The sequence below is a fragment of the Camelus dromedarius genome, chromosome 7 (assembly GCF_036321535.1).
Source record: "Camelus dromedarius isolate mCamDro1 chromosome 7, mCamDro1.pat, whole genome shotgun sequence".
Lineage (NCBI taxonomy): Eukaryota > Metazoa > Chordata > Mammalia > Artiodactyla > Camelidae > Camelus > Camelus dromedarius.
Genome location: NC_087442.1, coordinates 1,302,655 through 1,591,012, shown reverse-complemented (window position 1 = coordinate 1,591,012; position 288,358 = coordinate 1,302,655). Strand labels below are relative to the sequence as shown.

General features: G+C 45.4%; 2 protein-coding genes and 1 long non-coding RNA gene across 17 annotated transcripts; 1 reads left to right on the top strand and 2 right to left on the bottom strand.

Annotated features, from left to right (window-relative positions):
• Positions 1-63,829: 63,829 nt before the first annotated feature.
• On the bottom strand, positions 63,830-108,100 carry LOC105098267 (uncharacterized). Its single transcript, XR_004138006.2, has 4 exons — positions 108,050-108,100; positions 107,082-107,312; positions 106,553-106,621; positions 63,830-64,042 (listed from the first exon to the last, which is right to left on the bottom strand). It is a non-coding gene; the product is annotated as an uncharacterized LOC105098267 (long non-coding RNA).
• A 1,874-nt stretch (positions 108,101-109,974) lies between these two features.
• Positions 109,975-134,394, top strand: RNF32 (ring finger protein 32). Of its 9 annotated transcripts, XM_064487155.1 has the most exons (10): positions 109,975-110,155; positions 112,377-112,462; positions 113,009-113,027; positions 113,106-113,273; positions 115,484-115,626; positions 118,163-118,195; positions 118,706-118,830; positions 118,994-119,102; positions 132,449-132,616; positions 133,246-134,394. In XM_064487155.1, the coding sequence occupies exons 2-10, from the start codon at positions 112,448-112,450 to the stop codon at positions 133,480-133,482; spliced, it is 1,017 nt and encodes a 338-aa protein (XP_064343225.1). In that variant the 5' UTR covers positions 109,975-110,155; positions 112,377-112,447; the 3' UTR covers positions 133,483-134,394. The 9 variants fall into 9 exon arrangements, with proteins under 9 accessions (XP_064343225.1, XP_064343223.1, XP_064343222.1 ...); XM_064487153.1 differs by having other exon boundaries at positions 109,975-110,121; positions 113,009-113,273; XM_064487152.1 differs by having other exon boundaries at positions 109,975-110,138; positions 113,009-113,273.
• On the bottom strand, positions 132,769-263,824 carry LMBR1 (limb development membrane protein 1). 7 transcript variants are annotated; one of them, XR_010381506.1, is made up of 19 exons: positions 263,614-263,824; positions 246,127-246,199; positions 244,087-244,126; positions 238,083-238,222; positions 220,268-220,371; positions 194,762-194,888; positions 194,232-194,300; positions 193,153-193,217; positions 189,272-189,344; positions 173,572-173,652; positions 171,441-171,517; positions 170,722-170,799; positions 167,951-168,024; positions 167,626-167,716; positions 166,330-166,396; positions 147,350-147,511; positions 143,380-144,607; positions 133,069-133,194; positions 132,769-132,891 (listed from the first exon to the last, which is right to left on the bottom strand). XR_010381506.1 is itself a non-coding variant. In XM_064487148.1 (17 exons), exons 1-17 carry the CDS (start codon positions 263,677-263,679, stop codon positions 144,522-144,524), a joined length of 1,473 nt encoding a protein of 490 aa, XP_064343218.1. In that variant the 5' UTR covers positions 263,680-263,824; the 3' UTR covers positions 140,692-144,521. The 7 variants fall into 7 exon arrangements, 3 of the variants coding, with proteins under 3 accessions (XP_064343218.1, XP_064343219.1, XP_064343220.1); XR_010381504.1 differs by lacking the exon at positions 133,069-133,194 and having other exon boundaries at positions 132,772-132,891; XR_010381505.1 differs by lacking the exon at positions 132,769-132,891 and having other exon boundaries at positions 132,913-133,194.
• Positions 263,825-288,358: the final 24,534 nt, after the last annotated feature.

Below are 288,358 nucleotides of genomic sequence, written 5' to 3'. Positions count from 1 at the left end.
TTACAGTAGAAAATTAACCATGTGACACATTACTTAGTACCATAATTTGAAATGAAATTTTTGATAGTCTCTGGATAATTGCTTCTCTAGTAAGTTGTTTCAATTACATTATCTAACACCCATTTCCAGACATTAATTTTCAGTAAACTAGTGTAAAAATACCTTGGGCAATTTTCTAGACAATATTTTTCAACCATTTTTAATAACTGTATGGAACAATGGAATGTCTATGTGTGGCAGGAAACGAAAGGTAATAAACTATTAGAGTGAAGAAATGCGTGGTCTTTCCTAACCAAGAAAACAGGACTTTCAAGAATAAATATTCAGGTTTTTTATGAAAATCTGACTTGGTTTTTGATGTCTGCATACTGACAACTTGCGGGGGTAAGCCCCCAAGACCACCTCAACCAGTAACTGCCCACCCCTTAGGGGACCATCAGGAGGTGTCCTCCACGCAGCGTCCCCAGCTGCCAAGAGCAGGCGCCGACCCGCAAACACAGCCCTGCGCAAGGGCCGCCTTCCCCTCAGCTTGGCCACCTGGGCCCCACGGTCGCCCAGAGCCCCTCACTAGGTGGGTCCCACTCCTGGCTCTACTGGGGCCGTCTTGACCTTCCAAGCCCTTCTGAACGAGGGCTCAGCACTTGTTCTGCACCGGACCCTGCAAACTACGGGCGCGTCCGGCACCGTGCTCCCCTCTCCCAAGGGTCCTCTCAAGTAAACCGCGTGCATCCAAATCCTTGCTTGTCTCACAGCTGCGCTTAGGGAAACTCAGACTCGGGCAGCAGAGACGCCCTCTGCTTTTCCCTGTGTCCCCACTGACACAGGGCACTTGAGCAGGGACCTGAATGCAGTGACTGAGCGAACCTTGGGGGCATCTGAGGGAAAGAACATTCTAGAAGGGACAGCAAGTGCAAAGACTTTTCTCTGCGTGCTGCCTCCTCCACGTTTCCCTCATTCTTGGAAACAGCACCACACGTCGTCAGAGAGTTCAGTTCCAGCCCTCACTCAGCTTCGGCCCTCCTGTGCCTGAGGGTCCAGCTTCAGCGAGCAGGGGTCTGTGCAGACAGGGCACGCTGCGCGGTGCCACGGATGGCCTCCTTGGCTTCCACTGGCCATTCCGGCTCAGGGCCTCTGCACTCACTGCCCTTCTGGAATGCTCTCCACCTTACAAGTGTGCAGTGCAGAGAGGCTCTCGCACGCGCCCAGACTGCATCCACATAACAAGGCTGGGGTCCCACACGAGCGTCCTCTGCTTTACCAATCATTTACCCCTGGTCTCCCTCAAATCCAAACTCCCCAAATACCTGTGAAGTACCTCTGGTTCATTCCAGGCATCATCCGCATTCCTTTTCAGGGCAGTCAACTCCAAATTCACTCCCCAAGTAAGAACCGTGTGTCACCGCGCCACCTTAGGAAGCTGCACCCGCCCGCTCGATTCCACTCGGCTGTGGGATCTCAGAGGACGGAACCTGTATCGTGGGAACACGCTACAGGGAGAAAAAGTTCTACCCAGCATCGGGCCACTTCCTGGGACGGCGTTCAGTTATTAACCTGAGCCTGATGGGACCACGTGACACCGTAACGGAACGGCAGCTGAAGAAGGAAGGCTGAGACGGCTGCACTTTCCCTTTCCCTTGGAAAATGTTCCATATCAACTAAATCTCCATTACACGACAGTATTAATACTAATATTTTAATCATCGAGTCCATTAAATTTAACATGCATCAGTCGAGGACTTGTTATGGGCTGAACATGATAAAAGTACGAGATACATTTAACAGACAGTCTCAGCCCTCAAATAGCCATAAACCTGGTTAGGAAAACGATTTATTTACACTCAAAAACTTCAATTAAGTTAAAATATATTTATACAGACAATGCAAGCTGCAGGCAAAAAAAAAAAACAGGTATTCCCTGAGCACATCAAGCACACACCTAATTCACGGTCTCTGCACTTGCTGTTCCTTCTAGAATGCTCTTTTCCATGGATGGAGCCAAGGTTCATCGCTCAGCCACCGCGCTCAGGTCTCTGCTCAAGTGCCCTGCGTCAGTGGGGACATCTCCGGCCCCACCAAAGCACCAAGCTCCCACCCACTGCTCCCAGCTCCCCACCCTACAGTCATTTCTTCAGGGCACCTGTCAATACTGAGCTTGAGCGCCTCCCTCTACGTGGTCCCTTCTGCCTTCCCCTCCGCAGGGGCACGAGAGCTGTGAGAGCAGCGCTTGGTCCGTGCCCCTCCCTGCTCCACCCCTAACGTCTGGGAGACAGCCAGGCCCCAACAGGCACTCGATGCGCATCTGCAACTTGTGTTTGAGGCACGAGTCAGAGAATTCAGCTTGTGTCTCAGTACGATGTGCGGATCCAGACGTTTTCCAGGAAAGGTTACAACTACCACACGAAATTATAAACTTCCTAAGGAACAAGCCCTTCCCCTCAACATCAGCATCACAAATCGTGCCCTCAAACTTTTCTTCAACTTACTGATCACGTATGTATTCCAAATAAATGCTGAATGTGCACATATACAAGCACAAACAGGTGCATTTATATACAACCAGCAGACAAAGTCAACCCCATTTAAACATATTCCAAACGCTGAACATTAATACCAAGGCTGGTGTTAACTTTAGATGTTCACACAATTTGAAACAAACTCCGTATGTATCCGAGCCATTTTTTCTAAATATAGATTCCTTTCCAGCAGAGATTATAAAAGAGACCAAAGCCACTGTCCAGTTATTTAATTTGTCTAAGTTTAGCGACCGCCATGTGATCATAAACTGTCTCCTGTGATATGAGGATTGTTTAATTTGTTGTCTGTCTGTTTGCTTGTTTGTCTGTTTTAGTCCAGTTTACTGTGTTCTCAGAGGGAAGTGAAATATCTCGCACGTGTAGTTCTCACCCAGTCCAAAAACTCCTCCAGTGTCACAGCCACACACCGTCCGGCTGAGGACCGTGCCCGGACGTGTGGACGCGTCAGAGAATTCCAAACAGAGTAGGAGGAGCGGGGCCTCTGGAACCAGACAGGGGCTGAGGACGGCTGCTGTCCCACCTCGCCGTCGGCAAACAGCGCCCTGGGGGCAGGTCTGCCCGTCTCAGAACGTCTCTGACTCCGTCAGCTGCACTGCACACTGTGCCATCAGGGACCACGGGTGCGGTGTATGACGGGAACACACACGAGCCTTCTCTGCACACCTAGAGTTTAAACCACCTGGGAGCAGAGCCTGGACAGGTATGGTTTCTCCTGCATTTCCTAGATTAATTAAGCGCAAGGCACTGTCTGGATGTAAGTGTGGGCTGCCAGGTATTTCCGCTTCGAAGCCTGGCAGGCCACGGTGATGACCACCTTCTGCAGACTTCGAATCAAAAGCGACTCAGACTCACAGACACAGAAAACAAACTTGTGGTTATGAAAAGGGAAAGGAGGGGATAAACTGGGAGTTCAGGATTTGCAAATACTAAGTGCTGTATATAAAACAGACAAACAAAGCCCTGCTGTACAGCACAGGGAACTATATTCACTATCTTGTAAAAATCTATAACCGAAGAGAATGTAAAAAGAAAACGGATACAGGTGTGCGTGCGTGTGTGCGTGCGTGTGTGTGCGTGTATAACTGGATCGCCTTGCTGTACACCTGACACACTATGAAGCACCTGTACGTCAGTAAAAGGAGTCCGCCCCGGTATCAGTAAAGCCCCCAGCAGCCTGTGTGTTCTCTCAGATCTCTCAGTGGGAGCTTCGCCCGCCGCAGCCAGTTTCTCCTACGGCGGGCTCATCAGCCAAACATCCACAGATGAAGACGCTTCTCACGCTGATAAAATATGAAAGTAACCCTGCTACAGCATGAAGACTTTCACACCAAAACAAAGAAAGAAAAATGGTTTAGGAAGCACCGTCTTCGTGAGGGTGGAGGAGAGACAGTAAACTACAGGGGCTGCAGCAAAACGAGCCAACTGCATCGTGGTGATGGAGACAGTCCTTCGGCATCTCCGCTGCTGTCTGTCTGCTTCCCTGCAGGCCCACCTGCTCTGGCAAAAGCTGTCCCATCAGTGAGCATCACACCCACCTACTGGAAAACAGGCAAACCTCGGGGCCCACCTCCCCCGGCGCCCCAACTAGGGGCCCTGAGATAAAGGGGAGCTGCCGGGTCGTAAGGGCCACGCCTCTCTCCATCTCTGACAGCAACCACACCGACGCTGCGCAGGCACGACCGGGCCTCCTTGTTCTGAGCTCGTTTTATTCGTGTGTGTGTGGATGCAGGGATATAAATACACATTTCTGCACAGACTTAAGCCAGGAAAGGAGAGTTCATCCTGAAATGCTTTACAGGACACAAAACCCCACCTCGTGTTCATCCCAGCCCCTCCATACAAAGCAAGTTTTATTAACACAAGGCAAGTGCTCAATTGAAAGAGGGCTGTGGGCATTAAAGCAGACTGTTTTATGTCTCTGACATGAATACTCTGGGTGGATGAACTATTGAAGCCTGGGTTTAAGTGTGATTAATGCCTAGTACTTGGAAAGCATCCAAACTTATTAAATCTGATGGAGTAAAACAGCATAACTTTCTCATACGACTTCCAAGAGATACGATTAGACTGAACTGCAGTCGTGAATGAAGCTAGAAGTAAGCCACGGGGCAGGGGAGAGGGAACATCAACTCACACACACATACCAGCACGCGCGCACACACGTTGTTCTGTACTCTGCCACGTCACAGCAGTGACACTTAACAGCATCCTTCAAATGACCCCTTTCCACACAGAACTCAGCAGCCGTTCAGCCTGACGCCCAGCATGGCTACACCGTATGCTCACAGCCCCAGACGAGCACGCCTGACACTGAGTGTCCGCAGGTCTAACAGCGCAGGGACTCTGCGTGTTCTGCCTTTCTGATCTGTGACGCTTCTCAAAGGCCAGCAGTCCTGATAACACAGACATCACTGAATTCTTCGAGCAAAATGAAATCCCAAAGAAGCCAACGAACAGAAGAACCCTCCAGGCTGGACCAAGGGAGCTCCCAATACGCAGCAGAGGATTCACCGGGCGAGTCGCTCACGTGCCCCGAGGGTGCCGGGAAGGTCGGCACAGGTGGGGACAGCCCCTCACTTCAGGGTCTGAGCCCTCTGCACAAAGATGCAGACAAGGACGTCAGTCCACCGGGCCCAGCGCAAACTGTGCTATGACTTTAAACACCGCATATCCAGACACCCGGATACCTGGATTTAGGGTTATTATTTGAGAAGCAGAAACATACAAAAATATTTGTAATATCAAAGCCCATCCGAGTCAATTACAAATCTCCAGGCAGATCTGAGACATGGGAGGGACCAGGACGCACTCCCCCAGTCTCTGAACTGATAAAAGAATAACAAATAAAAAAATCTGCCAAACAACAAAGCTTCAATTTATTATACATGCTCATCAATTTAACCCCCCAAAAAACCCCTTAAAAGCCTGAGGGCGATCCAGCCCCTTTAATGCTCGGGCCTGAGCGCACCACAGATCAAGCCCGAGCCCAGCCTGCTTTGTCTGCGGAAGATGAAAGCATGGCGAGGACAGGTGAGGGCTTTTTGACTCATCACCTGCAATTAAGCAAAGGAACACGAAGAGGAGAAGACGGAGGCCGAACTCGCTTTAGAAAGACGCCTGGGACGGAGCAGGCGGACGCTTGCCGTGCTGTCTGCCGACACGCTCTCCCTGGATTTCCTGCCTGGGAAGTGCGGGGGGGGCCGTGCGCACACACACACGTGTGCACACCCACGCACACCCCCTCACACATGGCGTCTGCACCTTACTCGTAGCGCTTTACCTGTATTTTTTAATTGCTTGCCGTGTTTTAGAAACACTGTCCCAAACAACGCAGGTTTGCCTGACTCTCCACTGCATCTAAACACCAGGTCCTTTGACACTACAGTTAACGATATGGGGTTGCACACTTGAAAGCTGCTAAGAAAGTAAATCTTTTTTTAATTTATTTTTTTAAATCTTTTTATAATTTTTGGGGGGGAAGTTGTGAGAGGTAATTAAGTTTATTTTAATTTTTTTATGAAAATACTAGGGTTCAAACCCAGGACCTCATGCATGGGAAGTACACACTTTAACACTGAGCTACACTCTGCCCCACCCCGAGAGTAAATCTTCAGAGTTCTCATCACAAGAAAAGACAAACAGGGCTGTGAGAGGATGACGGTCGCTAGACTTACTATGGTGATCATGTCCTTGTGTGTGTGTGTGTGTGTGTGTGTGTGTGTGTGTGTGTGTGTGTGTGTGTGTGTGTGTGTCTCACATCCCAAAAGTCTGCTAAATAAACACAAAGGCTCCCCTTTCCACCAACATTCCAATCACTACATACTAAGGTCTTTTCCAAAGAAGAGCGTGTTTACCCAAAATCCCCAGATCTAACCAGTCCCCATGAACAGTATTTCCACTATGACACTCTTCATCCTGAAGGAGCACAGTGATTTTAATCCAGACCCTTCAGTACAGTGGGAAAGACTGAAAAGAAAACCTATGTGCACGTGCGTCTAACTGAATCGCTTTGCTGTGCACTGAAACTAACACTGTAAATTAACTGCACGGCAACAAAAGATTGTTTAGTTGTTTAAAAACCACTTCCATCCTACCTTAGAGCACTGCATTATCATTTTCAGCTTCTTCTAGAAAAGCTGCCCCGCTGGAAAGTGTCTGGTGTCCACCTTCGTGGATGAAGCGTGTTCTGCTGTAAGTTGTGGCCACGGCGTGGCCCACCGACCTCGCCTTTGCCGGAACTCGGAAGAGTCGACTGCAAAAAGGAAACCGACACTCAGTATCGCAGGCGCCCCACTGTGTGCCGCCGGTACGGCGCCCCAGTTAAACCCTCAAGGTAACTTTGATGGCAAACAGAAACCCCGATGTATCAAAAAGAACAAAAAAGAATAAGGCCGACTCCTCTCTATGGCCTTAACCCCCAAAAGCATGGTTTTGTCTAAAGATGATCTGGGGAGAAGTTGGCAAGGATGTGTTCCCCCCCTGTGTCGGAAGAGCGGTTTGGAAGCTTCTAAAATTCCAGGTGCATTCTGATGGCTTACACATCTGGAGACGGATAATGAAAATGGATGTGAGCTTGCTTTCTGTCACTGGGAGGCCAGCCGAGAGAAGGGCTGTCTCTCTGCCTGTACAAAGTGCCTTCTCCAAGGTAGTAACTTATTTTTAATCTCACAATTAATGAAGCAAGCAGAGCATCATGGCTGTTGGCTGGATCTTGGCCTCACGCTGGTCCCTAAGGTCCATGTTGGAGTCAGAACTTTCTAAATGTCCTGTGAATCCCCCATGGAAACCACCAGCCACGCTTCCTATTTCTGTTACTTCTGGCCCCCGCTCTCTGCTCCCTGGTAGGCACTCAACTATAAAGTCCTTGAGGACCCGTGACCCTTCCCAAGTCAAATCAAACGTGTCCAGTTAAACAGACCTGGGTCTCCTGGCTGGAGGAGCATCTGCAGTCCACACCCTGTGAATCCCCATCTTTCCGAGCGAAGTGATCAAATATCCAAAGGAGTGGCCTTTCCAAGAACCCTGTCATTTTGTCCAGGAAATGAATATGCAAACCACACACTCTTCTTTAGGACAAGTAAAACCAGCGTATCCAAGATAGCACAGCCCTTCTAGTCCGTTCCAGACCTTCCACCACAGGACGTCTTATCAACCACATGTTTCCATCCCAGCAAAGAGCGTCACGTGACGCCCACGTTCTCAGCCAGTGTTAAAATATGAAAAATACATGACTGAAGAAAAATCCAACCAAGTGGGTCATCCAGGTAAAAGTCTCAAGGAGTATGTCACGAAGGCGCCAGCTTGGCTTCCTGCAGGGAGGAAATGAATGTTTATGCCCACAAACGGGGCTTGCAGAACCTGCCAGCTCACACTAAGTGAGAGTGAAGGAGGGACCTGCTGGCTGTTTCCTCCCCACATACACAGGTCACCCGACTTGCCAGGACTGAGGCAGCCGCTCACGCGTGGGATTCAGCAAAACCCCCACCAGAGCCTGGGAACAAATACGGCTGCTCTGGGACGTGAAGGACGTACTTCAGATTTCCCATCAACAGAGCTGCCCGAGCAGAGGCGGGCTCGCGTCCAGACAAGAAGCTGGACCGGGTGCCCCATCCTCAAGGGCCTCACCGACCCTGAGATTTTAGGAAACTTATGAATCTCACAGGCTCTCCATGTGGTTGTCGCTTGGTCAGGATCTGGGGACGTGGGAAGGTCAGGGCCCAATTTATTTCTTCACATTTGGCTCACACAGCAACTTCCAAGGCGCTCGTTTTTTTCGCTATCACCCAAGGCAGTATCAACCTTCCATGTTTTAACAGAAGCCGCGTCCTTTTTTCAAATGTCAACCACAGCTGCACGTGCCTCCTCTCTTCCTTGTTCGCCTGCCTTGTACATTCCTAGAGCCATCATTTTTTGCTACAGGTATGTTTACAAATGTACCTTCCAACCCCAGAGAAAGCTGGCCCCAGCTGCACTCACAAAGCATCAGTCCTTCAGCCGCTGGCCTGACCCTGGAAACGAGGAGACGGGAAGGGGTGGCCAAGAGCGTGAGCCTCGTAACCGACGTCTTCACTTGACCTTCTCAGCCTCCACGGCCCACCTGCAGAAAAGGTGACTTGGCACAATCTGATGTTTGCTTTCAGCATGAACACTTCGTGGATCACACGGAGTCCATACAACAGACGCTGACAGCAAGCTGCCACGTGTCCACGCCACGTGGGCTCCGGAGGGAGTGACAGTCCAGCTGCACTGGGACCACCACCAGGCCGAGGGAGTCGGGAAGCGGGAGGCCCGCCAAGTAAGGGGCTGCCCCTGAGAATGGAGAACGGAAACCCTCTCTGTCTGGGGCGGTTACGAGACAGCTTCCCTGAGGAAGTGACATTTGATCTGGAAGCTGGAGAGAGTTGGAAGTGCTCTGCAGGCAAGGGACACAGCCTGCCAGACCAGGTGGGCAGCGCGAGCATCGAGGGGCAACAGCCCCCCACCCAGCATGGCACACATGGCAGGAAACACAGTGGAGGGGGAGCGGAGCACCTCGACGCCAGATGAGGATCGCAGACTTCCTCGCCCATTGCCCTTGTACCTGCTAGCACTGACTGTACCCCAGTCACTGACCTCCTCCTGGGAACCCAAACCCCTGCCTCACATTCGAACAGGTAAGACAGACAGTGGTGAAATTAGTGAAATACACCAGGCTCAGATGTTATAGAAAAAAAAGATAAATGCTATACAAATATGAAAATTAAAAATAAGTATTAAAAAATAAATGCTGTAGAAAAAATACAAATGCTATAGAAAAATATAAAAATATAAATTTTACAGAAATATGAAAATAAAAATAAGTATTAAAAATAAATGCTATAGGAAAAATATAAATGCCATAGAAAACTGTACAGGTGGGAAGCCGCAGAAAGCGCGCCAAGGACGTGGAGATGCACACCTGCCTAATGACAGAGCTCTCCTTCAGGCTGAGAGCCCTGCACCCAGCCTCCCCTACGGCACCACGTGGCGGCTGCCACAACTAAGAACCCAGTGCCACTCCTACTCGTAGACCCCCAGACTTCGTGCAGGGGTCCCTGGTGGCCCCTTCTGCTCCAGGACCCCACCCGGTACCCACATCTCCTCAGGCCTCCTGGGTCTCTGTCACCCTGGCGGTCCACACCTCGGTGTGGGTTGTCTGATCTGGTTCTCAGAGTCGGGCAGGGGTTATGCATTTCAGAGAAGACTGCCCTGGAGGTGACGTGGCCCTCTCATCACAGTGTATCAGGGGTCAGGGTGCTCGGGACAAGACTCACCAAGACAAGAAGACAGACTCTGAGCAAAGGCCTTAAGGAGGTGGGGGGAGGACACGCAGCTAACAGAGGGAAGAGTGAAGAGCCTGGGAAGGAGCAGGTGCAAAGGTCCTGGGGCAGGAAAGGGCTAAGCACAACAGGAGCAGCAGAGAGGCGAGGGTGACTGGACAGAGAACAGTGCGTGAAAGGAAAAGCAGTGGGTGAGGTTAGAAGGTGGGCCAGATCATGGAGAATCTTGTAAGAAATGGGAATTTTTTTTTGAAATTTTTTGTGCAAATGAATGACATGATCAGAACAGGCTCAATGTGCATAAGAGCCTGCCTGCCCCACCCATCCCCCATCTCTGGGAATCCCCTCCTAGTCTGGGGGAGGGGGTGGGAGGGCAATTAGTCCCAGGACCCCACCCTCCCTGGCACAGCTACTGAAAGGATCACCTGGTGCCAGGACTTTTCCCAAACCATGTCGAGCTGAGTTGTTCAGAATATCCTCAGAAATTTGGGCCAAGAGACACAGAGAGAGTGAGGCAGTGAGTAAAGGGCACTGGGGCTGTAAGAGCCTCCAGACCGGGTGGGGCTGGTTGCGCTTAGGCAGGGCAGCCGTCCACCGAATGAGAGGAAAGCAACCGAGACGTGACAGCAGCCGCAGTGGTTGCTGTTGGCAACTCACTTCCAGCTGTGGTGAGACCCAGCTGTTCTTCATTCCCTGTCTTTGGCTTCTCCAGCTCCTTAAATAAACACCCTTCCCATTTTAACTATAGCTCGCTTGAATGGGTTTCTGGTTTTTGCAGCTTGAGGAGAAGAAGATTGAGCCGGCAGGTGTGCTGGGGGCAGAGTGGAGGCAGGGCCCAGGGACACAGGTAGACCAGTTGTAAGACCTTGACACTTCCTGTGACAAGCAATCACCCTCCCTCTGATCAAAGATGCCCCCCAGGATGAAGAGGTGTGAAAATGAAGGCGTTCCCGCTACTGTGCCAGGAGTGCTGCTCATCATCATTTCCAGGAAGTATTTGAGGTTTTACAAACGAATCCTGGCAATGTAACACCTTAACCCTACAGACACAGTTCTAAGGGTGGAGTTCCAGGTACCAGCGCACGTAGGAATGGGAGATAATTTTGAGCAGGTGACTCTGTGGCCTCCTACAGGTAAGCCTGGTTGTGCCAGCCCCACAGTATTATTATAACACCCTTCACGAGAGGCAGGAAGTCGCATAAGAAGAAGGCGTCTTGAACACTGCCAAAAGGGTTTACTTAAATCTCAAGCTTTGATCACGAATGTAACAGAAGTATCCGAGGCTGAGGCAGCCTTTTCTTTGCACATACATCAAAGAAGCTATTAGTACAAGAATCTAGAAGCTGGTTAAGATAAATATTCCCAACCAGACCGCCGGAACCGTGATAACGCAGGCACCTGGGCAGGTCGTTCCTGCTGAGCCCAGTCTCGGGGGGCGACGGAGAAACTGCTGCCCTCAGACCAGCACGGCTCACGAGGTCACGTAGCCGGTGGCAGAATCCCAGGGCTGGAAACCCCCAGTCACCTCCGCTCCCCACCGGCTCACACGCCCGCCCGCCCGCCCGCACATGAGTCCACGCATCACTGACGTCAGCCTCCTGACGGTTCACTGCTCCACCTGGTCAAGGTCATGCTGCTCCCTGGTGCAGATCAGCAGTTCCAACTGGGCCATTCACATCCCTGCTCTCCCGCTGTCCACACAGCTACTTCTGGGGGTTGGACAAAAACTAACACGAAGTCTCCCCTCTTCCTTCTCAGAAGGGAAAAGTGAGCCTTCTCGGGGACGGGGAGGCCGACACGCACATCCACACCCACCGAGACGCTCCAGCTCCCTCGGCCAGGCAGCCAGCCGTGCGCCCGGGCGGCCCTCGGAGCAGCTCTTGTGTTGCCACAGTCCACCCAGCAGACACTGCGCGGCCTCAGACGTAACACCGGAAAGCCCGGGCACGACCCAAGACTGTGCCCCACGCAGGTTTCCTCCCGCCTGGGCTCTGACCGCCCACGGAGCGCTGCCCCCGGCCCACAGCGCCGCCAGATGCCCCGCCCACAGCACCGCTGGAGCCCCGCCCACAGCACCGCCAGATGCCCCGCCCACAGCCCCGCTGGAGCCCCGCCCACAGCACCGCCAGATGCCCCGCCCACAGCCCCGCCGGAGCCCCGCCTCCACAGCGCACTCGCCGCCCCTCTTCCCTGCATGTTGGTGTTGCCTCGCCGCAGCCACCTTTCTAACGTCTAACAATTCAGCTGGGGTTTTGTCAGTCCTCCACTTGTCCCGGGAGCTAAACCCCACACACATCACTCCCAGCTGTCCTCTCCTGCTCCGTCCTCGCCTCTGGCCCCACTGCCCCTTTACGGCACCGGGGCACTGAAAACAACCCAGGGTGGGGACAACCTGAGGGCTGTCTACCTGGGGAAAATCTACCTGCCTTCCTGCTGGGGGGCATCCCTGCCCCTCCTCCCCCCAGGTCAGGTGGGGGGACCCGCAGTGTCACAGTCAGAAGCGGTGGACTTGGCTCAGGTCAGTGGCAAAGCAGCTAGAAGAGCAGGGGACAGGGAGGGACATCGTGGAAGCAGACAAGCCAGAGGGCTGCTAAGAGAAGGTCATACAAGCCGACAGCTAAACTACACATGCATGTGGGGGGCGCCAGGGAGGTCTGTAGAAGTCACAACCGTGGAACATTTGTGAACTGCTGCGCCTCTGAATATCTCCCTCGGTGCACACACAAAGCCCAAGTGGCAGGGAGTGGAACCCTCCCTGTAGAACATCGAGCGTAACCTCCACCCTGCTCGGTGGCTGACGGCTAAGCTGTCAGGCACACGGAGGCCTCCAGGGAGCCAGGCCAGAACACCCAAGAAAACCAAAACCCTGAGCAGAGCTATTCCTGGCCATACATTGCTAGAGAGACAGGCAGGTTACTTGCCTTCACCCTCAGTGGAACAAAGCAGAATCGCAGTCACTTCAAGGTATTATCTAAAATGTCAGTTTTCAAATGCAAATTATAAGATATGCAAAAAATAGAAACGTGTAACCCATACTCAGGAGAGAAAAAGAACAATTATAGAAAGTGACTCCAAGTGGACCAAAAGTTGAATTTAGCAAAGACCTTTTAAGAAGCTATAAATATGTTCAAAGAACCAAAGGAAAATAGGTTCAAAAAACTGAAGGAAAATGTGCTGAGCATTAAGTGAACAGCAAAGGAACGGTGGGAAAATGGAAACTACAAAATAGAACCGAAAAGAAATGTTAGAGCTAAAAGTTATAATAATAAAAATTAAAAATTCACTAGATGAACTTAACAGCAGATATGAGGTGGCAAAAGAAAATATTCAGTCACCTTGAAGGAAGATCAACAGAAATTATTCAGTCCAAAGAACAGATAGAAAAATGATTGAAGAAGAATGAATAGTTCCACAGAGCCTGTGGAACAACATTACATGAACCAACATATGTGCGGTTAGAGTCCCAGAAGCAGAGAGAGAAAAGGAAGAAAATTTATTTGAAATATTTTTTAAAAAAAACTCCCCAAATTTGGTGAAAACATTAATCTAGAGATCCAAGAAGTTCACCAAACTCAAGAAGGACAAACAATAAGAAAAGCACACCTGGACAGTCAGTAGTCAAACTGCTGGAGGCCAAAGACAAAAGGAAGCTCTGGAACAAAAGAAAAATGATGCATCACACACAGGAACAGAGACACATGTACAGCTGATTCCTCACCACAGACAATGGAGGCCAGAAGATACTGGAATGACATTCAAAGTGCAAGAAAGGATAAAACTCTCAACTGAGAATTCTATACTCAGTTAAATCACCTTTCAGAAATGGTAGTGAAATAAAGATATTTCTAGATGTACAAAACTGAAAGAATTTGTTATCAAAACTGCACTACACGTAATGATAAAGGAAGTCCTCCGGGATGAAAGAAAATGACACCAGATAGTAACTCAGACTCACAGGGAAGAATGAAGCACACCAGAAACGGTAAATAGTGTATAAACAGACCCAAAAAAACCTTTCTTCTCTTTCATCTATTAATTTTAAGAGTGTTTAAAGCAAAAAAAAAAAAAAGTTATGTGTTTAACTACTATACGTAAAATAGATAAACAACCAGGACCTACTGTATAGCACAAGGAACTATGTTCAACTTCTTGTAACAAGCTATAGTGGAAGAGAATCTGAAAATATGTGTGTGTGTGTGTATACACATACACACAAAATATTCTGGTAAATTCCCCCTATACATACAACATGAGTTGCTTTGCTGTACACCTGAAATTTACATTGTAAATCAACTACACTTCAATAAAAAATAAAATTTTTAAAAATTATGTTGATAGATTTTAACATACAGAAATATATATATAGTGTGTGTGTTTGTAGGTTTATATGTACATGTATATGTGTGTATATATACTTAATTCTACATGCTATGCCAGTGCAAAGTACCTATACTTTACTAGAAGAAATCCATGTTAATTTGAAGTAGACTGTAATAAATTTAAAATAACTATGTAACCTCTAAAGCAACCACAAATAATACAAAAGAAAAGCAGGCAAAGAAATATAGGTAAGAAATGAGTAAAAATATTAAAATGCTCTATTTAAATATTTAACACAAAAGAAGGAAGAACAGGAGAACAAAATGGCAGTCATGAATCCAACCATGTCAATAATTACATTAAATATAAATTTGCTGATAACTCCAATAAAAAGGCAGGGATGATCAGACTGGATCTAAAAGTGAAAATTATATGCTCACCACATGAGACACACTTTAAACTCAAAGATACAAAGATGGTGAAAGTGAAAAAATATGCAAACTTTACACATGGGCTGTGTTAATATCAAACAGTTTTAAAGCTAAAGACTATTACTCAAGACAAGAAGGTACATTTCATAATGATGAGATGCTACAGAGAGACATATAATGATTTAGGCTTATATGCACCAAACCACAGAGCTCCAAAACACACAAAGCAAAAGCTGACAGAACTGAGAGATAAGTTGCAGCTAGAGGTTTTACTGGTTTTCTCTCCATAATTCATAGATTAAGTAGACAGAAAACCAGTAAGGGTACAGATTTAAACAACACTATCAAACAATCAACATCTGTAAAGCATTCCCACCCAACAACAGCAAAACACGCCTTTGTTTCAAACACACATAGAACATTCACCAGGAAAGACCATATGCTGGTTCATAAAGCAAGACTCAATGATTAAAAGACTGAAATCATAAAGAGTGTGTTCTCGAACCACAATGTAATTAGATCTTAAATTGATAACAGAAAAAACACTCTGGTAAATACCCAAACATGTAAAAAGTATACAAGATACTTATAAATAATCAATAAGTCAAAAGATAAGTCATAAGGAAAAATATAGCTTAAACAAAATGAAAATGAAAATACACCATACCAAACTTTGGGAAGTGCAGCTAAAGCAGTGCTTAGAGGGAAATTCATCACTAAAAGTTTGTATTACAAAAGAATAAAGTCTATAATTAGTAACATAAAATTGCACTTTAAGAATCTAGAAAAATAAGAACAAATTAAACCCAGAGTAAGAAGTAAAGAGGTATTAGGATTGTGCAGAAATAAGTGTAATGAAAATAGTCAAGTGGTAGATAAAAATCAATGAAATGAAACCGGGTCTTTGAAAATAGCAATAAAATTTATAAACCTTTAGCAAAAGTGATGAAATAATACACACACATCACTGCTGGGTGTAGAAAATGGAAAAAAGTTTGGCAATTTCTTATTAAAATAAGAATAAACTTAACCAGACTCATTAACATTGCTTCTAGGAATCTACCCAAGAAAAATGAAGAAATAGGTGCACATGAAAACTTTCATGTGGATGCACATAATAGAAGTATTCATAATATCCAAAAATTGATGGACCCAAATGTCCATCAACTGGTGAATAGCTAGACAAAACGTAGTACTTCCAAGCAATGAAACATTATCCAGCAAGAAAAGGGAATAAATTACTAATGCATGCAGCAAATGGATGAATTTCAAAAACATTATGCTCCTGAAAGAAGCCAGATACCAAAGACCACACACTGTCTGATTCTGTTTACATGAAATTCTAGGTAAGGTGAAACTATACACAGATCAGTAGCTGCCAGACGCTGAAGTTGGGGAAGGAACTACAAAAGGGAATGAAGGAGATGGGGGGCAGGGGTCAAAGTACTTTAAAATTTTATTATGGAGGTAGTTGCATGACCTCACTTAATGAAATTCAGTGAACAGTATATTTAAATGTACAAGTTGTAGTTTATGTAAATTATACATCAATAAAACTATAGTGTGTGTGTGAGTGTGTGTGGGTGTATGTGTGTAAAACCCCACATTGCTTACTTATAAAGTACATTTATGCTGCTAGCCAGCACCCTCCACAATCTGACCCTTTTCAGCCTGCTTATTCATTCCTGTCTTTCACACATCTACTTTTTGGGTAATCATAATACATCTTTATTGTTTTCAACCCTCAGTTATTTGCCCCTTCTGATCCAGTTTTGTTAAATTCTATTTTGCAGCACTATTTACAATAGCCAAGACATGGAAGCAAACTAAATGTCCAACAGCAGATGACCGGATAAAGAAGTTGTGGTATGTATAGATATATGTATATGTATACACACACACACACACACACACACACACACACACACACACTCTCTCTCTCTCTCTCTCTCTCTCTCTCTCTCTCAATGGAATATTACTCAGCCATAAAAAAGAGTGAAATAGTGCCATTTGTAGCAACATGAAAGGACCTAGAGATTATCATACTAAGTGCAGTAAGTCAGACAAAGACAAATATCACACAATATCATTTACATGTGGAATCTAAAAAAATGACACAAATGAACTTATTTACAAAACAGAAACAGACTCACAGACATAGAAAACAAACTTATGGCAACTAAAGGGGAAAGGTGGAGGATGGAGGTGATAAATTAGGGGATTAACAGATACACTACTTTATATAAAACAGATAAACAACAAGGTCCTACTGTACAGCACAGGGACTTTTATTCAGTATCTTATAATAACCTATAATGAAAAAGAATCTGATAAAAAAATATACAGATGTATGTATAACTGAACCACTATACTGTGCACTAGAAACTAACACAACACTATAAATCAACTACACTTCAAAATCAATCAATCACTCAATCAATCAAATCCTATTTCGCCATCTCTAGATGTTCGAATCCTAGTAATCTACCAATCCCCGACCCGTTCTTCCCCAAACCTGGCACATTTCTCATCCTCTTCACCCTCCTTCCCACCTGGACCCTCTGAACTTCCCAAGCTGGAAGCAGTATTTCCCCCCTCTGAACACCAACAGCCTCTCCTTGCCCCATCATTCCTCCCCGCATGCCCTCTATTATGGTTATTTGTGCAAATCTCTGAGTTTCCTGCACAGAGGAGTTGCTACGTTAATCACTGTCACATTCCAAATACCAGAACAGTCTGCACTTGAGAAGCAGCTGTTGCACAAATTCTCATTTTGTCGTCTGCGTTCCCTCCTAGTGCTCCCGCAAGCTGGTCCTGACGGACCTCCTCCCTGCCAGAGTCCAAGGTTTCAGGACCCTTCTCCTTGACCAGCAGGGCCTGGAGGCCACGCTCACTCCTGAGACACCTCCAGCCACTGGCCCCTCCAAAGTTCCCCACCTGTTTCCGGCCCTCTCCCTCCTCCCCGCCCAGAGCCCTGGACCTTCCCAACGTTCTGCCTCGGCGTGGCTTCCTATAAATTTTTGATCAAAGAACTTATCACACAGTTTCACAACAGCTCCCTGAGGGTGGCTTGCAAATCTCTGTCTCAAGTCCTTAAACAGTCATCCAGCCTCCAGCCTCACACCTCCATCCACTTCTTGACTCGCCCAATAAAACCATGCTCAGAACAACTGGAACTCCACACAGCATCCTCCCTCCCAAGCCACCGTTAACTGGAGCATCTCTACTGCGTGGACCAGCGGGTCCCCCACATTCCAAAGCTTGTACTTGTTGCGTATTTATCTCATCCTGATTCTGTGGCTGCAAAGATACGGAGGTCAATCTGAGTCACTGTTTTCAGATCTCAACATGGTGAAGATAGTTCTTTACACATCGAAAGCAAACCACAAGCATTTCTGAATTAAAATGCCCCACCTTTGTCTCTGTAGCCAGCGACTCCATGACGTGTCCCTTTCAACTGTCTCTTCTGTTTGCTCCTTCCTGTCCTTCCCATCCCTGCCGCCGTCCCTCCAGTGTGTTTCACGCTTAAATTACAGCCGCTGGTTACTGTGCACATTCTGGTTTCCTTGTTAGAGACCTGCCTGTCATCCAAACCGTTAATGCTAGACTCATATTTATACCACTCTTCTCAGCCCGAAGAGCCCTTCTCTTATAATGCAGGATGTGTCCCCACTTGGGGCTTTTTTCCAGGGTCCTCCGCATCCCACCCTTGCTGTCCTCTTTCCTGTAACAGTCATCTGCCTGCTCACTTAGCCTCATTCCCATCCTACAAGGTCCAGATCAATACCTCCCTCCATTAGGGAGCTTTTCCATCCTCTCAAAGTCCAGGGCATTTACTGTCTCCACCAGTCTCATCCACTTCAATTTTTCAGATGCGAGAATTTTCTACTTCTAAGATTATACACTCCTTGAAGTGGAGAGCAGTGCTTAACTGGGTAGCCCTCATAACTCCCAGCACAGTGTTCAAGACAGGACAGTAGGACCTAGGGCACCAAATTAAAAGATGACTGTGGTCCCCGACGCCCAGCAGAGCGCACACGGGCTGGGCTGAGGAGGTGGGCATGCAGTTCCCAGATCTCCCCGGCGGGCTTCTTTCATGGAAATTTCATTAAGCTGGGACCCTAGATGTTTTCCCAGAATTACCAACAATTTTGTTTCCATTACATTTGTTTTTCCCAAGAAATAGATCCAGGGTATTATGTTTGTTTACATAATAATTTAGAGGTAAAAACATTAGTGCAAATGCTTGAGATATAAGGTTTAGAAAACTGAAAAGTATGTTTGAGTCTTCAAATCGCCCGTCATAAGGCGCCTCCTAGTCCTTAAAGGGCGCGCCCCACAAAAGCCACCGCCACCAAGAGAAGGCTCCCACGGGAGAGCGGTCACAAAGCGCGGCGGCAGGGCTCCAGCGGGGTCTGGCTGAGGTCCCAGACCCTGGGGGTCCATGAAGCCTGGCTCCTGCACCTCCGAACTGTGTAAGCTCAGGAAGCTCCTCTGTCTGTGCCTCAGTTTCCCTCTAAGAAGTGGGAGTGCTAATAATACTTCATGTTATAAGGCACAGAAAAGTCCTAGAGCAGTGCCCGGCACAGGTGAGCACCCCGCGCGCGCCCCACTGACCTCGCGGTTGTCACAACTCAGCCTCCTCCCACCACGCAGGCCCGGCCCCACCGGCCCCGCGCTGCCCTCCCGGCGTTCCTGCCCTGGCATTGTCGCGGGCAGGCACCTGAGCCAGACGGGGCACACACAACTCGTTCTGTAAAGATTCTGGCGCCCAGACCAGAACAGCTGGACGAGCAGGACCCCAGAGAGACGGCGGCCGTAACGAGCCTTTCTCCTTAGCATCGGTGACCACGCGTAACGCTCAGTCATTTCGGGTCAGAACTACCAAACTGGGAAACCTTATTTTCGTCTGTCTAACTTCTTTATCATCAGCACTCCTTGTTTATAACTCTGTCCGACGCTGCCGTAGGGCAGCCACCAACGCCGTCGCTGACGTGACTGGGCAGCCTAAGCACACAGCGTTTTGTTTTAATCCTGCTCACTGACTCGCCTTTTCTTACAGCTCTACAGAAAGGGCTTTAAAGCCAAGACACGTAACTGTCCTCTCCATCCAAACACAGTAAGAATCTTCGTGAGAGGAAGGTGGCCGTCTAAGTGAGAGGGGAGTGATCCGGGTCCACTCCATCAGTCAAGACAGTCCTCTCCTGAGAGCGTCAAGGTGTCAGGCACTCCGGTAGTCTGATCTTTCCTCAAGGACAACACGCTGTAAACATGTTTACAGTGACCCGTCACCATCTGTCTCCGTCTAGCACCCTGCCCCCACCCCCTTGCCTGCTCTGGAACCTGGAGGAGGGTTTAGACAGGAGGGCTGGACCCCCACCCCTCCCCACCCCAGTCCTGGTAGAGACTGAGCGCTCCCTGTGAGGGACCTGGCCACGAGGAAGACGGGGCCGTGTCTGGCCGGTCTTGCGTTTCCGCTGAGGGGGGCCCTGCATGGGACTGCTCTGTGACTGCTCTCCTCGGACCCCTGGGACCACTGCACCTCCGTCCCTTAAGTCAAACTTGGGAACCCCACCACCACATCTCTCCAATAATTCCTCCCTTTTTTCTGATTTTAAATGGTCATAACTTCTACTGCTGTCAACTAAGAACCTTGGCTAAACCAGTGGTTTAAGGCTGAGGATTTATTATCGTGAAGGAGCCGACATTTGCTCACTCTCACACTGAGGCCATGCTGGCCCCCCTACCGAGGGCCCCATGCACCCTCTCGACTGGGGAAGACAGCAAGGGCTGGGAGACTGTGGAGGGTGGGCTGGGACAGAGGGCCCACAAGATGGTGTCCCTTTTGTGCCCTAGAGACAAGGAGAAACAAGGCAGGCATTTTCTGGGGCTCTCCACAACCCCACAGCCCCTCCCCTCCCCAACTGCCACTGCCTTAGTGGAGGACACACACTCTGCGTGTCCCGGGCCCAGGGTGAGTCTGCGTCAGTCCATGCCCCACAGGTACCACCCTTGAGAGCAGATCACACACAGAGGAGAATCCAGAGTCAGGACAACAGGTCAATTACCACTGAGTTATCCACCCCAGGAGCCCCAAGGCGGGGAGCAGAAGAGCAGACAAAGTCCTGACAGGCCACGAGGACAGAGCCGCAGGACGGTGGCCACTGGAGGGCCAGCTGCAGCGGCCGAGTGGAGAACCACTGGGGACGAAGGCCCAGAAGAGGAGGTGGGCGGGGTGGCAGCAGCACACAAGCACTGAGCAGGGCGCACTCGCTCGTGCTCCTCAAGAGGTGGCCTGGTCATAAACAAGCGTCTTCCTGGGCACCTCCTTTCTCCCCGCTCCACAGACACGTGAGGGCCTTTAAAAGGGACCAACTCCCAGCCTCAGCTGGTAAACCACCCTCAAATCCCCTCCTCCAGCCCTTCTTTCTCAGAGTCTGTCCCCAGAACAGATACAATTGTCTCAAACCTTCCTTTGGAAATCTTTCAGAACACCATCACCTATTGCTGGAGGAAATGTGAAATGGTTCAACTGCTGTGGGAAGAAATTTAGCAATTTCCCAAAAAGCTAAATATAGAAACACCATATGACTCAGTGATTCTGCTCCTAGCTATATACCCAAAAGAACTGAAAACAGGGCCTCAGAACAAAATCTTTGCACATCAATGTTCACAGCAGCACTACTCACAATAGCCAAAAGGTGGAAATGACCCAAACGTCCACCAGCTGATGAATGTACAAACAAAATATGGTACGTCTGCCCAATGAAATATTACTCAGCCATTAAAAAAGAAGAAAATTCTGCCATTTTTAACAACATGGATGGACCTGGAGGGTATTATGTTTAGCAAAATAAGACAGAGAAAGACAAATATTGTATGTTATAGCTTATATGTGGAATTTTAAAAAATAAAACAAACGAATGAATATAACAAAAGAGAGACTCACGGATACAGAGAACCAGTGGTTACCAGTGGGGAGAGGGAAGGGGGAGGGGCAAGATGGGGGAGGGGGTCAAGAGGAACAAACTACTAAGTCTAAAACAAATAAGCTGCAAAGATCTACGGTACAGCACTGGCATACGCAGCCACTACTGTGTGCCTTTAAATGGAACAGAATCTATAAAAGCTCTGAGTCACTATGTTGTACACCTGCAACTAGTTTAATATTTTAAGTCAACTATACCTTAATTAATTAATTAAAGGCAAAGAAAGAAAGAAAGGACAAAAGAAAGAAAAAAAGGGAGGGAGGAAGGAAGGAAGAGAGAGAGAGAAAGAAAGAGGAAAGAAAGAAAGAAAGAAAGAAAGAAAGAAAGAAAGAAAGAAAGAAAGAAAGAAAGAAAGAAAGGAAGGAAGGAAGGAAGGAAGGAAGGAAGGAAGGAAGGAAGGAAAGAAAATATAACCCAAGGAAGTAGTATTTCCATTTTACAAAAGAGGAAAGAAAGACTGAGAACATGGCTACACTCAGGTCTAGACCCAGAGGCCCCTCAAACTTACTAGCTACAGCGTCTCAAGCCCAAGGACGGCTAGGGTGAGAGAAGGGAGGCTTTCCCACACAAAGTGTGCATGCGAGCGTGTGTGTGTGCGTGTGCGTGCGTGTGTGTGTGCGTTGGGGGGGGGTCAGTTCTATCTGGATGCAGGCAGCGTTACAGGTCAGACACCTGCAGGCTGAGGGCGCCTTGGGGCCCGGCCTCGCGGGACGGGGCTGTCAGGCACCCCACTGCTGATGATGCGGGAACACGTTTCAGTGTCTCCAACCTACATGAATAACGTCCACTGATAAATATCTCAGAAACAAAGAAAAGTCAGGGTATTTCTACAGGTTTATTACGCTTCTACCTTAAATGCAAGACTTGCCTCCTTTTCCCTCCTCCTCCTTCTCATTTGTGCTTTGAATTACTTGAAATTTGTTCCATTATGGTAACACTTTTTTTCGTCTTACGCTTTCACAGGCCTATTAGTTTTCCAGTATCGAACAGAAGTATTTTTAGCTTCCTAATGCTATTGATTTAGTTGCTTTTAATTTGATGATCTGCACTTGACATGTTTTTGACCTTATGTTCAAAATCAAAGTCCTCATTACGTTCACTTTTTTAAAAAATCATAGCAGAGTTTTCTTTGATTATTGGCCAAATGGTGCCATAAAAGAAGAGCCAGACGTCAGACAAGAGGTGCTAAGTATCAAACGGGTTATACTGGAAGAAAACACAAAGACTAGATAGCTAACGTATACAGTCCGATCTTCAGGCGAACTCATTTTCCATCCTAGTTAAAAACAAAAATGTCAGTCTAATAGCAGAAACACATCAGCACTGTTTATCATCTGCCAAGTGATAGGGTTGTAAATAAAAATAATTCTGTGCCCCTGTAAAGCATCTTGACACCAGTAAATCATTACGTTAGGAAGTAGAATTTCATGCCCTGCACTGCGGGCTGTCCCATCCGTTCAACACAGCTTATCAGGGGCTAGAGACAAACTCAAATAAATCCTCCCGGATCCTTCGGTAACTCCTCTTTGCCTTGGACCCAGAGGTGTTAAATTTGTGCCTCTTCCACCCAGCACTCAACAACATGCCTTAACCCTTGGACAGCACTGACTTTCAAAGAAATCAATAACCATAAACACTTCTTTTAGTACTTTCTTTAACCTCTAGAAATAAAGATGGAAAGAAGTCCGGTAACAAATCCATGACTTTCAGAAAAACTTTCAAGTAAAAGTTATTTCCGGGAGGAATAAATGCTACAAAGGGCAAGAAACTCTAAATTGAGAGAAATTAATAAATATGCAAAGTATGTATTATAATAAACACCACCACAGCAAACCACTCAAGAATTTATCAAACCCTGATAGGGTCTGAGTAACTATGATTACTTAGTACAATTATATTTGTAGAAAGTTAGAATTTCAGAAAAAAAATTACTCCTTGAGTATTTGGTTTTTCTTTTCTAAGTGAAATAGGTGGTCAACTGCGTTGATAAAACTGAGTGAATGCACAGCACACAGTGCTTGGAACAGCATGAGGCACAGAGGGAGAGCTCAGTGAGTGCTGGAGGTTTGTATAAAGTTTCAGGGGGCGGGTGCAGCTCAGTGGGAGAGCGCATGTTTACATGCACAGGGTCCTGGGTCAAGCCCCAGCACCTCCTTTAACAAATAAATAAATAAACCTAATTACCTTCCCCTCTCAAGTAAAAAATGATTTTTAAATAAAATTGCAAATGCCTCCAAACACATTATCTCATTTGACTTTTAGATGACACCCTGGAGGCTGGTAAAATGCCTTGATGCATCCTTTTAACAAACGTTTCTCACCAGCTCTCCAGTGGGAGGCGCTATACCAGCCTTCAAGGGGCTCACACCCCAGGGGAAAAGATGGGCGTGTAAACAAAAGATTACCAAATGACACAGAAAATGCAAAGAAGAGCTTTCCCCCGGTGACAGGGTGACTCATAAGGGTCTTCCGAGGACGAGGCCACTTCTAAGTACGGGACAAAGCAGCTGCAGACGCATCAAGCAGTCAGGCAAACACAGAGTTCACACTCCGCTCAGCCCTGCGCTGGGGTGAGCCGTGATGCTGACGCACCGGGCCCCCCTCGGGGATGCGCCGGACAGTGGAGAAGGCAAGCCGGGAGGGAGGCCCGCAGCCCCAGGGGCAGCCATGGACTGTTCGTACCCGTGTCGACGTGGCTCTGACAGAGAGTCAGGCAGACGTGGAGATCTGGAAATGATGCACCCTCCACAGTCCAGAGCAAACAGCCTCGCCAGACCCAGACAGACCTCGCCCGGATCCGTCCCCCCACCAGGATGGAGAATGTCAAGTCATAACCTGACTGTCCTCCCCTAAGTCCAAACTCCAGGGCCAAGGCGAGAGAAGCTGGATTGAAGCATGTGTGTTTATTTCTTCTACTGCCAGGAAGTCCTCCCCACCTTCTACATTTCCGGTTTCAGTGGACGTAACTGTGCAGTCAGGGTTTGACTGTACGTCTCATTTCTTTTCATTAGTCAGTTCATTTGTGTTTGTCCGGCTCCGGCTTCATCATAAACAGTAAGAAGAATCTTATAAATTCCTCAGACAGTGTGTAGCCCACACTCAGCATACACTCAGGACGTCGTGAACCTGAGCAAATTAGGAGAAGGAGCAGAGAAAGACGAGAAAGATGCAACACGAGGGAAGAGAAGACAGGACACGCGTGCTTCCTCCTCAGAAACGGAGAAACCAAGGGCCGGGAAGAAAACACGCCAGCCGAGGACACGCCAAGGAGCACGACGTCAGGCGCCGTGAGACGTCACTGTCGGGGCACCGCCCGAGTGAGTGACTGTGGGTCCTACCGTACGCTTCCGAGCAGCATCAGCGGCAAAATCCCCAGAAGGAGAAGGAGCCAGTGACCTATTTTCTGTAATGAAGAAAGGTGGGAAGTCAGGGAGACGCGGCGCGCAGCCGTGCATCCAGGAGCGAGAACGCGCAGCGAGACGGGACGGGTTACATGCCACTTCTGTGATGCACACGTTTTACCCGCTTGTCCACTGACGGACACTTAGGCCGTTTCCATGCCTTGGCTGTTGTAAGTAACACTACCGTGAACACGGCGGTGAACATATCTTTTTGAGTTAGTATTACTGTTTTCTTCAGATAAATGCCCAGAAGTGAAATCACTGGAAATACGGTAGCTCTATGTTTAGTTTTTTAAGGAACCTCCAAACTACACCTGCACCAGTTTACGTTCCTACCAACAGTGTACAAATGTCCTGTTCCTCCACATCCTCACCAACACTGATTTCTTATCTTTCTGATAACATCCACTCTGACAGGTGTGAGATGCTGTCTCATCGTGATGTTGATGGGCATCTCCCTGATGATCAGTGATGCTGAGCACCTTTTTCATGTACTTACTGGCCATTTGCATGTCTTCTTTGGGAAAATGCCTACTCAGGTCTTCTGCCCTTTTTTAAATCATACTCTTCGTTTGTTGCTATTGAGTTGTATGAGTTCTTTATATATTTTGGATATTAAACACTTATCAGATACATGATTTGCAAATATTTCCCACTCAGTAGGTTGCTTTTTCATTTTGTTGATTGTTCCCTTTACATACAGAAGTTTTTTAGTTTGATATAATCCCATTTATTTTTTTGATATTCACAATCTTTCGTGCTTTCATATACACTTTAGGGTTCGTTCTATTTCTGTGAAGAATGCTGTTGGAATTTTGATAGATTACACTGAATTGGCAGATTGCTTTGGTGGGTATGGACATCCTAACATCCGAGTTCAGAGTAAGCAGAACTAGCATTTACCGAGTTCCGTGAGCCGAACATGGAGCTGAGAGCTTTACCTGCCCGCCTGCGGAGACCGCCAGCAGCACAGTTAGCAAGGCCCTTTCATTCCCTCCATCCTCCATCCAGGCAGACGGAGGTGCAGTTCACTCATCCACTTGGTGGCCGAATGAGGACTCTGTCCCCGTGGCCAGACCTCTATGGCAACCTCACGCACAAAATGAAATTTGCTTTCAGAATCATGACCCAGACAAACTGCAAGATTCTTAGTCTCACAGGGAAGACTGAATCTCTCTCGCTGGCTATTGATCTCTTTAACAGAAGCAGCAGCAGAGCTCACACCTCCGACAAGGACTTTCACAGCTGAGGAGGAAAAGTAACAGGGCGCCTGGTCAGTGTGTGGGTTACCGGCAACGGGGAGTGCAGAGCTCCTGGGTTCTGGATAAACAAGGCTTTGTGGCAACTTTGGGCTCCAAGGTTAAACCTCCTTATGCCAACTTCCCTCTCTACATTTTGTGAAAATTTGAATTTTGATCTCAGATAGGCGCCGGTGGCCCATGAATTTTTAAAGATGACTAAATGAGGTTGCTCGTTAAACCTTAACATTAAAAACTGCATGTCCAACCACAGGAGGTTATTAATAACTAGGTTCACTGCTTTTCTCCCCTTGGAATTCTGACTCTTAAAAACCAAGTAAGTATTATTGTAATTATCACCCACTGCTGCTCTAAATGGTCATATTTTAGGCTTTACAAGTGGATTTGCAATTCACAGGCTAAGGTTACTGGTGCTAATTTGGTGTCCCAATTTCATCTCCTTCACAGAATATTAATTATTCCATTTATTTATCATAACAGCTCCACAATCCTAGTTTGCTGTATAAGGTTTGGTTTGGAGGGCCTGACAGCACACATACTTCGACAAAATCTGAACAACAGACTGGAGGATGGTATAGCACCACTTCCTAGAAACAGCCTAGTCCAAGGTCACAGAGGCGGCGCAGCACTAGAAGGATATGCAGGCACGAGAAAATCAGACAAGGCGCCTTCCCAGGTGCTCGGGAGTAGGCGTTCGCCTGGCGTTACACCTGAAAACAGAGGTTCCCAAGGGCCTTGGAGGATCACCTAGTACAGCATTTTCTAAGTATTTTTTCTGAAGCAGCGTCACAGAACGTTAAAGGACATCACACAAAAAAATGTTTAAGGGGGTGGGGGAGGGTGTAGCTCAGTGGCAGAGCGCAGGCGTAGCGTGCATGAGGTCCTGGGTTCAGTCCCCAGCATCTCCTCTGAAAATAAATAAATACGTAAAACTAATTACCTACACCCCCAACAAAAAAATTTTTAAAAGAAGGGGGGATAGACAGACAAATAATTACAGGAAATTAAAGTTTTCTTTAATTCAGAGCGTTTAAAGACACTGTGGTTCTCAAAGTAGGAGATAAAACGTTCACTGTTTCCCAAACGTATGCGACCACGAGACTCCTTTCCCACAGACCATCTGACAGGCCTGGTGCTTTCAGGGAATAGAGGTGGGGACCCTCATCCAGGTAAGACCCTATCCACCCAGACGGGACGAGGAACTGGGCACAGGGGGCCACCCCGGGGCCAGAGGGCAGGTCCCCTGCGTCCCCACCCGATCCTCCTTGCAGCCTCCACGTGTATTGTGTCACGGTTCCCGCACACAGAATTAACCACGTATAAGCGGTCTCCGGACAGAGCCTCCTTCCAGTTCAATCCGACACCACAGTCGCTGAAGCCCTGTATCAACGACGTCAGTCAGTCGCTCACCTGTTCATGACAGAAACTGCGGACACCTACCGAGCGCCTACCGCGTGGCAGGTGCAGTACAAAACACCTCCGTGACAGCGGTGCTAGTGTCAGCTCCACTTCCCAAATGAGGAGCTGTGCCTTCACTGCCCAGGTCAGTAAGAAAGCGGCAGACGGAGATTCAAGCCCAACGCAAGCACGTCAATCAAAACACAAACACACACACACAGGTGTGTGAGACCACCTCTCTGGTTTAGCACTCTATCTCTGTTAATGGTAACGGGTGACGAGTGACACGAGTGACTCCTTGCTCGGAGTCACCAAGGTCTGGAGGGGGCTCGCCTCCCGTTTCCAGGGCGCCGCGGGGCCGAGCGGAGCCCAGCGGAGCCCTGGGAGACCTCGGTTTTGTCCTGCATCTTGCGTTTCTATGCAGCCAGGCTCCCCTTCCCCTGAAATGATGCCGCTCTCCGCCGTCCTTCATGCCTCGTTTGGGATCTAAGGTCAAATTCTTCAAGGAAGTAAAGGATGCAAAGTACCTCCCAGAAAAACAGCGATAAGAGAAGCCAGGTGCCTTGTGCCGTAAATTCTGTCTTTAAGAGAGCCTCTGTTTTTCTTTAAGTGCAAAATTAATCAAGATGGTAAAACTGGCCTTCCTTCTCATCCTTCACTTGCTATTCAAAAATGAAGAAGAAGGTTTTCTCAGTTACCCAGCAATCATTACGGTCTGTGGCTACCATGTATTCGGAGCATTATGGTGGTTTTCAGAGCCGAAAAAATGTATATGACACTATCTGCAGCCTTTCGGGGGCCAAGCATTTACTTGCAGAGATCAGAAACCCAGAATTTGTCAAAAATACAGAATTCAAGTTGTGGCAGACGTCACAAGGCAACTTTTTACAGCAAATGTCATGATTTTTAAAGGCTATGCTCCATTCATAGTTATTGTACAACACTGGCGACACTCCTCACGTTCTACAGTAGTATGTAAACACAGCTTAGTTTATGCCTAATAGTTTGCACCTCTTAACCCCCGAGATGGACCTTATTTAGAAAGTGCTTTGGGATTCGAGGCTCAGAACATCGGAGATTTGAGAGCAGGACGAGATCTTGAAGCTCAGGTAAAATCTTTTGAAGCTGAGAACACTGCCTGCCGGGCAGAACGTCAGTGGTTTACTGACGGAGGCAAACACTCAGAGGGTGCGCCCAGGCAAGGCCATAAGACAGATGTCCACACCGAGGCCCCTTTCCACTCCCGAGGCGGCTGTGTCATCCATGGCCCCATCAGCACCTCTCAGCTCCGTGACCTCGGACACCCTGGCCCACCCTCCCCACACCGACCCCACCCTTCTCTGCACTGCTCTGTGCTTCCCTGGGCCCATGACTTCTGGCTTCCGGTGGAGTCCACTGGGAGATTCTGGAGACAGATCATGCCAAGTAGCTGTGTGGACGGGGCCTCTGGTCCCCTGGCTTCTGAAAGCACAGTCCCTTTCACTCCTGGCCCTGGCTTACGGGGCTCCCTGCTGTCCCTGGTGTGTCCCCTGCACTCGCCACCTGCTTAGTAACCCCTCACTAAGGCTCTGCTTCCGCCAGAGCTCTGACCAGCAAGATGTTCTCGTTACGTCATTACAAATGAGGCACTTGCAACACTAGGAAGTCTGACAAACGCACCGTAGGCCCTACTAACCTGAACTCAAGAACCTGAAGTGATCGCTACAGCAGTTCAGCATCTTCCAGTGGTGCGTCTCAGACGCCCACGGTCCCCACAGGGCCACCCCTTTCAACACGATGCCCTTTAAACCAGGACGCTCTGTCAGCCAAGGCTCAGACACCCACACAGCACGGCGGCTGCTCCAGGCCCACCTGCTCCTTGTCTACACCCGGAAAACAGGAGGGTCAGAGAGGGCAGACCCCCCAGGGGCCTGCTCCCTCCGCTCTGGCACCCCCACGTGACTCCTGCTGCTGGGAAGACACTGCATCCTCTCGGGGGTGGCAGATAAAAGTGAGGGCAGTGCAGCCTCAGGCTGGGGCCCCACGCCTTTGACTCTGTAAGGAGCTGCTAAGGGCCCAGCATTCTGCTCACAGGGGTTTGTAAACCAGGGCCCCTCCGAGAAGCTTCGGGTACGTAAGGCTAGAGACCACAAGATGTCAGCTGTGACTTGATTTAAAAAAAACGGGAAAATGCATTTTTTAAAATCAAACAACCCTAACAGTTATGTCAGGCTAACAGGGTGAAATATAAGGAAGCCACTATTTCTAGGAGCCAAAGACATCTCCTAGAGAAAAATAATTCTCAGTTTATTTAGTAGGAAAAGAAATTTTCGTTTGAAACCATGAGTCTCAAATTCCCGATCTTCCTGTGGACTCTCTGCGAATCATCTAGGACCCACCAAGACATGCACGCTCCGAACACCCCTAAGCCACCTCGGGGGTGACACGCCATTTCCCTTCCTCACTCGCGCTGCGGATCTTCCGAATTTCTCTGCCTTTGTGTTCCCCTCAGACAGACCCACCCAGCATCGAAGTTCTCAGCTCACGAGCCAGCTTCCTTAGGGCTGGCCGGCGCCTAAAGCGACCCGACAGCGAAACAGGACCTCGGCGGAGCCCAGGCACGCGCGCAGGCAGGGAGCCGCGCCGCGGGCCCGGGCGGGAGGCCCCGCGTCGCCCCGCGCGCAGCCGCGGCCCCGGCGCGCCTGGCGCTCCCCCTCCGCCTGCGCGCCGCCTTCTCCTTCTCCTTAAAGCCGTTTCCTTTTCAGGCAGCCGACGCGGAACGTGTGACAGTGCGGCGTCACGTCATGTCCTTGCGTCTTGACCTTCTCAGCAGTAAAATGGGCGGATGCGCGTCGCACACGCATTACAGAGGCCCGCAGCCACGCCGGCAGGGCTCCCGGCCTCTCCGAAGGCGACGGCGCGGCGTCGGTCAGGTCCCCGGCGCTCACGCTCTGGCGCGCAGCAGTCCCACAGCTGAGAAGCGGCTCACGGCCCGCCCTGAACTTCAGGGGGCGGGGGGCAAATGAGGTACATTTGGGCTCTTTACCCCCCCCCCCCAGTAGCTGACGTCCCCACCCCTCTGTCCGCTCGAGTGCCCCTTGAGTGTTAGCAAACGTCAGTGCTGCGTCTCTGAGACAGCTGTTGGGTTTTGGGGCTTTTTTCCATTCAGTACCAAATTCCGGAAAACTTCCAATGTATCTAATGCTGGAATTTCAAAGTCTCTCCCAGGAAGTTTGGCAGGTCTTTGGGAGTCTTCCAAGACATACTTCAGTTGACCCCAAATGTAGACACCTCTCTGTTCTGCCTCCCTAGAGTCAAACCCTTTCTAAAAAGAATGTTCTAGCCCTACCTACAAAGTTAAAACTCAAAAATTAAGACAAAGTCCAGCATACCAGGCTGCTGTAACAAAACACCATACACTGGGCAGCTTATGAAGAACAGAAATGCACTTCTCGTGTTCAGGAGGCTGGGCTGGGAGTCTGCTACAATGGTGTCGGCACATCTGGTGTCTGGTGAGGACCCACTTTCTGGTTTACAGATGGTGCCTGCCCAGTTTGCCCTCACACGGTGCAAGGGACGAGGGAGCTCTCTGGGGACTTTTTTACAAGGACAGTAATCCCATTCATGAAGCTCCACCCTTGTGACCTAATCACCTCCCAGAGGCTCCACCTCGGGAGTTAGATTCAATGTATAAATCTGAATCTGTGGGGACACAAACATTCAGATCACAGCAAGAGGCAACATTCTGATGGAAATGTTTTGCATTAGAGGATGCCCAGAATTTCTCCTGGCTATAAAATCAGTTCCATCTCTGGAAAAGATTTACAGCCATGCTTCATGATTTAAACCAGCCCCCATCAGTGCACTTCCAGCCAACCCAGGGTGGAGCCTGTGTCTGCACCACTTCTCTCTCTAAGACACTCATCAGCACAGGAACATCCTCCAGGATAGATCACATGTTTGGCCACAAAACAAGTCTCAATACATTTAAGAAAACTGAAACCATATCAAGTATCTTTTCTGACCACAACACTATGAACCAGAGATCAACTACAAGAAAAAAACTGCAAAAACACAAACATGTGGAGACTAAACAATATGTTTCTAAACAGTCAATACGTCACTAAAAAATCAAAGAAGAAATTTTTTTAAATACCTGGAGACAGGGGGAGGGTATAGCTCAGGTGGTAGAGCACATGCTTAGCATGCACAAGGTCCTGGGTTCAATCCCTAATACCTTCTCCAAAAAATAAATACATAAATAAGTAAACCTAATTACCTTCCCCCTCCAAAAAAAGTACCTGGAAACAAAAGAAAACACAACAATCCAAAACCTATGGGAAGCAGCAAAAGCAGTTCTAAGCGGAAGTTCATAGCAATACAAGCCCAAGTCAGGAGACAAGAAAAATCTCAAACAATCTAAACTTACACCTAAAGGAACTAGAAAAAGATGAACAAATAAAATCCAAAGTTAGTAAAAGGGAAGAAATCATAAAGATTAGAGCAGAAATAAATGAAACAGAGAATTTTAAAAAACCAATAGAAAAAGATCAATAAAACTAAGAGCTAGTTATTTAAAAAGATAAACAAAACTGATAAGCCTTTAGCCAGAATTATCAAGAAAAAATGAGAGGGCCCAATCAATAAAACCAGAAATGAAACAGAAGTTACAGCCATCACTACAGAAAGAGAAAGAATCATGAGAGATTACTACAAACAATTACACACCAAAAAATGAACAATCCAGGTGATATCAATATTCCTAGAAACATGCAATCTCCTAAGGCTGAATAGGGAAAAAACAGAAAATACAAACAGACCAATTACCAGTAATGAAATGCAATCAGTAATTTTTTTAAATCCCAACAAACAAAAGTTCAGGACCAGAAAGCTACACTGGTGAATTCTACAAGGCATTTGAAGAAGAGTTAACACCTATCCTTCTCGAACTATTCAAAAAAAATTGAAGGGGAAGGAATAGTTCCAAATTCATTCTATGAGGCCAGCCTCACCTTGATACCCAAACCAGACAAAAACACCACAAAAAAAGAAAATTACAGGCCAATATCACTGATAAAAATAGGTGCAGAAATTCTCAACAAAATATTAGTAAACTAAATTCAACAATATATTAAAAGGATCATACACCATGATCAAGCAAGATTTATCCCAAGGATGCAAAATGGTTCAGTATTTGCAAATAAATCAATGCGATACACCACATTAACAAGCTGCAGAATAAAAATCATGTGATCTTCCAAACAAACACAGAAAAACCTTCTGACAAAATTCAACATCCATCTACAATAAAAACTCTCAACAGTGAGTACAGAGGTAACACACCTCAACATAATAAAGGCCATATAAAACAATCCTACAGCGGACATCATACTCAGTGATGAAAAGCTGAAAGTCTTCCCTGTAAGGTCAGGAGCAAGACAAGGATAGCCACTCCCACCACTGTTACTCAACATAGTACTGGACGTTCTAGCCAGAGCGATCAGACAAGAAAAAGAAATAAGAGGAGTCCAAATTGGAGGGAAAAAAAGTAAAACTGTTACTGTTTATGGATGACATGATACACTTTACAGAAAATCCTAAAGACGCCACCAAAAACTATTAGAACTAACAAATGAATTCAGTAAATTGCAGGATACAAAATTAATATACAGAAATCTGTTTTGTTTCTATACTTTAACAACAATCTACCAGTAAGAGAAATTAATAAAACAATCTCATTCACAACTGCATCAAAAAGAATAAAATACCTAGGAATAAATCCAACCAAGGAGGTACAAGACCTGTCCTTGGGGAACTAGAAGACACTGATGGGAGATACTAAAGACAACATAAACAGCTGGAAAGAATACCGTGTCCATGAATTGGAATAATTAATGCTGTGACAATGACCATACTACCCAATTTACAGACTCAGTGCAATTCCTATCAAAATACCAATGACATTTTCATAGAATTAGAACAAATAATTCTGAAACTTAAATGGAAACACAAAAGACCCTGAACAGCCACAACAGTCTTGAGAAAGAACAAAGCTGGAGGCATCACGCTCCGATATCGAACTATACCACTAAGCTACAGTAATCAAATAGTATGGGACCAGCACAAGAACAGACACTGACCAACGGGACAAAACAGAGCCTTGAAATAAACCCAGGCTTATACAGTCAACCAACCTATGACAAGTGAGGCAAGAACAGACAATGGGGAAGGACAGCCTCTTCAATAAGCGGTGCTGGGAAACTGGGCAGCTACGTGCAAAAGAATCAAACTAGACTACTTTTCACACCACATACAAAAATAAACTCAGAATGGATTAAAGACTTACACGTAAGACCTGAAGCCATAAAGCACCTATAAGAAAACACAGGCAGTAAGCTCTTTGATATCTACCTTAGCAATATTTTTTGGATATGTCTCCTCAGGCAAGGGAAATGAAAGCAAAAATAAACAAATGGAACTACATCAAACTAAAAAGCTTTTGCACAGCAAATGGAACCAACAACAAAACGAAAAGGCAGCCCACTGAATGGGAGAAGATACTTCTAACTGATGTATCTGATAAGGAGCCAACATCCAAAATATATGAAGAACTCATACAACTTAACGTCAGAAAAAATAAACAACCTGGTTAAAAAACAAGAAGACCTGAATAGATATTTTTCCAAAGAAGACATACAGATGGTCAACAGGTACATGAAAAGATGTTCAACATCACTAATCATCAGGGAAATGAAAATCAAAACCACAATGAGACACCACCTCACACCTGTGAGAATGGTTATCACCAAAAAGAGAACAAAACAAGTGTTGGTGAAGATGTGGAAAAAATGGGAACCCTCCTGCACTGTTGGTGGGAATGCAAACTGGTGCAGCCACTATGGAGAACAGTATGGAGATTCCTCAAAAAATTAAAAATACAACTAACATATGATCCAGCCATTTCATTTCTGAGTATTCACCTGAAGAAAACAAAAACATCAATTCCAAAAGATACATGCACCCCTCTGCTCACTGCAGCATTACTCACAGTAGCCAAGATATAGATGCAACCTGTGTCCACCAGCAGATGAACGGATGAAGATGATGTAGTTATGTATGTGTATACACACATACACACACACACACACACACACACAATGGAACATTACTCAGCCACAAAGAATGAAATCTTGCCATTTGTGACAATATAGATGGATCTAGAGGGTATTAACCTAGTGAAATAAGTCAGAAAAAGACAAATAGCACATGACCTCACGTACATGTGAAATCTAAAATACAAAACAAACAAACTAAAACAGACTCACAGATACAAAGAGCAAGTGGGCAGTTGCCCAACGGGAAGGGGGAAGTGGGTCAGGAGGGCAGGCAAAACAGGGCAGGGGATTAAGGGCACAAACCTACAGTTACACGACAAGTAAGTCACAGGGGTACAATGGTCAATGATACTGGAATAACTTGTATGGGGACAGGGGGTCACTAGGCTTACTGTGGGGATCATTTCACAACGTTTGCAAATGTCAAATCAGCATGCAGCACCCCTGAAACTAAGACAACACCGCGTGTCAACTATATGTGAGTAAAAACTCAGAAAGTAACAACAAAACCAAAACAAAGTCCGTTTTTAGCCTATTTTCTGCTTCAGTTAGATTCCCTTTACTGTGGTTTTTACAGAATCTCTGTTCCTCTATCTTTTTAAATAAAATTTGCCTCCCTTTGTTTTAATTAGAGTACAGCTGATTCACAGTGTCCTGCTAGTTTCTGGTGCACAGCACAGTGATTCAATTACACATACACAGATTCTTTTTCAGATTCTTTTCCATGATATTACAAGATACTGAACGTAGTTCCCTGTGCTGTACAACATTTCCCTTTCCTAAGGGAGCATTCACAAATCTTCCTGAAACATGGCCTCTGGCTTGGTGTGCACCTGCATCTCAGTATTATTCAAAGCCATTCGTCCATCTCAGGACAGCTCAGAAATCCAAAATAGCGTCCCTGATTGCAGCCTGCCCAGGGCCACCCAGCTGGGCCAGCTCAGGTCCCTGACACACAGACGCCCGAGCAGCGTCAGAAGGGCAGATCTGCGGGGGAGCTGCTGCGGGAGACAGGGGAGGGGCGCAGCCTTCAGGCCGAGCCACAGACCTGACACCGGCAGGAGGAGAAGCGGAGGGAAGCCTGCCCAAGACGGGCCTTGTGACGGACAGAAGCGGCCTGGGAGCCCACGCCAGCCACAGGTCCCGGGCAGGAGCCACCAGAGGAGCGGACTCCGCTCAAGCGCACAGAGCTCGGAGGGGCCGCCTCCCCCGGAGGGAGGTCTGAGCGGCGCGGCCCCGTGCGGCTCCTGCCACCGCCGCCTGCATCTGAGAGCTCCCGGGCCCCGCTGCCGTGGGCCTTTCCTCCTGAGGGAGGCCTGTGGGGGGAGTCACGGCCCGCCGCTGCGGGCGGCCCTGGCTGTACCTGGGAGCCACCCCCAAGGCTAAGAACGCCACCACAGGGGATCCAACTCTGCGTGTCCGTCTTCTGCTCATCTCGGTCTCTGCCACTCAGCCTCCCAAGCTGCAGTTACTAACGAGGTGCCGACACCTGCAAAGTCTGTATTTCCACTCAAGACTGGTCTCCTAAAACTCAGACACACTATACGTCGCCTCTTCCATACATCACAGCGCTTCAAACCCAGCCTACAAAGGAACTCGTGAATTCCCCCATCCAGTCCGCTCCCCCTCCAATCTTTCCATCTTAGTAAATGGCACCGCTACCCCCGCTGTCCCATCAACCACAAACTCTTACATAGTTCTCACTTTGTTCACAATCTCCACCTTAACCCAAGGAATCCTTGTCTTTCTCGGACAGCAGCTTCCTATCTGGCCTTTCTGTCTTCAGCACAATCCACCTCTGCACCGCTTTCCATTCTGCAAATAGGGTGATGATTCAAAAGACATTTGTCTGTTTAAAGCAGATAAGAAATAACGTCTAAAATCATGAATCTAGGTGAAAAACGCCCTTTTATGTGACCAGAACTGAGGAGAGTCTGAAAATCAAAACTAATGAAAAATAGATGAAGGAACCTAAACAGAATGTATGGTTCAGGGAAAACGTGGGGGGAGGCTGTGACGGTCCCTGTCAATTTCCTGCAGCTCTGATTCTTCTTCCTTACATATTTACTTCCTCCAAATGTAATTCATTTGGGGGTATAAAGTGAGCACCTAAGTTGACTTTAATTTAAAACAATATTAAAACTAGTAGCCAACTGTCACTAATAGAATATATGGCACACTTATGCACAAAATACAACCATAAATTCAAAATGAATACATTTGAAACTCTTTGGTTTTCAACTCATTTATTTTCTTGAACTGCTATCACAACTGACCAAGTACCTTCATAGCAAATTTTAGTATCTTGTAGGGCTGGTATCCCCTTATCATTTTTTTTAAACTTTCATAATTACTCAGTTATTCTCTTCCAAATTCAAGGAAAATAGCTTAAAATAATCTGGCAAGTAGTAATCACTAAATAAATGTTAGTTGTTTTTATTAATATTATTGCTTATTAGGTTTATTCTGTCAGATGAGCTTTAAAAATAATTTTGTCAACTCAACGAAGTAAAGAGGAGGGATCTCAGTCTGATTTTTATTATTTTATTCCCCACAAATAATTTGGAGAAACTGACATCTGCACAGCGTTCAGTCTCCCTGTGCATCAGCAAGGACTGCTTCTCTGCTCACTCTGTCTCTGTTCTATTGTTCAGTAGAACAGATGAGGACTCCCCTCTGGAAGGCTTAGTGTTACCATTTCAGGCAGGAATCACTGGCTTCAATGAAAAGAAAATACTCAAACTAAGAAAAAAAGGAAGAGGCTGCTGTTAGGCTGCATCTCACAGAACTGACAGACAGACACCACAGGCCGACGTCGCAGGACTGAACAGAACAGCCGGGAACCCAGGCTCTTCCCTCCACCTCGCTCCCCGGAGCCCCGCGGGTTTTCCCCGCAGCCGTCCTCAGGGACCCGCTTCACGCTCGGGCTTCCCTCTTCGGGCCCACCTCTCTGCTCGTCATGGTTTTGGTCTCCCCATTACTCCAGTGGCCATGTGGCAGGGTTTCCCATGGCCCACTTCCACCCATAACTCTCCATGACTACCTCTGCTTCCCTCCACTGATAAAAGATACAGTCTCTGTGTCTCTTAGCTCAAATTCCTAAGACACAAAATCTGATGTGTTGCGGGCTAGTCAACGTCTGGTTTGGGTTAGCAGTCTCCCTCCTGGACCAATCAGTCATGTCTGGGATCCAGGGGTGGCTCCGTGGAAGAGCAGCACACATGCTGCGACAGGAAGGAGGGCTGTGTGCAGAGTGGTGGGCACGCAGGCCAGGTCTCCAGGAGGGCCGCCGGCAGATCTACCCGACGCTGCTCCTCTGTACGTAATATGTGAGTCTGTTACCATCAGCAGGACTTCTCTTCATCATCTTATCCACGAGGCATCCCTACACGTGTAATGGTCATGACGTTTGTGTATTTATTATGTATCCAGCAACTTTACATATCAAACCCAATGGTTTTTCACTCACTCCTGCCAGAGTTTTCAGTTCTAAAATTTACAACAGTGATTGATTTTTTGTCCTCTATTTTTAAACTTTATCCTTATTATCATGCCATTTTTGCAACTTATAGAATATTCAGAAAAGCATTAAATAATACTGAAATTACCAGGCACTCATGGCTTTTCATGTTTTTAGCAGATGTCCTCTAACATTTTACTGTTAAGCAACACGTAAGAAACTAGGACACAACCACTCAAAACCTATGGGACACAGCAAAGGCAGTGCTAAGAGGGAAGTTTATAGCGATACAGGCCTTCCTCAAAAAAGAAGAACAATCTCAAAGAAACAATTTAACCCACCACCTGAATGAATTAGAAAAAGAAGAACAAAAAGCCCCAAAAAGCAGCAGAAGGAAGGAAATAATAAAGATCAGAGAGGAATTAAATACAATAGAGATTAACAAGACCATAGAAAAAATCAACCAAACCAGAAGCTGGTTTTTTGAAAAAGTAAATAAAATCGACAAACCTCTGGCCAAACTCACAAAGAATAAAAAAGAGAGAGCACAAATTAGCCAAATAAGAAAGGAAATGGAGAAATTACAACAAACAAAATAGAAATACAGAATATCATACGAGAATATTATGAAAAACTATATGGAACCAAACTGGATAACCTAGAGGAGATGGACAAGTTTCTGGAAACATACTGTCCACCAAGACTGAATCAAGAAGAATCTGAACACTTGAACAATCCGATCACTAGAAAGGAAATAGGAATAGCAATTAAAAACCTCCCTACAAATAAAAGTCCAGGACCGGACGGCTTCACCAGGGAATTCTACCAAACATACAAAGAAGAACTCATACCAGTCCTTCTCAAACTCTTCCAGACGATTGAAAAGGAGGGAATACTCCCAAACTCATTCTATGAAGCCACCATCACCCTGATACCAAAACCAGGCAAAGACACTACAAAAAAAGAGAATTATAGGCCAATATCACTGATGAACATAGACGCCAAAATCCTCACCAAAATTTTAGCAAATAGAATCCAACAACACATAAAAAAGATTATACATCATGACCAAGTGGGGTTCATCCCAGGGACACAAGGCTGGTTCAACATACGCAAATCAATCAATGTAATACATCACATCAACAAGAGAAAGGACAAAAAACACATGATCATCTCAATCGATGCAGAAAAAGCATTTGATAAAATTCAACACCCATTTATGATAAAAACTCTCGTCAAAGTGGGTATAGAGGGAACATATCTCAACATAATAAAAGCTATATATGACAAACCTACAGCCAGCATAGTACTCAACGCTGAAAAACTCAAAAGCTTCCCACTAAAATCTGGGACAAGACAAGGATGCCCACTATCACCACTCCTATTCAACATAGTCCTGGAAGTCCTAGCCACAGCAGTCAGGCAAGAGAAAGAAATAAAAGGGATCCAAATTGGAAAAGAAGAGGTAAAAGTGTCATTATATGCTGATGACATGTTAGTATATATAGAAACCCTAAAAGGTCCACACAAAAGCTACTAGAGCTGATTGAAGAATTCAGCAAGGTAGCAGGTTACAAAATTAACATTCAAAAATCAGTTGCATTTCTTTACACTAACGATAAATCAACAGAAGAAGAAAGTAAAGAAACAATCCCCTTTAAAATAGCACCCAAAGTAATAAAATATCTGGGAATAAATCTAACCAAGGAGGTGAAAGAATTATACACAGAAAACTATAAACCATTGATAAAGGAAATTAAAGAAGACTTTAAAAAATGGAAAGATATTCCATGCTCTTGGTTTGGAAGAATCAATATTGTTAAAATGGTCACACTGCCCAAAGCAATCTACAGATTTAATGCAATCCCTATCAAATTACCCAGGACATATTTCATAGAACTAGAACAAATCATAATAAAATTTATATGGAACCACAAAAGACCTAGAATTGCCAAAGCATTACTGAAGAGAAAGAAAGAGGCTGGAGGAATAACCCTCCCAGACTTCAGACAATACTATAGAGCTACAGTCATCAAGACAGCATGGTATTGGTACAAAACAGACATATAGACCAATGGAACAGAATTGAGAGCCCAGAAATGAACCCACAAACTTTTGGTCAACTAATCTTCGACAAAGGAGGCAAGAATATACAATGGAATAAAGACAGTCTCTTCAGCAAATGGTGTTGGGAAAACTGGACAGCAGCATGTAAAACAATGAAGCTAGAACACTCCCTTACACCATACACAAAAATAAACTCAAAATGGATCAAAGACTTAAACGTAAGACAAGATACAATAAACCTCCTAGAGGAAAACATAGGCAAAACATTATCTGACATACATTTCAAAAATTTTCTCCTAGAAGAAATAAAAGCAAGAATAAACAAATGGGACCTAATGAAACTTACAGCCTTCTGCACAGCAAAGGAAACCAGAAGTAAAACAAGAAGACAACCTACGGAATGGAAGAAAATCTTTGCAAATGAAACGACAAAGGCTTGATCTCCAGAATATATAAGCAGCTCATATGACTCAGTAAGAAAAAAATAAACAACTCAATCCAAAAATGAGCAGAAGACCTAAACAAGCAATTCTCCAAGGAAGACATACAAATGATCAAAAGGCACATGAAAAAATGCTCAATATCACTAATTATCAGAGAAATGCAAATCAAAACTACAATGAGGTATCATCTCACACCAGTCAGAATGGCCGTCATTCAAAAATCCACAAATGAGAAATGCTGGAGAGGCTGTGGAGAAAGGGGAACCCTCCTACACTGCTGGTGGGAATGCAGTTTGGTGCAGCCACTGTGGAAAACAGTATGGAGATTTCTCAAAAGACTAGGAATAGACTTAACATGTGACCCAGGAATCCCACTCCTGGGCTTGTATCCAGAAGGAGCCCTACTTCAGGATGACACCTGCACCCCAATGTTCATAGCAGCACTATTCACAATAGCCAAAACACGGAAACAGCCTAAATGTCCATCAACAGGTGACTGGATAAAGAAGATGTGGTACATTTATACAATGGAATACTACTCAGCCGTAAAAAACGACAACATAACGCCATTTGCAGCAACATGGATGTCCCTGGAGAATGTCATTCTAAGTGAAGTAAGCCAGAAAGAGAAAGAAAAATACCATATGAGATCGCTCATATGTGGAATCTAAAAAACAAAAACAAAAACAAACAAACAAAAACAAAGCATAAATACAGGACAGAAATAGACTCATAGACAGAGAATATAGACTTGTGGTTGCCAGGGGGGTGGAGGGTGGGAAGGGATAGACTGGGATTTCAAAATTGTAGAATAGATAAACAAGATTACACTGTATAGCACAGGGAAATATACACAAAATGTTATGATAACTCACAGAGAAAAAAATGTGACAATGAGTGTGTATATGTCCATGAATGACTGAAAAATTGTGCTGAACACTGGAATTTGACACAACATTGTAAAATGATTATAAATCAATAAAAAATGTTAAAAAAAAAAAAAAAGAAAGAAAGAAACTAGGAGACGGTATGGCACACGCTTCCGAAATGTAGGAGAGTGATGCTGGTGCAGCACAGATGCTACAAGACACGGTGTCAGGGACCAGAGCGTAGCTCCCAGACACGAGGACACATTCTGAGAGCAAGACGAGGACACGAGCTGGGAGCAGACCACAAGACAAAGTGGGAAACACCCTCTGCTCACTGAGTATTTGAGAGTGGCCGTCCTGAAGCCCCAGGCTTCGCACAGCAGCCACATGAAGCAGAAATCCCGAAGCACAGACGGGGCGCACGCCCTAAGGCGGTGGTGGCCTGCTGAGAAGGGTGGGGGCGCAGCCTTCTGTGCCCCTGACAGTGGCGGCCGGCCAGAGAGATGAAAGCACAAGCCAGCCCCTGGTGTGACAGCGGCTTCACCAGCTCCAAGCATCTTTAAAAACTTGGTTGTAGGGGATGAGGGAGCAAAGGAGAGTTTGGAAAGGATAAAATTATACTTGAAAATAATTACCCTACCCCAGAAATCCTTACCTTATGTACTATTGTGAAACAGAGTATTTCAAAAAATTACAGCATGCTATTAGCCAAAGTCCTTTCTTTTTTATAGTCATTAATTTGGTCAAACATTTTTATTTTGTACATGGGGTTAAGTCAGTTTGGTTGATTACAGCTTGATGTAATTAGCATTATATTTATCTGCTGCCTCTCCAAGTAGATAAGATCCTGGAACAGGAACCATGGCTTACACTTCTTTTATATTCTACACAACAGTTATCACTTAGCTATAACTTTGACAGGCAATCAATAAATACTTACTGATTATAAATAAAATCATAAAAAGCTACTGATAGCCAGGGATCCCATTACTCACCTGGTCATTATCTCATAAACACTTGCTGTTGGTGTTAAGTCCCACAGAGTGCAAGTGAGTAGGGACAGGCTGGTACAAACCCATTATCCATCCCGATTTGCAAACGTCACCCTGTAATAGAGCTGAGAACCAGAGAGCGTGGTCGGAGCACGCGTGTGTGTCTGTGTGCCTGTGTGTGCATGTGCATGCAAGTACAGGCAAATGTCGATTCTGTTTCACACGGTTTTTGTTTGGAGGAGAAGTGGGGAAAGAATAGCCCCTACGAGACCAAAGCATAAAGTCTGTAAGGTAATTCTCCAGGCGTTCACTCAAAGTAAACTCCTTTTTTACTTTGCATATAATTTCAATAGTCTTAGTGTCTGTCAAATTTTTGCACTAAATATTTTACATAATATATATAAAAGTATCATTTTTAAAATAAAATCCAAAGCCTCTGTCATCTCATGCCAAGAACTGGAATGTGTTTGGGACCAGAGGTGGAATAAAAACACTGTTTTCTTGGGTTTATTTACAATGCACTTAAATCAGAAAAACATGCTTCCATTTTTTTAAGGTAGAAACCAAATGGGTGACTGGGAATCAGACACACAAACACAAACACCGGGAGTGCTAAATTTGGAGGCAGCAGGGAGGGTGCATGCAGGCAACCCCCCAGGGCACAGGGCAGCGGCGGTGCCGCCGACCAGTGGCCGCTCAGTGACGCCCCCCTGCCCCCCCCCGGGCCGGGCGCCGCCACGACGCGCTGGCCGCCATGTCAGCTCACCCAGCGCACAGGCTCGTGGGCCTGCTCGGAGATTTATGGCACCTATTACAGAGCCGTAGATCAAGCTGGATATTACATGTCAGTGTAAACACCTTTTCACACTCTTCACCGTATAACTTGTCATTTTTAATCTCCTACACTGATGTTAAGCATCCCCTTACCATCAAACTGTAAATACAGCAAGGACCGTATTTCCTAGGTGACAAAAAAGAATGATTGAAGAGCTGATTGAAAAAAAAATTCCTTGATTTATTTCACCTGAGGTTCCCCAGGAATATGCTGTGATTTATGCCCCAGCACAGGCTGTCTGATTAGTTCACTCTGGGCTAAAAAGGCAGACCATTAAAGGCATTAAAATTTCAACAAGAATGTTATCTGCACAGTAAGCACAATAGTGACATCTTGTGCCTATGAGCACACGCGATACCAGCAGCCCTGCCATCTCGCAGTGGAAACCTGAGGCCTGATGAATCAGCACTGAGCCAGTGTGATCCGACTCGAGCGCTGAAACGGCTTTAAAATGCTGCGAGGGCCTCTGTGCCTGAATGAACCGCGCAGGGGAGGAGGTGTCTGACTTTCCACTTAGCATACACGGCACACAAGTGTGGGGTCTCACAGCTTTCTTCATTATGTAAGGATGCCTGGATGTACAAAAAAGAGCACTGGACCAAGAGCTGGGAGCCCAGGGTCCCTGCCGCAGCCCCGCCAGTATCCACTCACCGTGCTGTCCCCTCGCCTGTAAAAAGGAGGCCTGACGTCTGAAGTCAACCCTAGGCGCACGTTCATCTGACAACCCTTGGATTATTGATTCGTTGTTAACACAGGATTTTGTGTCACGTTGAGTTAAGTTGAGACTCAGGCCTGGCTCAATCACTGACAGCTGTCACGAGTACCCATGATGCTCCGTAATGAATAACCACGAACTTCGGGAGCAAAGAGCAAGCGTGTGTTTGGCTCAGACACCTGAAGGTCAGCGAGGGGTCAGCTGATGAAGGCTGGGTCCAGCTGAGCAGCTCAGCTCTGCGCCCCGTGTCTCTGTCCAGAAAGAGCGGGCCGACCCACCAAGTTCCCGATGCTGCAGGGCAGGGCGCTGAGACCCACGGGTCTCCGGGCACAGGCTTGGAGCCGCAGCATCACACAATCACACGTCCAAGCCCAGAGTCAAGTGCGGGGAGCAACAGCGTCCCTTCAGTGGGGGCGGGGGCGGGGACGGGCACTGCAAGTCAGGTGATGAGCCACGTGCTAGAAAGAGAAGCAAAGACGCGGGCAAGAACGCTGTCCGTCAGGCCAACACACAAGAGGAAAGGCGGCAACTTCAGTCCACACTCCATTCTCCCATACAGAGTAAACACTCCGACCCAGCCCTGGAATCCACTGCCTTAATTTAATTTAGTAACTATTTGTTGTGACTCCCTCTGAACAAGACTTGGGGTGGGTTCAACAACCTCCCAGAACCCTTGAACTCAGGCCCACGCACATTCACTGCCCAGGTAACGTGGGCACATGTGTGATGAGGGGTCCACAGAGTTACTTCTCACTACACCCAACGATGGAAACATGACACGAGTGCAAATTTCCTGCAACGTCTCTTCTCAAACACACATTCAAAATGAAAATGAGCAGTCAAGCGTATCTGTAATCCGAACCGAAAAATTACAAATTATCTCTTTATAAAGAATGTTAAGAGTAAGAACCTACATGTGAGAAACTTGGAAATAACTCGGTTGACAATCTGGGTGTGAAAGTATCTTCAATTTGTTGGGACTGGAGTCTTGTTTCCTCTCCCAGCGCTGCGACACGTTTATCCCTGCGTGTTGTTGCGGACTTCATGCTCTGTTATCCAGTATCCATGCAACGTGGCGAGAGGACTTGAAGGGTCTACTAATGTCAGAGTCTGGGCCAGAGAAAACACCATATTGACGCAGTTTAACAATTTAAAATATTTAAGTGTTAGCTGAATAGGAACAAATAAAATACACACAGTGTCCCTGGGGAAGGAAATTGAGCGATATGGGTCTGGTGGGTTGTTAGCAGACGGTGGCAGGAAACAGCGCGAGTGTTGGCCTCACTGTTGCCTTGGGACGGTCCCCTCTGCTGTAACTGCCATCCTGTGAACCGTCAGAAATCAGTTACAGATGCTAAGGACAACCGGGGGGCGTGGCTACAAAATGACACCTGTCACCCATCGAAGGTCGGGTCATTTCAAAGCTCTAAAGACCCTCTTGGAGACACATGCTGATGAATTAAGGGGAGAAGTGACATAAAGCCTGAAATTAACTTTCAAGTGGCTCAGGAAGGCGTCTGAGTGCCCTTCTGTCTGTCTTGAAACCCCTCCTCTGTGTCTCAAATGCTTCCAAATAAAACGTTGAGAACAACAAATAAACATCCGCAGAGGTTTCCAGGCAAGGCACACAGCAGCCAGCTTCTGAGGAAGCTTCTCAGCCCCAACCTGAACATCGTGGACAAAATCAAACAAACAAGCAAACAAACAAACACAAACAAGGCACACTTAAGCTCAAAGCGGGCCAAACAGCTCTGTGCACCCAGGGAGACACACAAATGGAAGCTGCGAGCCGGATGCAGCCTCAGGCTTGCCAGGAGCCAGGTCTGGAACAGCCAGCCAACGGTGACTCAGCGTCCCTGAGGCAGCGGAGCAGAAAGGGCTCCCACGGGCGAGGATCGGAGTGTCTGATTCACGCAACACGGCCCACAGAACACGAACAACACAGCCAGAGACCAACCGACTCCCTTCCTCCTTTTGATCATAAATGCAAAAATTCCAAATAAAATATTAGGAAATGGGCAGCGTATAAAGATAAGTTATCATGGCAGAGTAAGATTTAGCTTAAGGACGTAAAATGGTGCAGCACCAGAATCTCTAATCAGGTAATCTCCCTATTAACCTAACAGATTAAAGAAGAAAAGCCATATAGTCGCCTCAGTGGGTTCTGAAAAATTATTGCATAAAATTAACAATCATTCCTGTGTTTAAACAGTAGAGAAAATGGAAAGGAATGTCCTTAACTCTATCCCCACACCCCCACCGGAAAAAGGGAACAACCCACAGCACGCTTCCCTCCCGGCTGTGGTGAAGGCAGGAGCTGGTGGCAAACCGACGTTTCTGCCAAGAACAGAAAATCTGGAAAAAATACCCCCCCAATTCCGTTTGAAAGCACTGGAGAACGCTGAGGCAACCAGGGCTTAGGGAACAAGACAGTGGGGAAGGGAGTCCCAGGGAGAGGGGGGTCGACACGTGCCGCCTTCCCCATCGAGGTGTTGGCCGGCTCTGCTACGAGCAAGACCGTGGGCCCGCACAAAGGGCCCCAGAAAGGGGCAGGGTCGCCCACCCCGGTTCCGGCAGCCTCACAAGGACAGAGAGCTAGAAACCAGAGGTGTGAGTGGCCAGGAACCCAGGGCGAAAAGAAGGGCTAAAAACTGGCCCTGGCAGCCTGCCAGTTTTTCCCTCCGGGTGTTTGCTGGCTTTTGAAGCCAGGAAGGCGGGAAGCCCTAAGCCAAAAAGAACATCCCAGGACACAACAGTGAATATTCAGCCAATAACTAAGAAGTCAGGGGCTGGAGATGAGGCCGGGCAGGGGAAGGACCCCGGTGATCACTGTGGCCTTTCAGCTGAGATACCTGGGAGACGAGACTTGCAGCCCAGCCTCCAGTCAGTCAGCCCACAGCCAGACAAAGGCCACCACACCCCCCTGACTTTCCAGCAAAGAAAGGGCACCCCTGTCCAGGACAAGACAGCATCAGAGGTTCCACAGTCGTTCACACAATGCGCAGCAGTCGTGAAAACAATTACTCACTTGTAAAAAGACAGAGCCGTCTGACCAAAAGTCAAGGAAAACAAGCCAATAGTAACAGACCCACACTGGATGGAAATACTGAGATTATCAGATAAAGAACTTGAAACAGTAAGGAACATGTTCAAGGAAATGATGGAGAGAATGAAGAAAAAGGACAGTCTCACCAGAGATCTGAAATCTACTGAAAGGAACCAAATGGAAATTTTAGAACTGAAATATACAGTAACTGAAATTAAGAACTCCAAGGATGAGCTTAACAGGAGAGGACACGTGACAGAAGAAAAGCCCCATGAACTAGAAGCCAGGTCAAATGGAAGGATCCAAACAGAGCACAGTCAGAAAGAGAGAGAATACAGGAAAGAGCCGGGGAGACTCATGGGACTTCCGGGGGAAGGTCTAACATACGTGTAACTGGAGTCCCAGAAAGAAAGGGCAGGTGTAATGCAGGAAAAACACCGTCTAAACAGACAACGACTCACAATTTCCTAAGACAGATGAAAGACATGACCAGGCCACGGAGCCAAGGACAGCTGGAGGGGTGGGGTTCCTCAGGAAGCACTGTGCTTCCTGGTGAAAGTCTGGAGCGCAGCAGAGGAGCGCTAAACAGGTCACAGCCTGAAAGAAGACTTCTGCAATCCGCAAAACCAGCAAAAGATTAAAAACCACATTACCTTTCTTAAAAGTCGGCAAATCAGTGTTTAAAAAACAAGCAAACCATCTGCTTTCAGGCCCCAAAGGCCCCTCGTTCCTTCTGCACCTACTTGTACGCCAGCCTGAGCTCTGCCTGCTCTCCCAGTGCTGGGCTGGGAGTAGGAAGGAAGGGCCAGCACCACCAGTTTAGTTCTTCCTAGGCTGCCTTCCCTGGAGTTGCAGGCTCCACGAGCCCACAGTCTGCCTCCCGGGTTCCAGGCCATCACAGGCAAAAGCGTGTCTTCCCGTGACCTACCCAAGGCACCACACTGCCTGCTGCCTCACCACTAAGCCAACGCACACATTTTTTGGGTTTTGTTATAGCAGAACCCCACTTGCAGGCTCAGATTTCTGACGAGGGCCAAGGAGACCCAAAAATACAGTGGGATAAATAAGACAGCAGCTTATTTTTCTCTCATGTCACGATTCAGACACAGTCACTGTGTGGAGGACTTCAGCATGATGTCCCTCAAGGGCCCAGGCTGGCCCATCAGCTCTGCTGCGCTCACACGTGACCACTTCTGTGTCCATGACCACAGTCGCTCCACTTCCCGGCCAGCAGGCGGCGAAGAGAGAGTCCAGGGAGAAGACGCTCTTACGTCTGTACCCCTCCATCGCCCAACCTGGCCGCACAGCCACGCCCACTGCCTGAGTGCCTTAGAAACGCAGCGCAGCTTTCCAGCATCTGCAAGACAGGAAGGACGGGGTGAGGCTGACAGAGCCCACTCGGGGCACCAGGAGACCAACTCTGTGATCCCACAAAGCACACCCCTTCCCAAGGAGGCAGGTCTGCTTAAGGAGCTGGGCTGGGCTGGGCGGCGAGATTCATCCCTTCGCAGACTCGCAACCACGTTCCTCACCGCTTCCTCCCAGGACCCTGCCAGGTTCGTCTGCCGTTCTCCCCTCTTCCTGCCACCAGGACAAACCAACTGCAGGGACCTGAGAGGCCCAGGATCAGCTTGGGTGCCCACCTCTTAAGCCTAGACAGGTCCCCCTTGCTCCAAATCCAGGAAAGAAAAGGTCGAGATGCTGGCTCCCCCCAGAGGATCCTGGACTCCTGCAAATAGCAAACCCCTTCCCAAACTCCACATTCCAATGGAAGGAGCTGAATTAATACGTCAAACTCAGGTCCTGACAGCCAATCTTGCCAAGGCAGGGGTGTAACTAAGAGATACCAATTTGTAGAAGGAGAAGAATTTCTTCTAATCTGCATCTATCCATAAAGAAAAGCAACTAGCAACATCTTTTGCCTACACATAGACACACCATACACACATACACATACACACACATGCACCGCACACGTGTACACACACGCACCGCAGACACGTGCATACATGCATGCACCACACGTGTGTACAGACACACATGCACCACACATGCACACACACATACATAAAAACACAAATACACACACGCATCACTCACATGTACATACACACACATACACACATCGCCCGCGCGCGGCCCTCGCCCAGGCCGGCCGCCGCCTGCCTAGCGGGCCGTGAGGAGGCAGGCCAAGGCGGGCAGCGGCACTGAGGCAGCGGCGAGGGAGGGAGGAGGAAAAGGAGGAGGAAGGAAAGGGTTCTAAAGAGCACAGGGGAAGCAAAGAAAACCACGGCATCATGAATTTCTCGTAGGAGCATTCCGGAATCCCACAGCACAGGGCACCACCACCGCTTCGGTCACCAGAGAGGTGCCGCCTCGGGTCCCCTACGCGTGGGAACCCAGCTAAGCAGCGCCCGCCAGGGTATGAGGGTGTTTCCCACAGAACGTGACTTTCTTCCTTGAAAAACAGAGCCAGAGGCGACAGCACTTGTGTTTAGCACCCAGCCAGAAACCTGGGGTAACACCAGACAGGCTTGCGCAGCTGGCTCGGAGGAGCGTGTTCAGGTATCGCTGTTACCATTCTTAATCTTAAGTGAAATAATTTTACTGCTTAAATGAAATAAAGTCGTCATCAAAATAATGAGATTCTCGCTTCTCTGACAGGAGCAGAAGAGCTGGTGGAAGCCACGCCCCACTTCCGGCGCAGAAGCCTCGAGCAGGCTGAGAGGGGCCACTATAGAGGGTGGAGCGGAGGGGCCGGGGGGCCGGGGGCTGTGTCCCGCAGGAAGCGGGGGCCTGGCCGGGCCTCGCCCCGCTCCACTGCGCATGTGCCTTGCTCTGGGTCCAACCTGACCGTCCGTCAAGAGCCACAACCGGCTGAAAATGAAGCAACAGGCTTAAGCTGGACCCACCTCACACCCGGACGTCCCGGGAAGGCGGTCCTCAGACCGAGAGGGATGAGGGCCACTCCATCCACTCCCGTCCACTCCCGTCCGGTCTGCGCCACTCAGATTAGAGCCTCCTTGAGCAACTGACGGTCCCTGGAGGAGAGGGAACGGCTCCCGGGCTAACCAGCTGCACGGAACCTCACAGGACGGACCCACGTGTCTCAAAAGAAGGACCTGGGAGTCTACATCTTGAGTGACAATGAAACCCAAACCAAAGGGGGGACGTTCACTTCGAGTCAGCCCCAGCCGGCACTGCCCAGGGCGGAGAGCGCTTTGAGAATCCCAGACCTCTTGACAAAGGCGCGGCTAGGTGAGCTGCGTGCTGGCTTACAGGACACGGACTTCTGGCTCTCACCCTGGTGATACGACCCCCCGAGGCGGTGCCCATGGCTTCCCCGGAGACAGGCCCCCTCCTGCCGTCGGGGCTCACCGCCCCTCCGCCCACGACTCTGTAGGTAAGTCCACAGGGAGAAAGTGCTCTGCGTGTGGACGTTTGTAGCGCTCAGACCCCTAAGTGATGTTTTCCATTTTAAATTAATTGACACTCCGGTCTTACGCATGTGTCTCGTGAGTTTATTTAGGGTAATCTGGTCACTGAGACTCAGAAATGTCTAAAGTTAGATTCTGAACCCCAAGGAATCACGATGCCGTCTCGGCTGGGAGAGCGCCAGCTGGCAGGATTCCTTGGCAATCCTGTTAACCCGGCCACGTGGCGACGCACACTGAATTTCTACAGCTCCCCAAAGTCTGTGCTCCTTTACAGGGCATGACAGGTCTCCAGCACCCGGCCCAGCCCAGCTCCCCTGCCGCAGGCCCCACCTGTCTTATCCTGTGCTTTGCGGCAATTCTCCACTGCTTGTTCTGGGGACACGCACACACCCCCTCATTCAAGTGTGCCTCCACGCCTTTGCCTTGCTGAAACCCCAGCCTTCACCTCAGAAGCTCACTCAGCTTTCGTTTTGGCAACGCTGCATCCTCTACGCCCCAGCCCGAGGCCCTGGGAGCCCCCCACTTCGGGCCGCTCCTGCTCTTGGCCCCGCCCCCCCCCCCCCCCCCCGCGGCAGGGATCTCATCGTGACGTGTGGTTTGTATCTTCCCCTGGATGGGAGGCTCCAGCGAGGGACTACAGCGCGTGCCTGTCGCATCCCTGGGACTCACGGCCCTCGAAGGGCGCGTCCGTCCGCGCTTATCAAGCATCGAACGAAGAACCAGAACAAGGCTTACCTACATCTCAGGGAAGCGCACTGCAGTGAGCCTCCTGGCTCCTTTCTCACAGCCCTGGGAATGGGGGTGGGGAGAGGTGGGCTGGGGGCTGAAGAAGCCGGAGGAGGGGGCGCAGCTGTCCGCCCAGCCCCTCTCCCAACCCTGCTGGGAGGTGGCTCTGGGAGGGGACACGTGGCAGCGAGAGCTGGGCGGGGACTCACGCCAGCAGCAGCGAGCCCCCAGTGACGGAGCACGAGGAAGGAAGAGCCCACACGTGTGCCCTGGGCTAGAAGGGAAGGGACATTCACTGCCCCGTGAAGGGACCTGCGTCTGAAACTGCCTGGAAAATCAGACATATCTTCTCCTGACAATTTTTCAAAATTGGGTAAAGAAAGATATTAAACCCAATTTATAATGTAATGAATTGTCCAACTTTGGAAACCTACTTGATATTCCACAGGGGAGACTCGGGCTGGAGGCACCCCGCCGCGCCCCACACCTGCTTCTGCAGACTGCTTTCTGACTGTGCTCATTTTATGGTCCCATTTTTCTAAGTGATATCCTGAACGAAGGAATAATTCGGGTAATAAATCCATTTCAATTACTGTCCATTAGAAGACAGGAAAACATCAAACCCAACCGAAGCTCACGGGAATCACAGGTTGCCCTTTCGGGTGAACGTTAACCGAAAGCGTCCACAGGTACCACCTCCCGGCAGGAGCCCTTTCTTCTGAAAAGAGCACCTTGCATTCAGATGACGCGGTTCTCCGCTCTCCCGGCACAAAGTCAGAGCCCACGGCAGAAGGCAGGACAGCAGGGCGCACACCTTCTCTGACGCCCTGTCCCCGCCCTCCCCTTCTCTGCCCTCCTCTTCTCAGCTGTCCTACAGCTCATGCGGTCTTCCTCCAGGTCCAGACCGAAGCAGACAACTAGATTTGGGGGGAGTGGCTTTAATTTCAAATCTCTTGGAGAACGTGACAACTGAGCCCTGGCCAGCGTCCACCTCAGTCCAATCCACTGGGGCCATGGTGGCCAGACCGTATCAAACAAACGTGTCTGTGTGCAAAGCACCTGGACAGGTAAGAGGCTCAGAGAAAGGAGGCTGGCTCAGAGGTCAAGTTACTGCCCCCAAAATGGGTCTATTTCAGGGATTCCCCCCACAAGTCCCCCAAAGCTTTTAGGAAGGAACAAATTTCAAACGAATGTTTCCTGCGAACGCCTATTACACAGTGGAGAGATGAGCTTCTCCCATTTCACCATGACCATGAGCGTATGTCTGCCATCACCGTCCTTTCTACACAGTGAAGACCACGTGGCAGGGAGTCCACCCAACTCTGTCCTCGGGGCAGCCCCCATCCCTCACGCTCCACAGGGGTGAGCAGGTGAACGGCAGGGAGGTTCTTCTGCACGTTCACAATAACCATGGGAGAGTCCTCATGAACTTAGTAATTCCAGGAGGCTTTTAAGATGATTGATCAGAACCAGGAAGAAGGAGCTGGCCAGGCTGATCACCTGCCTGTCCCAGGAAATGGAGACATGTGTCCTCCCCGAATCACGCTGCCTTCCCTCCTCCCCTCGCCCACTGTCTTCACCCCAAGGCCCGCCTGCAGCAGCACCTGCCCCCGACGAGTTCCACAGGCCCAACAGGCGGCCCACGGCCTGAACTCATTAGCTTGGACGGTGATGGAAGCAGGACTGTCAGTGGACTCAAGAACGGCTGGGAGGACCTGCCGACATGCAAGCCACAAACAGCTGCTCACAGAAGACAGGTGCACCTAACCTCAGAAGATACTGGTTTTAGAGCTAATCCTGAGCCCAGGCTCCCACGGGCAGGACTGAATCAGGAAGCATGTAGAAAGAGAGAAGGCTCTTCAGATGGCGAAAACAGAAGGAATGGAATGGCGGAGACCAGAAGGAGAGGCTAGGCTCAGAGGCAGGAAAGAACCCGTCACACAGACGAGAGAAAGATTCACCTCATGACTGAGGTTCCTGTCCTTAGATGTCAACCTGAAAGTCACCTCCTTAGGAGTTGCATACACACACATACACAACGGAATACTACTCAGCCATAAAAAAGAATAAACCAATGCCATTTGTAGCAACAAGGATGGACCTAGAGATTATCACACTAAGTGAAGTAAGCCAGCAAGAGAAAAAAAATACCATGTGATATGACTGATATGTGGATTCTAAAAAAAAAGTCACAACTGAACTTATTTACAAAACAGAAACAGACTCACATACAGAAAACAAACTTATGGTTACCAGGAGTTAAAGGGGTGGGAAGAGATAAATTGGGAGTTTGAGATTAACAGATATTAACGACTATATATAAAATAGATAAACAACAAGGATCTTCTGTATCGCACAGGAAACTATACTCGATATGTTGTAGTAACCTGTAATGAAAAAGAATCTGAAAAGGAAAGTATGTGTGTATCGGTATGACTGAGACATGATGCTGTGCACCAGAAACGGACACACTGTAACCAACTAGACTTCAATAAGAAAAAAGTCACCTCTTTAGGAAGGTTCACAGGCCTAACACTGGACTTGCAGGTTGTGCCCCAGAAAACAGGACATTCTGCTATGTGACCATCAGTCGCCACCAGCAGCAAGAGCGACCCAGGCACCCTCATCTACCCCTCACCCATTTGAACATGGGGGTTTGTGTTGTTCTCATCTGGAAACCTTATTTATCTTTCTGATTTTAAGACACTCTTTACATATCAAGGATATGAATCATTGTCATTTCTGTTCAAATTATTTCTTCTGCCTTTTTTTAAATTAAAATTTTTCTTTAAAAAAGAAAAGTCATCTCTTTAGAAAGATCTTCCCTGAATGGCCAACTTAAGGAGGTCCTGGTCACTTTCTATCATTACATGTTTTCATAACTGTACTTACTATAAACGAACAGGACCCTGGGGGGCCTTCCCGGGACAGAGCCCCCAACCATGTCCACCACCTGCCTCTTGTCCATAGAAAAACTTTAGCCTCCTAGGCTTCCCTGAGTTCCAAAGAGTACATTCAATCAGAGAAGTGAGAAAATGCAGAAAGAAGGGAAACAGTCAAGCAAGACGAAATGATAATAGTTCAGCCGTCACACGACGTCAAGGAACTTTAGCTCCTCCTCAGATCATATTACAGAGCACATTCTGAGCCGCGTCCTTTGAGCTGTTTTGCAGACACTGAAACCCCCACCGGGTGGGAGAAGTTAACTGCCTGCTGCCCCCCAGCACGTGGACCCCAGACAGGCTGGAACCAGAAGGCTGCTGATGTTGACTCCCGGTGACCTCCCCACCAGCCGATCAGAGGAACGTCCACGAGCTGATCACACACCCACAGCCCCCCTCCCCACCTGGTCTTTAAAAACCTTTCCCTGAAAGCCTTCGGGGAGGTCGGGTCTCTTAAGCACCAGCTGCCTGGACTCCCTGCTTGGCTCCTGCAATAAACGCTGCACTTTCCTTCACCGCCACCCGGGGTCAGTAGACTGGCTTTACTGCACGCGGGCGAGCGGAGCGAGCTTGGTTTGCTAACGTTATCACTAGAAATATATTTAAGTATCTATCTGGCCGTCTGCCACTGGAGGTGTGGAGAGCATCCCTTGGTACACATCAGGCATTCAGCCTGTGCTCACAGAAGGAAGGAAGTACTGGGGTTCAGGACATGTGACCTCTATTAGGAAGGCCTTCCACCCCGCTTCCCCGTATCTCAATGCCACACATATTTAAACCCCAATGTGGGGCAGGGCACAGCTCAAGTGGTAGAGCACATGCTCTGCATGCACGAGGTCCTGTGTTCAATCCCCAGCACCTCCTCTAAAAATAAAGAAATAAACAAACCTAATTAACCCCTCCCAAAAAACCTAAAAATGAAATAAATAAAACTAATTACCTCCTCCACAAAAAATTAAATTTTTTTAATTTTTAAAGAATTATTCTAAGTCTTTTTTAAATAAATAAAATTAACCCCAACAAACGCCCCAACCTTCACCCACATCATCACCATTACCAGAAAGAAATACAACATTTAACTGCAAACAGACATTTCAAAATCATGATCTTCTACTCTGCCATGCTGGAGCCAGGGCCCCGCTGCACAGGCCACACTTTTAGTCCTGAACACAGCAAAGCAGTCTGGCGGAGAGGGTAGAGCGCAAGGGTAGAATGGGTGCTTACCATACACAAGGTCCTGGGTTCAATCCCCAGTCCCTCCATTAAAAATAAATGAATAAATCAGCCTAATTATTCTCATAAATAAATAAATAAATACAAAGAAAATAGAAAGAAACTGCCACTTTAAAACATAAAAATTAACAGAAGCAAGCAACACACAGGAAATCAGTCTGGAAATCACCACGCCAGAAGAGATTTCCCTGTAGATTATGGGTTCCCAGAGTGTGGGAACTTTTCCATCTCTATTGCCCCAATTCCTGGCACACAGATACTAGCTAATTCAACATCAGTCATTACTGAAGGAGTCAATTACTTTTATTGCATCACACCAAAGCATTCACTAAAACTTTCAGGTCAGTGAATAACAGCTCCCACTTTCCGAGCAGCTCCTGTGTGTGAGAGCACACTGCACCCAGTCTAATCCCTGCAAGAAGACTCTGCGGCACAGATTAGAATGATAAATACACAAGATTAAGTAATTTGCCTGAGCTCAAAAAGCTGGTGAGTGATGGAACTGGTCTTCAAATCCAGGTCTTTCTGATCTCAGATAAAAGTTAAAAATGAATGATCTTTCCTGGTTAACAGTCAACTAATCAGCACACTCATTTAAACATGGCGCCCCAGTCGCAGAAAGTGGTACCTCGAGGAGACCAACGAAACCACGCTGAGCTGAAAGCGTCAGCACACGTCTTCCTCACTGACTCGGGAACATACCCGGTGACCTGCATTCCCACCCTGAGATCCTTCTGCTTAACCTCCTGGTTCCTTGGGACGGGGGAGCATATATTTTTGCCCTGATGCTTACTTACAATGACAACATGGAGACAGAGGGGTTTCAGTTCCATGACATTACCTGGCAGTCGGCAAACATAACCACCTAAAGATTCCCCTACAATGACCCTTCCTGAGCATCTGTGGTTTCATGGACATTGGAAACAAGAGTCAGGAGCAGAACCCGGCACTGACACTGAGTATCTGCTACGTGTGGGTCTGTTGTTCTCAGGTTGCATCACTTCTCACACCTTCAGTCCAAGACTGTAAGGGGCGCCAGGCGGTGGTGATCGAGTGCTCCCTCAAGTGCGGGGCACCGCCTCCTCCCCACCAGCGTCCCTCCTGCCCTCTTCGTCCTTGCTCTGAGGAGCGAAACCCTGGACCTGGGTTGGACAGCTAATACCTCGGGGTCCAAACCCTGCCCACCTCCCATGAGGTCAGCTGTTCATTCCCAAGACAGTGGGGAAACAAGTGTGGACACACCAGCCCACCCCCATCTTAGAGCAAGGGCTTTGCAGATGTGGCCTGAAGTCCATGTCCCCAAGCTGCCCCTCCCCAAACCAGGGGGTGCTCCACACCGCACACCCCCCGTCTCCCCTGCACCGGGGCACTGTGCCTCCAAGCTCCATCCAAGGCCACTTGTAACAGTATCAAACGTCCGCACCTCTGATCCGATTCCACAACATAGCACGTTTCTGGTCTAGATAGCACACAGACAGTCGGCATCGAAGCACCACAGATTGTTCGTTTAAAAGCTCCTGATTTCTCAGCTTAAAGCAGCCAGCTCACCCAAAACAGGTGTCTATGTATTTTTAATTTACATAACCAAGAAAAGTAAACTTCATTTACTTTAAAACATAAATTAAAATTCCTTTTTTCCCTCTAAGTATATAAAACACTTTTGGGCCACACTTTTCATTTTCTTGGCACAGCCTGAAAATAAATTCACTTTTAAAATGTTCTAGGTTGACAAATAGAGACCAAAAGAATTTGTGGGAGAAAAGTCATAATTAGAATAATTACTGGGGGCATCAAAAATCTTGTCATTGAAGGAGAAACTCTGAATGAGGTCTGCGGCAGTGGAATCCACGGTCTTTTCCCCAGAATCGAGACCACGGAGACCCATAAAAGATTAATCAGGACAAGCAATCAATAACTTCTCAAGCACTAATAAGCACTGCCTCGTTCTGTGATGTGGTGGGCAGTTTATCATGTTTAGCCACACGAAGATTTACAGGAAATCCACAGTTAAAACCAAAGGATGAGGTAATGCAGCACTTAGCAAATGAAGCCCAATTCAAATTTATGCTCGGTATCAGGCATTCCAAAGATCCGCAAAAATCGTTTTTGATTCCCATTCCCTTTTTCCAGAATAAAAAGAGTTAGGTATGTCACCTCCCCAGTGTTGCTGGGGACATAATTTTTTAAAGTGTGACGCTGTTCAAATGACTGTGCGCCTGTCACGCAGCGGAAGGCAATACATGCCTTAGAAATTAATGAACTTTTTGCCCACTCTCTTTTTCATCTGAGGATCAACTTTTCCTGGAAAATTTTGAAAGTTCTGTAAAATATCTTTTAGGATCATTCAGGTCTCTCCTCTCCGTCAGGCTGATGGATCAACAGGTCGAGTGAGCGGATGAGTTAATGGGGAACTAATGGTTCATAAATTGTAGGTCTTGGCCACTAGGTTACATCCCCGAACTCCGCTCTGTGCAGGCTATTGATTAAAAGTGTCAGTTGTATGTTCTGTAAATTAATCTCTGAAGCAATATTACAATCATGAGATTATATGGGTCACCATAAGTGTTTTCTTAAATTTGGAAACATAACCTAACTGTAAGTAATTACAGACAAGGAAATGGCAGAGTTTGGGAGAGAGTGCCAAGTCTCCTTCAGTGTCAACAATTACAAAGATCAGAAAACCTACACAAGATACCTATGAAATCACTAGTTGAACCAAGGTTTAGGATGAAGATAGGCAAAAAGTGTGGAAGAGGCCAAATTTTCTCAAAAAAAAAATAAAGTGTGCCACCACACCAAACTGGGAGACAACACCTTCTAAACAGATAATGTGATAGATTCTTGAAGACAAGGAAGGAATTTCCCAGGGAGAATTCTGATATTTATACCTCCTGGTCCAGTTACATTGCGAATTTTTTTAATCAGAAAATTTTGGTGCATAATGCAACAGAAAAGCCCCGTTAACAAGGGCTACTCCACCATTAAAAGGTCCACAAATGATAACTGCTGGAGAGGGTGTGGATAAAAGGGAACCCTGCTGCACTGCTGACGGGGATGCAGTTTGGTGCAGCCGTTGTGGAAAACAGCATGGACATTCCTCAAAAAACTGAAAATAGACTTACCCTATGATCCAGCAATCCCACTCCTGGGCATATATCCAGAGGGAACCTTAATTCAAAAAGACACCTGCACCCCAGTGTTCACAGCAGCACTATTTACAATAGCCAAGACATAGAAAGAGCCTAAATGTCCACCGACAGAGGACTGGATACAGAAGCTGTGGTGTATTTATACAATGGAATACTACTCAGCCATAAAAAAGAATGAAATAATACCATTCGCAGCAACATGGATGGGCCTAGAGATCGTCATTCTAAGTGAAGTAAGCCAGAAAGAGAAAGAAAAATACCATATGATATCACTCGTATGTGGAATAAAAAAAAAAAAGAGGACACTAATGAACTCATTTACAAAACAGAACAAGTTTATACTGTATAGCACAGGGAACTAATTTTGATATCTTATAGTAGCTTAAAGTGAAAAAGAATATGAAAATGAATATATATATTCATGTATGACTGAAGCATTGTGCTGCATACCAGAAATTGACACAGCACTGTAAATTGACTATACCTCAATTTTTTAAAAAGTTAAAAAAAAAAAAACCAGAAACAGACTCACAGGCATAGTAAACACTCACGGCTACTGGGGTAAAGGGGGGGAGGGATAAATTTGGGAGTCTGAGCTCTGCAAATGTTAGCCACTGTGTATAAAAATAGATTTTAAAAAATTTCTTCTGTACAGCACAGGGAACTATATTCAGTATCTTGTAATAACCTTTAATGAAAAAGAATATGAAAATGAATATATGTATATGCATGCCTGAGACATTATGCTGTGCACCAGAAATTGACACATTGTAACTGACTGTGTTTCAATTAAAAAAAAGAAAAGAAAAAAACAAACTGTCATTCTGAAAAAAAAAAAAAAGGCTACTGAGATAAGTAACCAGTTCCACAGATGCTGACACAGACGTCTAAACACCTGCCCTACCCTGGGCACTTGTTGGAACTTATTTGAAACGCCTCCTCTGCAGATCTGACAGTTCCAATAGCGTGGACTCCTTCCACTCACAGCTCAGTGTGACGTGGGACTGGCTGTAAGTCACTGAGCGGCAGGCGGAGGACACCAGTGGGCGCGTTTCTCCCCATCGGAAGGTGCCCGAGGACAGGGCTGTGTGCGGACTGGCGTCATCCACATCCCTGAATGTGCCTTCACCTCCAGGTAACAGAAAACGCAACCTGCCAGTCACCTGGGTTGAGGGCTAATCCAGTGGTTCAGTGACGACATCACGGCCCCGAACAACTTCCTCCCCGCAGCAGACCCCCTGGGCTGGACCTCAGGTGTGGTTACCAGATGGGTCCCCGCAGTGGTCTCGGCACCATGCTCCCCTCCACAAGATTCTACAGAAGGAGGAGAGGTTTTCCCGCGACTCCAAGGGAGGAAGAGCCTTCCCCGCGGCCCCCAGGAAACTTCTGCGGCTCATTGGCTGGGACTGGCCGCGTTCACAGTCCCACCGCGACTGGCGAGAAGACTCACAGACTCACTCCTGGGTCAGTCAGGCCCATGGTCAAGGTCAATGCTTGACGGGCAGCTGACCTTCAACGAGCTCCAGACCAGCGTGGGCGGAGGCCAAGGCCGTGGAGCACACAGCGAGCGGCCAGGAGTCGGGCTCAGAGGTCCAGGAGGGGTTCGAGCACGCCGCGTGAGGGGAGAACCGGTGTCACCACAACTCCTCCGCGCTGCAGTCCTCACGTGTGTGGACTTACAGGATCTGCCTCAGTGATTTAATTACACGAGAAACCATACTAATTATTAAGGTACAGTTCACGGTCACAGCCTCATAGTCACAGGATAATCACCTCTGCCGTGTAAATCGCATCGCTCTGATGAAATGTCAAAGCTGCAAGGCAAATAAACACCTAATTGCCGGGTGAGTTCAATGCGATTATTATTAAGCAATCCATCAGAACATAAAGTCACTGCTCAGTGTGGCTGTACCAATCAGCGCTGTTGCTGCTGGAAGACTCACATGGCCGTTCAGTGTTGTGTGACAGGAAGACAACGCCGCAGAGCACTACGCAGAGGAGCTGTTCGACAGCCTGTGCCTGGTTGCTGTCTGGGGAGTCTGTTACCAAACAGGGCCAGGGTTCAACTCATGGCAACTTAAAACACACACACAACACACACACAAAAACAACCCCACATTGTAGGAAAAAAAACAACAAAGGAACATGAAGAAAAACAGAAATAAGCAAAAAATCTCGGATTTAAAAAAAAAGAAAATTAAAACAGTCTGTGATCAGGAAGGCATCCAGCAAACCGCTGAAGAGCCGAGGGCTCCGATCACGAGCCGTCACTGAGTTTTTCAGAATTTCAGGTGCAAGAGAGACCACTCCACGTCTGCTCCGGGAGACGAGGAAGCAGGCGGCCACAAGCCTCTCTTCACCAAAACCACTTACACAGCAAGGCTCGGGGCCAGCGAGGAGCCAGACACGCACCACTCAGCACGGATGTGCTCTCCCACGAAGCCAAAGTAAAACAAGTCTCACAAAAAAATAACTTACGACCAATTGCTGGGACCCACGCCCATCTGGACAAGTAAGAAAAAAATCATGAGTTTGCGGGGGAGGGTATAGCTGCGTGGTAGGGCGGGTGCTCGGCACGCACGGGCCTGGCTCAGCCCCCAGCACCTCCCTAAAACAGCGATGCATTTGTTCAGACTGACGGCCTGCACGGGCCCCACTCTGTCATAATTATCTCCACTCTGCTCCTCAGCCCTTTTTCCCAATCACTTTATGTTCTCAGCTCCCTAGCCCTACAAACACCGCCCACACAAGCTTCCGCGGACGCCGGGCTCCAGAAGGTGCGCACACTTCAGTCACGACCGAGAGCGTCTCCCCCCCCCAGAGGCACTGGCGTCACATCAAAACTAGGCTGAAAGCTCAGGTCAAGCTCCACGAGCAGAAAGGAGGCAACCAGCGTTTGTCCGAAACAGGAGAGGGAGGGCAGTGGGGCAGGAGGACACAGAGTCTGCTCTCGCCCCTCTGGGACTCCACGTCCGCACGTTCGCGCCCCGGCGTGGGCTCTCCGGCCCGGCCAGCCTCCCATTTCCCCAGGCCCCCGGGACCTGCCTGCACCCTCAGAGGCACCCTGAGTCCCTGCTGTCCCTCCTTCACTCACGCCCAATCCATCTGAGCCTCCTGCTCTGCTTCTTCACGAACCTCCTCCATCCTTCCGTCCCGCTCTGTCACGCCCACTGGGCCCCGACCAGTCTTCCCACACGTGCACGAATGAGAGATCTAAAGGGACTACTTGATCATACGACTCCCCCACGCAAAGAAACATCCCCCAAAGTCCCCTCCATCTAAGGCCAAGGCTCCAGCACTTACAGCGACACACAGGTGCACCCACTTAATTTCGTCCACAGTCAAGGCTTCAAGGTCCTCTTTCATGAAACGTACTTTGACCGTGAGGACGTACGTTAAACACCTTCTTCTCTGAAATCTTGCTGAAATTACCGTCACCTTCAGAGGCTTGGTGTTTAACTAACGACAGACCTGTATTGTTACAACACTATTTTTTTATTTTTTTGTCTCCACCAATGGAACGGTGAACCTGAAATCTATTTTTCATTATTCTTACCACTGAACATACAGTAGGTATGTACTAAATATTAAACGCTATCTTACTCATTCAGCAAATATATTAGAGAGACCTCCTGAGGCACGGGAGCTGTGCAGGGCACGGAGGGACAGGGCGGGAAGAAGGGCACGAGTCTCCAGGAGGGGGTTCCGCCCGGTGAGTGCGCTGCGGGTGAGCGGTCACAGACACGCCGCTGCGGGAAGCACTGTGCCAGGGAAGCGTGCTCCTGGGGGCCTGGCGAGACCCCGGGCTTGGAGAGACTCTGCCACACAGACCCGCTCAACGTCCTAACCCATCTCTGCACCAAGAAGCCATCCGTCTTCTCGCTTCAACTGCCCCTCAACTTTCATGAATGCCCTTTTAGCAAGTCTGGTCACTGGTGTCAGAAACCAAAAGGTTGAAGTCCAAGTGTGCAGGGGTCACATTCATTTTCACACACTGATGCATAATTCTGAAAATCAGAAACGCCTCCAAGTACAAGTCATGGTTTTCCTCTTGATTGTGCAGACTCCCCAGATCCCTCCCACTTCAGTCTGGAGTCTCTGCAGCAGAACACAAGTCACAGCAGTGACAGGCGCAGACCACAGCGTGGTGACCTCGGTCGGTCACCCCAGGCTGGGCCGGGTCCCGCTGCGTGGAGGACGGTTTCTGAAGAGCAGGTGGACTCCGCCACACAGCCCCAAACACTTAACAGGAAGTCAGATCCCGGTCCATCAGGGACCCCGTGCATGGGCCACAACACCTGCTGGCAAGGAGGTGGAAGCTTTGTTTCTGAAACTGTCACCTGCACCGTGTTTGCCTCCTCGGGGCTCATCTCAGCCTCATTAAGGACGGTCCAGGCAGGTCTCCCAGCAAGGTCTCTCTCCTGCACTGAAACCCAAGCCCCACGGTGGGGACCATTTCTCTCTTGTTCATCACATCACTGACCAGTGCCCAGCCACTGGTCTTGTTGACTAAAAACACAAGTGTGCCAGGTTCCAAGGCGGAAGAGCAGGAGTTAAAGAAACACAACACAGCTTCCCCTCCCTCAGGGAGCTGACAGGCTCAGCTGGGTGGACAAAACGTCACCAAAGATGAGACAAAAGATCATTTTCAGAGCAGAGTCAGTGTAAGAGAAATGGGGGGTGATCAGCTCATAACTGCAGTAGGCATGCCACACACACTATTACAACACACACCTTTGTGCACAGAGCCCACTGTGTGAAGCTGCACTCTTAAGGGACTCTCCCAGGGCTGGAATGGTTTGGTAGTAGTCTACAGAAAAACAACACTAACCCCCTTTTTGCAAAAAAAAAATAATAATAATAAATTAAGTAAAAAATGGTAATATTTGGAATATCCTAAACAAACTTCTGGTTTTAAATGTTTATAAGATAGTTCAGCAGAACATTATTTCAATGTATGAAAAAACAGACAAGTAGACAAAGATAAAACCTTTAAAACAATTCCTCACCACTTTAATTGCTCCGATTCCAACGTGCAAAGAGCTTAGACGCTGTGCCTCTCGGCCTTACAACAAGAAAAAAGTTGAGCAACCTGAAAAGCAATTACCTGTCTTGGATCATCAGAAAACTGAGGTCAGAGGGCCAACCACTGGAGACGGAAACCTGGAGACGGCAGAGTACAGAGACCACAGCGAGATGCCCCTACCTGGAGCAGAAGCACTTCGGCCAGAACTGGAACAGCACAAGGGTGGTTTTGAGAAATCGCTGGGGCTACAGGCAGAGGAGCTGGAGAGGAGAGACCCCGGGACCGCAGTCCTGGGGGGGTCCCACGCTGTCACGGGTGGTGTGTGCAGGGACGCCTTCAGTTCTCGGGTGAAGCGCCACCAAAAGTCCTCCCGTGTTTCTGGTAAGGGGGGGGGGGAGAGAAAGCACGTTGAGAAGACACGCAGAGCTCTCGCCTTTACAAAGGCCGCCCTGCAGGGAAAGACGCGTCCCGCCTGGGGGGGCACTGACCACCGGCCCCGCCCGGACTTCCTTTCTCACCTGCAGACACGACAGGTCAGAGCCCCTGACAGGGCCTACTCACAGAGCATCACAGAAGTGAGAAACGAGGAAAAGGAAAACCACCTTTTTCGTAGTCTTAGCTGACGTCACAGGTAAGTGTGCGTTCAGAGCCGCACGGCAGCGCGGGCTTAGGTGACGGCAGTATCCGGATAGCGCGTGGACGACAGCGGTGTTATTGGGGGGGGGGGGGGACCAGGGCACCAGGCTGCACAGGTAAAAGGGACCTGCCCCACCTCCTGAGGCAGGATAGTGTTACGTGAAAATGAACTTGGATGAGCTGCAAATGCAAGTTGCAAACTGTCGGGAACCATTAAAAAAAATTGAGACATATACTCTGTGTGCTAAGAGAGGGTAGAAACTGGGGTCGTGTGACATTTTGATCACATAACATCAGTTAAAACCAGAGAATCACTATCTAATCACTGTCTGACAGAGAACTACACACCTGTGACTCAAGTCTCCAGAGTCATCCTGCCCCAGGGATCCCATCTTCCCTACGGAAGTTATGACACCCACAGCCTGGTGTGGTCTGTGGCGCCCAGTCTGAAGACAGGGCTGAATTTTGGGAACCAGACCATCCAAGCAGCCTGGCCTGGAACAGTCACCAGGAAAGACGGTGGCCTGGGTGCCGGGAATCCAGGCTCCAGGTCTGATCGCCTGCTAAACAGCCACTAATTAACCTGCGCCGGCGTCTTCACTTCTCCAGCCTCGTTCCAGCCATGTTTAAAGTGAGCCAACATACTCTAGATAACCTCTAACGCTCTCTACAAATTCACAGCTCTTGCTTCCTAAATTGATGAAAATAATACAAGAATTATTGAACGTGCACAACTGCACTGTGCGTTCTAAGCTGCACAAGCGTGCGTGCGGCAACAGCACAGAACACACCCGGGGCAGTCCCCATGCCCTTCACTCACGTCGTTTTACAGTTTGAAAGTTCTTTTCATCACATGTAAACACAATGTACATAAAGATAGCCCAGCCCACACCGTATCTGCTACCTCTCTTCACTCCTGAACTTAAGTCTTCATTAACACCACATTTCTTGACAACAAGCCAACTTTCAAACTTATCCACTCATTTATCCTGAATTCTTTTTTAATTCTTTTTTTTTGAAGTGTAGTTGATTTACGACGATGGTTTCATGTGTACAGCAAAGCAATTCAGTTATACATATGTATATAGTCAGATTATTTCCCATTACAGCTCATTACAAGAAACTGAATATACTTCCCTGTGCTCTACAGCAGGTCCTTGCTGTTTAACTATTTTATATATAGTAGTGTGTGTGTATCTGTTAAGCCCAAACTCCTAATCTATCCCTCCCCCTCCCCTCCGATAACCATAAGTTTGTTTCCTATGTCCCTGAGTCTATTTCTGGTTTGTAAATAAAATTTGTATTTTTTTAGATTCTGTGTATAAGTGATATCATAGGATATTTGTCTTTCTCCATCTGACTTACTTCACTTTGATTGATCATCTCCAGGTCCATCCATGTTGCTGCAAATGGCATTATTTCATTCTTTCTTGGCTGAGTAGTATTCCACTGAAATACACCACAGCTTATTTATCCAGTCATCTGCCGATGGACATTTAAGCTGTTTCCATGTCTTGGCTACTGTAAATAGTGCTGCAGTGAACACTGGGGCGCATGTGTCTTTTAATTTCCTCCAGATACATGCCCAGGAGATCCTGAACTCTTAACTCTTGGTTTGACTGGTTCAAAGCCAAGAGCCCTGTCACGTTTCACAATACAAGACTCACATGCACCACTGCTACACTCTGCACGACACCCAATGGCGTGTACCTTACTTCACTTACTCCTCATGACAGTCTGAGAAGCAGGTACTATCCATGCTTAATCCACAGAGAAGCTGAGTCCCAGGGAAGCTAGGTAACTTGGCCCATGTCGTAAGTCCAGAACATTTCAGAGCCAAAATTCAATCCAGATCTCCCTGAGCTCACTCAACACTCTCTTCACCCCATCATGACCACCTTCTGGGAAAAAAAGGCACGTGGAACCTCCACAGACAACACAAGCAACACTGACAGTGTACTGGACTTTCGTAACAGAAAGAAACACACCAATGTCTTGTGGTGACGACTTCTGTGCGATCCAGCGTTGCTGCGACGTGAGCGGCTTCTTCCGGCCCCGCCCACTGACCGCTGGGCCCCATTCTGGCCCTGCAGCACCCAACACAGCTGCAAAAGCAGCGGGTTTTCAACGTTTGCTTACGTCACAGTCGCAAGCTACTGTTCAAACTGATGCAGAAGTTTGAAAGAAGATGAGGGGGGAACTATAAAAACAAGAAAAGAAGCCACAAACTCACACTAGGTACTCCACCAACCTAAAACACGAGCTTGCCACCAAGAAGCAGGCCTGTCTGGGGTCACACCGCGGGCTGCCGGGCTCTCACCAGGTCGCGTCCAAACCCACACCCCAAAGCTCGTCGCGCATCTCCCCGAGCCAGCAGGCAGTACTCACTGGTGTATATGCTCAGGCGGCATAACTTTGTACAGAATTTGATATGAGTAGCAATCAGAAGCATGAATTTTTTTAAAAAAAGAAGAAAAAAGATAATTTAAGAGCTAAAACATTTAAATTAATGATAAAATTACGGCGTTATAAGAATGGCCCCAAGTGGCAGGGTAGTCTTTATTTTAAAGACTGCCCAAAAGAAATTAGTCTGGAAGCCTCAATCAGTGTCCTAGGGGTTTGGTATTTTCCAATGGATTAAAACATGGAATATTCTGCAATCTGAAGACATTATTCTTACCATTACTTAAAAAAGAGCTTAAATTCTCTGTGAAGACACGTGCTCACAGCCCCGCACTAACGCACGCCGCCCTGGTGCCGTGGGTTCGGCCGTGATCGGAGCGCACCCGCAGGACCGCCAGGTGCCGAGCGCTCTATGCGCCTGGGATGACGAACAAGCTCCTCCGACAGAACCAGCCACCCCGCTCCATCAGCTGCCTCTCCTCCTGGGCAGCTGTCCCGGCGCTGCTGCTCTGGGGCTTTTCAGGGCCCCCTTTGAGGTGGGGTGCTGAACTGGTATTCTGTAGGCTATCAGAGGCTTGCCGAGTGCCAAAAGTAGAACAGCAGAGAAACTGGTTCCAAATATTTTCTTAAATAATATATAGTTTAAGTGCTGAGTAATTTATTAACAAAACTACTAATGCCTAACATGTTTTTGTCAAGTTTTGCAAAAATGGCCTAAATGTTTAAGATGCCATCCACACAGGCTGACTGCCAGGGAAAAGCAGTCCCGTTGCACAGGACTTCAAGGAGTATCTACAAGATCCCGTTTAAAACAATTCCAGGCAGTAGGCCAAAATGCAAGGCAGTTGCTTCGTTTTTAGAATTTAAGTGCTTTATGAACTTCAACAAAACAAGCAGATTTGAACTATTTTAGGTGCCCCAGTAACACTCCTCTCGAGACTGTTGAGTGTACCTGCAGAAGTATTTTCTATAGTTATCCATTTCCTCCCAAAGAATCCCTGAGATGTCCTGTGAACTCACACTGCAAAAAACACTTGGGCCCTGATGGATTTTCAGTTTAGTCAACATACGACAGAAACCAGAGAGGCTGCATGATGAGGCCCCTAGACGTGGATGTGGAATTATCAGACTAGGAGACAAATCACACACGGAAAAAGTCACAGTGGACAGAGCCCCTGAACACGACAGCCCGGCACTGCCCTGCAGTGGGGACCATCGCCGCCAGCTTCACCTTTTAGGCTCATCCTCCTCAAAGACGACACTGCGCCGGGTGGGACACAGGGCATCCGGAGGTGGAGGGCACCCCGAGCGAGGAGGAAGGACACCAACGCTTCCCTGGGGAAAGTGCAGCCCGAACGAGTCCTATGAACCCGTCCCTTCTAAATCCAGACTCACTCCAGGCCAGCTGACGGGGTGTCAGTCACCTAATAAAACTAAATTTGTGCCTTGATGAGGCAGAATACTGTGGCCCACTTCCAGGCACTTGGGGGCCAAGAGTTATGGAAACAAGACATCTCCCACTAAATTACATGGAGAACTGGTTTAAAATAACACTTTTAAAAAATATATAGCTGAGCTCAACAAAAAGAATAGAAAACCCCACAGGTGACAAGTAAAGGAGAAGGCAGAGGACGACGTCGCCAGATAGCACTTCGGTGACCTGAGGCCCCAGGGGCCGGAGACTGGGCGGCCTGAGCCTGGAGTAGGGAGCTGGGGCCCAGCAGGGGTGACCCCAGTACCCCCAGAGGACACCAAGGAGCGAAGCAGGCAAAGATGCTAGCTGTCTCCACGGGGTCTGGAGAGAGGTCGTCCGGGAGACACAGGATGGCCACGCCTGCAGCACCAGAAGGCTGCAGGGTGAGACCGCCCACGCCTGCAGGGAGCCAAACCCCGAGCAGGGGCATCACCTTCAGGCTCGGACCCGCTCCACTGCGCCCGCGTCCAGCCTCCAAAGAAGCCAAGAGGAAAACACTCTGGATGGGGAGTTCCAAACCAGGGCAGGTGGAAATCACATACACTCAACACCACACACCCTCATACACACTACACATGCCCCCACACCCCTCAAACACACGCCAGTTGGGGAAACTGAGTCACCGAGGAATCAGGCGACTCCCCCACTGTCAAAGAGCCAGTAAGCAATGCAGCGGGTATCTGAACCCAGGCACTGCGGCTACAGAGCTTCTAAAACACAGCATTTAAATTCAGCGTTTAATCTGCACAAGTGTTGCACTCCCACGGCTGAACGAGATGGGAGGAAAATCTCTCTGGGCCGACAGGTGTCACTTTGAAATTACAAATTTAGAACCAAATGAAAATGGATATAATGCATTTCCAAATCTTGGGGAAACAGCTCACACGGTACCTGAAGAAAAATATTCAGCCCGATGTGCGTGTATGAGAAAAAAATAAAAAATTAATGAGCTAAGCCTCCTGCTTAAGCTTGTAAGTCTCAAGAAGAGGGACGGTGATGAGAATTGAACGTGCGTCCTCCCGAAATTCATGTGCTGAGACCCCGACCCCCAGTGTGGCTGGACTTGGAGATGGGGCCTCTAGGAAAATAATTAAGGTTAAACAGGGTCAGGAGGGCAGGACCCCCATCCAAGAGGGTTAGTGTCCTTACAGGAGGCGGCACCAGAGAGCTCCCCCTGCACGCAGTGAGGAAAGGCCTGGTGAGACGGGAGCGAGAAGGCGGCTGTCTGCAAGCCGCCCGTCAGTGGTGTCTGTCAGGCCGGCCTTGTTGACCGATGCGGGAGGATGCAGCAGAGTGCGACGTGGAAAATAAAGAGGCTACGTGGCGTTCCACAGCCCGTGGCCACCGTGAGCTGCGCGGGCGCCTCCCACCCCCAGTAGCTCTGGGTGTCTGCAAACCGCCGTTCTCCTCCCAGTTCTCTTCTTGAAAACCGCCTTTGCTATTCCTGGCCTTTTGCATTTTCATACGCATTTTTAAACCAGCCTATCAATTTCCATAAACTAGTGCAGGATTTTTATTGGAACTGCACTGAATCTGCAGATGTAGTCAGACATATCGACATTTTCACAAAAGCGTGTCCTTTGATCCGCGGATACAGCAAGTCTCTCCACACAGCAGGGTCTTCCTTCGATTTTTCAGCCATGCTTTCTGGCTCTCGGCACAGAGATCTTGCACAACTTTCACGAGATTGACTGCTAGGTGTTTCGTATTTGTGATGCTACAGGTAATTTATTACAACTTCATCTCAAGTTATCTACTGACCCTATATAGAAATGCAAGTCTTAATCTTGAAAACTTTACCTATTAATTCTAATACTTCACTGGGAAATTCTGATTCCACATACACTGCTCAGTACAGTATCTGAACACACGGAATCCAACATCTGAGCTATTCTCTGTCTCCTGAGTGATTCCCTCAGCAGCCGTGATGACTCTACTTTTAAAGGCGTATTTAGGAGTTATGCTTTCGGTTTCCTTAAATTAGATTACAGTACATTAGAAGAACTAGGATTCTTCCCTGCCTCCCCCACCTTCACCCTTCCCACAGGCGCGGACAGCGTGCCGTGCGGTATCTGTCCTTCTGGAAAGGTCTGCGTGTGAGATCATCTCCCCCTTCCTGTCTTCCCTTGTCCTGAACACAAGGCCCGTCTTCTTCATTTCTGTACCTCGATACCCACTGGAAGGTAACAAGCTCTCGATAAATATCTATGGAACCGGAGGGTCAACCTGGGTGATCTGAGTCCAACAATGGCCCAGGGTCTCACTCAATGATCTCATTCAGTCTTCACGGAAACCCACGAGGTGGGAAGGGCAGGTGTAATTAACCGGGTTACAGGACACCACAAGTCAAAACCATAATTGAGAGGGAACTGTCCCCGGTTACAAGGCCGGTCTGGGGCCAGCCCGGGCCCAGGGCATGTGCACGTCACACTTCCCCTTCAGGCAGGCTGTTCCACCCAACAGGGACAATGCTGCACACACCTAATAACAGGCACTCCTGGCACCGGTAGGTCCCCAGAACCCACGTCTTCAGGGATGACACAGGAGGTAGCAGGAGGGAGTCCCCACTCTTGTTTAAAACTGACCACAACTAGGCTACAAGCTCAAGTCTTCGGATCATTATAGTCAAAGTGGGGTGTTATCGATGGAAGTGCGTCCCCTAAAATTCATTAAGTGGAATCCTGAACCCCAGATGTGACTATATTTAGAGATGGGGCCTTTAAAGACACAATGAAGGTTAAATGAGGGTAGAGGGGTGGGGCCCTGATCCAGCGGGAGAAGAGGGAGAAATATCAGGAACTGGCCCAGAGAAGAGGCCATGTGGGGACCCAGAAAGAAGCCAAGGGGAGGCCTCAGGAGAAACTCAACCTGCCGGCACCCCGATCTTGGATTCCAGCCTCCAGACGTGTGAGAGGTGAGCTCTGTTGGTTTAACCACCCCGTCTGCGGTGCTGTTAGGACCGCATGAGCTGACGGACACGTGGCCCTCAGCAGAACTATGGGACAAAAGCCCTCTGGCGGGATGGCAGCTCCCTGCTCCAACCCTCCACTCCATCTGTGTCCTCCCCCTGCACTTCCGGGCACCAGGACACTGATGCACAGCACTTCCCGCACACACCTGTCCCTCTCGCGGCTGCTGCACTGGACCTCCTCCCACCCTGAATCCCAGAAGCCCCATCCTACATGTGCAGCCTTCTGCGTGGACGCACAGGGGCCAAGGGAGGGGGCGGACAACGCGGGCGCCACTGAGATGCGCAAGTGGGCCCCTGTGAGAGAGCTCGCCACGCCCACACCAAGACAAGGCAGCTACTGTGATGACCCCTGTCCCCCCGCCAGTCCTTCTGGACGATGCTGACAGGAGAGGACAACACCCAAGGGACGGGACGCCCAGCTGGTTCTGACTCCAAGCCAACGCCTGGTTCACCCAGTGCAGCGACAGCGGTGGGGCACGCCAGGCGGGTGGAGACACGACTGTGAGCCCCACCACCAAGGTGTTCTCGGCCCAGTCACCGGTGACACCACCAGCCTGCTGTCCCCACAATTCCACACACACGTGCTTGTACTTAGACTGTTGTGCAAAACTCTCCATTTTTATCAACATTTAAATTCATACAAAAATTTCGCATTCTTTTGCTTCTTCTCTTGACTTCACCAGGTTCCCACCTATGATCTCCTTCAGGACGATCTTGGTGTGACCATCACTGGGGTCAAATTAGGCTCAGGCTTCTGTCCTCACACCTACACGAGGACGCGTTCGCAGCTCTCAGCAGTCTGTGGTGATAACACCAAGGCTGGGCGGTTGTCTTCCAACTGTGTGCAGACCAAATCTCACTTCTATAATCCAAACTTTGCATGAGCCTCCCGTCTTGTTCTCACGACATCTGAACTAGTGAAATCTGGGAACGACAGCCGTTTAATTCACAGTGCTGTGCCAGTGTTAATCCCCTAGGTGTTTTCTCAGCTTTGATCACTACCCGATGGTTATATGTTAACATTAGAGGAAGTCAGGCGAAAGGCACGTGTATAGTATCTTGCAACTCTTCCTTAAGTCTCAAATCATCTCAAAATAAAAAGTTCATAAAAACAAAGACACGGGCTGGAGCTGGCCTGGGAAGGGGAGTGGAGGAAACATTAAGGTGTCGCCTGCTCTCCGGCTCAGGAGTTGAGGGGTGGTGGTCCCACTCTAGTTAATAAGGAACTCTCTGTTTACTAAGAAAACACTGGCATACAATAAAACTGCATTTCTTCCTCAAATGCCGGTCTAGGCGAGGCTCCTTGTCTTCAGTTCCTGGCTGCTGGGGTCTCTCAATGAGTCAGCATTAATGGCAGAGGAAGAGAGATCAGAGGCTGGCCCAGGAGTTTCACGGCCAGACCAGAAGCAGACACACCACTTCTGCTTAAATGCCACTGGGTACCGCCCAGTCATGTGGTCACTTTCCACTAAAAGAAAGCCAGGACGCACAGCCGTCCAGTGCGTCCAGGGCAAAGATGCACGAGTCCAGCCGGTGAGGGGGGACCTGCCCTGGTCACTGGGGCTCCTTTCACACCATCACAGCCCCACAGAGACACAAGTGGGACGTAACAAGGCCATGCTCTGACCTCTGAGACCTTCCTGGACCTCGGGAACCACAGGCTGTCGCGATGGGATCAAAGACACCTGTCACAGGGACCAGTTCAAAGTTCTTAGTCATGGTCCCAGGGTCAGGAGTAAGGACACCACCAAGTCACCATCAGCCACACTCAGCCGGCGGCTCTAATCCGGCAGCTGGGCAGGAGCAAGGGCGGGAAGGCACAGCTCTGGGACGCGCCTCTGAAGGAGGCCAGTTCCGGGTAAGGGAGGGCCTGGCACTCACGGAGCCCTGTGCCCCCACGGCCCGTCGCTGGGTGTGCGACACACGTCACCAAGTTAACACTCAAGACCACCCTGTGAATCCAGGACTGATGTGCTCATTTCAGGACCGAGGAGTCCACCGTGCCAAGTCCTGGGAATCCACGGAAGGGGGACAAGACACCATCCCTGTGGCCAGGGCTGCCCACTCCCTCTCGGGGCTTCCGGCCACCACGTGTGAAGTCCAGAGCTCGAGGCCACATCCACACCCGCCCACATCCCTGCAGGGTCCTGGTTGGAAAGGACTCATGTGATCCCCTGCCCGGAGCCCTTCACATCGTGATCACCTGCAGGGGCACATTTCTCAGATCCTACAAGAAACATAAACGTCACGTTTGAAACCTGGGCCCCAGGACATCCCCTTGGCATTACTTTAAACTTTTTTTGGTGAACCTCCAACTATTGGTAGTTAACAACCTCAACTCCCCAACTTTGCTGACTTACTGGAGGTAACTGTTCCTTTAAAAAAAAATGCTGAATGGAAAAGAAACTCAGTGTCCACATCTCATGTTTCAACCCTGGCCCTCCTGTGCCACCAACACGTGCCCATTTAGACCTGAACATGTGCACTTTGAGACTAAGACAGCTGGACAGACGCCTGGACCAGACATCGGGGCCAGGACACCTCACCCTCCCGTGGTCCCCACACCACTTCTCCTCCTTTAGAATTAATTCCTCAGCAGCGAGGTCCTACTGTGTAGCACAGGGAACTATATTCAATACCTTGTAATGGCCTATAATGAAAATGAATCAGAAAAGGAATATACATACGTATGTACAGATGAATCACTATGCTGCACACAAGAAATCGCAGCATCGTAACTGCAAACCAACTATGCTTCAATAAAAAGAAATTTTTTTTTAATTTTTGAAAAAGGAATTAATTCCTTTGGGCTTTTCAGCCCCTTCTCAGGACCAGAAGACTCCCCACAAAGTGCTCCGGGGACTTCAGTCCTTTCTTTCTTTATTTCCCTTTCTGTTTTCCTAAAGAGCGCGGCCCGGGTGACAACAGCAGGGCGTTCCAGGAAGTGAGTGGCTGACTGCAGGACGGCTCCTTTCAGGGGCCCGACCCCCAAAAGCCCCCCAGCAGCCCCAGACCATGAGCAGACAAGCTCCCTCTCTTCAATGGTGCTGATGGTGACGTGAGCTGGGGCCGTCCAGGAACTGGGGCCACAGGGATGTGTCACTGGCCACTGACTAACAGGACTCACCACAAATGCTAAGACCTTGGAAAGGACGCCCATTCCTGAGTAATATTTCCTCCTAGGCTAATTTTTTTTAATTGAAGTACAGTCAGTGTACAATGTTGTGTCAGTTTCTTGTGTACAACATAATGTCCCAGTCATACATGTGCAGACATACATTTACTTTCATATTCTTTTTCATTATAGGTGACTACAAGATACTTAATGTAGTTTCCTGTGCTGTACAGAAAAAATTTGTTTCTAATCTTTTTTTACACATAGTTAATATTTGATCTTGGAACAATCGGCTTTCCCTCCTGAGAAGCGCAATGGAGAGAAAAAAAAGAGCAAGCTTTTAGACAAAATAAATGAGAGGAAGAATCAAATTCAGTCTCGACTCATTTCACAGATTTTTTTGATTTAGGGATTTAAAGAGGGCCCGTGGCTTCACATGTTTGTCCCTGTGACTTAAGGCACATCCAGCTGACAACGACAAAGCACTTTCTTTGTCCCCACATCAGTCCAAAGGGGACACGTTTACTAGCAGCTTAATCTATTTACCACAGATACTCCTTCACATTCTTTTCCTCCATCAGAAACAAAACAAAAAAGCCTTCAAAAATCTCACAGACCATTCCCAAGTCATCAGCTGGCCTGGCGAGCCGGGAGTTGGCTGCGTGTATCTTAGTTGCACAAACTCGCCTCAGTCAGCTCCCTAATCTTCCTCCCTCTGCAAAAACTTAGGACCAGAAGCTGGCATTTCGGGTACTGGTCTCCATTTTTGCAACTTTGCATCGTGCCAACAATAAAATACCAATGAAGGCTCACGTTGATCCAAAGAAATCCCTTCCTCTCAGAATCAGCCGAAAGGAGAGCAACATTAAGTTCTGCAGAACGCTGACCGTGAGCTTAGTTAGGCTTGATGTGTTTAATAAGCAAACAGCGGCTTGCAATTTCATAGAATAAACCAAGTTTGCTTTTCTTTAGCTATGACAGAGTCGTATGAGGAAACATTTGATTCTACCAAAGTGACCAGCTGCATGGAACTGTTGATACCAGATTTGGAAAAGAAGTATAGTATAATTTCAATACTGTATTTGCTTATATTTTACTTTAAATACAGAGTAATCCTTTAAATTGAATTTAAATGTAAAACTCCTATAAAATAAAAATGCATGATCTCATAAAATCAAATCCATCTTTAATTGTAATAATAAAAATTACCTTTCAGTAATGGTGCCTCTGCGTTACTAGCACCATAAAATAGCACTGAAAAGCCAATCTCTGCCACCTTAGCAACTACTTCTTTAACATTTCTGGAATTAAAAGAAGAAGCTCTGATACAGACTCTGATTGTGCCCTGACCTGGCAGAACCCAGTCTGGAGTGAATCCCAACCTGGCCCACCGGGAAGTGGTGAAGTGACATCAGAGTGAAGCCCTGCTCCCGTGGTCTCAGAAGGGGTTTACTCATTCTAACTAGATTCCAGAGTAAAACGGCAACATTAAACCAGGAAACTTTTTTTAAAAATCTGTGTCAACTTTGGACTTACTCCTAAAGATGGAAGTACATGTTGTTTTTCACTGCGCAGTGAACAGCATTTCCCAGGATTACAGTTACTGCTAGCTTGTGGATTACGGGACTTTAAAGTATGCTCCTCGTCTCTGAACGCATCACCAAGCAAGCCGAGGAGGCAATTCTCCTTCAAGATGAACTTTATTTCCAAGAAAATCTATTTGTTTAAATCTTCAAGGCAACACACGTTACTTCTGTACCTCAAGGGAGACTCTCAGCAGAGTGAAAACGCAGCTCATGGAATGAGAAAAAAATATTTGCAAATCTTATGTTCCATAAGGGATTAATATCCCGAACTCCTAAAACTCAGCAATGACAAAAGTGAACAACCCAATTCAAAATTCGCCAAAAAAAAATTAGACTATTCAAAGTACATTCACCCTTTCCAAGGTTCCAACCTTTTTACCCATCCAATTATTGAGCAAAGCTACTTGCGAAAAGCAGGACTAGTGCCTCTGCTTTAAATCACTGGCAAAAAGCTGGTCTCTGAACTACCTGGTCCCTACAGCGAGAGGATGTTCTTCTTAATGAATGAAAATAAAGACAATAGGGAACCACGTGGTGATCCTGAGGCGGGGGACCCAGGGATGCCCAAGTCTCACCCCTCGCAACTACCGTCAGTCCCCACGAGCCCCTGCGGAGTCTGTGTGGGCGGCAGTGACCAGTCAAGTGGAACTTCACTGTGTCCCTGGCCACTGGCCCCGACCCCAGTGCACAACCTAGTAAATCCGGCTGGACCGCAGTGCCTTTTTCCCTCAACTACTCTGGAGCAGATGACTTGAAACCACGGCTGCTTATTCTTTCTCTGCCTTCACCCTCCGCACCCCCTGGCTCGGGACCACAGCCTCGACGGCATCACTGCGACACAAGACAGCCGGTGCAGTTCTGCCCGCTGGGCCAGGACCGCAGGTCACCTACCGAATGCTGGTCGCCGCCTCCGAAAACAGCCTGACTTTCGCACGTGACTTTACTCCCAGGAAGGAAAGACGACCTTTTCCATCGTCCCTGGAAACGAGGGCCTAAGTTCTGGCCGCAGGCGTGGGAGCCCACGTGCTCTGGGGAGCCTCCCTCGGGTGCCAGGCGTCACCTCCTTGTTCTTTCGTCCTTTCCTTCCTCGTTGGTGTTATCACGACGGCTGGAGCTTCAGACGCTGGTTCAGACCCTGAGTGACCTTGAGGATGTAAGCCGCCCAGCAAAGCGTAAGGGGAAGGATCCCGAGGTCAGACTGTCCGGCGGCGCTCCGGGGCGGCCTCCGTCTGCCCGATTTCTCGTGCGTTGAAGTGGCTCTGGTCGTCTGCAGGGAAACATACCCCAGCCGGTGCTCCGCGCCACCCGCCCCCACGCGGGACAAGCGGAGGCCGCCACCAGCCAGGCCCGGGGCGCGTGCGGCGGAGGCGCTGCTCCGGGGAGCCGCGGGGCGACAATGAGCCGGGGTCACGGTGCCCCGCGTCTCCCCCGAGGGGTCGTCTTCTCCTCCGGGCGGAATCAAGGCAGCAGAAGGCTGCGACGAGCACTTCAACATCTTCTGGAAGCGGTCACTTGCCTTCTGAAGCTCAAGTTAGCCTTCCGGAGAGCAAGAAATCCTGAAGGAATGGTCCTAGACGAGAATCCTGACAACGTCCGGAGGAAAAGGTCACTCCAGGCAGGACCAGGCGACGCTCGGCAGCGAGGTCACACAGTGCGGCTGGACAGAAGCGGCGGCAGCACCTCGGCGCGGGACACACGTGCAGTCATCGCGCGCGCCCGGGTCCAGGGCATCCGCGCCGCTGCCCGGGGTCCGGACCCAAGTACCTGCGCCCCCGCCCCCGCCGCCGTGCCGTCACGTCGCGTCACGTCACGTCACGTGCAAGCGGGCTCTGAGCGTGGGTGCGGGGGGGGCGTCACACGGGCAGCGCCTGAGCATGCGCGGGGAGGGAGGAGGGCCGAGTCAGGAGCCCCCCGCGGTGGGGGGAGGGGCGCGGGGCCGGGCGGGCGGCCCCGGAGGCAGAGACCGCGCGTGTCGCGTCGGGGCCACCTCGGCCAAGGGTGCTGGGGCGACGGAGCCGCGGAGTGAGCTTCCCGGAAGGGAGGACCCGCCGCCTGTTCACTGGTGTAGTCACTGATGGGCCGAGTACTTCATCCTTTTTATTGGAAATGTGCCGTATTTTGCGGCGATGTTAGCTAAATGAACTTTCTCACCTAACGTTGGAATCCAAACGTAACTTACAAATACTTGTATGACAAGTTCCCCCAAAACGCAAGCCCGACTCACACGGCGTCTTGGGAAAGGCCCCCACGGCTGGCAGCGCCTTGACAGGGAGAACCTGCTGGACCCCTGCGCCGGGAGGCCGCGCGCGGACAGCGTCACAGCTGGACCGCGGCCTGAAGCGCGGCCGCGAGCCGCCCAGCGCCGGTCCGGGAGCCTGCCTCCCAGGGAGCAGGAGGGCGCGGAGGGCGCGGACGCCCGGGAGCCCGCCCGCCCTCGGAGCCGCGGAAGCGCGCCCAGGCCGGCGTGTGCCTGCGCGGCACCCGAGCTTACGGAGGCGCAGACACCTGCGCACAGGCGCCGTTAACGGGGGGCCATCGGCACAGAAGAGAAGCTTCTGCCCTCCCACGTCGGTGAGTGAGGGCTTCTGCCTGTCCGTCCTCCGTCCCTCCCTCCCACAGACACGTTCCGTAGCTGCCCGGGACTGGAACGCGGTGTCGGGTGAGCGCAGCAGGACGCAGGCTGTAGCCGTAACTGCTGGACTGACGATCGCTCATCGTCCCGAGAAGTTCGTCGGCGCGACTTTGCCCCCGTTGGTAAAACTGCCGTTTCGGAAAGTTTCTTCTTGGAGCGATACTCCCACCAACAGCAGGCGGGCCCTGTTGCCCTTTGGCTAAGACGACTCTTCAGAACACTTCCGCGTCTGACTCCGAGAGCCCTCGCTCGGAGACTGCGGGGCCTCGGCGGCGGTTCTGCTTAGCTGACTCCCTTAACCAAAACATCCTGCTTTCGATGTGCGATATAAAAGCAAACAAGTTCCCAGCTTTAACAAGCAGGGTATTTGAAGTCAACCAAGAAGAGATAAACCAGCTGTACCCGAAAAATCTCCCCACGGGAGGGCACCTCTGACCAGACGGACGGGCGGTGTCGTGGCCGCGCCGGCGCGTCACGCGGACGTCTTCACTGGCTCTCACCCCTTTCCTGAAGCCGCGTCGCTGAGGTGTGGCTGCCGTGCAGGACGCTGCACGTGCCCAGTGTACACCCAGGGCCGGCACCGCCGTGCTCCAGAAGCAGCAAGCAGGCTGGCCGTCCTGGCAGAGGAGCAAAGGGAACAGGAGGAGCCGGTCTGAGACCTGGGGTGCGGAGGAGGCAGACGGTGCCAGCCCGGGAACCATGGTAAGTATTTGGCTTCTAGTCTGAGTGAGATGGGAAGTGGGTTTTTGCGAAGTAACACGTGTTCTGACTTTCCATTTGAAAGGCTCTCCCGGGCTGGTGTTTTGAGAAAAGAAAATATGGAGAGAGAGGCAGAGAGGTGAGAAGAGCAGGGAGCAGGCTGCTTTCAGTAAAAGAGAGACGATGGCGGCTTGGTCCGCAGTGGCGGTCTAAGAGGTGGCAAGACGAGGGCGGATTCTAGGTGCATTCTGAAATCGAGCCACCAAGGAGATGAGTCAACGGTGGCGCCGAGGTTTTCAGCATGAGCGACTCCAGGGAGGAAGTCGCTGTTTGATGCTGCAGAGAACTAGCTGGAGGCAGAGGCACTGGCGTGGGGAAGCGGGAGCTCCGGGCGGGACACGCCGCGTTGGAGAGTCTGTTAGACGGAAGTGCTGGACGCCTCGCAAGCTAAGCGTCGCCTGGGACTCGGTGATTCACAGGAGAGGCCAGGTTAAAGACGGCAACCTGGGAGTCACGGGCCGGCTCTTCCATGCTAAGAGACTGGGAGGATGAACCTAGGGGTAAAGGTGCACGGGGAAGGGACAGGCTCCAAGGCGGGAAGAGGCCGGGAAGACAGGGAGCCCCGGCAGGGCCGATGCGGAAGCAGCCATCCGGGAAGCAGGAGACGAGCCCAGAGAGTGGGGTCCCGGAATCCGAGGAGAGGCAGTGTCCAGGGAAGGAGACCACCGCCACCCGAGGCTCCTCGCAGGTGGGAGAGTGTAGGGCGAGAATCAGTGACCTCAGGGAGAGCCGTTCTGGCCCATTAGTGGAGATAAGATGCCTGATTGGGACACTTCCAGGAGAGAAGGAGAGGGGAAGAAACAAGGAAAGTAAGAAAGGTAACACTCCCAAGAATTTCTGCTATAAAGAGGAGCAGAAAATGGAACTGGCAGCTGCGAAGGGATGTGGGCCAAACGGAGGGTTTTCTTACAACAGGTCTGTGTGTTGCTGTGAGTTACAGAGTAGAGGGAACACTGATGATGCAGAAGACAAAGGGGACAGTTGCAGGATGTCCCCAGATACACACGAGGGGCTGGACCCCACGGCTGACCGGAGGAGCAAGCGTGAGGCGGCACGTGCAGCTCCAGGCGCGGCAGATGTGAGCTGGTGGACGTTCTCTCCTGACGGCGTCTGTCTTCCCAGTGAATCAGGAAGCCAGGTCATCGGCTGAGTGCGGACAAGCAAGCTGCTGTTGGAGGTCTGAAGAAAGAGGATGAGATAACCACCTGGGCAAGTGGAGGACACGGCGGACTGAGGACAGGTGCTGGATTACTGGCAGCACCGAGGGCCTGGTCCAGGGGAGTGAAGCTGGGTCTCGTGAGTCTAGTGGTGTGTTTTTATCCGACCATGATTCACCTGCTTGAGTGCAGACGTAGAACAGACTGAGAGTTGGATCTGACCCGTGCTGGGTGTTTCCCAGGGGAGTGCTGCAAAGGGAAGGAGGGACATGGACGTTCAGGGCATACTCAGGGGTCAGTCACTCTTAAATATGTATCTTGGATTAACGATAGCCCTTAAAATCTAAGCTGGCGGAGGAGGGAAGGGTGGACATGAAGGGGGGTGAAGGCACTAAAAACAGGGCAGGATGAACAGATGCTGGTTCCCGATGGAGAGAAAGGATCCCTGGGGCTGGAGGAACTAAGAGTGCCTGGAGTTAGGGGTAGTGGTTGGAGGGCGGGTGCTGGGGGTGGAGAGTGCACCTTGGGGACGTCGAGGGCTGGGATGTGACCACAGCAGTAGGGCTGGGATGGAGCAGAAGACCGAGTTTGGAGAGAGGAGATTGGGGAACTGGAAAGTCAGGTGGTCAGAAGAGTCATCCGTGTCAATGCCATAATGGTCACTAATTATGACAGCCATAAGGTGGGGGTGACAGTGAGCTAAAATCTTGCTGAAAGAGAATAAAAGGCATTCTAAAGAATAAACATACTTAACAGCGATCAAAGTGAAGATTTCAAAACTGAAAAATATAATCATTAATATAAAAAAGGCCAGTGTGTTAAGCACCACAGGAAAAAAGGACACTATTGCACTGGAATATGGAGCTGTGGAGATTACCTGTAATATAGCATAAAAAGATGGGAAGTAGGAAGAGTGATTTAGAGAAGGTTAAGATGAAACGTGTGCCCAACAGAAGAGCTCCCCACGGAGGGACTGGAGAGAAAGGGGGAAAAGGAATTTTTGAAAAGATAGGGGAGTCAGATCTCCAAGAATCACTCAAAGCATAACTTCTCAATTCAAGAAGCACACTGAGTCCTGAGTCAAGTTAACAGAAGTAAATCCAAACCTAGGTAGACTGCAGTGAGTGTGCAGAACACCCAGAACAAAGGCAAGCTTTTCAAGCAACCGGAGAGAAGAGACAAGTAATCTACAGGGAACGAACCCGAGACTGACAGACGCAGCTGCCCAGGAGAGACAGTAGGTGCGGTGGGACGACAGACCAGGAATGACACTCCCGGAACCTCTCATACATGCCCCTCCCTTCCCCAGCCTGCCCGCATCTGCGCATCTGTGTCCGGCGAGTCTCCTGGCCTCTCCTTTACTCACCTTGACTCCTCCACCATCACACCCAGCCCAAACCTGACAGTCTGAGCGGCACACACCATCTTCCCATGACCCCCTCCGCTCAGATGCCTGCCCACTCAGGAATGAACTGTTGGAGTAGTTCGTCTGTGCCAGGCACTGGACAAGCAAAGAGGTGACAGACGTGACCTCCATCTTCAAGAAGCCCCAAACCTACTGCAGAGAGAACTGTAACAGACAGACAGCTAATAAGAAAACCTGATGTAGCATAAAGGAACGGTATGCAAATTGTGGCAGACGTACAGAGACAGACTTGGCGGAAAACCAAATGCTTCATCGGCTCCCACATCACCTTTACTTAGGCAATTAGGGCACCACGTCCAAGCCCTCACCAGACTCCCCACCACAGCCCACTGCTCTGACTCTCTTCGCGTAGGCAGGCGAACCGCACCACCTTTCTCTTCCCCGTGATCGCGACACTCCTGCCTCTCTTCTCTGCCTCGCCGGTTCCCCCACACAGGTGCACCTGGGTGAAACTCTCAGACTCCCCTGCCTTACACCCATTCCTCTCCCTGACTTCCTGCTGAATTTATAGACACTTGATTATTTCTGATTGTCTTGTGTGTGTTAACTAAGTCTTCTTGTTTAAAACATTAGCCCCTGGAGGGTGTGGAGGTACAATATGCAACCAGAAGATGCGACTCCTTAGTTCTGACCATAACTAATTTTTTTACCCCTGTACAGTTTACTTAATTTCTTCTCGGTTTACTCTTCTATAAAATAAGGATGGTGGGCCAGATAACCTCTTAGACCTGCCTCCGCTTTCAGCTACAGTTCAGGGAGCATTTTTGTCCTCAAATCACTGGTATGAGAAGACAGTAAGCTTTCAACAAATACTTGTTCGTTGATCTTTGTCCTGGAAGGTAGGGAAACACTGGTGCATGCTGGGGGAGCTCTTGCATGGCCCCAGTTCACCGAATGATACACGTACAATTCCAGAGGTAAGAGGCACCTGACCAGACCTCGGGCCACCCACCCGCACGAGAAGGCAAACCGGGAAGTGTTTCTAATGCCCGGTCAGTCGGGGTCTGTGACAGGGTGCTCTGGCACAGGGTGCTCAGGTCAACTCCACATCACTGTCTCGTGCTCAGACTCTGAGAACATAGCATGGGTTAGAAAACTTCACTGGTTAAAGAAAACAAATAGGCTGTATCTCGCAAATTCTGCTTTTAGGTAAGTCCTATAAACAGAGCATTAAGGAGCCATTTTGCAGTATGCTGTATATACGCATTTACATGCGATGTAACGTGTATGTGCAGTTCAAACTGTAATAATTCTACCTAATAAAACTGAAAAACGGAAAAAAGCCATTTTTCTTGGCATGAGTGTTTTGTTTAAAATTCAAGGATTTCTTCCCACGGGATATAAAACGAAGCATCTTAGCGCCTCTAACTCTGAGTTTGTTCAACATAGAATAAATACAACACAGCAGAATGAAAATCAACTGAGACAAATTGTTCAGAATTACCTAAAATTGTACCTGTGAATAGTAGGTACTCAGTAAATATGTGTTCCTTTCTAGTATCCCTTCCCGTACTTCAAGGATTCCCACTGTGAAACAGCATCTGTTTCACTGAAGCACGAGCTTCAGTGACATGGGTGAGCCGCCCAGAGCAGGACGGCGCACGTCCTCCACCAGGTTCAGTGTTCAGTCTTCCGACGCTTAGGACACGAACACCCAAATTATAGCCTGATGCCCATCTGAGGCACACGACTTACAGGAGGCAAATTAAAGAGAAAGTAGACATTTTGTTTCATCCCCTGTCCTAAAAGCCCCTAGCTAGGTATGCAGACTGCTCCCTGCATCTGTGCTGGTTCAGAAGTTGCAGGGCGCACCGTGTCCCAACTGCATCGGAGCCTCCGGGGGCCCAGCGTGCACCCTCATCGGGGGGCTGCCAAGCCTGGCTTCCGTCCTCAGATTCAGGACATTGCACAGGCAGGGCTGAGGGGCAGCAGCAAGTGGGACCGGGGGGCAGTGAGCCCTGGAGCCGGAACTGGCTGCCCGTCCGAGCACCTCTGAAGAGCATCCGGGCTAATCCCTTCTCCACTGGCCAAGAGGACAGCGTCTAGCTGAATTCAGTTCAGCCACGTCTGTGGACGCTCCCACTGTCTCGGGCACTATTTCAGGCCCTAGAGTATAAAGCTGAATAGGAAAGAAGCCCTCTTCCTTGGAGAACCCATAGTCGGGCAGAGGTACAGGCACCTAAAATCACCGAGATGACCGACGGGTTGAGAGTTCGGACAGTCCTGGGACAGGGAGACAGGATGCCGAGCAGGCTTGTTAGAGGAGATGGCCCTGAGACTCAGCAGATGAGGACTCGTCGGGGAAGCGAGCCTCAGGGACAGCAGTTCTGACTGTAGCTGCGTCAGAAGCACCGGCAGAGCTTGTTAAAGGACAGGTGTCTGCATCTGTTCCCAGACTTCCGGTTCAGTGGGTCTGCAGAGGCCCAGGAATCCGCATTTCTAACAGATTCCCAGTGATGCCGGTGCTGCTGATCTGGGGACCAAGCCCAGGAACCGCAGCGGTGAGAGGAGAGCGCGAGCAAAGGCAGGGAGCCCCAGGTGGCCGGCCGGCAGCAGGGACCAAGGCTGAGTGCTCGGCGTGGGCCCAGACCCCAGGGAGGCCCGGCGCCCCTGGACAGCAGGCCCAGGGCACTCCCGCCGTGGGCGAGCTGCAGCCGTCTTCCCTCTGGAATGACAGGCGCTCTAGACAGAGACTTGCTTTCCCCACCCTCAGTGCTGTTGCCCAAATTGCCACCCATGGATTTATGCAGCACCTTTTCATCAGCAGACATTCCATGTAACATCGCTTCTGACCAGGGAGCTTGTCTTTCAGCAAGTAATGTGTGGCAGTTGGCTCCTGTCTGTGAAAGTCCCCGGTCTTACCATGTTTTCCGTTCCCCTGAAGCAGCTGGCCAAACAGAATGGTAGAATGGCCTTTTCACTGCTTGGTTACAGCACCAGGAATTTAGGAACACCCTGCAGGGCCAGGGGAACGTCCTCCCAAATGTGGTATACGCTCTGAATCCGTGAGCAAAATAAGGTTCAAAGTTCAGTTCAGGCACCATCCCAGGAAACCTTTCCTGAGTCAGACTCCCCAGATGCCCACGTATTCAGACTCAGTAGGGTTCTCATGTCACGTCCTGGCCTTTGTCATCATCATTGCTACACGTCACTAACACTATCCGCCTACGTAGTATCCGTCCCCCACCCTGAAATGTGAAGTGCCCGAGGGCACAGTGCCTGTCACACAGCAACAGCTGAGAAGTGTTTGTTAGATTGGTCGCATCTAGCTTGGTAATGTTTATGCTTTAACAAACTGACTTGCAGGTGATTCTGTAGCATCACAGAAAGATTATAAACACCAAGCAGATACATGGGGTTCAGTGCTTCACCTTGCTACTTCATTCAAGCAAAATCGGGACAGTTAACTAGCTTTCTTCCGAACCACAAAATTTCTCTGTACCAGTGCCGTCTACACCATCAAAGTACTCATGCACACAAACCACATGTTCTGCCTTTCTCCTCGGTATCCTAGGGCGATAATATGTAAGATACAGAATATTCATCTATAGAAGTTTCAGTAGCTTAGAGGTAGAGGTATAAAGAAAATATTACATATCAAGTTTGTAGACTTCAGCTAAGAGCAGTAACTAGTGGAAAATCTGTAGCCTTCAATGTATCTGTCAGAAAAGAAGAAAGCTGAAAATGAATGAGCTAACCTTCCCTCGCAAAAAGGAAGGAAACAATGTAAAGTAAAGCAGAGAAAACAGAGAAAAAAATACTAAAGGGCTGAAATTAATGAAATAAAAACATTCAGTAAAGAAGGTCAGAGGCCAAAATTTGCTCTTTGAAGTGATTAGTGTAGCTAATACGTTTCTGACATTGAACAAGAATTTAGAGAAAATGAGCCAATATCAGGAGTGAAAAAAGGACACCACTGAAGACACTTAAAGAATTACGGAGATAATGTTACAAACAACATTATACCTATAAATTTGAAAAGTCAGAACATTTTTAATTCCTTGAAAAATATAACAAACCGACCCAAGAAATAAAGTGAAGCCTAAATTGTTCTATAATAATTAATGAAATTAAATCAATAGTTTTTCCCACCAAAGAATGTCATAGTCAGATGGCCTTACAAGGGACTTTTATCAAACTCTCAAGGAAGAGAGCATTAATCTGTTAACAAAGTAGGAGTAGAAGGGAAAGACTAACCAGATACAGAATGTCTACCTAAATCTGCATCAAACGTCGTCTCAGTGGTGACACATTAAAAGTATTCCTTTCACTACCACAAATGAACAGTGATGCCCACTATCTTCTAGTCAACATTGGACAGCAGGTGTAGAAAGAAAAGAAAAAAAAATTAAAGGCAAGCGAATTGGAAAGAAAGGGATTTCATTATTTACAGATGCTGTAACTGTCCAGAAGATCCAGAATATTCAGACAAATTATTAAAAATTTAGAGCTGATCAAAATAGCTTGCCGTACAATCCACATACAATAATCAATATCATTTCTTGACCAGGGACAGAAAAGAAAATGAAAAAAATTAAATACCATTCAAATAGCAAAAAATCTTATAAATAACTAGGTATGAGCGTGACATTAGATGGGTAAAACCTGCATAGAGACAGTTTATAAAGTTTTACAAAAAGGCGTTTTAAAAGAACTACAAAACAAAGAGAGACATTATGTCTAGGCACAGAAAGACCTAATACCATGATGCGTTCGCCCCTAACCGGGTGTACCAGGTAACTTCAGATATATCTAGGCTGTATGAGATGGTGGCACAGCTATAGACAATAAAACAATGGAAAAGAATAGAAATCCCAGAATTAAACCCATACATAAATGGAACATTGATGTAAAACAGAGACCATTTTGTATACCAAAGAAGAAAGGATAGCTATTTATTAAATGGTCCTGGGAAAATTAAGTATCTCTACTGAAAAAAAAACTCAGACTGGATCTCTATATTCTATCATACACAAAACTCAAGTCCATGTAAATCAAAGGCAATATATGTGACTGCCTTCATGATCCTAGGATAAAGAAATAGTTCTTCAACAGAAGACAAAAAGCACTAACCATAAAGAGAAAGTTTTATAAATTGGGCCACATTAAAATGGAGAGATTCTCTTCATCAAAAAATAATATAAAGAAAGTGAAAAGTAAGCCACAGACTGGGATGTTAGCAACACCTCTAACTGAAAAGGACCTGTATTTAGAATATATAAAGTACCACATACGAATATACTAGGAAAAGGTAAAGGACATTAGAGAAACAGAAAAAGACATGATCAGGGATTCCACAGAAGAGGAAATAGAAAGCTACCGTATGAAAAACTGTTCTACCTGAGTCCTCAAGAAAATTTAAATTAAGACCGTGATGAGGTTACATGTCACACTCACTAGATGTAAGAAGCTTAACGATGTCAAATGTTGATGACACTGTGGATCAGTGAAAACTACGTACCCAGCTCCTGGGAATCTACATCGTCATAGCCCCTGTGAAGCCACTACAAAGAGCATCTTGACGTTGTTCCCTGAAGTGGGATGTTTGCACACCTTAGCTAGGAATTTTATTCTTAGGTATATACCCTAGAGAAATTCTTGCATCTCTATACAAGGAAGTATGTGTAGGAACATTCACAGCATCCCTAAGTCTAATAAATAAACTAGGAAAAACCTGAAGCTCATTGAATGGAGAATGGATAAATAATTAAGATATAATCACACAGTGGACAATTATGTAGCGGGAGAAAATAAATGACCTACAACTGTAGACAACAGCATGGAAGACTCTAAAAAATACAACATTGAAAGAAAAAAAGTCCTGGAAGATGATACTCAGCGTGATACCATTTGTAAGAAGCTGAAAAACAAGGTGGGGGGGGGGGTGGGGGACATGTACATATGTTGTTCAGGATATGAAACACATAGAATAAAGCTAGGTGACCAAAGCAAGGCAATTATAAACACCAGATTCAGAATGGTGGTTGCCTCTGTAGGAGAACCCCTGGGACAGGCTGAGAGAAGTACAGAGGTAGGTGTGGGGCACTGGTGGCCTTCTACACTAGGGTGTGGGTTCAAATATTATCTTGTTAAACTTTCATATACGTGTATACATTTATATTTACATATAAAATGTATATAAAAGAGGAAGAAGCTCTACCTTATCTGATACCTAGCCCAGGCAAACAGAGTACAACAAAAAGAAACCACATACCAATTTCCTTCATGAACACAGATGCAAAAATGCTCAACAAAATGCAAGCAGGTTGAGTCCAGCAATACATAAGAAAGAATAATACTCCATTATCAGGCGGGGCTTATCCCAGGAATGCAGGGTTGCGTCAACACTAAAAAAGTCAATGAATGCAATCCATCATGTAAACAGACAAAAGAAGACAAACCACACGACCGTATGAATTGGTACAGAAAAGCACCTAACAAAGTTTAACATCAACTCATGATAAAACACTCAGAAAACAGAATAAAAGGGAAATCCCTTAACCTGAGGGGCATCTATCAAAAAACAAAACAAAACAAAACTAGAATTAACCGTTATATCTAATGGTGAAAGACTTAATGCTTCTTTAAAACAAGAGGACACCCTCAGCACCTATTCAACATCACGTGGGAGGTCCTGGCCAGCTCAACATGGCAACAAAATAAAATAAAATAAAATAAAAGGCATGCCAAAAATTTGCCCTATTCTCAGACATCAGTATTATAGAAATCCCAAAGAATCCACAAAACAATTTTGTAAAACTAATAAGTGCACTTAGCAAGTTTGTAGGATACAAAGTCAACACACAAAAATCATATTTCTGTATACAAGCAATAAAGAATTAGAAAGAAAAATTTGTATAATAACATTTACGGTAGCTCCAAAAATGACATATTTAGGTATAAATATAAAACATATTCTGAAAACTATAAAACTTTGATGAAAGAACAGAAAGAAGATCTAATTAGATGGAGAGACATACAATGTTCATGGACTGGAAGACTCTCTTCTACCAACCGACAGATTTAATGTAATTCTAATCAAAATCCCAGCAGGACTTTTGTGTTTACATTCAAACTGATTCAAAAATTGATATGGAAAGACAAAGGATCTAAAATAGCCAAACAACTGTGAAAAAGAAGAGCAAACTTGGAAGACTCCCCCAATGAATTTTAAGAATTATTGTAAAGCTACCGCAATCAAGACAGTATGGTTTTGGCAAAGGAACAGAAGAAACACGTATCAGTGAAACAGAATAGAGTTCAAAAACAGACCCACACAAACATGGCCATTTAATCTTTGATAAAGAGGCAAAGCCAACTCGAGCAAAATGGAGAGTGTTTTCAACAAATGCTGCTGGCATAACTGAACACCCGTATGCAAAAAAGAAAATTAACCACCATCCTAACCCAATACCTTATATAAAAATTACCCCAGAAAGCATCACAGATCTAAATGTCAAACGTTAATCTATAAAGCTTTTAGAAGAAATCATAGGAGCCATCCTTGTGACCTGGAATTACTACAATCCATGGAAATAAAAATTGATAAATTGGACTTCATCAAAATTAGGAATGTTTGCCCTGCAAAGGCACTGCTAAGAAAACAAAAAGATATGGTAAATATTTGCAAATCACTTATCCAGCAAAAGACTTGTATCTAGAAAATACAAGAAATTCAAGCAACTCATTTTTTTTTTAAATGGGTAAAAGACTTGAATAGAGAATATACAGATGGAAACTAGTACCCAAAGAGATTCTCAAGATGATTCTCCAGTTGGGGAAGTTCAACCCACGATGAGAGAGCACCACATGCATTATCAGGCTGGCTCCGAGGAGGAGGAGGAAGAGGATAAACTGACAACGCCACGTGCTGCTGAGGATGCGAAGCAACTGGAACTCTTCCACAGTGCACTCCAGGGCATGGTCTGACAGCGCTGGATGAACACGCTCTCAGATATTTATCCAAGAAAAATGAAAACAGATGATCACACTAAAACCAGTATATGGACATCTGTAGTGGCTTTCTCCATAGTTGCCAAAAACTAAAAACAGCCCAAATGCCCACCAACTTGTGAGTGGTTAGCCAAGTAAAGCACATTCACCAAATGGAAAATATCTCAGCGATGAAAAGCAACTCTGGATGCATGTTACAACACGAATGGACCTCAAATGCAGTATGCCGGGGGAAAGCCAAACGCAAAAGGTCACGTGTGGTCTGAGTCTGTGTGCACGACATTCTGGAGCAGGCAAGACTAGAGGGGCAGACGGCAGACGAGGGGCAGACGGCAGACGAGGGGCTGCCAGGGTCCGGGATGAAGGGAAGGGACTGCTTAGAAATGGATGGAAGGAAACTCTGTGATGTGGGTATGTTACACATCTTAATTTGGGTGCTGGTTACATGATCATCTGTGTTTGTCAAAACGCATGGAACTGTGCAATCAAAAAGGTGCATGTGTTTTTTTCCTCAGTACATTTGACTTTAAAAATATTCTAGGTATAGAGATATACATTTGAAAGAAAGTTGTTGCTTCAAACAGGAAACAAAGGGAATGCCAATAAACAAAGGTATGCCTGGATGAATTCTGACATCCATCCCATTTACTATTTTGCAGCTATTAATAATATCCATAATACAGAAGCTTAAAGTGCCTACCAGTACTTAACCCTCCAAATACAGGCTGAGCAGCAGAGCTAAATTTCTTCTATGAGAATCATAACCTAGAAGAGGAAAAGTTAAATACACCCCAAAGTCCGACATCCCAAACCTCTTTCTTTTACCTTTTTTATTGATCTGAGCCATTGCTTGTTAAAACCAGAGAGGAAATGGAAGCACAGAGCATCCTGGAAAACAATTAATTTATCGCACAGTATAATCAACCAAGCTCAATAAAAAGAATCTGAAACCAAATGTTCAGATGAAGATTATATGCCTTTGTTTTCCATGCAGTTTTTATGGTGTTTAAACAAGGATCTTTTTTTTTAAAGCCTTGACTTTCAAAAGGTCACATGTGCAACATTTCCCTAAATCTTTGTCTGGTCTCACAAGGCGAGTTTCCTTAATGCTGCCGCCAATCAGGTAAAAGCCATGCCGAGGGGAAAGTTAAATAAAAAGCTATCTCAAATAGCATTTTTAAAAGGCAAACATCAACCTCGTAAGTATTAAAAGCACGTTCTAAAATCCGCTCTGATGACAGTTGAAGAAAGCCGCTTTTATGTTCAGGGAGCCCTGCTGGGCAAGGTCTTTTAAATGCGAGTGTTTACCTAAAATACGGCAGGGCCAGAACCTGGCCTTGAAGAGGCGCCTTCAGATGGCACACAGCGAGCGCAGCCTTTAGCTAATAAATTGTCCCACACCTTTGTCTCGCCCAAGAAAGGCCGAGGTCTGCTCTCTCACAAGAACGCACAAGCCTCTTTAAAGACTTGCGTTTTTCACTCTGCGTCTCTGTACTTGTTGATTTAGAGTTTCTCTGAGTGACAGTGCACATCCCTGGGGTTTTTTCTAACTCTGTCATCTGTGCTACTGAGTGTACTTTGACTCAGATCAAAGTTGAAAGCTTCTAGAAAGATACACAAACCACAGTGTGACAAATAGCATGCCGTGTTTGACCCAGCAAACAATAAATTACTTTCATCCATCCAGGTAAAGAATCCCATGTTTTCAATGCTAATTCTGAGGTCTGAAATGATAGAACCTTAATACATTCTCAAAGGACGGAGAGCTTTAAATAATAAGGAAAAGACATAAATAAAACTCACATACTGCAGGCACTGAAACTTCCATTGTTCAAAGAACCATGGTTTCAAGCCGTTGTTGCCTGAAACCCAATCGTAAAGTTTAAACTAAGTAGCATTCGTTCAAATAAAACATGACAGTTTGCCTCTGTTTTCTTAGTTGAAAAATAATTTGTAGTGTGCCTGTGCCCAGCCGGACAGTGTAAAGTCAGGCTTCCATGCCGTCAGCAACACTTCACTACCCCTCTCTCTGAGTGGACTTCCACCGCAAGGGATGCTCTGATGAAGGACCGGCAACCACGTAACCTCGGACCAGAGGCGCCAGCTTTGCCCTGTTGTGACCGCACCACCTGTAACCACTACCAAGGGCAAAAACGCCATTTTCCAGCGCTTGCCGTCCACTGGGCACCGGGTGAGAACTGTACATGTGGTCCCGAACTGAAACCCACAGAATTACCTAACTTAAATTAATTCACATGTATTAACACGACTTAATCCTACAAAAATCCTGTGAGGCAGGTGTTATTACTCCCATTTTCCGGATGAGGAAACCTAAGGCACAAAGACGTTGAAAATGTTGCCCAAGGTCACATACATCTAGTAAGTGACAGAGCCTGGATTTGAACCTGAGTCTTTTGATTTCTATAACCCAAGCTTTAGTGCACTGTGGTAAGGACCGTTTATCTTAATAAACACATGAGTTACTATAGTAGTTTAAGAATTGATATATTGATTGTTTAATTTCAAAATCCTTAATCAAAGAAACAAAATCCTCTTTTTTTATCCCTTATTGTGGGGTTAAATTACATGGGTATTCAAACATGGAAAATGATGAATTCAGCAAATACTCACTGGCTGCCTACTACGGATGGGGTACTGAGCTGTGTGCTGGAATGCCACAGTTAAGAAAAACAAGCAAGACCGTTTTCAATTCCGAGAGGATTCGGGTTTTGATTTTTTTTTTTAATTTATTTTTGGATTCAGATGTCCTGCCAGAAACTGTATCAGTAAATTCACAATTGAGCTAACATTTCAAACTCTGACTCAGCCTTCCATCCCCTACAGTGACCCAGAAAAATGAGGTAACACAATTTGTGTGCACTGGGCAGCCGTCAGCAATTGTGGAACAAGAACAGGGAGACTGCACCCCGCAGGCAGGAAGCAGGGCCGCCTCTGCCCAGTGGTTACAGTGAGTCTCAGAGGGGATGCAACAAGGGGGAAACACTGAGCCAGGACGGTGCCTGGAGCTACAGCAGAGGAACCGCCTCCACTCTTGACTCCTGAGCGAAGACTAGGTGCTCTCACTGGAATTGCTTAGTGATGCTTGCATCTCACGGCTGTAGACATCTTTTTTTTTAAGTTATAGAAATTCCTACAGAAAAAAAAACCTCTTGATAAGGAATCTAAAGCCTTCATCTTTTCCACATTGAAACTATTTTTAATGAGTTGTGATCATTGGAGGCTACGTAGGTGAGCGCTGGCTCCGTGCGCAGAACCTTCTCTCCTGCGGCCTCCCAGCACCTGGTCTCAAAGCCCCAGGGCACCCAGGCCGCCCTCCTTCGGGTCCTGGGGGTCCTGTGCTGAGCGGGGGCCCTCCCATCCACCCCTGCCCTGCTCCGTCCCTTTAGGAACGCTCTCCCAGCGCCAGGGGACCGACACCTGCCCCTGGGTCTCTGCACAGCACAGCCCTTGCTTAGCAACTCCAGGCCCTCCCACTTCTTCCCGCAGCCCTGACTTGGCCCTCAGGCTCTCTGCAAACCTGTCCCCTCTCCCTCCTCCAGGACCCCCTTCCGCAGCCAAAGGTGCTTCCCACAGGTCCCACACACCACCTACTCTCACCTTACTCTTCCTGCCAGGACACTTTCTCTGCGCATTTTGCCCAGATCTCTCTGTTTCTCCAAGTCCTCACCGATTTCACGTCCTCGCCCCAGAGCCAGAGGTGCCGCCGCCCCCCGCCACCGTCTGCATCCGCCTCCACGAAGCCCTCTCACTGGAATTTCAGTTCTCCACGCCTGCATTCTCCTTCTCCTTCTCAACTCCCATCTCCCTGACGGCAGGGTGTTTTGTTTTGTTTTGTTTTGTTTTGTTTTGTTTTGTTGGTTTTCTATACCTGTGTTTTATTTTAATAAGTTTTTAAAATAAACGAATTTGATATGGCTGCTAGATACAGGTCAACACACAAAACTTAATCACATTTCTGTGTACTAGCAAGATATAATTGGAAAATGAATTTTTAAACAATCATTTTTAATACCATTAAAGTTCATCAAATGAAGGGCAGGGATCTGAATTGATTGCACTTTGTTAGCTTTCATTACATTTTCATAGAATAGGCATTTAATAAACATTAGTTTAATGAATAAACAATCAAACATGTATTTAAAGATACGGCCGTGTAATTTAGTTATGCTGAGAATAACACAGAAGCAAACATCCATTAAAATATACATAAAAATACTCCCAAACCAAGCCACTGAGAGGCTTATAATAAAATAGAACAACTTCAGAAAAAGAGAATTAATTTTTCAGGTATTATTCTTTTATTTAGCATTTCTTTTTGTATTTCTACTTGCATAAAACTACCTCTTTTTCTATTAAAGAAGTTTAAGCTTCACAAAAGGTTTTAGTGTGACATTTGTTCTAATGTGGTCTTTCTTCCCCGTTTGACACCGTCAGAGCTGAGGCAGCTGGACCCTTTCAGAATTCGGCCTCACGCGCTGCTGTGTACACAGAACGTGACGGTAGCTGATAAAATTCACACACCTGCGGTACTTCAATATATTCCAGACGCACTCTCGTTATGATTCATTTTAAGGGTAATAAAGAGATAGTGACAGTTATTATAATAGGATTTCATATGAATGAAAAGTGTACCCTGCATGGAAGACTGCTGCTACCTAAAGGCTCAGAACTAAGAAACCGAGCGGAATCAAACAAGAAAAAAGATACTTCATGTGGAAACGCCTAGAAGGTTTCAGTAACGGTGAAAAAAACACTGCATGAACGGCATGTGTAACACTTGAAATTTTTCACAAGAACATTTCCATCCAAATTATCTTTGTGCTATGAAAAGCATACATATGCAACTGCACGAAAGTAGTTTAATGGCCTCATTGTAAGCCATTTCTCTATGAATTAAGAAGCTCTGGACTCATGCGTTATCTCACGTAAAAGTGGTAATGATAAGTTCCGCACATGCAGATTAACGAACAGCTGCAACAAAGTCGGCTTCTCACGCCCAACCAGTTCGCTTGCTGCCACAAAGCAAAAGACGCGGCCACGCCCAGGGGTGGGGCGAGCGCAGAGCCGCGGCGAGGAGCCGGCAGGGGCCGCCTGCGCGCGCCCTCGCCCCCCCCACCAGCCTCAGCCTCGCTGTGACCGGCAGCACAGTCGCGCGCGCGCGCGCGCGCACACGCCAACAAAGGCTGCCCGGGGCCCTCTGCACGCCCGGGCCAGCCGGCCCCGGGGGAGAAGGCTTGTGCGACACCAGCGTGACCCCAGCTGCCCCAGCCAGCCTACCCATTGCATTGGGGTTGCTCCTTCAGAAAATTGTTCCTGTAAGAAGTCATCCCAGCTGAGGCCAAGGTGGCCGGCCCCTGAGGCCAGCCGAAACTGCCAACCTGTAGGCTTACTCAGAAGTCAGGTGAATGTAACTGTTTGAACCCCGAGTCTGGGGTGGAGAGAGGGGTTGTGATACGGCATTACTGTGACAACGGACAGCCGACAGAAGCATGGAAACACTGAGAGGGTGAACATGCAGACGGACACTGGCCGATACCACATGTGACAGCAGAACGCTGACCCCCAGTCTGCAGCAACCACCCCGGGAATCCAGGCCCAGCCTCTGCAGCCATCAGGCCGCTGGTCAGGACGGGTCTGTGCGATTCCGTGTGTTTACCCCTGCTTTCAACTCAGGGCCAGCAGAAAAGCTGAGTATGCCCCACACCAGCCATATACGGTGCCCCGCTTCTCTGTGGCCTGTCCCCTGCTTCCCGGAGCCAGCAGCCTCCAGCAGGCTCACTGAGCCCCCCCCCCCCGATTTCACTTTGAAGCCCCCCGTTCCCTCCCCGCTCAGGGCCCTGCTGAGCACAGCACTGGTGGCCGGGTCCCCCGTGGTAGCAGCTGTGCGTTGTCACGTGGCCGGTCTGTCCGTATTTCCACAACTGCAGGCATCACTACAAGCTGTGGCAGATACATAACCAAATGGATGGGCCATAGGATACAATTATGGTTGACATGAATAAACAGTGCCAGGTCGAAAAACCACAACTGTAACATTCATTCACTTCAACTCTGCCTTTTAAAGCGGAGTCTTTTGTTGCAAACAATTCAAGAGTCCAGTGTGTTCCCAAGGGCATCTCTTAGCCCTTCAACCTGTAACCCTTTCTCTCCTGAAGCTCCTCCCGCCAACACCCTCGTGGTGTTCCCCTCTAACATCATCACCTGGTCTGCATCCACCAGCTCTCCAGTCAGTGATGGCTTCACCCGTGACTCCACCACGTCATTTTCATCAACTACATTAATCCTGATTCGTTCACCAGATTTGTAATCTTAGCTTTGCCATCTATTTGTCTCCTATTCTTAAACATTTAGTGTGTCCTCCATCCGTGAGACACTGACAAAGGTGCTGAGTCACAGCCGATGGCGGAATGTGGAAGGAATATTTCCACAGAGCTGATTTTATCAACGTTTCAGGAGAGGAATTTGATCATGAAACCAGGATATCCATTCTCCAATGCTTTCATAATTTTTCTTATATTGTAGGAAGATCCTTTAGAAATAAAAATTTTGTAGTAGAAAATTTTATCTAAAAATAAAACTCAATATATTTTAAAAATAGCATGTATACCGTGAGTCCCTTTGTCTCAAATTCACTTTACAATCTGTCTGCACTTTTGCATTGGAACCAGGGCTGAATGATGTTCTCCAGAGGTTCACGATAATTACCCCTTGGTGGCGGGATTTTGAGTGTGCCCACGTGTGTATACACATGTGGATATGTTTACGTTCTTCTTGGTCCGGTTATATATTGTTAGAAATTTTATAACAAGGCTCTATGATTTTACAAAAACAGTAAGGTTTTTCTTTTTAAAAATCCAAAACTTGAAAATACACAACTAAAGATCTAAATCTATTCATTCAATAACTTGCCAACAAGTCATGTAAGTAAAGAAACCAGGGAAGAGGTTAGAAGTGCATAAACACCAAATAAACAGTAGGTGCTGGAGAGCTAAGGGGACAAGTGGGAAGCTCTGGGATCACGCGAAATAAAAGGTCAAAAGCTAAAAGGAGGCAACAGCAAGAGGGCAGTGACAGGAAAAAACAAAACAAACAAAAACTTGCTGAGATTCACAAATTCTGGTTTTCACTTTGACTTGTAAACAGCATGCAACCATCATTCCCATCCTCACAAGAAAAAAGATGGAAAAATCAACAGTTGCTCTTAGAACGACCAGAAGATTGAGGTCAGAGGGCAAAACCTGAAACCCAGAGAGACCCCGGCCCACTGGGTGCGGAGCTGGCTCTCCTAGGGGGCGGCTGAGGCCTGCTGGGGGCTGGGCATGGACTAGCTGCAGAGTTAGAAACCACCAGGGGCCAGTCCTTGGCGAGTTCTACCTCCAGGAGCCTGCCCAGGTTCTTGTGATGAGCCCTGCGTGAGACCCCTAGTGTCTGTAGCAGCGGGAGGGATCGGATGAGGGACGAGGCATCTAAAATAAACTCAGAGCTCCCTCTTCTCTGCCCAGGGTCCCGCCCTCAGGGGAAACCTTCTTATGTGAGCCAGTGTGACCTGGAGAGAGGATAATCGGGTGGTTTGAGCCCCAGCTGGTCTTCCTGGCTCACATAAGGGAAGGGAGAGAAGAGTGAGGGGCTCTTCTAAAGGTCACAGCCCATGGACGCCAGGCCATTAAAAAATGAAGATATAATCACAAGATGATAGAACACTTCTCCCCCAACACCTCGTCACCACGTCAACAGGGCTGCAGGATAATCAGCGCGTTACGACTGACAGCCGAGACACAGCATCTGTCGGGGAGGGAGTTTCAAGGAAATCCAACGACAGGAGAGGAGAGCAAAACACAGACAGGAGAGGAAACGAAAGCTGGATACCTACGGCTACAGTGAAGACTTAGGGCAGCACAACTCCTCGTCAGATCAACATAAAGCCTTCCTAACGGCCTGCTTACCTCACTGCCTATTACCCAATGCATGTGGCGGTTTGCACCAAAAAGAACAAGACACGCCAAAGGCGTGAAACCACTACTGTCTGAAGAGACACAGCCTGAGAGTCAGACTCCAATGTGGCAAAGATTTTGAAATTATCAGCTTTTTTAAAATCTAGGATTAATTATGACAACGGTTCTAATAGAAAAAGTGAACAACATGCAAGAACAGGTGGGTAATGTAAGCAGAGAGATGGAAACTGTAAGAAAGATTCAAAAGGAAACGCCAGAGCACAGTAAGAAATGAAGCAGCCTGTGGTGGGCTCCTTGGGCGACGGCATGTGGCCCAGGAGAGACTCAATGAGCCTGAAGATACGGTGATAGCAACGTCCCAAACTGAAGTGCAAAGAGAAAAAAGAATGAAAAAGGAAGAGAATATCCAAGAACTGTGGAGCAGTCACCAAAGACTTGACATCCATGTAGCAAGAATACCGGAAGGAAGGGAAGGAGGAGAAGAAATATTTGAAATAATAATGAATAAGAATGTTCACAATTAATGACAGATATCAAACCACAGATCCAGGAACATCAAGCAAGATAAATACCAAAACATGTACACCTGGGTATATCATATACAAACTACAGATAACCAAAGAAAAAATCTTGAAGTCAGAAAAAAAAACCCACCTGCCCTATAGAGGAATAAGGGTAAGATCTGCATCAGACTTCGCCTCAAAAATAGTGCAAGCAAGGAGAGAGTGGAGCAAAATATTCAAAATGTTGAAATAAAAAAAAAAAACCCACTAACATACAATTCTGTATCTGAAATTACCCTTCCAGAGTGAAGGAGACACTAGCAATCAACAATCTGAAAAGGAAATTAAGAAAACAATTCCATTTACAACAGCATCAAAAAGAATAAGATATTTAGGAATAAATTTATCCAAGGAGGTTTAAGACTTTTACAATGAAAACTACAAAACGTTTTGAAAGAAATTAAAGAAGACCTTAGTAAATGGAAAGACATCTTGTGTTCTCAGGTTGGAAGACTTAATACTGTTAAAATAACAGTATTACCCAAAGTGGTACACAGATTCATTGCAATGAATCCCCTATCAAAATCCCAATGGCGTATTTGCAGAAATGGAAGAATACATTCCAAAATTCATATGGAACTTCAAGGGACCCGGAATAGCTAAAACAATCTTGAAAAAGAAGTGCAAAGTGTAGTCCCATACGTCCCAATTTCAAAACTTACTATGAAGTACAGTAATCAAAAACAATATGGCACCAGCATAAGGACAGGCACCCAGACCAACGGCACAGAACTGAAATCCCAGAAATAAGCTTTCCCATCTACGGTTCATTGATTTTTTTACAAAGATATCAAGACCATTCAATGGGGAAAGGACAGTGTCTTCCCCAAAACAGGAAAAAACAGACGTCCACATGCAAAAGAATGAAGGTATACCCTTGTCTTACACCATGTACAAGCAGTAACTCAAAATAAATCAAAGGCATAAATATAAGAGCTAAAACTATAAAAACTCTTAGCAGAAAACATAGGGGAGAATCTTCATGACATTGGATTTGGTGAGATTTCTTGGACATGACACCAAGAACACAAGAAACAAAAGAAAGCATAGATGAAGTGGACTCTTGATACAGTGTATCAAAGGAGACCATCAAGGGAGTGAAAAGACATCCCACAAAATGGGAGAAAATGTCTGCAAATCATATATATGATAAAAGTTCCATTTCCAGGATATATTAAGAATTCCTAAAACTCAACAATAAAAAGACAAACCAATTTTAAAAGGAGCAAGTGATTTGAATAGACATCTCTCCAAAAATAATGTACAAATGGCCACCGGCACATGAAAAGGTGCTCAGTGTCTTTAGTCATTAGGGAAGCGCAAATAAAAACCACAGGGAGACACCACTCCACAACTATTAGGATGGCTATAATTTTTTTAAGTCAAAAATAGCAAGTATTGGAGATAACATGGAGAAAGAGGACCCCTCATGCAGCGCTAATAGGAATGTAAAACCCTGCAACTGCTATGCAAACAGTCTGGTGGTCACATGGAATTACCATATGACTGAGCAATTTCACTCCTAGTGTATACACGAAAGAACTAAAAACTGTCAAATAAATGCATGTAGTGCAGGCTCACAGTAATGCTACTGACATCAGCCAAAACGCAGGAACAGCCAAATGTCTAACAACGGGTGAATGGATACACAAATTGTGGTATGCACACACAGTAGAATATTACTCAGCCATAAAAGGGAATGAAGGACTGATACATCCTACAGCATGGATGAACCTCAAAAACATTATGCCAAGTGAAAGAAATCAGACTCAAAAGGTCACACAGTGTATGATTCCATTTATATGAAATATCCAGACCAGGTAAATCTCTAGATTTAGAATGCAGATTGGTGGTTGCCAGGGTCTGGGGAAGGACGGATGGGGAGAAATTGCTATTAAGTATGGGAATTTACTTTCACTGTGGGGTGATCGAAATGTTTTGGAACTAGATGGAAGTGGTGGTTGCACAACATTGTGAAAGTACCAAACACCACTGAATTGTTGACTTTAATAAGGTTAATTTCATGCTATGTGAACTTCACCTAAATAAACTGTTTTCTAAATGATAAAGAAATAAGATTTTTTCAGACAAAAAAGAAAAAAAAACTGAAGGAATTTGCTCCTGGTAGACTTGTTTTGTAAGAAATGTTGAAAGAGTTTCTTCAGAAAGAAGGAACGTGATAGCGATCAGAAACTCAGATCTGCTTAAAGAAAAAGAAGATTGTTAGACAAGGAATAGATGAAGGCAAAAGAAAATCCTTCATGTTTCATATTCTTAATTGATCTAACAGATTTGTTGTTTGTCCAATACAATTACAAAGGAGTGGTGTACTGAGTGACTGATAGCACACAGACAGGTGACATGAACTACAGCAATGCTACAAGGGATGGGACGTGGGCACTGGGGCTACTCACATCCAGGAAGCAGGGCTGTTATCTGAAATTGGGTTTACATCTGTTGTAAATGTACATGGTAAACTTTAGGGCAACCACCGCAATAGTTTTTGAAAGGAGTATAATTGATATACTAAGAACAGAGAGAAAATCAAATCATATAAAATGCTCAATTAAAACCACAGAAGGAAGAAAAAAGAGAGAAAGATCAAAAAGAAGCAAAGAACAAGCGCAAAAAATAGAACGCACAAATGTGATAAATATGAGTCGCACTATATAAGGATGACTCTACAGGTGAATGGTCTAAATACGTTAATTAAAACACAGAGACTGACAAAGTGGATTAAAAAAAGAGTCAACCATATGTTGTTTAAAAGAAACCCACTTTTATAGGAAGACAATGCTAGATTAACAACAGTGAAGGGACGGAGAACACTAATCAAAAGAAAGCTGGAGAAGCCGTATTAATCTCAGACAAAGCCGACTAGAACAAGGATGGTTGGCAAAGACGAGGGGGGCAGTACATAACGGCAAACGGTCAAGTCTGCAAGGAGACATAACTACCTCTGCAGTGTGTGTACCTAACAGCAGTGTCAGATACGTGAGGCAAAAACTTCCAGATCTGCACAAAGAAATTGCTGCATCCACTGTTACGGAGGCTCAACGGCCTCCTGTCATTAACACAGATCCAGTTAAGGCCACAGCTGAGCTGACCAGCACCACCAATCCCCGAATCTAACTGACATTTAAAGAGTACTTCACTCAACAACAGCACAATATACATTCTTCTCAAGTTCACATGGAACACTCCCCAAGATGGACCACATTCTAGAATTAAACTAGAACTCAGTAGCAGAAGCGTAGCTGGAAAGTGCCGACATGTTTGGAGAAGAAACTACATTTCTACAGAGGACGTGAATCAAAGAAAAAGTCTCAAGAGATTTTTAAAAAAATATTTTAAACCAAGTGAATATGAAAATATAATTTAGAAGAAGAAAGGAAGTGATAAAAATTAGAGCAGAAATCAATGGAATTGAAAACAGGAAAACAATAGAGAAAGTCATCAAATCCAAAGCTGGTACTTTAAAAAGATCAATAAAATGTAAATCTCTAACCAAGGAAAGAAGCAAGAAGGTAGGAGTTAGTCATCAGAAATTCAAATAGGATCATTAATAGATCACCACTGACCCACTGGACATATAAAAATAGTAAAAGAATGCTATGAACATCTCTACACCCACAAATTTGACAGCTTACGTGAAACGAACCAATTCTTTGAAAGATACAATCTAACAAAAGGCATTAGAAGAGGAACAGGCGATCTGCGTAGGGCTGTATTTAAGGCACTGCTTCAGCAGTTAACAACCTGCCCAACAACGTAAGCGCCAGGCCCAGAGTTCCTCACTGCCAAACTTTCAAAGAATAAATCACACAAATTCTCCACAATCTCATCCTGAAAAACAGAAGCAGCACCTGACACCCAAACCAGATAAAAATATTATAAGAAAAGAAAGCTACAGACAATATCCCTCGTGAGCATAGACGCTAATTCCTCAACAAACTGTTAGCAAACAGGGTCCGACGATGGGCGAAAAGAATCACATGCCACAAACAGGTGAAGCCTAAAGGAGAAAACCACGTGAGCCCATCAGCAGGTGCAGGGAAAGCATGTGACAGAATCCAGCCCCCGTTCATGATAAGAGCCCTCAGTGAACGAGGAAGAGAAGGTAACATCCTCAGCGGACAAAGACCATCTGTGAAGACTTGCAGCGAACATCAGATGCAGCTGTGAGAAGCAAGACGCTTCGCCCTCCTGCTGGGGGCAGAAGCAAGAATGCTTCCTCATACCGCACTATTCAGCATCACACTGCAAGTCCTGGTAACAATATGAGAAAAGGAAATAGTAAAAGTATACAGATTGGGAAGGAAGAAATGAAACTGTCTTTGTCTTCAGATGACATAATTGGCTATGTAGAAAATCCCAAAGAACTAGCAAAAAAAAAAAAAAAAACACCTCCCAGAACTAACAGGCAATTATAGCAACGATGCAGAATACAATGTTAATATACAGAAGTCAGTCACTTTCCTGTATACCAGCAATAAACAAGTGGAATTTGAAATTAAAACCAGAATACTATGTATATTAGCTCCAATAAAAATGGACTAACTAGATACCAATCTAATAAAATATGTATAAGATCTATTACAGAAAACTACAAAACTCTGATGAAAAAAATCAAAGATCTAAATAAACAGAGATATTCCATGTCCATGGATAGGAAGACAATGTGTTTAAAACAGTGGTTCTTCCCAATTTGATCTATGGATTCAACACTATCCAAATCCCAGCAAGTTATTTTGTGACAATCAACCAACTGATTCCACAGTGTATTTGAAAAGGCACAAGACTCAGAATAGCCAACATGATACTGAAGAACGAACTTCAGGCACCACACCTCCCAACATAAAGACTTACTGCAAAGCTACAGTAATCAAGGTAATGTGGCATCGGTGAGAGAAAGGACAGATCCCTGGAACAGAACAGAGAGCCCAGAAAGAAGAAAGAGTCTAGACACAGACCTTACATCTTTCACAAAAATTACCTCCAAACGGATAATACACCTACATGCAAAATGCAAATCTATAAACTTCTAGAAGATCACCTTTGAGAAAAATCTAGGTGACCTTGGCTTTGGCAATGGCTGTCTAATAACAACACCAAAAGCAAAATCCATGAAAGAAAAAAGTGTTTTTAGATGGACTTTATTAAAATTTAAACCTCTGCTCTGATAAAGACACAGTTAAGAGAATGAAAAAGACAAGACACAGACCAGGAGGAAATCTTTGCAAAACACGTAACTAATAATCAATTTATAATCAAAATACACAAAGAACTCTTACCATTCAACAATACAAAGGCAATTTGTTTTTAAAAATGGACAAAAAAATCTGAACAGACACCTCACCAAAGTAAATACACAGACAGCAAATAGGAATATGAAAAGTACTCAACATCGTATGTCATAAGGGAACTGCAAATTGAAACAAAAATGAGATACCACTGCACACCTATTAAAGTGACTGAAATTCAAATAACTTCCAATATCAAGTGGTGCCGATGAGGACGTAGACCTGGTGAGGATTCAAAGGTACACTGTGCAAGACCGTTTCGTAGTTTCTTATCAAGCTAAACATAGTCTTCACATAATCCAGTGATCCAAATGAGTTGAAAGTGTATGTCTACACAAAACCTTGCACACAAAGGTTTACAACAACTGTGTTCATAATTGCCAAAACTTGGAGGCTACCAAAGTGTCCTTCAGTAGGTGAGTGGTGAACAGACGATGTACATCCAGACAATGCAATATTCCCCAGCAATAAAAGGATGTGAGCTCTCAAGCCGTAAAAAACCATGAAGGAACCTTAAATGCGTATTGCGAACAGAAAGAAGCCTGAGAAGGCTACATGTTGTATAATTCCAACTCTGTGACATTCTGGAAAAGTCAAAACCATAGACAGTAAAAAGCTCAGTGATTGCCAGAGGTTCTGGGGGAAGGGAGGGAAAGATTTTTAGGGCGGTGAAATTCTCTGATACTGTAACTGCAGACACGTGACATTATGCAGTTGTCAAAACCTTTACAACTATACAAAAGGAGAAGTGAATTCTACACTTCAGTTAATCAGAATGTAGCAACATTGGTTGGTCAATTGGGACAAATATAGCATATAAATGGAAGATGTTAATATTGGGGAAACTGTACAGAAATACTCTGTATTATATGCTTAATTTGCCATAAATTTTATTAAAGAAATAAAATCTATTAATTAAAAAAAAACTTTTCTGGATTCAATCAGGATGGAATCCTGCATGAACTTATCAGAGCATCAGCTGATTCAAATTTCAGAGAAACTGTGCTCCAGCCGTGATGAGAAACCAGCACACACTCACCTCCCAGGCTTCTGTGGAGCTTCTACTAGTGACCTGGCCCTTGGGATGCTTTCACGCACCTTCCAAAGCTGTTGATTAGGGAAGAGAGGTCACAGGTGTCTGAGGAGAGTCGCCACCACCCAAACCACAGTGAGTACGCATCATTGATCTTGGCAGGGTTTAAAGTGTCTGGTGCATGACGATCACAGCGCAGCTGGCGTGAGCATCTTTATCACATCAGCCATTAGATCATAACAGGATACTCTCCTTCCCCAGGGCGATAAAGCAACTCTAAATACCCCGAATTCAGCAACAAGGAATGAATTTGCTCCCTTTTCTATTCAGAAAGCAAGTTTTGAAAGGAGCCCTCTGCTACACCCATGACTTTATAATCACAGGCCAGGGACTCCCCATGTCCACGTGGCAGGCGCTTCCCTGCGCGTGACTCTGCGGCTGCCTCAGCCTCACCGGGGATGACGTGATCACTGTGCCTCTAGTCACAGAGGTGAAAACACAGCTTTGCACTCTGCCAGGAGAGATGGAATAACTCAATCTCTTTTTCATTCCTTTGTTACAAACAAAACAAAACTCTAGTATGACCTCTAGGAAAGGGAACATTTTGGAAAGTGCCCCCACTGGTGCACCTGAATCCCGCAGGACAGCCACTGTGGGGCTAACCCGGGAAGGCTGCAGATTCCCCAGCACCTGCTGGACCCCGCGTACTGCAAGACACAGGAAGGCTGTGAGTTATTTGGAAGAGGGACTCGGGTGGAAGCACGTTTAGGAATAGAAATTGATAATAAATCTAGAAATGTTTGCAGAAAGTTGAAGGCAATACTAAAGATTAAGACACACAACCTGAAGGGAAGGCGTTCCCAGTGAGGTCAGAATGGAGCGCTAGGTTAAAGGAGATGGACTTTGTGCCACTGACTGACTCCTTGGGGTTATTTTGGCATCAAGGGCTGTGTTCAGAGAGGCAGGGTAGGACATGCACTGAGTGGGACTAAGAACCTGCCGTAGGTAGCCAGAGAGAGACGCGAGAGTGCACCAGCGCAGACCGGCCGGCTCAGCCCACGCGGACAGGCTGCATTACGCGTCCACACTTTCCCACCACTAGAAGCCAAGGACCCGTCTCGGGCGTAACAGTGGGAAACCTCATCTCCAAGCAGCAGACAAGCGCCCACTGCCACTCCTTGTGTGTGGACACTTCCCCCGTGTGGCCGAGAAGAACGGACCTGCCGCCACAGTGGGCCTGCTCCTCTGGCTCTAACCCTGGTGCTCCGTTGCCGGGTTCGGCCGCACCGACTCTGCTCCTTTGTAAAAGAATGCTGCCTATGGCCTGAAATACAGCCCGTTCCAGGCTCTGCCTCCCAGGCTCGACCTTCCATTCATATAGAGATAAAAAGTTGCAGAAGAGAAAGTAACAGTTATCTTGCTGAAGATTTACAGGAACGCTGTGAGCAAAGGATGCCAGCACCAAGATGTCTGCAAAGCCCCCTCCCCTTCTAGGGAGCCTGAACTCCAACTCCGGCAAGACGGCTCTTTGGGACACTAGCCCCCATCTTCTCGGTCTGCTGGCTTTCCAAATAAAGATGCTCTTCCTTGTCCCAACGCCACGTCTCTCGACTTACTGGCCTGTCGTGCAGTGAGCGGTACAAGCCTGGACCCAGTGATACCTGCATGTCTGCTACGCAGACAAAGTGCAGGCAAGATTCCCTCTCGCGTGAATGCTTCCCGCTGGACAGCCAGCCCTTCCCGCCTCTGGCTGCCCTCCTCTGAGAGCCGTGAGCATCACCTCTAAACCGCAGCACCACCCAGGAGGCCGGCTTCTTCAGCACAGTGGGCAGCAGAAGCAGCCTGCTCCTTCTGGGAATGTGCAACCAGGCAGAGCACCCGCACCCAGCTCGCCCTCCACATACCTCTAGTCTCCTCTCCAGTCCCTTCTCTTCAGACCATTCCCAGAACATCCAATTCATGTTTCTGAAAGTCTAAAATAAATAAATCACATGAGTATGAGCAGTTAGGGTAGGGGGCCCTCAGAGAAAGAGAGCCAAGCTCGGCATCCTTGACACAGAGAAGCCATTTTTGACCTAAGCCATGTGTGACCTAAGCCCAGCCACCATGCCGACCTGTGAACAGGTCCCAGTAACTAATGATCTTAAGGGACGTGAGGGGTGCAGGAACAAAGAAAAAGCAGTCAAGAAACAATACTTCAGCGATAGAACGGAGCCCTAGTTCCTCCTCAAGGGATGTACGTGATCTGAAATTTATCTCTAAGTTGTTCTGCAGGAAGTAACCCCCTACCCCGCTGGTATAGGATGGAATGACAGTGTTGCCCCTCAAAGACTCTTATGACTTCAACCAAATGAGCCCTGAGCCCCGATGACCCTGCCCTGACCCAGGGCTGAGCTCTGCTTTGCTCAAGGCCCTCCAGGAATACGCACGTACCCTTAGCCTCATGCCTCCCGAGTCCTGCGGGCCAGGGAGACGCTGCTCCGGGATGCGCCCCAGTGTCCTCCATACTTGCTGCGGGGTGCATCCTTCCCCCTCTGCTCTTCAGCTTGATTGTGTCTTTCGGCTCGACATGGAGAACGCACTCCACAAAGGTTTCAGAGGATGCAGACACACTCCACGTACGGCAACTTCTTAGGCCCATCTTTAGACAAACAGACGAAAACGCTGAAAGCAAACATTAAACTAGACATCACTGAGAGCACGACTGGGGAGTGAGACGGGCGGGTTACCCACAGTGACGAGCCTTCCTAGTCCAGAATGTCACCTTCTGACGAGGGCCAGAAGACACTCCCTGGGGGAGCAGTGAGGGATGTGTCCCTGTAGCGTCTTCTTCAAATACCAGCCATGTCAGCCCTGCTTTGTCAGGAATTACAGAGTCAAAACTGCAAGATGAAACTTCCATGCAAATACCTGCAGAGAAATATTCTGTGCAGCTAACAAGAAAGACCAATTTCTTCCAGATCAGTAACATGCAGGTAGTAAAACTGTCCCCAAACTGTAAACACTTGGGCGGGGGAAGGAATTTTTTAAATGGGAATTTTTCTTAGATCTTGAAGAAGTTCAATAAAATACCTTAAAATGGATATAAAGGTTAGCAGGCACTGTACTGAGTGGTTCACACATACATGACATCTCAGTCTCACCAGAGCCCAAAGGTGGTAACAGTTTACCTACTGATCACTTGAATCCTTCCTGGTACAAGAAGCAGAAAACCAGACCCAAACTGGCTGGAGCATAAAGGGAATTTTCTCATTCATGTGAGTGAAAAGACTCAGAGCAGGGCTAGCTTCGGGGCTTAAACTACATCACGAGGGCTTGGACTCCGTCCAGATCCCTGCCACTTCCTGTGTAACCCTCCTTCTGAGGTTCACGGATGGCTCCCAGCAGCTTCGGGCTCTCACCTCGTGATGACAGATAGCCAGCACAGCTGCAGGTTCACATCTTTTCTTCCTCCTACAATCAGGAGGAAGAATTAAAGGAATTTTCCAGTATCTCCGACAAACACATGGAGTCCATCTGATTAGCCCCTGTAGGTCATATGCCCATTTCAGTTGCATGCATCATGCAGCCAAGGCTTCATCATGCACTGAGATTCTCTGATCAGCTGAGGCTAGTTGTATGTTCCATCCCAGGACTGAGGAATCCCCGACTCTTGGTGGAGAGGGGCGAATGGATGCTGAGGGGAGAAGTAAGAAATGTCCTCTTTATGTAGAAGGACCCCAGAGTAAGATCTCCCTGTCTAAATCCAAAGCTTCCCCACTCTCCTCCATGCTGTACCAACACTCGAGAGTCACAGAACAAGAAAGAAAAATACCATATGATATCACTCATGTGTGGAATCTAAAAAAGAAAAAACCAGGACACTAACAAACTCATCTACAAAATAGAAACAGACATGAAGACATAGTAAACAATCTTACGGGGGAAAGAGGGTGGGAAGGGACTTTGAGATTTGCAAATATTAACTACTATATATAAGATAGACAAAAAAACAAATATCTTCTGTACAGCACAGGGAACTATATTCAACATCTTGTAATAACCTTTAATGAAAGAATATGAAAATGAATGCATGTGTGTATACATATGCGTATATGTTTATAGGGACATGATGCCGTACACCAGAGACTGACACACTACAACTGACTGTACTTCAGTTAAAACACACACACACACACAGAGTCGCAGAGCACAACATCCTCAAGGCCAGAGGCCTTTTGTTGTCTTCTAGACCCATCACCAATTGGAACATAAACAAAGATGACAATATTTGTTGGAAAAGTCTGAACCATCATGTGAAAGATTAACTTAAAATTAACTTAACGGGGAGGGCATCGCTCCGTGATAGTGCTTAGCTTGCACGAGGTCCTGGGTTGAATCCCCAGTAACTCCGTTTAAAAAAAATTGACTTTATTATGAATTTAATTTGGCTCACCAAAAAAACTTAGCCTGTTTTTAGTCTGTTTCTACAAACTTCCAAAGGAGAGGCCATCTTACAAAATTTAATTTCTCTAGGAAAAATACTATCTTAAGTGAAGCTTCGGATTTTCTTGTTTCATCAATATAGTGTCATTTATTCCAAAACTACATCAAGCATTTTAACTTTTAGGTCTTTAACGATCAATGACCAATTTCCAATCAACGTAGTTGGTAACTTCTTTAGACCTCACTTTCAGAGAAGTAAAAAGCGGGGGGAGTTATATTTGCATTTTATATGGTTTTTGTCCTTTCAGCCTAACTTTAGTTCAATAAAAAGTAAGTTTAAATAGCACGACTGAGTCACTGCCTCAAACGTCTATCGACTTCTGCGTCTGGCCACGATGAAGGGCTGGGGATCAGATTTAAGCTCTTACCTCCAACAACTAAAAAAATCAGACAAATTATATAAAAGAGTGGTTTTCGGACACTGGACAACAGGCAGTGCAGGGCCGGGTCCACGAGAGAAGGGAGACCAAGTGGGCCTGAGTCTCCAGGCCCCGACCCAGGCAGGGCCAGAGGCCCAGCCGCACTGAGGAGCCACGGCGGCGCCCGGAGGTGCGTGCCCAGGTGAGAGGCGCGCCCAGGTGAGGGGCGAACCGACCACCCGAGCCCGCGCGGCTGGGCTCCGCCCCCGACACCTGCGCGAGCGCGCCCGGCCGGCGAGCATGCGCAGAGCGGCCTGCGCAAGGGCTGGCGAGCGTGCGCGGCGAGGCGCCGGGCGGCGCGCCGCAGCCGAGCATGCGCAGTGTGGAAGCGCCGCACGGGCGACTAGGCGTCAGTACTGTGCGCAGGGCAGAGCCGCGGAGCATGTGCGGTGCGGCTGAGCGCGGGGCGGGGCCGGCGAGCATGCGCAGTGCAGCGGAGTCCCAGCGAGTCCTGGGGGCGCCGTGCGCGAGGCAGGACGGCCGTTGAGCATGCGCACTGGCGCGTGACCGGCGGGGCGGCGGTTGCTGGGCAACCGCGGCCGCGCTGAGGCGGAGGCGCAGGTCGCGGTGTGAGTGCGGAGGGCGGGTCGGTACCCGGCGCAGGTGCGGCCCCAGGTGGGGTAGGGAGGGGCGGGGCGGCCGGGACTGGGGTCCGCGGGCCTCCAGGGCGGCCTACGTGCTGGGGCCACCCCCTGGGAGGGCCCAGGACGTCGGTCTGAACTCCGCCGCGCTGCCCGTTACAAAAGGGCGCCCACGGTTGGCACCTGGCCAACAGGGTTTGAGCTGCTGGGCCCCGCGATGTGCCGCCCCCGGCGTTTTCAGCCCGGATGCCCCGCAGCATGACCCGCCCCTGGGGGGAGTTGAATCCGGGGGCGCGGGGAGCCGAGGGCACGGCGGGCTGACTGCGGGCGGGCTCGCGCATCGCGGGGCCTGGCGGGCCCGCGGGCCCCGGAGCCAGCCCCCTGGACACCGGGGACGGGAGGCCTGCAGCTCTACGTCTGTTTGTGCTTGTGGCCATCTAGGTGGAGACTCCTCAAAAATTCAAAACAAGGACTTCCTAAGATACGAAAACTAACAGGACAGTGTGTCGGGTCATCTTTTAAACACTGTATGTTTCTCTTGTGTGCCTGTGTTTTTAACAGGCAAGTTTATTAATCAGTTTAAAGTCACTTGGACAAATCGGTAACTAATTACTTTGGCACCACAATGGTATTTTTTTTGTCACCAAGCCCTACTTCTTTTAACTAATTGTTAACAATGGAATTTACAAAGAAAGAATATTCCTATTAATTTTAGCTCTTAGTACTGGATGCGGATTGTTTCCAACCCTACCACTACCACAGACTGATCACACAGGTTTGGAGGAGGCGCTAATCTCTGGATATACTTTCTCACTTTAAAATTAAGTTGGACTAGACCTCAAAAAAATGAAGTTTTACCAAATACTTGAATATAGTTTCTAATGCTGAAATTTAATGACACTATCGGACTTAAAAGGGGCACAGTTTTTAAAAGCCCTTATCTTGACGTTAATCACAGTGGCTTACAGTGCAGACACTTGAGATAAAATTGTAGACTGCAGGTAGCTAGCTATGATTAGTAAACAATCTTTAAGATGACGTGAACTATATTCTGCCAGGTGGTTGGCATTTTGAAAGCGGAAGATTCTGGTAGTGATCTTTCAGCATTTTAAGTACCTTCTACCATCTCTCCAGCCTAGACTGTCATGATGAAATCCTGGATGGAATTGTCCTTCGTGCTCCTCTCGATGCCAGAATTGAAGGGGAACGGGGAGACGTTGCAGTAGAAACTGCCACCCAGCTTCTCAGGGATCTTGGCAGCTGCTCAGCCCAGGAGATCTCACAGCCCCTTCTCCACTGTCCTTACTCTGCTCATTCTTCTTTTCTCACTCTGCACGCACTCCTTAGTAAGCTCCTTTGCTGGACAGATTGAATGTTAGGTGCTGACCCTTAGATGCACATTTTGGATTAATTCCTTTCTCATCTTCCCCTCAGTACCACTCCTTGCGTGACTTCAACAATTTACTGTTTCTCTCCAGCCCAGCCCAGCATATTGGGGACTCTTGTCTTCCTAAGCTACACCCTTGTCTAAAAACGAAAGGGTCAGTTCCAAATTCTCCCACTAGCTTTGAGGGGAACGGGATCCAGAAGAACAGTTTCCAGAGTCTCTTCTGTGTGGAAGGACGCGTTTTAGATCCTTTACTAGGCCGTTGCCTTTCATACTTCACAGTGACCCTGTGAGGAGTGCGTCATTACAGCTGTCTTCTGGCGGGAAGCGCGTGCAGGGATGTTGAGCATCTTGCCCAGCAAACAGCAAGCCTGGAGCCCACGCTGGTGACTCATGTTCTGCACGTCTGTGTTCTGGGCAGAGTGGAGTCACCGCCACGGTTTTCTTCCTCCTCTAAACACTTGCCGATCCTGGCCCGCCCTTGCTTTTCCTGTACCTGTAGTGTGGCGAGTCCACTGCCTGTCTGTGGCCTTCAGATCCCAGCCTTAGTGTTACCTCTTTAAGGGGTATTTCACTCACTCTTCTCTGGTCTCTGCAGTCTGAAATGCTGTATTCACCTAGAACACTGTTACACTTAGCAACATATTGTTCTCCTTGCAATGAACATGTTCCGGTGACCGTCCGGAGAGCTGAGGACAGGGCCGAGTTGGGTCGTGGCCGGCTTGACCCCGCCAGCCAGAGCGCGGAGGCGCCCTCACTGCGGCGCTGTCCTGATTCTCAGTGCCTGTCTCCTCCTCTTCTTCACAAGAGGAGTTACGTACATGCTGACTTGGACCTTCTGTTGGCTTTTTTACAGTAGACGAATTAAAGGACTGTGATCCTCGACGATAAAATGTGATACAGCCAAGGGATTTCTCCTGAATCAGCATGTTAAAAAATAAGGTACACAATCCTTTTTTAAACATATACCCTTGTTTTACTCAGGACTGTATTTTAATTCAGCTACTTGACAATATAAGATAATAGTTTGCAAACCTTGCTTTGGTGAGGAGCTGCCAGCCGTGTACTTGGTGCAAGTATCTCTTAACTGTGTGGCAATTTTATTTTGTATAAGTTTTCACCAAAAAAGAGTATAAAAATACTTAAGTGCAAGATTCTCTTTAGTGTAACAGAAGCAAGCTTTGCCTGGAGTCTCATCTAATTATAGTGAAACAGAATGTGCTCAGGCATGCGCAGCTTTTACAGACCGTAGCACACTTATTCAGATTACAATTAAGGCCTCAGTAATTAAATGAAAAGCTGTTACCGTGTCAGTAACAAGGATGCTGGGCCTGGGCTTCACTCCCTGGCTCGGGTAACGAGGGGTGGATCACCCTCTCCTCCTAGATCGGTCCAGCGTGCTGTCAAGGCTGAGCATTACAGTGTGAGTTTCTTGTACATGACACATTAGATCATGTCCTGAAGGTAAGGCTTTTCCCTGCTTTTCAGGACCGTTCTTCTAAACAAGGTAACTCAGCTGTCATCGCGGTCGCTTTACAAGATCACATTTTACAGGATCTTCAACTTGGAACTCTTTCCGTGGCAGATCCTGCTAAGACAAAGGTACAAAAGAGAGAGAACAGGTCCAGTTCTCTGAAGAGAAATGCGAGAGCAGTGGTAGACACTGGACGTAGAAAGGCTCCCCAAGGCCCTAAAGTGGAAGATCCAGAAAAGGAGTATGTTCTTGATCCAAAACCACCACCACTGACGCTAGGTACGCCAGTCTCGCCTTTGTGGTTTTGCTTATTGGAGCTAAAGACTCTAGTTGAGATTTGTCATACATATTTCTCTGTTTCAGAAATTATTTTAATGTGTGATCTTACAGGAAGATATGTGTGCACTGAAGTTTAGAAGTGGTGATGGGCGGACACAGAAAACAAACTGGTGACCAGGGGAGAGGAAGGGAGGAGGGAAGGTTAGGAGTCTGGGATTAGCAGACACACACTACTGTATACAGAGCAGATGAACAGCAAGGTCCTCCTGCAGAGCACAGGGAACTGTGTTCAGTATCTTGTAATAACCTCTAATGGAAAAGAATCTGAAAAAATACATATATACCGATGTGTATGTATAACTGAATCGCTTTGCTGCACACCTGAAACTGACACTGTAAGTCAACCACACTTCAATGAAAAATGAGAATTTTTAAAATGAATTTATTGAAATAAAACTGCTAATTAAAATGATGAGGACAATCTGGGCAAGAAAATACAGTAATGATAAGTAGACAGTAAGTGAACAGACTAAAGTAAATGCCCATTGGTCTACACTGATAGAAATAATTGAATAAAAACATGAGCGATGGGAAAGGCTCTTCCTTACAGTGAGTGACAGCTCACAAAGGCGGTGGCAGGGGCTGGAAACAGAAGAGCCCCGGCTGGCCAGCACCGCAGTGGTGACGGCCGCCAGCGGGCGCCGCGCCCTGCAGAGCGGACAGCGGCGGCCCCTGGACGGCCTTCCCGCCGAAGACGCACCCCTGAGTTTAACAGGAGGCCCCCGACGCCCCCGGTGGGAGGGCGTCCTGCGTGTGGAGAGTCTGTGTGCGCCCTGGCCGCGCGGGCTTCGTTCTGGTCGCCGCGGAGGCTGTGGGCTGTCCTCGTCGTCGCTGCGCTCCGGGGGACTGGGGAAGCCTTGCCGTCCTGAGGGCACGGGGACGCCCGCGTCTCTACTCGTCTGACGGCTTGCCTCTCGCCCATTTCGGCCGCGTCACAGTTTAGTTTGCAGGCGGCTGGGGCGCGCCAGTTAGTGCAGAGCCGAGAGCCTCCCTCAGACGGCGCCCCCCGCTCGGCTGGCCGTGGCGTCGGCGGGCGCTCGCGCGGCCTGGGCCCGGCCTCGGGGTCGGCGTCTCACCCGCGTAATTCGCGTGGTTTGGGAGCGAGTCTTCACAGCTGGTCCCCAGAAATCTCTTCCAAGGTAAGTTCTCTCGGTACATTAACATACAGCGGTGATGTTTCGTTGTGTCTTCATGGGGGCGCTCCTTCTAGAACCTTCCAGCCGCCTGCTCCCGCCGGGACCGGGCTGTCGGCGTCACCGCTGCTGGAAGTGTCCGCCCTGCTTGGGAGGCTCGCCGCGCGCCCCCCTGCTCGCTCCGGAACGCCCGTCCTTCCGCTGTCGGAGCGCCGAGGCGCCCTGGGCTTTGCCGTCCGCCTCCCGCTGAGCCTGATGCTCTGCTTAGCCGCCTCTTCCCGTCCTTCCGTTGACGTCCACATTTCTACTAAAAGTCCTTCATTTTCACGCGCGCTTCCTTGTGTCCTGACCGCTCCCGTCGCAGCTTCCTGGTCCCGTTTCGCAGATGTGCCACCTCCCTTTCCGTCCCTGGAGACAGCCCTGTGGGTCGGCGCCGCGGCCCCTCCCTGGCCTGGCGGTGGAGGCCACAGACGCCGGTGCCCACGTCCCCTCCCCTGGGCCCGAGCTGTCACACTTCCGTCCGGGGGAGCAGAAGCTCCGCGTCCGATGCAGAGCAGACGCGCTGGGTACCAGACGCGCGCAGGTGAGGAACCCGTCCTGGCCGCCAGTATCCCGCACGAGAATTTTTCAGCAGGAGGAGAACTGGATTGATACTAGTTTTATAAAGGTCGCTGGTGGCAGAACTGCAAGAAGGCAATGCTGGAGGCTGAGAGGGAAATGTGGTGAGAAATGAGGAAGACTTTGGTCAGTAGTGTTGGACCGTAAACCTGGACGTCAGTCCTGCCCACCTCGTGGAGTCGCTGTGAAAATAAAAACACAAAACACAGCGTGAGGGGTTGTGATCCTTGACTTCTGCACACCCACAGAAAAGCAGGCTTCTCAACAGGGTGGGGCCGAGCATGTAACGTGTGTTTTGCTTTAATACAGATTTACAAGATAATGTCGTTGAAACTGCACCTGAGTACCGTATTCTGAAATCCATCTGACTGTCTCCTCTGCATGTTGTTCCCACTTCAGCACAGAAGTTGGGCCTCTTTGCGCCTCCACCCCCGCCACTGTCCTCGGAGGAATGGGAAACCGTGAAGCAAAGGTCCGTCCTGCAAGGGGACTCCACGCTGCCCTGCCCGATCTGCAAGGAAGAGTTTGAACTGCGCCCCCAGGTGTCTAGCATGAAGCGTAGCTAAGCTACCCGGTGGGGCCTTCTCTAGTGACGAGACTCGAGCTGCGGCCCAAGAGGCTGGGCTGCTTTTTCCCAGGTCCCCCACCACGTGACCCTCCAGCACTGACCCTCTTTTTCATTGTCAAAGCCCGTGTGTGAGAAAGAGCTGAGCACCCTCACTGAACGTGTCATTCACTGAGTGATGCTAACTCCTCAGCACAAAGTTGGTACCAAAAGAGTGTCCGTCCCGTGTCCGTCCCCTGGCCGTGAGCAGCTGAGGGGAGTGTGGCAACACCGCAGAGGAGCACTTGCGTCCCCCGGCGGAGGGATGGCTAAGGACATTTTAAGTTGTTTTGTGAATTGAAATCATAAAAGAAAAACCAAGCTTGCGTATCTCCAAAGACCCTGTGGAAGGCTCTTTAAGTGAGGTCTTTGCTTCATCTCGATTCACGAACGTTTCCCATGGTCAGACCAACGACCCTGGAGACGACACACAGTCCGTCCAGGTCAGAGGTTTTCTTTCCTAGATCTGCTTTGCCAGATTAAACTGTAACCTCTGGAGGTGAGGGACTCTGCTCTTCCTAGAATTTTTTTGAGTTAATGGCCACCCTATAATGATTTCTCACACACGCAGCATTACGGAGGTTTGCTTTAAAAAATAGCAAATACAGTTAAAAGCAGGCTTAAAATTTAGAGCCTGGGAACCCCAGGCTATACTTACTACCTTGGCACGTAAACCTTTAACTTAATTTATTTTAGTACGTTTCATCATTGATGAGCTAGCTCATCGTCATAAAACTTGTGTTCTTTACTAATTTGAACTCACACGTTATTTTAAACATACTCATTCTATTCAATTCTCTACCAAGACCTAATCTTACATATATGAAGGTTGGGTATTTTGAAAAGATTTTAGCCCTTAAAGCACAGAAGTGCCTCCGGGTTGATTTAGTGTTTTAGCAGCAAAAGAACTAGTAAAGCCACAAGGAGCCATTCTGGCCCCAGCAGCCTCGTTCTCAGTTACGCGATCAGTAGCCTGATTGTTGAGTGAGAACAAAACCTTACAGCTGAATGTCTTGAGGTTGGTGGGGGGGTGGTCCGGAGGTAGCACACCCACCATTTCTTCCACTCTGTTCTTTACAAATGTCTCACTAACTTCAGTGTCTTCATTCTGTTACAGATACAGACAGATGTTTTGCATTTCTAGGTTCTGTTCTCGTGTTTAGGTTTTCCCGGTATCGACAATAGCTGGCATTGCCCTGACACTCAGTGGTTTGCGAGGGCTTCGGCTCATCTCGGTGCCTCTGAGGTCAGCATTAGACCCGTTTAACGGATGAGGAAATAGGCAGGCCGTGTGGCCCACAGCAGGCCAGCCCTGGGGGTGGGACCTGACATAACTCCCAGGGCATTTTAGCGTGTTTACCGCCACTCATCGTGTATTTTTGTTAACTCAAAGAACATTTGCTAGTAACAAATATTTGGGGGCATTTAAAAGTATAACTTTTTAAATCTCCAGAAGTATAACATTACTCAGTACAGATCATCAGGCGTCTGTCGCTGAAACACCCTGAGAGAGGTCCACGAGGGCCGAGTGTGCGGGCACTAAAGGCGGCCGTTAGACTGAGTGGCCATCACTGAGGAGGACCCACCTTTCTTGCTTCCAGTTTAGGCTTATTGGTGACAGTAAACTTCAAGGAAAAGTTTTAGAACTTTCTGAATTCTGTTTGTTCTGATATTTCTTCCATTCTTCCCACTTAAGAAGAAAAGTGTACACTGAGTGAAGGCAGGGGAGAGGGTCCCTGTGAAGCCTGGGCAGCTGCCCCATCAGGCGCCTGGGTGTCTGGGACCTCCCTCTCCCTGGAGGTGCGTGAGGCCCCCGGCCGCCCCCCTCAGTCCCGCCCAGCCTCCGTGCAGAGAGGCCTCAGAGGAACCACTGCCTGTCCTTCCTCCACTCTAAGCTCCTGCCTTTGTCACAGCCCGGGCCACTGGTGGGGAGCTGGGGTCACAGAAAGGGGAGTTTTCCTGTGACCACCCTTGCCCTGCATTTAAAGTGGAAAAAGTGACTCATATGTCTCTGGGATTTTTTATTATTATTAAATTTAAGGTTGCAGTTGAGGTGAACAAAGTCCTAAGAAGAGGTATCTGCTTCCCCTTCTCTGCCCCTCCCCGCCGCCCGGCCTGATCCCACATCTCCTCCAGCTTGGCTCTTAGGATCCGCCCAGAAATACACCTCTGTCGGGACTGTTTCATTTTGAAACACACACTCTTTTTCTCGCAAACTTCGCATGTCCATTTGGTGCTTCAGATTGTCGTTAAGTCCGTTTTTCTTGCTGAGATGAGACTGCCTGCCTGCACCGTGCGAAAGTGAAACACTCCATACGGCAAATACCAAAGCTGTTAATCTGCTTTTTAAACGTTTCAAAGAAACAGCACGGCTCACCTTGTTAAGCAGTCAGAACCTCTCTTTATATGAATGCGTTTATGCTGCTTCTCCTTTAAACTAACCTAAACTTGCCATCCTTTTGTTCCCCCGACAGGTGCTGCTGTCCTGTTCCCACGTGTTCCACAGGGTGAGCACCCCTGTCCTCCCCGCCGCTCCGGGGCGCCTCGTCCACTCACCCAGGGTCTCCTCAAGGGAGCGCTCGCTTCCTCCACAGTCACCATTTACCCTTAGAAGGGTGGCTTCGGGCGACAGCGCAGCCCACCCCGCTGTGGCAGCGGTGAGCTCCGTGTGACGAGAGCGCCCCGGAGTCTGTACGGGAGTGTCGTTAGGGGACCGTCTGCGAGAGGGGTGCGCTCTCCCCCTGCCTTCCCCCGGGGCCAGCCCACGGGGCGCCTGCCCTCGCACGGGGCGCTGTCAGAAGTCTCTGACGTCCCTGCGTGTATGTGCTTGTGAAATGCCACTTCGGGAGCCGGTTTCCTGCAGGAGGTGCTCACATCTGATGACACTCCTTTGCTGCACAGCCTGAATTGGCCCAGGTCTCCTAACGGCGAGAGGAGGACACTGTAACTGCACTGGGGGTAAAACGTTGCTTATAAGTAATTAGTTGTACAATTTTAAGTGAGATGTTTTTTTTCAGGCGTGCCTTCAAGCTTTTGAAAAGTTCACAAGCAAAAAAACCTGTCCTCTCTGCAGAAGAAGCCAGTATCAGACCAGAGTGATTCACACCGGGGCCCAACTATTCAAAGCCAAGTGTGTGACCAGGTGAGGGGCCTGGGCCCGCGGGCACCGCGTCGGGGAGGGCGCTCGGGGCCCAGCCTCTGGGACTCATTTGAGAAGGGGGGCTTCATCTTTGTCCCCGGCGATGTCCCCGGGCTGGCCAGCTCAGGGCTGCGGGGGTTCTGAGGGAGGAACCTCTGTGTCCCAGGATCCAGGCCTGCTGGAGAGGACACGTGGTCAGGAAGTGGTACCGAGACCTGAGGAGGACGGTGCCACCCAAAGATGCCAAGCTGAGGAGGAAATTCTTTGAAGAAAAGGTAGGAGCCGACCCTTCACGCTCCCCTGGGTGATTCGCCGGGGCCCAGGCAGTGAGACTTGGAGACTTCCTTCCATTTTAGGCTCTTTCCAAATGGCCGAGCTGCTGCTGCCTTAAACTGGCTGCTCGCCCGGGTGGCAAACACTTGCAGGTTTCCTTTTCTAGTGAAATCATAAAGTTCGTAACATTGGAACAAGGTGAAATTCAACTTTTGTTCAGCCATATGTGACAAGTGTTTAAATAAACTCATCTCTTTGGAGACAAGAATGAACATAAGCCTCAGCTTTCACGTCCCCTGAGCAGTGGAAGGGAAATTAGAAGGACGGCCGCCGTGACCCCGTGTCATTGCGTACCTCCTGGCGGCCCCAAAACATGAGGCTTTTAGAAAGAAGTAACCTCCGTTCGCACCCCTTCTTCTGCCTGCTTTCTGTCTTTATCTCTGGCCTGTCTGACCATCTCCATCCCTGCGCCCCGTGGAAAAGGGCTGGCGCATCTGGGTACTGCCCTCCCCAGCCGTGGGGCTCCGGGCAGGGGACAGCGGCTGGCCACAGTGTCCCCACTGCCCGCGCGGGCTGGCCTCCCTCCCAGGGCTGCGCTGGGACTGGGAGTTGCGTCCAGAAAAGCCCCCTCACCGCAGGCACCGGGGGTTTGCACTGACGGTGAATGCCAGTGTTCGGGCCCCTCTCCGCTGTTCTGGTTCCGTGACGGTCCAGACTCCACAGTGTAACTCTCACTCCGTGAGCCGTGCTGTGCTGACTGGTCACCCTCAAGTCACTAAGACGAAGCTCCTCACAGTCACTTTCCTGGCGTCACTGTGACGGTGCCGTCACTCACGCTGGCCTGGACCTTTTGTGAGCCTTCTGTGTTTAGCCTGCGCCCCCGCCTGGACAGCGAGTGATGGGAAGTTCCTCTCCCTCACGTGAGGGGTCCCTTCTGTCCCGTGATTCTCACTCGAGTGTGTGAGCACCTCAGTCCACGCTCCGGGTGGAGAAGGGGCGCTGAGCCTCACCCCCAGGGTTCAGCGGCCCTGTCTGGCCTCCGCAGGCTGCGGGCTGCGCCCCGTGGGGCTTCCCTGCGGTGTCCCAGCACTGCACAGGAATCCTTAAAGTAGCAGATTTAGGCTTGACTGTAAAGCAGTGCAATGACGGGTTTTTTCTGATAGCCTTCCTGGTGATGTAGGCAACTGTTCCAGGCAGCGCTGCTGTCGGGGTGTGCGGCAGGAAGTCAGAGCCGTGGCCTGGGTGGTGTCACTGTGCCTCCGACTTAATCAAGAAAATAGGCTTGATTTGCCCTCAGGAGTTGGACACCATTAAAGGCAACATATGAGCACATGAAACACCGTGTATGTCGACGACACAGAGCTTTGACCAGATGGTGGGAGACTGCCCCTCTGCCAGGGCAGTCTGAGCCTGGGCGCAGCAGCTGTGGCCCCTGGGAGCAGCCGGACGCGGGAGCGGAGCGGAGCAGCTGTGGATGGAGAATCTGCAGTTGTTCAGTGTTTTCTCCGAGCTGCTCGCACCCCTACAGCAGAGGGGAGCAGAGTCGTCTGGGGACCGAGGACGGGGTCCTGTCGCAGGTGACTGTGTGAAGAGTGTCCAGTGTTGGACAGCACCTGGGTCTTTTCCAAACTCCCCCAGTTTACAGAAGAAATAGCATGTCAGCTAAAATTGCTGACAACTGGAGGAGAAGAATATGCTCCCCGTCAGTGTTCCTGGGACAGCTCCTCTCCCCCTTCGCTGCTGAGAAAGCTTCGGGCTGCCCTCCTTGCTGGGCCTCAGCTCTTCTGAGTTTATCGTCCACTCTTTCAGAGTCCTTGTCCCCGCGCGGCCTGGCGTCTGCAGGCCCTCTCCCCTGTGGGCCTCATTTCCTCGGCAGCCCCCCGGCTTCTGTCAGAGACGGGGCCTCGCGCCTGCAGTCCGTCCTGAGTGGGTCGCGGTCTTTCCCTGGGTGGTGCTTCGCCCTCCCCTGCTCGTCGCGCCGCCTCCGTTCTCAGCCTGATGGGAGGGCCTCCTCTCTCTGCTGCTCGTGGTCCTTTCTGACGTGACGCGTGTACTGGCTCTCAAGTCAGGAGTTGCTCACTGCCTCCTCCGACCTGATCTGAATCGCAGATTCAGCCGTCACTTCACTTTATGCACCTTTACTCATTTGCCTGCGTCATCTTGAAATAACTTTCAAAAATACCAGCTGCACGTGCTTTCGCATAAAGCAGAGTCGGCAGACTCGGCCAGCCGTGCACGCGCCCACACTGTCGTTCAGATCACGCCTCCCCAGAAGTATTTTAACTTACCGAGGTTAGCCTCATACTCTGTTGCGCAAACAGGCACTTTATCATTGCCCCTGTCTCAGTGTTTAAGTCTAGAATCCCCAGCTCTCTCTGTGAGTCTCCTAAATTTTTTCACACCTCACCCTAGCTCACTCATCCCATTTGGCCATAAACAATTGAAATCTAAACCCAAACCTCATGTAAGTAAATGAGGACTGTGTTTTCTGCTAGACCATGGATCGGCAGGCGGCAGCCCTCCCGCAGCAGCCCTGGCCCCCCAAACGCCTGTGCAGGTCACGCCAGGGCCCTTCACGACACAGACCACTTCTTACCGTTTGTTGAATGACTCGTGCAATTTGATGATTTCTTCTACCTTTTCACCTTGACGGCACCCACTCGCTGAGCTGGGAAACGTCAGTCTACAGGTCTGAGACACCAGCGCGTCCTGATGGAGTCTGAGGATGGCTGGACGAGGCTACTGAACTTCACGCTGCCCAGGGTTCTGTAGGTGTATCCAGACCGCACGGACGTGTACACAAATGATATTTTGAGAACTTGTGTCAGTAAATTACCATAAGCTATTGGGTAAAGGTTGTTGAGGAACTGGATTTTTCACACAGTCTGAAAGAATCATCCCACAGATCAGTTATAGGTCTGGCAGACATCGTCTCAGCCCAGTGACCGAAGTTACCAGTAACTGGACAGAGAGACCCCACGTGCCCGGACGTGCACGGGGTGCACCAGGGCAGAGCACACCGGAAATGCTTCGCCCGAACCCCGTCATGAGAATACGTGTCATCCGGCAAATCCAACATGAGGGCTTTCTGTACAACAGCTGACTTCAGCTCTGAAAGGGCCTCGATTTAGAGCGATAAAACTGTCGATGACAAAGAAGTTTTAAAAGCAGCAAGAGAAAATAAGCTTGTGACTAACTTCACAAGAAAACGCCCAGAGGCCACACGTGGATTTCTCAGCGGAAGCCTCACAGGCCAGGAGATGATACAGTCAAAGTGCTGAAAGGAAAAGCTGCCAACCAAGACAGCTCTGCCCAGCAAAGCCAGCCTCCAGACGTGAAGGGGAGAGAACGCCCTTCCCGGACAGAGGCCGAAGGAGCTCGCCGTCCCTAGACCCGCCTTGCCAGAAACGCTGAAAAAGGGTCTCAAGCTTCAATGAAGGCGAGCTAATTAGTGACAAGCGAAAGTACGAATATAAGCAACACACCTGTAAAACCGAGTACGCAGACGAATTCAGAGTAATGTCGTAACACTGCGGTGTATCAGCCGCCCCAGTCTCTTACAAAGGTGAAAGGGTGGCAGCATCAAACGTGACCCTAGCGACAGTGACTTGTTAGTGAACGTACACCTCAAAAGAGTAAACTGTGACAGCAAAACATAAAAGTGGGCAGTGCAGGCTAGCGTTTTTGTACACAAAGTCATCAGTGTAGAATAGACTTCTGTCTACATGAGGTTTGATGTAACCTCGTGGTGACCACAAAGCGAAACCGTCCAGCAGGCACTCAGAGGGAGGGCTGGGGGCGCCCACCCACTTTGCCCAGAGGGCAGCGGGCGGGCCGGGGAGGCACAGGGGACGAGATGGTGCTCGGAAGCCCTTACCGACCCACGACTCTCTGAATGCAGGTGAGCTCATGTCTCTGATCAAAAGGCACGAATGACCGGATAGTTGGAAAAACAAGGTTCAACTTAAATGCTGCCTAGAAGAGGCTCACTTCAGCATTAGGGCCACACATCAGCTCCGAGTGCAGGGACGGGAAAAAGTATTCCACACAAGACAGAGAAAGAGCAGGGCGGGGTGGCTTCCCTTCCGTCAGACAGAGTAGACTCTAACTCAAAAACTGCTACAGATGGAGAAGGTCACGATACAGTGGTAAGCAGTTAATTCATCAAGAGGATATAACAGAAATTAACTCAGAATGGACTAAGGACTTAAACTTAAGACCTGGAACCACAAAACCCTCTAGGAAAACACAGGATAAAATCTCTGTGGTGGCAGTCTGGCAGGGGTGTCTTGGATGTAACACCAAAAGCATCGGCAAGAACAGCAAAAGCAAGTGAACGGGGCTCCAGCGAAGGGACCGCTCCCCATAGCACGGGGCACAGGCCGCGAGAGGAAGAGATGGCACCTACGGGCCAGAAGGAGATGTCTGCACATCACATATCCCACAGGGGCTTTATCCAAAATATGTAAAGAACTCACACTACTGATGAGCCAGAAAGCCCAGACAGCTGATTAAAACATGGACAGAGCAGGTGAACAGGCATGTTTCCAAGGAAGACATCCGTGGCCAGCAGGGGCACAACAAAGGTGCCCAGCATCCCCGATCATCAGGGAAATGCAAGTCGACGGCACAGTGAGACCTCACCGCACACCTGTTAGCACGCCTGTCAGCAAGAAGCCGAGGAATAACACGCTGGTGAGGATGTGGGGAAAGGGGAGCCCCGTGCACTGTTGGTGGGAATGTAAATTGGTGCAGCCACTGTGGAAAACAGCCTGGAGGTTCCTCAGAAAATGAAAGGAAGAGCCATGTGGTCCAGCCCCCCCACCTCCAGGGCATGTGTCTACCCACGGGAGATGGAATCAGGATCTCTGAGAGATGCGTGCAGTCCTGTGCAGTCCTGTGCTCCTGCAGCGTTGCGCACAGCAGCCAAGACACAGGGACAACCCGAGTGTCTGTCAAAAGATAAGTGGATAAAGAAGTTGTCGTGTAGACACACAGTGGAACTCAGCCACGAGAAAAAGAGAAACTGCCACTTGCAACAACATTGAATGAACCTTGAGGACGTAAGATGCTAAGTAAGATAAATCAGACAGAGGAAGACAAATACAGTATGATTCCACTTACATGTGAACTCACAGAAACAGCAGAACGGTGGTGGCCAGGGCCGGGGCAGGCGCGTGGGAGGGGCGGTGCCGGCCAGAGCGCAGGCTTCCAGGCCCGGGACGCCCCCGTGTGCTGCGGGTGCGGCTGCAGTGACCAGCACTGACTGCACACTTGGAAGGTGCTGAGAGTAGATCGTAAATGTTCTCCTCACATAAAGGAAACAGTGATTCTATAGATGATGCGGGTGGTCCCGAACCCTCCTGTGGCGACCACGTCCCAGCACAGAAGTGTATCCAGTCACCACACTGTGCACCTTAAACTTACACCACATTATATGTCACTTACATCCCAATCAAGTTAGAGAAAAATAATAATTATAATTTAAACTTTTTTCTGATGAAATAAAAGGCTTAAATAAAATGACTGACATTTTATTTGGGATGTGAGTGAGAATGTGCACTTTCCTGCTGTTCTGTACATGTAATATAATTTCTAACTGCCAAAGGAGTAGGATCAACCATGCATTAGGAATTCCACAGCTTAATTCTAAAGTTAATCTAGAGGAGTATGAAGAACTAATTTTTTAAAAGAAAGATGAATAAGGTTGAACATCCTTGTTAAATATCAAAATATACCTAAAAACTTGGTAACTAAGATTCTTGTGAAATAATAGACGAAGTGGCTGATACAGCAGGAAGTCGCCCATCTCAGTATGCAGGGATGCTAGGTTCTCAATGAGGAGACAGACCAGACCAGCGAAGATGGTTGAGAAAATCAATTAAATGGGAGATGGAGGCATTCACATGAAGGAGAAAAAGACATCACTTCATACCTTATCCTCAAAAAAGTTCCCTGTGGATTAACTACTTCGATACTTTAAGGGGAATAAATAAATTAACAGACTGCGATGTAGACGACTTACTGGGCACCAGGCTCTGCCACACCCCGGGGGCAGGACAGGGTCGCGGCCCGGTGGGAGTGGTGAGGTCCTGACCTGTGGCTGAAGTGAGTGGCCAGCGGGTCCCTCCCCTGGGGCCGCTCGCTCTGCAGAAAACCCTGAAACACAGGCGACAAGGCCAAATCACCGTCCAGATTTGAATCTGTCGTAACGGTGGAATATTGACTCACAGACATCTTAAAGTTTAGGGGTTTCCGCTGGTTTCTTGTGCTTTTTTAAAGACGTAATCCCGTGAGTAGGATAAATATTTCACAGTCCAATACCAGAACAGCCTCCAAACAAGCACACGTTAGACAGGAAACACCGGGCACCCTGAGCGAGACCATCGCCTGGGTGGCTTCATAAAAGGCTTCTTGGTTTAACAGCATAGACTATTTTATAAAAATAATTAAATAGCATTTTTCTAATGATAAAAACAGTTCTATATCATCGTTCTAAGTGAAGTAAGCCAGAAAGAGAAAAATACCACATAATATCACTCATAGCTGCAATCTAAAAAAAAAAAAGGAAAAAGAGGACGCTAACAAACTCATCTACAAAACAGAAACAGACTCGCAGACACAGTAAACAATCTTGTGGTTACAGGGGAAAGGGGGTGGGAGGGGATAAATTTGGGAGTTTGAGATTTACAGATGTTAGCCACTATATATAAAATAGATAAAAAACAAATTTCTTCTGTACAGCACAGAGAACAATATTCAGTATCTTGTAATAACCTTTAATGAAACAGAATACAAAAAGGAATACATGTATGGATGTATGCACGACTGGGTCACTGTGCTGCGCACCAGAAACTGACACAATGCAACTGACTATACTTCAGTTTTTAAAAAAGCAACAACAAAAAGGTAATTATTTGAGATAAAGGATGTGCTAAACTTACCGTGGTGCACATTTCACAGCATATTTATGTATCAAATCATCACGTTGCACATCTTAAACTTAAACAGTGTTGTATGTCAATTACATCTCAGTAAAGCTGGGAAATAAATAAATGTAAGATTAAACAAAAACAAACCTGTGTGTTTCAGTAAAAAAAAGTTTGAATAGATCGTTCTCCTTTACATACGTACAAAATACTGTAACTTAAGCAGGCTTTAAAAATCTAGAAATCAGAGGTTGAGATACTTTAAATACAATTATAATCTTGAATTTTTATTAGATTCATCTTTACAGTTTTCCAGAACCAGACATCTGAAGTCCAGCTTCAAAAGAATCAGGGTCTGTAGGTTTCCTGGTAAAGCATCCAGTCAAAGGTAAATTCCAAAGTCAAAGTGAACAGTGAGTTTATCACGAATCCTCTGGGCGGGAGACGCCCTCTTGTTGAGGGACATTCCAGGAACGCCCAGTTTCCTGCCCAGGCCTGCCTTTCAGCTCTGCCTTTTGAGACCCATGTCTTCACCCAGTCACCCTTCCCACAACCTAAATGTGCACAAACTTTAGATCAATGAGCTATTAGGGATCCAGTGTTTGAATTTTAGAAATTGGAAAGTTTACAAAGCAAACTGCAGTAACTACACTATCAGAAATGGTAAATTCTTGACTATCTGCTGACCAACAGTCCTTTAACCTGGAGGGGTGGCATGTGACCACCAGCCGTGTTTCTAAGCTGTGTCTCCATTCTGACCATTGGTGAAAATTAAATGAATGCAAATTCATTTTGTGTTTAGTTTAAAAAATTGAAATTGCAAATTACTGGAAGAAATTAATCATGTGACACATTCCAACGTCAAAGGTTGAAGTTGCAGCAGATGCCCCGCCCTCTCCACGACCCCACCCAGAAGCCTATTTCCAGACTTCGGCGTGGCAGAATTGTCAGAGAGGAACTGGAGGCTCCAACAAAGTTGTTGCCAACTTTCAAAAACTTTCTATTTTAAGGCCAAACATCATGTACCATCAGGATCATCTCATAAAAGAAAGACCGTTTCAGCACCAGAGAAGTAGGAAGTGCTTGACCACACTCTAAAAGATCCTTCTTCACACAGAAACATGGAGTTTTAGAGAACTTCCCTCCACTGAGCTCACTGTTTCCCTTTGCTGGCAGATGCCGTGCCTGGGGCCGCTGCTTTAGCTGCCTTCAGGGAAGCAGCAGCCCACTCAATAGGAAAGAAGGGCAAGGAGGGGCCACAGGGGACATTTTCAGGCACAATAAACGAGAAAGTGCTTGTGTCCTTCGAAGTCTCAAGCCAAGGTGGACGTGCCTTAGTGTGCTAGATTAGGCTAGCTCCGGCCGTTCTATTTTTGTGAATTAATCCATCTTACTTGTGAAAGAACTGTGGCCTTGCGTCCTCACTCTTCTGCTGCAGGGGGATGAACGAAGTCTGTCCTGCCTCAGTGTTTGTGCATCTCTTTGGTGTTAGCTAACAAACAGAACACAGAGGTCATCTTTCCATGAACAGTAATGCTTCCAGACGCTGCGACTCTCTCTCTGCAGATTTGCTTTGCTTTTAAGACATCATCGGCACATTACTAACAAGACCGAACCAGAGCACAGGGACAGTGTCTTACACTGCAGGCTCTTTTAATGGATTGCAGGCCCGAGGTGGGAACTGAGCAGGGCAGATGTGGAGTTTCGTCCCCAAGAGTGTCAGGGCAGTAACCCTGAGTCCGCAGTGCCTTTGTCAGGGAGGGCACCGGGGTGTCGAGGATGCGACAGTAGTGCTGGGCGCGCCTGCGTCAAGTCTGGGGGGCCAGATCAAAGCCGCCCGGCGAGGTCACTGGAGCTGCCCTGCTCCTGCGTGTCAGCAGTGTGTACAGAGAGCCCGAGAGTCGCCCAGAATGCTGCGGAAGGTCCTTGAATGCCTTTGATCCTTATCTAGAAATTCTGCTGGCATATGTCATATAATTGAGGTATGGCCTTTTATTGCTGCAATTAAAAGTTTTCAGATGCATTATACTATCTCCACCCAAGCTGAAAGTCCTGACCATTGTTTAAAAAGTGAGGTAGGGACTTGTCAGACGGTGGTTGCCTTTAGGGGCTGCCGCTCCCACACCGCCTGCGGACGTTTCTCTTACTTTTTTCACTTACATCTCATCAAACAGCGTAATGGTCTTAGAGTTTGTTTAGTCCTTTGACTTCCTTTATCACACAGAGATGGCAAACATTCTGTTGCTAACCTGAAGTGGCTCCAAGCAGCAAGACTGGGGGATATTAAACCAGTAAAAGCTTATCAACTGATCCATTGATATGCTGTAAATTCCAGACTTTTCCCTTTGCTTTTGAGGGTGGCCGTAAGTCAACACATTAGTGAGCAATTGCTGACATCAAGATGGATGCTTGGGGAGGCCTCCCGGGCAGACAGAGTTCACCTGGGCGCTTTTGTTAGTGTGTGTTTCTTACTGTTTGGCCAGGATATACTTGTAAATGACCAGCCATTGCTTTACATATCAGGAACCTGAATTCTTAATTAATTTATCAAATATCTAACATATGAGACTTAAAAGGAAAAATACAAGATACTCATTTTTTAATTGAAACTTCCATGTATTTCGTCAGTTTCTGTAGAATTAACATTAACCGGGAGTCTGAACACCAGCACGCGAAGGTCTTTGTGTGTCTGCCTGCTAGTCCCTGAAGGCATCTGACCAGGGGACAGGGAGGCAGCAAACAGCAGGAGGACGCCGGTCACACAAGAATCTGACATTTAAGACATACGTACTCACAGCTAGGACATTGCTCTGACCTGGCCACAGTTGGCAGTCAGTGAACACACGCTGACTTAACTTTTTACAGTGTTACCCTGCTGGCTTCCCCAAACTTGAAGCACAAGAAAACAGGCAGTCACACCAGCTCACTTGTAAAGTTTGCCCTAAACATACACTGAAGGATTTTCCATTTGTTCATTAAAATGCGAACGTCAGTGTTCGGATTATGAGCCAAACACCGATGACTTACTGAATCGACACTGGACGTTTCTTCAGAATCAGTCCACACAGACACTGTCCTTTCTTTTTATCCCCCAGGAAGGACACGGCACCACACTCCTTTAGAAAGCGAGCCCTGGGGCGTTCATGTGTCTGTGCACACATAATCCACTGCAAACTTAAAGTCAACATTTGTTACTGAATGCCAAGGGCCTTACCAAGATGAATCGAAGGAACCCACTCGAGGAGATAAGGAGTGCACACAGGAGAACAACGCCAGCGCCTGGCGCTGACAAGTGTCAGGTGAAGGGCCCACGAGTGCCCTCTGGGCTGCAGAGAGGACACCCTTCCCGCCCAAGTGCGGCCGCACGCGGGGTCCCCAGCAGTCACCGTGCAGTGAAGCCGTGGGGACGGAGAGACAGGACAGCCCCGCGTGGACTGAGTGGGAGAGCGTGGTCGGATGGGGCGCCTCCCGGGAAGGTGGTGAGAGCGGGGCTGGCGCGGGCCGGGGGAGCACAGCCCAGGGTCGGAGCGCGGAGAGCCGGTGTGTGTGGGCCTGCCGGGCCGCTCCCGCCCCACCTGCCTCCCCGCCGACTTGGGAGCCCCGTTGTCCCCGTGGGGAGACATGCCCTCCCGGCTGGCCTGCACCCTGCTCCTCCAGGGACTGTCTGTCCTTAGCACTCACCATGCAGAAGCTAAACGGCAAGTTAAAGGCAAAGTTATTCAGCTTAGGTTAAACAAATTGCACGTTAAGTCTTCAGCCACCACTACATATAAAGGGAACTGGAGCTCTTCTCATTTACCAAATGCTTTTCATTTCAAGTGGGGAAGACGGCGTGATTGGGAGGAGGTGTGGAAGGGACTCTGTGCGCTAGGCCGGCAGAGGGGATGTGGAAATCCAAATCCCTGTGCAGGTACATGTCCTCGCTGCATCTGCAAAACTGACAAGTCCGTTTCTCCAACTATTTACCCAGTGCGGCCTGGTCCGTGCACGGAGCAGGTGGTAGGCAGAGCGAAGTAACCGGCAGAACCGCGGGAACCCCCGGGGGCCAGGTCAGAATGAAGCGCGGCACCTCCTGCCCCAGACTGACGGCAGGCGCATCGAGGTGGTGCCAGCCGCCCTGCTGACGGCGGGGGAGGTGGCGGCGAAGACTGTCCTCCCCAGGGCCAGCTGGGGGTCCGGTGCATGGCTGAGCCGAGCACCAGCTCTGCTTCCATCTCAAGCTGTGAGAGCTCCCGTACCGTCAGAACAGGCGCTTTCTGTCAGTCGCCCTGGGCCCGTGTACAGGACGCAGTACACGCATGTGTCTCGTCACACACGGGGGCCTGGAACATAAACGCCCGTGTAAGATCATGTCGGTACGTGTGGCCTCCGCATGTACGTGGTGGCTCCCGAGTGACACCCAGCACTTGGAGTTGCGTGGTTATTTCTACAGGAACAAAGACTGAAGCCACGTTAAATAACTTTGACTCTTAAAAATGAATCAGGTAACTTCTCTGATAGCACTTCTCACAAGCGGCAAGAATCCCCTGGGGGGTGGAAAGCACAGACAGCTGCTCGCACCTCCAGGTCCTGACGCAGAGTCTGCGGCGCCCACAGGCTCCCAGGCGGCGCCGACGCCGCTGGCCCTGGCCCGGGGGCCACACCTGACAGTGTTGCCATGGCGTCACACCCGCGTGACTTCTCCAGGCAGTACTTCTGAACAGAACTGATCTGAGCCCACACCCCACAGCCCAGAACACTCTGTGAGGTCTGGAATAGTCTGTGATCTCTTTTTTCCTGAGGTAATAGGTTTGGAAGAAGAAAGAAAGGATCTCTCCTGTCAGGTGTATATGGAAACCATCTCACGCTTCAAGAAAACCCAATTACAGGAAATCTGAATTATAAAAAAACATTAATTGGAAGGCAGTTGTATGCATTTCCAAATACTTCTTCCTTTTATAAAGGACAGGGAACTTGTCTACTTTGAATAATTTATCTAGAGGTTGTCAGGTATTTGAAAGACTGAGGACCAGGGAAAACGAACCACTGACAGGTGGAGCCGGTATGTTAGGACACAGCTGCCTGGCAGGTGTCATTAGACTCCGCAGGAAACAACTGGATTCCTACATGGAAAAGCTTCTTCCTCCAGACCCCTGTGTGCTGGGGAAGGACGAGCCAGAGAGCCAGCAGGTGACAGCCGCCCGCCTCAGGGCTTCACACGCTCCCTGGCCATTTACCTCTGTCTTCAGAGGTTTAACACTGGTGCTGTCGCTGTAGCCCGAGGTCAGCTACCTCCCTGCGGCCCGGACATGATGTCGCTCTCCGATGATCTGGCTCTTCCTTGTGTGTCTCCTGGGCCATCAGGCTGCTCTGCCCAGGACGGGAGCCACAAGCCACCTGGGGCTGTCGAGTCTGAGAAGGGAGGCCAGTCTGAGGACGGCCGTGCACGACACACACGGACTTCAAGGCCACACAGGGAAGACTACGAAAGGTCTCGCCAGAAGCTCAGCTGACACCTTCTGAGGTGGTGCCAGCTGGGATATGCTGGATTAAATAAAATACACTATTAAATTTAATTTCACTTCTTTAAAAACTCCTTTTTAATGTGGCTCCTACAAGTTTTAAGGTTGCAGGCGTGGCTCACGTTACATTTCTTCTGGACAGGGCCGGTCCGGAGCAGCTGCTTGAGGCTTACACTTTAGACAGTTGCAAACACAGTGGTGCAAAGGGGCTTTTCCCCAAGTGTATCATACAGCACTTCGGGAAGACACGGGAGAGGAAACAAGACCGAATGCCGCCCTCCCCCCGATCCCTGTACCGGGCCCGCTCGGCCCGCGCCCCAGCCGTGCGCGGTCTTTTATCACAAGGTTCCCTCCCGGGAGCGTCACTGAGAGTCTAGATTTGAACCCACTCTGATAATCCAGATCTTTACAACATAACTGACTCCAGGAACCTGCTCTTCCTTTCGAGCCCATCTAAGGACACCGGCTTCTGGAATCCTGAAGCGCGGGGAACCACGGTATCACGCACCTCCCCAGGCATCCCTGTGTGCGCTCCTGAACAGCCGCGCAGGACTTACAGGGAGATGCGCAGGTCACCTGGAGCCTGCGCGGTGCAACCAGAACATGAGTACAAGCGGCAGCTAGCTCAACAAAGACCCGAAAACGCTTAAGACGCTGGATTTCTCATAAACCAGTAACTATAGGGCGTCATCTTTTTTAAAAAGCAGTGATGGCATTTTGATGGAAGGGCATTTGCAGGAGGGTTAAAAATTCTCACTTTGGAGACTGAAATCCATAGAGATGAGGGAGACTCACATGGAAAATATCTCCAAATTGGAGCAGCGGCCACGCTGAGTCTAGAGCGTGTGTGGTGGGGGCGGGGCAGGGGGCAGTGTCCTCACAGCAGCTGTGAGTGACGGTCTCCCCCCGGGTCTTCAGTTCACAGAAATCAGCCACCGCCTGCTGATGTCCTACCACACGGACACAGAGGAGCTCCTGGCCGAGATCGACCGCTGCCTGGCCGTGAACCGCAGCGTCCTCCAGCAGCTGGAGGAGAGGTGTGGCCGCGAGCTCACGGACGAGGACTGGGGGAGAATCCAGATGCAGGTGGGCCCGGGCGGTGGGCGGCCGGCGGCCGGGATGGATGGTGGGGGGCTGGCACCCGTGAGAACCCGGACCTGCGCCAGCCGCTCTGGGGCAAGGCCAAGGCCCCGGAGCGTGGATTCTGCTTTGATGGTGCCGTTTTGTAAACGGTGAAAACACCAAGGCAGGCACTCCCCACGGTCCCCCGGAGTCTTCCTGTGGGTCCCAGCCTGCCCCCTCTTGCTTCTGTAGGCGCTGTGAAAGAGGGCGCCTCAAAACCCAGCAGAGGAAAGGCTCACCTAGAAAATCACAAAAATAGGAAAATTTATAAAGAAGTTTAGCAGCTACACAGAGTCAAAATTTTTGCAAAAGGCTACACTTTGTTACTTAATTAAAAGAAAACCCGTGTTACTGACGTTCAGCACTTCATAAAGTATTTTGATCTCACAATGGGTTACCACAGGTGGGTCACATGCCTTTCCGTCTTTCACAAGAGCAACGGCGCCCACGTGTGTCCAGCGCTGTTTCACCGCAGAACGGAACGGCTCTGCTTCGGACCCACGTCGGCCGGGGTATCAAGCTCACTCAGGGTTAGGCCACTTCTGTTAGGATGGACGAATAACCACGTGACTCTCCCCCACCCCCGCCCGCAGGCTCTGCACCGGGGGGCCCACGAGTGCCCCATCTGCCTCACCGCGCTCTCTGTCAGCGGCACCCCCTCGGGGACCGGCCCCCAGCAGCCCCGGCGGGAGGCCGTCCTGCTGTCCTGCTCGCACGTGTTCCACCGCACGTGCCTCCTTGCGCTGGAGGAGCTGTCCTGGGGGGACGCGCCCCGCCACGCCTGTCCCCTCTGCCGCTCTCACTATCAGAAGAAAATCCTTGAATGTTGAATTCCTAGTCAGGGAAAGGCTGTATAATTCGTGGGGGGGGGGGTAGCTTGATTTTGGACGCGCTGGGAGTCTGGAGGTGAGCACTGCGTGCATTCTGTTCTCCGGTGAAATAAACTCTTAGTAGTTCTACTCAGGAAACCTAACATTTCCATATCTTTCGTTTATAAACCGAAAACTTCAAATTCGTGAGTTTAATCAGTTGAAATAAGTGAGGAGTGGATTAAAAACTCCGGCTTCAGAGGTTCTGTGATTCACTGACTTGCTCTGAGTCCAGTGGGCCGGCTGGGGTCGCTCATAAACAGTAAATGGGCCCTGTTCCTGCCCAGTAACCTGGCGACCTGGCCCGTTTCACAGCAGCTCTGACTGGCCCGGGCGTCCGCCCGGCCCCGTGCACTCAGCCCTCTGACCACAGCTGGTCACCCTGAAGCTTCTTTAAAGCAAGTGCTTGAGGCCTTCTGCCGCCCCAACACTGTTTTGCAGTAACGGTTTTACTTCTGTGGGGCAGGTTACTGTTAGCACTCTGACAACATAAAACCCAAAATGTCAAAATAAAATGTTAAGTGGCTTTAACATCAGAAAACTGTAAACCACGTACTAATGCCTCAGAGCCACACATAACATTTAGCTCACACATGAAGAAACCCACGGAACCTTCCTGCGAGCCCGCTCGTTCCCAGCAGCCAAGCGCAGTGCCGCTGCCCTCGCTGCCGGACCCACGAGACCCCAGATCTCAGCGGCGAAGAGAGGCCCATGAGCTGCGGGTGGGGGGGCCGAGGGGCTGCTCCCAGTGGCCCCTGGGAGGAGCGGGCAGAGACATTTGTGGGCACACTTGTCATGGGCACAGAACAATCCCCTGTCCTGCGGGAAGACGTACTAAAGTGTATGTTCCTATTTATTTTTCTCTCATCCTTTTAAAACACCAGTGTGGTATGTTTTATTAATAAACAGCTACATACATACGTATGTCACTTAAATGAGTAAGTCCACACATGTCGGGATGGAGCTCCCCGTCACACAATTTGTAGACCAGCTTGGAGAATGATCTGAACACTGAGGAAACACTCCTGCTGGGAGACGCAGCCAGGAGCTGGATCACAGACCTCACCTACCGGGCAGAAGGGCCCCCTGGCAGACACCTCTCCCCGTGCCCTGAGAGGCAGTCTGATTCTGTGCCCCACCCGTGGAACCCGGGGGAAGAGCCCAGGGGAGCACGGGTCACCCCGTGACAGTAAGAGGCCACTACAGCTTTGTGTGGCCACGTCCCAGGTCCTGTTCCCGGGCACGGTGACTGGGGGGTGCTGCCCAGATCCCCAGCAGTCCTGCCTGCACTGAACCCACTTCTCAAGCTTTCCCACAAATCTGGGCTATCACAAATCCTTCTGGTAAACCCTCTTCCTGCCTAAGTGGGCAGAGTCCACTTCTGCTTTCTGCACCCACACAATCTACTGACACAGGCATCAGTTAATTGTAGGCGACGGGCACTCAGGGAAAACCGGCGGGCGTGGAGGTCTGGGAGTGGCCATCCTGGGGGATGGCGGCAGTGAAGAGCCCACGAGTGTCAGGGAGGACTCTCACACAGCTGGGAGTCAACGGCAAATCAGGCGATTTTCGTATTAAAAAGCCTTCTGGAATGGCATGCCCATCAAAAGCTTGGGGAGACCAAGTTACGACCACAGAACAGCAGAGAAAGGGCCTCAGTGGAGCAACTGCTTTTCTGGACGGTTTGAAGATGACAACCGCGGACACCACGCAGACCTCTGCACGGCCACAGAGCAGCCCCCTCGGGCCTGGTCTGGAAACTGGCCACGGAGCGCGAGGCTGGGCCCTGAGAGGCGTGAGTCTGGTGGGGGCTTACTCCAGGGAGGAGAGCCCTGCGATGGTTAAGTCCGTCGTCATAATCCACAAGGCTCTGGAGGTTCTTTCAAGTGTGACTTTACCTTCCCAGGGGGCTTGGTGTCTGGCCTATTATCATTTTGATTAGTACATCCCAGTTCTGTTTCACCTGCTCGGGGACATGCGGCAGTAATGCCTACAAACAGCCATGTTTACTTCCTGCTCGTCAGACGGGGGCTGGCTGCTCTGCGGTCGGCTCAGCCGGGCTCGGCTGCAGGCTGAGTTGGACCCAGACATGTTCCCTGAACTTTGTGGATTTGGTTTCTGGTACCTGTGACCGAACAGCTCTGACGAGCCAAGGCAGCACAAACTACAGTGGAAACAAAGAAGAGAAACAGACAAGAGTGGGGACGGGGGCGGGGCCAGAGGGGGCTGAGCCACAGGCCGCCGACGCCCACACATGCCCCAGCTCCCTGATAGGGACCCAGAAAGGAAAACCACGTGTTCTGCAATTCCTCACATCCAAGAGTTAAGAAGAGTTCGGGAAGAAACCAGCTTCTCTCTTGTTTTGTGAAAAGTGCCTCCTCTTTTATTTTTTTGAATTGGGAACTGGGGGGCCGGGGGCGAAGTACGGCTTCCATCTTCCTTCGGGAGAACGGCTGTGGGGAGCCGGCTGGCCATGGCCCTCCAGGGCTGCCTCTGCGCTCCAGCTGAGGCCACGTGCTCCCCAGGCTGCTCCTGAGCCCACGGTGGTCCGGGCCACACCCCAGGGGAGCCCACCGTTCACACAGATACCATATGAACTCCCACTCACAGACCACCACTCCTTTTACTCAGCTGAGACCGGGCTTTTCCCACAGAGGCTGCTGTAAGACATAACGAACGAAACGGTGTCCCCTTTGGCACCCAAGGCGCAGTGGTGAGCTTCACGGGGCAGATTTTATAAAACATTCCTCATGCGGGCTGAGGAGCTCACACCACGGTCCGCGTACACTGATACACCTTGATGGACCGCAGGGTGTGGAACAGTCAACTCCATCCTGGGGAAGCTGAACGCCTACGAAGGACACCTGAAGACAAGGCCACCCTGACTCTCTCCGAAGGGAGCACCAGCAGCCCCAGAACGTGCACCTACGGCAAGCAGCACGTGGGCGCGTCCCTCGCGCTAGTGGCGGCAAACTGATGCCTCCTGCCGCTGAGCAAGTGACGGGTTAGTGAAGAAAGCAGCTGGTTATTGATCCCGATGATCAATGTTGCCAGACTAATTTTTAAAGAGAGTATCTCTCACTCAAAAGACACTGAATCTTTTGACACTGACAACAGTATGGTATTGGCATAAAAACAAATAGATCAGTGGAACAGAACAGAGCCCAGAAACAAACCCATGCATATGTGATTGATTAATTTACATCCAAGGAGCCAAGAATATACAACGAAGGAAGGACAGGCTCTTCAGTAGGTGCTGACGGGAAAACTGGACACCCACATGCAGAAGAGTGAAGCTGGACCTGTCTCACACCAACTCAAGTCAACTCAAGATGGACTTAAAGACTTGAACATCAGACCTGAAACCATAAAACTTCTAGAAGAATCCACAGCTGGTAAGCTCCTTGATACAAGTCTTGGTGACTATTACTATTTTTTGATTTGACACCAAAAGCAATACAATAAAAGCAAAAATAGAGAAGTGAAACTACATCAAAAAGCTTCTACAGCAAAAATCAACAAAATTAAAAAACCTACGGGATGGGAGAACATACTTGCAAAGCATGTACCTGGTAAGGGGTTAGCATCTAAACTACATAAAGAACTCATGCAACTCAACAGCAAACCCAGATAATCTGATCAAAAATGGGCAGAAGATCTGAACATTTTTCCAGAGAAGACTTACAGAGGCCAAGAGACACAAGAAGCATCACTCAACGCAAAATACAAATCAGAACCACAGTGAGACACCACCTCATACTTGTGAGAACAGCTATTGCCAAAGAGATAAGAAGTAACCAGCGTTGGTGAGGGCGTGGGGAAAAGCGAACACTTGAGCACTGCTGGTGGGAATGTAAACTGGTGCAGCGACTACGGGAAACAGTATGGAGGTTCCTCAAAAAATTAAAAACAGAACTGCCAAGTGATATTTAGTCATTCCACTTCTGGGTGTGTATCCAAAGGAAATGAACTCAGGATCTCGAAGAGACACCTGCAGCCGCGTGTCCGCTGCAGCGTTACAATAACCACGTCGGGAAGATAGCCTCGAGTGCCCATTGACGGAGGAACGGATAAAGAACGTGTGTGTGTGTGTGTGTGTGTGTGTGTGTGTGTGTGTGTGTGTACCCAATGGAGTGTTATTCCACCACAGAAAAGGAAATCTTGCCATTTGTGACGTGAATGGATAAAACTTAAAGCTATCATGGTAAGTGAAATAATTCAGAGAAAGACAAATACCATGTAATCTCACTCACATGTGGAATCTAAAAAACAAAAAAACGAACTCATAGATACAGGGAACCAATTGGTGGCGGGGGGCAGGGTGGTGGGCAAAATGAGCGAAGCAGGTCAAAAGGTACAGGCTTCCAGTGACAGAGTAAGTCTGTCCTGGGACGCGACGCACAGCAGGGACCGCAGTTAACCGCACGGCGCTGGAACATCAGATGCGGACCTTGTGCTTTCTGCAGGGAGGGGAACACACACCTAACTTACCTAAAATGGTGTAAGAATTTTTAAAACCTTTCCCCCTGGTTCCCATGATAGTGTTATAGGATAAAGTTCTCTACAAGGCCCCATAGCCAGAAATAACATTCGTGAGGCTAGGCCAAAACCTGTCTCTGCCCAGAGAGTGATCTAAGACCCAAGGTTACACTGACAGATGCTCCAGTAGTTCTGCTGAAAAACAATGAGGTTCTCCGGCCTGCTTGTGGAAAGACCTCCAGTTTGTCGAGGACAGAGTGCATTTATGATTATCTCTGTTCAGGTTCAGCCTGGCTGACCCACGGCTACAGGGCTAAGGTGGGCAAGCGGGGACCACGGACAGCCACACTCAGAGCACAGGCCTCCTCCATCCACTCCCTTCAGCTGCATAGCCACCACCCTGGAGGCACCTTGCAGGCGGGTTAAAATTATTAGTTACATGTTTCTCAAACAAGTAGAATTATTTTATGGCGTAATTCCTCATTACATGATGTTTCTGAAATCTAGAAATAATTTAGATGTACAAAAAAAGTCATAACAACAGAATTCTCATTCACCCTTCACCCGGTCTCCCCCATGGGAACATGCCATTGTAAAATTATCTAAACCAGAAACTAGCGCTGATACAATGTGTTAACTCATCTACAGATTTGGTCAACTGTCTCCGGGGTGTTTTGCGGACAAGAATTTTGTTTGCCAACAAGAAGCTAATGTCTAAAAGAATGCATCCTCCAAATTGTGAGCTGAGTGTTACGTGGTGATGTCACCACGCTATGTGGAAGCTTCCCTAAGAGGAGCCACTGACAAGAGGTCCATGAAATCAAGAGCACGTTGAAGCATTCTTGATTCCACACACGAGATTAGTGTTGGGAACGTGAAAGAGGACAATACTCTCCCAAACAGCTTGAGACACACTCGTCAGAGGTCCAGGATACAGAGCTTAGAAAGAGGCATGATTGTTATGGACACGCGGTTTATGAACAAGGCACTGAAATCACACCTGTTGTTTAAAATACAAATTGCCACCGCCGGCGAGGCACCTGGGGAAACCGCACGGCTGCCCCAGGACGGGCTGGAGCTGCGCTCAGGTGCTCGTGTCTGACCTGACCGGTGGCCTGAACACGACAGGCGCGGCCCTCTTCCCGCGGAGCCCAGGGGGCCGGGCACCCAGGCCCTCCGACTGTCCTTGAGGTGAGCTTCTGGTCTGAAGCGGCTCTGATCCCAGTCAAACACCGGTCACGTCCACGGTCCAGTCAGGAGGAGGGGGTGGTGCCTCTCCCGGCGGACTCGCTCCTCTGCAGGTCCCACACGAACGTCCGCCCCAGCGCCCTGCTCGGACCTCGGCCACGTGGGCCACGCTACCCGCTGGGAGCCGGGGACACTGGCACCCTGCGGGGAACTGGAGCTGGGCTGCTCAGTGAGGAGGAGACCAGCTGCTGTGTGGGAAGTGAGCCTCCACACAGCCACTGCCGCGTCCCTCCGTCAGCGTGACTCCAGAGAGAGGAATGGCTGGTTACAAAAGTGAAGCCCTAGAGGTAGTGAGGTTTGAGGGGATGAAAACGTTCCGGGATTCCACGGTGATGTTTGCACAACCCGTGAATACACTTAAAGAAAAAACCCACAGGCCCCAAATGGCATCACCTTGCTCGAGCCCACAGCCTCGCACCCACGCCACCAGAGGCTAATCCGGATTGACCTCTGTGGCATCCCTGCGTGGCACCAAGGGCAACATGCCCCACAGACCCTCTCCGTGTCCCCCGGGGAAGAGGGAACTCACATGATAAATCCCCTGCTGTTCCCTTCCCCCCAAAATGATGTCTTGGCCTAAAAATAACCTATTCTCTTCTCTGGTGAAGAACTCCCTTGGCCTACCCTTCTTCCTGTAGAAACCTTCCGCCTTGCACAACCCTCGGGAGCTCCCTTCTAGTCGCCGGGTGAGATGCTGCTCGAATCACAAGTTACCTAACAAAGCCAGTCAGATCCTCAAGTTTACTTGGCTGAATTTTGGTTTTGAACACTAGACACCCATGACCTGCATGCTTTGAGAGTGAACTTTATGGTGTGTGATCAGGCCCCCCAAGATAAACTTCTCCTGCTCTCTGCACGCCCTCACCTGCGCCCAGGCACGTGCCTGACCTGCCCCCGTAGTCACAGAGCCTAGTCAGTAATGGCCGTGGGCAGGCCCCCAGCCCCGGTGGCTCCTGACTGATCCAGTCCTTACATCAGGACGGCCCCATGAGGACAGCTTCCCTGATAACCGATGAGCCAACCTGACGTCAGTTCCCCTGTGACTGGAAACCTGCCTCCCCCTGCCCCATGGCCTGGGGTACGGCTCCAGGACCTCCTTGCTTCTGACACAAGATCCCCCGCCCAACAGAATTCTAATGCCGCCGCCTCCGGGCTCTCTTTGGTCTCGGGCTGGGTGATGACAGGGTACAGCCCAGCCTGTGGCAGGTGAGTTACGGCTCAATGCAGGTAGTCAGGGGCAAACATGGGCAGAGTGCGCCAGCCACATCCAGAACAACTGGGTTTTGTCTGAATTTCCTGATTGCATTTGAGCTTGAAGAAACTTTCTCCGAACTGAATCACAAAGAATTGGAAGTTAAATAACTTCTCTTGACAGCGAGCCCCCAGCGCTACTCCTCTAAGATGTATGGATAAATCACCTAGTTTTGAAATTTTATAATCCACTTTTTAAGAGTTTTAGCAATTTCTACTGATTTTAATGACATTCTTTGCAGTGCAACAAGTAATCTGCATATGCAATCCTTTTGCTTCAGTGGCATTTGTAATAATGAATTTTACCTGAACAATATTCAAAGTCAAAAAAAGGTCTTTGTATCCCTTCTTTCAACCAGATTCATTCTTCTTTCAACCAGGAAATGACTTGGTGGTTTCTGTCCAATATTTTAAAAAACAACAACAAAACAGAACAGAATATACCAGCATGCATCTCGCACAGTAACGTAAGTACTGTTCTGTTAAATGTTTGTTTATATGTACAGAAGTGTGTGTGTGTGTGTGCGTGTGCGTGTGAGTGAGTTACAGTGGCCAAAAGTCTGAAAGCCACTGACCCAGAGGCTCCTGCTTGCAGTGAGTGAAGCAGAAGCGAAGGGCATCTACCTCCCCGGCACTCCCTGGACTAGGCCGCCCAGACCACATTCAGGTGTGGCTCAGTCCTTCAATGGAAGAAGTCAGAGAAATCAAATCTAAATAATTTGAACAATTAAAGAAGCTAACAACCGTGATTTCAATTATTGATGCTACATTTTAGGTTGCAAGAAACTGATACACAAAAACTCCCCAACAAAAAGGCAGAAAACACCCACCTCCTCAGCCCAGCGTCGCACCAGGGTCATTATTGCCCCTAATGACACCCGAATGACAGCAGCCAACATACACCACTAAGTTTTAGCCATGATGGTCTTTAAGATTAAAAACACAAAAAACAAACACACATCTGAGTGCTTGTAAACCAAAATGTGAAATCACTTTTTTGTAAACCTTTAATTTCTGAGATATTTAAAGTCACACTAAAGTATCTCACAGAAACAAACAAGACTGACTTGTAAACAAAACACTCTGTAAACAAAAACAACTTTCCATGCATCCGAACATTATTTTTAAAGGAACATCATACCAATGTTTTTAAAGTTTAAAGTCAGTACTGCATGTATGCTCATATTTTTCAAGAAAATTACTGTGAGAACTGTCCCCTTCTCCTCTACGTACTGTGCGAACCACACAGAGAGCCACACAGGGCTTTCAACATGTAAGCCTGTGTTGCTGGCATGTCAGGTGGTTACTGAGGCCACAGGCAGGTCGACTGTGCTCCAGCAAAGCCAGGCAGGTGTCAATGCCCTACGGGCAGGTGTACATGCAGCCTGGACGCAGCCGAGAGTAAGAACCACCAGGGGTGGGTCACTCTCCTCCAGCGTCAACCCTCAGCATGGCACTGAAGGCGCTAACGTTCGTGTGCATGTCTCTAAGTTTCATATAAAGTCTTATATTTTGAGCAGGTCTATTTTTATATAGAATGTACATAAAGCTAAATAAACATTAAATCAAAGAAATGTCTTGGAAAATCAGTAAAAATCATTACAAATGTTAAATCTATAAACTTTCTAACTGTACAATTTACTTAAGTACCGCAGAACCAACTGACAATGAGAACCGGTGGGGACCCTCAGAAGACCAAACCGCGGCCCCCAGCGCCCGGCTACAACAGGCCCCCGAGGGGAGAGGAAATCAAAGCAGCACGGGCTTTAATGTGGTCCCGATGCCCTCCATCCCCGAGGAGGAGGGCAGCCCCAGGCCCAGCGGGCTGCCAGCGCCAGGACCTTGGAGCTGAGGCCTCGCCGCCCCTCCTGCGCCGGCGCTCACAGCTGCAGTGGCAGGACGCCCGTCCTTCGGGCCCTACAAGGGCTGGGCCGCAGTGCGCTGCCACCCGCTCCTGCCGACGCGTCATACACCAGCCCCCGGCGAGGGGCCCAGAGAAGCACCTGCACTCACAGTGAGGGTCTCACTCAAGAGGCAGATTCTCACGTGTGTGACCAGGGACACACTAGGTGTCTGTACACATCACCTTCAGGCCGGGCACCTGACGACCTGCACCCATCTCCAGAAGGCACCTGCGACCCCGAAACAGCCCCTCCACGTGCTGCGTGTCCTCTAGTTCAACACGGCTGTGAGGAAGCATCCAGTAAGAGCTTTAGGAGTCTGTCACACACCTTACTCCTAACTACTCCAAGCCCGGCTTCACTTCTGTCCTGGGAGGAGACTTTCAAGTGAACAGGGAATTGACACAGACATTGAAAAGTTCTGTACTTGACTCAAAACATCTCAGGCACCTTCCGGACGCCCAGAACCCTCCCTCCAACGCGCCCTGAAGCGGTGGGAGCTGAAAGTGACGTTCGCTTACTCAGGGGGGTCTCTCTGCTGCCCCTGGCCTGGTCTGCTCGGAGCAGGCAAGTCTGAGTGAAAATCAAGACTCACAATGAACACGTAAACAGGTAGCATTACCAGTAAAATCAGAAAGCAGACAACTGTCACTCATTCTCCCAGTATGTATGTGGGTCTTACGCTGAGAAACTCGCCCGTACTAGACTGGTGGTATGTACTGAACGTTGCTTAGAATCATAAAGTGCTCTTCTATTTCAAAGCTAAGCTGCACTGCAACAAGGAGAGAAGCTCGAGAGGGAGTGCAGGGGTGTAAACACAGGAGAGGCACACGCAGCAGAGTGTACGTAACTTTTTCTTATTATTTTAGCTCTGAGTGGAAACAGCCCGTTTTTCATAAATTTCTCTTAAAAAAAACCCCTTTAAATTCAACCATTTGAGAAAAGTGTTCTTTTCTTTTGTCTGAACACAGACACTCACCAGCGTACACGCAGCGCGCATGAACGTGTGCGTTCCCAGGGCCGCAGGCTGAGCACGCGTGGCTTCTGGTGCTCTGTCCCAGCGGGCAACACAGGGTGTTTATTCAGTGGCCTCAAAGTCCAGAAACCATCCCAAGGGTGCTCTGCAGTCTACCAGCTGCATGCTCATCAGGGACCCAGCAGAACCCCCACCCCGCGGACACTGCTGCTGCGCGCTGTGGGGCTGGACGGTCACTGCTTAGAGCCTGAGCGCTAAGTTGGCGAGCACAGAAGTGACACAGCCTGAGGAGCGCGGCGCTAGCGGGGCTTCTACCACAGAGCACTTAGTTTCACAGGATGGACACAGGAGCATAGAGAATCAAGGGATTTCTGAAAAAAAAAAAAGTTTAAAAACAACTGAGTGTACATACAGCCTGCAAGACAAAGTCTAAGTTACAAGCGTGCTCAGTGCCAGCAGCCCTGCCACGAGAGGTAACGGCGACTCAAGCACGGACGCCGCCGGGCAGCGGCGCTCGGGAGCGCCTCCACGCCGCCTCTCACGCCGGACAGAGCAGCTATTCCTGTGGCGTTCTACCCAGGCTCCGGTTTTGAAAGAATGTTGTATTCTTCCCTTGACTCAAAATCCAATCAATGTCATTTTGTAACACAAATCAGAACCATGCCTTTGCCTTTTCCTTAAGGAAGTGAAAACCGTAACTTGCAACCGTTGCAGTCCCAGCGCTCCCACTGTAATGACACCTGCAAATCTTCGTTTCTGGCAGAAACTTCACGTCTAAATACCGAGGGTACCTTCTATGTAGGTGTCTACCTTTTGAAGGAAATATATGAGATTCAACTGAATCCTCAGAAAGCCCCCAAGTTTGCCTTTTCTGACATTCTCACGTGGGTGGTTCTGCCAAGGGGCACCGCAGAGGACCGAGCTGTGCTCCCTCAGGAGCCTGCGCATGGCTGGACACTACAAGGTCCACCCCAAGGTTAGATAAAAAGATGACCCGCGACAGCCAAGCTCTCAGATTGTGAAAAGGGGACACTGACAGGCCCAGGCCCTGACCGTGGGCCACAGCCGGCGGGAAACGTGCCTGACCGGCAGGAATGTCACAAGTCTGGGTCTCGGCTCTTGATTGCAGAGAGGTGCTGCATGTCTCACAGGGCTTTCTGGTGCCCATTTGCAGAAGGCTTTGCTGTTTCTGAATCCCTTGGAGTATTTGATAAGTGAAGTTTATGAAGCCCTGCAGAAAAATTGAGACAGGGTGAGAAATGCTGCACTGTGGAGAGGCAGGAAGAACGTGGGGGCTCCAGAGGAAACCCTGCCACGCGGGCCAGACTCCCCGCAGGATGACCGACCCCTCTCCCTACTGTGGGGCCAGAGCTGAAGACAGCTGCCCCACAGGGAGCCGCTCCTTCGGTCTGCACAGCCCCACCCCGCTCCCCTCCACACTGATCCCACAGCACCTTCTGGTAAACCTCCTCCTCCCCAGCCCCCCGCCCGTCCCAGGGAACATGACCTGAGACAAGTACGATCCCGCTTTTGTTTCAAAATACCCCCCAGTGCACACAGGAAACCATGTGGGAGGACACCAAAATATGAAGCATGTGATTAAAAAGAAAAGCAAGGGGAAACTACCAAGAAGAAAAAGAGAAAGAAATGGCAGAAGAACAAACTGAACGTAAGTAGCATTCCACTGCTCAACGATGCTTCACAGAGTGAAAGATTAGCACCACCTTTCAAGTGACGTTTCTTTCCCTCTGTATCACGCAGCAATTACTTGCACAATGTATCAAACCTCTAGAGCAACATTATGGCCTCACAGGGAGAAAAGTCAGAAGACACTTTCAGAGTTTATGTGGCATTAAAGCTCTAAGCACTTTGACAACCGGAGCACAGAGACACGGAGGAGCACACAGGCACCACGTCCGTGGGAAAGATCTTGAGAAACAATTTTTATGAGGCTCAAAAACATGCTTAGATAAGATTACTTTTCCCCTAAAATTCCAGATGGTTGTCTACCTGACTGGTGTGCAATTTTACATCATTCGTAAACCAACACAGCACTCCAAATTTCAAAATTTCTATCACCTGCATATCTTAATGAAAGAAAAGGTAAGCTTGAGCCTGTCTGTGCTGGATGAATAGGAAGGGAAAAAGAAATCAATCCGGCCTTGGGAATGGCCAAGCCACGCAGTGACGAAAGGCGCACCCCACTGCTGGGCAGGCGAAGCACGTCACCCGGGCCGGCCGGAGAAGGAAGCGGGCAAGGAGGACCGCAGCCTCGCCGAACAGGGCCACACACACGCACGCACACACACACACACGAAGGAGGAAAAAACGGGGGGAAAGTTAAATTTTATAATCGAATTATGACATCCAGTGAAATCACATTTATGACCTCAGGTCACTCGCACGCTGTGTGCGCTTCACGCAGGCCCCCGCCAGGTCGGAGGCGCTGCTTCCCTGGAGCCCCCCAACAGTAACAGGAGGCACTTCGGGGAAAGACCGCCTATCAGATGTTTCACATGACCCTCGGCAATTCCACTGCCTCCTGTGGCCGCAGGGCCGACACAACACACACAGCCTCGCCTGAGGTTAAACCCTATCCTGCTGCTTTCACAAAGGCTTCCTTAGCAAGGTGATGCCTAGAACACCCAGCTCAGATGCTACACTTCCTGCAAGGCGTTTACTACCATCTCACTTCCGTGAGCCGTGAGCAGGAATTTATCTGAGATTATGGCTAATATTACTGATGCTACAACAGGCTTAAAAATGAAACTTAACTCTAGACACGTGGCTGAGAGGGCTGTCTGATGACCACTTTGTCTTTAGACTTTAATCTGACCAGCACCAGGGAGCCTAGGCAATAAAACTCATAAACTCTCTCATGCTTCAGTTGAAATAAGATGTAACTTTTCCCTTTCGGGCCAACATCTCATCAGCCACCCTGCTCTCAGGGTAAATTTAAAGTAAAATACACATGAATAGATAATGTGAAATCCCTTTTCCTCCCCAGAGGTCACCCGTTCAACCGTCGGGGCTGGAAAGGCCTAGTGGTGTGCTGAGCACTGCTGCTGTTCATCAGGTTTAAGCCTGTCTGAAAGCAGGACATGATGGATCAACCATCATGGCACCTCCCACAGTAGCTAAAAGCTGCGAAGGGACGTGAAATGTGAGCGTTCAAATGATGCCAGTCCAGCTAAATGAGCTCCTGGCAGGACTTCCTACAATAACTCACTGCCTTTCCCTTCTTTTATAAAATTACACACCCTAAACCCAAGGGGGTTTACCCAGCAAGACAGTTTACATTGTCCTAGTATTCCTAAAACATAAAGCCTGAAATATGTTTAGTACTAATGTTGAAGCAAGCATGGCAAATACATTCAAAGGTTACAGTTACACCCTTCAGACCTCAGCCAAGCCTGTGAGGTTTTACTAGTGTCACAGTGCACGTGACTCAGGGAACACATGGTAACAAGTGCCCTCTCTCCTGACGCCAAGGATGCTAAGATTTTTATCCTGAATTACTACCTGACTTACTGAAGAGAATTATAATTTGGGTCAGCCTGATACTTATAAAATCCAATCCTCAAAAAAATTTAACTAAAAAATAAGAAGTACCACTACCAGAATAGAAGCACAAGCTCCTCCTCACCTTGTCACAACTACCATCACCATCATCACAAGACAGCTACTGTTTACTGAGCTCTCACGGTGTGGCAGGATCATGCCCCGGCCCTCAGGAGAAGTATTCCAGTTAACACTCACAACATCCTAAAAGAACGGATCACCACCATTTTATACGAAGAAGGTGAGGCTCTGTGAAGTCGTTTTACACAAGAGCATGATCAATAAGCAGTGGGCAGGGGTGCGGCCTCCAAGGTTCTACACATCTGGAAAGTAAGCAGCTGCAGACTTCAGATGAGCTGAAAGGTCAACGCCGTTAATAAGCAGGAAGAGCGCCCACGGAGCTCGGGATTACCTAGGGCCTTGAGCAGCTCTTCTCGCACAGCAGACGTGAATTTTCTGACCAGACACAGTGTTGTCACAATAGCAAAAAGCAAATTGTAGGATAACACAATATAGAAATTTCCCAGCCAATTAAACCTTCCAAAGTCTCCAAGTAGATCAAATCTAGTGATTCCTGTTAAAAATAAATAAAATAGCCCTTAATAAAATCAGGTACAATAAATATATATATATATATATATACACACACACACACATAAAACATAATAAAGTACAAATCAGACAGCTCAGATTCCAGGGACTTCCTCATTTCTGTTAGTGGGCACCCCGTTTAAAACTCCACGATTGTCGTCTTGCGGGAAAGCCTCACAGCCCTGACCGACTTTGCCCACTCTTGCAGTCTCGTGGAGGTGTAGGGGGCAGCGGGGCAGCGGCGGGCACCCTGCCACTCGCTCAGGACTCGCACTCACACTGGCCAGGGCCCCGGTGCTTCTCTGCGGGGACCACAGTGCGCCCACTCAGCTGACACGGGAAACAGGGTCGTGATGGAGAGACGCCCGACGAAGCCCCCGCCCCCACCCCGTCCTCTCCCCGCGCAGGCCCCTGCTCGCGCCACCTCCTCGGAGAGGGCACCCGCTTCCCCCCCCCCCCCCCAAGCAGCTGCCCCTCCGGGGCCCTCTGCCCTGACAAGGTTTCTTCACAGCGCGCGCTGCCGGAGCACGTCTTCCCCTTGCCGGCTCGCTTGCAGCCTAGCTCGCGCGATGGCTTGTTAAGTCCTATGCGAACGGGAACTCGGTGGTTTTCTCTCCTGTAACCCCAGTGCCCAGAGCGGTGCTCTGCATGTGCTCCAGCTTACTACGCAGCGAATAAACAAACGGGGGTTCCTTTCCGAGGGGGAAAAATCCCACAAACATTATCCATCTGAACTGGACGCCACAGGGCTGTGGGGTAAGCGAAAAGCCGGAAATGCAGTGTGGTTCCATCACATCTGCTTTGACGTTACCTAAAACTCAGCTGTTCACATGTACAAATAAGCCTTTTATTTAAAAAAAAATCTGAATAAGTAAAAAAACATTCAGGTGGACAGTCAAGTGACAGACACCAGAAACGCTGACCTTCTCCAAGGAAGAAACTGAAGAGCTGCTTGGGGCCGCGTGAAACTTCACCACAAAGGACTGTATAAACAAACCCAGGGACCTTTAATTTTATGGGTGGTCTAAGGATTTCAAGAATCACTGACTGAACTCAACTTCCCCTCATCAGCCGACTTCTGGACTTAACTCTCATCCTCACTCCGTGAAATCACATCACCCACTGTAGGGGCAGACTCCACAGAAGCAGCTTACAAGGACAAAGAGAAAAATAGCGGGTTTCAAAAAGCAGCTCTTCTGTAGCCTCATCGTCCCAGGGCCAAGGTATACAAAGCTGAGGGACAACGATCCACCATAATGTTTTAAAGAGAAGAGAAATATAAAATTAATGAAAGCATACAATAAAACGTCTGTACAGGAAGGTAGGTAAAGGAAGGTAAGAGGGACCAGACCCCAGCAGAGCACGCAGGGCAGGTCGTATCATGAGGTCATAGCAACCATCCCAGTGGCAGTTTCTCAGACAGAAGCCTTAATAAGGCTGAATTTTGTTAAAAGGAATATATATATATATCTAATTATACATATTATTTTTAAAATGAGGTACCATTTAATTTAACCTAGGAAGTTATCTGTAAACAAGGTACTGTCCTCCCAAAACAGACTTCAGTATTTTCACGGCTCAGGGATCCCAGATAAACAGTTTATTTGATCTTCAGGGCCAAAGACTCCTGAGAATCTGGTGAAGGCCACAGATTTTTTCACAAGAAAAACACATACGTGCGTGCGTGCACACACACTGTGCATGTTGTGAAGCTCATTTACAGAGGGACTGGCAAACCACAGAATAAAACCCTTGCCCAGAGACTCCAAAAGGGTCTTAACCTGGTCTCAAAAGTTTTTGATTAAAGACCACCATTAGCAAAGATGAAACCAGAATACGTGTACCCATTATATGTGTACTTCAGTTATTACAAACTATATATGCTCTATTCACCGACATACGTACTATATACACACAGAACAAAGACTTTTAAAATTACAACAATAAAGACAAACACAAGTTCTTAATAGTTTTTTCACACAGCCCAGTGACTTTCTTTGTGAATCCGTGGAGAACAAACCTGACTTCGGAAACCACTGGTGTGTGCTAAACAGTAACTCGGCCATCACCTAGAGCTGGGCCCACGGACCACGCCGCGACAGCGCCACACGAGAGTGAAGGCTGGGGGCAGACGTGTTCACACAGCAGGAACGGAAGGTGTGTGTGAACAACGGGAGAGCGCTCTCATTAGAACTTTCTGCGGGACTCAACTTGGTACCTTGAGAGTCAGGGTCAAGACCCAGTAAGAAACAGCAGGCGAAGAGCAAGCCCCTCATCAGGCGCTCTGGCCCCCAGGACACTGAGGTGGCCTCGCAGACAGAAACCCAGGAGCCTGCTGCTGCAGCGCACTGAGGCCCTAGACAAACGCAGATTGCAGGGACCAGTTCTAAAGACCCTGCTGCTTCAAATCTAATGTTTTAAAAATCTAACTCATACTGAGTAAAAGACTACTCTGGCACCCCACAGCTCTTCAATTCTGAAAATCTTCTGTGAGACTAGACAACAAAAAGCCTTAAATAATCACTTTGCTACACTTCTGAGAGGATTTTGTCAGAGCAATAATTAAATTATACAATGTACTTTTAATTTTTTCTTTCCGTCTTACTGAGATATAATTTATATACCTCACCGTGTAAGTTTAATCTGTACAGCATAACGATGTGACTTACATACATCATGAAACAATTATCATAGTAGGTATAGTGAACATCCATTGTCTCAGACAGACACAAAACTAGAGAAATAAAATTTTTTTTCCTTGTGATAAGAAGTCTTAAGATTTAACCTGTTAAACGAATTTTCATATGTAACAGACAGCAGTATTAATTACATCTATCATGTTGTTACCGTATCACATCCCTGGTATGTATTCATTTTACAACTGGAATTTGTACCTTCTGACCACCTTCATCCAACCCCCCCAGCCCACACCTCTGGTAACCACGAATCTGTTTTTCCCCGAGTTTCTTTCTGATGCATAATCGCCCTGCAATGCTGTGTTAGCTCCTGTCACACAACACAGTAATTCATTGTTTCTGTACATCTCAAAATGATCACCATGATGTCTAGTTACTACAGATCGCCAGCCGGGCTATCACACAGTTAACTAAATGCCTCACACTGCACATTTCACACCCACCAAATTGTTTGTTTGCAACCCTAAGTCTGTAACTCTTAATCCCACACCTATTTCTTCCCTCTCCGCCCTCTGGAAACGATTTGTTTGTTCTCTGTATCTATAGTTCTGTTTTGTTATGTTTGTCCATTTGTTTTGTTTTTTAGATTCCATATATAAATGAAATCATACAGTATCTGTCTTTCTCTGTCTGACCTATTTCACCAAGCATAATACCCTCTAGGTCCACCCTTGTTGTCACAAATGGCAATGTTTCATTCTTTTTAATGGCTGGGTAATATTCCATTGTGTGTTTGTCTGCATGTGTGTATACACACACACACACACCACATCTTTATCCATTCCTCCATTGATGGGCACTTAGATTGTTTCCATACCTTGGCTACTGTAAATAATGTTGCAATGAACACAGGGTGTATATCTTTCCTAATTAATTTTATTGTTTTCTTCTGATAAATAACCAGGTGTGGAACTACTGGATCATATGGCAATTCCATTTTTAGTTCTCTGAGGAATCTCCATACTATTCCCTATAGTGGCTGCACCAACTTACATTCCAGCCAACAGTGCACCGAGGTTCCTTTTCTCCACCTCCTCACTAACACAGCTGTTATCTTTTTGATAATAGCCATTCTGAAAAGTGTGAGATATCTCATTGTGGTTTTGGTTTGCATTTTCCTGATGATTAGTGATGTTAAACATCTTTTTATGTGCCTGTATATCTTATTGGAAAAAAAATCTGTTCAGATCCTGTGTCCATTTTCTAAATCAGGTTTGTTTTTGATGTTCAGTTGTATGAGTTCTTTGTATATTTTGAATATTAGCTCCTTAGCAGATACATCATTTGCAAATATCTTCTTCTATTCAGTAGGCAGCCTTTTCATCTTATTCAGTTTCCTTCACCATGCAAAGGCTTTTTAGTTTGATGTAATCCCATTTGTTTATTTTCGCTTTTGTTTCCCTGGCCTCAGGAGACAGATCCCAAAATACATTACTAAGACTAAGAGCATACTGCCTATGTTTTTTCTAGAAGTTTTATGATTTCAGGTCTTATATTTAAATATTTAACCTGCTTTGAATTTATTTTCGTACATGGTGTGAGGGAGTAGTCCAGTCAGATTCTTTTGCATATAGCCATCCAGTTTTCACAACACCATTTATCAAAGAGACTGTCTTTTCCCCATTGTATATTCTTGCCTACTTTGTGGTAGATTAACTGACTACAGATGCATGGGTTCATTTCCGGGCTCTCTGTTCTGTTCCATATCTATGTGTCTGCTTTTGTGCCAGTAACACACTGTTTTGATGACTACAGCTTTGTACTATAGTTTAAAATCAGGGAACATTGGTATCTCCAGCTTTTTTCTTCTTTCTCAAAATTGTTTTGGCAATTTGTGATCTTTTGTGGTTTCATACAAATTTAATTGTTCTAGTTCTGTGAAAAATGTCAATATTTTGACAGGAACTGTACTGATTCTGTAGATTGCCTTTGATAGTAAGATTATTTTAACAATGTGAATTCTTCCAATCTATGAAAACAGTGTTTCCCTTCATCTGTCTGTATTGTCTTCAATTTCTTCCATCAGTGTCTTACAGTTTTCCAAGCACAGTTCTTTTACCTTCTTATTTCTATATACCTGGTATTTTATTGTTTTTGATGCAATGGTAAGACTGTTTTCTGAATTTCTCTTTCTGATAGTTCATTGTTAGTGTATAAAAGTGCAACAGATTTCTATATGTTAATCTGTATCCTGCAACTTTATGAAATTCATTGATGAGCTCCAGTAGTTTTTTGGTGGCATCTGTAGGATTCTCTAAGTATAGTATCATGTCATCTGCAAACAGTGACAGTTTACATCTTCCTTTCTAACTTGGATTCCTTTTATCTCTTTTTCTTCTCTGACTGCTATGGCTAGGACTTCCAATACTATGTTGAATGAAAGTGGCAGAAGTGGGCATCCTTGTCTTGTTCCCAATCTTAGAGGAAATGCTTTCAGCTTTTCACCACTGAATAGGATGTCAGCTGTGGACTTACCATAAATGGCCTTTATTATGTTCAGCTATTTTTCCTCTACTCCGTTTGTGCAGTTTCTATCATAAATGGATGCTGAGGTTTGTCAAAAGCTATTATCTATTCAGATGATCATATGGTTTTTTATTCTTCAATTTTTTTAATGTGGTATCATCACATTGATTGATTTGCAGATATAGAACCACCTTTGCATCGTTGATTGTGGTGTATGATCCTTTTAATGTATTGTTGGATTCAGTTTGCTAAGATTTTGTTGAGAATTTTTGCACATGTTCCTCAGTGATATTGGCCTGTAATCTCTTTGTGTGATAGCTCTGTCTGGTTTTAATATCATGTTGATCCTGACCTCATAGAATAAATTCAGAAGCATTCCTTCCAATGCAATTTTCTGGAATAGTTTGAGAAGAATAGGTGTTAAATCTGCTATAAATGTTGGGCAGAATTTACCTGTGAAGCCATCTGGTCCTGGACTTTTGATTTGTTGGGAGGTTTTTTGTTGTTGTTGTTGTTGTTTTAAATTACTGATTCTATTTCATTACCGGTAATTGGTCTGTTCATATTTTCTATTTCTTCATGGTTCAATCTTGGGAGATTGTACATTTCTAGGAATTTGTCCATTTCTTCTAGGTTGTCCATTTTATTGGTGTACAGTTGTTCACAGTAACCTCTTGTGACCCTCTGTATTTAGGTTGCAACTTCTTTTTAATTTCTGATATTGATTTACCTCCTTTCCCTTTTTTTCTTAATCTGTCTGGGTAAAGGTTTATCAAGATCATTTATCTTTTCAAAGAACCAGCTCTTAATTTCATTGATCTTTTGTAATATGATTGTTATTTTTTTAGTTTCTACTTCATTTATTTCTGCTGATATTTATTATTTCTTTCCTTCTCCTGACTTTGGGTTTTGTTTGTTCTTCTTTATCTAGTTCCTTTAGGTGTACAGCAAGATTCTTTACTTGAGACTTTTCTTGTTTCCTGAGGTGTGCTTTTATCACCATAAATGTCCTTCTTAGACCTAGTTTTGCTGAACCCCACTGGTTTTGGATCACTGTTGTTTTCATTTGCCTACAAGTATCTTTTGATTTCTCCTTTGATTTCTTCAGTGACCCACTGGTTGTTTAGTAATATATTGTTTCACCCCCACACATTTGTGCTTTGTGAAGTTTTGGTTTTTTTTTTTATTGTAGTTGATATCTTGTCTGACAGTGTTGCAGTCAAAAAAGATGCCTGATATGATTTCAATTTCCATAAATTTACCAAGACTTGTTTTGAGGCCTAGCAGGTGATCTATCCAGGAGAATGTCCCTTAAGCACTTGAAAAGAATGTGCATTTTGCTGATTTTGGAATGGAATGTTATATTTATATATATATATATATATATATACACACACACACACACACATACATACATACATATATATATAGAGAGAGAGTCCATTTGGACTAATGCACTTTTTTATCAAAAGTACTAACACTTAAGAAAAAGTAACAATATGTAAAGTCATAATAAGACTTATTAAACAAATATAAAATACTTCAAAATCTTTATTTCTAGAGAAAGATATAAAAGGCTACTAAGGTAGCAAATTTTAAAATACTACTAACAATATGAAAATTTCAATTATCAAATGTTGTTATTTAACTCTCCTAGCCAAATAATGAAATGCTTATTCCCATTCAGAGGTTCATTTTTTAAAAACATAAGTAAAATATATATATACCAGGTAAGAACTTAGCTTGTTAAGCAGTGGCTAAGCATAAGGCCACATTATCTGGATTACCTGTTAATAAAATACTCTTCATAACAAATCGCTTATCAGCTCCCTGCACTAGGATTTCAACTGAAAATGTTTTATGCATAATTCCTTGAATAAAAATTTTTCACTCATACCTATAAAAGAACTAAGGTACAAAACAAAACTGCATTTCAAGAAAGAGCAGGTTACTCCACCTACAGTATGAGTCAAGAGAATTTACATTTGTTAGCCCACCTGAGTCAACTCTGACTTTTAGCAAGTACATTCATGTTCCTTAACTAGCAAGAAGCTGAGAGAGAATTTATAAAGCTTGACACACTAAAAGGATCATTAGTTAACTTTATCAATAAATCATGTGCCCTGGAATATCACACAAATGGCTGACATGAATACCCATGGCTTTAATGAAAGACTGCCCAAAAGAGCACATACATTTTATTATAGAAAAAATTTATAAATTAAATGTTCTTTGACAAAACATTGGGTTTAACACATTCCCCACCTCTTGACTCCCATAATAATAGTTAGTATAAATTATTATCTTGACTAGGTTTTTAAATATCCTTCTTTAAACTGGGCTTTTGTAATAAATTTACCTACACACTGTCAAAAAATAAATGTGAATTAATGAGTATGAAATAATAAAAATATAATCATCTTTAAATCATTAATTTCAGGATTAATATAAACAGGCTCATTGCCAACTGTTTTATTCATTCAAAAACAAAGTAATTCTAAAACTAAACAGTGGTTCCACTTTTAGGGGGGAATGGAACATGATGTTGTTAAAGCAAAGACTTTAAATCTGACCAGTCTTATTCTGCAAATAGATTTTCATTATATCACATCAATTAGAAATATGTTTAATGACTTCACATTCCAGCCAAGACTAAGTGAAAGAGACCAGATTTTCCCTTACACCCAAATCAATTTAAAAAACTGGACAAAATATATAAAACCATGGTATTCAAAACCCTCAACATCTAGCAATGAAGGTGAGTGAAGCTGAGCAATGAGAAACAAGCAAGGTGGGTTCTCTGTCTGCCATGGCTCCTCCCTAAAGAGGCCTCCTGGCTGCAGAGTGGAAAGAAGCAGGGACAGAGTCCAGCTATCTCATGGAGTTGAGGGATGCAGCTGCAGCTTGGGACAGCATGGTGGCCAGACAGTTGCACAGGGTGGGAGCCTGGGAGGTGTGCACGGGCCTCTTGAGTTATTCAGCTGGGAACTGATCAACGCATTGCTTGTGGGAAAATAACCAACCGAGAAATGACACAAATGATAGGATGAGTAGCAATGCCATTAAAACAATTATAACTATATTCCTTGTATTTCAGAAGCTAGAGGAAAGACTGAACTTGCTGAGTAGAGACATAGAAGATATAAAACAGACCCAAATTGACCTTCTACAGAGAAAAATTACAATGTAAGGTATGAAAAATATACTAGATGGGATTAACGACAGATCAGACACCACAAAAGAAGAGATTAGTAGACTTGAAGACATATCAACAGAAACTATTTAAAACGAAACACAGAAAGCAACACACACAAAAAAATAAAATAAAAGAGCACAGTGACTAAAAAATAAAATGATCACGTGAACAGATGCAGAAAAGCATTTAACAAAATCCAACACCCATTCTTGATATAAAAACAAAAACAAAAAAAACCTCCAGCTACACAAGAAAAGAAGGGAACTTTCTCAACTTGATAAAAGGCATCTACCAAAACAAACAAACAAACAAACACTACAGCTATTATCAGTTAATGATAAAGATCAGAATGCTTTCCCACTATGACGAAGAACAAGTCAAGAATATCTGTCTTCATCACTTCTATTCAACATTGTACTGGAGGCTCTAGATAATGCAACAGTCAAGAAAAATAAATAAAAGTGTCCATATTGGGAGGGAAGAAGTAAAACTGTCTTTATTCACAGACATCATAATCATTAAAGTAGAAAATTCAATGAAATCTATAAAACAGATTCAATAGAAGCTACTAGAACTAATAAGTGAATTTAGCAAAGGCACAAAACAAAAGATCAATATACAAAAATCAACTGTATCTTTATGTACTAGCAATGAACTACTGGAAACTCAATTTTTAAAAAATACCATTCTCAACAGCATCAAATGTGCAAGACTGAGCAAAAAACTACAAACAATTAAAGAACTAAATAAGTTCAGAGTGCTCAGGGAATGAAAGACCCAACACTGTAAAGATGCTACTCCTCTCCGATTTTTCTACAGATTAAACGCAATCCAAATCAAAATCCTAGCAGACATTTATGTTAAAAATGACACCCTATTTTTAAAAGTCACATAGGAATGCAAAGGACTTAGAATAACTAAAACCATTCTAAAAAAAGAACAAAGCTGAAGAACTACACTACCTGATTTCAAGTCTCATGATCAACTCACAGTAATCCAGATGGTGCAGTACTGATGTAAAGACAAAGACATCGATGGAACGAAACAGAATTCAGAAACGGACCTGCGCCCACACATATATGGAGGACAACTGATTTCCAACAAAGGTGTAAAGGCAATTCAGTGGAAAAGAACAGACTTTTCAGGCAGTGCCGCTGGAATGACTGGCTGCCAAATGCCAAGAAATAAACTTCAATTCATACCTCATACTATATATAGAAATTAATTCAAAATAGGTCGTGAACCTAAGTATAAAACTTCTAGAAGAAAACATAGGAGATAATCTTTGTGATCTTGGGTTGGAAAAAGATTTAGTAAATATGACACAAAAAGCACAAACCATAAAAGAAAATTTGGCAAATTTGATTTCATCAAATTAAGAATGTCTGTACTTTGAAACATATTGGTAAAAGAATAAAAAGACAAGCTGCTGAATGGGGAAAAATATCTGCAAATCACATATCTTGATAAATAACTTTCATTCAGAATTTGTAAACAGCACCCAAAACTCAAGAATAAGAAAATAATTCCAATTTTTTAAGTGAGCCAAAGATCTGCATAAATTTTTCATCAAGGAAAATATACAGATGGCAAATGAGCACATTAGTCACCTGGGAAATTCATGTTAAATCCACAAAAATCTACTATATGCCTAACATTAAACTGACTGACTATGCCAAGTATTGGTGAAGTTGTAGGGGCGCCATCTAAGGAGCAGGGGGACCAACCCCACGTCAGGCCCCCAGCCCAGGGGACACATAACAGGAAGACAAACCCCCACAGCGGCTGGTTTGCAAACCAGCAGAGGCTGACACCAGGGGAGCCAGAGGGCTGCTGTAAGTCGAGACCTCACTCACGAAGCGTGCATGCACAAACTCACTCACTCAGAGTCCCAGCAGAGGCTGTTGCCTGAAAAGCGCCTGGGTCATACAAGAAAGAGATGCACTGACTAATCTCAGGGTGTGTGTGGAGGAGCAGGGATCCAGTGGAACTTTCTCCAGGGACAGAAGAGCTGCTGGGCACCATCTTCTTTTCCTCACCTTCCACCTGGCTGGCCTGGTGCTAGTGGGCGCCATTCTGCCACTGTCTATTAACCTAGCTAACACTGCGCCCTGCCCTGGAATTCCCCTGAGGACCAGCCCTGCCCAACCCACCAGCCCCCTCAAAGCGGCTCCTGTCTCTCCTCACCTGGCAGGAGGCCTCAGCCAGCACTGGTGCTCCTCCAAGGCAGCTCCCAATCCAAGAGGCCAGCCCTACATATCACTGTGCCTGCAGCAGCCAGGGTCAAGCCTCCAAGCTGGCCTGGAGGCCAACACTGCCAACCACCACACCTCAGCAATCATGGCCCAACCACAACAGGAAGATGCACACATCCCACACAGGAGACACCCCTGGAGCACCTGCTCTGATAACCAGGGGGGACTGCGTCACTTGACCCCACAAGTCACCTTCTAAATAAGGCCATTCTTTCAAGATCAGGAGATGTAGCTGGAATATCTAATACATAAAAACAAACATAAAGAGGCAAAATAAGGAGACACAGGAATACCTTCCAAACAAAAGAACATGACAAAATTCCAGGAAATGAACTAAACTGAATGGAGAGAAGCAATCTACCAGATAATGAGTTCAAATAAATAGACATGAAGCTGCTCACTGAACTCAGAAGAATGGATGAACTTAGTGAGAATTTCAAAAAAAAAAAAAAAAAAAGAAAATATACACACATACAAATATATGTATATATGCCAATCAGAATTGAAGACTACAACAACTGAAATGAAAAGTACACTACAGGGAATCAATAGCAGATGAGAGGATGCAAAAGAACAGAACTGGAAGACAGGGTAGCGGAAATGACCCAACACAACAGTGAAAGGAAAAAAGGACTTTAAAAAATGAGGATGGTTTAAGGGACCTCTGCAACAACATTAAGCATGCTAATACCTGCATTATAGGAGTCCCAGAAAAAGAAGAGAGAAAGGGGCAGAAAACCTATTCGAGGAAACAATTCCTGAAAACTTCCCTAACCTGGCGAAGGGAACAAATCCACGTCACTAAATACTCTGATCAAAAGACATGGGATGGCTGAGTAGAGAAAAAAATAAGACCCATATACATGCTGCACACTAGAGGCTCACTTCAGATCTAAAGACATACACAGACTGAAAGTAAAGAGATGGAAAAAGATATTATATGTAACTGGAAATGAAAGGAAAGCTGTGGTAGCAAAACACTAACTCAAAAAGATACGTGTAGCCCAATGTACAGTGCAGCATTGTTTACAATGGCCAAGATTTGGAAGCAGCCTAAGTGTCCATCAAGGTGAATGGATAAAGAATATGTGATATATTTACACAGTGGAATATTAGTCAGCCATAAAAAATCCCTGAAATCTTGCCATCTGCAATACATTAATGGATCTAGAGGGTATTATGCTAAGTGAAATCACTCAGACAGAGAAACACAAATACATATGATTTCACTTATACGTGGAATCTAAAAAACAAAAACAAAACAAAATGAAAACAGACCCCTACACAGAACAAACAGGTGGTGGCTAAGGAGAGGGGGATAGGAGGGTGGGTGAAATAGGTACAGGGGATTTAGTGGTATAAACCTCCCACTGTAAAATAAGCCACAGGGATGTAATATACAGCATAAGAAATATGGTCAAGAACATTACAATAACTGTCTGATGACAGAGGGTCACCAGGCTTATCCTGGGGATCATTTCATAATGTATGCAAGTGTCAAATCGTCATGCTTTGCACCTGAAAGTAGTATTATACTGCATATCAACTATACTAAAATAATAAATTAATAAAAATTTAAGAAAAAATGTAGCCCTTGGGATTAGATTACCTTGACAAAGAAACAGGGAAGAGAACAAATATCTACTGTCTACCGTGTGAAGATCTTTTCTTAAAAAGTAATTTATTGTGATGAAATTCACTTGGCATAAAAATATCTATTTTAAAGTAAATAATTCAGTGCACCTAGTGCACTCACAGTGTTGTGTGACCGCCATCTCTATACAACCGCTGAACACTTCCACCACGCCAAAGTGAAAGCGTTAGCAGCTTCTCCTCATTACCCTCCCCCTTCCTCGGCAACCACTAGCCGACTTCCTGTCCGTGTGGATTTTCCTGTCTCGGACACGTCATAAAGTGGAGTCATACACTACGTGGCCTTTGGAGTCTGCCTGTTTCGTTCGGCATTATGTTTCTAAAGTTCATCCATGTTGTAGCCTGTGCCAGTGCTTCATTCCTTTTTCCCTTTATTTTCTGTTTAATTTTGGTAAAACAAGTGTAACACAGAATCTACCATCTAAATCATTTTTAAGTACACAGTTCAGAAGTGTTAAGTACACTCACATTACTGGACAACTAGCCTCCAGAATTCTTTTCATCTTGAAAAGCTGAAACTCTATTCTCATTGAAGAACCATTCTCCACTTCCCTCTCCCCTAAGCCCTGGTACCCACCATTCCACTTTCTGTTTCTATGAATTAGATGACTCTGGGGACCTTGTATAAATGGAATCACCCAGTATTTGTTTTTGTGTGTGCGTGTGTGACTGGCTTATTTCACCTGGACATCATTCCTTTTTATGGCTGAATAACATTCCATTGTATGTATAAACCACAATTCGTTTTTCCACTCATCTGTCAATGTACACTTGGGTTGTTTCTACCTTTTGCCAATTATTATAAAGGTCTTTTAAAATAATAAAACTAGAATACTTAGTCAAAAAATCTTGGAACATGGAAATAAAGACAATCAGGATGGAAGCAGGACACCTGGAATATCTCGGTTCATCTATTCTGAGAACGCAATATTCAGTACATATTCAATATGGCAGCATCCAGTGACATCACAAATATTTATTAGGTAGAGGCTATGAGGGATAAAAAGATGCATAAAATTTGGACTTGTCCTTTAAGCAGAGCAAGGTTTTTTGAGAAAGGCAATTCACATAGGTAAGTATAACAAGGCTGAAACAAGAATCTCATATACCCTCACAAGTGACAGAGGATGGGACCTGGCCTCTGAGAACAGGAGGACATGGACAGGCAGAGAAAGGTTGAGGAGAGAGGGCTGCGGGAACAATATGAACCAAAGCTTGCGGAAGGAAAAGTAATTTGCAAAAACCAAACCAATTTCAGTCATAAAATTTACATGCCACAAATTCATTGTGTCCTAATGTGAAGGCAAGTGAATTCAGCAGTCCAGATGAACTAGAGTATGTGAATTTTAATACAAACTAAAATTAAATGAAAGAGAATTATAATCATAGTCCAAGGACAAAGCTAAAGTGCTAATTTTAAAACAAATGACAGTTTCTGACCTCCAATTTGGATGGTAACTGTCTACTCTCTTCTGGAGAACATCTCCGGAGACGGAGCCTCCAGAGCATCTCTCAGCATCGCTTCCTCACTTGGAAAATTTAACACTTTCTTGGCTCTTCTGCTTTCGCTTCTGACTCCACCCTCCTCAGAAAGGACACCTATTTAGAGTCCACTTCATGAACACTCCCTCACAATAAAATATTAAAATGAAATCAAATACGCAGCTTTGATGCCAAACAAGTCTGAGTCTTTTCACTTTTCAGAGGCAAATGTGAGAAACATTAACAAGATGAAAATGAGCCCTGCCATGAGGTGCTGGTACCAGAAGGCAGCACAACTCCCAAGCTTCTGGTCTGGCGTACGGGACAGAAAGCGTCCCAGGACTGCGGGGAAGTTCAGGGGAGGGAGAGGAGGTGGAAGGAGAAGGGAGAGAGAGGGAGGAAGACACACACACACACACTCGTGTGCGGGTCCTGCCGTAGAGGCAGCCGGTGTGAGACTGCAGCAGGACACCTACACAGTGCAGAGCTCGGTGTGTCTGCTCTTAGTCCAGGGATGGGCGGTGGGTGTGGGGACAAGTGAAGCTGAGGAGCAGTCACAGAGACAGCTGAAGAGTGGCCAGAGAAGGAGAAGGAAAAGAAGCGGAGTGGTGTCCAGAAATGAAGAAGAGATCTGGGGAGTGGGGTTACAAATGGGAAATGCCATGGAGCAATTAAGATATAGGCAGAATCCACAGGACTGGGCAACCAGGAGGTCCCTGACGACCTGAGCAGAGCGAGGTAAGTAAGTATTTTGGTTTGAAATTCATTTTCAGCCGATCGAGCTCCAGAAGAAGAAACGATTCCAAAACCTTTTCCTCTTTTAACTTCTACTGGGCAGCTCACAGGAGTGAGGAGTCAACAGAAGAAACAGGAACTCCCATCAAAGAATCAGAAACAACGTAATACCCAGGTGAGAGTTTTAAGTTTCCTAGAGGACACCGTGGGTGTGTGGGTGTGTCTCTGTGTGTGTGGTTCCTGGGAACTGTGAAGAGGGGGTTAGGATTAAAAGTGGTGGTCACAAGGAATTTGAACCTGATCTCTTAGTCATTAATACTCTTTCTAAGCAGAATTTATTCAGGTATTGATTTAATTAAAAATTAATTTTAGAATAAAATTTCCCATAAATCAGGAGAGCCCCTGTTCGTCAGTCTCAGAGCTGGCTGCGCACGGGCATCCAAGCAAGCAGGCTCAGCCAGGCAGAGGGCCCGGCTCTTCGCGCAAATCAGACCCTTGCTGTAGTTTACTGTCTGGTTTCAACTGTCACATTTTAATTATTAACATTAAAAAATTGTATCTTAAGGCTCCTTCCAACTAAATAATCCTAACTGGGAATATTTTCATGTGAAACTATTTCACGACAAGTTAAAATTAAAGGATGGCTAAATTACTTAGAATGTGTGGCCAACACGGCATTTTCTCAGCAGGACTGTGTGCTCTGAAACAAGAAGAGCAACAGAAGGACAGGACAGGCAGACGCTGGGGACACGAGTGCTTAGGGAGTAAGCACTTGTTTCTCTCTTAATTCCTTCCACATTTGACACACAAGACTTTTTCTTGTTGTTAAAAATCCTAGCTAGATATACAAATTCATTGTTCAGATATAAGAACATTAGTAATCAATCAGAAGTTACCTAGTACCACTCATTTATTAATGTCTGCAATGTAACAAAATACAATTAGGTCACATACAAACTTCTTTGCTGAGGAATTTTCAATATAGGGTTTGGAATTATTTTTACATTACAGTCACAGTCAGTCAGGAACACACATCATGACTCACATTTATTTCCCAACGGTCGTATCTAAGCATCACTTCTTTCTGATTCACAGTGAGGGGGAAAGCCCTGGGTAAAGATCAGCAGTGTATTTACAAACCCAAACAAAGACCTCTCCGAAAAGGACCAGTTTTTAAACACGGCCCCTCCATCATGGGCCAGGAGAATAATCCACTTTTTCTTCTGCAAGGTGATGGACTACATGGGACCCAGAGGATACATACATGGAAGCACTAAAAATAAATTCAAGCTGATTTGAAAGGACAATAGTTTTTTGTTTTAATAGCATAAGCACATTAAAAAAAAATCTGCGTTTGGGCCTTGCATAACTTACAAGTTACAGAAAGAATTTCAGGATAAAAATATAACTATAAACATAATTTCAAAATAGAAATTGGTAAAAGTACTGCAAAGTTTGTTGGTTATCTGAGAAAAATTTTCCTGTTAGAGATTTCAAATAAAGATGATGCAAAAACTGTCAGCCCCTCAAGTTTTTCCCCGATTAAGCACAACAAAGAACATGTCAGCAACCTTGCAAAATCTATTCTCACAAAGCTCACTGTCGCCTTTAAAATACTTTACTATAGAAAAGGCATTGGGTTTGATCCTGTTCTATATTCACCTTGTTGACCATCTCCTCTTACCACGTTGAGAGTCTATTATACCCAACAGTAAACTGATTACTAAAAATGTGGACATCATATCCCCCAAAATGTTAGAGCCTTTAAAACTGAAGACTAAATAGGCAGCCAAACCGTGTTTGGAAATCATACCCACTAGCACAGCATTACTCTTAAAGGTTTTAAAGAGTCTGAATAAGAAATGTTAAGCACTCACTCATTGTGTTTCCTGTGGGCAACAAAACTATCATCTATATTAATTATATTTGGCTAGAAATACACGGCCAGAACGCTCGCTCCCTAATTCTTCGTGGCAAGTGATATGCTTATAAAATCTACTTAGCAGTAATTTTTCAATCAGTACAAAATTTTCTAAGTTTAAATATAAGAAGCTATCTCAAAGGAATTCTTTAATAAACCTGTCATGTCACCAGGCATTCACGCCTAAAGCTACAGTTTAAGCCTGTGACGGCGCAGCAGTAGCAGTTGGCAAATTAAATTTTTTTTTAAAAAACCCTCAAAATTCTCATTTTTGAAGCAAAAGTCTCACCAAATTAATTATTTTCTACAGGATTCAATGTATTTCCAATTTCCAATTAAAGTTATAATCATCACTAAAAATTATTAAAATAAGAACAAAACTGCCCATACACAGGTAAATTCTACTTCTTGCTGCTTCATTTCTCATGCAACTGTGACTGCTGGTTGAACTCACAGGAGCACACGAGAGCACCCGAAGGGTCGGGATTTCCTCAGGAGAGGCAATGAGAAAGAGTGAAAACTTTCACAGCTTGGAATTTGGCTGTTAAATGCATCCTCTATTCTAATCTTACAAGCTTTTCGTCTAGTAAATCAAAACCCCGTTATACACCAGGATAATATTCATGACAGTTCTCTATGTTTTATCCTCTTAGAATCAAAGACTCAATTCCCAAGGGTTAACAGAGGAATTACAAAGTAACTCTCTAGTTTGCATTTTCTATAATACTAAAATAAAGCTTTTTCTTTTAGTCTAGAAATTTGCTTTTTTAATACTGTGAAAAGCCTCTATGAATCTGTTTAACGTATTTATTTCTTTTCATCTATTCAGTGCCACTGGGCATAACATGTAATGCAGTGCGTGTTGATATTTTGCAAAGCACCACATGACTCACTGTACCCTAATGCACTCCATTAATCCTGTTTGGACAGCTGGGTCCAGGCATTTGTTAGCTGCATTTTAATTGTCCCATCTTTCTTTTTCTTCTTTTTATTTATCTCTATGGCAAACTACTCAGGAATTTAATTTGTTGATCTTCAAAAAGCACATTTTGCCATTAATTTGTTTTCTTTGTATTAAAACTGTACTCAGCATGTAATTTTCTTTCATAAAATCAGTATATATTACTATTAACAATTAATTTTAAATAACAGCAGAGTGAATTTCATCACTGATAAAATGGTAGGTTGGCTGTAATATCACAGAAATTATCTGTTGGACTGCCATAATGCAAATGATAACAGTTACAAGTTACTGAAGTACATATTTTTGGCATTTTCAAGATCTGCGCACCATGAGCAGCTGTCGAACAATAACAAGCCTTACATCGCAAACACAAAAGAAGACAGACCACTAACAGGCGGGCTTTGTGTCAGCCCGGGGAACAGTGGTCCCTGTTACATTTACACTTAGGTTTCACTTTTTATTAAAACGTGAGCTTCTTTGTAAGAATTATGAAGACAACTGTAATAAAGCTTACACTTTCTTGGCACAGTCTGCATCCCTCATAGCTGTGAATCTTGAATGCATAATAGAGCAGTGCAGGAGCTAAAACAAAGGCTCCCAGAAGTTACTCGTAATCTGTGTTGTAAGCAGACAGCTGAGGCTGGATAATGGGGTTTTCTAATCACTGGTGAGCACTCTTAAGTCAGATCCTAAGTCTAGAAATAAAGAAAACTGTTTAATGGAATTTTTTGTCTGAAATAATATTTAGCCAAGAACTGAGAATACAGTCTGCAACAGTGCTTTATAAAAGATAAGAACACCAAATGAAGCTTTAGTCAGCTATTTCAATGACGAAGTAGAAACGTTTCACTTTTAAAAGTAAATTCTCTGTGAACTGAAGTATTAAGAAAACTGTATGAACGACAGGCGAGTAAAGCACTAAAGAGCTGGCGGGCGCCCTTCACGTCGGGTGTGCTCTCATAGAGCTCCCCGCTGTCAGGTCTAATTCCATGGACATAACGCAGCATAAAACAAGTTTCATAGATTTTCAATTTTTAAAACCACTTACAAAATTATAAGTTTTTAAAAATGTTTCATGTGGGAAAAAATCAGTTTAATATTTTCTAGACATTAAACATCGTTTTAAAAAAAATCAGTTTCCTCACTAGAGTACTCAAAAGTTAAACTAGTCAGTGAAAAAAATTAAGTCTATTGTTTGGAGAAGGAGTATTTTTAAGTATCTGAAAAAAAATGGCCTTTATTTGATAAAAGTGCTTGTTTTGGTATAGCCCTATATATAAATGAATTATAGAAGTAAAGGTATAAAATAATATGGGAGGAAGTACTATATTTCGAAGAATGATCTTTCTGAAAAAAGTCTAGAAACTAGAAGTTTATAAAAAATATCTTGAAAAGGTACAGACTTTAAGCGAAAAGTTGTCACGTGAACTTACCCAGTGTTCTTGACATCACAGGCAGTGCGGAGCTCAAGACCAGGATTGACACACAGTTCCCAATGATCTGTGATGGGAGGCAGAAGGAGCACTGGGCAGTTACACGGCACGGGGAAAGCAAGTCCGCCCACAGCCTGGCAGGTTACTGTGCACGCCAGTTACCTGCTGTACCTGCTGGATTCTTAATGATACTCCTCGATGTAGAAAACAAGGAGAACAAGAAAACTGTTTCTACAAACACCCGCAGTTCTATCTGTAAGCTCTACAGGACATGTACCGCCCCCGGCACAAACACAAAGTTCAAGGGCACTTAAATTACTTTACAGACACACACTTTACATTACTGACTGAGGTCGCCAATTTCAAAAAAAAGTCTGCCTGACAAGTAACGAAGAATGAATACTTTTAAGAACTTCTGGCTCTATTCTTAAAGCCAAGACCACTGCTCAAGATATATAATATCTACTTCTGATATGTTTAACTATTATAAGATGCAATACCAAAAAGCTAGCAATCCCAAACACCTAAGTTCTAGTAGTCCATTACAACGTATCTTGTGCGCATTCTTCCATATCAAGTAAGAGGGGCCGAAAACACGGATACTCAGGATTACTTGCACTAGGTGCCAAGTATCTCAAGAAGCCACAGCCTGTTAGGCAGATAAAGATATGCACAAGAGCCTCTCCCCGTAAAGTAAGCTGAAATGGGGAAATACAATGAGGGAAAGCAGCCAGCAGCCCTTGTCACTCCTCACTGTCAGCCTGTGGGAACATTTCACAAGGATGCAGTCACCACAGAAGACAACAGCCTTCGTCGCTCGGAAGCCAATGACACACCGCAGAAAGTCAAATTGGCCTCAGACTACAAAATGTTTCTGAATAGATCTCTTCCGTTTTGCTTTAATTATTCAAATTTGGAATACTCTGTCTCTGCTACTTGTGGCAGCTAAGTTCTTCAGATTTCAAACAAGCTCCCTGAAGTACAGTCAGCACAATCAAAGTTACTCATTAGCAAGACGTTCTCTTTGTAGGAGAAAGAGTCCTTTCAGGAGCCTTCCGCGGCGGGTTAACAAGCTCCGCGGCTCTCTGCATTTACACGTGAATGGAGGCCATCCAGACTAAACACAGCACATCCTTTTCCCACTCGTTCAGCATTTTGAAAATCCTCCAGTGTGTGTTTACGCAACTCACAAATACCTAGAACTGCAAATGAACCGCTCAGGGCAATTACTAAATAAAACAGCCCGTTTGTCTGGGAAGCAAAAGGGAGGCACAGTCACCTAAGACTTCACCTTACCTTTGTCATAGTCGTGTCATCCTTCTTGGGAATAAAGTTTCCAAAACATCGAAGGCTATAGAAACCAACAACAGAGGACACCATAAGATAGCTATGAGAATCAAGGAAAAAGCTCTCCGAAGAATGCCAGTTTCCTTCAGTTCTCAATAGTCTCCAAGATGCCTTGAGGCCCGAACGAAAAACAAAAGCAAAGGCCACTTGGAGTGCTTGAGGAAGGCTGGCATGTTTTTCTTCCAGGAAAGTGTCTTAGTAAAATTACTACTGTCCCAGAAAACTGGACAAAAAAATTGCTAACAGACAGAAACTTCAGTCAGAGAAAGGATACAAAATCAAAATGATTTCAAGTGCAGCTCCCACAAAGCCAAAGGCAGAGAGAGAAGCATTTCCTATTCCAGGCCCCTGGGGGAAAAAAAACACTTTTCAGAATTCAATGACACCATTATATTTGGTTTCCCTAAAAGTGTTGTTTCATAAACATAAGACAGTTGAAATCAGGAATGTTTAATACCCTGGAATAACACCTAGGCTTTCAAAGGAAAATGAACTGTGACAGGAGACTGAGTTCATCAACTAACTCAACCACAAGTTAACACTTCCAACAAGCTCAGTTCTCAAATGTCTTTTAAGTTACTTCTCAAAATGGTATGATTATACTTATTGTTAAATCCTAAATATTCTTGGAAGAAATTTTTTAATATAATACTACAATAAGAATAGGGCATATAATTGTCTGAACCCTGAGGCAACGATATAAACACTACACAATTAAAGTATGTCAAAATTGAAGCAAGCAAAGAAAGACAGTTGAATGTGCATATCCTGTTTCTACTCTTGCAAGTTTCCTTTCCCCAAATCTTCTTTGGGAATTCATAGATTTAATTAACAGGGATTTTTCAAACACAATGCTATATATTTTTCCCTAAACATTACAGCTATTCTCAAAATCTATCTTTATCTAGAACTTAATAAAATAAGGGGAAAAAGTAATATTTACTAATGAAACCAGATAGGCAAAACATCATTTCTTACTGAAAGAGGAAAAATTTTTTCAAAGCTTACTAATTAAAGGAACTCTCTGAATAGAACTACTATTTTGCTATCAGCTTCAATTATATCTGACAGATAAACCAGAACGTAAAGTCAGCCTAAGAAAAAATAAACCAATGAATAATATCATACATATTATTTACACAATCGTATTTAGACATAAAGAAGAACACCAATGGAAACTGCATACATAAATGAGGTAAGGGCAAAGAATTTATCAACTTTTGTCAACCTTCTGAAGAAAAAATGAAGACTGCTAATAGAAAGCTTATTAATTGGGATGGCAACATTTTGGAAATATTCTCTGTCTCAAGAGAAGGCCCCCAGGCAGGATTAGGAGGATCTGATTTATGGACACAATCATACAGCGCCTACCATGTGTGAGTCCCTCGTGCTATGTACTAAGGGGGATGGTACAACACAGCACCACGGGGCTTGGGCCTTACCTAGTGTGCGGTATATGTGAAAATGGGCCAAGAAAGGGATGGAAGTCAACACAGTAGTTGACTTCCTGCTCAGTCAATGGATTAGGGTCTAAAAGAAGACCAAGCCAGGGCGGTAGATGGAGGAGGACTGTTCACGGTTGCTCATCAGCGCAGTGAGGCACCTGGAGAGTGCTGGGAGGCTCACAGTGGCATGGAGACAGTGGCAGTAACAAATGGCACCAGGTCCTGAAAGGCCGGGGGCAGGGAGCCAAACTGAGAATCGTGCTGAAAGAATTAGCCTTTGAAAGAACAGTCTCTTCATCTTGGACTGAAGGAAAGGACTAAATATAGATATTGGCTTTTTTCTATGGGAGAAAAGGTGTAGGAGGTGGTTCAGAGAAAGAAGTGGCACGGAGGACACAAAACCTGCCCCCTCAAACGTGCCAGCACGAGGGTTATCTCGGGCTGATTGTTTTTAAGGAACAGAAGACTCAGGAAGCCTTCCCTCTTGCCCCTACCCACTCACCCCTTAACTGCCTGAAAGAATTTAGAGAAAGGACTGGGTTGGAGGGGCCCTGTCACCAGAGACGTCCACAGAGAGTCCCGGCTCGGGGCAGAGGCCACCTGGCAGAACCTGGGAACCAGAGTCCTCTCTGTGGCCCATCTGCTCTTCCATCTGCATGAGAATTGCCTCCCTCCTCTTCCAAGTCCCAAGCCCCTCTCCCTTCTCCTCTCAGGTGCCACAGAAGCCTCAACTGCTCAGCTTGCCCTGGGGTCTCACTGTTCTTATATACACATAATTAAAATCTATTTTCTCCTGTTAATCTGTCTCACGTCATTTTAATTCTTAGACCAGCCAGGAGAACCTAGAAAGGGTTAAGAACAATTTTTTCCTTCCCCTAAAGCATCAAAAGTCTGAAAGAGTTTTGAAGTCATTTCTATGGGAAATGGGAAAGGTGCTAACTTTGAAAAGTGTAATAAAATGTCAAAACTTAAATGCTACTTTAAGTATCCAAAAGTTTATAGAGACACGTAGAAAAAGGATGCCATATATGAATATTTAGAGGAGACTACCTTCCATATGGAGAATATATTTAAATAGACTAATTGATGGCATTTAATAAAATCACAAATTTTTAAAGAAGAGAGAGTATTAATTCATGAAAAAGATGTGCATCTGACTCTCCTCCAGTAACTGAACATTTTGACTCAGGTTCATAAAACACCTGACTCTTCGGAAGCACGAGCCCTTACAACCATACATCTGGATCTTTTGCAAACACAATGAATCCATCTGATAAACTCCTTCCTTGTATTTCACAGAGTATACATTTTCTTAAAGGATCACAAATAAGAATTTCAGTAAAACAAAGATAAACTCTGATACGAAGTATGAAACTCTGAAACCTGGTAAAAGCCTCAGACAATCCAAATTAAGAAATCAGAAACAAAAACTGGAGTTCATAAACACTGCTCTGAAAGCTCACTGCATAAAGAAACTCATACAAACTGAAGCGGATGTATGCAGAAAGGGGAATGCTCTCATTCACTTACCTGAAGCACTCAGGGTGTACATACAGAACACTAACACAAAAGAAAGGCACTTTAAAGCGTTTTACTTTACCCTTGTTCCCTTTGGCATTGCTGTTTCATCAACCAACAGGCAAAGAATATTACAAGCCACCAAGAGGACTGAAATAGACTACAACATAAAAAGTAAGCCGTCAGGTTTTAATTTCAAAGATACTCTGCCAAAACATATATATTAAAACCTAAGTAACCAACCAAATGTATGCTTCAGAGTAGTGGAAAAGCAGTTAAGACCAAAATTCTACACATAAACTTAAAGAAGTAATGAGACTATAAACTCCAGAGTAAATTCTTTACAATTCTGCAAAGTATTATAATCTCAAAGCTTAAGACAAAAGCTAACAATATAGATCCATTTACTAACTGATTTCACCAACTGGAAACCTACAAGTCCACAGATTTTAAAAATGGTTAAACTGTTATCAGAACTAACTTAGTAAAATTCTCATATCCTGTCACAAAGTTTGCAGCAGGGTATCTGCAACACCTTGTCTCTCCTTAATTTTCAACTGAAACAAAAGAATGCATTTCCTGCTTTTATGAGGAAATAGGCAATCTTGAGGACTTCTTAAAAATTACCATTAATTTCATCTTTTGCTCTACTGAGTTTTTACAAATAAAGGCATAGGTGGATTTTAATCCCGTTGATAGAAAACCAGTTTACCTGAAACCATTTAGCTGAGGGAGTTGCCATACACAAATGCTAAAGTAAAAAATAATTTGCTTTATTTAACTAGGCAAATAAATTCTTACTGTCTCAATAAGAAGGAGAACCATAACTGCAGGATACACCAAATTTCTTTCCCACGCTGAAGCCTTTTTGCGCCTCTCTATTAGAAGGAAAAACAAAATATCAAACATTTCAGTAATTTACAAAAATTCTCTCCAGATCCACATTTTCATCCCTTACTACTATAACCAGTAAGGATTATTTTTACATAAATAATTTTTCCCAAAGACATAAATTATTTTTAATTTTCCTCCACAAGCCATAAAAATCAGAACTTTAAAATCAGTTTTCTGTGTTAAACAGCCCAATCTTACATTTAAATTCTAACACTGAAGACCTTTCAACTGTTAGTGACATACATTGTGAAAGTGCAGCTTACTCTGAAAACACAGAAATACTTGCACTGCTTTTTTTATTGACATATTGCATACTGACAGATTTACACACATCTGATAGAGATCCGAAAAAATCAGGTAACATGAGTAAGAACCCCTCCAGTCCCACACCCCAAGGTAACACTTCCAGTTTCCTACAGGCTGGAGGCAAACTTCTGCTTCCAGCGACAATGGTCTACCTTACACCACACCAATCCTTATGCCATGGGACAACTGGAAAAGGATGGGTCAAACTTAACTTAAAAAAAAAACCCGTATGAAGGTATCAGAGTGCTTCCGTGATGACGGAGGCGAGGGGCCGATTCTGTGAAATGAGCTGGAGGGAGCCCGCCAGCGGGCACTACTCTCCCTGCACGGTGTCTTCCAGCACAGAACTGGCCCAGGGCCACGCGGCTGGAAATAAGGCCCAAGTCTGTGGGCAGAAGAAAATGACGCTAAAGCAAAGCTTGCAGCACACTCCACACTCAAGGTGGCCAGCGTTTGAGAGGCACTGGGCACAGAGGAAAGGTGAGTCCGACACTCAGCTACTTCCGCTGCCCAGCGTCAGGGCCGCAGAGGCTAAGAAGACGAGCAGAAGGCGGAGCAGGAGACAGAGAAGCAAAGCAAAGCTCTGTCAGGCTCAAGCTTCCCGAGAGGTAAAAATCAGAGTGCAGGGCTCATGAAGAAGATGGATCACAGAGACCACAAAACAGCCAGGCTCTCAGTCAGGATCAAGGAAAAGCTATACCCAAGGAGGAAGGCCAACCTCGAAACAGACAAGCCCTCGTCAAGACCAAATCCTGGTCCCGAATGACCTCAAGCCCCGACAGATTAGACTGATCCGTCCCTACACTAACTGCCCACCAGAAGCAAAAGGAAATCCTCTCAAAAACAAAACATCATCCAGAGTGTCCACAATTTTTGTACGAGAAATGTCTGACATTCGATCCAACATCATCAGGAGACTGGACAAAGGAAAAGGAGACAATAGAAACGGACTTGCAGTGGATCTGGATATTGGACCTAACTGAAAGAGACCTTAAAACAACGGATTAAAATGTTCAAGTAAACAAAATGGCAAACGTCACAATTTGAATCTAGAAAAGTAATCAAATGGAAATTCAAGAACTGAAAAAACACTAACTAAAATTCAGAGTTCAACACATAGTTTTGACAACAGTTATGACTTAGCTGAAGAGTGAAAGAGAGATGGAGGAAAGATCGGTAGAAATATCACAGACTGAAGCACATACAAAAGGAGAAAAAATATATAGGGAAACATATAAGAGTTAAAAGATCCAGCATATGTGTAACTGGAGCCTGAGGAAATAAAAGAGAATGAGCAGAAGCAATATTGGATGAGATAATGGCCAACAATTTCCCAAATGGATGAAAGACATTAAGCCATACACCCATGAGGTGTCACAGATCTCAAAAAAGGATAAATACAAAGAAAAAGACATTAAAAGATAAGAACAGAAGACTACTTTATTAGAAGTAATGCAAGTGAAAAGATGGTGGAGTGACATTTCTGAAAATCAGCATCTCTGAAAAGTCATTCTGTACACATACAAAAAAACACAACAGAAAAAGTAAATACATATGTACTTATCCTCTCCCCAAACTAAAAGACATCCTTTACTAAACGGCTTTGGACAGACTGAAAAGTTTATAACATAAACTAGAGATTTCATAATTTTTAAAAATATTTCAGACTACAGTAAAGTCTTTAATAAGAAACCAAGACCAATACATAAGGCAAGGGAAAAAAGCACAATACCTAATTTTGTCTTAAGAGTCTTCACATTTTCAAGTTCTTGTTCCAACTCCATCATATTGTATTCCACTGACGAAGACAGTCCTACCAAAAGCAAAAATATGTTAGAACTGTAACAACAGAACCCCAGAACAGGCAGCCCTCTCATGTAATGAAAATACAAAATAACACACTGCAAGTCCTGATCTCTGAAAATGAGAACAAAGGCTGCTGTGATTCACAGAAAAGTGCATCCACTTCTTTACCCCTTAAAACTTTCAAGTTCTTGCTGATTAAACACTACATGTTTCTTAGAAAATTTCTTATTTTGGTAAAATTCTTACTTGGTCTATTATTAATTTTTTTATTATTTACAAAAGTATCATGTGCTTATTATTAAAAGTGAAAGAAAATCAAGATCTCCTCTTCCCCAGCCCAGCCCCTCTCCCTGAAGTGGCGACTGTCAGCAGCATGGCTGGTGCATTCTTCAGCTTCCTGCACACACTCAGACACGCATATACACCACAGTTATGGCTTTAATACATATTTCATAAGAATGGGTCAAACCAGACATTATTTCACCACTCACCTTCCTAGTTAGTATGTTCACGTTGACATGACAGATAGTCCCAACTTCTACAGCTAAATAATAATTCCAGAGTATGAATGTACTTCAATTTTATTCAGATTTATTCCATTTATATTAAGATTTTCCTCAATTTTTTGCCACTATAAACATTTTTCTCTGCACACCGAGTACATTCTGGTTCTATTACTGCTGTAGGACAGATTCCCAAAATTCAGACTGCTGAGCCAAAGGATATGAGCATTTACAGTATTAAGAGATATTTAAAGGCTACTTCTCCCCAAATATTGTGATTTCTTCTAATACATTATTGTAATAATTTACATTTCTATCAACACTTTATTATAAAATATGCTTGATGTCAGATGGTTTGGCCTGACTGCAGGCTAACTAAGTTCTCTGCAGGCACCTCAGGTAGACCAGGCTAAGCGATGGTGCTCAGGAGCTCAGGAGGATTAAGTGCATTTCGGCTTACGGTATTTTCAATTTACGATGGGTTTACCAGAACGTAACTGTGTTGTAAGTCAAGGGAGATCTGTATTTTCCAATCTCTTCCCTGGCACTGGACATTATAACTCTTGAATTTTTGCCAGTATAATGGGTAAAAAATGTTTTCGTATTGTTACTTTAATATGCATACCATATTCAAATTTTCTGCTTATTTCTCCAATGGTTTATATATCTCTGTATTCTTTCTATTTCATCTGTTAAGTTCTGAAATGGACAAATTAAAATTCCCCACTACAACTGTACTTTGATCAGTTTTTTCTCAGTTTTTAAGAATGTTTTCATTATGTGCTTGTACTTGTTTGCTAAGATTTTTTTAAATTGAAGTATATTTGATTTACAATGTTGTGTTAGTTTCAGGTGTACAGCAAAGTGATTCAGTTATACACACACAAATACATACATATTCTTTTTCAGATTATTTTCCATCATAGGTTATTACAAGATACTGAACACAGTTCCCTGTGCTGCACAGTAGGTCCTGTCCGCTAAGATCTGGGACCCTTTAAGACTGTGACATGTTCCTTGCAGACCTCACTGTCTTAAATGCTTTTCTCTGTTTTCACCTTCTCCTTCCTTCATCATCGTATTGGTAACTTTGGTTAGACCGACATTCAATGTCTACATTATTACAATACAAACTCTATTATTCACCGCTCACCTGTGTAATAAACTGCGATGGGCTTTCCTTTCTTCAGTAACATTCTTCTTCCCACTCTTAAGAACTAACCTTTGGCTTTCATTTACTTAGTTTTTTATGCTCTTAACTTTCCTTTCAAATGTCTTTATTTCAGTATCTTGCAAAGAAAAGGTAAATGGGAGGGAATTTTTTTGAAACTATTCAAGTCTGAATATTAAAGTTTTATTAAATATAAATTATTTTTTATATTTAAAAAATATAAATGAGGAATGAAAAGGTGTGTGGTCTACAGAGATTAAATCCTCATCTTCCATAGCTGGAAGGTTAACAGTTAATACTTAAAGCTGGAAAATCAAGAAATAGAAGGGAACCTTCTTATTCAGTGCTTACCAGTTCATCATTATTTACTAGTTAGGTCAAAACTAATTATTCCTCCAAACCGTGAAGTCACTGCTCCACTGTCCTCCAGCTTCCAGTCTTGACTTCCTCCTCCTGTGCCCGCGCGCGCGAGCTGCTTCTCCTTGTCCCCAGAGCCATGGAAGGCCTGTGCCCCGGGCTGGGGAGTCGTCCACGTTGCACGCTGGGCCCTGGGTGAGCACTTTCAGTCTCCACGTTCACGTCCTTTAGAGCTGAGAGATCTTCTTGATTTGTCATTTCTCCCATCCCATTTTCTCTCCTCTTCCATTTGCAAGTCCTATTAGTCGTATGGTAGATTTTCTGAACTGGGTCTCTAATATTCTTAACTCTTCCCTATTTTTGTCATTTTGACCTATTTTCTTGATCTTCCAATGTTTTAGATATATTATCATTTCTAAATTTCAAGAAGCCCTTTCTGTTCACTAGCTCATCCATTTTATGGAATCCTTGTCCTTCTCAGGGACGTTCCTACCCTGTGCATATTCTGTCTCCCCCTGGTGTGTGTTTGTTTGTTTGTTTGCTTTGGCCTCTGCTTTCACAGCCGAGGTCTTCCTCTTAAGTCTGGTAAGTCTTAGTTGTCTGTTCGTACTTGCGAAGGAAGCAAGAAAAATGATGATTTGAAACTCTAAGATAGCATGGGTGGCACCGTTGGGTCATCCTGGTGGGTTTTTCATGGACACCCAGTTGCCAGGAGGCTGTGAGGCTTCCCTCCTGGGCTGGACAGATCGCCGGGAGACTCTTCCGTCTCTCCCTTGGGGCAGGAAAGCTTGGCTGCCCACGTAAAGGGAGGCGGGGGCCCACACACTCAGCCTGTGAGCACCCCTCCAGTTCCCAGCCCCCAACAGCCGCACCCAGGCCAGTCTCACTCTCCCTGAGAATAACCCCCCCTCCTCTGCTGGAGCGGGGAGGAGGCGGTGGTCTGGGGCCCTGGGTGAAGGGAAATGATGTGGGGTCAAATCACTTCATAAGCAGACTTTTCCACCAGCCTCCTTAGCTTAACTCGTTCCACTTCAACCCCACTTTCATAGGTACCCACCCAGTGGTGCCACGTCTGGGGACTTTTGGGGATTCTGAGATATAAATCAAGCACAGATGGTTTAGTATTCAACTTCCTTGGGTCTGCTAAATTAGTTACTTCTAAAATTTTCTCAGGTCTGCTAAATTCCAAAAAAATTTTTGTGGTTTTCTTCTCTCAAGTTCTCCTTCTTTTTTAGGTTTATGTTCTCTAAAACCTCAGTGTTCTCATCTGTGAAATGGGGTGTATTATTAGGATGCTTTGTACTCAATCAGAAAACTCAACTCAAAGTAGCTTAAAAAATAAGGAAATAATTTCATGCAATTAGAAGATTACACACAGAATGGGCTTCAAATTGGGTTTTCCAGCAGCTCAACAGTGACATCCAGGGACTGAATCCTGCCATCCACAGGCTAGCTTATTACGAAGACTGGTGTTCTTTCTCCTTTCATGTAATCTCATAATCTCTGTTTATTTCATTTTGCTTTATTTTGCTTCTTTTCCCAGCAAGAGAAGTTTCTGTTTATTCTTCTTCCCCATGTTAACTTGACACTTCGATGGTTACTTTCTCATTCTTAACACACATTCTCATAAGTGCACAGGAATATCTTACTAGGTAACTTCCCCACACCAGGGTGAAATGTTCACAAGGCTTTTCAAAGCCATGCTCTCATTGCTTTCCATCTTCCCTTCCTAAATTCTGGATTGTGTTGAGATTATTTTAAAAACATTTAGTTTGAGAGTACTACTAAATTTTTCCATTAGTATGGAAGCTTTCATATCCTTAACAACTAGAATGGGACCTAGCACAAATTAGTCACTAAATACACAGTTATAAAATGAATAAATTAATGAGTATCTTTTTGGGCCCTAATACATACATGACATCTTTGGAAATAAATGAGTTTTTAATTGCACTCTTCCCTGCCCTGCAAGACTACATCTTATTCAAACATCCTTAACAGGTTATGAACAGGAAGTTTGACGTTGCTCTCTCTCTCCTTTGTAAGTAACTTTTCTATGTAAAAACTTGTAAGTTTTTAAATTATTATCATTATTCTTGGAATTCATGAATCTTATAGGATAACTCTGGATCTTCCTGCTTAATAATCTTGCCTAGGTCTCTGTAACCTAATTTTTAAGGTACACTCAAGTCTCCCCTCAGCTCATTCACATTTTCTTCTATTATTTATTTACTTAAATTTCTCTCCTTTTTTTTTTTCTCCTTCTAGGTGGCTACTCTCTAGATTAGGTGTATCAGCTCTGTAGCCCAAGTTGATTGTTTCATCAGTGACTTCCTTCTCTTCGTACTTTTGTTCTGTGACATGAAATAGTTCTTCCACTTGATTCTACCAAAGGATTAATTCAATCTTCAGAAGAACTGTACTGTCCTTCTATTGCTGCTGTAACAAACGACCACAACTTAGTGGCTTAAAGCAACACAAATGTATTCTCTTACAGTTCTGGAGCTTGGAAGTTCAAAATCAAGGTGTCAGCAGACTGTTCCTTCTAGAGAATCGCAGGGAGAACCTGTTTGTCTTCCTGGCTCTAAGAGGCTGCCAGTACTCGCTGGCTCACGGTCCTTTGCTCAGGCCACTCCACCCTCTGCCACTGCCACATTTCCTTCTCTCACCCTCCTGCTGCATCTGCACTCACAACAACACTGTGGTGACGCTGGTCCTACCAGACCACGCAGGACAATCTCGAGACACCCCACCTAATCACACTGCCAAATCCCTTTGGCTAGGTGAGGGGACATAGTTACAGGCCCTGGGGGTTGGGACTGGGACACCTTTGCGAGACCATTATTCTGTCTACCACAAGGACTATTTCATCTTTTGTCTACCAAATTTTACTTTTCCCATATTCTAGGCAGTCTTTTTTCTGCTCTAATTCGATCTCTTCGAAAATCTGTATTACTTTTGGGGGCTAAGTACAAACTCCTATTTGTCTCTCCCATTTATTAACTTCAGTAGGAATCACACATCCGAGATGCTCCGCCTTCATCATTCAGTCTTAAGTGAGTGGCACCTTTATCTGCTGCTACTGTTCCTTTCACACCTACTGAGAGCAGACAGTCCCTCACACAGTGACAAACATCTGGAGGGCCCAGCAATTTCCTCTCTTGGGGACTAGCGATGAACTGGCCAGGAGCACTGACTCAGGAGGAAGAGGACTCAGTGCTCTGGTGTCTCTCGAGATGCAAGCAGTGCTCCTTTCTCCAAGGGAGAGAGGCCCAGGGGGATTCAGGCCAACAGCACAAGGCAGCAGGGTGCACATGCAATAAGGGGTTCAGTCAGAGGCCATTTTTCCCTAAGCCCTCTTCTGGAATCACAGAACTCCAGTCCTGCCCCAGGTTGCTACGGAAGGTAAGTTCTGCCCCCTCTACATTTCCTTTCCTCTCTGTCCACCAGTAAAGAGAGAGAAATCCAGCACGCTCTCTTCTGGAGAACCCGGGGTCTTAAAAGCACTGAAATGTTACATGCTATCTCCAGAGCTTGTGAGTTACATCATTTTATTTGTCAACATATAATATATAAGAGAATGGGGTTAAAGATAGTACAGAGGTATTCAGGTAGCATGACCCCAAACTACTAAACTTTGATTACAAATTTAGTTTAAAGTTTCTAGCAGCCAAAGCAAAAAGGGAAACATTCCCCAAAAGGGAATTAATAGGTTATTTCTGCATAACAAAGAGATTTACTGTAAGATGGCATAGCTTTGTAAGATTTTCAAGTGTCTTTGAATGTAACAGTCTTAGAGATAAATATATTTTACTTTTTATCCTATTTCTTTATAAATTATATGATGTGTATTTTTAGTTAATGCATTTAACTTCTATATCTGATAAATTTCAAATAAAATTCCAAAGTACATTTCATTCTCTACACTTGTAAAGAAAAGGATTATCCCAGTAACCAGTTCACTGCTAGAAAAAGTAATCTGATGAACATTCCGAATTTTGAAAGGGAACCAGAGTAGACAGAACTGCTGCTGCGAACTCACACCTAAGTGAAAAGACACAAATGCCCGCCTTGGAAGCGTGATGTTTACAAAGCTCAACAGGGGTGTCTAGACCAATCAATGTGTTACTTTCCAAAGGGGAATAACTAAGGTGGTATTTCTGAAATGCTGTATTTTATTTTGTGGTGACACAGTGCTAGGCACACAACAGGCAGCTAATAAACACTGCCTGACTTGCACTGAAATCAAGACTACATTCTTATTGTCCTCAAAGAAATCATGCTTTTATTAAAGGACTAGATTCATCTGGAATAACACAATTTTCAAAGACACCACCATCCTTTACTATGTATCTCATCACCTAAGTGAGAAAAGTAAGCTTGTCTGGGCAGAATATTCCACTATACACGGCTGGAAGCAAATGATGGCCACTGTAAGGAATCATGACACACTGCAAACAAATGCTGGAATGCCACACAAATTTAAGTTGCACCTACAGAATCATCAAAAACATCCTGAAGAACAGTATCATCATTACTTTATTTCGAAATGAATCTAAAATGTTCAAGTCAGCATTGTCTAGTCAATAAGTCAAATTGGCAGACAAAACCTGTTTGGGCTAGTCATGAAAAAGAAAAAGGGATTCTCCAAGAAAACCACAAAGCAGCTCATTTAAGGTCAATTTAACGGTATTATTCCGTTTTCCTTCCAGCCTCGACATAAGATTTCACTACCTCAAAGGAAACTGTAAGAGTATCTATTTGCATTCCCCTTAGGTGATTGGCAGTTCACCACCAATTAGTTCAGAATCACCCTGTTACTAGCATGCAATAAAAACAACACCTTTCATCTTTCTCACACAGGTAAGAGCCCCTTCAGAGCCAATAACTTTGATCAAATGAGCATTTTTGATCCTGCCCCACCCGCCTCTTCGGATTCAGGAAAACTAGTAGCTGAAGGCAACTTTTCCCAGCTTTATACTTAAGCTGAAAAACTAGTTTGGAATTGAAAATACTTTGCTTCCAAGATTCCCCAGAGCCCAGCACTTCTTTAATAATCAGGCCGTCCTTACGCCTTCTCTTAATACATAGGACTGACGTTCATTCATACCTTAAAGGGCAGACACTAATCATTCAGCATAAAATATATAATGTTGTATTTTGAAAAACAAATACAAATCTCCAACTGGGTATACAAACAATTCAAGTAACATTAAGCAATAAAACAATCTCCCTAAACAACTCAGTGTCCTCAACTTAGTCTCAATGAAGACTGGTGGGAAATAGATACCTCTAGTATAAACAGTGTGTTTTCACTTAATTTTTAAATTTAGCACATAGCTAAGAGAAAGCTGATTTGAAAACCTATTATCTAAGTAATTCTTTAAAATTCTGATTACACTTGCTACTTTAAATTGACCAAAGCTATCTCTGTCATCGAGAATGTGAGGTCAGGCAAGTGCCCGTAATCATCTCTAGCCACTCAGGCAAACAATCCGGTCACTAAAGCTCAAGACCCCTAACAATTCACAGGATGGACAGTCCCCACCCTCCAAGCAAGCGCCAGTCACCATGAAGCCACTGACGGCTAGACGGAGCCCAGGGAGCTTCTCAAGGCTGAAGCCCGCACACGAAATCTCTAAAGCACCCACCCGGGTGTGAACAAACACTGCTGCTGTCTGCGGAGGAGACAGACAGCCCACAAGCTCAGGAACTCAGTTCTGTTTCTGCCCCATCGCAATGCCGACAGTTGTTACACTAATAGTTCCTGTTTACTTCTGACAGATCCACAAAGACGTGGGTAGTCACAGAACGAAGGAATATGAGGCTTTTGCTATCCAAGACAAATTTGAAAATGCAAAATACACTCATTATAATTGACCACAAGCAAGACAGGGAATACTACACAGTCAGCTTTAGAAACAGCACATGAAGCTGTATGTAACTAAAGTAATGGTTTGGCCTTTTTTTTCTACTTTAGCTGTAAGTTATTGGTAGATTTTAAGGTAGATAAGATGTTATGATTCTACTCTCGGGGACACCTTCATCCACAGGTGTGTGGCTGCACAAGTAACACATATGCATTAAACTCACCTTCTGCTAACAAACCTGGATCATCTACACAGAGCAATCTCTCCCTCCAAATTTCAGAGAACATATGACACCTGATCTGTAGTCTACAGTTTGTTATTCGTAAGTATTCCTTACCTACTAATACTGCATATTAGCTTGTATCTCTTCAGTCACCTCATTTCCTCTCTTCATCTTCTCATTATTTGGGCCACATTTTATAGTCATAAAAGTGATTATATGGCCCAAGAAGCTGAATAAATTGTAACAAGGTGTCTCTCACACCTTGTTGGTATCTTATTAGAAGAAATCACTTCATCACTGTTACCAGTAGAATTCATATTCTTTTCTGCTAGCTCATGATGTTAAGATATCACCAAATACCTTCTTCTGTCACAGTGCTGCCAAGAAAAGAGTCGTGCAGTGCCGACCGTCTTGGCTATGCATGTTCTTGATGATAGCTGACACTTGCTTCCACCTTCGGCCTGTCCAAGCCCAAACGTTTCTCAAAGTGGCCCAGAGTCTGACAAATCTGAGACGGCCTCACGTTAGTGACATAACCAACAGTAAATCGTATTCTTAGAATAACCGTTGCTAGACTACGGGAAAATGCCTAGGCAAAGTCAAGATGAAAGCAACGCAGGGGACGTAAGATAAAAACCAACGCGAGCTCCGTTACGCTGTTCAGGGTGTTACTACGCGAAAGCAACCACGCAGCTAATCGCCCTGCCCGGGACGACGGGAATCCTCTGACAGGATGCCACCCCGCCAAGACCAGCACAGCAGGGTGCCGCCCTAAACGTGGCATCACCATAGGGCTGCCTGGCAATCTGAGCTTGGTTACAAACAGCAAGACTCAAGGACTGATGGCGACAGAACGCTTCGGGCAGGTCACTAAGCTCCATGGAAAAGTGGGATGTGTTGTTTACTTCAATCCTTTACCTTTCAGAATACAAAGGTGTTGCAACGGGCACGCAGCAAAAATGAAACAAGTCCATCTTCCGTGCTCTTAAGAATAAAGAATTCTACAAACTGCAACAGAAAAGCTTTAAAAAACATTAGAATGAAGCAGGGAAGTAACTGCTGCCAAAAGCGATAGACTAACTTCTTGTGTGAAGATGAAAACAGGACCCACCAAAACTGAATTGAATCATTAAGTTCAAAGGCTGTAATATTTTTAAATAAATTACATTAAAAGAACTGTGAGGGTTTTGAACTTAAACAACAAAAAATAATTCCTATTCATTATGGCACTTCTAAAGTTACCCAGTACAGCCATAGGCTATACACACACGAAAGCTAATTATTTCAGTTAATGCTGTTGCACCACCTAGACATTTAAACACGCTAATGATATATGCATCTTAATCCTGGGGAGGAATCACGAAAGATTTCCTACCACGATTAATGCAATGGGACTTCCTGCTGGGCTAGTCTTCGGGGGTCCTGGAGCAGAAGTGGCTCGTGATTGCTCATACTTCATGGCTTAACAACAGGGGAAATCACCAGACTTCTGCTTCTCCACCACCCAGCACACACAGCCCTCCAGCCCCTCAACCCTGGCTCGACTCCAGAGGTCTCTGCTGGGCTTTCCTAAATACTCTTTCCACGCGACTGTCTTTGATCCTATCACCAAATTTTACTCCTTCCTTCTTCAGTCGATGGTAAAACGACAGCTCTCCACTGTGCATGGTTTTTTATCCAACCATTTACACACGCAACAAATGCTTACTACCAACCCACCGTGTGCCTAGCAACGTCAGAGGATCAGGAAGAAAACAAGCAACAATCCCTGCCCTGCAGCATTCCTGTTCGAGGTGGAAAGGTGGGCAATACATGAAAAGTGAAACAGTATGTCAGCGAGTGGAAATAATAAAGCAGGAACCAGGGGGGCAAGTGCCGGGTGAGGTGGGCCTTCAGTGTTAAATCACAGCCCCAGGGACAACCCGCTGAGGAGGGGACCGGCGGGTGAGGACCTGAAGGCAGGAGGCAGAGGCAGGACAGGCGCGTGAGGGGAGAACAGCAAGGAGCCTGCAGGGGAGGAAGTCAGACGTGCAGGAGGCACAGAGGGGAGCCGCTGGAAGGACCCCGGCTTTTGTTCTTGTGGAAACAGGACGCCACTGGAGGATACTGAGCAAACAAGTCAGGTCTGACTCACATGTTCAAGTGCTCTCTCTGACTTTCAAGACCAAAGACAGATGCATGGAGGCCAACAGGAAACTACAAAATCTAACCAAGAGGTGACTGTTACTCAGACCAGAGTGGTGACAGTTCAAGTGGGGAGGAATGGTCAGATGCTGGAGATACTCAGGAGCTAAAGCCAGCAGCCTGGCTGAAGAAATCCACACAGGAATTAAGAGAAAGAGACTCAAAGGCATCGGCCTGAGCACTGGAAGAATGAGTCTGCCGCCAAAAGGGACGCAGGATGGGGCCCCTGACACAGCAGCAGGATGAGTGGATTCGGGACGAGATCCATTCTAGGTGCTGACTAGACACGCCAGCAGGAGCGCGGCAGACGGCGGGAGGGTGGCAGTACATGGGTGGTGGCTACAGCTGAGCAGCCAGAAGACAGAACCGGAGGAGGCACGAGGCGTGCCAGTGTGAAGAAGCAGTGGGCACGGAGAAAAGCCAGCCAAGCGGACTGAGAAGGAGCAACCCGCCCAGCAGAAGGACAAAGGAAGTGCAGTGAACTGAAAACCAAGCGGAATACAAATATCTCAAGGGGAAAGGAGTGTAGATGAGGACTATGAGGTCACGGCCAACCTGATGACAGTATCTCGGGAGAGTCACGGAGGCAAGGACGAGCTCAAAGCCAAAGCGAAGCACAGAAAGGACACCAGCGAGAGTACAACCCTGGTGGGTTCTGCTCTAAAGGGAGGAAGCAATGAGGCAGCAAGCTGGTAGGTGGTCAGGACAGACTGACTCGTTTTCCTTCCTTTGGATGAAACGAAGATGTGTCATCTAAGGCAAGTCAAGGAAAGTTTTAACCTGAAAGTTCTCTCTGTCCTCAGGCCTCCTCTCCCCCCTCACCGGGCACCGTGCATCCACGCTGCACACCGACCAAACCTCCCCATCGACAGAAACACCTGCTCAGCTGTAAACAGCAACACCCTCTTGGCACCAATAAGACAGCTCCGCAGGAGATAACCCTCCTTCCTAACCTGGTAAGGGGCCACGATGACCCACTAACCACTACTCACTCCGTAGGTCTGGGATGTATGAACTGTCAATAATACCTCATTTAACGTACAGCCCTCTGTCTCAAAAATGTATATAACTGTGCTTTGACCTCTAATGGGAGGAGTGGTCCTCGGAGCTACCCGAGAGGCTATTCCCAGGTTATAAGTCGCAATTTTGTTGGAATAAAACTTTCCATTTCTTTCTTAGATCAGCTGATTAGTTTTTCGTCGACCCCGCCTTCCTTCCTCTCTTTCCTTCATACTTTCATTCTGTTGAGAAGACTCACTGTACTTCTCTAGCTGACGGAAGGGATCCAGCAGGTGAGAAGTGATTCTCCATGAGAGATGGTAGAATGGCTGAAGGTCTGTCGTGGAACTGGTGAGAAGGGACAGAACCCAGTGTGGCAGGGGAGGGGACCTCAACCAGAAGCAGGGACAGTCCAGCCAGAGGTTAAGGAGAAAAGGCAGCCCAAGCAGGGGCAGCTGCATGGAGGTGAATCAACACAAAGGAAAAAGCTTGAGAACATCTTTGTCATAATTGCTTCTATTTTCTTAAGAAAACAGGAAGCAAAGCTATCAGCTGAGAGTGACAGTGAAGAAGGTTCGAGAAAAGAGAAGCTCTAACAGACATCCAGGAGAATGTAGGTCACACATGTCAAGCGAGGCCGGGCAGTCATGGTCAGGTGGCTGGACAGAGGTGAGTGCAGGGGACGCCCAGGGTTGGATACAAGCAAGGCTGGGTGAGCGTGGCCAGGCACGAGGGCAGTACGGTGAGAGGGAAAGGGACCGGGAGTGCACGCAAGGGACAGACGGTAACACCGGCCCAGGAATTTAAAGTGTGACGAAGCAAGAGTATGAAGGAAATGCAAGAGGAAAGGCAGTGAAAAGTTATTAGGATAAACAAATGGCACGTTAAGTCTCAATACTGAAGAGCTGCGGGGAGTGAGCGGGAAAAATCAGAGATGGAGAGGGGGATGACTGATCTGAGATTATGCAGAACTCAAGTTGCTGCTAATGATGAGGCCTGAGCTACAGCCCCAGCAGTAACAGCTGGGGGAGATCACCAGGAGAGGTCAGCGAGCTCCCCAGACTGCCAGGTCACCACAGGGACCCTGAAACCACTGAGAACTTCGACAGGTGTTGCAGCAGAGAGGATGATCACAAATGCGGACGTAAAACCACATCCCCCACGAAGGAGCAGGAAGAGCCTGTAGGGGACAGGAACTGGAAAGGGGATAAGAAATCCATCAGGTCAAGGTCTAAAGACAGGAGATTCAATGTGCCTGAAAGAGAACAAGAGGACCCCACCCAAACTCCAGGAGGAGTAGAAAGGGATGAGGGAAAACAGAGCTCCTATCCAAGGTGGGCGGGGGTGGGGTGGGGTGGTGGTGGTTCCAGAAGAGCCAGGGGTGCTGGGAGAACCAAGGTTCTTCAGTGGGAAACTGGGCCAGAATTGGGACACGGGGAACAGAGAGCCCACGATGCAAAGACCTGGGTATTCTGGGCTCCTCAGCTGGCTGTCGAAAGGGGAAGAGGGCAAAATGAAGCCATTATTCCTGAGAGGCTCAAGTGCTGGGGCGGGAGGGGGCAGGGAGCTCTGGGGACGTCACCTGACTCCTGCCACGGTGATGTGAGCGCCAGGGACTGGTGGTCTCAACCGGACGCAGGGCTCGGGCTCCCTCCCGCTCCAGGAACACGTTCAGCTCCTTCCCTCTAGTGCTTTTCTTCAAGTCTTTCAGTGCTGGATACAATCTCCACAGATTCTCATCCTTTCTCTTCCTCTTCTTCAGTTAACTTGTCTATGATCTTGAGACTCAGGTTCTAAACTCAACTACACGATGGCTGGTGCTTAGAAGAAGATGTGCAGCAAACAGAAAAGGGAGAAGAAAGAGTGGAGCAGACTGGTAACACAATGGCTTCTTGAGGACACTGCCTTACACTGTAACAGCATGCAGGCGAGCTTTATTTCGTTACTGTACTTCATGAAATAACAGTAATATTAACGAGAACAAACCCTCCAGCACCATTAAGTATCAGCCAGGAACAATGGAGAAGTCACAGGCAGGACTCCACCGAAAGCTACACTGACAGCTCAAACACCAGGCGTGACAACGCAACTCCAGCAATACGGGAACTACCACAAGCCGTCTCATCTTCCAGGAAAAAAGCAGTGTTACTCCTCCAGCAAAGCACCTCTTCGTATGCAGTGCCATGATTTCCAGATAACTGCAGAGCTGGGCTCAGAGCAGACCGTGCAGATGCCTCCAGAGAGTCACGTGACAGGCGTCACAGCCCACACGGACCAAGAAAGCTCACTCCCTGTACCATCATGTACCATCAGCAAAACACCACCACACATTCCGGAGTAAATCACCGCTATCATCTGCATTTAAAAAAAAAAAAAATCTTTCATTCTAGTCAGTCTGCAATTTTTTTAATAGCCCAGAGTAAAAAAATTCAAACTGCATTTCAAAAAATAATGTAAAATATAAAATAACTGTTACAGCAAAACATAGTGGACAAAATACTCAATGAAATAAAACCCAGGGGATGATTTCCATTACTAACCCCCCATGATTTACACTTCCTTAAAAAACAGCAAGCCACACAGCACTGCTTTGTCCCAGCTTGTACCCCCTCTGCACACACTGATAAATGTCCTCTGCTGAAGCTCACAGTCCTAGTCTGCATTAGTCAGAATGTTCCGTTGGCCGTGGGAGCCTTTATGTGACAAGCCTATCATTTTGCACGCGGACCAGCCCATGGTGCTACCAGAGCAGCACGGCTCACCAGAACGGCAGGAAATAAAATGACACTCAGCGCCAGTTATCATGCCATCCTTAATCCTCTCCAAACCACATTTCTGTGCTAGTCGGGGTGTTTTGTTTACTTTGGCTTGGCCTCATTTTATGATACTTTAGACTTCTGGCAAGTATTTCCTCTTCAATTTCTTTAGATACAACAAATCACTTTTGATTTGAGGAGCCAGAGGACCTAGAAAGATTCTGGAGGGACTTTTGTCCCACTGTGGAAGGGCAAAGTGAGAAAAGGCTGTATTTTGGGGTCTGTCTTGATGAGACTTCATTGAAAGTCTTTAATTCATAGGGCACTATATTTTACCCTTCCTAGACGGCAGCCTCCTGGCTGTAAGATGGAAGAGTATACACCTAGGCTGAAGCATTACCCCCTCTGCAGGAGGCAGCCGGACACCTATTCTCTATGATTCAGGTATGTTTATCACACAACAGCATGATTACTTAAATATGACACATTCGTTGTAATATTTGCTACTTTAATGAAGTATTATAAAGCTGACAATATTGATTAAATTTTTAATTCCTAAATTAAATAGGTTTAGATATTTAGATGTTAAAGTAGCTTTCATAAAGCTAGAAAGATAAAAGATACATGCAGTTCCAGTCTAAAAGTTACTAGCATCAACGTGTACAGTACTAACTGACAGGAATTCTCTAGAATAGATACAATGTGAAGTTCTTTGATCTAAGAACAAAGCTCTAAATGTTATCAACGCTTTTGGGTTGATGATTTAAATTCACTATTTGTAACTGAAGAAAGTAGGTATATTTCTTCCTATTTCTCAATATTTCAGAGTTAAAGTAACCTTCCATTTTATACCTTGACGGTAGGTTTTTAACATTAAAAAAAAAAAGTTTGTAGGAGAAAAGAGTGCAGGGTAAATATCACTTATATAAAATGTTTAAAAATTTACTATGTCATTTCTCTTTTAATTTAATTTAAATTTAAACTGTCATTACTCTTTTCTTCATTGATTCACCATTGGAACCCAAAAATGATCAGTAATTAAAAATTAAATTTTAAAATCTTTCACATGCTTACTCAGTTATCACCTGAAAATGAACAGCACCCTCAGGTAACAACAGAGTTCCTAAGTACAACAGAGTCTAACTTGGCACCTTGGTGTAAGAGAAACACTGCTTTCTACCATAAATTTGAGACCTCAGGAGAGAAATAAAGTTGAGAGAATACAGTCACTAAGATAACATGCAAATCTGCAAAACCTCAGTAACTACAAGTAATAATGCCTAAAATAAACTAACGGAAGGATACTTCTTAGTGGCCAGTGTCTCAGAACTGAACTGATGCTGCCAGATTACAGCTAATTTCAGTCAGGGAGAGACGGGAACTTTACCAAAGAGCCACTGGTCCTCGGCAAAACTTTCTTCCCCCAGGAAGGTTACATATCACTCTTACGTCTTGACCCCATGGAACAGCACAAGGTACTGAGAAGCCTGTATTTCTCCTCTCAATTATCTGTCTTTTTTAAATTAAATAATTTTTATCCTGGTCATTTAGACATATACGCACCATTTAGTCGTCTCTGGAGTGCTTCTTCCTCTAGGGTAATCATATAAATTTGTTCATCCAGGTCTTCGAGAATCTAAATTTAAAGATCAACTGCTGAATAATACATTACAAAAATAGTGATAGTGAGAATATTGAAAGCTACTTGGCTAATAATTTAGAGAACCATTCAAGTTACTAGGAATCTGAAATAAAAATGCTCAAACTAATCTATTTGCAAATTAAGTAGAAATTTCTTAGCATATAACTAAATACATCATAAGCTGAGTATCTACGTACATACAAATTGGATTTTTTTCAGGCTATCAAAGGGTTAAAGAAAGAACTCTGCAACTCTCTCAACGGCAAACCAATGTATGAATTCTAAACATCCGAAAAGCTAAATACAGTAATCTCTCTTTATGCCCAAGCCGATATTTTAGAGCTGGAAGGAACAGATCACCCAGTCCAACACTGGTTTCTCATCCATACTAACCTGCAGAATGTTTAAAATAAGAAATCCAAAAACTAAATCACTACCATCAATACTTTCCATTTATATCATCTTTATATACTAAAAAGTTCCCAGAAATATTAACACTGGAATTACCAAAATCATCCCATAGAAAGAACCCTGGAGAAAGAGTCTGCTGACATACACACCATTCACTGCTGTAACACAAACACTCCTGAAAAAACAACCAAAAAGCCACCGATCAATAACCAATTACATGGAATGCGATCTGCACTGTCTTTAAAACTGATGAACCCTAAAACCTGTCTAAGTCCAGCTTTATCAATACAGCTGTCCTTCGTGAGACAGCCCTAAGTATCCTTCAGCCCTGGAAAGAAATGTGGAAGGGGCCCAGAGCTGATACTAACGTCCTGTTACCATTCAACCCAGAACTACCCATCCTCCGCAAAACAGCACACTGTGAGGAACTGATAGACAAAACAGAAGGATGGAAACCCTGTATATGTTATCCTTCCAGCTCCGTAATGAGGCATTTTCAGAAAAAGGAGTCTCACTCATGCAACCCCTATTAGGTATCAAATTTTTGGAATTTATATAAAATTTATTTAAAGTGATCCAATAATTCCCAGTATTTCAACAAATACTGATAATCTCCTATGACCTAGAGCTGAAAACAAAATAAAATAATAGAATAAGAATAAATAAAAACACACAAAAAAATAATTACATACAAGGCCCGTCTTGTGAGCAGGGTGGGGGGCTGGGAAGAAAGCCTCCAGCGGGGCCCCAGGGAGGGCCGCCCCGCGTGGGAGAGAACAGGGCCCATCGCGAGCCTCGGCTGGGGGCGGGGGGCGGGGCCGAGTCGCCCGAGACAGACTCCGCGCAGGAGGAAAGCGGGGACCTCGCCTTTGTGGGCCATGGTCCGAAGCTCCTTCCCCATCAGTGTCCTCACCACTTTCTAGTGTTTGGATCACAACTGCCAGTTTTTACGTTCCTCAAGGTCCAACACATACAAAAGGATTTCCTCTTGCTGTGCAAACCGCCCAATAATGACTCACCACCGCAGGGACGTGTTGGTGTGAGTGAGCGAGTGAGTGAGGAGCGCACAGACGCTCCTGCTCAGGGCTTCGTGCATCACCCCTTGTCTCTGCAGAGACCCTGTGAAGCACAGACTGCCCTCAACCCAGCCTTGTAAATGCCAAGAAAGGTCCGGCAGAGGAAAGTTACCTGCCGGCCAGGCCTGTGCTCTTGGCCACTCTCGGCTGATGGACCTGAATATGGGCCAGACACAGTCCTTGATCTCAAACAGCTTATATTCTAGTGTCCAGGAGAGATACAACGAATCCAAAAGAATAATAACTATAGGATTGCAATCAATGTCAAAGCTGAAGTTAAAATGTTACAAAAGTTGCAGAGGCAGAAAGATTCCCAACTTCTATTTGGGAAGAAAAACGTTTAGGCAAATGTTTTTGATGGTAGTGGCATCTTACTTGCAGCTTTATTTACCAAAAAGAGGAAAGGCATTTCAATCAAAGAAAATGACAAGCAAAACATACAGGTGGAAAGGTACAGAGTACACTCAGCAGTGAAGTGGCTCAATATCTCTGGAGGAGGACACACTGGTCCAGAGCCCAGGCTCTGAAAACAGCCTCTGGGTTCAAACCTGGCCTCATCCTCTCATGTCTGTGATCTTGGACAAGTTACATGAGCTCCCTGAATCGCAGATAATTCAACCATAAATAAGAACACCATCACCTAACTTATGGGTTTGTCATCAGGATTCAATAAAATTATACGTGTAAATAAAGTACTTAGCACAAGCATACAGCATACACTCAATTACTGAATAAATAACCATTATTATTGGATGTTAGCAACAAGAAAAGAGGCAAAGATAACCAAGTCTTAAAGATCTTGTTAATAACAGATAAGTTTGGGAGAAAAGCTTGGGGAGGGAGAGAAAGAAGTCATTTGGCTTTTGCATGCATGTTGAGTTTTCAGTTCCTCAGGGAATTGCGGCACTTAAAGTACACTGTCGTTTGTTTTCACTGTCTTCTCTCTAGCAGTAGACATTTAGAAGTGATGTGCAAGTGGCAGAGGTGGTCAGGAAGACAGAGCAGAGCAACTTTAGACCAAGGACAGAACTGTAAACATCTGCCTATTTTAGGGGGCAGAAAATGGAAACACAGAGACAAACAAACAAACAAAAAATCCAGAGGATTAAGAAGAAATTAAATGAATACAGTGTCACAAAACCTCCTTAAGAGGGGAGTAAATTTCAAGATTTAATAGCAATGTGTGTATTACATTTGAGTGTGTTCATATTTATACAGCAGATAAAACACCCATTTAATTTAAAAAGAAAATATTTTTTAAAACTTTCAAAATTTAGCATTTACTAAAAGAATGTCTACTACGAAATTTCTTAGTTTTTCCCCTTGATGAATCACCCTGATAGGGAAGACCAACATGTAATCATAACAACTTAATAAGCACCACCAGTGACAGACCAACAAAGGGGAATATGAGAAATGCAGAGAAAGGAGCTTAATTATTTTAGCTTAAAGGAGAAATGAGGCAAGGTTCACAGACAGGTAGTGAACGCAGCTGATAGCAGAGCTGGGCCTTCAGGAGGCTGTCAGGTGGCTGAAGCAGGTAAGAAGCACTGGCGGGAGACAGACGCTGGATGTGCCTGGGTAAGGAGTGCAGCCAGCTGTCTCTGAGCACAGCAAGTCAGTAGTGGGACTGACTGGAATCAGAGTCAATGGGGAGGGGGAGAGGGGTAAATTCAGTGTGGGACAGGTTGTGAGAGGCCTTATAACACGTGAACAGTTTAGACATGAGTTTCTAGGCAATGAGGTTCCATAAACATAATGTGACAAATTCCCCAGATACAGGTAAGAATTATTTTCATATTACTAAATATTTGACAAAATAACTAGAGGCCAAAGTAACTTAGGGACAAATCATCAAAACTACTACCAAGTGAAAATTATTTTAAAATGAATATACAATATTTCTGAGATTAAAGAGAAAGGTAAAATTCAATTAATCAAGATGTAAGATACAGATGAATTTTCAGAAAAATAACTGCTTTGTAAATCAAAGAATATGTATGGTAAACCTTGAAACATAATAAAGTTATTACTATTTGATATATAATAATGGATGCCTAAAATACTGTAAATTTCTGTAAATTTTGTCTTAAAATTTGCTAGAATAATTTTTACTTGAATGCCTATAGTTAGCATTTTAAGAGCAAAAACAAATTTGGTTTCCAAAGATGAAAAAGATGAAAATAAAAACTAACCATTTGGATCATAAACACACAAAATTCTTCTGCTTCTGAATGTCAGTTGAGAACCTAACAGATGTTAACACGTAAAAATGTTTATGTAACAAACAAAGTGATGTGCCACGACATACTTACTGCTGGCTTCACCAAGAGCTGCCCCATTACTGTGAACATGCGGGAGAGGCCAACTGGAGTGCACACTGCAGAATGAGATCACCAACAGAGACATTTACTTCAGAGTCAGACAAACCACTGGTCTGAAAAACAAAGCAAACTCAAAGGCTACTGCCGTAAGAAAACGCTTGTTTCAAATCTAGGGTCTCTCCCTGTTTTGGCAGAGGACTCTTCAGCGTCACCATTAAAGGAGCCAGAGGGCTGGTGTGCGGAGGACGGGCTTTCTGGTATTTAAGGAAAGATGCATGGAGACTAAAAGGAGGCATGGGACATGCAAGACTTTAGTAGCTGAATAATAATAAGTATTTTCACTTAAAATAAATTAAAGAAAACCAAATAGAGAACAGACTAAATTTCAAGTACTAATTGAACTGAGTACCAGACAAGAATATCTGAAAGTGACAACTATAATTTCAAATCTTTTTAACCCGCATTTATCTGCTTATAACATCTGAGATATGTTCTGATACCTCAAGTAAAACTGAAAAAGTTTTGGAAAACAAAAAAAGACATACAGAATTCTACCATTACCGTTCAAAAGCAGAAGCTAGTATTGTGACAGTGGGCACGTGTGCATGCATGCATGCATATCTGCCTCTCTCGCCTCTCTCTCTCCATCTCTCCCCCCACCATCTCTCCCCTTCACCATCTCTCCCTCTCACGATCTCTCTCTCCATCTCTCCCTCTCACCATCTCTCTCTCCATCTCTCCCCCCACCATCTCTCCCCACATCTCTCCCCCCACCATCTTTCCCCTCATCATCTCTCCATCTCTCTCCCGACCATATCTCTCTCTATCCCGCCTCCCCCTCTCTTTCCAACTCTGTGGAAGAGGCTTTCCTTAGAGATAAACAAAACTATCTTATTATTTCAAGGTTTCAATTTACCAAAATTTACCTTGAACATAAAAAAAAGTTAGGGGACAGCTTTTAAACAAATCTCCAAGCTATTAAGGAATCTCATCAGAAAGCTTCCCCATAATTTTCTAGAACACAGAACAACTCTACTTTGCCATCAATACTATGCCAGAAATATACTCACAGAGAAGTAACAAACACCCCATCAATGATATACAGGAGTACAAATAAGGTAGGTAGAACTCCCAGAGATCTATTAAAAATGTAAATATATTTTAGTACATCCAAAATACTGTACATTAAGATAGAGACTGACTATACATTAATGTATAGTAAACATCATAATTGCCTGAGTCTACTAAACCATATAATTTCTAAATTGTACAATAAAAAGATCTAAACTAGAAGAACAGGAAATAACCCTTTTGCAAAACCTGTTTGGAGGGAGAAAATCAGCCTCCATGGAATTTTAAGAACAGAAACCAATTAACCGAAGGGAAAAAAAAGTCTGAAAAGTTGCTTGCTTTTTTTGCATGCACGAAACACACAAACATTCATCTCTTTTCTTAAACATGTCTAAAGTCTTTTTAATTTTGTAAATTAACAAGGATAACCATACAAAACATTATTAAAATGTTCTAAAAAGTGCATGTGTAATTATACCCCATACCAGAGTCACCACTAGAGAAACTGATTTAAACAGGGTGATGGTACCATATAAAGACTCCATACTGGCAGCGTCATTGTCAACGAGGGCAGAGGCCACCCACACCATCCCAAGAATAAGCAAGGCAAGAAGAATAAGCATGACCAGGGTTTCTAAAATTCGGGCTCGGATTCCCTGAAAAATAAAGACATAATTTTAATGTTTTATTTCATCTCATGAGCAATTAGGTCTCTGTCTATATGAAAGCATAAAAATCCTCTGGAAGGGGAGGAAATTTATATTTATTAGCAGGACAAAAAACACTAAATGTTTACAGTTTGTAATGTTTAGACTGACTTTTGTTTTCAAAATTATGTAAAATACCATCAAGCTTTGAAGAAAGTACCAAAAATTCATAAAAACATCTTGCAGAACTATTTTAAACAATTAATTACTTTCCTAACACTTTCCACCAAGACTGCAGATTAACAAATTTTCACCTGTGACTCTAATCAAGGGACTAGAAGGCTAAGCAAGGCACACTGCCAAAGGGCGGCGGGACCGCCCCGACCTGGGGAGGGCACAGAGCCCGTGCGGAGCGGCGCCCCGCAGCCGCCGGGGCCCCTTAGTGCGCGGTCCGAGAACTTCTCCAGGTAACCCAGCGCTGGAAACCGCGCAGATCAACCAAGTATCAGCCCCTTCTCCACTTTAGATAGAATTTTCATTAAATCCGTGAGGCTCGACTACAATGAGGAAAGATTATGTACAATTCTGTTTTAAATATAAAACAAATTCTGCCCTCAGGACAAAACTAGAGACCAGACTTCAACTTGAAACCTACCGAACAAGGCAAAAATAAAAACAAAAACGAAACTTTCTCATATTCCTGAAAAGTCACCAAAAGATTGAATCTGTACCTAAATGTAAAGATTCATGTTGATAATTTCTACTGTAATGCACGAATTTACAACATCTAACACAACAAACAAAATTGTAAGTATATCCACATTTCCCAATAAATCAAGTGATCTTTCTTTCCAAATTAAAAAGTTTAAAGACATGAGTTATAAATAAAAATCTAAAACATACACTTATTTCAATTTTGCCCTAAATATTATATTCTAATTTCTGAACGAAAGAAATGGGTTGCACTAAATCACAGCACCCCAGTTCCTCAAATTCAATAGGAAAGGCACTGTCCTAAAACCACAGCCAAGCGGACCCAGCCCTAAATGGTGACTCAGGGTTGAAGTGTCCATTTCTGACCACTGGGCAGCCCTTGGCAGGTTAACATGTGTCCTCAAAAGTGAGAGTCAGTGCCCCGTACGTGCTCACAGCCAGGGATGCCGGCAAGCCAGAGACAACAGCCGGTACTCACCTAACACGTGGATCTCCCAGGAGCCGTTACTCATGTGAGACGGAGCAGCCACGAGGCACACGGCTGAAAACACAGCGCCACCTCCCTGAGCAACTCTCCGAACCCGCACTTCCCAACTTTCACACCGCCTGGGAGGCTCCACCAAACACCACCACCTCTTAACACTGACTCTTCTTCTTTTCCTTTCTGAGCAAGAACCTTTTAGTTACATTAAACATTACCTGAAAAGCTTGTAAGTAAAACAGAAAGAGCGGGCTCTCAAGTGTATGACACCCTCTCAGCTTTGTCTTTTCCTGCCTCTGAGTCCCGCCTGCCCACAAGCAGCCCATCGGAACCCTCGAGCTCTGAGACACCGCCAAAATCTGAAGGGCGATGTTGTGCGAGCGCAACAGTGTGCCGTGTATTATACGAACAGGCGCGCTGCTGGGACCCACCTGAGACCTGATGTCCCAAACACCTGCGTTTTGCTACCACGTGTCGTAACTATTACATGAAGCAACGATAATAATGTAACAATAAGTGTTACAACGATAATAAATTTGGGGACAAGCTCACCAATAGGAGTCACACACTTCCGCTGATATCCTGGTAAGCAATGTTTCCCGGCAGTTACATTTCTTTTCCTCTAGACGGCTACTCCGCGTCGGAAGGCAGTGCCCCCCCCACCCCGGGTGGCCTCACCAGTGGAGGCAGGGGCAGCCCTTTTCCGGACTGTCTTTTCAAGGAGATCTATGCAGCAAACAGCCTTGGAAGACAGGGACGGTGTCTCAGAAGCAGAAGCAGAAGCAGGTCTGCAGACCGCACGATATGGAAGCCAAGGTCCCCCACGGCTTGCTTGCAGCCCATTACGCTGAAGTGGGCTCCCTGAACAGCGGGCTCTCTCAGCTGCGACACCAGCCCACCCTGGGCCAGCTTCCACCTGGGCCGCACCGACCCCAAGGGGCTGGGGTCCTGGGGAGCTGACAGGAACCGGAGGCTCCTGCGCTTGCACGCCGAGTGATGGAGCCCTCAGTCTCTGACCCAGGAGTCTCGTGTCTACAACCAGCACCCACAGGTCTGGCAGATGCAAGTACTGGGACACGTTCCGCTCAGCTCTGGGCGACAAGAGTGGAAAGCTCACACGGCTTTCTGGGAAGAGCAAACCAAGGCCCACACAGGTTGGGTTCAGGGCTGGGAGAAGCCCCCCTGGGCCTGGCAGCGAGCCCCCTCACCCGGGCTGTAGGCAGGCAGGAGATGTGCCAGGGCAGAGCTGTGACAGGGCGTGGGACCGCCCTCCAGCCAAGCAAAAGCATGAAGGCGTTTTTTGTGACAGTGGAGCCGCGAGTCCCGCACAGCCAGCTCCTGTGCTATCTAGGACTATGGTTATGAGCAACTCTTTCTCTTGTATACTTCGTGCTTTGTTATATTTTCCCAATTTTCTACAGTGGATGTGTATGAAGTAAGCAATATAAAAACAAACTAATGTTGCTTTTAATTTTCAATTTTTTTCTTAAAATGACAAACATCCAAGAGTTTGGCACCCGTAAGAATGGCTTTTTTAAAATCTCCAAGCTCAGTTTACGAGACAGACAGTATAATAAGCTAGTTAAGAGCCCCGACTCTAGGAGCAGACTGCTTGAGTCCAAATCCTGTTTCTGTCATGGACCAACTGGTGTTGGTAGCTCTGGGCAAATGACTAAACACCACTGTGCCTCAGTTTCCTCCTTTGTAGAATGAGTTTATTAATAACACCCCTACCTCATGGGGTTGTCGTAAGGACCAAATGAGTTAATATATGCAACATGCTTAGCTCAATGTCTGGTGCTTAGTGAGGGTAACTGTAATAGTGCAAATCGTTGCCTTTGTGTTTGGAATCTCCAAGGCTTGGAAATTCACATATCATTTGTGTTTCTCAATTAATTTTATACCATCTTCTAATATCAGCTTGTCACTCTTCCCATCTTTGCCACCTACCACGTAAAGACCAAGAAGATATAACCCCATCTTTCTTGATGATATGAGCACCCAGTTCGTAACAAGTTCTCATATCTCCTGCCACCCTGAGTTCCAGACAAACTCCTAATGAGCCCGACCTTCAATCTACTACGTCCTCCTGCACAGGGACGGACCGGACCCACCGTCTCCCAGGCCCACCTCTGAGACCTCATGCTGGGAGGTGCTCCCTCAGCCCACAACTTCCCGGCTTCCTCTGACCTTTCCGCCTGTAACCGAGCTCTGTCTTGTCATTATCTCCTCCCTTGAACCTCTCTGCCCTCCAGTCAGTCTTGTTTTTACTTGCCTAAGCCCTATGGTGAACTGCAATATTCTAATCCTGATTCAGTATCAGTAATATTCCAGTATTCCTGGTCCCTTTAACTTCCACCACCAGCTTAACGCCACTGGACGCTCACTCCAAATTCTCAGCACTGTTGAAGAAATGTACAAAACCACGAGAAGTTTTGCTCCTACATCCTAAAGCGGGCCTTCAGTGCCACACGGCGATCCTTATACTGATCTCCGCTGACTACGATTCCCTCTGAGGCCTGGACGTGTTTTCCATTCTCCTTGATCCCAATCTCATGCCTGAGTTCTTCCACGACCGCAGACCTGACCTCTCCCTCAGTGAGACAGAGCCAGGCAGCCTGCGGTCCCCACAGTGCCCTTCCCCCAGGCCTGGGTCTCTCTGTATCCATTCACAGTTCTCTCAGTCTGTGAAGGTCCCGTTTCTCCCGTGGCTCAGTCTTAGACGTTCGTCCTTTCGCAGGCTGTATCAGTGCTTCTTGAACGTCAGCATGCAATGGACTTAGCAGGGGCTTGTCAGTTCCTGAGTACCAGCCCAAAGGGGCACTCGGTCAATTCTGATGAAGATGGTCCACCAGACAGACTGCTCTCTTCTTCCCTAGATGGTCTTGACTCCTCATGTGGCCAACGACTCTCAAGTTTACACCTTTAGTCCAAATCTCGCCACTGAGGCCAAGATCCATATTCCCCAACAGCTATCTCCCCCTTAGATATCACAGGTACCTTAAAATGAATACTAAAATCAAACTTGGGGTGGGGGTTATAGCTCAGTGGTGGAGCATGCGCTTGGCAAGCACAAGGCCCTGGGTTCAATCCCCAGTGCCTCTGGTAAGGGGAAAAATTTTTTTTTTTAATCTAATTCATTATTTCATCCCCTACACCTGCTCCTCCTCAATAAATGGCACCATTATTCACTTTGTTGGTTTTGCCAGACACTGTGGAAATATTCTCATCAGCCCTTCCCTGCTACACCTACCCCTCCCCAAAACACACACACACATCCCGGACCCTGGTCCTGTCAAACACCAAGCCCTTTCGATTCCCCCAAGTCATCACAACTCTAGTTCACCCCCTTCCCTTTCCACTGCCGCCCGCTGTGCCCACCTGGCCTGGGCGACCCCCAGCCTCCCAGCTAGTAGTCCTCCGCACCCCTCCCTTTCTGACCTGCCACCCACATCGCAGTGAGCATGTGGTCTCCTCAAAATGCAAATCTGATCACGTCACTCTGTCACACCTTGCTAACAGAGGTACAGGCCTGCAACTAGGAAACCGATGCATTAATGCAACAACAAATAATAAAACCCCAATCTCATTAGCACCGCTCTCCAACCAACCGAGGTGCTACACAAGTATATCCTTAAAGGTGGGCCCTGCTATTCTTCTGCTGTTTGGAGAGTGTGTAAAATAAATACAGAGGAGAGAAAACAAATTATGTGTGATTAGTACTGTCAACACATTTCCGTACTGATGGAAATGCCCCATCCTGTGCCATCCACTGAGACAGCTGACAGCCATCGCTGTTTACGGGGCACTTAGAACACAGCTACTCTAACTGAAGAGCAGATTTTTTAATTTTATTGAACTTCAGTTAGTTTAAATTTGTATAGCCACATATGGCTAACAGTTACCACACTAGTCAGAGTAGACTACTAACAGTCTGCTTCCGACAAAAACAAAACCTGACGTAAGTACTCTCTGTACTCTCAAGTACTTTCTGGTCATTTCCCTAAATTTAATCTTGATATAAAATTCTTTGAACAACACCTTGGTTAAAGCAACCGCCTCATTTAACATGCTATATAGCTCTTTCTTAAGTGTTTGTAAGTAGCATTTATGTCAAAAAGAGAAAATCTACAATTAAATTTAAAAATTACTCCTTTATGTTTACATAAAGAAAAAGTACATTCCCTCATTAAGAAAAAGATAGTAAAAAATTGTGCTCTACACTGGAATTTGACACAACATTGTAAAATGATTGTAAATCAATAAAAAAAAAGTTAAAAAAAAAGATAGTATTTAAAGTGCACCCTAAGTATTATCCTGTCTAAAAGTGACAATAAGGTTAAACATCCATATATTCATTCACATTTACTTACAAACTAAGCCCCCCCAAATAAATCTCTTATGTGATTAAAAATTACATGTGAACAGTCTTTCTAAAAAGAAGCAAGCTATATAATTCCAAGGCACTTCTTCTATTACAAATATATGAATAGTATCAAGAAGAAATGTCTAAAATGTACATTTACATGCTTAAGCAGCCAAATAAGAAACATTTAACCAAAAAAAACCACCTCTGTAGTCAAGGCACATGAACTCTTCAACATTTATTTCAAATGGATCAACATCTCTTTTGAAAGACAGTAAATCACTCATGCAAAGAAATCTGCTCATTTTCAGCCATCAATCTAAATAAAAGAGAGTACATCAGGACTACACCTACAGAAAAGGCCGCCACAGAGCAAGCCATCAGCATTACAGAGTATGATCATATCTGTCTATGAAGTATCGAAGATAACTGATGTGGTCAGAAACAACCATTGTTCCGACTTAATCCACTAGAAGGCTAGGACAGCTGTGTTTCCCTTTGTTAATTTTATTCTCTTTTTGTGATTATATGGGACAAAATCAGCACAACTCCAAATCAATTAAGTATCACATTTATAAGCTTTAGCAAAACCAATAGAGAAATGTAGCAAGGCTGTTCACTGGGGCAATGCGGCAGATTTTTTACCTTCAACAACTTTAAAACAAAGAGAAGAACAGTGATGGGACTATAAATAATCAGATAAAACAAATGAACTTCCCTTGTTAATTTAGCATCAACTGGTTCATATGCATGCCCAAAATATGTGAACTGTTATCACTACCTTTCTTGAGACCATTAAAATACTACAAAGCCTAAAGCCACAGGCTTTGTGGCATGTACTGTGTGAGGTTTTTAAACTTTTGTACGTGGTTCTGTCTGCAAAGTAACGAAAAGCACTGTGAGAGCTTTTATCACTACCATTAATCACCAGCAGGACAGTATAAGCAAAAATATGCCTACTGCTCATTTTACCATTAAGAGTCACAATCGGGAGCTAGGAAGCCCCAAGGGGAGGGTCCATTCTTGCATACATTGAGCTAAAAGATGTACCAGATGTCAGAATAACTTACTGAAATACCCTGCAAACGACAAAGTGGCGAAACATTGTCAGTGGAAGAAGGTTCCCATTGTTCATCTTAAAAAGTAAGAAAAGTCTCCTGAACACAAGATCACAGAACTATGAGAACTACTTACCAACAGTTGTACTTGCTTCACATAGTTTTGAAGGCTTCTACTAAGCCATACAGCAATAGGGTTTCATGAACTTCATAATATTTTTATCTCCCGTAAGAGTAATTGTCCTAACCCTCCCCCCAAAACATAAATCTGTGATTCCACCCCTTTTATTAAAATCATAGTGTAATAAGCACTCAGTGTTTCAGTAGAAAACACCATCAAAATAAAGTACTTTCTTTCTGCCAAGGAAACATCGTATTGTTTTTAAGAAGCATATGCTATATAGTTAACTACATTAGTTTCATACCATTATTATTTTGGAAATTACAACTATCTCAACATTATAACAATTTAAATTAGATTAAATAAGCTAGTAGAAGCTAAACCCATGGAGACTCAGATTTCTTTTAGATTTAAATAAGTAAAGTCTAAAACACTAAAATAGTTATGATACAATTGCTTCTTGAAATTTCTGCACTGGCCAATTACACATTAACTGCTCTGTACTGAACATCAATGAAGTGAAAATTACAGTATATTTACAAAAGCTCTAACAATAAGCTGATATGTTTCTATGGTGATGAACATTTAAACAAGATTTTGCATGGACATCTTGACCTCCTGGAAGGTATGTAAACACCATTTTATATACTATGCCTCCACCCATCAGGAAAGCCTGGGAAAAATTTCTACATTCACGGAACATTTAAAATAAATATCAAGCCATTGTTTCCGTTTAACAAAAAGGGTCTCTTAGTAACATTAAGATAAGGTTTGCTCAGAATGACATCAAGACTGCACCAAACATACATGCAGTCATCTGGGGAAGATCGATAGAAGCGCTAATAAAGAACAGAAAATAAAGGCAGGTGCTAATTATTTTAAACCATGAAAAAACTACAAACAGGCATCCTAGAGTGCCACACATTTCCCCCTTAGCTCCCAAAGGAATCATTAGAACCAGAGACAAAAAGAGTCTGGGTCCCACGTCAAAGAAAACAGCTTTACAGAAAGTGTTGCTAAGCTCTATAGTGAAATGTTTTTTAATATTAATATTTTCTGCAGTCTATCTCATATGTATATATGTATTTATTTAATACAGTTATTGAAAATAGAAAAACTAAAAATATAATATTCTCAAGTTATTAAAACTTGACAAAAAGAAAGTACTTTAGGATAATTTAAAATAATAACACTAACATTGCCAGTTCACTGAACTAAATAAGATGGTCACCGTATTTAAATTTATGGGCAGAAATTTCTCATGATATCAAGCAAAATCCTCCAGGTTGCAAGTAAATAAATTAATACAACAACTTTCCAACATGTACATGAAAGAACTAAATTGTAAAAAGACTACAGGGACTTTATATCAAAATGTTTAAACAAAATTCTAGATTTGGGAAAAAAACAATTTTCAGTACACTGCATCACATCAAGACAATTTAATGGTCAGCAAGTCAGATCTTTTCTTCTAATTCCATGCTAATAATTCTTTAGTTATAAACTTGATGGAAGAGATAAGAACTAACATTTGCAAAGCTCCTACTACATAGCTGCTTTGTATGTGCTGATTGAATATTCACAATAAAGGAAAATGTATTATCAACAAGAAGGCTCACACCCAAGATCGGGTAGATAACCCGCCCGTGGTCGCCCTGTCTGAGGCCTGCCAGACACTCTCTCTCACTCCAGGTCTACCAGCTCTTGGAGCCTGCGCTTTCTACCTCCCCATACGACAGAAATAAGACATAAAAAGACAAACGGATATGGAAATAGTAGGTGGAGGAGAATGCTTAAAACATAATCAAGACAATCTCTAGTTTTAGTAAAGGAACTAAAGCAAAATGCACAAACATTTCTTCTACTGGAACATTAGTTTTCAGTTCCATAATAGCACACTCTGGCTGAGGTCAAACGCTCACTCCTATAAGAGCACACTGCTGCCAATACCTTACCTTGCCTCTCCTAAAGCACCCAGGCACGAGCTCAAGACAGACACAACAGAAGAAAGATCATAAGGGTTATTACTTACTACATCACCACAGCAAAATGTACAAGACATTAAGGAGCAGAACATAGCATAAAAGCAATTCCTCATAATTTAGGTAATAGTGTCTTACTGTTTATGTAGCAAAGAGTGCATTTACACAAAAAGGACTAAGAATTCCAAAACACCGCAGACAAGCTACCCTACTGACAGTGAACTAAGCAGGAAACACGCACACAACGCTTTAGGCCGTCTGCTCTGAATCCAGACCAACAGCCCGTCGGCGGCGCTGGGCCCGTCCCACCCCGACGTCCACAGCCCACCAGCTCTCGGTAACAGCTACTTTGTGAGGGGAGGCGTACACCCATGCATGAGTATTTCCCAGTTTTCCATTAAAAATCAGTAAATTGACATTTTGGTGTTTCACATAAGTTTGGTTAACATGAGACCATCCCCAAGAAATAAACCACCTTTTCCCTTTCTGCTCTTACGTACTGAGTTTGACCTGCTTCGTTTTACTGACCTTCACTTGACTGCACTTCGCAGATACCTGCATTTTTTTGCCAATTGAAAGTCTGTGGCAAGTCTATCAGGGCCATTTTCCCAACGGTGTTTGTTCACTCTGTGTCTCTCTGTCACATTTTGGGAATTCCCACAGTATTTCAAACTTCTTCATCCGTTATCATATTTGCTATGGTGACCTGTGATGAGTGGCCTGTGATCTCACTACTGGGACCGTCTGGGCATCATGATCGCACCTATCTAAGATGGCGGACTTATTCAATACATGTTGTGGGTGTTCTGACGGCCCCACCTATCGGCTGTTCCCCCATCTTTCTCCCCCTCTTCGGGCCTCCCTACCCCCTGACCACAACAGTATTGACATCAGGCCAGTTAACTCCCTGACAAGGGCCTCCAAGCATTCAAGCGAAAGGATGAGTCACACATCTCTCACTTTAAATCAAAAGCTAGAAGTGATGCGGCAACACGGACGGACTGAAATCGTCACACTAAGTGAAATCCATCAGGCAGAGGGAGACAAATACCGTATGGTATCACTCTCACGTGGAATCTTAAAAAATGACACAAATGAACTTATTTACAAAAGAGAGACAGATTCACAGACAAAGAAAACAAACTTATGCTTACCAGGAGGAAATGTGGTAGGGAGGGATAAATTAGGAGCTCGGGATTTGGAGATACCAACTACTATATATAAAACAGATAAACAGCAAGGGCCTGCCGTACAGCGCAGGGAGCTGAATTCACTATCTTCTAATGGCCTATGATGAAAAAGAATATGGAGAAGAATATACAGATGTAAAACTGAATCACTGTGCTGTACACCAGAAACTAACACAACATTGCAAATCAACTACACTTCAATTAAAACAAAAAATAACCAGAAACGATGCAGCTCAGAGAGGAAGAAACGTGGAAAGCTGAGAGGCTGAAAGCTGGGTCTCCCACACCAAACAGTCAAGGTGTGAAGGCAAAACAAAAGTTCCTGAAGGAAATGGAAAGGGCTGCTCCGGTGAACACAAGAATAGTAAGAAGGAAACAGCCTTACTGCTGTCGTGGAGGCAGCTTTAGCGTCTGCAGAGGAGATCTGCCAGCCACAACACTGCCTTCAGCCAAACCCCATCCAGAGCAAGGCCCTGACCCTCTTCAGTTCCATGACGGCCGGGGGAGGTGAGGACGCTGCAGAAGAAAAGTCTGAAGCAGCAGAGGTTGGTCCCTGAGGCTTAAGGAAAGACTGCGTCTCAGTAATGCCAAAGAGCAGGTGACGCGGCAGGAGCTGCGGCAGGAGCTGAGCAGGCTCTCCAGAAGCTGCCCAAGACAGTCAGTTAGCGCAGGTGGGCCACGGAACGACAGGCTTCCACACAGACAAGACAGCCTCATAATGAAAGAAGATGCCGTCTAGGACTTTCACACCAGAGAGAATTTAACACCTGGCTTCAAAGCTTCAAAGGACAGGTGACTTCAGTTGAAGCCAGTGCTCATTTACCATTTCAAAAACCCCAGGGCCCTTAAGAATGACGCTAAAGCTACTCTGCTGGCGCTCTGTAAACGGAACAAAGCCTGGGGGACAGCACACCCGTTTACAGCGTGGTTACTGAATATTTTCCACCCACTATTGAGACCCACTGCTCCGAAAAAAAAGATTCCTTTCCAAAACCGCTGCTTATTTTTTAACACCTTTATTGTGGTATGATTCCTGCACAGTAACTACACATATTTCAGATGTACAATTCAACGAACTTTGAGAGATGTATACACCTATGAAACCACCACACAATCAAGATAGCTATCAAGTCTTACTATAGAAGAAACATACTTTGTAAGGCTGTAGCTACCATAGACTGATTCCTCGGATGGGTCTGGGAGAAGGAACTGAAAGCCTTCTGGAAGGGATTCACCATTCCAGATGCAATTAAGAACACTCAAGACTCATGAGACGAGGGCAAAGCATCGACACTAACAGGAGTCGGGAGAAGTGGACTCTAACCCTCGCGGACTTCGGGGGGTTCAAGACCTCAGTGCAGGGAGGAACTGCGGACGTGGTGGAAACAGCGGCAGAACTGGGATTAGACGTGGGGCCTGAAGCTGGGGCTGAACTGCTGCAGCCTCACGGTAAACGTGCACGGAAAAGGGTGAGCAGAGCAGGTGGTTTCCTGAGACGGAATCCTCTCCTGGTGAAGGCGCTGTGACGGTGTCCCGATGACAACAAAGTGTTTAGGGTGTGACAGAACCTTAGCTGACAGGGCAGCGGCAAGGTCCGAGGGGATTGAGTCCAATTTTGAAAGAAGTTCTACCGTGGTTGAAAGGCTGTCAAACAGCACTGCCTGCTACAGAGAAGTTGTTCCCGAAAGGAAGAGTCCATTAATGCTGCAAACTTCATAGTGTCTTATTTTAAGAAATTGCCACAGCCACCCAGCCTTCAGCAACAGACACCCTGATCAGTCAGCAGCCATCAACACCGAGGCGAGGCTCTCTCGCCAGCACAAAGACGCCACCTCACTGAAGGCTCAGACGACGGTTAGCATTTTTTAGCAACGAAGTACTTTTTGATCAAGGTATGCACACTGTTTTTTAGACACAATGCTATTGCACATTTAATAGACTGCAGTACAGTGTAATCATAACTTTTATAGGTTCTGGGAAACCAAAAAAATCACGTGCCTCACTTCATTGCAATAATCATTTTATTGCGGTGGTCTGGAACCAAGCCCACAATATCTCTGAGGTGTCTGTCTGTACACTGTTGCACTTTGCATGTCTATTAAATACCTGTGGATACACCACTCAAAGGAACATCGCCATAACCACTGTGCACCCATGTGGCCCTACCCACCACACACACCCGCCTCACCAACCTGCCCAAAGGTAACCACCAACCTGAACTGCTGCGTTTGTCATTTATTTACTTTTTTTTCTTATGGTAAAATACGTAAAACATAAAATGTACCATTAAGCATTTTTAAGCGTACAGTTCTGTGGCATTAAGTACATTCACACCAGTTGGGCGATCACCACCACCACCCGCCTCTAGAACTTTTTATATTCTCCAGCTTGAACTCTGCACTACTAAACAGTAACTCCACACTTAACGCCCAGCCCTGGACACCCCCCGTCTACTGTCTCCATGAATCCGAATCATACAGTATTTGTCTTGTGGTGTTTGACCACAAGCTCTCTAGGATCGTCCAGGCTGTAGCGTGTCAGAATCTCCTTCCTTGTTAATGCTAAACAGTATTCCACTGTATATACATACCGTATTTTATCTATTAATCCACTGATGGATGCTTGAGTTGTTTCCACCTTTGGCTGCTGTAAATAATCCTGCCACGAAAACGGGTGTAGAAATATCTGTGGAGTCCTAGCTTTCGATTCTTTTGTGTCCATACCCAGAGTGGAGTTTCTGGATCATATGGTAACTCTATTTTTAATTTTTTGAGCAACCACTATACTGTTTTCCACAGTGGTTACACCATTTTATGTTCTGACCAACAGTGTACAAGAGTTCCAATTTCTCAATATCTTCACCAATACTTGTAACTTTATGAGTTTTTTTCCCCCAGTAAACCCCCTTAATGGGTGTGGAGAAAAGTATCTTCCTGTGGTTCTGAATTGCATTTCCCTAATGACTAGTGTTATTAGGCAGGGTCTTTTTACATGCTTATTGGCCATTTGCATGCCTTCTTCAAAAAATGTCTATTCAAGTCTTTTTGTTTCTTTTTTAGTATTTGACAGAGTAAGTTCCATCACCATGTTCTTCAAAACTGCTTTGGCTTTTCTTGGCTCTCTGCCATTCCATAAGAATTTTACTATCTCCTTGTCACATGTCATAGATAACCTTTCAGAAATTTTATTAGAACTGCATTGACTTTAAAAAATAATTTGAAAACTGATATTTTTACCATATAAAGAAATTAATAAACATTGAATATCTATCCATTTATCTAGGCCTTCTTAACATCTTTAAGTAAGATTTTTTTTGTTTCCATATATTATTTCAAGAAGGTTTTAGAAATCACTTGTTGAGTTTATTTCAATATACCTTAGGCTGCCTTGCTATTATAAAAGGTATTTATAATTAGATTTTCTGTTTGTTGCTGTTATTTATTGGTTTTTCTGTATTAATTCTCTATCCAGCTTCCTTGCTAAATTTTCCTATTTGAATTGATAATTTAGATTCTATATATAGGATTTGTCAAGAGACAGTATTATCTGTTAATCATTACTATTTTGTTTGTTCCTTTCAATTTTTCTTTTCTTTTCTAATTGTACTGGTTAAGAAATCTACTACAGTGTTGTCTATTATTAGAAATAAAAGTACTCGATATAGGATTGCAATTTTAAAGTGAATACTTCTAACATTTTACTACTGAGAACAATGTCAGTTGCAGGCTTTGGGTGGATGTGCACGGCCAGGTCGAGAGCGCTCCCTCTCAGTCTCACTGTGCTTTCTGATCCTGAACGGTCCCTGACCTCAGGGATGTGCTCTGAGTCTCTTCTGAGGTGCTCACTAAATTCTTTTCTCTCATTTACTCTGCTAACAAGATACAGATTTTCTAATGTTAACCAACCCTGGTGGCTGAAATAAAATGCTTTTGATGATGATCTTTCATGTACGTAGTTGGATTCAGCTTCATATTTTTTGGTTGGCAAGTATTCATGAAAAAGAATGGCATATAACGTTCCTTCCTCATACTATCCTTTTCTGCTTTCAGCATCAAGACTATACTAGTCCCATAAAAATGCAATTGTGAGTGTTCCATCTTCAAATCTCCAGAAAAATTTGTTGAAATTAGAGTTATCTATTCCTTAAAGGCTGGTAGAAATATCCTAGAAACTGTATGGACTTGATTTTTTTTATCAGAATGACTCAGGAGAACTTTCATTTCTGGCAACACTGAGGACAAGACATCTTTAATTCCTTCTGCCAAAAAGCAGTCTAAAATGCTAGATCAAATATTTTCAAATGTCTCTGAAATCTTCTCTTTGTCTATTAACTTGAATAGTACATCAAATTTGGTCCCTCTCACAATGTTGGCTTTTCCCAAATGTCTGGTCATCTTCGGGTCCCTGCTCACCTTTACATACCCAGGAGTTTTTGTCCTGCTTTTTTCTTTATCATCTTCTGCTTCTGGTGACAGTGGATCTAGACAGGCAGGATCTGGTTCTGCGTGAGGTGACTCGGTACTTGTGCCCCGGTGGACACTTGCAAGCATTTACCAGCTCTCAACTATCAGGACCCAAGCTCGGCTTTAGCCCACAGCCAAGTGTGACTATTGCTTGCTGACTGCAGCTCCTTTCTGAGTACCCTGGTCTCTTCTGTTCTTCGCACCCTTTAGCATATGGTTTTAATTTCTGTTAAAACCAGGTCAAAGGAGAATCTGAAGAGCTTAGATAACCAGAAATATTAAAAATCAATTTACTAACAGATGCAAAACTGGATAATACCCTGTGGGACAATAAAATGAAATGTTTGGAGCTATCTTTTGTACAGGGAAGAAATCAATTATATCTCTACCAGACAAAATTAATTTGCATTGCTCTCAGTTTCCTACAAGTTAACTCTAACCCTAAGTAGATGTATTATAGCCAAGTCAACAGAAAATCAGCCAAAACTGCACCCCCCTATAGGATCAGATACTCCCCAGACAGGGCACCCACTAGACAGGGCCCAACACTCCACTCATACATACCCAGGATCTCTTCTGCCCATTTCCAAGTCTTGGACAATTTTTCCTGGCACTAGAAAACTTATGTACACAAAATAAACTATTAAAGTAAGAAGGACATAAAATATATGTACACACTAATTATAATTACACAATAATCCAAGTACAAATGTTGACAGGTAATTTGGAATGATATAAAATACAATGTGGGGTTAATTGGCTTTCTCTAAACTTGTTTAAATTATAATTAAAATATTAATGAAAAACTGATAGAAGTCAAGATGCACAGGAGAATCAGCCAAAATCATCAGCCTCAAGAGTTTGCTTCACCCAAGCCAAGTAAGACTTAGGGAGATTAAACATTAAAGATCCTGGAACACAGACGCACTTAGAAAGGGCCTGTACATTTGTAGGAATCATCCTGGAATGCTGATAAGGAATTTCTGAACAGTAGATTGGAAAAGATCTTCTTTAAACAACACTAAGGCCACGAGAGGCTAAAACAGCTGCAGAGCTAAAGCGGAGAGGTCAAAAGACAGCGCCGCCTACTTGCTGATGAAATCAGAGCCGACACAAGCAGGGACTACAGACCTCCAAGGCCTCCAAGGGCAAAGAATGTCCCCAAATTAACAATAACTGAGTTCCAGACAAAGGGCTGGTAAAGCTAACAGGTAGAAAGAGAGGAATCAGGGACATCGGCTCAAGATGACGGATTAATAAACATACTTTCTTTTAACCACAGAAGACATGAAAATTACATAATAAATAACCAATCAATCTGCACTGCCCCTAGCAGCCGTAGCAGTACCCAGCATACAATAAGTGGTCAACAGGAACTAACTGCATGAATTAATTATGCTAGAAGACAGGGAGCCATCAGCGGAGAAGTAGTTCTGAGAAATCCCGAAATGAGAGAAAGCAGCTAGGATCAAATCTATGGAGAACTGCCCAGGGGAAATCACAGACTAAGAAAAATAAAAAGACAGTAAGAAAAGTAAGAAAACAGCAGTGATTCCAGGCACTACACGCTGCAAAAAGTCTAAAAATATATGTGATTATAGAAAAGAATTTTAAAATATTAAAAAATAATTGTTGAGTAATAATACTATATACAATGCTTTAGAATAACAGAAAAGAATGTATTTAGAGTCACTCTTTTTAATCATGTCACAAAATTAACTACAGATAGATTAAAATATTGGCTCTTGGGGAAAACTCACAGAAAAGGCAGCTAAAACAGAGCAGACCGTGTCATTCATCCTTGGCTTTGGAGGAGTGGTAACACCTTAAGAACTAAACCAATATCAAATTACTAAGAAAGGGGGTAAGTTTAAAATGGAAAAAAGCTAGGATAAAATGAAATCAGGTTTTGTTTAGGCCTGCTTTTATGTTTGTTGTCAAGTCTTGAGTTTTCTCATGCAATTAATATAAAGGTAATTAAACAGCCCATGTCATAAATAGTATCAGCTCAAAAATTTGTATATATTATGTATCTCAAATTATATTAAGTCAACTTTCTAAAACCAACATTAATTATATATTTATATAAAACACTTCAAATTCTAATTTAGTCAACAATACATTAGGTTAAAATGATAACATGATGCATAAGGCTTTGACAAAGCTTTTATGCTGATTTCTTGGCTTGGGGTCTCCCAACAATACAGGTTTTGACTGAACCCCAACTCCTGGGAGGGAGACGCTTGTGGACTAGCTCTCAGGGGAGACGTCTGCCCAGAACTAAGGCTGACAGCCCTCCTCTGCCATGGGCAGGGTACGTGTGTGAGTCTGGGAGACAAGCATGCTCTTTTGCCCAGGGCTTTCAGTGGGGCTTTAGTGCCAGCTCCCAGCCTCAATGCACCCGTGGTCCTGAACCACCTTGTAACCACCTCCCTGCCCCAACCGGGGAATCACTTATCCAGTTAGCATTTAAGTTTCGTTGTGCCTGTTCAGTTTTGGTCCTTGGAGATTTTATGGAGGTGAGTTACAGACGCAGCATTATTGAGAAAGCAATGCTAGAAGGTGGTGTGGAGGTTACTTTGTGTGGGAACAAAACCGGAAGTAGAAAACACAGATGGGCAGTGGTTTAAGCAATCCAAGTAAGAAGTGATGAAACCTGAACCAAGGTGATTACAGAAGGAGAAGGGGAATCTTATTCAGAATACTGAATCACAGTATGCATTGAAGTTATGTGGTAAGTTCTTATCACAGCATAAGGTGCTTCATTAAATTCTTCTAAGAAACTAAATCAGATATATCATTTAATTCTAGGCATTTAATAAGGAAGCAAAAACCATCAAGAGATCAAATAAATCTTTCTGATACTTCAAAAAGGATTTTTTTAAATTTTAAGTCCTTCACAAGTCAGTTTAAAAGACTGCTTATAAAACTTAATAGTCATTAATTAACATGTAACGAGAAACATCAAATATTAATCCCAACTAAAATATGCAAGTATAAAAGTATTTAAATCCAGCATTATAAAACAACTTAAAATTTCTTCTTTGTGTTCTAGGAAAGATAACAGGAACACACTGGATCTCACAGGAGCCATCACTCAGGAAATGCTTCCTTTACACTGATCATTTCAGTACATTTGATTCTTTTTCCATTATTGATGTAGCCTTATTTTTTGTTTTTGCCTGCTCATCTTATTTTTATTGACTAAAAGAACATACATTTTATGTATTTTTTAACACTTCAGCGCTTTAAAATTCAATCACTCTATAACAGTAAGAACTTGTCTTTCTAAATGAGAATCTCCTTTCCTTAACAGAAAGTGTGCAAACCAATAAATTTTTAAGTAATATAACTATTAATGACTTAAGTTTTGAAGAAAAGTAGATATACTGCAACCAAAATATTATCTGATGTCAAAACTGTCGAGCAGTCCTATTGCCTCTGCTGTGTCTGAACACACCACTTTTATTTCTGGGCCAAGTGGGCCAAATAAATGGGCTGTAAAGCAGATACCAAGTTTCAGCTACACTGGCATACATTTCATAGAGATCAGAAGATTAACACTGTGACGTGCTGAATAAACGATTTTATAGACAAATAAATATGAGTTTAAATGCCAAATAAATAGAAGATTTTAACAATCCAAACCCTGGCATCCTGGGTGAGCTCTCGTCCCACAGGCTGTGGGACATATCATGATCATGCAGGCAGCTCTCCAGGCAGCGTTTAATCTGACATTTAATTTTACTTTCAAATAAAGTTCATTCCAACCAAGGGTGGGTACTTTCAATTCCCCCAAAAAAAGTTTTAGAAAAGAGACTCTAAACGATGGCAATAATTATATCTATAAAACCGTTTTATGAATATCAGAAGTCTTAGGGTCAGTTTAATTGAAAGTATAATTACTTTAAAATCTGAACCTGGTGATTTTCTATTTCCTCCCTACTAAAACTTCTCCTCATTTAACATATTATGAGACATTAGTTAGTAATTTAATCAGCATATAAAATAAAGCTTGAAATTCAGTTACCTATTAAACATAATACCTCTTTTTTACAACCCATACTGTTATAAGATAAAATCATTTCTATTTCAAAAAGAAAACTGAAAGGCCGACTATGTCAACACCACTATAATTTCTTACCTCATTTTGCTATCACATGTAAAGTGTAATCCTACACAAATCTTCCTGATGATTGCCAGCTGGCACACAGCTGGCACACTCACGCATCTAACAACCGCTGCTCCTACTGCGTCCTGCTGGTGTACAAACAGGTTAAGTGAAGTAATCAAGCCCCTCAGCTACCCAAGGACGAGTGAGTACTGCCAGCCCATTATGCAGATGGAGACCCCAAGAAACGTGTCTAAAGCCCCAGGTCAGTAAAAAGAAGAGTCAAGATTTAAGTCCAGGCCTTCTGAATGCTAGAGCTTATAGTTTTGCTGCTATACTATTACACAAATGAAGAGACAGTCTAGCCTTAGAGCAGAAATCTCTCCTTAGATAACTGGAGACAAAGATGAAGGTGCTGCACAACGGTCCAGTTCAAAGTATGGAACCATCACAAAGTATGCGGGAGCTGCGTGGTGTGTTTTAAACACACAGGTGCTGTTCAACAGCAGTTCAGATACTGCTACTGAAATTATAATCCAGTCACCTCCAACAGGCAATTGTACTAAGAACAGTGACAAAATTAATGTCATTTTATTAACTAAATGATTTTTAATTCAAAATCCTTATAAACGCAAATAATTTTAAATGAAACAAATGCACCTTGTCCTCAAAATAATCCTTTCATGGTCTTTTTCTGCAATCCTCTACTTCAAGCTTCAATGTCTGAAATGCTCCGTGTACATTACCAGAACCCCGCGTTTTACAGTAGAGGCACAATTCCAAAAGGAACCTCACGTATAACAACACTACCAGAATTAAATGTTTTGAAAATAACCATTCTTAGCCATGTTGTTTCTAGGCACAAAATTAGTCCTCCCAATTGTGGGAGGGTAGAGGACTTTTGTTAATAAATTACTGAATGAGGTTTTTTTCTTAAAGGTGTTGGGAAAATCACATTAACACATAACAATAGTTGGTGAGATATGACTCCATTTTCTGTAATAAACACCAAGATCAAAACGAGACCCAAGGTAAATTTCCTTGAAAGGTTCCCAGCAGGAGTTTCCCTTTGTGTACGTGATTTCCTCTCACCCACAAAAACATGCCAAATATGCGCATGTGCCACTAACACTAAGCAGCACTTCCTTAATCACTCATTTCCAACAATTTATGGATGATCAGTGGCAAAAACGAGCAAAAATAATGAAAGAACGCAATGAAAGCTCACTGAGCCCGAGCTGGACTTCCTACTCATTTCTGTGTCTCTTTAAGATGGAGGCCTGATACAAATTAGTCACTGGGGGGAAAAAGTCATCTGGTCATAAAATACAGTACAAGGTCACTTTTATGTAAGTTTGCCAAAAGGGACATAAACCAGGACAATTTCAAACTGTGACACAGGATAGAAACATATTAAAGCGATCTCTGTTCCTCCTCCATGGTGCTGTCACGGTGCTCAGCTTTATAGACCTGCCGAGCACCAGCACCCAGCCCTCCGCTTCCACCTGGTCAGTCTCATTAATTAAGAAAGGAAGTTACCTCAAATTTTGTACTTTTTGCTTTTATTATCAAGCACTTCGTTTGAAGTTATAGGAGTTAACCTCTTAATCCCACAGACCATGTGCTATGTTCTGGACATTTAGGGACGTCTGGATGGCTTGGGTAATTGGTCAGGATGTTGCTGTCACTTATGTTAAATTTTATGCCATGACTTCAAATCAAAGATAGGCATTAATGTGAAGCACAATATAAAGTTACTCCCAGAAACATCTTTGGTTTATGAAATAATCTGTCACTGAAGAGATTTTTTTACTTTCACTAAGTTGTTGAATTTTTTTCTCATGTCTTTTAAATTCAAAGTAAGATGTTAAGATACCATATGAAGCAAACACATTCCTAACTCCCATCTAAACCCTGGCCAGAGGTTACTTTCGGAGTTCATTATGCAACTGAAAACCATCTTCTGACATCACCCCAGATAATCTAGAGGTCTCTGTGAGGCAGAGTAGGGAGAGAAACTCGCACTGCTGATCTGAGATGTAGCAGCAACAGAGTGCTGTCAACCCCCGGACCCTTGTCCTCTGGTGTATGACCGAGCGACCCAGATAAAAACTGTGGAGGAATCATCTCTACCACAAAACACAGCCAAACCCCGCAGATGCAGCCTCTTTATCAGAGCTGAAACAAGATGCAAGCACGGTGTCAGGTTCACACACACGTGAACATGTAACGCCTGATACAATATATGCAGGTAACAGTGAAACAATCTAAATGAGAGAAATATTTAACTGTGAATGTAAGAATGCCAAGATAAAAGTTACCTTCTTACCAAAAAAAAACCCAAAAAAAACCCGCTTTACCAAAACCACTTACACTCTCCTACTCTTGAGAATTATAAAGAACGGGAATGGCGAGGAGACGGTCCTAGTGAAAAAGAAACACACACCACGGTAAGCACAGAGAAGAAAGGAGACTTAAGGCCCTTGAAAGGACATGGTCAACCCCCCAGGCCTGAAACGGCCTGTTTGAATTAACATAGTGGTTTAATTAAAAACTAAGTAGAGAATTCTGTTTAATTTGATTTTCAATTCAAGCTCTGCATCCGCCGTGGCTAGTGGCCAATTTCCGCGTCCCGGCACAGTGTGCAAGGGGCTGCTTTAAAACCGACTGCCCAGGGGAGTCAGTGGGGGCTTGGCGGGGCCACACGCTAGTCAGGGGCCCACCAGACGCAGCTGCAGTAAAACAGCGCCAGGAGGGCGGCCGAAGGGGAAAGGACGTTTAACTTCACCGCGTTACAAGCTCGTCGTTACGCAAGTCACTGCGCTGAATCTACCAACTAGAAGTGTTTTCTAAGGTGTCCTCAGTGTCCCCTTGGAAGCAGATGTGTCAGCAATGGGCCTTAAAGGATACACACAAGTACACACGCTTGCCAGCAAGCGCGCTGCAGACGTCAGCGGGCTGCTCGCCCCGGCAGAGCAGCAGAGTTCCTGACAGCGAGGCAGCCAGCAGCCCAGATCTGCCCCAGCGCTGTTCGGAACCTGTGCAAGTGCTACCAAGTGGCCTGACCCAACAGGAAGGCACAACGCTGAAAGGCTCAGACATACACTTTACACAGTTAGACTTAAATGTACAACGTTAACAATAACCCTTGCAACTTCCAAGTAATTGATTTTAAAACTGAAAAATGTGAGTATTATAAAACAACATGCCACGATTCCCCAACTTGAAAGCTCTCTAAACACTTCCCCCAGGGTCTAGACGTACCTTCTCTTCAGGCAGTTTCAATTCTCCTTCACTACATGCCATTTCAAAATGGGGAAAGTCACCTGGAATCTTAAAGTTGCCAAAGATAACAATATGTGAGTAATCAAGAGCTGACTCTGCTGTACTTTGCTGCTTTCTAATGCTCCATCCCCGTCACATGGATGTCCTCTAGAAGACCCACCAGTCAGATGCACCAAGCTCTTGACACAGACTGAGCTAAACCCCGGCCTATACGCCTGACCTGAATAATCACCCCTCATTCAATCCTCCAAATTAAACAGTAGGGTAACGATCATGACTACATCCATTTTACAGAAAGAAAACCTGTGGTCTAGCTGACATAACTAGCCCAGGCAGTCTGGCACCAAAGATAAATTTTCTCACCTTAGTACCTGCACTCTCTCCCCGGGCCCCTCCCCATCAGCACACTAATAGCAGAATCATCCTATCTCGTCTCCTCCGAGCCACGACCCGTCTCCCTCCTTCCTTTGAGAGCGTTAAAAACCAAACATTTGAATCTGGTTTCTACAACTCCTTTCATTCCCCAGCTGCCCAAGTCTACTAAACGGTAACCATCCTGAGCTGTGCCTTCTCCCCCCCTTTTTAGACTCTTTGCTGTGTCTGGGAATTAACTGGAATGGTCACGTCGACTACACCCTACAATCACTCAACATGTCAGTCCCCTCTGAGATCATGAAGTGTAGCTGGTGACATTGACAGATTTTGAGGAGACAAACAGACAGATGCGCTTAGAAAAGGCATTCTTTTAATCTTGTATAAAGAGACTAGAAGTAAAAAATTAGAGGGCAGAACTCCTGTACAGCTGTATGTGTAAAACAGCTTCTCTTACCTTCTGTGTCCCCCCACCCCCAGGCTGACTCCCCGCTTTGACCGCAGTCTGTAAGGGGGACCGGAGAATAGCGACACATGACCAGGGTTAATTCTAGAGGTGGGTGCTAACTCTGCTCCAGATTTGGCCAGGCCCCTTTTCTAGCTGGTTAGTTCACAAGAAGGGAGGAAAATAATCTGGAGACAAGGGGTGTGTCCACATTGCACAGTGCTTTTGAAAATAATCTAACTAGTAACTAGGTTTTCACAGAACGTGTAACTAAGCAGCATACTTTGATACCGAACGTGAAAATGTATTTAACACTGAGCTTCGCCGCCGGTCTTTTCTGCTCGGTAAGATCGCACGAGGCAGAGGCAGGGAAGGGAGAACTGCGTATTTATTAAAGCAAACCCCAACACGGCAACTGCAGGGACACACACTGAAGCGCTCGGTTTAGCAGAGCCGGGCGCGTGGCTGAGCCAGTGTGGTGATGTCTCTAAACCAGTCTTGCACTGTGTGGTGCACGTGTTCACTCCCCTCGTGACGTGCTGAAATTCTGACATGTGTATTTATCTCTAAATTTGCCTAAATAAAAGTAGATGCAGAAATTCTTATCAAAAATCCTTTGCCGATTCCCTGCTGTACACCATCTGGTAGAGACTCAGGCCTCCAGGATGTGACCCTGACGAGCCACCTCTCATCGTTCTCTGTTCTGCAGCTGAGTACCAGCCACTCCGTCAGTTCAGCTGGAACCCCGGCCTGTGCTCGGGCCTGGGAGCTCACCCTCGAGTCCCGGAGCAAGAGCAGGCTAACTCCCCCTGGGAAGCCTCCCTGGGCTCCCCAGGCCAAGCTCGGCACCCCTCCCGGCGCGGCTTGCTGCACAGAAGTCCACCCGCCACAGGGGTTCTGCCTGCGTTTCTGACTTCTTCCTCTGCTCATCCCCTGAGTGCAAGTGATGTCTTTTCATCTCTGTCCCCAGCAAGCTCCTATAATAGCATGACAACTACCACTTAGGAAATGCTTGGTGAAACTCTGTCAAATGAATGAATACTCATCAAAAGGCTCCAAAATTCTACAGAAACTGCTTTCTCAAGTGCTCCGATGAGCTCAGCCTGGCTGTGTGTCATGCTCCCACCCTGCTCTCCGAGAGCTTGGGCTGTCAGCCTGCAGACCGCTGTCCCTTCACCCTCCCACCGCCTGGCACACCCACTCAGAACCCTTCCCGGCTCCTCCCTCTGCCAGCGTGCCACGGTCCCCTCTGCTCCTTCACCTTATTTGTCCCGGCCACGTCACCTACCTTGTTGGCTTTAGCTGTGCTCTGCACAGTGCTGGCATGCAAAAAGCATGCATGCTTTGGGGAGGTTAGAAGCAACCCCTGGGTCTCAGTTCTGGTTCTGCAATTGTGCATATGTGGTTTTTAGACAATTTAATAACACTTAATATCTTTGGACCTCAGTTTCCTCCTTATAAAAGGAGGGTTTGAACTAAATCCCTTTCAGCAATAAAACTTCCTATAATTATTCAAGAAATTATGAACACACAGCTTTTTAAACGGAAACTATATAATTCTTTCACATTACATGGGTAACTTAAATAGTTTAAAAACACCATTATAAAAAACAAATATAGGAAAGCCAGTTTTCTCAATGCCGGTTTGACCGCCAAATACAACAAACAATTTAGTGCATAAGACTAAATACAAAACCAACTGTTAGTTCCCAGCAGCAGACTGTTAAAGCATGGAAGAATATATGGAAAACAGAAAAATGAGCCCACTAAAACAACGCACGTGTCGCCTCTCAGTGATTCTGTCATGGCACCCTTCAATGTACAGGTCAAAAACGCGCTATACCTGAGGCTTAAAATCAGAAGAACTATCGAAATGTTACACCCGAACAACTGCGTCCCTAAGAAGCACAAGAAGCTACGTGAGAAACCGTAGTAACGATCACACTCAGCTGGCAGCTCCCCATGCCGCTCCACTTAGCTGGCGCACTACCTGACAAGACACATGGGCACACTCACTCCACGCGTCACAGTGTGAGTATGAATAAGCCTCCTAAGAATTAAAAGGTGAACAATGTCTATAAAACGCAACACTAGAACTCATTTTGTCATGTTTAAAAGTCACCCAAAAAGTCACCTGAAATCCTTGCAGTATATTCCAAGCTTTTACAGCAAAGAGCTCAGCAAGCTGTAAACAGAAATGCTGTTCCCTTCACTTTAAGTCGTTATGTTCAAGGACAGACGGAGTTACTAGCATTTGTAACGTCTGGACCAACTGTTTAAGCTGCTCTCGCAGTCTCCTGTTTTGCCCACCTCTGACCCTCCCACATTCACCTAACAGCAGTAAGTCACAGTACCCTGGGGATCTGCCTATCCGGGGGAGCAGTATAACATGCCACTCTCCTGAAAACACTGGATGTGAAACACTTTCACAACGAGATACATTTTAAGGTTTTTAGAATTTCCTGTCATGCTTTACACTAAGTGAGACAGCCTAAGAAAGGAGTAATAGCTATTGCATCAGGCTCGTTCATTCAACAGAAGAGTACCCCACCAACTTTGCACATACTACCAAAGCACTCAAAGGTCAAAGGACGACTTCCTCCCTGTGGACGTGTGGAACAACTTAATATGTGACACTATTAGTAGTATTGTAAAAACATTATTAATATTAACAAGAGGCTATTATTAAACTTTTTACAATCCAGTAAAATGGCTGTTGAAGCCTCGTTTTCCTAGCTCAACAAGACTGGTATTTACTTCTTCATTTAGTACATTTAATTCTAAAACACAATTCACTTACCTTTTTTAGGCCAGCAAAACCTTCTGATTCCAGAAAGAAAAAGGCAAAGGGCATCAACACAAATAAACAAAGATTGGAAAAGAGAGAAGCAAGGTTCCACAAACCTGCAGGGCGGAGAACAACGGAAGAAAGATGAGTTAGACACTGACAAGTCCTGCCAAAGAAAATCACAGAGCTAGCCTGTGACACTAGTCAAAGTTCTGTACTTTTTAACAGTGAAAATAAACATAAACTTGGAGAGGGAGGCCTAACAAATGACTTAAACTTAGAAACCAGAAAAATGATTACATATTTCTCCAAACTGTTTATAGCTTTGTAACTTGTACCTATTGGGAAAAGTCAACACAAAAACTAACGATTTTTCCTCAAGCCCTAAAACGCATTCACTAAAGATACGATACATGCAGAGATGCAAAGACACAGCCTCTTCAGACATATTGGCACCTGAATATTTAAATTAGAGCCACTAGCATTTATTGAGCACTTAATAAATGCCAGATACTCTACTGAACATTCTACATGTACAACCTTGTTTAATTTAAGCCTCATAAAAACCCTAAAAGTAATAATTAGCATTTATTGAGCCCTTACGTTGAGCACTATTCTATGTGATTTACACATTATTACACAAACTCATCTGCTCCTCACGGCAACCCCTGACACGGCAGAGGCTGGCTACGCAAAACCTGCCGAGGCTGCAGAGCCTGCAAGGAGCTGCACTAAGTCTGGGGATTTTTTAAAACCACGACATCACAGAAGTTTTAGTAAGCAATTCCAAGTGGGAAAGAAAAAGTAAAAGGGGCAGGCAAGCTCACATCACCTTTTCCCTTTCTGGCACATTCTGCTCTCATAAAATCACAATAAAAAGCAACTTACATGATAATACTAGATTTTTTAAAAGACAGAACTTTAGGTATGTCACTGGAATAATATTTGACCCAACCTCTCACTCTTTATACGTAAAATAATCAACTTTAAAACTGATGGCTATAACCTTCATTAAAATTTATAAGATCAAGAATCAAAGATAAAAATTATGCTAAGCATAAGTTCAATGGACTACATGCAATCATAACCCAATGTTTTTGAAAAGAGGTAACTGCTGTTCTTTCAAAACCCTTATTTACAAAGCTCTCTGTTCCAGGCAAACCTCTGCCCTCACAGCTTCCACTCCAGACCTATGAGACTATACGCTGAGCTGTCTGGGAACCAAAGTCAACTAGTTTACAGTTGTGTTGGTTACAAATTAACATATATGTTTCATAAGTGCCCTAAATCCTTTTTGGAACGGCATGGAATACAAACAAATAAAAAGAAATAATTCAGCACCTGTACAGGTTACCTAAAGAGATTTACTTCCTTTAGTAGGTAGGGTGATATAATTAAAAATCAATTTACAAGTTTCTTACTCAAGAATCTAGATAGAGTGAGCGAATTTTAGAGTATATATTTACCTTAGCAGGAAATAAAATGTTCTACAAAATGTTTCAGAAAACAATGTCTTAAGAAGAACTTTAATTTGCAATTTTAAAAATAAAAACTGTTCTAAAATACTTTTCCACTTTCCAGCCCTGAAAAAAAAATGCTAAAGATCTTAACCCTCTTCTTCATTCACAGGGGTTATAATTATGGCCAGTTGCTGTACTGTGTTAATAACTAAGAAGAGCACACAGGATGGTGGCCAAACGCACACACTGGAGTTTCAGACAGGCCTGGGCTCAAGCCCCGTCTGCACTTTCACATGACAACCCTTCTAAGTCACAGGTTCTTCACCTGTGCAGCGAGGCTGAGGATCACGTCCGCAGGTGGTGCTGAGAATTAAGCGCAATAAGGCATGAACAACAGTCAGCATGCCTGTAACAAAACAAGCACTTAATGATTTTCTGCTTTCAGTAATAGTCGTATGCCCAGAGGCTACTAACGCACAGCGCTGAGTAGTTTCTGTACCAAACTATCCTACTTTCTGAGCACCCACGTTCACTTTGCAGAAAATCATGATGTATATAAAAAGTAAAAATACTAATTTGTAGCAAATTTATTGAGTTACAATTGATATAAACTACAAAGTGTACAATTTCATAAAACTGGGCAGTTATGTCACCATAACCAAGATAATGAATGTATCCATCACCCCCACATTTGCTCATGCCATTTTATAATCACAGCCTCCTGCCACTCCCCACCCCAACCCATACTCCACCCACCAGATTGTGAACCTTAGAAAAGACTGTGTTTTCCAAAACTTTCTAAAAATGGTAATGTGTAGTATGTAACCTTGTTTTTGTCTGGAGTCTGTCCCGTGGTACAATTATTTTGAGATTTTTTTCAACACTGACAGTATCAATAGTCTGTCCCTTTGTATCAGATTCAATACAGTTACTACACAGCATCCATCCACCTGCAAACTGCTGTCTGGGTTGTGGCTCTCACAACTAAAGCTGTTATATAAACACATACAAGTCTTCGTATGGACACAGGCTTTCGTTTCTTTGTGGTAAGTACATAGACATGCAATGTCTGGGTCAGACAGCAGGTGTACAGTTAACATTTTAAGAAACTGTCAAAATGTTTTCCAAAGTTGAGTGTATAATTTTACATTCCCACCAGCAGGGTTCAAATTTCATCTGCATTTTGACCAAAAAAATGGTATGGGCAGTGTTCTTAGTTTCAGCCATTCCAACAGGTGTACAGTGGTCTCTCACTACTGTTTTAATTTGCGTTTCTCCAATGAATAATGATGTGAACATCTTTTCATGAACTTATTTGCCATCCATCTATATCTTCTCTGCTAAAATGTCTCTTCAAATCTGGTGTCCATTGTCATTGGGTTGTCTGTTTGTGTCCTGAGTTTGGCAAGGTCTTTAAATACTCTGACTACAAGTCCCTTATCTGGTATAGGATTTGCAGACACTTCCTCCCACTCTGTGGACTGTCTCTGCATTCTCTTAACAGTACTTTTCAAAGAACAAAATTCCTTCATGCTGATGAAGTGCAATCTACCAATGTTTTCTTTATGGATCATGCCTTGCAGCATAATTGTCTTACCCAAGTTACGGTCGAGCCCAGTGTCAAAGACTGTCTCCTATGTTTCCCTCTGTAAGTGCTACAGTTTTAGGATTTACATTTAGGTCTATGATCTTTTTGAATCACTTTTTGTATACAGTGCCAGATATGAACTGAAGTTCATTTTTTGCCTATGATTGCTCCAATACCATTTGTTAAAAACAGCCTCTTTCCACCAAATTGCCTTTGCACCTTTGTTAAAAGTAAAATGACAGTATGTTATAATGATACATTCCTGGACACTCTGTTCTATTCAGTTCATCTATTTGTCTATCTCTGTGCTGTCACCGCAGTCTCAGCTACGAGGGCCTTAAACTCCGAGTTGGGCGGTCAGCGCTCCAATTCTGTTCTCTTTCAAAGCTGTTTTGGCTATTCTAAGTCCTTTGAATTCCTACCTAAATTTTAGACCAGCATTTCAATTTCTACAAAAGAAAAAGCATGCTGGCACTTTGACTGAGACTGTGTTGAATCAAAACATCAACTTGGGGAGAATGGACATCTTAGCAGTACTGTCTTCTATGAACACAGCCTCTCGCTCCATTTATGACAGTACTCTTTAATTTTTCTCAGCAGTGTTTTCTAGTTTACTGCATATAGGACACATCCCAAAGCATTTCATATTTTTGATTCTACTGTGTATAAATGGCACTGGTTTTTAAATCAATTTCCAATTACTCATTGCTAGTATATAGAAGTGCAGTGGAGTTTTATATATTGACCTTGTATCCTGCAACCTTGCAAAATCCACTTATTAGTTCTAATAGCTTTTTTATAATAGATTCCATAAAAATTTCTACATAGACAGTCATATCATCTGTTAACAGAGACAGTTTTACTTTTTCCTTTCCAATCTGAATGTTCTTTATTGTTTAAAAATCACCAGAACAATGTTGAATAGAAGTGGTGAGAGAGGACATCCTTGCCTTGTTCTGATCACAAGTAAAAATCATTCAACCTTTCACTATTAAGTATGATGTTATCTGCAGGGTTTTCAGAGATGCTTTTTATTAGGATGAGAAAATCCCCTTTCGTGCCTAATTTGCTGAGAGATTTTATCAGGAATGAACACTGAGTTTTGTCATATGCTTTTGTTGCATATATTGCGATGACCATATGAATTTTCATTTTCAATATGTATATATGGTGAATTATATTCACTGATTTTTTAAAAAAGTGATGACATATTATCCTTTTTATTATTGTTATGTTTGATTTGCTAAAATTTTGTTAAAAATTCATGCATCTATGTTCGTGAGGGATATTGGTCTACAGTTTTCACGTGTGTCTGTATGGTTTTGGTATCAGGGTAATGCTGGTCTCAGAGTTAGGAAGTAGTCCCTCATTCTCAATTTTCTTAAAAAGTCTGTGTAGAACTGACAGCATTTCTTCTTTAAGTATCTGGTAGAACAATGAAGTCTTGCTGGCCTAGAGTTTTATTTGTGAGAATGTTTGTAACATTTCCACAATGCATAAGAGGGTTTCATTGGCTTCTGCCTTTCAAGGAATTTTTCAGTTTCTCTAACTTGTTGAATTTGCTGGCATAAAGGTGCTCAACATGCGCGCTAGTCAGCCCTTCAGCAGCCGCAGAGTCGGAGTGGCGCCACCACCCCCAGGCCTGACATTCACGACGGTGCGTCCTGCGATCTGGCTGAGGCTGCGTCAGCCCGGCTGACCTCCTCGTGGATGTTCTCCATCTTCTGTTTCATTGATGTCTCCTCTCATCTTTTTTCATTTCCCATCTTCTTCTCACTTTGGGATTCACTTGCTCCCTTCTCTAGTTTCTGAAGGTAGAAGCCATGGGAACTGACTTAAGGACTTCTCTTTTCCTAAACGGTTACCTTTGTGCTATAAATTTTGAGATGTTTTATTTTCATTTTTCTTTCCTTCAAAGTATGCCGGATTTCCCTTTCGGCTTGCTCCTCGACCTGAGAGCTACTGTCAAGTGCTATTTAGTGGCCACTTACCTGAGGCGTTTTCTCGATACGGTGCTGCTGCTGATTCCCTGCTCAAGTGCATTGTCACCAGAGAGCGTGTCATGTAGGACAAAGTGCTGAGGCTTGTCTTATGGCACAGAATACGGTTCTCTTGGTAAATACTCCCCGAATACTTGAAAGGAATGCGTATTCCACTACTGACGGGCAGAGTGTTCCGTAAATGCAAACAGGCCAAGTTAGTTAAGTGTTACTCAAGTCTTCAATTTCAAGTATTTGAAAGTATCCATGCCTTGAGTTTTTCCTGGCTACTTGTTCCATCAGTTATTGAAAAGGGGATATTGGTATATCTGAATATAATCGTGATTTTTTACTATCAATCCTTTAATTTCCACAAGTTTTGCTTTGTGTACTTAATAGCTATTTAATAAATATCTTTAAGTAGACAGGTAGATGATAGGTAGACAAAGTTTACTACTGTGTCACTTTGACAAGTGGACCCCTTCATTATTATGAAGCAATCTTCTCAAGCCCGGGATGTTCCTTAACCGTCTCTGATAACAGCACACCTACTCCATCCCCCTTCTTACTGGAATTAGCATGGCATCGCTCCAGCGTTCACCCGCACACTAGCCACTCCTGGAGTTCTTCACTCCGTTTTACAGATCCAGATGTCTACCTGCCACCAGTCTCCCCTTATTTTTGTCAGTGTAGGTGTGTGGTGATGACTTTTCGCCTTTTGTACATCTGACACGGTCCTGACTGAGACTTTGATTTGAGAAAGTATTTTCACTGGATATAGAACTAGGCTGGCGGGGCTTTCTTCTTTCGGTACTTTCAAGACGTTGCTACCCTGCCATCTGTCTTGCATTTTTTTCCCAGAAGAAATAAGCTATGAGTTTCGTCATTGCTCCTTTGTACTTTACATCTTTTTCTCTGAACGCTTTTAAGATTTTCTCCTTAACACTGATTTTGACCAACTTGATGTGTCTTGGCAGGTTTCTTGTACCTAAAGCTAGTTGAGCTTCTTGGATAAGTGAGTTTACAGTTTTCATCTAATCTTGAAATCTTTCTGCCATTAATTTTTCAAATATTTTTCTTAATCCTCCCTCCTTCAAGAACATCAGTTATACCACTGATGACCTGATCAGTTTTTCGGCCATTTTTTTCTCTGTGTGCTTCTTTTTCAGTTTTCGGCTGCTATGTCTTATCTCTTCTGCAACGTCCAGTCTGCTTTTGGAATCCCGTCCCATGTACTTTCATTTCAAACACTACAGCTTCCATCTCTAGAAGTTTATTTGGTTCTTGTTCATATCTTTTATGTCTCGATATGTTCAGCCTCTCCTCTAGCTTCTGGAATATGTGAACTGGAGTTAGAAGAAACGTTCCAATGACCTTGTCTTATTCTGAATCATGTCAACTGTGAGTCAGTTTTGCCTGACTTTTTCCCCTCATTATGGGTTGTATTTTCCTGCTCTGTACTCAGCTGCACACTCAAGGTAGGGAGAGTGAGCCCCAAAGATACCCACACTTTAACCCCTGGAATCGTCCCACAGCGCATCAGTGAGTGTCCTAGGGCTGCCCCAACAAAGCACCACAGACAGAAACCTCCTGTCTCACAGTCGTGGAGGCTTGAAGTCCGAAAGCAAAGGCCAGCAGCAGCACTGCCCTGCTGGAGGTTCTGGGGAAGAGCCCCTCCACGCTGCTCTGCCGGCTGCCTGTGGTGTCGGGCTCTCCTGGGCTTGCAGGCGCAACACTCCCACCTCTGCCTTGGTCTTCACATGGCCTTCTCCCCACTGTGTCCGGCTCAGCTCTGTCTCCGTATAAGGAGGAGCTACTGGATTAGGCTCACCCTAATCTATTATAATCTTATTTCACTAACGATATCTGCAAAGACATCATTTCCAAATAAGGTCATGTCCTGACATTCTAGGGGGACACAAATTTGGGGAAAACACTATTCACCAAATATACACGGCAAAAAAGGATGTTGCAGATATAATGAAGGCTAAGGACTTTAATAAAGAGACCCAGGGAGACCATCTTGGATTAGCCAGGTGGGCACAACTGAACCAAATGAGCCTTTAAACGCAGAGAATTTTCTCTCAGTCAGAGAAGCAGCAGAAGAGAAGAGTAAGTCAGGGAGGAAGTTGACACAACTTTGCTGGATGGGGTCACATGGAAAAAGAAAAGAGAGAGGCAGCCTCTGGGGCAAAGATGGCACCTGGCTAACAGCTAGCAAGGAAATGAGGGCCTCAGTCCTACAAGCACAGAGAACCAGATTCAGCCAAAAACCCGAATGAACTTTGAAGCAAATTCTTCCCACAGAGCCTCCAATAAGGAATACAACTCTGTGAAAACCTTAATTTCAGCCCGTGAGACCCTAAGCTGAGGGCCTTTTTTTTGTCTGGTTGGCAAAAAGAGAGTGTCACTTTAATAAGATTTTACTAAAGGAAATGTTTAAACTGAGAATATGATAGCCTAGAAAGTCTATCCATCTCTGTAAAACAAAATGCTTAATTGAGCTTATGACCAGTTTGTAAGACACTACAACAGAACTAACACTTACACATTTGTTTACATTTATGTACACACAAGTCTTAAGAAACCAAAACATCTTTCGAATACAGAAAGGTTTTAACAAATCCAACTTCAATAAAATATTGCACGTATTCCGTGTACTTAGTGCACAACACAGTATTCACACTCTTCATGATTTTAAAGACTTCCTCAGTCCAGGCAGTGGGTGTCCAAGTGAGTGGTACCTTATGTCGGACCAGCCTGGGTTTGCATCTGTCAGCTACAGGTGACCCAGAAAAGGGACTTCAACTGCACTGTCCTATTTCCTCGTGTATAAAATGGGCTGTAATAGACCTTACAGAGCTCTCATGAAGAACAGAAGAGAAATTACATACCAAAATGGTAAACCAATGTCAGTGCCTCTCCCTGCCCTGTCTCAACATAATGCAAATGGTCCAAAAACCTGAAAAACTCTAACGTACATCAATTAGACCAGATAAAGACAAGGAAGTGCTATGAATTACAGCTAAAATTAGCTCTCAACCCTTTCCTTAGAGAATGATTCTCACTAATTATACCAAAGCAAGCTTACACAACAACACTCTATATACTTACATGATATTAAAAGATCTATGAAAACAACAATGACAAAAATAGGCACAGAAAATAAATTGCAAAGAAATACACCGAAGTACTGACAAGTGAGTGCAGCAGAATGGTGGGTGGTTGTTTTCCTCCCCATGGCTGCACAGTCTAAGTTCTCTGCAAGGAGCACGTAAAGGCCCTTATGCATCATGAAATACACACTTGAATGCTTCTGTGAAACCCAAAGCCCTTCACACCCCGACATCCTGTAACTTCCCCACAAAGTGCACAAGAAGCACGGAGAACACAAAGCTGACCTGAGATGGAGGCGCAGGCTGGGCCCTCGGCAGCCGCGGCGCGGCCTGTCTACCCGCCAGCCTCACGAAGCTCAACTCCAATCCCAGCCTCAGCAAAACAAGTTACCGTGTAGCAGGGGCTCCAAGACTGCCCTCAGAGAGCTGCAACCACTAGCAAAAACCCCTGAAAGCTCAGAGTCCACGATACTTTAATAATGGAGGGAAATTTTTACTTAGTTTTTATAATTTAAAATGATCAGCTATCACCCAGAGCAGAAAGGAGACTTTATTACTGCTGCTGATCTCTAAATATACGAAATTCCAGAATTTCTCTTTCTGATCATGTTTCCCTTTCATGCAGTGAAAAATACAAATTCAAATTCTTCTCTGGAAGTCAAAAGTTGAAAAATGAAAGTCTGCCTTAGGCAAAAAGATCACACTAATCAGTAAAAGAACCTATTCTGACTAACCAATACACTTAAAATGAAGATATTTATGAAAAAGCTAAAGAAAGAAATCTGTATCAACAGATACTGACAAGCAGCAACATCTGCTTGATACTAAACAAAGATACTAAGCAACTCATTTAGTTTTGTAGTGAGGTTAGATAACTTCTTTTGTGTACTGAACTTTATATATAATATATATAATTTAAAACAATTTTTATTTTCCCCCACTCCCCCTTTTCCAGGAGATTCAACATTACCACTGACGGTTTTAACAACCACAATTGCAGAAAGAGATATAACTTCCACCATACTTATATTTGCCAGAAAAATTCACTTAACACAAGGAATTTGAGAGTTGATGATAATATGCTACCTAGCAGTATAGTCATCTATGTAAATAGCCAGCTTTTGTTCAAAGTCTAAATAATTGAATGCAAAAAATTAGATTATTAACCAGAATAAATGTGAAAGCTTCAGACTCAGCTTAGGTTAATTTAATTATTAAACTTGCAACATGTGAGAAAGTTAAAGTTATTATGAGAAGAACAGTTAATATATAGAAAAATAACATAGCTACTATATACTCCTAAGTTGTCGTTCTATTTTTGGCAACTGTGTGAAACTCAGTAAGTCTCCAGCATTTTATAAACACACATCAGACGTACACACATAAATACCCCTTAAGAATATTCTGTAATTTTGATAAAACATTCTTAAATTAAAAATTAGAGCTAATACACATAACATACTACCACCACCTTTACTGTATTACATATTATCACATATTAATTTGTAAACCAAAAAGGAATCTGAGCTAAATTCCTCTACTTCAGAAAGCTAAAATTCTATGTTCTGATGCAGCAGTAGAACCCTAAAACTTCAGAAACCTTGTAATTTATCAAAATCAGTATCAGTGACAACCTTTTTGGAAATATATTCAATGCCCATCCCCAAAAGAGGTATCTAAACGTAAATAAAGATTATTTAATAATCCCAGAATACTTGGTTTAAAACCCAACCCAACCAAACTGAACTGCCAAACCACTATAGGAAGCATTAACTTCTAGCTCCATCTGCTGGAGTCACAAAATATTTCAACACAGTATACAAAATACTATGAAACAACCTATCATTTTACCACATAGACAAAAAACTTCATGAATGTAATTAAGAAGATTAATCCAAGTTCAGCCATATTCAATAATTTCCAAAATGACAAAACTAAGTTAAGACCAATATTTTACTGGAATTGAGGAACTAATCGAACTGTCAAAGAATGACATATAATTTAAAAATTCTACAAAGAAAGCGTGAGCTTTAAAGGAAAGACAACCAGTTGGCTTTTGAATAGTGTTGTGAGAACCTCAGAACTAAAATAGCTTTTGCTTATGTATTCAGAAGGAAAACAGAACAAAAAGAACAATTTTAGCAATAAGCTGTGGAACTTTTTACCTTAATGTATAACTTTTTCTTATAACAAAAAGCAATACATATCTACTGTGGAAATATTATACAATGCAAATATTTTTAAAATTTTATAAATATAAGTTTTTCTATATCATAAAATCCTTCCACCCAGAGAAAAATATTTTTTTCAGTATCTTTCTTTATCAACAAATACTCATCTACAACATCATCTGTAGGGGCCAAAAAACACTCCACTGTTTGGATCTACTGAAATTTAACTAAGTAAATTTCCTACTAAGATTGTTTTTTATTTTTACTAGTATAAACAATACCTCAGTAAGTAGCCAGTAACTATAGTGATGTACATTATAATAAATGACTGAACTATTGAGACCAATTAACTAGAAATTGTTAATTTAACTAACAATGATACCTTAAAATCAGTAAGGACTGACTTCTGATTTAATTTTTATAAATAAGTAAATATAACACTTGCTTTGCTTTTTTAAAGCTTGATGGCTTACAATCTAAAAGTGAATTTTTTGACCTTCTGTGGGACTTGAAAACGAAACAAAGATGGATTCTGTATTGTTTCTTCATGACGTCACGTCCAAAACAGCATACTGGCCATCCTTGTTGACAAACCAAAATAAAGCACACACACCTTGTAAAGCTGAGTCAGCTTCACTGTGCTTGTCTTTTAACAGGCTGAATCTCAAGGTGAGCAGTCATTTTATAAACGTGTGCCTCTGTCTGGTCTTAAGTGAGTATGGACAGCTTCGCAAAAAGTGGGCCTCGCTGAGAGAAAATAACTCGAAAACTGAACAATTATTTCCTCATTTTATTTGAGGCTATACCTTAATTCCACCTTTATCTAGTTCCAAAACATACTCATCACTCAGAAAGGACAATCCATTAAAGCAGCTGAGTCACTGTTTTTTAATTTATGGAACTGAAGAGTTTTATATTTTTCTACTAATTTTTAAGAGTATACAAGATACATAAAGTGAATGAAATATTTTCTTTCTTCTGTGCATTTTTTACCCTTTTCCTATTTTATTATAATAATAAAAATAACCACAGTACAAGTGTTAGCTATCATTTTAATTTGTACCATCCTATAGTAAACTGTAACTGCTGGCAGGTTGTGGCCCACACCAAGCGGATGATGGAACGCTTCTCACGGCAGCCAGCTGACAAATGACAAAGACCCCCCGGCTAAAACTGTCAGTGACCAGAGGATTACCACCCTGCCTCACTCGGGCTCCAATATCATTTCTGTATATCACATTTTTCAAGAAAATGTTTTACTCATCTTCTCATTGTTGACAGAGACACATCTTGCTATAAGATACAGAGATTTAGAACTAAGTTCAGTATTTTATTTACTTATGTCACTAAATTCTGGCCCAGAGAAGTGAAGTGGCATTCCAAGGTAACACAGGTAACACACAACATTTCACACACACGTCCAGGGGGCGCTGCCAAGATGGCAGAGTAGCAGGAAGCAGTGCTCACCCTCTCCCATGAATACAACAGAAACACATCCACACGCAGAACAAGTCACACAGAATACCTACTGCACTTTGGCAGAACATCTCTTACATCGGAAGTACAAGGAGAATCCTCACAAAACCAATGAACAACAAGTTTATACTGTATAGCACAGGGAACTATATTCAGTATCCTGTAGTTACCTATAATTTAAAAAATATAAAAACGAATATATTTATGTATATGTATGACTGAAACATTATGCTGTACACCAGACATTGACACATTGTAAACTGACTATACTTCAGTATTAAAAAGTTAAAAAAAAACAGACACAAGTCCAAAATCCAAACACTGTATTTAAGCCAAACTAAATATATTTATACATCCCAAAGCATTATCAACACATATTTTAGCCTCTAATCCTCATGAGACTTACACATTAAAGGCACAATCATTCCATATTGACAATTTTTTAGGATAAGCCATTAAATTTCTATTCAAATTAAGTCCATTTTTACCAAAGTATTTCTAATGAAACAATTAATAACTTCTATTCATCCAGACAGTGAATCTTTAATGAGCATCTTCAGTGTGCAGGAAGTGGGACAGGCGCTCCGGGGAGATTACGAGAATCTGAGACAAGTTCTGAGTCCTCAAAGAATTTAGCATCAATTCACAAAACATTTAACAAAAGAAAAGACAATAATTCAAGAAAATCCCATAAATGTCACAAGATGGTAAATGATTAACAAATGAAAAAGGAAGTTATAACTGCACTAGGATAAAAGAAATGATCAGACTTTGCAGGGACTGCTAAACACTGGCTCCTAACTGACACTAATTCCAGGAGACCCAAAACATCACTGAGGTCCACATGACAGAGCAGGGGCTTGTGGAGGTCAGGTGGCCGGGAGAGTTTCAGCTCCAGTCCCACACGTTTCATGGAGGGGTCCCTGAACCTGTTCTCTGGTTATTTCCCCAGGTCCAGAATGCATAATTGGGATGTACAGCCTCAAAAGCAGGCAGAATCCCCACAATGGCGCCCTGACCTGTGGATTCCAGCGAGAAAGGCGAAGCAGAAGCCACTGGAACGGCCTCTAACTAGGAAAACAGTAAACAAAAAGCAGCCCCACATTCCCGAAGGTAGTGCGGGGATTAGCGCAGCCAAGCACTGGAAAGAGGAGGGGGTGGTGACTCCCACATCCCCAAGAAAGACAGGTCTTGGAGAACGACAGTGGCTGCTGTAAGCCTAACCAGATGGTGGCTCTAACTGCAGCTGCCATAGCAGGTATGGTTTCACCACCTGGGTAAAGTAACACACCTCCTGGTACCTGGCATGCGGCTACTGATGTGACAAATGCTTTTCTCCCTCCCTGTCCACAAGGCCCACCAGAAGCAGTCTGCTTTCAGCTGGCAAAACAAGCAATACACCTTCACTGTCCGAGCTCAGGGCACACCACCCCTCCTGACCTATGGCACGGTTTTGTTTGCAGGGATCTGGACCACCATTCCCTTCCAGGAGACTACGTGGCATTCCCCTGCATTGACGGCATTATGCTAACCAGACCCGGTGAGTAAGAAGTAGCAACTACTCTAGACTTATCGCTAAGACATTTTCATGACAGGGTGGAAAATAAATCTAACAAAAATCCAGGAGTCTTCTACTTCAGTGAAATTTCTAGGGGTCCAGTGGGGTGGGCCAAGTCAAGACACCCTTCTAAGGACTACTGCATCTGGTCTCTCCTACAACCAAAAGAAAGGCCCAGTACTTGGTGGTTTCTCTGGACTTTGGAGGTAACGTATTCCTCACCTGAGGTGTTACTCTGGCCTATTTCCTGAGTGACCCAAAAAGCTGCTGGTTTTGAGTGGGGCCAAGACGAGAGAAGGCTTGGCACGAGGTCCAGGCTGCTCTGACCTCAGACCTATGACCCAGCAGCAGGTGCAAGGGGCCTGAAGTGCCGGCAGCAGACTGGGATGCTGTCTGGAGCCATCGGCAGCCCCACAGGTGAGTCACAGCCCAGGCCCTTGGGATTTCGGCGCAAAGCCCTGCCATCTCCTGCAGATAACTGCCTTCCTTCTGAGAAACAGCCACTGGTTTGCTGTCAGGCCTTAGTGGAGACTGAATACTTGACCACCAAGTTACCATGCAACCCGAGCTGTCCATCATGAACTAGGTGTTATGTTGACCTGACCCACCAAGCCATGACGGTGGGCATGCACAGCGACCCTCCAACATCAGGCGGAAGTGGTGTACACGCGACCAGGCCAGAGCCTCACGAAGTGGCTGAGACACCCATAGCCCTGCTGCCACTCTGCCTTCTCTCCCCTGCCTGCACCTGTGGCATCCAGGGGAGTTCTGACCATCTGGTGGAGGGACAGGAGACACCGCCTGGGTCACAGATGGATCTGCTCAATGGGCAGACACCGCCCCCAGGTGGACAGTTGCAGCGCCACGGCCCCTCCCTGCAACATCTCCAAAGGACAGTGAGGCGAAATCCTCCCAGTGCACCTGACAGATCACTCTGCTTGGAAGGGAAAGTGGCCAGACATGCGGTTATACACTCACCAGCTGTGACCAATGGTTTGGCTGGGCGGTCAGGGACTTGGAAGGAACATGACTGGAAAACTGGTTAACAAGGACATTTGGAGACAAGGTGTGCAGACAGACTACTCTCAATGGGAAAAAATGTGAAGATATTTGTATCCCATGTGACTGCTAACTAAAGGGGAACCTCAGGAGAGGAGGATTTAGTATTAAAGTGTATAAAATGAACTTATCCTCTCTCTCCCACGGCCCCCGTAATCACCCAGTGGGCTCATGAGAAAATGGCAGCAGGGACGGAGGTTACGTGTAGGCTCAACAACTCAGACTCACAGTCACCAAAGCGGACCTGTCTACTGCCACCACCGAGGGCTTCAAACTCAGGCTGGAACTGTACCATGGGCTCTCCTGGGCCTCCTCTATGACAGCTGGTCCCATGAACGGCTATCATCTAAAAGCAAAGAAGCAAGGTATCTAGGGTTGACGAATCTCCAGCCCCAAGACCATCCAAGGAAATGAACATTCCCTGGGACGTCATCCGCAAGCTCAAACCAAACTATGAACTCAGAAAAGAAAGATAAACATGAAGCTCTATGAAATTCATCACACGGGGCAAAGGATACAGATCTACCAAAAAATCAGAAGCAGAAACAAAGTCAGGGGTCATAAAGCCCTCAAGAACAATCTCCAGAGCTGACAGCTTAGGTTCCTAAGACCTATTTCTGAGAATACATCTCAAAGTGATGATATAATTTAGAAGGCTCTTCCTCCAGGTCCCCAACTTGCAGCTGATGTGATGCACTGGAGGTAAAAGCTATTATTTATCATATAGTCTATCTACTCACTGAACACATTTACTGGGCTACCACTATGCGGGAAGCACTGTCCTAGACCCCGATTTATAACAAAATACCATACCTGAGCTTATACACCTTACACTATAATGAGAAAAATGACAATACAAACAAATACATAATATCTAGCATTAAATACACAGTATGTCATATATTGGTAGCCCTTACTTATAAACAGAATAAAGGCCCAGTCTATAAACAGAATAAAAGAAATAGCCCTGATTTAGAGTATTTGAAGGTCATTAAGGATATCATGAAATTTCTATTTAGTAAAGCTGGAAACAAAGGCCAGTACACTTATAATACCGGTTAGCCTGGCCTGAGACCACCTGTACTCCAGTGCAAGTGCAAACACATATGCACCACAGGAGGACACCCCTGCAGAAAGCTGGGGCCAGAGGGGACAGCGCCGAACAGTCTCTGACAAACACTTCAAACAACACATGCAAAAAACACCTGTAAATTATGTATCATCTAAGTGTTGGATAATAACAAACAGCACTGTCATCTAAAAATAATTCATCAGAAAAATGATTGATAAATATATTTTTCAACTGACCACTGATAAATACAACTCTCATTTACTTTCCAGGTTGTCTCCGGCCTTTCATAATAACTTTTCAGTAGATGACTGACTTTCTGTGTCAATTTAAGTAAAGACCTTAGTTTGCTTGAGTTTTTCAATTGCTGAGCAACAAAAAAGGAATAATTTCTCTTTATTCATTTAATAATTAGTCCTAACTTTACCAAATTCTTTGGTCTTCGGAGTATCAATGACTCCATTTGTTTCCAGTTTCAAGCGTGACAGAAACCACAAGCCCAGTGTAAAGTATGTGACAGACTAAATGTTAAAATTCTTCAGGTCAAGAAACAGAATAAGCAGTATTAAAGGACATTGGGAAGGATATGTTTGCAATTAACCTGATAAAGAGCTAATTACTTAAAAACACTGCAAAAATAGGCAAAGGAAATACAAGGCAACTTACTAAAAAGACAAATACAAATGACCTATAAATATGTTTTGTAAATGTCCACCCTCAAGAATAATTTTAAAAATGCAGATTTTAAAAAGGAAATTTCTCATCTATTGAATTGGTAGGTTTTTTTTAACTAACACCCCAAATTGGTGAAGATTCATTTTGGAAATAGAAACTCACATACTACATGAAATGAAACTGCTAGTAAAATTCAGACGGTTTTTCTGAGGAATAATTGGGAAATAATCTTTTCAAAGCCTTTAAATAAAGTATGCTTACTGGCAAAGTAAACTGCAGAAATTTGTCCTAAAGATGAATATTTATTTGTAAAGATGTACAAGGTAGCTTTGCTAATTAAAGAACTGAAAATGCTTCAGGATTATAGTGGCTCTAGGTGATACTGTAAATAGCACAGAGAAATATTTCCTGCCATGGAAACCTCCCCACTATACGCTGCTGAGTGCAGACACAAATCACCCGTGAGTATACCAGGGTCCCACCTCACTATTTAACTGGTGATATGTTCACAAGCGCACACACACCACTGAAAGGCTGCAGGCCACAGTGTCCATAGGAGCTCCCTGAGTTGTAGGACTGTGGGTAATATTAATTTTCCTCACTGCAAATCTTGTATTCCAAATTTTCTATAACAAATATGCATTTCTTTAAACACACACACGGGGTGAGAGAAAAGGTAGTTAACTGTAGAAACTCCAGACGGATTAAATACTTAACTAAATAAAACCATTTTTTAAAGAACAAGAGAAAAAAAAAGGAATATTTGTTCCATCTCAGGAAGGGAAAGAGCTTCTAAACACAAAAACAATTAGAGAAACCAAAGGAAAAAAAAGACTGGACAACATAAAAATGCAAAATTCTGTAATTAACATCAAACTGACATTGTAAATCAACTACACTTCAATAAAAAACACGGATTTTTAAAAATTCTGTAATCAAAAAAGCAAAATTAAAAAGTAAAATAACAACTAGAAAAATACATTTCCAAAAATCTGATAAAGCTGGTGTTTCACAATTAAGGAGATCACATAATTCAATATGAAAAAAAAAGAAGCAAAAGATAATAAAACATATTAAAAAGTTGTATATCAGAGCTTTTTATGTACCTTAGAAATTAAAATTAAAATTAAAATGTCCTACCTCACCAAAAATTCCAGAAAATGACAGAGCCAAGACTGGAATTCAGGTCATTTTGCTTCAAAGCAACAGACCACGTTGTCAAAATAAGTAAGTCATCATTGTTTTAAACCACATTAACTTCAAAGATTGTGCTTCATTTTAGTTTCCCCCTCCTATCATACATTTTGAAATGACTGAAGAAACTAACAGCAAATAAATAAAATAGAAACTATGGTGGGGTTTTTTGCAGGTCCTAAATGGAGGTTGAATTCTTCTGACATATTCACATAAACCAAAATTCTCATGCTAAATGTTTAAATGAAAATGCATTTATCAAAATCACAATACATATAAAAATTGCTTCTTGTAGAAGTCTTTTAAAACCAAGAATAGGAATACTTAGTAAAATCTGGTCTTGTGATTAGATTAAGAACTCAAACGGTTTACTGGAGGAAGATGCAAATTATGAAGGAAACTAAGAAAAGGAAACTTTTCAAATACAGTACAGTAAAAAATTAAAACATTAATTGAGATTATATTAAGCAATATATACTAACCATGAATCAGGGAGCCATTTAGCCACTGAATATAGTAGTTCTGAGGAAAAGCAAGCAGGATTTCATTGCTGATTATTGAGAAGGGTAAAAGCAAAACAGCCCCAGCCGAAACTGCTAGAGTGAACGTGCTCAGAAACAACCTGGAAGAGAAGAGAGTCCTCGTCACCAGCGATCGGAAACAGCAAGGACTGTGGGAGTAACTCAAAGAGTAGACTCCAAGCTCTCACGTGTTTAAATCCAAAAAGAATTACATATGCATTAATTAACAACTTTGGCAATATAGGCTAACAGCAATGCAACAACTGTTTCACGTGAAAAAAATACTAGGAAAACAGGATGAGAAACAAATTAATTTAAAATGATTATTTCAGGAAGAAAGAACTTACAAAACCATTGATGTACTACCTCTTAAAATGGGTAAATGTTAAATAAATTATACTAGTAAACTGCAGGGAACTATTCAACAGAATTATATTTTAAACAACATTTTAAAAACAATTTTGTCGTTTTTAAAAATAATATCTAGCATTTACTAATATGGAAACATGTCTAAAAGAAATTAAGTCCCCCCAAAATGAAGAAAAGCATGGACAAAAAATATAAAACATACTCTCCCCCTGCACCCTCCCCCCCCAAAATGCATATTTACACACAGGAAAATAGAGGTACATAAAAAAATCTAGCATCATATGTAATAACCCAAAGGAGAGGGAGATTATATAGGGGTTTTCTTTCTCAGTTGTATGTCTCAAATGTTTAAAATTTTATATAAATTTTTAAAGATTTTTCAAAAGACTAAAATAGCAAAGTAAAAGGGAACTTCACCAACAACAGAGATGAAACTTTAATAACTATTCCATATATTTAATGTAGAAAGAATATGAAAATACATGTAAGAAGATAGAAGAAAAAAAGCATACACAACACTCAAAACGCTCATCTAACAGAGTAACTGTGAAGCCAGTGCCACCTTGTGGCCACCAACAGAAGTGTTTTCCTACTTAACAGCCAAAAATAACCATGAAACCTCCTCTGTTCAGTAAATCACAGATAAACTTTTTAACGTAGACCACACAATACACACCAAAAACACAATTCAGTTCAGACAGAGGTGAAGTCCCACAAGCTGGATTTGCTCAACGGACAACACACTTCCCGAGAAAAACACCTTCGTCTCAGGCCCACTGCCAGCTCCAGTACGCACCCACCAGCGACCTCAAGCGACCATCATTTCTGCCCTCACAAGTCACGTGAGGAAGGCATCCTCATCGCTACCATTCCTTCCTTCTTCCAACACTGAGATTAAGATCAAATCCACCATCGCCCCCCAGGCCCTGCGCAGCTATCCCAACACGCCCGTCCAGGCTCCTCTCGCCACGACGGCTCCCCACTACAGTTAGGCTTGCCTAACCTCCTTGCGCCCCAAGTGGGCTTTACGGCCCCGTGCCCCCAGCCCGGTGGCTCTCTCCCTGGGGTGTCACGTGCGCCATCTGCCCCGGGAAGCACTCCTCAGCGTCTCCCTTCTCTCTCCTCTCCGTGAAGTCAGTCCCTCTCCTCCTGGCTCTCATGACACTGACCAAACACCCAGCAGTGAAGGCCAACCATGGCTCCCAAATCTAAAACCTGGATCTGTGTGTAATCTGACCAAGGAGTAAGCTTATGAGGGCAAAGAGATCACAAGTGATCCAGAAAAGCCTGAATGGATGTCACTGCAACTATAGAACTGGCTCTTTCAACAAAAGAGTTGGGGGGGAGGGATAACTCCAGTGGTAGAGCGCATGCTTAGCATGCACGAGGCCCTGGATTCAAGCCCCAGTACCTCTTCTAAAATCAAAAATAAATAAATAAAACTATTTACCACCCCCCATCCAAAAAAATGCAGGGGGAAAAAAAACCTCGTAGAGCTACTGCACTTTGGGTATTGTGACTGGCCCTAGAGATACAAAAATGAGTGGCTGTGAGGAGAGCTATCCATACAAGGTTGACAGGACAGAGAAAAAAGCTGGCAAGGGGTCTTCAACTGGGTCAGGTTGGAGAAGGGCAGCCCTGGTCATCGCTTACACAACCTTGGAAAAGTGAGCCTCAGAACTGAAAGGCAGTTTCAGAAATGTCACCTTCTGAAACAGAGCAGATTCTGAGGACAGAGCCAACAGGACTTCCTGGCGCAGGGTGAGAGAGGGGCTGGGGATGACAGACTCTCTCCCAACTGAAACTGGGAGCTGTGACAGAAAAGGCACCAACCCGAGCAGGTTGGTGAGGGATACAAGGGACCCCGCCTGCATTTGTGGAGCCTGGCAGGTCCACGAGGCAGGAAGTCACAGAAGCTGCACTTCGTCCTCCTCTCTGCAGGCTGCCAGGTGCCCCACGAGTCCTGAATGCCCCATTACTGGTCATGGTCTCTGCTCACACCAGTCAAGGTGCCACCCCTCTGGCAACACCCTCCTCAGTCTCCTTGGGCTCTGTCATCCCACATGGGCACCCTCCCCACCCTGCGTGGGCTCTCCCTGTGACAGAGCACTCCCCAACACGTGTGGGTGCCCCTCTCCACCTCCGTGGAGTGACATCCATGCCAGGATTTCCCTCTGCAGGAAACCTCTCTCCTCCTCTCAGATCCTAAGAGTAAACACCAGGTCACTCCCTCGGGCTCTGACCCCCGTGCCAGGCCTCCCTCCCACGTGGAAACCCTCCTCGCCCACCTGGCCTCACGAGCCATCCTCCAAACCCGTCACCAGTTAGGTGCTGCTTTTCTATTAATCACTTTAATCTAAATCAAATCCAACTTGAGAGAAAACGTAACTTGGGAGTTGAAAAGGACAGAGAGAGTTAAGCTGGGGGCATGAGTAGTGGACAGAATGAAGGCATTCAGGAAGCAAAAGAGAAGGTGAAGGTGGGTTCTCAAAGGGAGGTGAGGAAGGCCAAAGAAGACTTCTCAGTTTGACGTGGGCGCTTGAGTAAGTCATGCAGAACCCCTCTCCCGAGTGGCCGGGCGGTGCGGGCAATTGCCTACACTGCGGACCTTGCCTGGACTCTTCCGGAAGGCTGAGGACCTCCACTTTTTCCCTCCTCCGTTAAGCACAATCTCTCATTCTGCTTCTTGCTCTTCAGCGGAAGGAGGCAAGAAAGAGGGTGGAGGAGAAGGAGCCACCCTGAGCTCCCACCGACTACATGCCAAGCACCGCCCCTAGTTAACTTTCTTCTCCATGTAATCAACACAGCAGCACAGAGCAGGGGGAGGTTCTAGCTCACATGTGGAGAAGATGGCTCTCTCTGAGTCTTCTGGATCCTGGTTAATCTTGAGTTCAGAATTTGAACCCAGATCTCCCTAAGTCTTCAGTTCTCACTCATTCCCCCACAGAAAGGAAAAAAGGCAGTGAAAGACAAAAGAGGCCACAGGTGGGGTGACCTAGGGGCAGAAGAGGTCAGATCCACCCTCTCAGATGACTTCTCCTCCATGCTTCCCTTCCTGACCTTAGAAGGGCACACACATCTGCCTTCGGGAAGAGGACATCTGTGTGCGTCACTGCGATGCGGAAACCAGCTGCTGGGGAAATCCAAACCCCTCAGACAGGCCACCCCAGTGCTGTGGCAAAGCAGGTAAGGCCGCCCCCAAGCAAGGAAACAGCCGTACTTTCATAAAATACACCGCAAAGGTAAAGGCCAAAGTGGTGTGTTCTTGCCTTTTTATAAATTCCTGATTTACAAACGCAGTAGAATAGATTTACCATCAAAAGTGGAACCCAGACTAAAAGGAGAGGAGAGAGGTGCGTACCTCACAGGTACGTCACACCTGGAGGACTGCACTGGGGCAGATGTTAACATCTGCCCTTCAGTCAGGCTGACTCATGCGGCTTGTTGAGGTAAGTGCAGTGAATTATTCTGTCTTCATAGGAGGAGTAATTTAGAAAAAAAAGATAATTCACTTAAGAATTTTTCACAAACGTCATGGTGCCAGGAATAAAACTAAGACCCCCTAATCCTATAAATTTAAACCATCAAGCTATGGGCCTAAGTTACAGTCATAATTCCCAATGGAATTCCCAAAGTGCAGTTACAGTCATTTTTCCTAGGGCATTTAAAATAATTTAAATGACCAAATCTAGTAAAGTGGGGTCCATTTGCATTCATTTTTCAGTTATCAATCAGATCAGCCCTATTAAAGTCTTTTATTAGTTGAAAGTATTTATTTATTTATTGAGGTAAAATTTACATAACAAAATTAACCATTTTAAAGTGAGCAATTCAGTGGCATTTAATGCACTGACAGTATTGTGCAAGCCCCCTTTCTCATTCCAGAACACTGTCTTCACCCCAAAACAAAGCCCCACACCCATCAAGCAGCTGCTCCCCACTTTCTCCCCACCGCAGCCCCTGGTAACCACCGAGCTGCTTTTGGTGGATGTTCCTATTCTGGGTATTTCTCATAAACGGAGTCGTACACCCCGTGGCCTCCGTGTCTGGCTTCCTTCATTCGGCCCAATGCTCTGAGGCTTCTTATGCTGTAGCCTGTGCCAGTGCGTCATTCCTTTTTAGGCTGAGTAACAGTCCAGTGCCTGAGAAAGTGCACGTGTGTGTACAAGCATAAGTGCACACAGTCTCTCTCCCTCCTCCCCTCTCCTCCCCTCCTCTCCTCCATCCCTCAGCAGCAAATGCATCATCTTATACAAACTATAAAGAAACAACAGACAAACCCAAATAACTGGTCTGTAATCTGCAGAAGCATCAAGGTCAGGGAAGTCAAGGAAACACTGCAGAAGCGGTTCAGTCTGCAGGCAACTAAAGGGCACGACTGCCTGCAGTGTGTGATTCTGAACTGGACCTTTTCACTGCAAAGAACATTATTGGGACAACTGGTACACTGGAATGGGGCGTGACTGGTACTGCGCTGGTGTTAATCTCACTGTTTTCCTGGGCATGTGGCAGATCTATGGGAGAACGCGCCACATACAGGAACCGCAGTCATCCCCCGGTATCCGTAGGAGACTGCTCCTAGAACACTGCCCTCACAACCCGCACACACCAAAATCCACAGATGCTCCAGTCTCTCATATAAAAGGCGGGGTGTCTGCATATAACCCATGCATGTCCTCTCATCTGACTTTAAATCATCTCTAGATTACTTATAATACCTAACACAATAAAGATGTTATATAGAAAGTTGTAAATACCATGTAAATAGTTGCCAATGCATGGCAAATTCAAGTTTTCTTTTATGAAAATTTCTGGGATTTTCTTCCCCAAATATTTTCGATCTGTAGTTGGTCAAATCTGCAGCTGCAGGTCAACTGTTCAGAGCATCAAGTCAGCAACTTCTCAAACAGTTCAGGGGAAAAAAAATTCTGTATTATATTTCTAACTCTTCTATAAATTTGGAACTATTTTATTTCAAAAAAGTTTTAAAGCATCAATAAAAAAAAATCCTGGAATACAGATACTCTCCTATGTAGGTGTATCTGTGTAATTTCAAATTTAATTAAGCAAAATATGATAGAAAGGGATTCACTGCCTTCCATCCAGTTTGATACCTCAAAAACTTTTTTCAAGGGTATTTCTGTCCTATATGAGCAGCATACAGAAGCAGATAGAGAGCTATAAGGAATGTAAAAGGACGAGCTGGGACCATGTGTCTGCTCACAGAAGGTAAATGTTCAAGTGACCAGAACAGATGTCTGCTCCCTGTTCCAAGATCACTCAGACAGCCAAGTGCTTGCTTTCTCATGGCCCAGCAATTTTCCCAACCTTAAGCCCATTTCCTAGTTAAATCTTCTGAAGATAAAAAATCTGTTGGCTACTTAAATAAGCAAATTTTAACAAAAGATAATTAATCCTCAATTACCCATGTATATTTGCTTATATGTGCTTTCTGAGGATAGGATTAATATTACCAAGGGTGTTGTAATACTTTGGGTGAATTTTTTCCATATTTCTGCCCAAAAGATAGAATTAAATTTTGAAAATTTATGACTTCAGAATTAGAAACAGAACAAATGAATATTAAAATACATACGAAATCCTGTTGACTATGGCATCTTCATCTTCTTGTTCATCTGCAAAAATGTTCAAGTATTAATATTTTTATCTTCCAACAAAATGTTTCATTAATTTAAAAACATGAACAAAAATATAAACTCAAAGAAGCAATTACTGAGTAGAAACGATTTTCAAAATGCACTATGTTTATTTCAGCACAGATCCAAATCTAAATCTCATTAAATCAGACAGGAAAGAATATGGTTAGAGAACAGAGTGCTATGATTGATCAAAAATCCTGATTAACAAAACTTCCATACGTAAATTAAATATTTTCAAATATTTAGTGCTCAAGAAAACAAAACTCAGTAGAATCTTAGAACCACTATCATGGTATATTTAGTATTATACAATGTCAGTGAAATTTTCTGGTTGATAAGAGCAAAAAAATTTTTTTTTGTATAAAATTAAAATTCAGAACCTTAGAACTCATGTACTTTGCTGTAATTTGAGTTTATCGTTAGTAATAACGAGGATTCTCTTGGACCATCCTAAACCACCTTAGATACCACTGCCTTAATACGCCATCACTTCATTCAAGTTACAGACAGAAATTCATCATGTTTTGTGTCTTCTTTAAGTAGCAGGTGGCCCTTGCTCCAGTGTTTCTCAACCTACCCTTTTCCTCTCTCCTGGTTGTTGGCCATCTTGTTTATCCTCTCACATAATCTTACTGACAAAAGAAACTATGATCCAATTACAAAAATATTGCACAACACCCCGGCCCTCCTTCTCCTAAGTACCTAACTGAGGTTGCCCTCAGAGGCTCTGTGCAGCTCTCTGGAATTCTGAGTGCCCACCCGCTTCAGTGACAAAGGCATATTTGGGCCATTCTCTTAGTCCAATCTCCATTCTTAATAATTGGCTGCCCAAAATAGTTTTAAAACCAGAAACCACAAAATAACATAGTCACAATTAATTTTTATACTGTTGTACCCACAACCAGTTAACCATCATATCTTGAAAATGTCTTAATAGCTTCATATCTATTCCAATTCTATTGCCAACACTCTACCAACCAGGTCCAGGGTCCTCACTACACCCTCCCCATGGTTACTCAAAAAGCAGCTAATATATCTCCTATTTTCCTGCTCAACATCCCCTAATTCCCCCTAAAACAGCACATGATTCATTCATTCTCTATCTCTTCCCCCTTCTGCATCCATAATCTATGAAACCTGATGCCAAAACATCTTTAAAAGTGACTGTAGAATCCAAGGAGTATTTCAGTGCAGTCAGAGAGCCAAGCAGTACACTAGAGCAAGCACTACTGCCTGACTTCTTTCAAAATTCTGAGAAGTTTAGTGTGATAACATAAGGAATTTTAGTAAATGGAATCCTCGAGTGTTCACATGGCATCGCCTATTAGACCAGCATCACAGGTGGAAACCCTGTGATTTCCAAAATTTAACAGAAGTCAGTAAAGCAACTGCTTATTTACTTATAAAACTGACACAAAAATCTGTGAATTAATCAGCACAAAGATCATTAAAAAAAAAGAATAAAGATATAGTGGTCCCTCTTGTGAAATAAAGGTACATACAAAATAACAAAAGGATAAAACAAGGTAATATATAACTGAGTGCTAAAGGATATTATGGAGACTAAATTCTACACTCCTTCAGAAGAAGGAAAGATATTCTGGTAGTCAGAGAAAGAATGGGATGGGGGTGATGAGGGGTGATTATGTTCACACTGAGAACCAGCCTCAAGGAGCCATATAACCTCATAAACTCTGGAACTTCCCAGATACTGAACAGTCTTACACTATTCTTAGTCGAACAGAAGAATGATGATAAACAAGGGCTCAGGTCTAAGAGGATGACACTGTGAGCAGTCAGATTCCCTGGAGATGGTTTCTAATGTTCTTAGTACCAGGCAACTGCTTGCTTCAGTCACAGGCATTCTGAGTACAGTACCACGCTGACAGGCACCGTATAGCCACGGACTATGCCTTGACCCCATGGCTTAAGAATCAAAGCTATTAAAGCTAATTAATTACAGTGTTTCTACTTACCTGACTTTCTCTTGTATCTTCTGATGATGAAGTAGGAGACAATGTAGAGAATGGCAAAAAGAAGGAAACAAATCTGAAACAAAACAAATGTAACATCATTTACAGTTCCTGCACATCTTTTCTTCAGTAACAGAAGATTCATCTTTGATATTTGTAAAAATGGATTTAACTTATTATAAAGTCAAAAATTTTAGCTAATAAAAATTTTGATACAAACTAGTCAGCCCAGTTTAATACCATTCCAGAAAAAAAGTCCAATGGACGTTTTTCTTTTCAAAACTTGACCAAGTTGTTTTCAAAATCATGTGGAAGTATACAGAACCAAACTATCACCAACAAATCTGAAAAATAAAGTCAATGAGAGGCTCCGAGCTTACCAAATATGAAAACATACCTTAAAGCTTCAAGAACATTTAAAGAGTGTGCTGGAACCAAAACTTGGCAGATCAATGACAGAGTCTATTATATAAAAATTTATATAATAAATTTATAAAATAATTATAAAATTAATATAATAAATTTATGTAATAAATTATATAAAAATTTATATAATATAGTTATACATACAAGAGGTTTCACAAATCAAAGTGGAGGGGATTATTCAATAAATAAATCACTATCAAAATAAACAGCAGTTAAACAAGAGTTTTTTTAAAATATTAATTTCCTTTTACTTTCTATAAGATCTAGGGGATGGCAGGCAAAAAGGATGGATGAAGGAATGGGAGACCTCACTACAGTCACAGACCCAGCGTCCTTGAAGCAAAGGCGTAGTGGAGCTGTGGCTCGTGGTAAAAGTACTTTGAAGACTCTCAGGGAGACCATTCCAGGTGATGGTAAGCCTAGGGATCATCCCTACGTGTGGATTTCTGAAGGGTGGGCGGCCGTGTGACTGAGAATGACCTCGGCCTAGGCGGTGAATACCCTCTGTACGCTGCCGTCTAGAAAGTGACAAAATGAGGAGGAGGAGGAAGACTATGAAAGTTTTCCCCAGACACGTGGGAGAGCGGCCGGAAGGAGAAAGAGAAGAGCGTCGAAGACGGCCTGCTGCCGAGAGCCTGGAAGGAGCTCCGGGCAGACGGGAGAACGTCCACACCATCAGCCCCTCCTCCCCAAGCCCCTGGAGTGTGGGAGACGGGTCAAAGGGAAAGCCAGTCATTGGTGAAAAAATGGAAACAGAGGCAGTCTTCTAAAGATGCTGAGGACCGGGGGGACTGTTACAGCGTAATGTGACGATGCAGTGCGAGCCTGAGTGGGGCTGAGAGAGCAACGGAGAGCAGTGACTGGGCAGAGGCACAGTGACTTACGAGGTTAGAGTCAGGGGGGGTCAGATGAGCAAGGGAGTTAGTGTTTATGACAGAGGTTGTTGGGGTTCATTCGCTCAACAGTTACTTACCGTGGGCTTACTGCATACCAACCGCGTTTCTGAGCACTGAGGACACAGGAGCAAATGAAAGGTTCCTGCCCTCACTGAGCTCACATTCCAGCAAGAAAACAGATAAACAAGCATACAGCGTGTCAGCTGACAGTGCGGGCCTAGGGGAGTAGGGAGTGCCCGCAAGGGTGAGGAGGCCACGCCTCGCTGACGGGGTGACCTCTAAGGAAAGAGTCATGGGGAAAGAGAGAGCAAGACATTCAGCATGTGGAGGGAGTGTTCAGGGCAGAGGGAACTGCGGTGCCAGGGGTCTGAGACAGGGAAGGCTCTGCTGGGTTCCAACAACCAGGGGGCAGAAGTAAGAGATGAGGTCACGCAGGAGTTTGTAGTACATGTGGGTTCTCACAGGTGTAGTTGGTTCTCACCTGGAGTGGGATGGACACCCACTGTCGGACTCTGAGCAGAGGAGTGATATGATCTGACATATTGCAAAAGGCTCACTCTAGCTGCAATGTGGAAATAAACTAGAAAAGGGAAACAACAGAAGTGGGGAGAGCAGTTAGGGATGACTGCAATAATCTAGAGGAAAGGTCGCTCAGACCTGGGCAGTGGAGGTGTTAAGTTCTGGGAATGTTTTGAAAGCAGACTTGACAGGGCTTGCAGGGATAAACGTAAGGTTCTTGGCATGAGAAACTGGAAAGACAGAGTTGCCCCTTCCTGAGTCATGAAGGATTACAAGAGGAGTAGTTTTGGGGTAGAAATAAGAAGGAGAGTTTACATATTGAATTTGAAACAGTTATTATTCACTCAGGTGGAAGGCTGAATGGGCAGCTGGACGTAAAACTCAGTACAGTTCAGGGGAAGGAGCCAGGCGAGGGGGAGAGGCCCCTCCGCAGACGGACGGCACTGAAAGCCCTGAGCCCAGGTGAGACGTCCATCCTCGGTAGTGGCAGAGCCAGAGAAGAGAAGCCTGAGAGCAGAGACCTGGGCTCTCAGACACTGAGAAGCCACGCCGACGGGAGTCAGCAGCAGCTGACTGAGAAGCAGTAGGCAAACAAGAGACCAGCGGGCTGAAAGCCAAGTGAAGACAGTCCACCCAGGAAAAGGGACTTGTCGACCGTGTCAAACGTGGTGGCAGGCCGAGCAAGATGAGGACTGAGAACTGACAGTCAGCTGGATTTAGCCACGCAGAGGTTGTCGGGACACGGACAAGAGCTGTTTCTCTGGAAGGGTAGAGGCAAAACCTTGACCGGAGTGGATGAAGAGAGGAGAAAAACTGCAGACAAAATGAAAGTAAACAGTTCTTTCCAGGAGTTTTATGATAAAGGGAAGCAAAGGACATGTGAAGGAGACTGTTGAGAGGTTTTTTTTTTTTTCTAAGATGAGAAGTTACACAGTTGCAGGAATAGCCCAGTATTTACTCACTCTTAGGAGAAAGAAAAGGGAGAACTGCTCAAGGGGCCACATATAAAAATGTATCCATAGTGAAAAGAAGGAGGAAGAGCAGGAGACAAGAGACCGCGGCTCCACTGCAGTGGGTGAGTAGATGGTGCCGGAAGCACAAAGACACTCTCTTTCCATGGCTTCTATTTTCTCAGTGACAGGGAAGCCAAGTTCATCAAATGAGTTACACGTGGAGGGTGAGGAGAGATGCCGGTAAGTCACACAGGAGAACAAAGGGAGCAGAGAAATGCAACAGAAGGGAGGCACGACGACGTGAGATGAACTGGCTTCCAGGCAAGCCCAGGCCAAGACTAAGCAGTGCAGGAGTGCTGACGGCACCGCACAACCCCAGCCCGGCTCTCAGACGCTGAAGCGGGTGCAGGCTGTCCCCAGGAGATACCCCAGGCCTGAGATTCTGACAGGCGCCCGGGGCCTCTGCAGCCTCTGCCTGCGGACCTCCACTTCCACCACCACCACTCACTCCGCCGACCGCCCGTCCGACTTCACGCCCACTGGCCAACTCGGAGCGCTCCGACAGTGGGCGGTGGTGGCCCAACAGCCAAGGTACACTTTCTCAATTTCACCTGACCTGTAAGCAGCAACTGGCATGCCAGCAATCTTCCTCCTGCTCTTACTGTTCTCCCAGGCTCCCTCACTAGCTTCCCTCTTCCTGCCAGCCTTTAAGTGTTATTTTTCACTATGATTTCTGAGCTGAGCAAGACATCTACTCTTATTCCACAAGCTCTTCAGAGGTAACCACATCTGTTCCCAGGGTTTTAAACACTAGCCCTCAGTGCTGGACCACTGCTTGAGAACCACTGGTCTAGGGTATTAACAGGAGTGAGTGAAATGATGGGCCATGAAACCTAAGTGGATTGGGAGAAGAGTGAACCCAACAACAAAGAAAGCTGGATTGTCAAGTATGTTTTTTCTCTCAGACAAGGCTGAATTTAAGACAAAATGTGTTAAGACAAATTGGGGCACTTTGTGAACAACGTTTTAACCCACAATGAGGAAATAAACTTCACGCACTAAAATACACACCACCAAAACACATTTTTTAAAATGGAATATGCAAGGAAAAATAAAACACTGCTTTACTTGAAAGATCTCAATTCACCATGAAAGAAAAAGTAAACCCAAACCAAATACATACTAATAAAGATGAATTTTTAAAAGTATCAGAGATGCTGTAGTAAATAAATGCATTATTATACTAACTGCTCTACATCCCTGTGTACCCCATATCCTGCCCCTTCACTGCCCCAGCCCCTCACAACCACTGAAATCTCTTTCTGTCTCTATGGATTTGTCTGTTCTGGATGTTTCACATACGCGAATCATTCAGTACGTGACTTTTTGTGTCTGGCTTCTTTGACTTAGCGTAGTATTTTCAAGGTTCATCCATGTTGCAGCATGCATCAATACATCATTCCTCCAGACTTTTTATAGAAAAAGAAACCCCTGTTTGATTAAAAACACATTGAATTTTTGTTGCTAGCAGCTACAAGCATTCCTTTCAGATGTATTTGCATATGTACACAAGGATGTATATATAAAGATGATCCTTGTTCCACTGTTTGTAATTGCAACAAAAAGAAAAGACAAAACTACCAATGCTCTGTCTCCACAATTTGAATACAAAACACATGCTGGTATCTACTCTTTCAACAGTTACTAGCACTATCATAATAAACAGCCCGGTGTCTTTCAACTTGTGCTTCAGTAAAGATAAAACAATGTATTTCCTCACACACACACACAAAATAACATTTAGACCTTTAACAAGGGTTAAATATTCCATTTTTTAAGAGTATCACAGCAAATTTCTAGTTTATTAATGTCATGTACAGTATTATACTTTATTACTTATTCTTGAGATTTTTCAGATTCTATATATTCTTATAATGCAAGTCATCAGCACAAAGTTCATTAAATCCCTTCTGACACCTCCTGCAGAAAAACATAAAGGAAGGACAGCTTAATCTGAGAGCAGCCAGCCCCGGGACCAGCTGTCACTCACCCTCTGTCCTTCGGGCCCTTCAGCCCAATCACAACTGTTCCAGCCACACAGCCTCCCTCTTTCTGAAGCCCCACCGTACTCCTAGTTCACACATTGTCCACAGCAACTGATTTCTATTAAATGTTTCATGTAAATAAAACTTGTCTCCTAAGCCATGCATTGTATCTAGTATATTTTAGGGGTCAAGGTGCAAGCACAAATAGGAACTATCTGGTGTATCTCTTGCATCTTGCTGAGGGCCTAAATAATTTTAAAATAAACTGAGTAAGTCGCACTCCCTTCCCACTGCTGGTCCCTTAGCCTCAGTCAAGTATGATCAGGGCAAAGGGAGAACACGTTGAACTGGAAGAAAGGTGGAAGTTTAGACGACTCAGCCTTCCAATATGTGGCAGTGACTGTGAAGCAATGAGATGTCATCGGGGGTACAGTACGAAGATCCAACAAAGCAGCAGCGGCGGGAAATTCAGCTGCTTTACAACTATTTCTGTCAAGTCTACCCAGGCAACAAACACTTAAGTACTGACATCTTACTCATAATGAGTCTTTCTTCCACGAACATAAAAGATTTCCCCATTAATTTAGATCTTCTTTGATTTTTTTCATCAGAGTATGTACTTTCCCTCATACAGATCTGGAACATATTTTGTTAGCTTTACATCTAAGAACACTTGCGGCAGGGCAGGAGGCTGCTAATGGAAATGGTACTGTGCTTTTAATTTCAAGTTCCACTTTTTCATTGCTAGTACACAGGAGAGCAATTAACACTGCTGTTTACTAACTCTGTATCCCGAAACCTTGCTATAACCTCTAATTAGCCCCAGCAGTTTTTTGTTGTTACTGACTGGGATTTTCTACATAGATGATCATGTCATCTGAAAACAGAAAGTTTTATTTCTTTATTCCCAATCTATGTATCTATCATCTCCTTTTCTCTTCTTATTGCATTAGCTAGGACTTCCAGTAATGCTGAAAAGCAGTGGTGAGAGGGAACATCCTTGCCTCGTCCCTGATCTTAGCGGGAAAGCTTCCAGCTTCTCAACGTTAAGCGTGATGTTACCTATAGATATTCTGTGGATATTCTTTACCAAGTTGAGGAAGTCCCCCTCTACTTCTAGTTTACGGCAAGTTTTTATCATGAATGAGTGCTGAATTTTGTCGACTGCTTTGTCTGCATCTACCGGTAGGATCATAGGATGTTTCTTCTTTAATCTGTTGATACGACAGATCACATTAAGTGATTTCTCTACAATTCTTTTTATACACTGCTGGATTCAGTTTGCTAGTATTTTCTTGTAGAGTTGTGCATCTGTGCTCATGAGAAATATCAGTTTGTAGTTTCCTTTATTGCACTGTCTTTGTCTGATTTTAGTATTAGAGTAATGCTGGCCTTGTAGAATGAGGTAGGAAGTATTCCCTCTGCTTCTATTTTCTGTAAGAGATTGCAGAGAATTGATATCACTTCTTCCGTAAATGTTTGGTAGAATTCGCCAACCTGGCACTGATTTTTGGAAGGTTAACTTCTGATTCAATTTCTTTAATAGATATAGACCTACTCAAATTATCTGTTTCTCCTTGTGTGAATTTTGGTAAATTGTTATCCTTGAAGGAATTTGTCCATTTCATCTAAGTTTTCAAATATGCAGGCATAGAGTTGTTCATTATATTCCTTTACATCTTTTTAATGCCCACAGAAGCAGCAGTAATGACCTCTCTTTCATTTCCAATTTAGTAATTTGTGTTTTCCCTCTATTTTTCTTAGTCTAGCCAGAGGTTCGTCATTCTGATATTTTCAAAGGACAAACTTTTGATTTTGTGGATTTTAAAAATTTATTTCCTGTTTTCAGTTTCACTGATTTTTGCTCTATTTCTCATTATTTCTTCTCTTTTACTTACTTTGGAATTACTTTGCCCTTCTTTCTTTAGTTTAGTTTAGGTAGAGGCTTAGACTATTGATTACAGAATTTTCTTCTTTCCTAATGTATCCATTCAGTGCTACAAATTTCTCTCTAAGTACTGCTTTTGCAGCATCCCACCAAATTTTGATAAACTGTATTTTCATTTTCATTTAACTAAAAATACTTTTAAATTTCTCTTGAGACTTTTTCTCTGACCCATTTGTTATTCAGAAGTGTACTGTTTAATCTCCAAGTACTTTGGAGCTTCCCAGCTATACTGCTGTTATTAATTTGTAGTTTAACTCGACTGTGATCTGAGAGCAGACATTGGGTGATTTCTATTCTTTTAAGTTTGTTAAGGTGTGTTTCATGGCCCAGAACGTGGTCCATCTTGGTGAATGTTCCATGTGAGCTGGAAAAGAATGTACACTGTGCTGTTGTTGGATGAAGGAGCCTGTAAATGTCAATTAGATCCAGGGGACTGATGGTGTTACTCAGTTCAACTATACACCCTTACTAACTTTCTGCCTGCTGGATCTGTCAATTGCCGATAAAGGGTGTGTTGCAGTCTCCAGCTATATTAGTGGATTCATCCACTTAGCCTGGCAGTTTAATCAGTTTTTGCCTCATGTATTTTGCTGCTCTGTTGTTAGGTGCATACACACTGAGGACTGTTATGTCTTCTTGGATAGCTGACCCTTTATCTTTATGTATTGCTCCTTTTATCCCTGACAATCTTCCATGCTCTGAAATCCACCGTGCCTGAAGTTAACACAGCTATTCCAGTTCTCTCTTGATTAGTGTTAGCATGGAATATCTTTTCTGTGCTCTTTTACTTTTAATCTATCTGTGTCTTTAAACTAAACTTCTCACAGACAACGTACAGTGGGGTTTTTTTAATCTACTCTGACAGTCTCTGTCCTTAATTGATTTATTTAGATCATTCAAATTTAAAGTGATCACTGATATTGTTTTAATATTTATCATAGTTTTAATTATTTTCTATTCACTGCCCTTACTGTTTTTTGTCTTTTAGTCTTTTTCTGCCTTCTCTGGCTTTAACTGAGCATTTTATACGACTCTCTTTTCTCTCATCTCTTAGCATGTCAATTATACTTCTTTTTAAATATTTGTAGTGATTGCCCTAGAGTTTGTAATTCACATTTACACGAATCCAAGTCCACTGTCGAACACTATACTGCTTCATGGGTAGTGCAGGTACCTGACAACAAAGCTTTCCCAATCCCTCCCTCCTATGCCTTGTAACATCACTGTCATTCATTTCACTTATCCATAAGCTAATCACTGCATAAGGGGTGCTGTTACTTCCAATAAGCTATCATCTGTTAGATCAAGAATAAAAGCTTTTATTTAACCCTCATTTATCCATCTCTAATACTCTTCCTTTCTTTACGTAAATCTGGGTTTCTCACCTAAAAAATTTTCCTTCTCTCTTAAGAACTTCTTTGTCTGAGAAAGTTTTTCTTTCTCCTTTATTTTTGAAGAATAATTTTGCTGGATATAGAATTCTGGGTTGGTGGATTTGGTTTTTTCTATTAACACTTTAAATATTTCACTCCTCCTCTCTTCTTGCTTGTGCGGTTTCTGAAGAGAAATCTGATATAATTCTTACTCTTGAGCTTCTATTTGTAAGGTGTTTTATTCCTCTGACTTTTTTCCTCTGTTCTCTTTCTTCCTAATTTCCTGTAGCTTGAATATGACATGCCTAGATGGAGTTTTTTGGGGCTTTTTTCTTTTAATCCCATGATTGGTGGTCTCTGAGCTTGTTGAATCTGTACTTTGGTGTCTACTAATTTTCGGAAAATTCTTAGTCTTATTGCTTCAAGTATTTCTCCTGTTCCTTTGTGTCTTTCTTCTCTTTCTGGTATTCCCAACACATGTAAGTGACATCTTTTGTAATCGTCCTACAGTTCATTCTTCATTTCTATTATAGTTTACTTGATTTCTGCCATTCCTTTTGAAAGATTTGGGGGAAAAAATCCATAGAATAAAGAAATAAGCTTTATATTCTAGTACCTTCAATGGCAATTTTTTCCTGTTTTTTGAACAAATAACCCGTATTTTCATTTTGCACTGGGCCTCAAAAATTATATAGCCAGCAATGGAACAAATTAGAAAACCACTGCATGGAACTTTCTGGAGAGCAAGTACAGAATATGAATATGAAGAAAAAAGTTCCTATCACCTTGCTCTTTTTAACATCTAGACATCCCTCAAGCTAACAAAGCTACATCAAGTGCTCCTGGTAACTAGAACTCTGAAACTAGCAACTAGTTCAAACATCATCTATCCTTGATCAAGCTAATCAAAGTCCACAGAAACAGCACATCCCACGTGATCAAATGGCAAGCACTGCACCCAGCACCACTCTAATTCAATTCTCACAACTTTGGGGAAAACTCTCATTTTTATAGATAAGAAAAGTAAGGTTCCAAGAGATTAAGCAACTCACCCACACCACACGCTAGTAAGCAGCAAAGATAAGGCTGAAACCCACCCTGCCCCAATCCAGAGCCAACGAAGCTGCCCCGCGTTCAGCAGGGAGGAACACAGGCTCCTGACAGAGAGTAAGGGTTAAAGCTGGGGGCTCTGGAAGAGTATTAGACGAGGGATAACAACATTTATAGGCCTCAATAATACATCTAATGTTAAAATATACAACATCAAGTAACTCAGATCAATTCCATAAAACCGCAACCTCATGAATTAGCACGCTGGTGAAACAAACGCATTTGCAGCACCAGATGCCCAGCTCCTTGTCAAATTCTTCACTTAGTTCTCGTGCTCCATGAAAGGTACAGACAGTAAATTTGAGAAGAGCTAAAATAATATTACATGAATGACTTTCTAAGGTCAAAAACTGTACTTTAAGAGATATGTGGAATGTTCCTGAATCCCAAGCCCCAGAGAAGATACCCATGTAAAAATTGTTATTAATTAAATATCAGAATAACTTTAAAAGTTCCTATCTAGAGAGTCTATGGCCTACACAACTGAAGCACTATGACTTTTATCATGAGTCCTGACACAGCCACACACACAAAAAAATTATATTGTATTCCCTCTGCAACTTCAGGTTCCTCTCAGGCAATTTCAAGTTTATCCAAATTTAGTGCTACAAGGCTTTTTAAGAGCCAAGAAATTACGGTATCCTCAAACTTCAAGTCACTCCTGGTGGATATGGGTCAGCAGTGGAAAGGCAGGTAAAGTGGGATGACAGAGAGGAATGACTTTTACAGTGACACCTTGGAAGGGAGATCTGAGTCTTGGAAGGCCCCTCATCACCAGTCTGTGAGGCCAGTAGGAAGACAGGTACTTAAAAGATAAAAAGTGCTTTAACAAGGAGTCACCGAGGGCAGAGCCAGGGTTCTACATCCTGTGACTGGGAGAGGTCACCCACAGCTTCCCCCACCTCTAGCACAGAAATTCTTCAGTGCCAGAAGAATGACAAGAGTTGGATCTTAGAGTTAAAAACTCCAAGTCAAAAATCAGAAAGGTACTAAACATCTGGATGGAGGAACAGACATAGAGAAATACTTCTCATGATATATATTATTCAAAACAATCAAAAATGCATTTACAAGAATTCCACTGAAATTCTAGGGAAGGGGATCCTGAAAAGATTCTAACACACAAAGGATGATAGACAGTAACAGTGTAAAATTAGAATTTTTTTGTCTTTATTTGGTGTCCTTTCTGAATTGTTTTCAGTGTTAAAACATTTATAAGGACTTCTAAAAATAAATTCTGAACTTTATTCCCTCATGTCTGTTTTTTCCTATAATGTCTTAAGTTCCTTGAATTATCTTACTAGCAAGGTTTTCAGGAAATTGACTTGTACTGTTACATTTAGATATAATCTTCAAAGCACTAACATCACCATGAGTGAATACAAACAAAACCTACTACAGACACTGTGGAGAACACAACAAAAGCACATGGCTCTCAGAGATTTCATACTCTATCTCACTGCATAATTTTGGCCTGGAAACAAAAGGAAGACTAGCACTAACAATCACGTTGAAAGGATATGACATTCTTTGGATGCCTACATGTCTCAGGAAATATACTTTCAGCTGTCATTTAAAAAGGAAAGAATAGAGGGAGGAGGGTATAGCTCAAGTGGTAGAGCACATGCTTAGCATACACAAGGTTCTGGGTTTGAGCCCCAGTACGTCCTCTAAAAATAAATAAACCTAATTACCTTCTCTCCCCCAAATAAAAAAAAAATTAATAATATAATAATAGATAAAATATTTTTTAAATCTTTAAAAAAATAAAATAAAAAGGAAAGAATAGGGAAAAAGAACATCTCAAGTGTAATGAGGAATGCCTCAGTCTCCTTGAACCTCAAGAGAGGTGGGAGTTCTACAGAACTAGACAGGTGAGGATTACTCACAAGGAGAAATGTGTAGGCCAAACTGCTGTAATCACTCACCACAAACTAAGTGACTTAACACTAATTTATTACCTCACAGTACTGAACACGGGTTTCACTGGCCTAAAAGCACTGGTGTCAGCAGGGCTAGTCACTCCTGGAGACTCCACGGGAAAACCCATTTCCTTGACGTTTCCAGACTTTGGAGGCCACCACATTCCTTGGCTTATGGCCCTTCTACCATCTTCAGAGAGCATCACTCCAACCTCTGGTTGCCCTCACATCTCTGACTCTACCCGTCCCCTCTTCCTCTTATAAGGACCCTTGTGATTACACTGCACTCACCAAGATAATCCAGGATAATCCTCCCCTTAACATAATCACATCTGTGAAGTACCTTCTGCCATCTAAGAGAACATTTTCATAGGCTCCAGGGATTACCAGGTGGACATCTTTATGGGCCACTGTACCGCCTACCAGGGGACATTGATTTAACCCAGTTTAGCAAAATCAAACACAAGGAATCCTCTATACTTCTATCCCATTCCTCGTTGCTCACCTATACTATAAAATCACCTCAATATCTGTTGGCTATTGGATTTGTATCTACTACACCATACACTCTTAAGATTTTACAAACACAATGAGAAAGGGAAAAAGCCGCCCCCGCATCTGGGAGCTGGCCTTGGTGTCGTTTACAGCGGCTAGCAACTCACAGCTAGGCCTCAGTGATTCCCCCGATGAAAATAAAACACTTCAGAGAACATTAACATCCGAGAAGGCCACTCTGTGACTATAATGGTAAAGGATAAATAAGACAATTCTGTAATCATGCCTGAACAAAGACAAAAAACATGAACACTGTCTGAATCATTAAAAACGACCAAACATTTCCCCACTCTGGCTAACATGAATGACTTGCATCTCTACCAATTACAGTTTTTGCCTCCCTCCAATCTTTTTTCTTTCTAGGTAAGATTTATGAAGATATTCAATCATAGAATAATCTCTGCTTCCTAACAGCATCCAATACAGATCAAAGCCACACTTCCATAAACTCCTCCCAAATCACCTAACACAAGCCCAAATCCTATTTTACCAGGTTCTGTTCTAATACTCTCTTATGGAAATGCCCCACAGCTCCCCATGGTATGCATTTACCCCTCACTGCGACATGCAATAACATGCAGTAAACCTGACTTGTCCAACTACAGGTGTGTTCCCAGTGGTCTTTAGCTGAAGAACAATGACAAAGGTCAGAAAAGACTGCGGACCCCCAGACAATTGCATTCCAAATTTATGTACCAGATTGGTGATCTGCTCCATCTTCTGCCCAACCCCTACTCTCAAGAAAAAAGGGCTAAAGTTTTCACCTCCAAAAGGAGGAGTAAGCCACAGAGGTGAGGCCAAGACCCTGGAGGGAAAGGCAGGTAAACTCTCCAGGGAAGCAGCAGGTGGGGGATGATTCTTGGCATCCGCACTTCTTCCTCACTCCTGTTTAGCCAAAAGGGAGCCAAATAAATGGCAGGGTCCTAAAACCTCTAGTGTTGTAAAAGTCCCAGTCAGCCCTACAACTGTCCCCCAAAATATTACAGCCAAGTAAGGGAGCTTTGTCTACAGCTAGGATAAGGAAGAACTTAGATCGTGCAGCCAGACCCCAAAGCTCCCTGCCAGCTAGCTTCATAGGCTCTCCTAGGTCCTTTCATCAGCCTTACAATAAGCCAACTCCTGCATTTTATGTAACTGACCCAGCTGGATCCCACTGAACCCTGTCACAGTGGAGGTTTAAACCCTGTAGGACTGTAAATATAGTTCAGGCTATGGAATGAGCTTGCCTGGACTCAAACTTTGGCTCTATCGCACACTATACCACCTCTGCCAGGTGCTGTGAAATACCTACTCCACAGGTTGCTGAGAGACTCAAATAACATCACCTGGTAAATATTCAATAAATGTTTTTTATTATTAACTCAGTGAAGGGATTATGGAGATTTTTTTGTACACACATGTATCAATCGGTGATCATTTTAAAGTAATAACTATGTTTGTGAAAGTGGCACCAATGTAAGAAAACTATTTCGAAGATACCATGTAAATAAATGCATCCAAAGAACAGATGTATTGAAAGATGAGTGTTGCTGTGCAACTACGGCAGCATAAAGAACAGGTACCTATCAATTACTGTCAGTGTTTAGTTCTCCTGATGGGGATTAGTAAGCTAAAGTCAATGTTTCAAAAGCCTGTGTGATGGTTTATGGGTGCATATTATTTAAAAACAGGTTAATCAAAAGCAGGTGACAGACAAACCAATGAAAAGTTTGTGTATGAACCACGGATTAAAATCAATCCAATTCTGTGCATGTGAAGTCCAAAAGGAAAAGGAAAACAAGACCACAAAAGGAAGAAAGGAAATGGATCATTACCACCTGTTAGTAGTAGCTAAATGTGATTATTATAGTAACTGACAAGAGAACTGAGGTATTCATAATATTAAAGACAAAGTAAGATTATCACACGAGCATTTGAAAGTTAAACACTATACCATATATAAAAATTAACTCAAAATGCATCAAAGATCTCATAAATGTAAGTTACAACTATACAACTCTTAGAAGAAAACATAAGGGAAAATCTTCATAACATTGGATTTGGTGACAATTTCTTGCCAAAACACCAAAAACACAGGCAACAGTGACAAAAAAAAAAAAATCAATAAATTGGTGGGCTTCATCAAAATTTAAAATTTTAGTGCACCAAAGGACACTATAAATAAAGTAAAAAGGCAACTCACAGAATGGAAAAAAAATATTTTCAAATCACAAAGGGATTAATATCCAGAATACATAATGAACTAAAACTCAACAACGAAACAACTCAATTGAAAAATGGGCAAAAGACTTAGATGTTTCTCCAAAGAAAATATACAAATGTCTAAAAGCACATGAAACAATGCTCAACATCACTAATCATCAGGGAAACACAAATCAAAACCACAATGAGATACCACTGCACACCCATCAGGACAACTATTATTTTTAAAAAACAGAAAACAACACGTGTTGGAGAGGATATGGAGAAACTGAAACCCTAGCACATGACTGTTGGGAATATAAAATGGTCCAGCCACTGTGGAAAACAGTATGGTGACGCCTCAAAAAATTAAACATAGGATTACCATGTGATCCAGCAATTCCAATTCTGGATATCTATCTAAAAGAACTGAAAGCAAGGTCTGAAATAAACACTCATATACCCATGTTCAAAGCAGCACTATTCACAGTAGTCAGGAAACAACCTAAATGCGCCCTGACAGATGAATGGATAAGCAAAATGTGATATGCACATACAATGGAATATTATCCAATCTTAAAAAGGAAGGAAAATCTGACACATGCTTCAGCATGGATGAAACTTGAAAACATTATGCTAAGTGAAATAAGCCAGACACAAAAGGACAAATATTTTTTGACTCCACTTACATGAGATACCTGGAACAGTAAAATTCAGAGAGACAGAAAGTAGAATGGTGATTACCAGGAGCTGGAAGGAGAGGAACGGGGAGTTACTGATCAAAGGGGACAATTTCAGTCTGGAATGATAAGTCAGCTCTGGAGATGGAGAGTAGTGATGGTTGCAAAACAGTGTGAATGTACTTAATGTCACCGAACCACACACTTAAAAATGGTAAATTGTATGTTATGTATATTTTATCTTTTTGGCAAAACCAAAGAAGAGTTGAATAATTAAAAGAATTGGCAACGAGTCCTAGAGAAAAACCAAGCATTTATATTAACTGTTGTTAAGTATGAATAATTTGAGGAAGGAATGCCAGAGACTGGAAACTCACTAAGCTTGGTCACTGCCTGCACTGGTTAGGCAGAGGGTGGAGTATACCCACCATCCGAGGGCACTGGTCCAGGAGAAGTGGGGGTGAGGAGGAGCAGAACTAAGGAATTCCAAAATCAGTGATAAAACTGGGTTGTTTCTTGAGTAGTAAATAAAAGTAATAAAGCTCCTGGCTACTATAACATGGGTTCCTTTCTCAACCCAAACGACAGAATATACGATTAATTTAAAATAAAGCCAAAAATAAATAGACCAATGGAACAGCATAGAGCCTGAAAGTAAACCCCATAAATATATCGTTACCTAATTTGTGACTAAGGTCCTAAATGGTGCCGAAGTGACTGGACATCCATGTGCAAAAAATACATATGACTCCTACTTCACAACATACACAAAAAATAAATTCCAGACGAACTTCAGGTTTAAATGGGAAGAGTAAATCAACAAAGAACTTAGAGAAAAGCACAAAAGAACATTTTCATAACCTTGGAATAAAAAAAGGTCTCTTAAACGGGACATAAAAAATACTGATAATAAAAAAATTCTGATAAAGTGAACTATATTAAAATTTAAAGTTTCCACTCATTAGAAGATAGCATTAAGGGAAAAGGCATCTACAAAATGAAAAAAAATTTTAATATGTATACATATATACATGACCAAGGTATCATATCCAGAAAACATAAAGAACTTTTACAAATCAGTATTAAAAAGATAAACAAGTTTAGAAATGGGAAAAAGACTTGAAGATGCTTCACAAAAGATTTCCAAATGGCCAATAAACATATGAAAAGGGAAATGCAAATAAAATCTCTTGTGCAATAAATACCATGACACACTTACTAGAATGGCAAAAATTAAAAAAAAAATACTAAGTGTTGTACAGATGGGAAGCAAATCACACCTCTCCTACAGTGCTGGTGGGAGTGGAAATTGGTACCACACACTTTGGCAAACTGTTTAAAAGTATCTACTAAAGATGAACGCACAACCTATACCCTAGAGGTTCCATTCCAAGGTACAGTTCTAACAGAAATGCATACACATGTTCACCAAAAGACACGCAGAATACTTGTAGCTAAAACCTGAAAACTACTAAAGAGCCTGCCAACAGTAAACTAAAAATAAGCTGTGCTACAGTCATAACTGCAGCACCAAGAGTGAATTACAATCACCTACAACACGGGGGGATCTCAGAAGCATTAAGTGAAAGAAACCAGGCACAGAAGAGTGCATCCTGCAAGGTCCCATTTACACAAACGTCCAAAACTAAGCTAATCTATTAAAGCCAGGACAGTGGTCACTGTTGGTGGAGTGGAGAGTAACTGGCCAGGGAAAAGGGAGGGGCCTCTGGGATGCTTCTAATACTGTGTCTCTCCATCTGTGTTCAGGATTACACAGGTGTGCTTAGTCTCATGTGCTTCAAGCTATACACGTAAGATTAGATGCTTCTGTTTTATTTTTGCTTCAATTAAAATAACACAAGAAACTAGATTTAATATCTTGTGATAACTTTTAATGAAAAAGAATATGAAAACAAATATATGCATGTATATGCATGACTGGGACACTGTGCTGTACACCAGAAACTGACGCACTGTAACTGACTGTACTTTAGCTAAAAAAATAAAATAAAATAAAAATTTTAAAAATTAAACTAAATATGCTGTATCAAATTCCACCAGTTCAGACTTTGTATCTCTTTATCCCAAAGTGTGACTTGGCAAAGTGATTCTCAGTTTTCAAGATCAATAACTACACAAACTAGGAAATTCTCCATCAGAATTTTTTTCACCTAGAACCAAAACTGAATTCGAGAGAAGTTAGTTAGAAGGAGAGGGGTGTAAATCCAAATACATAAAGTTTATATATTTTATTATACTGTCATGAAAAAGCAACCATAACGTGTCCTCGTGCATCATTAAGAGGTAAAAACACCGAAGATTTCCAAGGCCAAGCCAGCTTCCTGACCCCTGCCAGCGTCACAGAACAAACGGGGACCGAGAAAGGATGACTTCCTGCAGAAGTTGCTCCAGAGCACAAAGGGCTTGGCTCAGGCCCTCAGTCCCGTCGGCCGCCGGTCTTCACGGCCAACACGGAGGGATTCCAACCCAGCACGAGCGGGCGGCGGGCGGCGGGCGCGGGGCGGAAAGGTGCGCGCCGACTCGGACGACGCGAGCGGCCGCGCTGCGGGTGCCCGCCTCCGCGCGGCGCGGGGGACAGAACCCCGCCCTCCCCCGGCGCCCGCCCGAGACCTCCCGGGGACCGCCGACACCTGCTCGTACACCCGGCTGCCTGCCGGGGCCGCCAGCCGCGTCGGGGAAGAGCTCGGGATGACGAGGGCGCGGGCGGCCCCAAAGCGCTCCCGGGGGCGGGGGACAGGTGGCCGCCCGAACGGCGCGCGCGCCCAGGACGGACGGCAGGTGGGTGCAGGGCGGGAGGCGGCGGGAGGCGGCGGGAGGGGGCGGGGACCGCGGGGCCGGGCGGCCGGGCGCGGGGCGCTCACCGTGGACTCCCGCACTTGGCTGTGGAAGTGCTGCTCCCGCGCCGACACCTCGTCCTGCCCTTCCATCCTCCTTCATGCCCGCCGCCGCGCCGCCCGCGTCCGCGCGCTCCGCCGCACCATCGCCCGCGGGCCCACACGGCAGCGGGCGGACAGCCGGCAGCTGCAGGGCCGCGACCACAACCCCAGCCGCTACCTCAGCCGTCGCCTCAGGAGAAGCCGCTCGGGCTGCGGAGGGCGGGCGCCGCTCGGGGCGGGGCCGGGGCCGGGCTTGACGTCAGAGGAAGGCGCCGCGCGTCAGAGGAGCGCGCCGCGGTGCCCGAGGGGCCGGGGCGGGGGCGGGGCCTGGAGGGGTGGAGTCGGCTGGCCCCGGGGCGGGGCTTAGGGCCGCGCCCCCAGGGGCCTGAGACGGCGTGAGGCTGCGGGATTCCGGCCCGGAGCCCTGGGACGAGCTGGCGTGTGCGGTCGGGTCGCCCGGCGCGTTCTCGCTCGCGTGGGGGTGAAATATGGAGGTGGGCGGGCCGGGCCACCTGATGAACAGGAGTCCGCCTTTTAAGGCAGCTGCGGTCAGTGCCCCTCACCCGGCACCTGCCCGGTCTGCGGGGCACTTGGGCAGAGTCCAGCAGGTGGCCTCCGGCGGAGACTGTCACTCCGCCAAAGTAAGTAAAAGGTCGGAAACCCGTCCTTTCAGGACGCGCTTTGGGCGGAAACCTGGCTTCTCTGGGCCTGATAAGGTCTTGGGCTTCCCCACCTGGAAACGTCCATGGCCCTGAGTGTGAGGCCCTTGCCAGATCCAAGGGCAGCGCTGTTCTGGGGCGACTCCGTGACCCTCCTGAGACCTTCCACCGGACTTTGTTTTGGGGACTGCCAAACATGCGAAACACTAATTCACCCCCGTTCTGCATTAAGTATCCTTTTTGTTTGTGTGGGGCTTTTTGGCAATAAAAACGAATTTGAAGGAATATTTACCATTTTACTTTTGGACTTTTTGGCTATAAGAAAGTCACTTTAATTGCTATTGGCTGTGATGTTTTGGCATCTCTGAGAATTCTTAGGAAGCAAGAAAATCTACAAACTGCTTTCAAATTACGTTTATGATATATATTAATTTAGATTTTGCAGTAAATTTTTTCACCACTCAAGCTTTTTTTTATGGCCCCTGAAAAGCTTATAGGCCCCCAAATACTGTGCCTATGATGGCTTATGCCAGAAAGTGTTGGTGGTGTGGACTTGGAGATCATGAGGCATGTTCTGAGCCAGGACTCCTGCTGCTGTAGGCTGATAAGAAAGCAGGAGTAACTTCCAACCTGTTAAATTCAGTGTACTTCTTTATTTTTTGAAAGTCTCAGAGCCCTAAGAACCAGGGAAAGACAAAGAAGTATCTTTTTTCCTGAACACCCAGCTTCAGAGCTGGGTTAAATACCTGCCTGAAATGACCTGGATAATTTCTGGGGTGATCTCTCCAAGGCAGACGGTAATCAGATCCAGTTCTAAGATGTGTGGCATTTTTCCACACATATCCCAGAAAGTGGATGCATATGGCATTTCTGATCTTTCTAACCCAACACTCCAACCAACCGGACCTTTTTATTCTCTTACATGCAGCTGTCTGTAGAGGTTCACCCACAGTTGATCTTAATTGTTTCTGTCTTTGGTACTTAGAACACTTAGCCCAGGCTAGTAGACCTCAAAAATGGCCACAGGCTCGTCCGTATACTCACCCCTTTGCCTTGTGGCTTTGCCCCTCCTCCCATCAAGGAGTGGAGCCGATTTTCCACCCCTGGGATCTGGGCCTGGACATGTGACCTGCTTTGGCCAAAGGAATATTAGAACATAGGAAGCTATTGAGAAGTGCTGTGCCTTAGGACTTGTCCCTTCTTGTCGCCCATGGGCACCCTCCAACTGCCACCGTGCAGAAAAGTCCCACACCAGCTGGAGGTAGGTGACCCAGTTACCTCTGTTACCCCAGCTGACATTGTCTTTTCTGCATCCCCCAATACATGGTTTGTTCTCCCCTGCTGTAAGCAATGCAACACAGTTATTCTCATTAAATATAGAATAAAATCAGACTCCTTAACTGACATTGAGAACCTTGACTTTTGGGCCCCACTCTGCCCTTCCAACTGTGCTAACCATTTCTCTCCCTAAGGAGCTCTTTCTCCAACCCTCAGTGCCTTCCCATTGCCAAGGCCCAGAACTTGTACCCATCCCAACCCCCTTCCCTCCTGTTCAGATTCAGTGCTACCATTCTTCCATGTCTACACCAAGATATTCCTTCTCCACAAAGTCTTCCCTGACAGTTCCAGTCTCCTCATTCACTCATTCATTTAAAACTGCGGGCACACAGTGGAAAGAGGACTGCTTCCATCCCTGCTCTGGTGAAGCTTCCAGTCCAGGAGTTACACGGAAAGCTTACAGCCGTTCATCGGACACTTAACACACACATCCTTATATCTTACGTCAACATTCCCTGTATATGTGTCTGTCCGCAGGGTGCAAGTTCTTGAAGGTCTAGAGTATCGCCTCCTGCATCTTGTAGACTTCTGTGTCCTTCCCGCAGTAGCTGTTAGAATGCCTTGCCCAAAGTAGACACGTAACAAGTACGTATTGGTCAAAAGATTGGTTGCTCTGAGAAATTTCCCAAAAATGTCTTCAAGCTTCAGTGAGTCTTCAAATTTCTATGCCTATATAGATAATGGTACAGATGTTGCCAGTGTTTCCAACAATATGGCTCTGGCAAAATTCAACATTTGTGATAAAAGCTCTTCAGAAGGTGGGCATAGGGGGAGCATACCTCAATATAAAAAAGCCATATATGACCGTCCCACAGCTAACATCACACTCAACGGTGAAAAACTGAAAGCATTTCCTCCAAGATCAGGAACAAGACAAGGATGCCCTCTCTCGCTGCTTTCATTAGACATAGTTTTGGAAGTCCTAGCCACAGCAATCAGAGAAGGAAAAGAAACAAAAGGATTCCAAACTGGAAAAGACTACCAACACTAAGACTCGTATGTCCCAGGTGAGACGGCCGCTGGTTCCTGTGCGGCCGTTGCACTATTGTGTCGTGCCTTTGAAGCCGCCTGAAGTCAGCGTGGTCCCGTTCACTTCACTAGGCCTCACTCTGATTCTCCAAGGTTCAATGAGTTCAAAGTTTTCAGACAAAAGGACATAGAGACCAATTTTTTTTCTCTTTATGCCCTATACAAAACCAAGCCAAGCAATGTTCAGATGTTACCCAAATTCCTTCCAGCCTCCGTCAAAGGGCCTTTACCCCCTTTATTCAAATACTCACAGCAAGAGATATAAACAAGTAACAGTCTGGAAACAGCCCAGCTGTCCATCCACAGTGGAAAGCATCAACAAATTCTGGTGTGTTCATATAATGGAATATTACCCGGGGGTGAAAAGTCTATGAACTGCAGCTGTAAGCAACAAAGTGGATGAGTCTCTAAAACAGCGTTGAGCAAAAAAATAATCACAGAAGAAAACATACCGTATGATTCCACTTACATAAAGTTCAGAACCTAAATGGGATATTACTTAGGGATACAGACGTGTGGTAGAGTTATAAAGGAAAGTGGTGGAGTGATAAACCTCTAAGAAAGGAGATCGGAGAAGAGATTGGACAGAGGCATTCAGAGGACTGCAAAGAGAATGACAGTGCTCGTTTCTTAACCCTGGGGGGCCAGGGTGTGGTTCACCACGCCTGTGTTACTCCTTACATATCATAACTGTTGCATGAACCGTGTCTACACAGTACTTAAAAAAGGAATTGTTTTAAGAAGCACCACTGGGGGAGGGTGTAGCTCAGTGGTAGAGTGTGTGCTCAGCATGCACAAGGTCCTGGGTCCAATCCCATGTACCACGATTAAAGATAAATAAATAAACCTAATTACCTCCCCAAACAAACAAACAAACAAATTTTTAAAAACCACATAAAGCTAAAAAAAATTTAAAAAAAAAAGAAGCACCACTGTCTGGTAGCCTACAGTGGGTTCTCTGCCTCAACTTGCCACTTGCTAAAGGGGGTACCTTAGAGCAGAGTAAACACTAAGCAAGGATTCGGCAAACCAGGTTCCAGCTCTGCCATGGGTGACCTTTTGGGTCTCATTTAAGTTAATGATTCCTAAGGTTCTTTCCAGCACACACCAAAAAATCTGTTTACAGTCTTAAAAATTAATTTGGAAACTTTCCACGCAAACCCACGTTTCTGCTGGAGCTTCGCGGGCCAGAGGAAGAGAGAACGGGCACCAGCTACTTAGCTCCAAGCCTGGAGCCATCCTGAATTCCGTGCGGCCCCTCACATCAGGCCGCCTTCCATCACCAAGAACTGTCAGCTCTCCCACCCCAGCAGGTCTAGAACCAGCCACTTCTCAGGCCCTCACTGCTGTCTCCAGGTCCCAGCCACCTCATCCCTCAGGTGGCCCCCGGCCTGTCTCCCTGCATCCGCTCTTCCCAGCCCCTCGTCTGCCCCCGCCAGCCCAGCATCAGTCAGGTTTTCCCCCCTAGAGCTCCCCATCCCACTTAGAATCAAACACTAACCCCTCACGGAGACCAGCAGGAACCCAGGACCACCCCACCCACCTTTCCAGCCTCCTGCCCGTCCCGCCACATTGCCTTTGTCCTTCCATCTCTCTGCCCAGAATGCTCCCCCTGGACCACAGCTGCCCCTTCTCACTTCCATTGCAGCGTGAATGTTGTCAACTCAGAGAGGCCACCACGGACTCCTGTGGCTACAGCGGCCACCTGCACCCAACCCACGTGCTCGCTTACTTCACCTGGTTTTATTTTCTGCGGAACCCTGCGAAGTAGGTAGTGCCAGCTCCGCTTCACCATTGTAGATGCCTGGGCTTGAAGAGGGTGAGCAGCTGGACCGGGGTCAGGTAGCCCGCATTCGAGCCCCGCTCCGCTGACTCACTCATGCTTGTCTGCCCACAGTACTGGGCTCCTCGCCAAGCAGTAGAACCAAAACCCGGCTTCGTCGTGGTTGACAGAGAGGAAAACCCCCAGGTCCCTCTGCTGGGGGTTCTGCCCTAACCACCCACCTCCCTTCCCTCTAAATTCATCTGCCCTCGTTTGTGGCCTGAGCATGTACTTGGGTTAACTGTGCGCTCAGGCACACCAGTAAGTACATTCCCCGCTGCCCCCGAGCTGTCCCCGTTAAATGAGTGAGCGTCTGCGAGCCAAGGAGACGAGTAAGTCCCCCTGCGGTTCTGTCTCCCGGGTCTTTTCCCAGCCTTGGTACTAAGTGGCTGGAGGCCGCAGTGCAGAAGCTGTCTGACTGCGGAGGTGTTCTCTTTGCAGAACCAGCTCCTAAACTGCTCCAGGAAAGGGCCCTGAGACCTTCAGAAAGTGGATGTGGAACTTTCAACATTTTACACTAGCTTTTAAATACATTTTTATTGCAGTAGAGTCAGTTTACAATGTGTCCATTTCTGGTGCACAGCACAATACTTCCGTCATACATATACACACATATATTCATTTTCCCATCCTTTTTCACCGTAAGTTACTACAAGATACCCCTTTCCCACAATAGTTGGGAGAGTCCTCCCGCTTGTTAGCATATGAAATTAGCCGGCTCATAAAAACTGGCCACCCTGACACCCTGGGGCCTCTTGCCTTCTGAATAAATCTTCTTACGCTTTACCATGCCAGCCTCTTGAATTCTTTCCCACGTGAAGCCAGGGCCCCTCATTTGGTGGGGCTCGTCCCAGGGACTTGCCCAAGACCTGGGACATGGCCACCCTCTGGCATCCCATTTTCCTGCAACAAGTCCATTGAGAATGTCCCCTTGGTTCCACGCTACTGTTTCCTGGTTACTCACTCTCAAATGTTTGTTTTTCCAGATGAACTTTGATATCATTTGTTGTTACCTCTAAACCCCCCAAATCCTCTCTGTCTTTAATTGGAATTGAGTTAGGGAGAACTGGCATTTTGTACAACGTGTGAATCTCCTCGTCTAGAACAAGGACTATCTTTGTATCTAAGTGAACTGACATCTTTCTATCAGCTCTTGGCTCTTGGATTGCAAGCCACATCCAGCAGCCAGAAATGTGAAATGTTTCTCTAAGATTCCTCCCTCTCTCCAGACTTCTCAGGGCAGGGCAGATCACGCCCAAGTAGGCAGCCTTTCTGCACAGTGAACACAGTCCACTATCACAGCAGATGCCTCCTTGAAGAGCTGGCTCCCAGCGGTTGGCTGTGCTGGGCAGTACCTCTGCCAAGCGTTACTTAAGGAGCTGGAAGGGTTGATCTGTGTAGCTTATAAACCTTGACAGAAATATCTCGGCCACCTTTATGGGCTCCTGGGCTGTGGCATTCGTAAACATCCTGCTACTAATGTTCCCCTTTTACAGCATTTTTAAACCAATTTTCAAGTGAGTGTCATAAAATCACTCTATCCAGGAAGTCAGCCCCATCATCTCCAGGACATAAACTTTAAAAGCAAGATGTAAAATGCTGTTGGGATGGCCTGACTGGCTTGCACACTGTGCTCAGGTGTAGGTTTATGAGCAAATCATTAGGACATAAAGAGCCACATCAGGGAACTGACGGAAGAAGTCTCACAGGTTGTTGGAGCCCGTTAGGTCGTGTGACAAACTGGAGGACAGAGAAATTACTGTCATTAGCAGGGCTTGCAAATTTCCAAAGAGCTTTCCTCCTGGGGACGTTTCCATGGCTGTAAAACATCGGGACAAACGCCACACAAAACAGCCTGAGACCCCGGGGTGGCCTCGCGTTTTATTGTGACGGGTGGCACGGTGGACTTTCTAGCTGTCATCGTGGTCTTCTTGTGCATTTCTCTCGTCTCCCTAAGTATCGATGCTCTAAGGGCAGGGCCTGCAGTTTTTCTCTCCGCACCTGGTGTGGTCCTCAGGGTGCTCCTCCGGAAAGGCTTACTGTAGATGATGACCCCAGAGGTCACAGACAGGAACAGGCTCATAGAGATGCCTGCTTGTCCCCTCGCCAAGAAATCTTCAAATGAGGCAGACGTTCAATGCGAGGACCACAAACAAGTGTTGCTTTGGAAAATGCCTCATTATCCTGACACTTGTCTGATGGGAGCAGTGGTACCTGGGCTTCAGTGTCAGAAAACAGAAGGCGGGGGCCCCTCTCCGGTCAAGGCTGGCACTCTGGCGGAAGGCGTGAGCACCCCCCCACCCCCGCCACACTCTGCGGCTGGTCCTCCATGGGGAGGGATGTTCTGAGGAGGAGAAGAGCTAGGGGGCAGCAGTGCCACATGGAAGGCTCCCTCACGCGCCGGCCAGCGGCTGCATTCCTCCAGGACCCCGCGGGGCTCCCCTGATCCCTGGAGCCATCAATCTCTCCCTCCTTGCTGGGCGCTGGGTTTCCAGCACAGGAGCCCATCACGAATCAGAGGACTGGCTAATTTTGCGCCACAGATGACGCTACGTATCCTACTTATCTTTACACTTAATTTGTCCTTGACCATGGACTTCGCCCGGATCTTAGGGCAGTAACTTTTAGTGGAGTCAACCGACAAGGTTACAGAAGAAAGAAGCTGAGGCTGGGAGGGGTGAGTGCTCCAGGGTCTGGCTCCTGGCTCGTCCTTCACGCCCCTCAGGTCCTCCCAAGGTGAGAAAAGCTTAATAAGCTGGAGAATGGGCCTTAAAATGAGACTCTATCCTAATTTATTACTGCTTCCCAAACTGGCCCTAAAAAATTTTATCACTATATTTTACTTTTATGTGGTATTTTGATTTTTTTTTCTTAATGGAGGGACTGGGAATTGAACCCAGACCCTTGTGTATGCTAAGCATGCACTCTACCACTGAGCTACTCCCACCCCCTTGTAGGTAGAGAACACATATGTTTGGTTTTTTATTTGTTGGTTTGTTTAACGGAGGCACTGGGGCTTGAACCCAGGACCTCGTGCATGCTAAGCACGCGCTCTGCCACTGAGCTGCGCCCTCCCCAATGATGTAGGTATTTTGTGGCTTAGAAAGCACACGCTATCCATTATTTAAATTAGCAATAACCCCACAAGATAAATTAAGGTTGTCAACCCTTTTTAACAGATGAGGAACTGAAATATAATGAGGTAAAAAAGAACACACTCAGGCTTGCATAGTTAGTAAACGACAGAGGCCGTTCCGCACTTCAGATCTCCGTTCCGGGTCGAGAGCTCTCTCTCCCACTCTGTGCAGCCCTCCCGGAGGAGGGGCATGTTAGACACAGATACAGACAGAGATGCAGCGATGGACAGACAGGGGCAGATGCAGAATAATCACAGCTGCGGACGTGAGTGTAGGTATTAGAGGGTGGTTGTGGTTTTGACGTGGGCGTGAGTATGTACGGTGACGGTTATCGATGGAAAGGTGAATACAGTTACAAAGACACGACAAGAGACAGAGACAGAGACAAAGCCCCCCTGCCAGCTGGCCAAGGTAAACGTTCTCATGTGCAGCTAGAACCCCCCAAGTCTGGATACTCTAGCTCCTGCTCATTCCCTTCGATCCGCAGAGGGTCTTCTCTAAGGGAGATGATAGCGTAGAAATGGTGTCTGCCAAGCTGGAGAGTTCTGGGACTGCTGGTTCCATATAGCGAAAGGGATGATCAAATGTCCCTTCTGTCGTTCCTCAAAATCAGCTTTTAATGTATTTAGATAATTTTGGAGCTTCCTGGGTCAGTCTGGGATGTTAGTTTACACACAGCCCTACTTTGTCTTTATATGTCTGAGGATAAAAGGTGAAACTCAAAGAAAAAAATGACCAGTAAAAATATTTGTTATATTTTTTACTATTATAAAATTAAATCGTATTTTAAGAGTTCCAATACATTTCTAACTGTGGTAGATTTTAAGGTAATTATGTGTCTCTTCAGTGATATATTTGCTATCAACTTATTGCATAAAAGGATTGCTTGTGAATTCAAGATTATTTTTAGATTTATAGCCCTTTCAAGTGAAAGAGAGGTTTTTCAGGAGTACTTCCGATTTCCAGTGTCTGGTGAATTTTCCATTTGCCATCAATAATCCCCTGTACAGAAATTCTTCTTCATATAAATCCAGGCTGACACTCCTATAATGCACCGTGCAAAGGAGTGCTCTTAGGGCAAGAAATAATCTGTGTGAATTATGTCAGAGCAGCACGTGGAAAACACTCATCCCGCAATTTATGAATTCAGATGCTCCCAGAATGTATTTTGTATTCTAAAGAGATGTAGGTGTGTTTATATTCATAGGCTGTCTTGATAAATGTTTATTGTAGGTGCTGTGAAAACTGCTGATTTGAAAAAATATTTTTGTAATTTTTTTTTTGGCCTACCTCTAGTATTTATTACTCACATTATCAAAATTGTTTGGCTCTATTACCCAGTCTGAGGTCGTTTTGGTTGTTTTGATTTTTCCAATGTAAAGACTTTGTTAAAAGCATCAGGTGAAACCTGAGTTGCTTTCTCTGCAGCTGTGATCGGAGCCCCGGTCTCGGTGTAAGCTCTTCCCTGCTGCCTGGGTTCAGTCTGCCCAGGAGGGATTTGGAAAAGACTGGGTAAGCAGCAGAGATCCAGTGAAAAATATTGTAGTAGCTAACGTTAAATTGTGTCCTGCTGTGCTGTGCTGCGTTGCTGCGCGGCTGTGACGTGCGGCTCGTGTTATGGATTGTATCACATTGTTACGTTGTGTTGCTTTAGACTATAGAGCTGTGGCTGCAGTGCGGACAGGTAATAGTTTTGTTTGAGTTGAGGCTGGAGTAAGTGTTTAGATGGGTACCCACTGTCGACACTGCCTGCATTCACTGGACACTTGCTATTTACTTTCTGTTCTATGACTTTGTCATGAAAATATGGGTTTTGATTTGTTTATTTGGCTGCGTTAAACGTCGAAGGCCAAGACCTCAACACTGACCCAGGCTCCTATGTAGGAGTGCGTGGGTGGGGTGTGTTCTTGAAGATCTCAAGGAGCTGGGACTCTGTAATCTTAGTAACCAGTTCCTCTGTCAGAGCTGCTGAGTCATCAGCCTTTATTTACACGAATGTAGAAGCTGGCAAATGCTCTCATTCCCCCTTTAAGATTATCTGCTCAGTTCTTTTTTATTGTTTTTTTGTTTTTTTTTTTTTAATGGAGGGACCAGGGATTGAACCCGGGGCCTCATGTGTTTAGTACTAAGCATGTGCTCTACCACTATACCACCCCACCCTGACTCAGTTCTTCTTACAATGTCTGTGATGTTTGTCTCACTTAGCTCCTGGCCTGTATCTGGGAGTGGAATTGAATGGAATTTGAATAACAATGGCAAGAAAAAGCATGTAAATAAACACGTAGCATTAACTGAGGAATTATTTTTGAATGTCACATAGCCATTTTCTGTTATCAGGTCATTGACAAGAAACCATATGTCATTCTTTTTCTGAAAGATTGTTTCAGAAGCATTAGAAGTCCAAGTAGGAATAAATCAGATTAATTCTCAAAATTTGCAGGGATAAACTTTATTCTGAAATCATAAATGTTCTCTTCTAATTAAATTCAAACATGGTTATACACCAGAAACTAACACAACATTGTAAATCAACTATATTTCAATTTTTTAAAAAAATTCAACTCAGCCATAAAAAAAGGATAAAATAATGCCATTTGCTGCAACATGGGTGGACCTGGAGATCATCATTTTAAGTGAAGTAAGCGAGAAAGAAAAAGAAAAATACCATATGATATCACTTATATGCGGACTCTAAAAAAAAAAAAAAAACAAGGACACAAATGAACTTATTTACAAAACAGAAACAGACTCACATAGAAAACAGACTTATGGTTACCCAGGGGAAAGGGGTGGGAAGGGATAAATTGGGATTTCGAGATTTGCAGATACAAACTACCATATATAAAATAGGTAAACAACCAGTCTCGACTACAGGGCAATATCTTGTAATAACCTATAACGAAAAAGAATATGAAAAGAAATATGTGTGTATATGTATGACTGAAACATTATGCTGTACACCAGAAATTGACGTAACATTGTAAACTGACTAGACTTCAATTAAAAAAGAAAATCAACTGTGGTTAACTCCTTTCAGACATGTTACAATAATAAATAGTAGATGGGGAGGGCGGTGAATATCCTTGATGCCTGTAAATAATTAGATTGGCTGGCTTATAAAGCATAATGTTTAACATTGTAAAAATCCCAACCCTCTACTTCTGTCTCATTAGCAAAAATAAATGGGCTTGCGTGGGGCCCACAGAGTAAGGCAGGAGCCCAGTCAGCATGGGTCCGGACCTGCCAAAGGATGGGAAGGCTCTTGCTGGCAGTGGCTGTCGCCTGGGTTTTCCTCTTCCCACCAAGAGAGTGTGTGTGATTGGATTAGCATCTCTCACAGTCATACTGCTGGTCTGACCAGGTAACAGCCTCAGGGACTAGGTCTCTGGGGTGCCCCGGGGCACGGGGAAGAGCTTCTCTCTTCTTCCCCGAGTCAGGTGATGAGGGTCCCGTGAGGGGATGGCAGCGGGCAGTGGGAACGTGGTGACAGTCCCGTCCCACCCAGACGCACCCCTTTCAGTGTTTCCACAGACCCACCTCCGCCCCTCCCTCTACCCTGGGGGCATTTACAGAGTCAAACTGACTCTTCCCTTGGTGAATTCTGGCAAACGAGGAGACTGAAGCTTGCACTATGGGCAACGTTCGCACTTGCCTGACCTGTCCTAGGAAAGCTGTCCTTTCTTCGTGTACTAAGTCAGCAGGTATTTTGCATCTTGTTTAGGGTGAAGAAGACTTCTACAATCCCCCTCTCCTTTTTCTTTTTCGTTTCATCCGTTCAGTTCACCAGCATTGACCTCCTCTGTGCTCGGCACTGTCTAGGCCCTGAGAGTACGTGCGTGGGTACAGTCGGTAAGTCAGCACTTACGTAAACACGGACGATGCTTGCAGCTCTCAGCTGTCACACGCTGTGCTTTAGAGGAGAGACAGACGTAACTGCTAATTACAGCTGGTCAATTAATTAAAGTATCAGGTAATGACTGATAAATGCTGCAGAGAGAATTGAAATAGAATCTTGCGGTAAAGAGCAGATTAGGTCTAGAAAGACCCAAGGAAGAACTCAGAGAGGTGGAAAGAGGAAGGCGGGCCCGTTAGGGGCCCTGGGTAGCAGGGCATCTCACAGCCCTGACCAGCAGCACAGGGGACCAGGTGAGCATCTCCTGACCCATAGCCCTGAGCAGAAGGTGGCCCAGGGAGGCTCATCCCTCCCCCAGGTCAGGTGGGAGTTCTTCCCACTGACAAAACCAGGTGACCCAGCAGCACCGGCAGGGAATTGACCAGAAGAGGTTACAGGATACGTGCCCTCACCCACCTAGAGAAGCTGCGCGGCCAGGGGCTACGGGGGGGGACTTCATCATCTGGCCCAGGAAACACTCTGGGAACTGGGCTGGGAACTCTTTCCTAGGGGGGCACCAGGTGGCCTGGCCTGGGAAGGTCCCACCACCCCCTTAGGTGGCCCCAGCAGGGACCAGGGGCAGCCCCACCAGCACTAGGTAACAGACTGAAAGCACCATGAAACTCTGGGCACTAAACTACCATTGGAACCACAGCCCATAGACGCAGGGCAAGAACTGTTCGCTAAACCTAGACGGGGAGGCCGCCTGGTGAAATAAAGACCCAAATTGCCCTGGGCTCCGAGTGTAACAGCCACGATGCCCAGGATACAACTGAAAATCCCCTGTCATCCCAAGAACTAGGAATATCACAGCCAGAACAGGAAAAGACAGTCAACCAGGGCCAACACCAAGAAGACCAGACTGGACTTTGAGTCATCCGGCAGGGTTTTAAAGCAGCCTTGAATGAAAATGCACCAGTGAGTAACTACAGATTCTCTGAAAACAAATGAAAAAGTAGAAACCTCAGCTTAGAAATAGACGTTATTTAAAAAAAGAAAGAAAGAAAGAACCAATGAAAATGATAGAACTGAAAACTGCAATAACCAAAATGGAAAAGTCATGGGCACACTCAGTAGTGGAGGGAGGGTGACAAGGGCTAGGATCAGTGACCATGAGGACAGATCAACAGAAGTTACACAGTCTTGGTATCAGAGACTTTTAAACGTCCTTCAGCCACAGCTCTGTAGCCTCAGTGAAGCTCCTTCAGGAACAAAGGGAACGTAAAGACGTTCTCAGAAGAAGAAACACTCAAAGAATTTGTTGCTAACAGACCTACTGTGGAAGAATGGCCGAAGGAAGTTCTCCAGACATTAAGGAAATGACAAAAGAAGGAATCTTGGAACATCAAGAAGAAAGAAAAAGCAGAAATATGGTCACTGCAATGGGCTTCCTCTGCCTCGTGAGTTTTCCGACGACTGCAGCAAAAATGGTGCCACCATTCACTGCTCAGTTCCAGGGTATTTAAAAGCGGAACCAAGAGGAAGGACGGTTTCCATACTGCACTTCCTGTGGGAAAACAGTCCACAATATTGCAGACACTTCCCGGACACCCCCTGGAAAAGCTGACTCGGAGCCATAACGTGGCAAGCCGGTGCCGCCCTGGGGGGAGCTGCATCATTAGCACTGTGTCACCAAGACCCGATGCCGGTCAAACCGTTCCTCAAAGGTGACTGCGCAAGTGTAATGCAGAAAAATTCCTTTGCCTTTCCTTCCTCTGATTTAGCATCGGTCTCACCTGCTAATTCACAAATGTCCTCACTCTGATTACAGAGACGGTGCCTTGGATCACGACAGCCACCTGCCTTTGCAGTTGTGATTTTAAGACTATTACATAATAGCCATCACTCTATGTATACAGCACACACATCCAAAAGGTTTTACTCTTCATTGAAAGTGGTTTCATGATTTTCTGTCCTACCTGGAACATTATTATTTTTATTTCAATAGCAGTAATATTGCTACTGCCTGAAGAGAGAATGCTTCCTGCTTAACTGGCAACCAAGAAGCAGAGACATGGCAACACGTGAGAGAACTGAAAACTCAAGGGATGCTAACAAAAACCAGGGGCCGGGGGCTGCCCTGAAGGGGAGGGTCCGGACTGACGGAGACACTGGGATGGAGGGGAACGGAGGTGGCACAGCCCTGCCCTCACTGGGAGCTCGTGGCCTTGTGACTCGGGTACTTTCCCCTGCCAGTGACCTTCCTGCCCACCCCCTCACGTTGTGGACTGGCCATTTCGGGGTGTTCTTCTTCGAAGAGGCAGCATGGGGGGGGGATCCTGGTGAGGCTGGCATGGTCTCAACCCCTCCATTTCTGGTCCCTGCAAATGGCTTTCTCTTGCCCCAGTCCTGCCAAGGTCCAGGCTCCCTGTATCCCCTGACTTGACAGTTTAGGGGGTCCCTCAGTGTGAGCTATTTCTTCCCAAGTTGGAGCCACGTGCCCCGACCCCCCTGAGCTCTTCCGTGAGTCTCCATGACCTGTTTCCGTGTCCTGCCTCTGCGATCTGGCCTCTGCAGAGTCAAGGGAGAGTCACCGCCACCCGCAGTCCCCGCATCGTGCTGTGGAAGAGAGAAACCTGACCAAGACAAGGATGCCTTGAGTCTGGCTCTGAAGCTTCACAGTCCTGGGCAGACGCGTCCGATTGGCTCCCAAGTCCCCATTCTGGCTGCCACGGGCAGGAAGCGGGAAGCTCTGCCCCCTTTCACCCCCTGGGTGGGAGACGAGGCTGTGCCCCCTTCCTGGGCAGACAGCCAGAATAACAACGCAGCACTCAAGATGCCCTGTGACAGCCGCCTGTGTCCCTCATAGTGACGTGCTCCCAGTCTCCTGCTGAAGTCGAGTTTCCGAGGCTGTGCAGCTCAGGACAAGGGCCTGACCCACACGGAGCGCTCTGTGTTCGCGGAGGTGGCCCTGGGAGGCCTATCCCGGGGAGAGGTGCGCTCTTGCCCGGGCCTGCGCGCATCTGCAGGAGCGGCCCCTCCGTCGCAGGCTACGAGGGAGTGAGCGGAGGGGAGTGGGGGAGGGTTTCGGGTGCCTCCCCTGCGTGGTCCTGGAGACACTGAAAACGTGTCTGGGTCGTGGGGAGCCTGGGCATCTGCTGCTGCGCTGGACCCTCTGGGTGAAATCCGCAAGCAACAGACAGGGTTCTAGGCCCGGGGGCACCCTGCCCTCCACTAGTGTCTTTTTTTCTCCTTTTTTCTTTAGCTTTACAGCACATTGTCACACTACGTGACTCTTCTTGTCTCTACTTGCACATAGAGATAGTGCCACAAATAAAGCACTAGATGGGAGAGTTTCAGAGAGAAAAATAGAATCCAGAATTCTGAGCCCCTTCAACTCCTCTTGAAAAGTGGAGGAAACAATTGTGGAAGGGGTAATATTTATATCGTGTTTAGACCGCATTTGAAAACGTCAAGTCTGAATGTGACTGTGAGATGTATATAAATGGAGGAATCGTTATAATTCTATCATAATTTATGGCTTGACCAAAATAAACTAATAAGATAAATAAATACAGTTGTTCATGCCCAACTGACTAATGTGACCTGAGGAGAAATAAAATATTGGATGAGCTGGAGATGCCAAGCTTAAACTAGATTAGCGACAGAATCTCAGTGGGCTGTTTCGATATAATTAACGTGATGATTTAATATGTTTTTAGCTCAGAATTGTTGTGAGAGTTTTTTTGTAATAACATAGAAATGAATACGCACTCCTCCAAGCTGCAGAGGAATAAAAGGTTGTAATATTTTTGAGTTCTCTTGGCAGAGTAATCCATTCTCATCAATCTCACACTCCGCAGGAGAACATAAGGATGTTTTTCTTCCAATCATTCCCAGCCATTATTTAATGTACGGTAACAGCCACAGTCTTCATTAATATATTAACCTCTGGCTCAAAAAGGCCTCGCAGTAACCCAGCTGAAGACTCCCCGTGGCAGGTTCACGTCACAGGGCTTGCAGATGTTAGCCACTGGAAACAGTGACCTCAGGGATAAGCCCAAAGGGGAGAACCAGTTGAAGTAGGCTGCCCAGCAAGCCACAAGAGGAAGCCCAGAGCCTGCCTCGCAGAGCCCACGTGCAGGAGGGACGGCTCGGAAGCCCACGTGAGCAGCCTTGTCACGGAACGCTCCGCTGCTTCAAAAAGAACGAGGTAGACCTGCCTGCTGTGAAATGGAACAACCCTAACTGTATGGTTAGATGAAAATACTGAAGCTAGTGCGTGGAACGAACTCTGACTTGCTTGGCATTCTAGCCCTCAGGGGGCCCCCAGAGGAACAGCTGGCTCCTGGCCTGGTCACCCCAAAGCAGAGCCGCCAAGGCTCCCTGGAAAGGCACAGCATGGCTGTGCCGGTTCTCAATGGCCTTGGCTTTCAGTCTTATTGAAGGAGATCATAGACTCTTGCAGAAATGTAACAAAACATTAAAGCACACGCTTTCCTGTGAATTCCATGTCCCCATTTCCGAGCAACTCGTAGTGCAAGTCTCTTCACGTGATAAGCCCGTAGGTCTCCCATCCTGCTCACCCGAAGGTGAAGCCTGGCACGGTGAGCCTATGCAGAAAATAAGAACCATGGCCTCTTTCTTAGCTTGAAAGTCAACAAAGAACGACCAGACGTTCCTAGGAAGCCAGAAATAAGCAAAGGAGAAAGAGTAAGAGAAAAAAGAAAAAGGGAACCAAGAAATCATATGTACCTATGATCCCATCCCGACTAGAAATAGACACAGTGTGTTTGTAAACAATACAACGTGCGTGTATACATGCACACCTGGAGAGATACCTGCTCAGATGGAAACAGTGTTAATCTGTAGGTGGTGGGATGTGATTTCTTTCATTGTTGCATTTTTCAGTTTCATCTTCCAATTCCGTTTTCCCTCCACCAATGTGCAGTGCTTCTGAATTTATATGAAAGCATGTTTTTCAAAGTAGAAATAAACTAAAACAGTATATTAAAAACCTGGAGTGCTTTGAGATATTGCAGGCAACAGAACAGACCCTCAAGCGGACTTTAAATAATATCATAGAGATGCTGGGGAACCAATGCATTGATAAAACAAAAATGGGATGATATGAAAAGGAAAAAATAGGAGACAAGTAACTTTAAAAAGAAGGCTGAAATTGAAAACATCAGTGGAAAAGTTGGAAGATGGAGCTGAGGAAAAAAGATAAAGAAGTGAAAACTATGGGAAACAACGAAAGACTTAGAACATCAATCAAAAAAAACAAAAAACAAAAAACAAACCCAACATCTAACCAATGAGAGTCCCAGAAAGAGAACACGAAGAAACTGACGGGGGCATGTTGCTAAAGAGATAATGTGAGAAATTGTCAGAACCAAAGACACAAGTCTTCAGACCGAGGGTTCTCAGCACAATAAACGAAAAAAGACCCACATCTCAGACATCACTCAGAACACACAGACAAGAACCAGACTGGCATCTGATTTTCTAGAAACCACACTAGACACTGGAAAATAATGGAGCAACATCTTCAAAGCTCTGAGGGAAAAAATTATGTTCTACCTAAAATTCTGGCCCCAAACCAGCCATCAAGCACGAGGTAGAATTTAATCATTTTCAGGTATGATATAGATGGAGGTTGCTTCCTGCTCTCTCCCCCCTCCTTTTCTGGGACATCATTCAAGGATATGGACCAGAGAATGGAGAGAAAGGGACAGACAGAGGGACCCTGGGCCCCCCGGCCCCCTCCCCCCTCCAGGACGCAGCCCTGGAGCTTAAGGAGTCTGGACACTGTGTAGAGAAAGGATGCAGGAGAAAAACGGTGTGTCCTAGGTGTCTTTACGGGGGACTAGGAGGAGCCATGTCCAAGGCTGGGTTTTCCCATCTGGGGGCTGGGAGGGAGCTTGTGCTGGAGAGCCACATGGAGGAAAGGGGAGGGGGAGGAGTCGGGCAGCTGTGGCTCAGACCAGGAGTCTGCAGGGAGGCAGGGCCCGCTGTGGCCCCTCGGAGGAGCCCCAGAAACACCCCTCCCCCAACCCAATTACTGGACATGGACGACTCAAGGAAAGGAGGCTCTCGGCAGCTGAGGCCAGCCCTGAAGGAGCATCTGGTCACATGTCTCTTGGTCGGCAACAGCACACTCCATGGCAAACCCCTGGGAAGCACAAAGATGAGCTATGGGGGTGCTATCAGCCTGCTGCAGAATCCACAGGCAGGACACTCCGTCATGGCTCTGAAGAGTTTGCTGTGGGGTGGGGTGAGGGAGGTGCAGAGTGAAATAGTCTAAGTATGCAATTTCCTGAAAACAGGTTAATGAAACTTCAAGGACATAAAAACTAAATTAATTTTTAAGATACTCATCTTTTATATCTATTGCCTAGGCTAAGTTTTTTTTAAAATAACTATTTTTCAGGGGGGTACAATTTTAGGTTTACAATAAACTTGAGATGAAGTTACAGAGATTTCCCATATACCTGCTGCTCCAACACATGCAGAGCTTCCCCCTTTACTGACGTCACTGATTAGAATGGTACCTCTCTCACCAAAAGATATAAAAGGACTGTAGACCACTTCAGTAAGCCAGTACACAGATTTAAAAAAGAAATTTTTTGGAAGCAAATATAACTACAATGAATAGCAAAAGGATAACCATGAAGATGTGAAATAGGACATCAAAATCACAAAGTATGGGGGGAGTAAGAAAACGTCAATTTTTTAAAGAATGTATTTGAACTTGGGGGAAAGAGGGATAAATTGGGAATTTGGGATTAGCAGATATTAACTGCTATATATAAAACAGATAACAACAAGGTCCTACTGTGCAGCACAGGGAACTGTATTCAATACCTTGTAATAACCTATAATGGAAAATAATCTGAAAAAGAATATATGTAATATGAATATGTGTAACTGAATTGCTTTACTATATACTAGAAACTAACACAACATTTTAAATCAACTGTACTTCAATAAAAAAAAATAATAAAAGAACTGAGCAAGTCTTCTGAAAATGTACCAGTGGATTCACCAAGTAATCAGGTAAGTTAATCTGCTATATAAGGTTGTTCAGTATTATCAGATGCCAGAGTGAGGCTGACAAGAACGACGATTTTGCTGTTGGCATGATGATATTTTTCTGTTCCTCCTGACGATGGTTGGTAGGGTTACTGTGTCCTGAGGACTCGGTGAACACAGCAGTAGCTCTGCACTATTGACATGAAGGAGGATCTGCTGTTTATTTAATGTCAGGGGCCACATGACCAGATCAGCTAAGAACTATTCTAAAATCTTTAGTTGTAAGGGCTGTGTAAAACAGAGCCATCTTAACATAATTAAACATGGAATTTGATGTCAGAAGGCCATTCCTACCCACTCTGATTTTCTCAGTGACATTATGATAAAGGCAAAAGGTGCATTAAAAGCTTTGGATCTATATTGAGGTCGTAAAATCTCGCGCATAGACAGTTCCTGTCTAGGGATTCAAATGCCAGAAATAGATCAATAAATGCTGTGAAAAGTTCTACAGTATTTCTAACCAGCTGCTCTATAAAGTATGAGTGAATGCTCTCTAGTTGAACACCAAAGCATTCCCATAATTCCAGTATTAAATATACAGTTTACTCAAGTGAAATAATTTGTGGGGGGAGGGTACCGCTCAGTAGCAGAGCACATGCTCAGCATGCATGAGGTCCGGCGTTGAATCCCCGGTACCTCCACTGAAAATAAACAAATAAATCTAATTTGCCCCCAATAAACAAACAAACAAATACTTCTGTGTGTTTTAAAAAGTGATCAAGGGGCACAAAGTAGTTGTAAAAAATAAATAAATAAAGTAATTTGTTGGTTGTATTTATTTTCTTGGGAAAATTAATTGAGAAATGAAATGTTAGACGTGCCTCGTTTTCCAGGTAAAATCCTGAAGACCTCTCCCGGCTGACGCCAGCCCCAGGGAGGTGCCCTTCCCGACCCCCGGCAGACGCTGGAAGGTTTTACTCTTGAGCTCTTAGGGTTCAAACTTGATATAGTAAAACTCTAGTGCTGGCACCGAGTTTATAAGCAGAGAAATGCCTTTGGCATGGCAAAGGCCAGCTATTACCAGCTGACCAGAAGGAAAACAAGAGAAGCAGGTGCGACTTGGTCTAGACGTAGACCCTGAAAACCTGTGAGAACTGCACTGTGAATGCAGAACACGTGCAAGCTTCCTGGTCCTCGGCTGGTCGGCAGGCGGTTCAGTCAGAACCGGGCTAGCGAGCATCACCGAGGCCAGGGGACCTTCGGATCCACGCTGCAGCTCTCCAGCAGGAAGGATCACTTCCCTGGAAACCAGAAGATTAATCATACACTTCACAAAGGAGACATGGGGTTGGTGATGTGAGACCCAGATTTACAGGGGTCTCCTGATCTATTGTTGTGTATTTTTTAAACCCTGCTATTTAAAACGCAGCTAATTTAAAGGCTAGTGTTGAGTAGCGTTTGACTGTTGCTAAAGATGCACTCTCTGCTAACAAGAAAAGTATCCTGTCTGCACCTGTTCCCGCTTCCCCCAGCTACGGATCCAACCTCCAGTGAACTGGCTTGTCGGGTGATAGATACTGGTTTTCCTCTGGTAGTTATTGTTTCTTTGTCTTTTTTTTTTTTTTTTCAGATGCAATTTCAGTGCTAAGGAAGCAAGGAAAGAAAGCTGCTTTGCAGCAACAGCCTTGATGAGTGGGTACAAATGATAAGCATTTCTAGAGGGGCCCACTTTTTGCCAGGGTAACACCACTTGTGCAGCATCTGTTCACCCTCAGGGGGCACCTGCAGATCCCGCACGGGAGTCGGAGGTGGCCTGCCAGGGAGGTGCAGCCGGCACCTTCTGCACTGACCCCCCCACCCCCAACAGCAAGGTGACCAGGGACCACGATTCCGTGTAAATCGCACAGCCTTCCTGCTGCCTCCTGGGATCTCAGGGACACTAAGTGAAATGGTAAGTTTTTAAAAGCTTAGACTAGTGCCTGGCTCCTGGCCAACAGCAGTGAATGTTAGCCTTCCTTATTGTGACTGATGTGGAAAAATTAAATCCTGTCTAAGTTCATTACGTACTAAGTATCATCAGTACAAGAGGTGCAGACAAGACCACTGGATAATTTTTTTAAAGAACCTGTTCAAATTCTCCCCAAGAACTAAACATGTTGCCGTGTGAATGATTAAAATAACCAAAATGAGCCCACAATTTCCCATATGAACTTCTAGAGCCAAATGATTCGACCAGGGATTTGAAAAGCTCCCCACTTCAATCAACCAATGAGCAGGTGTTTTCTAAAGGCCTGTACGCCAGACCATAGAAATCAGAAAAGTGTGGCCCAGGTCCTGGTCCATGGATAAACGTGGTCCTTGGATTAAAAACAAGCAGGAGGCATCACAGAGGTGCTGAGAGAAGGCGCCGGGGAATTATGAGTGAGGGGGACCTTTAGGGACCGGGAAGAAGAGACTCAGTTTCAAACAGAGGCAGATTTGATGGGGGCTAGATTGGTGGGGCAGTGTCACCATGAACACAGGGTGAGGCATCCCCCTGGGCACACGAAAGGATGAACAGGAAGCTGGGACCTAACTCTGGTGGCTCTGGGGACAGAGGGAGAAGGAGCCACCCAAAATGTGGAGCGGTGCTGACTGCCGCCGTCCCTGCCCCCGCCTCTGCGGACTTACTTAATTCATCCTCTGCCTCTGCAGCTCAACTCCTGGGATCTGCCCGTGGTCGCCATGCCTGCACCGGTCTGTTCTCCTGGGCACGCGGGGGCTTCGGGGAAACAGAAAGAAGGGAATAGGATCCCCACTCTCCTTTCCTTCAAAATTGTGTGTGTGTGTGTGTGTGTGTGTGTGTGTGTGTGTGTGTGTGTGTGTGTCAGAAAGAATTTGGGGCTGAGGTAGGAGGAAACCAAGTTTGGGTTTGGAAAGATTGGGAAGAACACTCTACATTGGTTGTTCTGGGCAATTGATTCTGATTAGTAGGTTTTGCTTCTTTTAACAACTGTGTGAAGTTGGATTCTTCCAGAAGCAAACCTTGAGACAAGGATGTTAGTGCACGAGGGCTGGCTGAGGGCTGATGCCCGAAGCCCTGTGGTGAGGCAGGGGACTGGGACAGGAAGAGGAGCAGCCGGGTGCTCGGCAGCCCTCAGAGCCAGCCCGGCCGGGGACGAAGCCGTGATGGGCCGCGGGCTGCCCCTCCCCGGGTACCAGCTCTCCTGATCTCAGCTCACCCGATGCCCCGGTAGAACCCAGAGAGAGAGAGAGATGCTTGCTCCTTGCTCCAGGACATCCAGGCACATGCTGCATGGAGGACACACGGAGTCATGGACAAAAGTGTCTTCTGCAGCCTTCTTTTTCTTTTTTAAAAATTATTTATTTATTTAATGTATTTTTAAAATTTATCTTGGGGAGTAATTAGGTTGGTTTGTTTGTTGTTTATTTTAAAAACCTCATGCATGCTAGGCACACACTCTACCTCTGAGCTATCCCCTCCCCTTCCACAACCTTCTTTTTCAAACTCTTTGACATTAGCTGCAAATGTTCCTTTGAACGTCTCATAACCAAAAGAAAGCTATTTCCATTTAGAAAAAATTAAATATGCCTGGTGATTATTGTATTCCCAGGGTTTCTGAATGGAGAAGGCAGCGTTGGCAGTAAGAAAGGGTTGGTGACTTGAGCCAGTGATGGCACCGAGTAGCGTTTATGCGACTGGAAAGAGCTGCCTGCAAGGTTTACTAGCTGGCTGTAATATAAAAAGGTAAATATAGTCTAAGCAAGATGAATTTGACAGCGGTAAGTAGAAAGACAAAGAGTTCAACAAGCGTGTGCAAAAGCGGCAGACACCCCTGGGTTAATGTCGCCAGAGTCACTGTCGATACAGCACGTTAGGATGGATGGTCTCATGCACCAGTATCAACGGGAAACAAGCCTCGTCTAAGGCTGCCCTGCATGGATGAAGCCGCGTAGAACCAACAAAAACAAAGACGGTAGCGGAAAGTAGTGAGACGTCCTTTGTAACTAATGAAATGGGCTTAACTTTTGCTGAGAGGGTGAAGTGAGCCTCTGTCGAAAACGTCACCCTTAATTCAAGATCATTTAGGTCACCCACACTCCAAACAAGGGAAGTCTCTCCAGATAACAAAAAAATCCACAGAAGTGGGGAGACGCATCTGAAAGGCCAGGGCGAGCTAGTGGAACCTGAACTGCAGCCAGGAGGGGGTGTGACTTCGTCACCCAGACGCTTGCCTGAGAGCTAAGGGGCTCCGGCTCTGGACCAGCGAACAAAGGCTTTGTCAGCCCTTTGGTAATCGGGAGCGAGATTGATAACCACAGAGAAAGCCGCGACATTAATAAAACAGGGATCAGTGACACAGACGAATATATTTACAGATCATTGCCTCAACTTGGGGCCTGCGAAGACCCAGATGTATCACTGCTTTCAAATTTATTTATAGATCAATGTGATGAATAGTTGGCTTGTAAACTAAAAACACTGAAAATCACAATGAACAACTGTGACTTTTTTTTCCTTTCCTTTACGGGCAGAGATGTCAGCACAGGTCTGCGGCCCAGGGACGCTCCTTAGTCATCTGGTGAGCGGTGTCCAGTGACGAGCTCACCCTGCAGTTAACGCAAATCAACATGCTCCGACCCCGTTTCACCGGAAGTCCTCCCCCAGGGCACCCTTCTCCCCAGGCCGGTCCAGATCCCTTGCTCCAACCTACCTGGACCCTGCTGCTCTGCTCTGCCATGCCACCAATAATTAGAGCACCAAAAGCAAGAGACTGAGGATGTGCTGGCTCTGAAAGTTCATTCCAGCCCCAGCATGATCTGAAGGCATTCATTCATTCATTCATTTGCTCATGTGTTCACTGCCTAGTGGGCACCAGGAGCTGAATGAGCCCCAGGGGCAGACACTGAGATGCTGGAGGTTGAGGAAGAAGGAATCTGAGCAGCTCCCTCCACAGACACAGACACAGAGAAGACCCCAGAGTTCCACAAGGGCGAGGGCCACACAGGCGGACTAGGCAGGGAAACTACCTCCCCACAGGCGGGCGGGTCCAGCAGAGCAGGGCAGGTGTTCCAGCCGAGGGAAAGAGGGGCCTCCGGGAGGCCAAACCCAGGATCCCTGAGGAGGTGGGGGGTGAGGACCACAAGGGCTGAAGTGAGCACTTTGGCCGCGAGTGGATTGGAGGGGATCAGGTAGGGCCTGGGCACTGGGGCGGTGGCCGCAAGGATGGAGAGGAAGGGGCCCGGGGCACCTGGGTTTGCATGTTCTCGATCGGGGTTGGTGGGAGGCAGGCTGCGGAGGAGGTCTGGGCAGTGAGGAAGCTAGCGAAGGAGGTCTGTAACCTTGCAGCCACACTCTCCCTCGCTGACCTCTCACTACTGGTGGACAAAAATGACCGGCCAGACCCGTCACCAAAGGGTAGGGTTTGGGGGACAGGTGCTCACACTCTTGATTTAGCACAAGTTGGCTCAGTTTTCTGGTCTGAAATTTGGCATTATCTGTTAATTTAAAAAAATATTTATACACTTTCCCTAAGCAATTTCTAGGATGATAACCTTGTGAAACACTTGCAAGGTCCTGCCACACACACACAGAGGAACGTTTGCTGTGGCATTGTTTAATAGTGCAACGTGTACGCATGTGTATACACACACACACACACACACGTTTTTAAAAGGAAGCAAACACTCCCTATGCGCAGATTGGTGACGTAAGTTATGCCCATAAAGCCATCAAAAGTAGCGAGGGATTCCGAACCAGCAGTTCTGTGACGTCACCGTGCGGGAAAGGCTGCTGAGACGCTGCGGAGCTGACGCACACAGGCTCTGATGCAGTGGGCCCGGGGCGGGCCCGCGGTGCTGCGTTTCTAACAGGCCT

Bases quoted from the DNA above. Each gene is read 5' to 3' on its own strand.
- RNF32 (XM_031455803.2), top strand. From the start codon at position 114,722: ATGCTCTGCTTAGCCGCCTCTTCCCGTCCTTCCGTTGACGTCCACATT. The intron at 118,196-118,705 runs GTGAGCACCCCT...GTTTTTTTTCAG, and splicing joins GTTCCCACGTGTTCCACAGG to GCGTGCCTTCAAGCTTTTGA. The intron at 119,103-132,448 runs GTAGGAGCCGAC...CCGGGTCTTCAG, and splicing joins GGAAATTCTTTGAAGAAAAG to TTCACAGAAATCAGCCACCG.
- LMBR1 (XM_064487148.1), bottom strand. From the start codon at position 263,679: ATGGAAGGGCAGGACGAGGTGTCGGCGCGGGAGCAGCACTTCCACAGC. The intron at 171,518-173,571 runs GTATTGTGCTTT...TCCTTCTAATAG, and splicing joins GACTCTTAAGACAAAATTAG to AGAGGCGCAAAAAGGCTTCA. The intron at 144,608-147,349 runs GTAATCCCGAGC...ATTTTTCTGCAG, and splicing joins AGAGCTGCTCAAGGCCCTAG to GGCTTCATAAACTTCACTTA.